General features: G+C 41.7%; 14 protein-coding genes across 30 annotated transcripts; 4 read left to right on the forward strand and 10 right to left on the reverse strand.

The window, feature by feature from the left end:
* Window positions 1–25,008: 25,008 nt before the first annotated feature.
* LOC115045247 (probable assembly chaperone of rpl4) lies at window positions 25,009–47,044 on the reverse strand. The gene is made up of 11 exons (XM_029504841.1): window positions 46,866–47,044; window positions 46,580–46,689; window positions 46,330–46,474; window positions 46,034–46,188; window positions 44,614–44,723; window positions 44,375–44,498; window positions 43,483–43,575; window positions 42,758–42,826; window positions 37,629–37,682; window positions 32,525–32,677; window positions 25,009–26,717 (listed from the first exon to the last, which is right to left on the reverse strand). Exons 1-11 carry the CDS (start codon window positions 46,930–46,932, stop codon window positions 26,547–26,549), a joined length of 1,251 nt encoding a protein of 416 aa, XP_029360701.1. The 5' UTR covers window positions 46,933–47,044; the 3' UTR covers window positions 25,009–26,546.
* A 405-nt stretch (window positions 47,045–47,449) lies between these two features.
* Window positions 47,450–64,745, forward strand: mindy3 (MINDY lysine 48 deubiquitinase 3). Its single transcript, XM_029505310.1, has 16 exons — window positions 47,450–47,552; window positions 48,002–48,326; window positions 48,739–48,818; window positions 49,177–49,237; window positions 49,348–49,554; window positions 49,734–49,785; window positions 50,555–50,669; window positions 50,869–50,942; window positions 51,098–51,177; window positions 51,409–51,479; window positions 52,374–52,454; window positions 59,066–59,138; window positions 61,001–61,073; window positions 62,475–62,562; window positions 63,353–63,424; window positions 64,214–64,745. The coding sequence occupies exons 2-16, from the start codon at window positions 48,233–48,235 to the stop codon at window positions 64,361–64,363; spliced, it is 1,371 nt and encodes a 456-aa protein (XP_029361170.1). The 5' UTR covers window positions 47,450–47,552; window positions 48,002–48,232; the 3' UTR covers window positions 64,364–64,745.
* Window positions 64,746–67,327: 2,582 nt separating this feature from the next.
* itga8 (integrin, alpha 8) lies at window positions 67,328–101,655 on the forward strand. Its single transcript, XM_029504331.1, has 30 exons — window positions 67,328–67,718; window positions 68,034–68,164; window positions 70,800–70,900; window positions 70,996–71,119; window positions 72,335–72,396; window positions 72,858–72,903; window positions 74,699–74,824; window positions 74,983–75,027; window positions 76,896–76,939; window positions 79,300–79,356; window positions 79,558–79,610; window positions 79,697–79,902; window positions 82,340–82,537; window positions 86,824–86,869; window positions 86,996–87,103; window positions 90,179–90,234; window positions 90,425–90,582; window positions 90,735–90,866; window positions 91,412–91,479; window positions 92,184–92,331; window positions 92,979–93,071; window positions 95,591–95,670; window positions 96,153–96,233; window positions 97,396–97,501; window positions 98,582–98,740; window positions 99,687–99,803; window positions 99,895–100,008; window positions 100,253–100,354; window positions 100,461–100,583; window positions 100,687–101,655. Exons 1-30 carry the CDS (start codon window positions 67,525–67,527, stop codon window positions 100,774–100,776), a joined length of 3,168 nt encoding a protein of 1,055 aa, XP_029360191.1. The 5' UTR covers window positions 67,328–67,524; the 3' UTR covers window positions 100,777–101,655.
* Window positions 101,656–102,934: 1,279 nt separating this feature from the next.
* On the reverse strand, window positions 102,935–113,990 carry LOC115045593 (ataxin-1-like). The gene is made up of 3 exons (XM_029505356.1): window positions 113,654–113,990; window positions 107,951–110,083; window positions 102,935–107,679 (listed from the first exon to the last, which is right to left on the reverse strand). The coding sequence occupies exons 2-3, from the start codon at window positions 109,820–109,822 to the stop codon at window positions 106,984–106,986; spliced, it is 2,568 nt and encodes an 855-aa protein (XP_029361216.1). The 5' UTR covers window positions 109,823–110,083; window positions 113,654–113,990; the 3' UTR covers window positions 102,935–106,983.
* A 9,969-nt stretch (window positions 113,991–123,959) lies between these two features.
* Window positions 123,960–126,816, reverse strand: fam8a1b (family with sequence similarity 8 member A1b). The gene is made up of 5 exons (XM_029504910.1): window positions 126,333–126,816; window positions 125,399–125,519; window positions 125,142–125,265; window positions 124,874–125,013; window positions 123,960–124,768 (listed from the first exon to the last, which is right to left on the reverse strand). Exons 1-5 carry the CDS (start codon window positions 126,814–126,816, stop codon window positions 124,624–124,626), a joined length of 1,014 nt encoding a protein of 337 aa, XP_029360770.1. The 3' UTR covers window positions 123,960–124,623.
* Window positions 126,817–137,766: 10,950 nt separating this feature from the next.
* Window positions 137,767–140,069, forward strand: LOC115045319 (hairy/enhancer-of-split related with YRPW motif protein 1-like). 2 transcript variants are annotated; one of them, XM_029504946.1, is made up of 5 exons: window positions 137,767–137,912; window positions 138,079–138,151; window positions 138,249–138,333; window positions 138,429–138,521; window positions 138,645–140,069. In XM_029504946.1, exons 1-5 carry the CDS (start codon window positions 137,827–137,829, stop codon window positions 139,247–139,249), a joined length of 942 nt encoding a protein of 313 aa, XP_029360806.1. In that variant the 5' UTR covers window positions 137,767–137,826; the 3' UTR covers window positions 139,250–140,069. The 2 variants fall into 2 exon arrangements, with proteins under 2 accessions (XP_029360806.1, XP_029360805.1); XM_029504945.1 differs by having other exon boundaries at window positions 138,249–138,332; window positions 138,440–138,521.
* A 936-nt stretch (window positions 140,070–141,005) lies between these two features.
* On the reverse strand, window positions 141,006–145,256 carry stmn2a (stathmin 2a). The gene is made up of 5 exons (XM_029504534.1): window positions 145,134–145,256; window positions 143,077–143,172; window positions 142,791–142,963; window positions 142,478–142,669; window positions 141,006–142,344 (listed from the first exon to the last, which is right to left on the reverse strand). Exons 1-5 carry the CDS (start codon window positions 145,150–145,152, stop codon window positions 142,285–142,287), a joined length of 540 nt encoding a protein of 179 aa, XP_029360394.1. The 5' UTR covers window positions 145,153–145,256; the 3' UTR covers window positions 141,006–142,284.
* A 937-nt stretch (window positions 145,257–146,193) lies between these two features.
* On the reverse strand, window positions 146,194–149,579 carry LOC115044485 (uridine phosphorylase 1-like). 3 transcript variants are annotated; one of them, XM_029503512.1, is made up of 8 exons: window positions 149,524–149,579; window positions 148,515–148,592; window positions 148,291–148,402; window positions 148,014–148,172; window positions 147,787–147,901; window positions 147,029–147,238; window positions 146,787–146,933; window positions 146,194–146,692 (listed from the first exon to the last, which is right to left on the reverse strand). In XM_029503512.1, exons 1-8 carry the CDS (start codon window positions 149,562–149,564, stop codon window positions 146,541–146,543), a joined length of 1,014 nt encoding a protein of 337 aa, XP_029359372.1. In that variant the 5' UTR covers window positions 149,565–149,579; the 3' UTR covers window positions 146,194–146,540. The 3 variants fall into 3 exon arrangements, with proteins under 3 accessions (XP_029359372.1, XP_029359374.1, XP_029359373.1); XM_029503514.1 differs by lacking the exon at window positions 149,524–149,579 and adding an exon at window positions 148,775–148,838; XM_029503513.1 differs by lacking the exon at window positions 149,524–149,579 and adding an exon at window positions 148,734–148,793.
* A 1,625-nt stretch (window positions 149,580–151,204) lies between these two features.
* On the reverse strand, window positions 151,205–160,637 carry LOC115044486 (uridine phosphorylase 1-like). Of its 11 annotated transcripts, XM_029503516.1 has the most exons (11): window positions 160,461–160,617; window positions 160,221–160,261; window positions 159,070–159,181; window positions 158,815–158,973; window positions 158,588–158,702; window positions 158,123–158,332; window positions 157,887–158,033; window positions 157,641–157,784; window positions 154,050–154,168; window positions 152,850–153,458; window positions 151,250–152,762 (listed from the first exon to the last, which is right to left on the reverse strand). In XM_029503516.1, the coding sequence occupies exons 2-9, from the start codon at window positions 160,259–160,261 to the stop codon at window positions 154,128–154,130; spliced, it is 969 nt and encodes a 322-aa protein (XP_029359376.1). In that variant the 5' UTR covers window positions 160,461–160,617; the 3' UTR covers window positions 151,250–152,762; window positions 152,850–153,458; window positions 154,050–154,127. The 11 variants fall into 11 exon arrangements, with proteins under 11 accessions (XP_029359385.1, XP_029359384.1, XP_029359380.1 ...); XM_029503520.1 differs by having other exon boundaries at window positions 151,215–153,458; window positions 160,221–160,264; window positions 160,549–160,637; XM_029503522.1 differs by having other exon boundaries at window positions 151,215–153,458; window positions 160,221–160,264; window positions 160,461–160,616.
* Window positions 160,638–162,129: 1,492 nt separating this feature from the next.
* On the reverse strand, window positions 162,130–165,706 carry gra (granulito). 2 transcript variants are annotated; one of them, XM_029503527.1, is made up of 8 exons: window positions 165,565–165,706; window positions 164,901–165,006; window positions 163,876–163,959; window positions 163,708–163,766; window positions 163,335–163,392; window positions 163,028–163,134; window positions 162,855–162,913; window positions 162,130–162,601 (listed from the first exon to the last, which is right to left on the reverse strand). In XM_029503527.1, exons 2-8 carry the CDS (start codon window positions 164,956–164,958, stop codon window positions 162,574–162,576), a joined length of 453 nt encoding a protein of 150 aa, XP_029359387.1. In that variant the 5' UTR covers window positions 164,959–165,006; window positions 165,565–165,706; the 3' UTR covers window positions 162,130–162,573. The 2 variants fall into 2 exon arrangements, with proteins under 2 accessions (XP_029359387.1, XP_029359388.1); XM_029503528.1 differs by having other exon boundaries at window positions 163,876–163,993; window positions 165,565–165,595.
* Window positions 165,707–165,906: 200 nt separating this feature from the next.
* On the reverse strand, window positions 165,907–171,034 carry rbm12bb (RNA binding motif protein 12Bb). Its single transcript, XM_029503510.1, has one exon. It carries the CDS (start codon window positions 168,215–168,217, stop codon window positions 166,298–166,300), a length of 1,920 nt encoding a protein of 639 aa, XP_029359370.1. The 5' UTR covers window positions 168,218–171,034; the 3' UTR covers window positions 165,907–166,297.
* Window positions 171,035–171,855: 821 nt separating this feature from the next.
* setd2 (SET domain containing 2, histone lysine methyltransferase) lies at window positions 171,856–191,110 on the forward strand. Of its 2 annotated transcripts, XM_029504581.1 has the most exons (22): window positions 171,856–172,268; window positions 173,751–173,860; window positions 176,074–176,095; window positions 176,188–180,209; window positions 180,308–180,439; window positions 180,647–180,775; window positions 181,097–181,220; window positions 181,310–181,387; window positions 181,478–181,575; window positions 182,857–182,989; window positions 183,125–183,259; window positions 183,401–183,529; window positions 183,620–184,696; window positions 184,785–184,833; window positions 184,908–185,136; window positions 185,232–185,949; window positions 186,255–186,380; window positions 186,838–186,974; window positions 187,057–187,168; window positions 188,438–188,512; window positions 188,672–188,773; window positions 189,315–191,110. In XM_029504581.1, exons 2-22 carry the CDS (start codon window positions 173,844–173,846, stop codon window positions 189,474–189,476), a joined length of 7,806 nt encoding a protein of 2,601 aa, XP_029360441.1. In that variant the 5' UTR covers window positions 171,856–172,268; window positions 173,751–173,843; the 3' UTR covers window positions 189,477–191,110. The 2 variants fall into 2 exon arrangements, with proteins under 2 accessions (XP_029360441.1, XP_029360440.1); XM_029504580.1 differs by lacking the exon at window positions 173,751–173,860.
* A 1,961-nt stretch (window positions 191,111–193,071) lies between these two features.
* Window positions 193,072–201,302, reverse strand: nradd (neurotrophin receptor associated death domain). Its single transcript, XM_029504545.1, has 6 exons — window positions 200,885–201,302; window positions 196,744–196,876; window positions 196,231–196,584; window positions 195,072–195,297; window positions 194,800–194,942; window positions 193,072–194,184 (listed from the first exon to the last, which is right to left on the reverse strand). Exons 1-6 carry the CDS (start codon window positions 200,921–200,923, stop codon window positions 193,871–193,873), a joined length of 1,209 nt encoding a protein of 402 aa, XP_029360405.1. The 5' UTR covers window positions 200,924–201,302; the 3' UTR covers window positions 193,072–193,870.
* Window positions 201,303–204,407: 3,105 nt separating this feature from the next.
* On the reverse strand, window positions 204,408–234,824 carry nbeal2 (neurobeachin-like 2). 2 transcript variants are annotated; one of them, XM_029503562.1, is made up of 55 exons: window positions 234,351–234,824; window positions 227,891–227,979; window positions 227,500–227,664; window positions 226,957–227,038; window positions 226,501–226,613; window positions 226,164–226,246; window positions 225,343–225,428; window positions 224,919–225,222; window positions 224,702–224,808; window positions 224,278–224,364; window positions 223,334–223,417; window positions 222,989–223,087; window positions 222,159–222,811; window positions 221,923–222,055; window positions 221,478–221,597; window positions 221,014–221,344; window positions 220,713–220,795; window positions 220,529–220,621; window positions 220,252–220,420; window positions 219,636–219,769; window positions 218,637–218,796; window positions 218,201–218,303; window positions 217,925–218,075; window positions 217,554–217,709; window positions 217,293–217,452; window positions 216,845–216,933; window positions 216,014–216,724; window positions 215,749–215,930; window positions 215,431–215,587; window positions 214,393–214,536; window positions 213,171–213,494; window positions 211,952–212,101; window positions 211,681–211,838; window positions 211,395–211,519; window positions 211,181–211,298; window positions 210,915–211,072; window positions 210,686–210,819; window positions 210,477–210,584; window positions 210,284–210,379; window positions 210,061–210,185; window positions 209,788–209,928; window positions 209,574–209,704; window positions 209,365–209,474; window positions 209,153–209,270; window positions 208,956–209,053; window positions 208,739–208,852; window positions 208,568–208,654; window positions 208,335–208,444; window positions 207,606–207,778; window positions 207,420–207,514; window positions 207,208–207,324; window positions 206,886–207,047; window positions 206,650–206,798; window positions 206,422–206,557; window positions 204,408–206,217 (listed from the first exon to the last, which is right to left on the reverse strand). In XM_029503562.1, exons 1-55 carry the CDS (start codon window positions 234,423–234,425, stop codon window positions 206,110–206,112), a joined length of 8,448 nt encoding a protein of 2,815 aa, XP_029359422.1. In that variant the 5' UTR covers window positions 234,426–234,824; the 3' UTR covers window positions 204,408–206,109. The 2 variants fall into 2 exon arrangements, with proteins under 2 accessions (XP_029359422.1, XP_029359421.1); XM_029503561.1 differs by having other exon boundaries at window positions 204,409–206,217; window positions 215,749–215,933.
* Window positions 234,825–235,358: the final 534 nt, after the last annotated feature.

Genomic DNA, 235,358 nt, shown 5'->3' on the forward strand with positions numbered 1-235,358 from the left:
ATTTATGTGCAAGCGTGTGTGAAAAATAGCAGCGTGTGATTTTTGTAAATGAGTGTCATCTGCTGAGGAGGAGGCAGAATTCCCAGGCCTGATGAGTGGCTTAATGATTCATCAGCCTGGCTGAAGCAGGCATCAATAATGGATGACAGAGTGGGTCATGCAGGATTGCTTGCCCCTTGATTAAAGTGCACCCCAGCTAAACGCCTCACTTCCTCCCTCTTCTCACCCTACCTTCTGTGAGGATAAATACAAAAATGTGCCATACACACATACAGCCCTGAACACACACACACTCTTCCTCAATCTCCTTCTATATAGCTTAATGCCATCTCACTGCTCACATATGCTTAATAAGCTCTCATCCCTTCCTCATCGCCTCACTCTGTTTCTGTGGTCTTAATCCAATCACGGTGGGTGAAAAAATGAGAGAAACGGGTAGAGAGAGACAGAAAAAGAGCTGGGGGGTGGGGGGGGGAGCGTGGGAGAAAAGAAGAGAAAGCCACAAATGAATGCTTTATGATTTGTCTGTACAGAAATGGAACCTTTCTCTCTGGAGATAAGACATGAACATAAATGTTCTTTCTCTCCCCTCCACACATAGAGCAGAGGGACTCATTCTCTCTCCGTCTCTCCCTGTAAGCTGTATGTGGGTGCTGGTGTGACAGGACAAATCTCTGTCTATTAGGAGACATAAACCTCTAAACCCTGAGCTACACGGCCGTACATACTAATGTAGCCTTACAGAGGGTTGGATAGAAGTTAGGAAGAACGATAGAGAGGACACACAGCGTAAGAAAGAGATGTGGAGAGCCTTGAGATGGAAGGAGACAGTGGAGGATGTTGAAAGCAGAGAGTGTCCTGGCGGGATTTCAATCCCTGGCCAGTGAAGGGTCTTAACTGCTACACAATCTCTGAGTACAGCAGGACCAGCTTTAACAAAGTTGGACGGATGTGCACCACAAGCTCCGTGAGTTCACGTGTATGCGCGTCTAAGTGTCCTGTGTGTGCGTGATGGCGTTGAAGCCAACAGTTTATTTCTGCTTTTACATTAGTAGTATCATGAGCCATCCATGCTCTCATACTGTAATGTGCAAGAGAAAAGATGCACGTGTTACTCTCTGTTTGCACAAATGAACCACACAAAGCAAACATACAGACACACACAATGGCTCACCCGCTCTGGAAAGCTTCCAAAGGAACTGCAATCATAAATGCTCGAAAGAGAGCAATCATTCCTCAAGAACAGCAACCCATCGTTCTTCCTCGCCCATCCTCACTCCCCCTCAGTGTGTCACGCCACTCGCCCCTTATCTGTATGTTTTTTCAGTTGGCAAGACTTAGCTAGGCATTAAGAGTGCAGCACATAATCTTCAATTTTATTAATCCTGTTCTTTAAAATCTGTCACTTCCCAAACTGATTACCTTCAACTCCTTAACTTGTCTTCCACTATAATCTGTATTATCACACTCTGGGCGATTATATCCACTGTTTGATCACTTCAACAGATAGAAACACAATCCTCAAGTCAAGCCAAGCCAAGTCAATCACCAGCCTAGTCTGGACAGATGGGAATGTGATGGACAGCAAATGACTGCACAGTACATGTTTGTCATATACATGTGTGTGCTGACTTACATATCCTGCATATCCATTTATCCATGCAGGCTTTTCAGGACTTCCTGTTATCTAAATGTCAAGAGTGTATGATCCATATAATTCTATTTTCTGACAGCTGGGGGGAGGAGAGCATTTAAGACTGGAGATGACATTTAGCAAGCGGAGAGAAGGCTGATAGACGTACTGATGGAAGGACACATTGCTGACAGGTGCTTTTAATGCCCGAGAGAGGAAAAGATATATAAGAGATATACAGAGAGTAACTCAAAAAATAATATAGAAGAAATACCTGAATTAAATGAGTAGAGTGATGTGAGCAAAGAAGGTGAAAGCAGTGAATGAGCAGGTGTTTCCAATATGTCCCTCCGAGTGTCTTCTTATTTTTCACTTCAGAGGGCAACTGTAGAGAGAAGAAATAAAATATTAAAGAAAATCAGACCACATATAAATCAAACTCACAATTCATGCATGTCTATCTATGTAAAAGTAGTAGAGACAATAAGTAAAGGTCACATTTCAATGCTTTATATCGTACACCCTTTGTCCTCTCTTAATCAGTTTGCAATGTTTTGCTTGATGCAAACTGAGAGAAAGGGGGGGAAAATTTCCTTTTAAAGGAACAAAGGGAAGTCCCTGTAGAACACAGTGAATGAGTGCTAGGATCATAAAAATACATTAAAAGAAAGAGAGGAGGCCAGAGTTTGTAGAGCACCGGGGTATTTTAGGAATTTGCATGCACCCTTCAATCCATTTGTGCTTCTGCCTTGATCCCACCCAACACAAACTTTAGCCGTAAAAACGACTGGAAAGAAACTGTGGGTCATGTTTGCTCAAGAGGAAAACGTCTGAAAATGTCCTCAGTGTTTTTGTTTTGTTTTTTCTGTTTGTAAACTATTCTCTGCCCCGGTGAATCAGTTTAAATACTCCTGCACGAAGCAGATGCCGGGCTCATTCAGGAGGGCAAGCACAGGGAGAGTCTGAGAGAAGAGGTGGGAAGATCTTAAGTATGACAGAGAGTACGACTAATAAGTGATAGAGTGGATAAATAACTCTATGAAAACAAGGGGCCCCCCGCTGAATGAGGGGGCAGAAGTGCAGAGTGATATAAAGAATGAAGAAAGGGAAGAATGGGCAGATCAGAGGACAAACAATCCATCAGTTTGGCTGATTTATACTCTCACAGGCGGATTGGTTGTATTGGACAATTAATTGGCATCTTCCTGCTGTGAACTGTATTATATTAGCCTCACAGAATCCATTATCAGTCAACCCTTTGGAGGTGCTCCTTGGACTTGCTCTGTGATGGACAGCGAATTCAATTTTGATCTTTAGCTGAGTGATTGTTTGGTTGAGCTTTGTGACTAATCGCACATTTATGACTTTAAACAGCAGAGTAATACAATATATCTGTGCCAAAGACCCCTTACTGTAACCCTAGTACAGTTGTTCCGTTGAACTTGAAAACCCCTCCCTCATTATTCTCATATTTACACTCCTGGTATGAATGTGACTGCGATTATGGGATGCATCTGCGACGCCTACGATGAGCTCAGAGCAGATTCATTTTTAACATTAGAAGTCTGTCATAATTAACCCACTGAACAGAGCATGAGTGCAGCACTTTCTGAGCAGCCACTCAGTATTTAGACAGTGAAATATTTTCTGTTTGCTTTTTTTTTTTTTTGTAAGTACTTCAGCATATTTGATGAATAAAACAATGACGACATGGTTGGAGTGTGCTCTTTGAGCTTTAAGTGTTTCGGAGTGTGTTTATCTTCCCGCCGAGGGAGCTGAGTAAAGATGACAATTCAATTAGATAAATCTTTTAGGACAGTGCAGCAGGGCAGTGATCCTAAACATACTGACAGAGAAACCACAGTGTTTTTAGTGTAGTAAATCACCTGGCAACAGTCCAAATGAACATCTGTGTCACTGCTTAAGATTACACTAAAAGAAAACAGTCCGTCTACGTAGCTGCAGTGCAAGTCTGATAGGGAGTCAGAAAGGAAGCCACCAACTACCTGCATATGTCTATAGTTCACAGACTCCAGGCACTAACTGAGTAAAACCTATGGCCTCGGTAAAACTTGAACTGCAGTTACCATCACTATCCTAAAGCTGTAAAACATGTTTAAAAAGGGTGTCTATACATTTCATTTGACTTTGATCTCATCATCATCAATTTATGAGACATTTTATCAGTTTTTCAGTTGGCAGTACTGCAGCCCTGCATGTCCTCTAGAGAGAGTTCACAATAGAAAGCTTGCACTATAAAATTATCTGGGTGTTTATCAATAATAGAGCACCTAAAAGAAAAGGAAAGCGTCTGGGAGTCACCCTCGTATAATGTGAGCTGGAATTGGCTAACTCCCCGAAAGCCTCCATTGATAAGCCAGCATAGATAATGAGGGAATGGATAAATGAATGGGAGATGTAGGAATCAGGAATCAGAAGTTAAAAATCAAGCGATCTCTGCCTCTGTTGCACAGATATGACTGTTTTTTCACGAAAGGGTAAAATGGAAGGGCAACATAAAGATTTGAGATTACAAGTAAACAGACCTTCTGTTACAAAGGTCACAGACCCTCATTTCTGCAATAAAATCCACAGAGAAACACCCCTCATTTCATCCAGGCAACAAAGGGTACAGGGCAAATTAGCAAATATAATCTCTTCATGATTTATTTATTCAGTTTATTTCTTGCGTGATGCTCAACATGCAAAGGTCAGAGGGGGACAGAACATTTGGTTATGCTTTGAGTGAGCGAGGAAGAAGAGGAGGATTATTAGATAAATATTGTGATTCAGAGTGTAACATCACAAACAATTTACACAGAAGCACGGGTCATGACACACCTGAGACATGATCACTGAAACACAACTTGTACTTGGTGCTATCTTATATTATCCAAATTAGTTTGTCCTGCTTAGAATCTCGGTTATTTGCTGTCTGGACTCAGACGACAAAGACGTGCTGGTTTAGGTTACGTTCCTTTCCTTTCCTTTCGGTTTTAAGGAAACCCTAAAGACCCATTTGGCCGTGGTTGCTCTGTGTTATAATGGTTTGGTGGAAACAAAGATACACAAATGCACAGAGAAACGCCGTTTAGACAAAAAGAAGAAGAAAAAAGCTGGGATGTACATGTAGCCGCACACATGCAAACACATCACATGGATAAATGGGTGGCTGCTGGCCATGGAGGCATATTAAAGGCAGTCAAGGGAGATTCATTTGGGCTGCAAATATCAGCTCATTAACACTCAGCTATCCCGTTTGGCAGTTTGTGTTTTTATGTGCGTGTGTGCGCGCATGTGAATGAAGATGCCTGCCGCTGAGATCTACAGGTCATTACAGTAACAAGGAACCATGGCCTCAGGTCAGCTGTCATTAGCTGCAGAAGAACGGCCAGAAATCAATCTGCGCAGCCACACTCTCTCCATTTGTGTATGCGTGAATGAATGCAAGACTGATGGATTGAATTAAAGTGACACTTGAGATACTGGAAGTGAAAGGAAAGTGGCAGATACACATAAACCATAATAATAAAAATAATGAACTCTATTTACGTGGCACTTTTCTCAACAGTATCACAAAACGCTTTACAAAAGAAAAAGGCAAATTGATAAAGAAGGAAGAAAAGGGACGAGAGGCAAATGGGTTACAATGCCAATAAATGACAAATTGATAACAATGAACACAAACGCACAAACACAAACGAGTAGCTGAACAACAAATGAGGAGCAGAGTGTAAATGGGTAATGTAGGAGATAGTTCACAGCATCTCAGGGGGGGCATCCACACACCATCAGTGTCTTCACTTGGGGTGTTTTTAATGTACCACTAGTACAGTCCCAGTCTTTATGAGAGGTTTTAGGGGGGTTTATAGTTGCTGCTGCACAATGTGCCACAAGGTAGAACCACTGCAGGCCAACTGGTTTGCTTCCCCTGATGGTGACGCTGCACGGGATGACACACAGCACAAATGTTAGCAGACAAAATTATCCCCGTATTGTTTGGTGATACTAAGCTGTTGCATTGCGTTGTAAGCACTGAATGTTCTCAGAAAACACAGCATGACCTAAAAGTCATCTGAATTCATAAACATGTATTTATCCATTGCTGTGCACCTTAAACAGTGGGAATAAAGAGCTAATTCTCCCGTGGGAGAGGACGGAGGAATACACCACACTGTCTGTGGTGTGTGGTGTGTGAATTAATTCTGAATGCAGGCAGATGGCCGTACCATTATCTTGTCTTATAGCACAAATTTTAAGAAATACTTTGATATCTAGTTTAAAAACCGATAAAGTAAGTACAGGAATGCACACAGAATGTTGAGAATCATATAATACAATACCCAGAAACAAAACGATACAGTAATATTGTTGACACAGTACAACAAAGAATTTAAAAGGCAACATTGGCGTGTAACTTTTGGTCTGTATACTTCAGTTCTGTGATGGCAATTATCGGAGAAACAGTTTCCTCACAGTTACCAGTAATTAGAATTATTATTTTTTATACTTTACTTCTGCTAACCCTCGCAGAAAAATGTCTTGTGGGTTTATTATGCATGCAGATTGTTGTTAGGTCTTTTTTCGCCTGTCTGAATATGTTTTTGAATTTCATACCAGAATGAACACCACTGTAATTAAAACTTGTGTTCCAGTGCTGTTCACAATTAACACATCTGATCAAGTCTAATCGCATTATGTCTAAGACAGCATGTTCAATAAGTCTGGGGAAGTGCAAAATTCGCACATTTCTATGTGGTATTGAAGCATTCACCAGCTTGTAGTGCCATAGAGAAAAAGAGAGACACAGAGTAAGAAAAGTACTTTTTGCTTCGTGCAAAACTAATATTTAATTCCTCTCACCTACCGAACAATAAAACAATGCCATTGTTTTATATGAAGGTCCTATAGCCTAAAGTACAAACACTGCATCACAGCCATACATTCTAATTTATCAGGAAATATATTACATTTAGGAGGAGGAAAAAACCCAGAAAATATGGTGTCGGACTGACTTTCATATAATATCGGTCTTTCAAAAATCCTCCCTCACACTCTCTAGGTTGAGTCCAGCCATCCATGAAAATGCTGTTCAATATTTAATTACAACCAACAAGAAAGTGACCAGCGAGACAAGTGAAAACGATTTAACTCATGCAAGTACAGTAGATGTCTGAACACGGCGTTAACTATGTATTTTAATGTCACTGATTCAGTCTGAACAAACTATATAAAAGTTAAATGGCAAATCTATTGCAGTCAGCACAGGTAAAGTTTACATGGAGACCACAAATAAAAATAAACAACAACATTCAGACTATTTTATATTCTGTTTATCGTTTATGTTTTTTTATTCTACCCTTAAATGTAATAAACAATCCTGTGTACATGCGTTGCCTAAAGATTGGGCTTTTTTTTGTGGGATGGGGCGATTTGTTTGTTTCAAAAAGCAATTTCAGTTTTATTTCCTTGTAGTTCCTTGAAATGATTTGCTGTGAAAGAGGGTGGAATGAGAAGTAGAAGTATTGTATTTATATGAATCATATCATCTAATAGGTGTAAAGAACAACAAATGTTAAATTCAGGCTCGCCATTAGTCACTGCATAGTCTAATTAGTTAACAAAATGTGACATCCCACAAAAAAAAAAAAAAGGAAAAAGGAAAGAAAAGAAATGGGGGCATTTCTAATGGGTACAAAGGCAGTGACAGTGTGATTGCATCAGAAAAGTGTCGTCACAGCTTCAATTCCACAGAACTCTGAAAGGTTCCTCAAGGGATTTCTTTTCTTTCTGAAAGGTTTTTCATGACTGTATTGTATATCATTAGCTTTCAGTGCACATATTCTCAAGCGCATATGCTAGCACATATTCTCAGGCACTGACAGACCATGTGAACACTTTTTGCGTCACCAGTTCATCTCTGCTCTTCTATATTGTCCACCTTATTTTCTTTGGTTCTATGTTACATTGTTAGAGGAAAAAAGAGCAAATGGAATTTGGATTCCTCTGTGTATCCTGTATATACAGAAGACTTGACAATAAAGTAGACTTTGACTTTGCGTCTGAACCTCCAGTTAGGGCTCATAATGGCTGACATCTGTGACATTCCATCTATGGCAAAGGATAACATGGCACTTCTCCCACAAATTTGACACAAGCAAAAAGAAAAAGAAGCATGGAAACACATTCCCAGCTTCGGGCCGACACACACATTGTTATGCTCTGCAGATATCAGTTGTGCTTTTTCGGCAAACAGATTAATGCTAATGAGGTAAATTGAGGTCTAGATTAATTTAGTACTTATATCAGGTTTATGTGGGTGCGCTGAGTGTGTGGATGTATTTGTGCAAGGGATTCTTTGCATATTGCTAAGTAAAAATCAAATGAGGTGGGCGCAGTTGAAGCAAATGAAAGTGGAAACGGCATGTCAGGATACCCCTGACAAAAATAAATGGCTCGTTGCTTCATACAGCAGCATGTGCACTGTGGCTGCTTTGATGCACTGACACCTTTTCTCACATTAACTTCTCTTTCCATACGCATATTTCACCGTCCACAGTAATTACCCTGACAGGGTGCAGAGAGGTGAGGGAAAAAAAACAAAGGCAGCCACATACAAAAATACGCACCAGCTCACATGTACATATACGCTGCTTCCCATGTAAACTTGCATAAATCCAAAGGTTGAAAGAAAGACAGATTTCATTATCTCAATCAAGACACCCTGCTTGGACTCGCAGAGCAGCCGCACTGCTTGATTGGATCATTTCCTGTCTTTGACTTAAACCCGCAAGCTGGATCAATACTGTGGCACGCGCACACACACACACAAAGCACAGAGCGACACAGGATCAATGTGTATTAGTTACCTCTCTGTTGATTTAAGTATAGGAGAGTTCTGTCAGCCTAGTCGTTTCTCCAGCCTCACCCACACTTAACCCATCATGCCTACAAGCTATCAAGCTGCAGATGGAAACAGGCCAGAGGAAAGAGAGTTTTCTGCCCTCTGTCTACCTCAGCGTGTGTAAATGTGTTTGTGTGCACACAAAAATTGCACGGATGCAGCTTTTCTACATGCAGAAAGCTGACAGCATATACAGCAGGTGCTGAGATAAAGATGCTGACGTGTTTTCATGCGTGTTTCTACGAGGGCAGACAGGGCCCATTTTTCCTCCTTCCTGCATCACTAGCCTCCCTGTCTTTTCTTCTCACCTCTGTTCCTGTGTGCAAGCACATTACTGAAGCAAATTGGGGCCAATAGACTCTGTCACTGCATGACCCAGGGCTCGCCAAACAGAAAAGGAGCAAGTCAGAAAGAGAGAAAAAGGCAAACAGAGGGGGATACAAAAAGAGCATAAAGCAGTGGAGAAAAGAGTGAGTTAGAGAAGGGGGTCCGGCACAAAACAAGAGCTACCAAAGAGAGGGGGGAAGAGAAGGAGATGAACAGAGGGAAGAACGAAACAGAGGAGAGAAAGAAGTGACAGGCTCAAATTAAATTCCCATCATGTCAGTGTAGAACAGAATTCAATAGTGTTTATTGGCAGCCCCTAGCCTGAGGGAAATTACATTCTGAAGCAGAGCATGGCATGAATACACACACCTCTGATACACACATAAATACATGTACACACACATACACACACATATATGCAAGCAAGCACACACGTCTATTGTACACAACACTGTGCACAACACTTGTCCTCAGACCAAAAAAAGCCCTCTGGCTGATGTGAGCATGCAGACAAGCGATTTATCCCCTTAGGTCCATGTGCCATTTGTGAAATATGCGTGTGTGTGTCTGTCCGTGTGCTATTTATGCAACTTTATATACGTGCGTGTGTTTGTCTGGAACTTTGTGCTGCTCACAAGCGTGGTGTACAAGTCTAAGTTGCACATAGATTGGGCATAGATTCCCAGCCACAATTGTCTGTTTCCCTGCAGTGAGACTCAGACTATTTGCCATTACAGCGCATACGCAGGTTTCTAATATAGTGGCTGTGTTAAATGTCTCCCCAGGCTCAAGCTGCCATGAGCACAGGGCTTCAGTGCTTTTGTCCAATCTCCAGCAGCAGTAAGGCAGCGTACTTTAATGGGAAGCTGTTTAACAATTTTATGCAGAGCACATGTAGAGGCTATTACTGCTGATGTCTCTGGGATGCAGATTTGTTCTAAATGGCTAACAATCTGCCATCCTTTTGACCCCACCAACCCCCACCCCCCCCACCCAAACTCCAACCCCTGCCGACTCTTCTTGCTCTCTATGTCTTCCCCACTAACTCTTTATGTCTCTATTTCTTGTTTCTTCCCCTCAATCCCTCCACCTCTCTCATCCGTCCTCTCCATCTCTGTCTTTCTGCAGGAGTGTGCAGAGAGGGCTTTGGGCTGCTCGGCGGAGGATCTGAAGGCACTTTTCTACTGTGAGCTGTGTGACAAGCAGTACCTCAGACACCAGGAGTTTGACAATCACATCAACTCCTACGACCACGCACACAAACAGGTATACGGAATGCGCCCGTGCTGCAGCTAAACACGCGCAAACAGACGCACAAGCACATTTTTGTATCATCTCTCGTCTGGAATCTGGGTGTTTTAGCTTCGTGCATGTTTATGGAGTGCTATGTCACGTCTTCATGTCAATCTGCCCTGTACCCTCTGGGTACAGTTCCCCAGCAGGTAGCAGTACAAATATGACATCTACATCATCGCTTTCACAAACATGCACACACACTGCCATTTATACTCAATGATTCCATGACCAAAGATAATATAAAAATCTGGTAAAATAGAGGACCTATACAAACAGAGAAAGAAACACGTTGTGAATAGAAAAGTGTTAAATAATTCAAATTCTTGCTCTTTTCCATGTTATATGAGACGTTTGTTTTTGCTTGCTTAAAAGTTATCGACAGAAAGAGGCCTGAATGGTATATTAGATTAGACAGTGATTGTACTAATGTTTGTGAGCGCACTCCCTGGCACAACTATTATGAACAAATTGTTATTGTGCTCCAAGAACAGAAATCAAACTGATTGGGGATTTGAGAGGGATGTGTTGTGAAGGAAAAATGCCAATCAAAAATTCCTTGCATAGAAAACAAATGTACATTTGAATAAATAAAATTATTTAACCACGTTTTACTGCGGTGGTCTCATTGACAAAAACAAACAAACAAACAAAACAACACAAACAAAAAGTCATCTTCCGTGGAAGACATCAAAGAGCAAAGCAGCTGCTATAAGAACGGGGAAGGTTATACGTATAAATGCATGTATAAGAGTGACAAATCACTGTCACATTTTCTAAGCAGGTTAAGTAAAAAAAAGCTACTTACCTAATTTACTTAGTTAGAATCTGGTGGTCTTGTTCACGGGGAAGCAGCCAGTAAAGAGCGATCAGAGTAATCAAACAACTGGAGAAAGGGCAGAAAAAAACAATGACAATGCGCACAATATTTCAGTATTACTCAATATTCAATTCTTAGATTCATGATACAGTTTTATTCCTTAATTCTAATAATTGTATAGCAGTTGATTTGTATGTATCTGGCAAATAAGGGCACCACTGCAAATTTACCTTTATTCTTCAACTAGTAAATCTGTTACTTGATAAATAAATATTCAATACCAAATAAAACATGGAGCTGTTAGTCATAGCTCAAGTATGAGTCTATTATTCCAGCTTGGACAGGATGGAGCCAATGGACCATTAAGAAAAAGACCCAGTAGCAGGTTTTCTTCTGCTTTCACTTCCATTTTCATACACATCCTCCACATTGGACTAACAAGCTGAAGGTTCTGCTGATAGCATATTGTCCTTCAGCTATCTGTTGTCATGCCAAGACATACAGTCACAAAAACATACTGACATACACTTAACCATGTACACACTCGTCCACAAAGACAGGCAATCTCTCATGCAAGCCAAGCAGCTTCCCACTTGTGAACGCCCACACTGTGCAACATGAAATAAACATTAAATAAAACTGTTCCTCCTCTGTCATTGTTCTTTGAAAATGAATTGAAGCAACTGCAGGCCAATGTTAATGCTTTGTTTTAGCTAGCGGCAGGCACATGAAACGAGCTGCATGAGGCACTGAGCTGACAGTAGCCACTGGCACTGTAGGAGCGCGCACGCACGCACGCACGCACACACACACACACACACACACACACACACACACACACACACACACACACACACACACACACACACACACACACACACACACACTAAGCAGACAATAGATGAAATTCTAGCTGAAGACAGCTTCCCTACAGGAGTATTGGCTTTGGAAAATGGAGGCTGATTGCGTTTGCTCTGTCTCCTTTCCTTGTAATTGATTTTGGAATAAACATGTCTGAATACAGCGCTTTATCAGCATTTACTGCTGATTTTAGAAATTGCTCATTACAACAAAATTAGACTCCCTTTTAAATAAAGGAGCAATCAGCCCCCCTTAGTATGGCCCCTCACATACTACCTAAGATTACATTATTCCTCATTCAGAGGCCCTTGAATCAACTCTGACTCATCCATAGTTGCCTCAGCTTGAGCACTCCTTAACACATCTAAAGGAATATCGATCGAGGCTTTGACGGATGGATTGAGCTTCACAGCTGGACTGGCAAGTTTGGAGGAAAGAACTAATATCACGTTCAGCAGTTGGGGACATGACATTATCTTTGAAGACAAAAGTATTCACTTTCAAGTGGAAAACGGAAAAAATAGTGTGGCCCCACATGCTCGCAGAAGACGATTCTGTGTGAAATATTTTGTTTGGCTCTAAATATAGCTACAGGTTTGCCTGCAGTAGGACCTCTTTTTAAGGGAGAACAATAACCTGGCAGAGTGCAAATACAAGAGGGAGGAAAAGTATTAATCTTCATACATTCCATCTATTATAGACTGCTTTCTTGCTCTCAGTCATTGCCATGGACAGCTACAGAAGTACCACTCTGATCTTTTTTTTTCCTCCCCTCATATCCCCCTTTTCCAGGGTCTGTCCGCTTCAGTTCATTATGCATCCCTCTCTGCTTGAATATGATTAACATTTCCCATAGAATGAGTCTGGCATCAAAGCCCCTCAAAGCTCCTTACTCCTCAGGCAAACACACACACACACACATTCACATGATATCACACATCTGGAATAAATAAGCACCTATGCTGTTGGACATGTATGTTTAAGGGATACAAAGTACAGCGCTGCTGGCACATACCTAATGCGGTCTTCAGTGAGCTGACAGCGGGTTGTTAAGCATCAAGTGATAATGTAAAAAGACACTCGCTTGTGTAAGACTCAGCAGAGATTAACCTGACGACTGTCAGCTCCTGCCTAAGATCTGGGTGTATAAATAAATCTGATGTCTGAGGGGCTAATCTGATGTGTGTGTGTATGGGTGTGTGCACATGATGCATACTGTATGGGTGGATAATAGCGTAACATGAGCTCAAAATGTGTGGCGGTGTAATCCTATTGGAACTTATGCTACAGGATAACTTTACAAACATAAAATAAATAACAAATTCTGAATTCATAAGCTATGGATTGCACACACTGAGGTAGCTGAAATATACTGGGAAGCATAAGTGAATGACACAGAAGAAAAAGAAGATGGGATTGGGGAAGAGGGATGGATGCATGGTACTGCAGCTATTCCCAAACTCCTAAGTCCCTCCTTAGCCCTCAGACATATACACATACATATGCACAAACAAAAGCAACACACACACACCTGCAAAGCATGGATAAAGGAGGGATTAAAGTGTGTCAGAAAAGGAAACCAGAGAAAGAGGCATGAATCATTGTTTCCCTTAGAGATGATGCACCTATAGACACATGGTTTTACAAAAATACACATGTGCACACACGCAAGAGAGAAACAGAGCTCATTGTTAATCCTGGAGTTCTTTTTCAACACACACATGCATTCATGCTCATACAGTGGTCCAGCATTTGTAAAGCCCCATACAGTGACTCGTCGTTATATTGATCATTGACCTTGCCCTAGTATGTGTAATTTCAGTATGAACAAATAATGGGCTTGCTACACTCCAGCTCAAATGTCGATGGCATTGGATCAGAGGTTCTCTCAGACTGAGCTATGATGACTGATGAAGGACTGAATATTTTAGAAAAATCTCTGTGGGTATACCACTGGATTGAAGGATGTCTTGCAAATAGAAAAATGTCCGTCCAACAGAGCATCGTCATCACTGAATAACTCATGTCAATCATGTAACTGTGTCTGTAATCTACTATTCAGCAGTTGGGTTGTGTTTGCTCTCAAGCTTCGTGTTAAAGAAAAACTGCTTTCTTCCAGGCTGAATGGAGTTAATTGGACATGAGCTTTGGAGGAGAACATCTGCAAATGCTGCTGACTGATGTGTGTGGTTTGAAAGACAGCTGCCTGCAGAGAGCTTCCTAAGACTGATCGAGCTCCTTTTTGTTCGACTCTCACACTTCCTTTCCTCCTCGCTACCTCCTGCATTCACATCCACTTTCTGTCCCTCTCTCTATGCCCCTTGATTTTCATTTCCTGTAGAGGCTGAAGGATCTCAAGCACAGGGAGTTTGCTCGGAACGTGGCCTCAAAATCATGGAAGGACCATCGCAAACAGGAGAAGGCTCTCAGGCGCCTGCACCAGCTTGCACAGCTGCAACAAGAAGCCCAACAGTGAGTTGGAGGAGGGTTTGATATGTGTGTGTGTGTGTGTGTGTTTAATGAGACCAGGGGCAGAGGTCCAGAGAGGTCGGAACATGTCACATCCAGTCGAGGTTTCCTTTATTTGATGGTTGCAGCCGCAGATGTGTGAATACTCAGCTGGTTTAGATCGGGCCATAGGTGAAGGAACTATAGCAGGAAGACGCATTCTGACTGAATAGATGGTTTGCAAGTGTTTTAGAAAACGAATAGCAGAAAGCAAAAGTTAGATTTTTCTTTCTCTAATCTAAGCAGAAAAAAATTATTGAATTTCAAACATTTCAAACAAGTTCAAAGATGAAACTTGCTTCAGGGTTCAGTGTTCAAAACAACTGATTAAAAACAAAGCATCATATAATAATCAACTTGATTGCCCCTATTTCCTGTGCAATTAAATGTGTTTTGCTACAATCAGGTGATGTGAGCAGCATGACTACAACTGTAGAGAACACGTGTCTATCTGTCTTTCTCTGTCTCGCTTTCTTTTCGACATACCAAAGTGCATGTAATGTATATCGAAAGCCAATGCAATCAGAAAACACACACTCATGTTAAATGATCTTTAGAAGTCTTTAGATCTTTTGAAGTTAAATGGAATCAAATTTAAATAAATTCATGTATGTTCACCTGTCACTTCATGTTGCAGAGTCCCTGGAAGGTCTTATGGGCTGAGAAGCACAGTGAGGGCTGTGAGCCAACAGCAGGACAGAGACGTGAGCCAAAGGGACCACTGCTCTGACTACAAACCTGAACCCTTCAACTCCACCCAGCAACCCCATTCTACACAAACCAGGACAGCTACCATCCGCCACCAGCCGCAAGATCCATGCCAATCTCTGTGCCAAATACCACTGGCTGCTACTCTGGCAGAGTCCCGACTGATCACACAGTCAGCATCCAATGGAGACCCTCCTGGAGTACACCCCCAGTCTTGCTTGGGCATACACCCCCAGTTGCCTCTTCCTGGGGGAGACAGAGTGGGAGGCAGGCTCGGTGTGTCCTTCTGCTTCTCACGCAGGGGACAAAGGCTCGAGCCTTCTGCATCTGTCTTCTCGGACCTCGAGGAGGAGGAGAGAGAGAAGAGGGAGCAAATGAAAGAAAGAATAAGGGGAATAATGGAAGATATCGACAGGGAGATCGGAGGTTCAGAGGAGAGGAGCAGCGGTCAAAGTGAAAAGCAAAAGTCTAGCTCTGACAGTACTGGACCAGGCCACATGGGGCAAATCCCCAGAGACACCGTGAAAGAAGAAAAGATAGAGAAAAAGGATATCCTGAAAGAAGACTCTCTTATTTCCACAGCAGCACTTGAAAATAAAGGCCATGATTCAGTATTCTTGCCCTCGCAGAACCAGGTAAGCACATGGGGTGCAGCACTATCAGGGACCCACACTGTCATGGAAAAAAAAGATAGTGAAAAAGAGAGAAAGCCAGACACTGAAGCAGGGAGGGATGAGAGTCAGCATGTGTGTGTGCTGGGTAAAGACGGCTCTACCCGTCTGAGATGGCCTGTCAGTTTGCTTAAGTTCACCAAGTCTCAACCACACATTTCCTTCAGCTGCAGCCCTCTTTGTTTGAACCCCCAAAAACCAGAAAAACTCACAGAGGATCCAGAGGAGCCACATCAGAATCAGGTGTGCGCTCTTCCTGATGAATCAAACCCAGTTATTCTTGCAGCAGACGTTCATTCCTGTTTACAGAGACAGACAAGACATGAGTTGAGAGCAACCAGACAGAAAATAGCTCAAGAAAATTTGAAGGCAGAGAAACGTAAAGATGCAAAAACAAAAGCACACCTGTTCCCAAAAAAAGCCCCTTCATCATTGGAAACAGGATCAGAGAGAGAGAGAAATGAGCTAAATATGGAGAATTGTATGAGGGCAGCCTCCCATCCCTTTGACCCTGCCTCTAGTGACAGCTCTGGCACAAACTCCCAGGATCCTCTGGGAGGCAGATTAGGGGGTGTGAGGGGGATCAGGGAGAGAGCCATCACAGCTCTGAGCTGTAAATTAGAGTCTGTCACCCAGACTGCGACACAGGGGATGCGCATCAGCCCATCCAGGTGTGAGTATGAGAAAGACACAATGTGCGAGTATGCCAGCTCTCTACAGCCGTATGTGGGTGTCTCAGAAGTGAGACGCAAAAAGAGGAAAGCTGGCACAAAGAAACACAAGCTGGGAAAGAGGAAGAAGGGCGCAAAGGAAAACGCTTCAAACAAGTGCCAATCAGCAGGTTACAAAGTGAGGAGTGTTGTCTCCACAGTCTTCACTGGCAGAGAAGGGAGAGACGGAGGGAGCTGGGGGAAGAGAAGGAGCCACAGGGTGAGGAGGGAGAGGAGCATAAGGACGAGGGTGCGGGGAGCAGGGAGCAGCTGTCTCCTAAGGACACGTGAGACTGGGCCAGTATCCATCTCTGTCAGGAAGAGGAGGCCACACAGGAGCCACAGCGCTGAGTCCTGGTCAGAGGCGGACAGAGAGCAGGCAGAGCACCGCAGTTCCTATTCCCAGCTCAGCAGACGCCCCGCAGACAGAGACGCCGAGGGGGGGGGGCAGCTAGACAGCGATGCCGTGCCTTCTCCCTGGCGGTCTCACTTCTCCTTACACTCCTTCTCACCAATATGTAACTCAAAGCTGTTTTGGGAGAGAGGTCACCATAGCAACCCCAAGAGTTTCATTGACTGCTGTTACCCTGACAACAGCTGTGGTAGCAGCCTGGTGAGAAAGAGAAAACTCCCCCACAGGGACAGGAAATTCATTCATAGTAAGAGGAAGAGTTTGAGGTATGGAGGAGTCTGGGACGAGAGGGGCAAGAAAGCAGTGGGGAATTCAGGTGTCAGAAAGAGAGGCCTGACTCCAGATATACAGCAGTGGGAGTGGATGAGAGCAATCCATCCTGGGGGCAGTGAGGGGGAAAGGTCAAGGACCAGGTGGAGGTCGAGGAACAGAGCAGGGGAGAGAGACTGGATGTCACGGTTTACCCCCAGCCCGAGCAGCTGGGGCAGGAGAAGCAGACATCTGAGCACAGAAGATGTAGACTGGGACAGGTGCAGCGTGGACAGATGGACATGGGGCAGCGGTGACAGCTGGGAAGACAGGGGGACACAGAGATCCACGCCAGGCTCCAGGACAGTGACTGACAGCAGAGACAGCCCGGGCTGTGTGTGGATAGACGCCAACACCAGACACTCGAGCTCGAGACACTTCTCCAGCCCCGAGTGGTGGACGAGCAGACACACATACAGTCCCCAGAGTTCGAGCAACACACGGGCCAACAGATGCCACAGTCCACGCTCCTGCAGCCCCTGCAGCAGCGCCAATATGTCTGAGCTGAGCTGGGAGTGGAGCAGGAGCAGTACCTGCTCTGGAGCCAGCATAGATGGGTTGACAGTTGGCTCTTGTAGAATGTCTTCAGGAGGTCCAGGACTCATATGTGAGGCTCCTCAGATGGAAAAAAATCAGGACTCCTTCACGGCTACTTCCGGCATTTCTGGGAGTTCTCCCTGTCATTATTCCCCCCTCAGAGCATCCCGTGCTCCCACTGCTTCAGGCTTCAATACGCAGCATTGTGAAACTAGCACTTTACAGCTACAACAGCTCAACCCGCAGTCTGATCTCAGACTGCCCTCAACCAGCTCAGGCACAACTCCTCAAGGACTATCCACCAGTAAGTCTCTGCAACGGAAACCAGCCAGGACATTACTTCTCCCTCTCATTGGGAAACTGCCTGCATTCCAGAGAAAAGCTAAAAGGAAAATGGGTCTGTTGGAGAAGAGTCGGGAGAAGGAGGGAGGGGAGGTTGATGAGGCGAAGGGCAGAGGAGTTGATCCTGGAGCAGCCGACGGCAGTCAGAAACATCCTCTGGATACGGCTGAGTCATACGCCAGCAGTACTCCCAATCTCTGCCTTCCACAGATTAGAACTGATGACAAAAAGACAGGTGGAGAGACAGCACCGCCAATCCACTTTACAGCTGAGGAGATGGACAAATATCGCATTCTGCAAGAGCAGGCAAGGGAGCACATGCAGAAAGTCCTGGAACAGACACAGCAAAGTGCAGACACGCAGACGGAGACAAACTACACACAACACTCACAGACAGTGAACTGCGGGGCTTCAGAAGAACAATACACACCTGTAGCTGCACCATTGCACAATCCTACACAGGCCCAAACCCAGCCAATTCACACAGATGGGATGCAAACACAAGCACAGCACAGCATCCAAGGCAGTCGGCACGTTCAACACATCACCCCACAGGAAAACTTTGCTCAGCCCATGGTCATGGGAGTCTCCAACATCCCCCCTCTCTCCGACCTTCATCATATCATTTTGCAACAAACAGCCCTGTCCCTGCCCCCCTCCTCCTCCTCCCCTTCCACCTCCCCTCCTTCTTCCGCCATCCACCCACACCCTCTCTCACCTCTCCACCCCTCCCTCCATCCGCATCTTCACCTCTCCCCTTTCTCCATCTCATCTCTGTTCCCCTCCATCCTGCTGTCCCATCATCCCATCCCTCTCTTCCCGCAGCCCCCTGCTTTCCATGCAACCCCACTTGCTCCGCTCTCTTCAGTAGCACTACAACCGCTGAACCCACAGCCTTTCATGGAAAGAGTATGGCCAATGAGGTTTCAACAGAAGGCGTTGTGATTGTCGGAGTGGCTGCCATGTTTATTCATCTTTCCTTGCCAACAAAGACTGGCGGGTAGGAGAGAAGGAATTTTGAGTTTGGACAAAAGCCTGCCATTTGAAATTGGGATGTGTCATTGCTTTTGCTTTTACGAGCATCAACTTCAATTTTTACCCACATATGGACTCACAAACACATACACACGCATGCATAAACACAAACAGCCTAACTATTGACTGTTAAATGAAAAATTTTGTTTCTCCATTTAGCCTTTGCTGTTTTGCAGCAGACACTGGGAAAACAGACTTTGATCTTTTGCTTTTTCCATCATTTCTCATTCAGACCCAGATAAAGAGAAAGGTGCACCTGCTATTCAAAGACAAGCTGGGCTTGTGTCACCCTCTCTCTTTCTTTCCGAACCACAGACAGACCTGGCTGCCTTTTGAAGTATCATTCATGCCGGGGAAAGAGGGGCAAGAGAAAGTGATATTACTCTCTCCTTATCTCCATTTCATACAGGTTATCTGAGTTGGAGTGTGACTTTCAATAATCATAAATTATGCTCCAGGGAACGAGGGGGGGCCCCAGCACAGAGATTTTCACCTCAGTGTACATAGTATTAATGTAAGTGTGCATAAGCTAGAGGTAACACTGGTGTGACACACATACACCATAGGAAGGGCAACAACTCATTTCCATATCTGACACATGTAAAGACCTGTTTTGTTTCTAAAGTGTAAATATTCTTACTGAGAGTGATAACATTATGATTACGGGAAACAATAAAATAAAAGGTGACTTTACCCTTTAGCAGTAGTCCAATGCTTATTCCACACTCAGTAGCATCAGTGATACGAACACCTTTTGATATTCACATGTGACATTAATTTTTTTTTTCCACACAGCATTTAACAAATCAGTTGTTGAGACAGCAATGAATGAAAATGTTCTGTTATATTAAAACTTGAAAATATATGGACTACATTGCTTTTTGTCATTCTGTCTGATTCATGGTGATTGTGCAACATGTTGTAACAAACCCCTCATAAAGAATTAATACTGTGTGGTTTGCCATATCTCAGAGGGAGGCCCAGAAAATATAGAAAGGGCAGGCTGAAAGAGCTTTTACTGTGCCAGTCACAGAGTTAGACTCTGCCCTTTAAAAAGTACATTTTGTTTAAAAAAATAACTCCAGCCCTCTTCGTTGTTCAACAGATAAATCCTACTGCAAACAGCTGTCTTCTTATCCGCATTTCATCTTAATGTTCACTTTGACCTTTTGTACACCATACTAGCGAAGCCCAGTGGTCTAAAATATATTTTTTTTCTGTATATAACACACAAGTTTAAAAAACAAATGAATCATCAGTTGCATCATAAAGGAAGCATCTAAGAAATTTTGTCTTGCATCTTTGTGGCTTTCCCGTAGTTGTGGTGGTTAGTAACTGTTGCTATGCATCAGTGCTTGATGATTGGTGAAGGTGCACACGTACTAAAGCTGCTTGCCAAACGGTTGATCACTGCAGTGGCCTGCTCTCAGGGAGCAGAACACAGAAGAGAACAGAGCGGCATCCAGATGGTCTGTGGACTTGGACTACCCACAGTGCTTTGAGAGATTGGATTGATTTGCCCTCTGTGATATCAGTGAACACAGCTCAGCACGGGGGGGGTTGCTACAGAAAGGGGTGACACAAATACAGACACGAAAACAAGAAACAAAATGTACACTTTGAGTCCTGAGGTGTTGGCTTCAAATGTAAGTCAACTCCTGAGGAGATTCCATAATTAGAGCCCAAATCGTCTTTCTCCTCCTCGTGACCCCCGAGTCTGTGTGTGTTTCTGTGTTTGTGCACAACTGTGCGAGTTTGTGACAGACACAGAGAATGACTATCTCTGTCCACAGGACAGGAGATCAAAAAGACTGTGTGAAATATAGAGCAGCAATAATTAGCAGCTGTTACACCATCAAACCTCTTCATCTATACCTCTCTCTGCAACTGTTCTTATACCAGAGTTTAATTTAGAGATATTGAAATACGCTGCTACTTCTCAGCCCTCCAATAATGATAATCAGAAAAATGATACAAAACCATCCTGCTGCATGTTCTGCTTCATCTCCTCCCCAGTTCACGTGCAGTAAAATCACTGAAGGGGATTGTTGTATGTTTGCATGAACGCTGTTAACAAACAGTTACAAACAATAATTATTTTAAAAATCCATTTACCTGGGGAGGCCTTAATTCTATTATAAAGTTAAATTTGGAGTCGCACACACTTAAGTTTTCCACACAGAGTTCATGTGGAAATTAGTAATCACTATATCACTGTACCTTCTGTCAGTGACTGATTAAATCATTACCTGAGCCTCAAGACCCTCAAGACCCTCAACCCCCCCCCCCCCAGAAGTGCTCATGCTTTGTAGCTGTGTGTGTATGTGTGATGTGCATGTGCGTCGCCTGCACGTGCATTTTGCAAGAGTGTGAGTTGATTTATGATGGAGAAGAAACGTTTTCCTCAGTCAATCGCTTCTGTGAATTAATGAGGTATAAAAACCAAAGCTGGCATTCGTTCAAATACAGCAGCAGTAACAGAGAGCTCGCTGCCGGGGCAGGATCACTTCTATTGGTGCGACATTTGATTGTTAGATTGCGGGCATAGATTGCATTGAACCCCTCACGGCTACTGAAGCGATCCTTCGACCTAAATTGCAATTCTGTCGAAATGAGACCCTTCCCATCTCTTGCTCTCTCCCTTTCATTCCTTTTTTTTGTGGTCTTGCCTTCTCCTGTTCTCTTTGATTCAACCAGGTCAGTGGGCCTGTGCTCAGCTCCCCCGGCTCTTCTCTGGCTGTTGCAGAAAACACACCATTACACTTGGTTCTCTCTATTCTCCTCATTACATGTCTGAATGCTGTTGTACAGCACAAGCATTCACAGACGAATGTGCTTTGCAGTATTACTACATCAAAGAAGTCCCTCCTCTACCTTGTCTCTGTCAGTGAAATTCATTAAAAGTTGTTGGCGCACACACTTCCAGGCTAACCCCCCTCTAATTTACATCCTTTTCCTCAATCTCTGCTGCTGAGAGCATGAATGGCCTTCTATTCTATCCTATCCTGTCCTATTCTACAGAGACACCAAATGACACCGAAAAGTTAGAAGTGAAAATAAATTTGAAAAGGGCCGCACTGCCCGAGATCAGAAAGCATCATTAGGTCTCCCGTCTCTCAGCCTCTCGGTTTTCCATTAGTCGAAGAGTCTGCTGTCCAGTAAATCATATCTTTTAATCATAGAGTATTCAGTGCTTTTGTTTATTTAGGGTGGATGCATCACTGCTAACTTTTAAATGTGAGAGCAGTTCAAAGAGTAATCTGTCACCGCTGACGTGTCAGGAGACACGGCTGTTGCCACAGGTGCAATATATGGAAAACTAAGTGGATCCAGGCTGTTTAGAGCTTTTACATCAAAAAGATGTATCACTATCTATAATTCAGAGCCAGGAAAGCACTTTCATCCTATAAAATAAAAAAACAAAACAAAACTCGTTTTTTTGTTTTATCCCAACACTCACTTGTATTTGCTATCTTGCAGAGGAAACTTGTTTGTGTGTGGAACTAGAACTATGTATGAAGAAATGTGAATTCTGTTAAGCGATGGACTTAATATTTGGAAGCAGTAACAGGCTTGGTCATACTCCTAAACTTGGCACGGCCGTCCAAGGACAGGATACTGTCAGCACATTGCTTACACTTTTGCGGGTGTGAGCACACATACACAGACAGTGGGAATAATTTAGGGGGCTGTAATAGTCAGATGTGATGCCCAATTGTAAGACAGCATGGCTAATTCCTCGGTTATGTTATCTCTGAGAGACAGATGTTGCCACTAAAGATTACTATGCACACCCACACACACACACACACAAACTGTGTGCATGCAGAGATGCACAAAAACATTCAATTCTGAGACAATATGAGGAGCAGGGTAGATTAAAATAACCTTATTGACCAAAAACACAGATCAATGATGAAGATAACTTCTCTGCGGGTTAATTATGAGATGTAATGAGCTTCTGCAGAACACTGAATCACTGAAAAGACAAACAACAGCTCTTGCTCAAACTTTTCTTCAACAAATATTATTCCATTCAAAGCAAGTCAAGTGGATCACATACTGGAAACGGACCTGTTACTATAGTGATGAGAAGAGACATATTTCTCCAATAAGGCCTCTAAAAGAAAACCATTATCACCTTTTCATGATCATATTGAACACCAACACTGAGAGTATTAGCCCCACTGTCAGCTCATCTGCTGCAGCACAACTCCCAGGTCAGCTAAACTGCATCCATTACCACAACAAACCCATCTTATACAGCCGAGGATAAAGGACATCTGATTCATGGCTTTTCACAAGGGCTCTCAATAAAACTCGTGGGTCAGATAACCATCACTACTTATGCAGCTAATTCAGTTTAAATGCACAGTTGCAGCATGAAGAATGTGATGTAGATGCATGAGTGACATGCAGCTCCTATCTGTAAATCTTTAAATCAGCAGAGTCGATTCTATCCCAGGTCTCCTTTGTGCTGCTTTCTGTATTTCTGTCACCTTCTAATGCTCTTGCTGAGTATCCTTGAATATCCATAAAGCCTCTTCTGGATCCAGAGAGAATACACTGCTAAAAAAATGGAGCAACAGTGCCTTTGAGAGGTTGAAAGAATTGCTCGTACACCTTGAAGCAATTTGAGTGCTAAAGCATGATTTGAAGAGGGCAATTTACACAAATGAACATGTGAATGTGTGTGTAAACAGAAGTATGCCTCTCAAACTCCTTTCTCCTCTGAGCCCTGATCTCCCTCCTCCTGTTTCCGTTTAACTGGTTTCAGCTTTAATTCTCCAGATTCTGATAATTTCCCCCTAAATCCCTTCAGAGGAGCACCCTGCTTAACTCTCTAATTAAGTCAACTATACACACATACACCAAAACAGGATAAACAGTATGGGTGCACAAACACACACAGCTCGTAGCATTTGGTTATCTTATGCTGGTGTGTGTGTAGTGTCTATGTGAGTATTTCAATCATTAAGTCCCAATCAGGATGTTGTTATGACGACACATGCATTTTTAAGATGTTAATCCAGGATTATTCTCCCCTCTGCTCATTACTGTCGATTATTAAAAACACATACAGGCTAACAAACGCGCACACAAAAATACTAATTATGGGTGGCTTTCCCTTGAGCCTGAATACATACTGCTAGGGTCTCTAAAGATAGGTTGACATTCATTTAATAAAAAAAAGAGAAAAGAAAAATCTACTTTATGCATGCAGACACCTTACTAGGCTTTGAATTTTTGGTTAATGTGTATGTTTCTTTCACCGATGAGACTTTGAACACAGAAAAGTCAAACCTGTAACATGCAGCACATCTGTAGAAGTCTTGCTGTAACTGTGTTGCTGGCCTCCAATACAGCCATTTTGACTTCTCAGAAACCGATTTTCACCACTGCAAAGGAAAGAATGTGAACAAACAGTGAGTGTCCTTTCCCGGTGATTGAGTGCGTGCAGTCTCTGGGCGAGCGGAAATATTCCTGCAGTGCTGAGGCTGATGTACAGGTGAGAGAATGTACAAGGATTTTACGATCACCGGAGGCTTTGTGTCCACTACGGCCAGCTCACTCTAGGTCAGCTCAGAATAACCAGAGAGGGCGGACTGTTGATGCTCACCCACCCCTGGAGTCATTAATCACACAGCACTGCAGATGAGACACAGGAACACAAGCCATCACATGCGCTCTCTCACACACATACACAAATTTTAATTGTAAAGCCAAATGCTGGACGACAGCATTGCTCCAGGTAGCCAGTCCTCAAGGCCTGTAATCCTGGTGCATTATCCTGCACAAAACATCGCACACATAAATATATGTGAGCAAAGCCCAGTTCACAAATAACACCACATCATATCACATTATATACCCCCCGTCACATACAAATACCGACACACACACACACACACGAGTATTGGATCTGTAACTTTTCTCCTGAGCTGTATTTTATGCTCTTTAAATACAAACACACAACAATCGGATCATATCATCAGGACCCCTGTTCTCCACAGGCCTCTCAGGTTACAGCAGAGATGTTATCAGGAGCACAATCTCAGATAACGTTCCCATTTACCGGTTAGAAAATATTTCAAAGAGGCCACACAACCATAGATGTCTGTGGTGTGTTTTGTTTGTTAGCAGGCAGGCTGGATGAAGAAATACGGACATGTGCTATGGCATGCATGTCACATGCAACAGAGAGCTTATAAGAGCAAAGAACCTGCATTGAGAGAAATCTGCAGAGAAGTGAAACATACAAACTCAAATTAAAAACAATTTTATACTTGAGAGAAAATTCAAGCTTAGACGGATACAGATTAAACTGGCTCTGATCAATGCCACTTTTGCTAAAGGACGTATCCCATGTCTATATGTCTGGTATCTTTGACCTGAAAGTGCAGCTCTGTTGTGCTGTGAAATGTCTCAAGTGGTGAAATGCTTTGCTCCTGGTTACAGAAATATCTTCAAAAGTTGTAATCCTTTGTATCCACATACAGCAGGTGCAAGCGTAGCTGTCTAATTCTCCGATCTACGAAATCTGCCTCTCCACCTCGCTGCTATAAATTCTAGAAAATATAAAAGAAAGTGAAAAAGTATCAGTCCATTATTTTGCAGTGTCATTATGCCATGTAACTCCCAACAGATGTTTTTTAAAATGCGTTGACAAGATGTGAAATTTAGTTTTAGAAAGAAATCAGTTGTCAGTTACTTGGGTTCTGAATTGTAATGTGCGAATCACTTTGAACAGCAGGGAGTGCAACCTATACCGCATAAGTTAATGTCAAATTTGCTCTATTGTTTGTCCTGCTGAATCCAGCGAGTTAACAAATATGGAGAAAACAAAATACAAAGCAGAAGAATAAATTAAGCAGCTTGAATATTCAAACATTACACATAAACTTGGACTATAAGGACCTTCAAATATGAACAACACTAACCGTTTGCTGGCAGACAATTTTCTAATAATGCATATACCCCAGTGAAAGATTTCACTTGGCTGCAGTCTGAGACGGGAACACTGCCGCTGCCGAAATAATTAATGTGCTGCCTTTCTGTATATCTCTTTCTTTTGTGTGTGTACGGATGTGTTGTGTAGCTTTGTTCATACAAAACCTTGCGTGGTTGTGCATAATGTAAAAGCATTCTCAGGTGTTTTCTTTTTCGCTGCTTGTGAGAAGTAAAGCTCTAAAACTTGCTTCCATCACAACCACTCTCAAGGTGATTAAAGAAACTATTACCCCAATATGCACTTAATTCAGCAGAAGCAATAAACAACTGGTAGAGATGGAGTCCACTGCAACTTTTAATGGCACTCTTCCTCTGCATCTCACTTTAGATAAATGGGTATGAATGGATAACCAGTACAGAAAGGCACTTTAAAGAGTGCATAGGAATATTGGAAACATTTAGAGGAAAATATAATGTGGAGCAATGAAATTATAAAATACGCAAGGGGGGAGTGTGTGTGTGTGGTCAATGCTCCATGGGTGCTTCTTCGTCTTCCTCCTCATCACTACAGGGTTCATAGTCATCATCCAAGACTGGTTCTCCCTCTTCTCCCTCCATCTCTCCCCCCAGTTCACCAAGCAGCTGCTCCACATGCTCCAACATCGGCTGGTCATCGCATTGCATTTTAGGGTACAGCTGGGGGCAAAAAGTAAAGTAACAGAAAAAGGACAATGTAACTGTGCAGAAAGCAGGTTACGAAACAGAAATGTTACAAAAACAGTGCATGAATTCGTGATATGAAATACGGTGAGTGAAAAGTTCCTGTGGAACTGAAGCTAAGCTAGTGTATCAGTACAGCGCCAGTTTGAAGGTTTGGAGGCTCGGAGAGTTGGTTAGCCTGCATTAAATTCAGTGAGGCAGTCATGGCTTACAAAATGCTGGTAAACAGTTTTTGTCTTTAATTTGGCAAATCAGCACATTTGATTCACCAGTCATCTGCACACGAGACAAAAAGACCATTTATCTTCCTCTTGCTGCTGTGACATACATGCGCAGATACATGGTGAAAAATATATCCTGAAGCACATGTGGCAATGCGGCGTGCACGTACACATGCATAATTAAAGTTGTTATCAGTGAAATATGGCGTGAAAGAGCAAGATAAAAAAAGTCCTGTCCTCAAAGTAGCCAGCAGATTTATCTCTCTAAAATACTCTGCTTGTGTGTAATTACAGAACTCAAAGTGGAGCTGGTGATAAAGCTACTGGGGCTACCAGAGAGGACTGCGAGCATAACATTGTTTTTCAGAATAAGGCGAACTGATACAGCAATTTATATTTATGTTTTTCTTTCCAGAAACAAAACTAGATCGAATAAGAGGCTGAGAGGGGAATGGTTTATAAGATCGAGGAATATTGTTCTATTTGGTCTACCGAATGTAGTTAACACACACATGCACACATATTTTCTTACACTTTAGCTCAGGGACAATAAGCAGCTGAGTGCCATCATTCTTACTAAAAGTGTAATGAGGCCAGGATTGAAGAAAAGTGTGTGTGACTGCTCTGCCCCAGGACCAGTCTCTAAGCAACAGCAGGTCCTGACAGGAGACACGCAGTCCCATGGGAACTCATTTGGATTGTAAGAATGTGTAGTTAGTGTGTGTGTGTATGTGTGTGTATTTAAGTGGATGCTGTCTCTGCAGGTTAGAGCTCCAGGGAGGTCGACCATGACCCAGGTCCAGGCTCTGGGTCTGAGACTAGGGGAGAGCTGACCTTCTCTGCTTCCTAAGAGCATCATGCACGTGCACGTGCACATGCACGTGCACACACACACACACACACACACACACACGGGTGGGGGGGGCACCTATTTTCATTCTGCAAGTGTCACTCTGAAATGCCTGGAGATGTTTATCTCCCACGAGTACTCTGAATAAAATTTGGCTTTTCTTAAGAATAGGTTTGGTTCAACACCCCAAATAATTGCACATTACAGCCGAAGGTGGGAAGTGAAGGCCATGTTCCATATGAGTGGCATAAGAAAACTTGACATACTATCTGTTCTACATTTACAAATGCTACTTGGACATTGAATGAATATACTATGTGATGATTTTTATTACAAATCAATAGCAGAATGTGTCTGCTGGATGGGCTATGACTATTCATTGTTATGCTTTCAGCTAGCCAAACAAACAGGAGATAGTCTTTACACATTCCACACCGAGCAGTACTGAGATCAGCATCGGCATTGCAAAAAAAAAAACACAGGCATTTCTCATTTGCAACAGCCTATGTTTTCTCTTATCACTTTCACGGCCCACAGAGCTGCTTAGAGAGGGAGGAAGGAGTGTGTGTGTGTGTGTGTGTGTGTGTGTGTGTGTATAATCGTATAACTTTTTCATGGTCCACTTTGCGCTACTTTCAAGCCCAAGTCACAGCCCAAAGCACACTTGACCACCACCATAAAAACTCTTTCTCACAATCGAACACAGACACACAATCACACAAACAGGGCTGTATGGAGACATGTGTTCTCACATCTACTCTCTCTTGCTTTTTGAGCCATGCTGGCAACCTGAGAGTAATACAACATCAGACTGTCAGCTGGTCATTCAGTCTGCCGGTGCACTATTAACTTCTTAGGTTTGCAAACACATTCATGTTGTCCAGAGAATGACTGCTGCTGAGTTTGGTAGTTAGACATTCAGACATTCATTAAAGTGTGCTTACAGCTACTGTAAGATTTGATACAAACATGTTAAGCCAATTATTGAGACACGTTCCAATGATTCAGGTGACTCTCTAGTGCGATCATGAATGAATGAATGAATGGAAGAAGAAAAAAAAAAAAAGAAAATCAGCATATTCAATTCCATTACATTAAAAGCACTGCTGTCCCCATGTAAAGTTTCAGAGTAGCTTGAATTTCTGGAGACTCTGGGTCGTGTAAATACTAAAATGGGATGGAGAAAAAGGATTTTCAATTCAAGGTGAAACCTTAAATGGCACTGACCATTGTTACTTTTTGTTCATTTGTTCTAAAATTTGAATATGATACCTGAGATTCTTCCCTGAACTTCCCAGACAGTTAGTAACCAAGTATAAATAAACATGGCAGCATTCACTGTGAAAAATCTTCAGCAGAGAAATATTGCCAAATTGGACTTTATGATGATGACAACAGCATCTCCAATTCTAAGCAGCAGAATTGAACAGTGGAATTTCAAACAAAAAAGTGCCTTCACTTCAGGTCTACAATGATGCATTGTGATGGGCCTCTGGAGCTAAATGAGCTCTAACCCTGATAATGGCCATCGTTTTGTAGGATTTAAAGGACTGAACAGGGAAATGCAAAGTGAGAATTTTCCAATGTACAATACCCCAAAAAAAAAGCGAAATATTTTTCTATATGTATATCTACTATATTGCTCTGAATACATTTAAAATATGATCCAGCATAGCTCATTTAAACATGCTAATCTTTGTTCACTGTGAAGAAGGAAAGGGGGTAATAATAAGTACTAATGTTTCCTTCATAGAAGAAATTAGTCTTTTTCCTTCATTTCTTTGTGAAAAACACTCCTTCTACAATTTATATGACAGAATAAAGACAGGCTGATTATGTGGTAAAAGTCTAATCATTCCATCATTGTTCACCTTCTGTTCCACATCTATGCTCAACTTCCCCTTTCATTTTACCCCTTCTTTCATTTCATTTCCTAATGCCTTCATTGTCCTAGCTTGTCTCCTGACCATTTTCCCTTCATGCACTCTGTCGTTGGCTTTCTTTTGCTCACTTGTACTTTCTTACCAAATGACCTACCTGTCAAGGAGACAGATACCTCTTCATACTCTCACATTTTATAATTTCAGTTTGGTGCACAGGCGCACGCGCACACACACCTTGTTGCTACAAAGCCACTGCTCTTCAAATACTTTTTTATACCAAAGTAACTCATTAAGTAAATCTCCTGATTAGCGTGAGAACAAAGATTTGATAAAATTTTTAACACATGTCTCACTGTCTTTGTGTCACTGTCATAAAGATATGCACACATCTTTGGTGAGGCAAGGGTGTGACTAGTAGCTGAGATTAGTATGAATAGGGCATCTGACTGGAAGTCACACACACACACACACACAGACCTACCACGTCAGTCCTCCAGTCACATCCTCGGTACAGGAAGACATTAAAATTACATGACAAGCACACCTCGGACCAACCCCAGCCACAATCTGTGCTCATGAGATACCCTTTCAGCCACATCAAGTAGTAAAGCTTTTAGCCACCGCATGTGCACTGTAGACATGCATACACACAGACACACTCAGAAGCATGGTTCTCTTCTGCAGATCTTTCTTCAATCGCACCCTATCTGGCAGAGAGACTCAAATTCTATTTCACATCCAGTTACTATTGATTTTACCCTTGCCACTATTCACCAGCTAAACATCATGGACACACAAAATCACAAATAAGCATGTATGCACGTGCGCGCAGGCGCACGCACGCACCCACCCACACCCACACCCACACACACACACACACACACAATCTGTTCTCTTCCGTCTTCCCTTTCATTCTCTTGTCCTCTCAGCCCATACTGTCTTTAGTGTATGTCAGTTGAATGAAGTGTGTCTGTGTGTGCATGTTGTGTAAGAGCATGTACACTTATTGATCATTGAAAAGATAATAATGAAGACATTTCTTAACAAATTATTAAATATGCATATTGGCACATAGCACCATTATTAAATATGCACATCCACATAAGGTGCGCCTACTCAGAACCACATGCTTTCTCTCACTGTCTCACACCTTGCACACACACACTTAGCAAAGTCATAAAGTATGCAGAAAAGTGGACTGGCGCCAAAACAAGCCATTGAGCTTTGAGGCCTCATTTCCATGTTGGATCCCATTTTAACTGGCAGACTGACTCATCATTAATAATTAACACTCACAGTGAGGCTCCGAAACAAAGCTCTGACATAAACATGGGATAATCTCAACTACACAGTGCATAGATGCAGACGTGAGCAAAAGCGCTGAGCTGAGAAATTAAGTGCAGCACAACAGGAGCTGTTTTTCCTCCACAATCCACCTCACCTTTTCAAGGTCTTAGTGCATTTACTTTTCACATTATTCTGTAACTGTTGCTTCACTCTACAAAGAAACTACACTGTTTACTTGTCACACTCTGATGCCTTACCCAATTCTTTTACTAGTCTCGTTCTCTCTCTCCAGAAAAATAAGTACTTAATTCTTTCTATTTCTCAATTCCATTTTTTTCCAATTTGTTTTTTTTTCTCTTTATTAAGTCTCACCATAAAGCTGTCACCTGAATTCTATATGTGCAATGTTCTCTTATTTCATCCTCCACAGTTTGTTCCATTCTTCTCTTGGCAGCTCTAAGCCCACCTCCCTCCCACCTCAGGTGTGGACATTCCCATTGGATGATCACTACACTGCTGGCCAGAGATACAGACATCGATATATTGCCACTATGCTTCCGCTACTCACCTGCAGAGGAACGAGACAGGGTAGGAGAGGCAGAGGGAGGATGTGAAATGGGATGGGGAGGGGAAAAGCAGAGGAAAGTAAAGAGAAGGGGAAAAAACTGAGGTGGAGCCTGCCATTCTTCAGTCTGTGCCGACTGATTTACAAGCCTATTGGATTTTAGACTAACATGAATCACTGCTCCATAGAAGTATTGCTCCCTGACAGAATGAATGAGAAACATCACTGGCGTGTGTGTGTGTGTGTGTGTGTGTGCAAAAAGGGATGAAAGAGAAAGAGGGGTGTACTTAAACATCTCTATACTGTGACTGTACAAAAGACATTTTTATGGCAACAATGGAGCTAGTTAGGATCCTCTCATATTCATAGTGCTATATGCACTCTCTCTCTGACAGGAACTCTATTCCTTAGGGAATTAATTTATGGCAGCAGTTTACTGCATATAAACAACTGTAGCCACTGTGTGCATATCATCTACTTAACTACAATATCAAATCATGACAAACTATCAAAAGTAAACATTCTTTATGTTAAACTATGTCAGTATAAGTGGGAATATGTAGTTTAATAACAAGTATTTAATGGATATAAATGGCCTCTGCCAGTGTTACAATATTTATAGGACATTAAATTAATTTATATTTAAGCAGCATTTGACTCTGGTAGGTTGAGGTGGAGCTAAATTTTTTACTATTGAATAGAATCAAAGGCTACAGCAATTTAAGTAGCAATGTATGATTACTATGGATTAAGTGTGTGATTGTTTTATGTATTTACAAATAGCTGGGTTAATTAATTGGCCACCACAATTACAGCACACAATGATATCCCTAAATGTCTAATTTTGCCCAATCAACAAGCCATCACTTAAACTATATCTGCAGTTCAGTATGGAATTCAGTATGCAATTTCTACTGTCATCAAAAGAAAATCTTTGGGTCTGTGATGAGATACAAGGTTACTCTGACCTAAATTACCTTCTTAGCATTAGTCAGATATGATCTGGCTGCATCCTTCAGAGCCTTCCATTCTTCCATCTCGTCCTCTGTCACTTCCCTTCCCTCTCGTTCTTGTTGCTCCTTGGCTTTTTCCAACTGTAGATAGCATACCCAGCCAGAGAGATACCACACCTGAGAGTCATAGAGAAAGAGAAGTGGGTTGTTGGGAAAAGGGTATGTAAGATTCAGACAGAGAGAGAAAGGGTCCTTTGTTGCAGTAAGTGAGCAATGACAAGGGAAACAGATTTGTAACCCTCACAGAGCATGTCTGTATGAAATACCACATCCTTCTTTGACATACAGGTTTCACAAATCTGACTTGAGATCACACTGACACACACACAAGCAATCCATCACTCACACAATAACTGCCAACCTGGTCAAATCCTGAGATATACTGTACTCATTTGAGAATACTGCATGAATATAAATGCACAATAAATCTACGCCTGTGACTTGACCATTTTACCACCTTTTTTTCACCTTCTATAACAGAAGATACAATTAATAAACTGAAATGTAAAAAAAATATATATATAAGTACAATGTAAAATGAATGTCCTCAGGCAAATGTCGTTGCATTTCAAATTATATATTTAAAGGTGTTATGTTGTAGACTATACTAGCTTGCTATTCAGTTATATGAGATTAAACTTAAAGACCCTATTTTCCCCGTTTATCTGCTTTTCTACAGATTCCATCAGGTTTGCTTTAGGAAACATTTCTTCTTCTTTCTTTTCTTTTTTAAGTACTTTTCTTCTGAGTCAAATAAGATGAGAAATGTGGCCTTCATGCAGCTCTTCTCAGAAAGAAAACATTACTAGGTAGGTAAAGTTTTTTTTTGTTTGTTTGTTTGTTTGTTTTTTTTTAGTTCCACCACAGTGGCTCATTTTCCAGTGAGTAGCTTCAGTATGACACCATAACTGCTGCAGGAAAACGATTTGTCTTGAAAAATAGCATCACAATTCCTGGGGCCTTGTTTTTGTTACGCTAGTTACAAAAGTTATAATTTACAGAGGAGTAATTTAAAATAAAATGTTACAAATGTGTGAGACATATAGGTGTAAATTACTGCATTAAAGGGGAGTAAAAATGGGCAGATCTGGGGAGTATTAAAACCACTTTCCTTCCATGATAATTTTATCTACAGTGGTTCTTTGTAAATTACACACAAAAACATCTATTTATAACAACAGACAGTTTACATGACCAGTTATTAAATAGTTTACCGATACATATGAGTGATTTGTCTATCACATTGTAGCAATTTCTTTCTGCATGAATATAAACCATTCATTCTTACATTCTTCTGATGTGGTAATATTTTTATTTTCTCTCTATGCATATTGCTTTTACCAGCTATAATTGCTCTTCAATAAGAAAAGCATCTGCACACCCAGGTCTATGCAATATTCATTTTGTCAAGTTTTTGATGAAGGTCTCCTTTCAATAATCATGTCTGTAAATCCCCATATTTAGAACCTAAAGCATCATCTATTTTGTAAACATTGCTTTAGCTCTAACCAAGTGGCAAAAAGTGTCTGTCTAATTTACACAAAATTTCAACTGCTAATATGGCAACAGAAAAAAAATGATAAAGAATTAAAACATCAAGATTAGATCATTATCTTGTTCCAGTAGGTCCAGCAGTAGCTGTTCATTAGTCTCAGTGTATTTCTCCAAGCTTCAATTTTTCTACCAAGGATGTGGCTGGCAAGTATCCATTGTTAGTATTTAATAATCATTATCTCTTTGAACTACCATGCAAGATTGACACCAGACAAGTCACCAGAAGAATGGCACTGTTCAAGGGAGAAACCTTGTAGATACAGGAAACTTCCAAACTTGACTCCTGTTCAAAAAACAAACACTTTGAAATATATTTGTTGCTTCATAGTTATGCACACGGAGGCATATTTATTTATTTGGCCTTGTTTTCCCTTGTTTTAATTAGTAAGTGGTGGAGTAGCCAGCAGGACTCAGGGATAGAGACAAGGGAATGACGTGTGGCATAGGTCCATAGCTGGAATCAAACCTGGGATGCTACAATGACATGGCTAACCACTTAACCACCTGCACTATTTGAACTGTATCCACAATCAGTGTGTTTTCTTTTCCATTCACACCTTTTTTTCCCCTCTAAGATAATTACATTCTCAGTGCAATGTTTGCTCTTCCACCTCTAAACAAAATCACGTTCAACTCTAAGTGAACTCGGAGGTGTGCGTGCGTCTCTCATCTAAGGACAAAGATCATCCACGCACTGTTCTTTGAGTACCAAAATACGAACATTAGCTTTATTCATTATTCATTGAGGGCAGAGGCAGCAGAGACATGCACCTCAGCCAAATCAACCATTTAGCTAACAAACACATCTAGGCACGCCACACTGAATTCAGAATTGCTGCTCCGTATGCTGAGTGGGAGTCTACCCCCTGCAGCCACACTTATCAGAATAACAGCAGCACTGCATAAACGTAGTAATGTTTGAGATGCAGCAGTATGACATTTTGTTAATTAAACCATTTTCTGTGAATGCAGAACGTAAGAAAAACTGTTGTTGTGTAAAATCAAGAGAAGAGTGAAATTAGGTCACTTAAATTCAAAATTGTTAACTTCCTCACATGTGGGAACCACTGCATGTCTGCAAAACAGCTAGAATTCACAGATGGTCTACTGTAAAATATTTGAGGACGAAGTAGGGGAACCTCTAAAAACATGACGAAACAAATTATCCACTTTAGCCAAGCAAAACCCCAGACAGATACAGCCGTAATGAAATAAATGCCGTCAATCAAATCATTGAGGCTATTGTCATGTCAAAGTGAAGGCACATCTTAGTTCCCATATGGCGAAGAACAAAAGCATAATGAATCAGTGGAATACCTTTGAATCAAGATTTTCAAGGAACTACCTTGGTTATTTGTGCAGCAATTGCGCATCTCCAACTTGCAGATACGCAAAGTAAATAGACAGAGGCAAGGGCTAACAACTTATCTGCTTAATAAGAGAGAGAATAGGATGAAAAAAGAGAGAAGGCAGAGTGAAGGAGGGTGTATGTCTGACATATTTTTGACATCACAAATACATTTCAAAACAACCAATAGAAGTAAAATTTGACATCAAAATTATATTTCAAAATGGCAAACGTAAGAAAACTATTTGAAGTCAAAATTACATTTTGAAACAACAAATATGAGTAAAATTGCATAATACCAAGCAAAACACTTTCTGACCATTAGAACCAGTGAGTGCATACGTATGAAAATGGCTGGATTCCCGCTCAAATTGAGTGTCACAGCTGTGCATCTCTGGAGCAAGTGTAAAAGTTCAGCCCCCTGATGACTGCTCTCAATCTGTCAGCAGAGGGGTGTGTGTGGGAGGCTGAGCCTGAGGGGGAGTGGGAAAGGAAGAGATGCTGCCGTGCTTCTATTTGACACTGAGAGGCACACCTTCACTCCGTCTGCAACTGACAGTGAGGATTTGGAGCACACTGACAAGGCAAAGTTCCTGCTAAAGCACAGAATATTCTGCCATTTATATCACTGTCTAATAAGTATTGAAGTTTTCAGAAAAACTCTGTGTCAAAGTGTTAAAATCAAGTCATGCAAAAAAGGTACGTGCAGATACTTCTTTGTGTAAACATGCGCGAACAGTGGCTCAGCATAAGCAGCTATGTTCCCAGATTGAGGCTTTCTCCTTATGGGGTCATGAAAGATTTGTCTTGCTCTGCTCTGACAGTTGTATCTGCATCATAACAACCATAACCCCTGACCTACAAGGGGCTACATCAAATACAACACTTAAGCCTGTGCATTCATGAGTAACAATCCCTGTAAACACAGCCCGTTCAAGAAGTTTTAACTACTCAAGACAGACCATCCTGACAATTGGACTATGTTGTCGTCATCTTTCTCATTTCCATTGTTCAGCCTGAAATTGCATTCATTGCCTTCACCACTTAGTTAGTGATAACTGATAAAGATGCACCAGCAGTTATCAGAGGCTGTTTATTTAAAAAATTAACAATTACAACAATTATGGGAACAATTATGTGGATTATATCTATACAATGACTGATGGCTGTGTGAATCTCTGTCACACATTACTCACTGTTGTCATTTTTGGCTTGACTGGATCAAACCTGTAAACATGAGCAGCATAGCATAGCTATGCTAGAAACATAGCAACTTCTTTTCAAAAAGCACTGAGTGATCAAACTTGTTACTTTCCTTAGATTAAAGTCTTCTCAGTTAGCATTGTCTCAAGGTCACGCTTTACCATCGCAACACTCTGTCGATCCTGAGCTTCTCACTCAATACAACTGAAATCAGAGCTGAGTCATTGTCTTTAACTTATGTTTATTGTGGTTTTCAGGATGAAGTTTGTGGGCATAACATCTGAATTTCAGCAGCGTAGAGCAGCAGCTTGCAAATAGCCTGGAAGTGCCTGCTGGTTAATACATCACCTTAATGGAGCAGGATTGAGTAACTAATTCATATTTGTTCTATTGTCTGACAACAGAAACCTATAAATGAGAACACGTTTAATGGGAATACAGCTGTACTAAGATAATGTATTCACGAGGACAGAAAGAAGAAGAGAAAGAACCTGATAATTGGCCTTCACTTGGCAGGATGAGAGTAGCCTATAATGCAGCCCAGCTACTGACTAGGTTTTGGCAAAATCATGTTCATAGCTATATCATAGCAGCTGCTTATGTAGGAGGTTGACCTTCAGACTCTTAAACCCACCTACATGGGTCGGATTGGTCTGTTGTTTCGGTGACCAGCTATCAGTGATAGCTGGTCAGCTATCAGTGAGCACAATTCCAGGCAAATTGGTTTATCTGAACAAATTTGAGATGTGATTCCATTCAGAGAGCTGATTATAAGGCTATAAACCCGAATGCTGGAAATACAAAAACAGATTATAAATGACTGTAAATCATCATTCATAAACTGCCAAAAGGCAAACACAAAACTGTATTTTGCACGATATAATGGAATATAAAAAGCAGATAATGAAATGATTGAAAGCCAAACTGGTAGCCACATTCATGGGACCCCAATTTTGTGCTTACCTGGACAACTTCATCATCCTCCTCCAGAAGACCCTCCAACACATCTACTGCCATCTATTGACAGAGAGAAGAGAATGGCATGAATTTTGGAAAGAACATAAATGATCATAACTAGCAAAATCATTTTAGGATAAAACAATGAATCATTGCAGACTTATACTGCTTTCTCTCCTACAGCCAGAACCCACAAACAACCACACAAACATGTTGTGCATCTCACAGGCACCTTGATGAATCACATAGATCAGAGGGTCTGATAAGAATCTGAGGCAAGTGTCACATACACAACAATGTCGATACCAACAAGGCAACGGACATGGCTGTCGATAGACAATCACCAGAGCTTATCGCACAGTCAGTAGCCACTCTGGCCATTGTGTTTAATCAGCCTTTTAATTCATTAGCTGGCATTAGCAGTCAACAAATTCTTAGGATTCACCCACTTTGAAGGATGCATGATAAACCTAAGAACAACTTGAACAAACTTCTCCATTTTCAATCACACAAGCTTTTTCTCTAATTTCTTTTCTGCAGTGTCCTGCAGGTCTCAAAGGAGTTTCATGTCAGGTGACCTTTCCCTCAGTGTGTTGCTATCTCAGGTCAGCTTCTGTAGGAAGTTTCTATTACAGAAAACAGACCTTGACTAAAGAAGGCTGTGTGTTTGTATTGCAATGCCATTTGCCTTGTGGATTCTGTGGTTTCGGTCTGTGTATGTGTGTTTGTGTGTGTGTGTGTGTGTGTGTGTGTGTGTGAGAGAGAGAGAGAGAGAGAGAGAAGCCCCAGGTGATGATATATTGATTTTTGTCAACTTCAGGTTGGGGGCGACTGTTAGCCAATCACCCGTGGTGAAGGGCAAGAATAAAAGTCATGCACATACCTGTGCACGCACTCAAACACTGCCAGAGAGTCATATACCATAACATAGCTACACACAACAGTGAGCACAACAAGCAGCACTTGTTTCTTGTTAAGGCACTCTTATTAGCTGGAGAGTTTTTACCCCTTACTGCTCTTTGCAATTCTCTTCCCTTTTCATTAAGCATACGTAGTTCCGGTGGCCTTAAAGAGGTGTTGCCTGGGCAGACTGAGGAAGAGCCAGGTTAATTGAGAGAATCTCGTTAAGGATGTGCAAATGTGCGTGTCAGGGAGTCAGCTGATTGATTGCTCGACTAATTATCAGCTGAAAAGCCATTGTCCATAATTAATTAATGACTGATTAAAAATACACAAACAAAAACACCTAATCCCAGCTGATGATGAAAGGATTCATGCCCAGCGTCAGAATTATCTACTTGACTTTCATTGTATCGCACCAATGTGACAGACTCGCAGCCTTGCACGCACACATGGACACAAATGCACACAGTAATTCAAGCCAGGCGCTCGATATAAGAGATAGAAGCAAAGATCAGTCTGGGTATTAAACAACTAATAGAACAGGCAGTTTTGGACCAACAAAAATAGAACAAGAGATATCTGGGAGCCAGGATAAGTGAGCAATGATATCGTCTCCAAATGCGCTTCTTCCTAACTGCACTGGTCAACCCAGGGGCGAGTGATTAAAGATTCAGAGATTCTCGAGCCGCTTCACGCTCTAAACAACAACAGGATTAATATTCGCAAGAAGATAAGGAGTACAACTAAGGAAGAAGTGAGAAAATTGGAAGGAAGGCTAAAAAAAAAAAAAAAAGTATCTTAATAAACAATGTAGCACGGGTCCGCAAACAACAATGGTCCTCTGCAAGACACACACACACACTCAAATACACACAAGCTAAAGACACCACACATGTTGTCCTCTTTATTTCCAGACCTGATAAAGAAAAAAAAGGAAGGGGGGGGGGGGGGGGGGAAGCAGTACACTGGGGAGGAACTAATTTATAACAGTCATTGTGTGCGTCTGTGTATGTGTGCATGCATTTGGTGTGTGTGTGTGTGTATATATATATATATATATTCAGTGTATGTGTGTGTATAATCTTCAGGCAATTTTGTTTAACAGAATCATTTTACCAGAGCGCACAGCAGAGACAGGAGAAAGACAAATCACTTTACAAGCGAGGGTGAGCCGTATCTTTACACACAGAAACTCATACAAACACATACACACACACGTCACGCACAAACAGGGATGTCTACACTTAAGTAAATAAATCCTAGGGATGTCAGAGCTAACTGTACTTCCAAGCAACATTGAAAAGCACAAGTTGTGTGCCGTGCTGAGTTAAATGTAAGAACAGAAATGTGAAATGAAAAACATGAAAGCAAGCAAGAGTGGTAACGATAAGGAAAGCAACTACCCATCAACTACTGTGACAAGTACGCTGAACAGACACCTTAATGTCTGCCAGGGGACGGCATCTGTCTGGTTGTCAGTCTGCTATGTGGCAAATGAATTAGTAAGGGTGATAAGTGATGATGATGATGGTAATGTGTGTGTGCGTCTGTGAGACAGTGGGGTAAAAAAAAAAAAAAAAAAAAAAACAGTGATCTGTGGGGTCTGTGTTGTTTATACTACATACATTATTAAAAATCACAAAGCACCATGGCAGTATCCAAATGTATTAAAGAAGAAGTTCAGTTCAGGTACTGAAAAATGTTAAATGCAATGTCCTGAAGATGAAATTATACAAAGCAGAGAAAGCAGAGGATTCTAGCATTGGAGGAGCTTAAAGCAGTTTTTCTTTCTCTTTTTTGAGACATGGCTTAAAGGATTAATAGAATACCAAATTTACAAATTTTCTATCAATTGACCAAGTGGTTAATGAACTAATCTTCTCAGCAGTGTTTCCATCCATAAAATATCACACACTGTGAAGAATATCAATCACATGATACCTTCAACTGACTTATTTTCACCAACCAAAACCCAAAGATATTCATCTTTGGTATAAAGGATAATGCAGAAACAAAGATGGGACCAGTGTATGTCTTAATTAATGACTAAAACAATTAAACTAACGTGAAAACTGTTGTCAATGGATCTTCTATCCAAGACCCAATCAGTTAATTAACTAGTTGTTTAAACACTATAGAAACATATAAATAAACAAAACTTAAAGCAGCTGAACAATAATACTTTCACAATTTCAAGCACCTCTCGTGTGTTCCTACCCATTTCCATTACAGCTCTGGAAACAGAGATTTGGCATGCATTCAAATGTTTCTCAAAAACAACTGAAAGGGGGTGCAAGCCAAAACAAAAAAGCCTTTTCATTTCTAAATTAAGTGGCATATATCCATCCACTTGCTGAAACAGAAGACAGAAAGGCAGAATAAGTAGTCTTCTAACTGATGTGTTCATCATTAACCAACTGTCTCACTACCTGTGCATTTATTAAGACCACAAGACAATCACACAATTGCAACTCTAAGCATGAGTTAATGTTGATCTGATTGATCCCATGACCTTCTACCATAGGTAACATAACTTTAATAAAATTCCCACTTTATCACAGAATTTGACCTTCATGCTGAGCTTACAAATTGAGTTCCCTTTTAAAAAGATGCACTTTGAAAGTCATGGACCTGACAGGCTTTACAATAAAAAAAAGACTTTATCTAGTACCATTGATATTATTTATCTAACCATGCTATTTTGGGTTTACCTTTATTGCTGCTGGTAAATAATGAAAAAGATTAAAACTTTGATGAATCTCATAGGTCATTCATCCTATTTTGCTTAAAATTAAGTAAAACAAAGTATTCCACTGAGCAATAGCTAAATAGTTATATTTAACATGTAATGCTGTTTAGATGGCGGCATAGTAGTTAGCACTGTTGCCCCACAATAAGAAGGTTGCGGTTATGGTTCCCAGCCTGGGGCCTTTGGTTGTTGGTTTCTGTCTTTGTGTGCTGGTCCTGTGATGGACTGATGACTTGTCCAGGGTGTACACTGCCCTCACTCTGTGTGAGCTGTGTTAAGGCTATTCAACTAAACTGATATTCTTTAGTAAACTATTACTTACCTGGCAGTTACTTAATGGCAGTTTACCACAGAGAAATACAAAAAATACAAAATACATTTTACTGTGTTTCACTGGTAAATATATTTTGCCACATGTCAAAACCTTGGCTCAGTTTGGAAGACCAAACAAATTATTCAACAGGGAAAAAAATATCAACAAATTATCATATTCTGGTTCCCTGCTAACAATATACCATTACTCTACAGGCACACAAGCACACAACTTTACACAAGGTTTAGAGTTGTGGGTAGATTTACAGCACACAAAAAGGTGTGTGTATGTATGACAAAGCAGCTGAGGAATGAACAAGAGGATGCTCCTATCGAATTCAGCTAAGGCCCAGTCTGGGAGAAACCGAAAACATATTCTTCTCAGCTTCCACCCTTTAACTCAATTTCCATCATCAACTTTCAGGAAAAAAAAAAATCACATGAATGTGTCTACACATTTGTGTGTGTATACAGCAAAATGCATCCGGATTATATAGCACTCAGACTGAGTGCAGTTTGTTTGGGGCTTGATGACACCAACTGGATGATGAAGACAAACGACACGTCAGAAACTGTGGACCGAGACGTTGTCATTTTACTGATACACCTGACAGCCCATCTCCCAAATACACACACACACACACACACACATATATATGACAACAGCAGAGCTGTTTGTGTGTGCAAGGGGTGCACTTGTTCTCATAGCTGAACTGCTGTTGATGTGGCAGCAATCACAGAGAATGACTGCTGGCGTTAATGACTGTTAGGGGCTTTAGCACTGAATCTAGTGAGCCACTAAAATCGAGGCCATTAATACTAGAAAGTGATGAGTGATTTAGTAGACAAGGGCACTGTGTCACCGATATGGCAGCAATCTATCAGAATAAAGGTTCCATTTTTATTTTTTCATTCCTTCCCCCGATGCCCCCTCCCCTCTGTGCCCCCTTAACCCTGTCTCTCTCTGTAAATACCACTCTTCAATTATTGACACTGAACTCTGGAGGGGATAAAGACCAGGCATGGCCTTCTCGCCTTCAGTGCTTTTCACTAGAAAGGAAAGCACACAAACACATGTATACACACATACAAATGCCAGGCTGCCCACCCACCATGAAAAATCCAAAACAACACATACAAGTGTACAAACTCAACAGCCAAGCATTTTTACCTCGTATTCCTCAGTCTCAATGAGCAGTTTCGCTGTGGTGATGCGAGACTCGTACGGAGGAATCACATTCTGGAGAAAAAGGAGAAAATCACCAACTCGGCAGTGAGTGTTTACACAAGATTTCTTACTTTTGTATTATAAAAACTAGATAGAGTTCCTAGGAACAAAACATTGTGCAGCTGCATGGCTGTTAATTACAGAGAACGTGTGGAAAGATGAATTCAGGTGAACCTTCTCTTGGAGATATCATTGCCACTGGGATATATTTCTCAAATTGTTATGGAAACCCCTAGCATTATATTTTAATGGTTAGGATTGTAAATTCCAGTTCCGTTTATTAGAACCAATTCAGTACACAGAGCATCATGACAGAAAAGGCATCTACTTATTTTGTCCAGTTTCCTATAGTAATTAGCTTATTTTATCCTTTAGATCTTTTTCTGGCATTGCCTTGTGCTTTTTCTCACACGTTCACGTGCATGCACGTGCATAATAACACAGGTTTGTGAAGTATTTGTTTGAGCTTTATTTTTTTATTATCCCTCATTTCATTATCTCTCACTTTTTATCTCCACTCGTGTCCTTATGTTTGTACTCACTGCAAAGCACACTGTGACAATCCTGTTAGTTGAAAGTGCTTTATAAATAAACTGGGATCTTTTGAGGGTTGGTTGCTGTCGAAACAAACAAACCAAAAAAAAAAAAAAGGCATAGAAGAAACTCACCTGCATGCCTTCGGCTGTGCTAGAAGAAGCTGTGCTTTGTTTCTGTGCAGGAAGCCACAAGCCAACACTCCTCAACAGGTATTCTTTGCCTTCCTGAAGACAGAAAAATGTGGAAGCATTTAAATCCACAGATACACAACACAAACAACACAAGCAGCTGTAAGAGTAAAATTAAATGATTTTATGATATTATCAAGTCTTGCGTTTTCCTTTGATAAAATGCATCCTGAATGCTCTATAGATAATAATGACCTCTGGATTAATATAATACCAATTTGGGTTTTTTTTGTGTCTGTTTAAAAGGAGCTATTGGCTGCCAAATGATGTAGGATGCTGGAGCCAGCCTGACCCCTGCAGCTTACAGATAGTATTACAGATACACTTTATTACATTATCGCAGTTTCCCTCAGTTTGGGGATGTAACAAAATAAAGAGCCCTTGTCACATCTAGTTTTGGGTTTCTGCTGCTGGCAACATGTCTACACAGAGAAGGACTGGGTTTGCCAGTGGGGGCCTCACAATCAAAGTGTTTTTTACTGGTTACTCACACACGTAGCAGTAACGAATGCAGTAAAAAGGAAGGGAATAACATTTTAAAGAAAGAGAGAAAAATTGTCATTGAAACATAAAATATCCTGAATACTGTGCAACCTTACAAAATGGGTTTAATGGTTGCATTAATGCTTCCCCATTTCTGTTTATTGGGTCACTATATGACCTCAGTGATATGCCTAGTAATTAACATTCCTATCAGCATGACCTGTATGTGTATGTTAATGTAAGTGTCCATTGGCTGATTAATGGCATACCGCTAAATTTGTTCAGAATAATTAACTCAGAAGATTCCTGCTTTAATGTGGTGATAATTCATCCTGAGTGTGCACGGGCTGACCTGGTTTCTCTCTGTACTGAACAGGTAACTGGCCATGAGCTGGAGAGCCTCAGGGTTGTCATGGTGATACTGTAATGCTCTTTCGATTAACTCTCTGCACTTGTCTGCAGCACCTTCCTCCATGCTGTAGGGACAAATTCATACAAACACAGAGAAAGTCAAATCTCAGTGTACAGCCGAGCTGTAGTCTTAAAGGGAAGTTGTATGTGTCAACAGTTTAACTCTGTTGGTGCCAGTACCAGAGGTCTGTAAGGTAAATCTCAGCAAGGGAGCAGTAGGCTACGCTAACATCCTTTGCTGTGGGGACGTCTGGGTCCTCATGTGGTTGGGCAGTAGCTCCAGACTGAACCTGTTTAAAAAGAAGCAGACAGATGACTTTATAGTTTTCAAAAGTTCTAAATCAAAAAGATAATAAACATGCACATTATTATTATTTATTTATTCACAATAAAATCATCCAGTAAATAAAATAACTTCAGCCTCTCCCTTTACTCCACAAGAGACCCCATCTCAAGAAACCTTTTCCAAAAATAAATAAATAAAAGATTTTGAGCTGTTACAGTAAAAAGGCATTTGTAAATAATAAAATAGATGTTGGCTGCATCTGTTACAGTATCCTGATAATTTGCCAGCTGGCTCACAGTCACACTATCCTGGCTTCGTGGAACAATTTAAAATGATTTCAAATGTAAAAAGTAAGCACCTAAAACTAACACCTGTGTTGTTCTTTCTATGACTAAATGGTTTTTAAAATGACATATAGCCATTTAAGTAGAATGGCTCAAACATTTTCTTTCTGCAATGCATTTTTAATAAAATTAATAAAGAGGTTGTCATGTCAAAGATTTCCATTCTTTTCCCTATCAATATTGTAATCACAGCTCGTTAAATGCACTGCTCATCAAATATAAAGATAATATTTTTATTACTCCACTTTAAGACTGCCATTGTGAGTAGATATTATTTGCATTTTTTCCCACCTTTCCTTACTATTTGTTCTACTCTTCTATTCTCTCTGCCATTTTTTTCACCTTCATATTAAAATTTTATTGCATAGCACATTACTATGGTCTGTGTATGCTAAAATATTCTTTTGAATAATTCATAGAATTGCCTTTACAAATATCACACTTTCATGTCAGCGCAATGCTGTAAATTATCTACATGTGAAACTGAAAATTCTCAGCATAAAATAGGGGTTTTTGGTGGCACACTGACTGATGGGGTGCAAACCTTGTCCTTATCACAGCCCAAGCTTAAGTGCAACCCACAGCATATCATCCCCCAGGCTCCCCAACTTCCCTGTCTCTCCTCTCAATATGGCTTTCCCTATACATGCAAAAGATTCCCACAAAAAAAGGGTTAACTTATCTTATTGTTATTTTTTTCATGCCCTCACGTAAAAATTTGTTTTTTCTAAAGTGCCTGTGATTTCAAAATTATTTCAGTACCAAAGTTACTAAGGTTATGGAGGGATATCAGACATTCAGACAAACATTCACATACTGTTCAAGAGCACCCTCTTGTGAAAGAAATAAATAAATAAACTAGCATTAGGGCTTGGGTAGGTTACAACAACATTTTTCTCTAGTTGATGTCACACACCTGTAAGTAAGTAAACTATAAAAGGACTATGGTTGTGTGTGATTGTGCACTCACTGTGGTCTGTGCTTGTTTCTCCAAAGCAGACAATTGCACCTGTATTCCTCTGGTGTAGTAGTCCACAGCCTCCTGGCCTGAGTGGATCTGCCCCAGGTACATGTACTTACTGTGGCCTACATCTGGGCTCAGCTCCACTGCACGCAGAAAAATTTACATCAAGTCAAGGATTCTACAACCATCACTGCATTAAACAACACATAAGCATCACAGTAAAACAAAACAAAGAACCTGGGAATTACTGACACAAATGCAATAACAACCACTAAACCAGTAAAACCACTTTAAGGATATTCCCTTAGCTTTCTGTGTGTCCCCTAGTTCAGAGCAGATATGTCCCATCATATCCAGCGCTTGCAGGTTGTTGGAATCCATATCCAGTGCTCGTTGACAGAAAAGGCCAGCCATCTCGAAATCAAAACTGTCCATGCATTCCTCTGTCTTTATCACATGGGATAACAAACATGCAACAGATGCTCAGGATCAAAGCTCAATAACACAAAAAGATTTGCGTAATAGACATTGCAGATATATAACCCATTTGACCTTCTCTAATAGTTGTTGTGCAGAGTACTTCTCGGCTGTCTTCTTCTTGGCTTTTTCATGCATTCTTAGTTTGACCCTTTCCTGGGGTGACAATCCAACAAATCCCGCATCTGTTAAAAAGAGGCAATAATACTGTTTTATATATATATAAAACAGTATAATGTCCCTCCTCCTGTTTCTACTGCCAATTAACTCAGAACATAATCATATCATTTACCTTCCACGTTGACGTTAACGTACTCTATTGAAAATAACTAGCAAAATGATACATCACTGAGTGACTTACCCCTATGTGGACGGTTTTCTTTCCTCTTTGGCTTATTTTTCTTTTTGCCCTTAGCCTGCCCACCCATTGCGATGAAAGTACGTCCTGTCGTTTCAAAATTTCTTTCTTAAAACATACTTTTCCCAAAGAACCAATCTGAAACACGCATGTGAATCAAGTTACTCTGGAGTTCCGTACTGCGCATGCGCCAAGCGCTTACTGGTCGGTTGCTACGGAGAGAGTTAGTGGACATAATTCCTACGGTTCCGAGATTTTTTTTTTTTTTTTAAACCGAACACAAAATATAACGTTTTTCCTGCTTTGATAGTTGTGCTTTAAGGTATGTTATAAGACTGTTGTAACTCTTTAACATTCACATTCCAAATGTTTCGTCCCCTAGTTGCCCATTAATTAAAACGAGCTTGAAATAAAATATATTATTTGCTTGTGGGCGGGCGGTCATTATGATTGATAAGCATGAGGGCCAATAAGATCAGGCGTTAAGTCCGTACCTCTGACGTATTTAGAACGTTCTATATTTTAACCAATGGCCTGGCACGTCAAATGAACGCACAATTTGTTTTTTTCCTTTTTTTTTTAAACAATTCCGTTGTAAATAAACGAATGACAGAGACGTTGGTGATAGTTTAATTGCTACATAAAAATATACAATCAATACGGAAACCCACTACTCAGCTGTGTATTGAGGTAATTATGACTTCAAGTCCACTGACTAATAAGAAACCGTATCGATTCAACAACTGTCGCTATCGCTGTCGCTTTAGAAATCATTGAATGACAAAGCAATGAAAGATAAGCTGCTAGTAAAGATGCTAATGCTAACTGCTGACATTGCTAAGCCTTCTCGGCTATTACAATTGTTACTGTTACAGAAATTTCACGAACTTGTAAAGGGATAAGGACACTGCCACAGAAATAGCTAACTGTTCTCCTGTTGCCTCCATCTCGTTTTAATCAACGCCGCTGTTAGCATTGTAGCTTGTTCATAAAAGCAGTGAGTATGTGTTGTTAGTTTAATAAAAAAAAACAACAACAACAGTGTTAAATCGTAATGAAGGTATATGTGCTGTAATGCATCCTTGGTTTTGGCGTTAGATGGTCATTCTCACGTTTATTTGCGCCCTTTTCCTTTCAAGCTGCTTTGGCTACGTTGATGTTATTCCTACACGCCAGTTTACTCCGAGCCACTAGTGTCAGACTGTGGATAGCTACACAGGCAGCTTGTGGCCAATGCCACAGGCCGAGAGAAGTGGACTCTCATCCTCCAGAAGAGCTAGCGAGTTGGCCTCAACAGACCTCTGTGGTCATCACCTGGCTGGTGGACTGAAAAGGGAGTGCCTTTGGATTTACCAGCACTGAAAGTTGTCATGTCCGAGTTAAATAAAGATCTGCTGGATTTGGTTTGGGGACGACCCGCCAATGGGGGAGTGTCTGCCTCCATCTTCCGCAGATGGACCCAAGGTATGATTATTGATAATCAGGGATGCCAAATGGCGAAATGTCCACAGTATCATAGATAGTTGGTGTGGTGTTGTCTTCCAATAGAAGGCCATGTAAAGACTGGTATGTGTGTTGCACATAAACACCCTAAGAATTTATCCTGAGTCAACAAAATATGCCTTAAATGTGACTAAGGCTACCATTAACAACTAATTTAGATCCAAGTTAATCTATCAGTTATTTTGTCAAATACAGGGGTTACATTTCGGTGCTTCTCAGTTGTCTCATCATATTAGATATGACTTTTCATCCTCTTGTGGTTTTTCAACGTGTATGGGTGCACATGTCTAAAAAGAACACCTTATTTGATATGAAAATGTGAAATTTTCAGATGTCTTATTTGACGCTTAAGAATGTTTTGGCCTTTTCACAGGATTTGTTTTCAGTGAGAGTGAGCACACAGCCCTGGAGCAATTTGAAGGTGGCCCTTGTGCTGTCATTGCCCCTGTTCAGGTATGGTTCAGTGTAATTTTAGTAAACTCCCATAAAGGACCAGTCTCAGTCCACCATATTCCCAAAACACTGTATGCTTATAAATCTTCTACAACCTCACTGGTTGGTGCTTAAAACTGCATTGTAAAGAATTGTACCTTTTAGTCCCTAACATCTTTTAGAATGTGAACACTATCTATTTTAAAGTTAGCCAGCAGGCTGACTTGCATTGCATATGCAAGCAGGCAATGTTTAAGTTACGCAAAACTGTTCGTTATGTATTAAAATAAAAAAAAATTCAAAGTCTGTGAATGCAGGTTATGGACAGTGATAGTATTGTGCATATGTATAGACATGTACAATTTGTGTTTCTTTGCAGGCTTTTCTCTTAAAGAATATTCTCTTCAATAGAGAAAGTTCCAACTGGAGACAGATGTCAGGTAGACTGTCCGCAAAACATCCAGACCATTGTATTTGTTATTGTTTTGTTGTTTGTTGTTGTTGTTACTATGTTGTTAAATAATTTGTCTTTTATGTTTGTGCCTACTAGAGGAAGAGCAGAAAACAGCCCTGTGTTCCACATTGAGTGAAATATTGGAGTCTGCCTGTTCCAGCCTCTCTACAGGATTCTGCTTAGTGACGTGGGCAAAGGGACAGGGACCACACACTAGCACCCATACTAATGCGCAGTCACAGTCTCAAACACAGGACATGCCAGAACCAGAGAGCAGCCAACTGCCACAAGAACAGCAACCCAGTGAGTCCTGTTACATTCACATGCTAGATGGTCAGTCACAATGACGGTACAATATGAATGGTCACTCAACAAAGCATTACCCTCACAAGAATAGGAACTTTTGAAGACTAACCAGTTGACAGTGTGGAGTTTTGACGTGCCATGCTCTGATACCATAGTGTGTGTCTTCTTGTGCCTAGCTGCTTTGGCTGCTGAGGACCTTGGCTTTGAGCGGTTTCACAGTGTTCTGCAGTAAGTGTCACCTAATATTCTCACCACATGTAACACTTTCCATCTTAAAGCCCTTTACTGCTTCTTCCTCCACGCAGGCGATGTTGACATTAAATAATACTGTGGGTTTCTTTGGGGATTAAGAACTCACAAATCCTCAATTTGCAGTTGCCAATATGCAGCAGTGGTATAGAAAACCACATATTTCTCAGCAGATGGTATCAGCAGTATTTGATTAATCTACTTTGTTAGACTTTGCTTTCATATTGAATTAGCTATTTCACTCTGCTCTCAAGTTGCTGAATCAGCACTTTCACTGATTGCCTAATAAAAAAATACCTCTCACTACCTTTCTCACACACATCACGCACGCACACAAACTAAATGAATGCAATGCTGCGCTTGCCAAGGGAATATTGAAACTTCATCACGTTGTATAAACACTGAAAGCTGTGACTACAGTCAGCAAAAACCAAAGCTGACTCACAGTGAAGGAGTGCCATCTGAGAGACAACTCCATTACCAAGCCTAAGTTGGAGCAAAAGAGGAAAGTGATTTCAAAAGGACAGAATCAGAGTTTTCCTTGTCTTCTGTTGTATTTAGTAAATTTGTGCATTGTCATGAAAGTTACCACCTTCCTCCATCCAGATGGTGGAAGTTAGCTTCCAGAATAGACACAAATCCTGGCATTGTGAGCATAATAAATGCATCAGTATTATTTACAGTGACCGAACAAAACGTAAGTATTTTTAATTATTCATAAGTTGTTATTATATTGGTTCTCCCACAGCAAGCGGACTGTAATGTCAGTGTCTGATCTCAGCGAGGAGGTGCTGTCTCTCCACCACACCTGGAGGGGGTGCTGTGGAGTTTTGCTTTTTCTCTACTCAGTGATCCTAACCAAGGTGAGGTTGGAATAAAAGAGCTATTAGATATTGCATATAAATGATGATATTGGTGATGTCATTTGTCGCATTGATAAGTAATTTGAAATAACGCAGTTTTCCTTTTATTAGCTGGCATTTAATATTAATTTACATTTTTTCAGGCTTTTTCTCATACAAATTAAACCAATACTTATTTCCTTTGGTTTTCTCTGTGTAGGGCATAGAAAATATTAGAAATGAGATTCAGGATACAATGGAGCCTCTCATAGACCCTGTGCATGGTCATGGCAGGTATTGTAACACCGCTTCACCCCTATTCTGCACATCAGCTTCTGCAAGTTATATGTTGATAGTTACAGTATTTTGTAAGACATTTTCGTATGATAAAGGGCACAGAATGTCTTACATCTTCACTTGCTATCGCCTTCTTTTATTATCTTTTGCAGTCAGAGCCTGGTTAACCTTCTTGTGACTGGCCACGCTGTGTCGAATGTCTGGGATGGAGACAGGGAGTGCTCTGGCATGAGTAAGACTTTGCTGTGGTGACTATATATACACACAAATGTTATTTTCACCACAAGAGGCACACACATCACACTCATTTTTATGGTCCCAAATTTAACCCACAGCCATCAAATGGCAATAATTGCTGTACACATCCCACAAAATTGCATATTAAGTGCAAATTAAAAGCAGTTTGATGTAATCTAACAGAATCATATTGTGTTCCAACTATTTCTTTCACCCTTTCTTGTAGAACTACATGGCATTCATAAACAGGCATCAGTTGGCTTCCTCACGCTAATGGAATCACTACGCTACTGCAAGGTAAAGACATTTAAAAACATAATACAGTGAAAATAATCAACATTCAGTGCTTTCTCATTGTAAAGACTTGCCAAGGACTTCCCAAATACTGAGAAACTGACACGAACACCCATTGTATAAGCTGAGAGTGCTATGAAAACAAATAAACATACAATGGCTCTCTGTTATGTGTGACTGAGATGTGGGACGTTTTTAATATGTGAAGCACAAACCACATTGAGATCTCCCATGTGAAAATATGTGTTTGGAAAGAATAATCACAAACTTGCTGTACACTCTGCACTTCTATTTTCTGGCACACATGTACTGAAACACACGAAAATAAACCACAAACGCTATTTGAAAACACATGATGTGACATATTTTTGTTATCTTGCAAAGCAGGAATCTTGGCTGTTTATTTATCATTTCCAACCAAAGCAAGCCCCAGAAAGCTGGGCTTAGGCACCAACTCTCAAAGGCAATGTAGCAGCTATAGAATGTCAATAGCAAGTGAAATGATCCAAGGTAACTTAACAGTGATTTAGGAGAGCAACTCATTGAATAAGGAGAGGTCTTCTCATTGTGCAATTCCATAATGCATGTTTTTCTATTTGGTTTAGTGTTCTTCTAAGTAAAAATAAAGTCATTCAGTTTGTTTAAGTTTAATTCGCCTTAATAATATATGTTTGATTTCAGAGTGCTCATTTCTTTGAGAATCCAAAGAAGTAAAATGCAGCTCTTATGCTCTGACATGTTATGTTTGTTATAATATTAATTAAATTCATGAAGAAGACTTTTTAACTTCATGCATGTTGAATTGTCTGTGATTCATGATGAAAAATACTCTAAATGGATGCATATTTGTGAAGCATTCCTTTTCTCTCTCCCTGTATATGTGTGTGTGAATTTCAGGTTGGGGCATTCCTCAAGTCTCCAAAGTTCCCTATTTGGATCCTCGGCAGTGAAACCCACCTCTCTGTGTTTTTCACCAAGGCAAGTTAAATACATTCATCTACAAGAGAACAAACACATTTCATGCACAGAGCCACAGAATGTAATATAAACCAGTCTCCTCAGCAGGTTTGGAAAACTAAAATATGGAATGTGCTTGATAGATTTAATATAGTGCAGATCAGATATCAATGTGGGGAAAAAAAGAGAGGCATAAAGTGAGGGGAGGGAAAATGAGCGCATAGTCATATATGGCTAGTGCTCTTTCTTGGCTTTTCACCTACCCAGCCTTAAGAAGAAGTTTCCATCTGATTTGCTGTATAATGGGCTGTTCAACATTCATGGCCGTGATATAAATTAAGTTTGTCCTCCATTTACAGACTACTTCTGTCTTCCATCCCTGTTGAATGTATACCAACAAAATGGATCATGTTTTTTTGTTTTAATTGAACAAAGTGGTCCCAGGAAACCAGTAGCTCCCCAAAAATGCAAAAGGTTGAAAAAGCAATGCTAACAGCCAAAATAACTGTTAACAGTAAAGAAAATCCTATTCCCATTTATACTCACATCACACACACACACACGTCTCCATATTGTAAGGATAACTAGGGTTTTAGTGCGGTTATACATGCTCACCCTAATGGAGGTGGATTTGTCAACCTTGCGCTTGTAATTTTGAAGGAATGTTTCCCTCTTTGGTTCAAATGAATGATCAGATTGGTGTGTTTGTTTGCGTGTGTGTGTGTGCATTTGCGCATGTGTTTTTATGTCCTTTTGCCCTCTTTGGATGCAAGAAAACATGTTTATCATCTCTATCAGAGAACACGTAACATAATACATTGCTGTAGCTGTGTATTAAAGCTGGCAGGTTTAGTTGTTGCAAATTGATTCTCCCTGCTGTGAACGAATCCCAGGCAGTCATCTCCATAATAAAGCCATACCCTTAATATACCATTGATTAAAAGATCAGTTACATGTATAAAGCTGAAGCCTGCGCTGCGAGTGGATCGTATGTTGGCTCAGTGATGACCCAAAGTCGTCATGGATGCACCGATGACTTACCGATTGCTACAACTCCCCTGTCACTAGTGGCATGTTCACATATATACACTCGTGCACACATTGAATCTTACACACAGATTCCAGACAGCAGGGAACCTAATCCTGATTAGCATTAGTTGTGTGTGTATGTGTGTCAGTGAGTGAAGAGCGAGACCTCAGGTGAATGACTTTCTTTGGGGAATGTGATTCCAGAGTTTCCATCTGGATCCATTTGTCCCATTGGAGACTGTGAACATACTTGAACACACACACATGCATATATACTGACATACAAGACTGACGTACCACCTCTACAACTTTAAGACTAGACTGAAAGGGGAAGACATGGAGACAAGGGTGCTCTGCTAGTAGACTTCACTGATTGTGACCCTCTTGTCATTGAAGGGGGGATCTATGTTTAGTGCTTATTTACAGACATTGATTGACATTTCCTGGTTTTCATGATACAAAAATACATGCCACTTTGTTATGTAGCTTTAAGCTCAGATATAGAACCATAAGCATCACAAAAACGGAAAACCTGATCCCTGCCTCTAATGTGTCAGTGGCACCTTCTGTCTGCCTTTGGAGACGGGTGTGTATTCCCCTGGGTTGCTGTCAGTGTGTGACTGTGGCTTTCAGACCATCAGCTTAATAGCGTTAGTGTTTTTTCTTTATCTAATCTACCTCTCTGATCCCTGCCCGAAACATCCATCTCTGCCCTCTGTTGTATTTATGTGTATGTGAGAAAGAGCTGGAGTCTGTATAATGGCATGTAATGGGATCTGTTTTTGGACAAGAGTTTCTGAGACGCCAGAGAAATTAAGACAGACAGACAGAGAGTGATGGAGGAGAGAGACAGGTGATGGATTAGACATATCATGCATTTCGTCTAGAAGAGGGTTCTTTTGACTTTCCTTCCCCAGCCTTGTCTTTGAAGCCACTATCCACTCCAGTGGACAGTGGATTGGTTGCCCAGGAGAAAAATTCCCTAGTGTGCCTCAGCCAACCTCTTCAGCTTATTGGTCCCTCATGGGAAGGAAGGAGGAAGAGGGGAAGTAGAAATGAAAGGATGCATTTTAAGAGTGGGGCAGTGGTCACTCAGGAAAACAGGTGGGGTGATCCTCTAGTGACATTTCTCATCACCCTTTACTCTCCTCTCACTGAGTGATGAGGTTCACAGGCTGGATTTCTGCTTCTCCAGGGAGTTGCGTGTGTGTTTTTGTGTGCATATGTGTACAGTAGCTGTGTTCTGGGTCAGTGATTTACTAGGAAGGAGAGCAGCCGCTGTGGCGCTCTCCATCCCTTAAGACTCCAGCCTCTGTCTGCACACAGAATATGTACTGCAAAAGAGCAGAAGCCTGGAAATGTATGGGCACTTAATGTAGATTAGTTTAATTTAATGAGGCTTTATTGACACTTTACTTTATTGACATATTAACTCAAAAAAATTACACCATTGTTATAACACTTGTTAGCAGTATTGCTGGAATTATTATATATAAAAGATTTTAACTGCATTTCAGTCTTTGTCAGTTAAGTGAGCTCAGGTGGCAGAGATACAAAGAGAACCTTATATTTAGAATAATGTATCAGATACTGCATGCTCTCAAGACCATTAATCATCCCTCAATAGTTCAATAATGGTATATCATGATACAAAATAAAAATGAATGCAATCTAAGATGATAGCATGATATAATCATATAAATAGAAGATGATACTGCTGACCTGATTAACAATAATGTTGAATGATGCCTATTCCGCCCAGTGCACTGAAGTTAGTTTTAGCAAAACAAAGAATGATTATTCAGAAAGCAAAGGAAACAAATATAATAGCCCATAAGAACTTGCATTGCATTCTGTTAAAGAGGATTACTTTCTGGTCCCAATATGATAAGAGGGTGCGGACCACACACAAACACAAAATAACAAAGCAGTGTACATTAACAGTCATTAATAATCTTTGGCATGCCAGACCAAAGGCCATTGTAGTTGGATGAAAGGCTCTGTGTCAGTGTGTGTGTGTGCTGCACTGCTCTTCTTTTTCCCGAGTGTGTTGATCTCTGTTATTGGAGCCATCATTACACTACATAAGTATCCTCTGGTGTCTCCTCACTTTTCTAGTGAGACACAGTCTTTCTTATCCAGCTACATAAATCAGGGCTTTGTCCTGCCTTTCACACCTGAAGCACAAACTCACATCATGAGCATACAGTTGATACTGCACACACTCCCTATGTTGGGAAGGAGAGAGAGGTTTTCCAATGCTTCCTGTATCCAGACAAAGGATGGGCAAAACAAACACAAATACACTCTACCTGACAAACAATCTGACATTGACTATCTGCTCACGCTTCTCCTCAGCCTGTCATGCAGCGAGACTGTGAATGCAAACGACAAACAGGGCAGGAGCCAGTGTCCGAGACCTCTGCTTTGTTGTCTTGAAACAGATCCCTTCAGATACACTCTATGGCCACTCAGAGCCTCTCAGCACACACAATAGGTTTTTGGGCAGACCAGGGAGAATAAAAGAGTAACTCAAGTCAACCATGTCTACCTGTCTTTTCTGAAGTAGCACAGGGAGATAAAGAAGGAACAGGAGGAGGGAGAGTGGAAGAAAAAGTCAAGGGTGGGAGGGGAGGAAATACTCAAGGGTACATACTTTAAGTCGGAAGGGGTAGGTAAAAAGAGGTGAAACTGGGAAATAATAAGAACAAGCAAGGAAAGGGGCATACAATGAATGATTTGTCAACCAAAGAGCCACTCAGGTCTACTAAGGACTGAGTAACGGAAAAGCTGAAGGCAAAGGTTTGTAAGTTTGGTCTGCAGATACAAAATGGAAAAAATTGATTACACCTGTACTGTATGATAGTCTATGTGTCTTGTGTAATAGAATAAGTGCAGATAGGTCATTTGTGCTGACTTAACTGAAACACACTTCACACTTGTTTACCTTTGGTCATTTGGTGTATTTCACTGCAAGAAAAGTGCTCTGGCTCAAAGCAACTGTTTTGCATTACTTTGTAAATACTAATGTAAGTCCACCGAGTGGTGTGCATGTGTTGTTCTTGCTTTGGTCCTTTGTAGAGTAGCTTGGTGTTTCTCTGAGGTCCAGGGTTTGTGTAAAAAAGAGTCCGGCTGTGGAGGTTGGAGTGGGCCCCTTCATTTCGTTATACACACTTAAAGCTGTGTGTGTCTGTGTGTCTTGTACTGTCTCTCTGTTTACACATTCTAGAGAACTGAATCCAGAACTCCAGGACACAGTAGACATGCCCAATTATTATCTTTCTTTTCTTGATAAACCAACATATGCAGACATACTGTATCACAGTAGGTATGAGTGCAAAGAAACACTGAAATACACAATTGCTCACAGCTTCCCTGCAGAGTGTGTTAGCTCCATGACATGTTTGCCAACTCAGCAGCATCTTCCCCAGGCCTCTAATAAAACAGAGATCAAAGACAACCAAGCAGACCTATCATCACACACACAGACGCACACACTGACAATCACCTTATTTCTGCCGCCGTTATGTATGTTTGTGTGCTGGTGTCATTGCCTGCCCTACCATTTTCTAAATTTTTATTAGCATGTATGGACAAGTCATAAAAGTATGTTTTGTTTTGTCTCAGGATGTCCACATACTTATCTTTGTAAAGTGATGTCCTCTAACTATAGCACTATCAGGTTTATAACAAATATGTCTGAACGATAAACACGTGGGTTCACTGGGCTCGTTGGACTTTTCATCTCTTTCAGAGGTGCTATAGTTTCTTAGTTTAAGGCAAATTTGAAGTGAGACATATTGCCAATAGCTTTGTATCATTTTCAGCCCTTTTTTCCTCCAGGATTGGCATTATGAACCTTGTCCACCCCCGTTAGAGAGACCCAAACATGTAACTAATGACAAATCTTCTGTCAGTTTTATGGAGCCTATAATGTTAACACATTAAGACCTAACTATACTTTATAACAGAACTGTGTGTGTGTGTGTGTGTGTGTGTGTGTGTGTGTCCATGTGTCCAAAGAGCCAGCAGCTGGGAGTCATCTCTTCTCAATCTGTCCCCCTGTACCCCTCTCTCCCCCTGAGTAAGCCCTGAGTACAGTAATAAGTGGAGCGTGAAACCCAAGCAGTGTGTGTGGATCTGAGGCTCAAGCTTTAATAAAGGGCAGCTAAAGAAGATGAGCAGGGTTCAATTGCTGCAAAACATGCTCCAAAATCATGCTGTGTTTGTCCAGTGCTTCGTTGTCATAAATACAATCCCTCCCTCACTCATATGGAGGAGCAGTGTGAACCCTCTGACTCTTGCCCGCACACATAGAGAGACACAGTTAAGGCTGAAAAGCTATTTTCTTAACATACATCTAATTTTATTCTCTAGTTGAGAAATATCCTCTCTGTCTCCTCTAAGCTTTCCTTTTATTGACACTACTATTATTTATTTAAGAGATTTTCAGTGAACTATAACATTCACCTTTGCACTTCTTACTGTTTGCTTGCAAACTGATAGTTGTTCAACTGTTAAATTTCCACATAAGAGGTTAAGAAAAAATAGAACACGTCTTAATTTGAGAGAGGTCATGACATCAGTCGAGAGCATCTGACTTCGGATGCTTGAGGTTCAGTGTTTTCAAACCTTTTTCGTTTGAACATAATGTTTTTGTCCTTCCCTGTTCCTGGCTCTGTGTCACTCTGCTGCCGAAGTCCCTTTTTCGAGATCTTTATTTTCTCTCTATTCACTGTCTCTCTACAGTGAATCCTGCAAATTAGGATAACTGTGTGCATCTTTCTAGTGTTGTTGATGTTGTTCGGGATTTTGCACTCATTTGCACACAATATGACAAATGGTTGTTGTGAAGAATTAACTTGGAGGTTGGAACAGAGTTACATCCCTGCTTGCTTTCTCACACATGCACACTTGTCACTTCAGTGACAGCATGTTGTTGGCATAGTTGCCATTATCTCAAATATTGCAAAACATGAGTGAGGGAAGGGGTTTAAAAATTATAAGCATTCTGCCAGTGCGTCATTGGTTTAGAAACATTTTGAGGTGATATTATATTACCAGAGGTATTGCCCTCTTGATACACATATCCTTTTTTCTATTTGCCAAGATTGCACTCTCTGAATTTCTCCAATAAACAAACCCTGCAGAGCTTGATAAATCACAGACTGTAGTTGTAAATCTTGATTTCCTGATTGAATGTTTGGAGTGAAAACAAGCCATCTAACCTTATCAGCAGATCAGTTAACAACGCAGTGGGCTATGGTGATTGCACTGGCCCCTCAGATTATTCACGGTCACACACATGCACAATATACATTGGCAGTGCATCACAACCCACTGCAATGGGTACTCAATGTTGACTACATGCTCTAAAGCTTGTTATACATTTGTGCTTGATGAACAGTCTAAATCTGTCAGTAGTGGGTAGATCTTTCTGATTGGCTGATTACTTAGATCACAAATCTTTACATGGTCATTTTTAGGTCAGACCTTTCGTGTTGTCATGAACAACATCTCAACTTTTAATCATCTCTTTCTTTTTTTCTGCCATTTATTTCTTCCTGTCCCTCGGTTTCTCCTTTCTGGTCATCCCTCCGTAGGAGATGTCCCTGGTAGGTCCAGAGTCTCCATCAGAACAAGCAAGGAGGGTCTTCCAGTCATTTGATCCTGAAGGTAAAGAGTCTGTATGTCTGTATGCACACATGATCATTCTGTGCATACTGACATTTTTGCTTTGTGGTGGTTGTTTTGTTTTTGTTTTTTTCTAGATCACTTTATTTGCTACATGAGCTGAATGGAAATACAACTTAACCAAAACATTCCCTTTAATTGCTTTCTGTCTATTCCATCTTGCCTGATGCAGCAGATGCATTTATGACCTTCAGGGTTCTCCTCCTCTCCCTTTCTTGTTTCTTGCGTTGGTTGTTTTCTTCTGCACTGTCTGTTTCTCTCTTAGCCAATGTTGTTGTTTAGGTTGGTGAGATCAGCTCTTCGCACAGCTGAGTCAATCTTCCTGCTCACGCCCTCTCGCCCTCATTTTCCTAAACCTCCTTTCTTGTCACTTCCAGGTGACTGGGGTAAAAGGCGAGGGAAAGGACGCAGAGAGCCACACAATAGCAATAGAAAGATTAAAAGAGGATAGTTTGTCATAAGAAATTAAAGTTGACTGACTGCAGTGTTCATTTATGCAGCTTCAAGATTACAGTATAGGGTTATTTTGTGTTCAAGAGCAGTCACAGACAAGAAAGAACATTGACTTGAAACATTTAGTCTCAACATCTGGTGTGTATTGTTTTACTTCTGCTGTTGAAATAAGAGGCAGGATAGAGGAATGCAGAGATGTTGGGAGTCATGCTCAGCACACGCGCATGTTAGGATTCCACACTAAGAGTTATCCATGTTGCAAGAGCCCTCAGTCCTGGATCTGACTAAATCAGTCATGGATATATGTTTTTATTATGAAATGAAGTGTGCAAGTACGATCTTGCCATAAACAAAACAATGTATTATCTGGCCTTTGGGAACAAAGTGCTGATTCCTAAGGATAATTTTTTATTATGTGGTCAATGCTACAGTGACTTGCAAGCACCATGCACTTCAACAACAAATATTTAAACATTACAGTCTTTAATTTTCTCCCACTCATCTTCATCTGTTGCACAAATCACCACTTTGAATACTGTCAAATCCATTCATGCTGTCATCTGCACAGACCGCATTGTCTTTTCTCGCACACAAATTGTGCAAAAACTGTAAACTATAGTGTTTATACAAAAGCCAAAACCAGCAGTAGAGTTGAATGCTGCGCAAAAGGCTCATAAATCTGTCTGTGTCACATGTAGAGTCAGCAAATGTCCTGCAATGTTGAAAAACGGCACCAGTCACATCTACACACACTAGTGACTCACTAGGCCTGCACCATGAAACCCATGGTCTCAGCATGTTCTTTAATATTGGAGGTTTTTCATTATCTCTGTGCAGAGTACATACCTTTTCTGCTGCCTGTCAAACCTTCAGTTGCCGCTGAGTTGGAACAATATTTGGCATTGAAAAGGTGAAAACGGCTCGCTTGAATGCAGACAAGCAGAACACTCATCAGTTATCTTCTTCAGAATACAAGTAGGGCTTATGTATTTTTCTAAACAACAGGCTACACACACTTCCATGCTATAAGTGCTCAGACCCACATAAGCAGTCTTTCTAACAAGAACACACGTTAGTCTTTTTAGCTTCTGCTCTCAGGTAAAGCAATCACCATCATGGCAGTGGAATGTAGGTCAGAGAAAAGGCACGAGGTCTGTGTATGTGTGTTATGATGATTCTGTCACAGAGTTGTTGTTTTTTTGTGTGTGTGTGTGCGTGTTGTGTCAGATTAATTCCCAAGGATATGTGATGCAAATAGTGCATGTGGCATATGAGTGTAGGTGAAGGCTTCCCCCCGGCTTTCAACTTGGTCCTGTATTTTATGTTTTATCCAGGTTCACCCATTGCATGAGTCTTTCTTTGTATTTCTTGCTCTCTCTCTCTTGCTGTAGATAATGGTTTCATCCCAGAGTCTCTGTTGGAGGATGTGATGAAAGCCCTTGACCTTGTCTCAGAGCCTGAGTAGTAAGTGCTTGCATGTTTAATGCTTAGTGTGTGTGTGTGTGTGTGTGTGTGTGTGTGTGTGTGTGTGTGTGTGTGTGTGTGTGTGTGTGTGTGTGGCACCTGTAGAACTTCTAAAGTTCTAACTCTTAAGTCACAGCCAGGCCAGGTCAGCTGCCCCGTGCTCATGTTTCACTCACAGGCGACTATAAAGTGAGGCCAGAAGAGCCTGCTATAAAGGCTCAGAGAGAAAGAAATAAAGAAAGTCAGAAATAGAGGCTTAGAGAGAGATCATTAACGGCAGGAAGAAAGACTGAGAACAGGAAGAAATGCTTTAAAGTGCCGCTTCAAACAGAGGCAAGTTCTCATCTGTGAAACAGTAAGTCCTTACGCTGCAGCTGTGGGCCTGGCTAACTGACCGGACCACTGATCTGCTCAGCAGACCCCCAGATGGTTGATACATCGCAACACAACCCAGCAACTGTGGGGAGACTCCTGGTGCAAAAAGTCTCTGTCCCTACCACCCAACAAGAGAGTTATAATTAATATATCATATTAACAGGGATTCCTCCATGTTAATATGACCTGGATGTAGCAAAGGGCATGTCATGGAGGATCACTTCAAATTGTTTCCTAGGTTTTTAGAAAGAGTTAGAAATAACAGACATACCAGCACAGACAAACTGAAAGCTGCATTATAACCCAAACACACGCAAGGACTGGACCCAAGGAATAACTGCACCATTTTCTCATGTGCTGTCCATTTTTTTAAGCAACCTTGTATGCTTTCATGCAATGAATAGAGAATATATCCAACACAAACAGCTAACTCCCAACATCACCATTAACACACAATCGCTTATTCACATTAAGGATAGATTATTTATGGAGCTTTTCTGATTTTCTCACTCCCTTACACACATCTAGCACAACATTGTTAAAAAAAACAATGCATGTGAATCATATACGGTTTGTAAGTGAGGCTTAAGCAGGGTCATGGTTTCTTCTGTACTCTACTCAGCTGCTATGACTTGTGAAAATCAATAGATGAATACACAGTCATTGCATTCACTCTGTGTCTTGGCATCACTCCTGCTTCTCTCCTCGCTGCCTTAAAAGGGCAATCTGACAGGATTTTTTATATCACGGTAGAATAATAATAACACTGATCTAACAAGTTGGAATGTCTGGACAGAGGTATATTTAGTTGCACCATGGTATTCATAAAAAAATGCTCACACACTCACCAAAATCAGCATTGTAACTTCACATTCACTGATAAGGAGAACATAAATTATTCTGTTTTCATACATAAGACATCTCAGGTCACTGTTTTGTATCTGTTGCTTTTTGTTCCTTCTCTCAGTTCTCTTTAGAATTCAGCATCTGTTTTTCTCTCCTTTTATATCTTCTGTGTCTTCTCAGTGTCAGTCTAGTGAAAAGCAAGCTGGATCCAGAGAGTTTGGGCATAATTCTTCTGGGTCCCTTCTTGTTGGAGTTCTTCCCTGATCAGGTGTGTGTGTACATAGTGATACACTTCCACTCCACAAATGACAAATATATCTGTATCACTGTTAAAACATGTGGAAAAGAGACATGCATGCACACATGTAGGTTACACTTGAGTCTATTTCGAAAGTATGTATGGAGTGCTGTTTTAGAAAACCAACGGCTAATATGCCAAAAACATTCCTGTGGTGTCTCACATGAAATCAATGCGTGTGTTCAAATTATATAATGTTTCTTGCTTTTTAGTTTAGAAAGCCTCTAGGAGGCCCTTATGAGGCAGGACGAGTGAGGAAGACTGCGAGGGAGAGATAGAGGGGAGATGTGTTAAAGTGATCAGGGATTGAGGGACTAACCAGAGGAATGGCTTCAAGCCACAAAGAAATTATACTACCATTAGCCAACTGGACACACGTGGGATTGGGGTGAGGGCTAGAGTTTCATATATAGGCATATAAACACAAAAACATGGACATGCTCTCAGACAGTATACCCAATTAACATTCTGCACCTTCAAGCCAAAGTCACAGGGAATGTTTTGACTCAACGTCATTGGACATTTTTCGAGTATTAGGTGGCTTGCGGTAAATTGGAGTCGAGTTCAGTACACCAATCAAAACACATATTTCAATATAACAAGTGGGATGTTGGGATTGGTTGCACACAGAGATATGTTGATACCGTTCAAAAATGTTTTGTCTCTGTGGGTCTTTACCCCATGTCTGTGGGAGCAGTTTTCCCAAAGACTTTCTGACAACATAGCATGTTTTTCGCTCTGCTCCCCATCCGTCTTTCAGGATTCAGGAATCCCAGACTCATTTCCCGTCTACCACTACAATGGACTTAAACAGTCCAACCACAACGAGAGGGTAAGACAACCTTTTATATTCACGTTTTAATAACCAAACTTATGGTAGTGGTTCCTTTTCATATTCCTTTACTCTTACACTTACAATGACTTCTCCACTTTTCCTGTCATCATTCACATGCTCATACACACACACACACACACACACACACACACACAGTTGGAGGAAGTCACCCATTCCAGAATAAACAGTAGCTATCACAAGCCTAAGAGCCTGTCCATCCATCCAAACGCCCCAGTTTATGCTCTGATTTCTCAGAATAATTTCAACACAGAAGCCACTGTCAGCAGCCTGTCAGTGATAAATGTTCAAATACATCTGTTAAGCAGGCTTAATTTGATTGATGATTGTCAGTGGATATAGCTGGTGGTGGCGCACAAACCTGGTACTCAGGAATATCACTTTCATCATCTGACAACTTTTGTATAGTCTGTGCTTTTTCCTCATTGCTACCTGAAAATGTAGGAAAGGCACCATATGTTTCCCCACACAAAAGTACATTCACACGTGTATGGCAGCAGGCACCTATAAGATTATAATGGTATTTCCATTCCCGTAGCTCCAAATGTGAATAGCAGAGCTTGCCATCAGCAGTCCCATGCAGCTGGTATATGTGTGTGCTTGTGAGAAAAAGTTGCATGTGTGTCTATTCTGCATTTCACCGTTGACACATTCAAAGGAAATGTCTCAAAACAGTTTCCTAGAGTTGGAGCCTATCAAAGCTGATGTTTGCGGGTTAACTCTGTTTTACGTTTGTGTTCATGTGCTGGTGTGTGCCTTTTTTTTAAGGTGGAATATGTGGAAGGAACAGCTTTGGTGCTAGGTTTTGAGGACCCCATGGTTCGGACAGACGACACTCCAGTCAAGCGCTGCTTACAGACCAAGTGGCCCTACATTGAGCTGCTGTGGACCACCGACCGCTCCCCATCACTGAACTAGCACTGGCACAGTCTGCAGGTCTCTGGGTAGACCATTACTGCTCTGCACACACCGGTCTTCTGCTGCCCTCTTTACGCTGACCCCAAGAGGTTAGCATGTAACAAAGACTGAGACACATCCACAAATACAAGGCAGACGAATGAGAAAAAACAAATGCACACAAACATGAGACTGAGGTAAACACTTTAATGGACAAAACGTACACACCTGAGGTCCATTCATGCATTTTCACTCACATTCCACACAAATGTAAACTCACCTTTACAGTTGATGCTGTTGTCTGTTCACCATAGCTTGTAATATGACACGCAGGATGTTAATGATTATTTAAAAAAAAAAAAAAAAAGTGAATGACTGTTTATTTTTACAATTCTGCTCTGTGCCGACACCCCCACTACAGTTTAGCAGTAAAAAGCTAGACACTGTTGAGGGAGCAGACTGGTTTGGTTTAACAACTGCAGTGTGTCACCAAATCACATGCTGAAGTAGGTGTACAACCAGTCGACTGTGAAGTACTACTGTTAATCCAGCTATAAGACTGTTTGAGGGAAAACCTACCAAAGCCTTCCACATATATACACAAAACCCACACACACAGTCACTCGTACTGATAAGCGTTTACAGCATGAAGGGACCAACATAGACACAGAAAACTGGAGATATGAGCAGAAGATTTCTTTATTGTTTTCACCAAGATGAAGGTGGTTTTAGGTGATGCATGTGTGTGCTTTATGCACCACACAAGGATGTTTGCTTATGTATTTATTATCACACTCACAGGTTCTGGAATAAACACTTTTTCTGTTCAAATATTTTTTTGTGATTTAGTTGGTCTGAAATCATAGACATCCTCCTCCTCCGCCAGTGAAACCTTTTTTTTTTTCTAATAAATATCATGATGTGACCCTGACACCGGACAGCCTCAGATTTCAGGATGTCCAAGGTCTGTCTGCTCTGGCTCTCTAAATCACACACCAACGTATGTTTCACGACCCAAGAGACTCTAAGTCAGTTATTCGCTAAATCTCTTAGACAGCAACGGTGACTTAATTACTCCTCTGTAAACAGAAAATATTCCCCTAGGACAAAAAATATCTCGTTACTTGGATCATCACAATTTCTCAAAAGAAAACTAATGAAACCTTGAAACCATGAAACCATGAGACGTTTTATAAGGCATCCTAAAAAGTGAGGAATGTTTTGTACACCAACTACTTCTGTGTTACTGATTGTGCACTCAAGACAAGCGTGTGAGGAGCATTTTATACTCTTCAAGTACTTAGTCCTGGTTTCTGATACGGCAAACAGTTGTTCATTCAGTGTGTGTGTGTGTGTGTCCTTTATCTGTACAGCAGAATGGAATTGGCTGTGTGTGTGTCTAATGGATTTGTCTAATGGCAAAAGGATGCAGACTTTAATCAGTCATAAGAGTCATAAGAGCCTGCTTAGCCGTCACATTATGAGCTTGTAAAGAAAAACGATGGCAGGGGGAGGGGTGATGAGAGCACAGTGTATAAAATACAAGATACTATTCTGCGTGCATTAATCAATCCAGACTGACCGACCTGCAGTAAATCTGTGATCAGGACACAGAGGGGGACTGACAGGACATAACCTGAGCAACATGTGGCGAAATGTGTGTGTATTCCTGGAAACTGAATAACTGTCAGAGTTTTATTGGATGGAGGAAGTTTGGGCAAATGATTAGAGATGAAAGTGAGCAGACAGTGACACAGACCTGCATTAAAACAAAGTGAACTGGCAGACAACAACACCAGGCTGCTCCACTAAAGCCAAATAGGGCAAAAGTACAGGAATACGTCTGGCTGCTGCCCCCTTGCTCCATCATGCTCTCTATCGCCTTCTTTTTCTCGGAAGCAAAAATCTTTTGTCCATGCTTTAAGAACTGCAGACCAATAACACCACCACCATTCATCCCAGATTGACAAAGGACCAGCTGAGAAAAAACAGACTCTTCTTCCCTCTCTGACGTAAACACGTCACTGTTGCACAAATAGGGATCAGAGGTGTGCGCTCATGAACTTAAAAAAAAAAAGAGGAAGGGGACAGATTGGTGGGTGGAAAACAGGGTGGGAAATGAAGCAAAGGGGAAGAAACATCCATTTGGAGGGTGAAGGTTGAGATTCTTCTCATCCTGTCTTTACCTCACCTTCTCACCTGGTTCTTATCAACTTCCAGTCTGACAGAAAACACACTGAGTCCAGTTCTGCTCCGCTGCACGTTTACCCCCTGCGAGGCTGCCTGTGCCGTTTAATCCATAACTGCTGCGCCTGTAAAACTTCTTTTGATGAAAAACTGATAAACTGCAGATTTGTTTGCATGGAAGTGGGTGCATCAATCAGAGAACTCTTCCCCCCCCCCCCACCCACCCTCGTCATGCACGCTCAGAGAGACTCTTTAAACTCCACATATTGAGCCTGATACACAGAATCTTGCGAAGTTTTGGTCTGTCACCTCTTTAAAAGTGTATTTTTTTCATTACAGGATATTATTTTAATCAGAAACGAACTGTGTTACCTCCGAGGTTTATGGAGGGAAATGAAACTACGGGCGCCAAGCAATCTGCGCAAATTTGCGCGTACAGCTCATAATATTTTCTGTCGTAAATTACTGACTTCGTTACACTTATTCTAAACGGGTTCGGGTTCTAGTTGCTTTAGCGGACTAAAGAAGAGGTGTAAGCGTGTTTTATGTAGACTCCTGGGCCCGGGCCGGGTGTTTGCACCCATGGGAGATGGTAAATCTCCCTCTAATACCGTTAGTTAGTCTCCAATCCATCGCAGAAAATCCGTGTGCGCCATAAAAGGAGCTGTGACGCGCAGGCCCAGCGGCGCGCTCAGATGTGGTCTGCGCCTTGTAATGTGTGTGTGTGTGTGTGTGTGTGTGTGTGTGTGTAGGGGGTAAAGTTTTGTGCAGTGGGCGGGGGCGCGGCTGTGTAGTCTTGTCGCTGCGGCTCTGTCTGGACAGTCCTTGTGGTTTCGGGGTGTCAGGGGGCAGAGTGCGCACTGATCCGGACTTCCTCACCTGCACGGAGGAAGCGCTCTCTCCTCTCTCTCTCTCTCTCCCTCCCCACTTTCAGTCTGTGTTGCTCTCCCTGCTCCCTCTCAGTTTAGGGGACAGTGTTGCGCCAATCTCTCTGGATGGAGCGCGTAAAGGACGGCGTCTCCTCCCTTGGGATGGTTATTTTCGGGGTGCTGTCTTTGCTCCTTTCGGCGCTCGGCGGAGTTTGGAGTTTTAACCTTTACGCGGAGCAGCCTACTGTTTACAGGGGACCCGATGGAAGCTATTTCGGCTACTCTGTGGACTTCTACCAAGACACCACCGCCAGCAACACGTCAGTCCATCATCAGGACTAACTAACTAACTAAAGACTCCACACTGTCCTGAGATTAGAGCTGTATAATTATTTGAAGTTATCCAGAAGGCTTTGTAATAGATTAAACCAAAGTAGGATCGAACAGACTGGAAATTAATTTAATCAATCAAACATCTTAATTAAAATAAATAACACTGTGCTGTTTTAGATTACAGAATAATAATCAGAATAATGGGGCAGACCATAACTCAGGTTTCTGAATGAGCCAAATGGTGCGCACATGTTTGCACATAACATACACTAAGTACCTTAGTTTTCCCTTTCCCCTGTCAGGATCAGTGTGTTGGTGGGGGCTCCTAAGGCAAACACCTCCCAGCCCGGCATTGTGGAGGCTGGAGCTGTGTACTACTGTCCCTGGCCTGGACTGCCTGACAGCTGCAGGCAGATACCTTTTGACAATTCCAGTAAGTTACCTGAAAACTTTTTACATTTTCTTTCTCATGCCAGAAGTTAATAAATTGAAATTAGACCTCCTGGGGGGCCCACTGGCTCTAATTATACTCCCAAGGCCCATGCTTGAAATAATTTAAGCATGTTTCAGTACATAGAAAAGAATAATTTAAGTGTACTATTGTTATTGTTTAAATAGCTTTCATATGAGTATTTTTGGTGAAAAGCACAAATTAACTGCAATTTAAAATGTAATTTCACCACAGTCCAAGTGGACCCTTTCAAAGCCAGAGGTGGTCCCCAGATGTAAGTCTGTAGAATCAATGTGTTTTGTAACCTGTGTGTCTGGTATGTGTGTGTATATGAGTTGGCACTCCGCTGTTGCTTGAAAAAGACAGATAAGACATATGGGTCTCATCAGCTTCATCAGTTCATAAAAAAGGTGGCTCGTGGGTTTGCTGGTGCAAAGCCTATATCCTGATTATGGTTTTCAATGCATCATCATCAATGCTGACTGTCCAATCAGCCCTTGTTTGTGAGTCTGATGTCTCTCATGCACACTTTTTCCATTTGAATGTGTGTAGAAGAGGTAAAGACAGAGAACAACCAAGAAAGCAAAGGGGAGAGAGAGAACGAGAGGGAAGGGGGGTAAACTGTATGCACATGGGAATTTAGTTCCCCTTTAGAAGAAAGGGGGATTGGGTGAGGTCTGCTTTTTATTAGATTTGAAAATTTACCCCCTCCCCCTATCGTCTTCTATCTGTCCCTCTCTCTCGTTTTGTGAGGTCATTATGTCATCTATGTTAATGTCCCAAAAATGTAATAGAGCTGACCTTTGAGGGTAGACTCGTGGCTGAAAAAAAAAATGGAACATGGACAAGATTTTTTAACAAGAGCTTCAGGATATAAGTTGAATGCTCAACTAAGGATGGAGCTTCAGCAGTGTGTGACTATAAACAGAAAACTATTGTGCTATGGGGACCACTGTGTCCATATATGAATATGATGGGATGGTGTTTGTCAGCTGCTCGCCCATGAGCTGATATATCAATGAGCTGCGGTGACATTGTGGATAAAACAGATGCTAGCCGATCAGCTGATGCAAGTAGGTCGTCAGCCTGAAGCAAAACAAATCTCAGTGAGGATGAGGCTAAAGACTCCAAAGTGAGAATGGTTTCATTGGTTCTCCCTTGACATAATTATAGGTTATTTTCAACAAAGGGTCTTAGCGTTGTGGGCTAAATTTCAGGTTTTTTGTGACAGACAAATAAACACAGGCATAAATGTGTTCATGTGTTTATTCTCCGGAGTGGGTGGGTATGCACAAAGTTATTGATGACAGTGATGACAGTGGACATGACGGATATATCTAGAGCTACAACAGACCCTTTATTACAGGTATAACCAGACTAAGATACATTCATGCACACTGTACAAACCATAAGCACAAGTGGTGAACATCTGTGTCCCGGGCTTGTTAATATCTATAGATCAGCTTTACGTGTGCCTGATTGTGTGCGCGGCTCCAGTGACGTTAGGCAGATGTTTTAAGTCATGCCACTATACTGTGGGGGTTGGGACGGAGGCTGATATGGCGAGAGTGAGACAGATTAGTGATGGATTGCATGTTAGATTGAGGAAACCTGGAAAAGTATTCTCCTACAGTAGAGACTCCACCTATACCAACGGATTTCATTTTAACTTGCTGAAATGTGATAAATTAATCCATACCTCTTTTTGATAAAAAAATCTTTTACTTTGGGAAAAAAAAAAGTTTTTAACATGGAAACTTTTAGCATGTGCACTGTATAACCTGCACCCTGCACTACACATGCACATCTGGAAGCCTTGCAGCACAGTCAGTGCCCTGCTAATGGCCCCACAGCACCTAAACTGGATTCTGCTGTGTGCATTGCACTGGCCCGCATTCATGAACTTCACCCATTGTTTTCCAGCCAATGTCTGGACTAAAAACATTTACCTTTCTTTTCACAGGCCTGCTTCTTTTAAGCCTCTGCCCCTTTATTCTTTTCATGATTATGATTGCTTGATATTAGTTTTAATCACAAATATTTATCATTTGTTTTTTAAACAAATGATAGATACAGAAACTATACACCTGCCTTGATGCATACATTATCATCCAGTATGTTGTGTGAGTCTATGTGTGTGCACATAGTCAAAGGTGTTTAATGTGGAGGGGCTCTGGATGCTCTAAAGATACCCAGCCGGTCTTTAATAACACTAGGAAATATCTAAAACAAACCAAACCAAAGTCACAGACACTTTACTGTGAGCTGGGTGGGAAATGCTCATTGCGTGTGTGTGTCTGTGCATGAAAAGACTGAGGCAACAGTCTCCTAAGTGCTGTTACATTTTATGAGAAACCAAAAAAAGAAGTCCTGACAAATGTCTGTTTCTGGGGGGCAAATGGTGTTTTGATGTTTGTTAAAGGCATGTTTAAGATGTTATTTGTTCTTGCTCATAGAGGACAAATGTTTTCCATCCTCACAGGACCCAGAGCTATAGGCCCCAATCCCCATGACCACAGCAAATACCAGCTTGGTGTCATTCTTATAAAATGTCTCTTTCTCTCATCTTTTACGTCTTTGCCCTTTCCTCCCTCTCTCTCGGTCTCTGTCTCTCCAGATAACAGAATGATGAAGGTAAATGGCACCAGGGAGCCTGTGGAGTTTAAGTCCCACCAGTGGTTTGGAGCATCAGTCAGGACACATAAAGGAAAGGTGGTGGTGAGTGGACAGTCAGTTAATAATCTACCATCATACATGCTTGAAGATTCTTTCGTGTTTCTGTAAATAGACTCGGGTTCTTTCTTGTTGTTTAGGCCTGTGCTCCTCTCTACCACTGGCGGACAGTGAAGCTGAGTAGGGAGAAGGAACCTGTGGGGACTTGCTATGTGGCTGTCCAGAACTTCAGCGCCTACGCAGAGTACTCACCCTGCAGGACCAGTGAGTCACTGCCTGCATCTCCCTCACACTGTTTCTCATCCTCCCCTCCCCTCTGTTTTTTTTCTGTCAGTATAAACACACATTAACTAAATTGTGTTTTTTTTTTTTGTTTGTTTTTTTTGAGATATGCTCGTCTCCTGTCCCAATGCACTGTATCATCCATCAGTCAGGACTTAAAAGAAAATACAGATATTTATGCCAATAAAAAGTAAAGTATGCTTGTTCTGTTTGTCCAGCCAATTAAACAACAACAAAAAAACAAGTTCAAACACAAATCGATGAAGGTGACAATCCACCCCAGTTTTTGTTTCATTTGGATTAAATTAAATTTAAAAGATTTCTGCTGCACACTGCCATGGATTACCTTCCTCAATGTTTTACAGATTGCCACAACAAGCTGACAGCAATGTCTCTTTCTGACAGCGTTTCTCTCTCCAGCCCTCTTCTTCCTATCATCAGATCTGTAAACAGGATTCATGGGATTTTGCTGCCTCGTCTGCACCACCTCCATCTGAATGCTTTTTTTTTTTTTTTTATTCTCTCCCACTTAGTTCTGGCAACCTTTCTTAGTCTCTTAGTGATATGAGGCACCAGTACAACATGATAAGGAGAACTGGAGGCTATCAGGTGGCACATCATAAACATACAGACCAAATACAGCCCTCCACTCTGCCATCCATTTCCTGTAAAAATGCCTCATCATTCACACTCAGATACACCCACATTTCCCTGCAGTAATTGGTTAGGCTGTTTAAGAGCTGTATTTCATCGTTTAAGTCACTTCAGAGCAATCGAGGCTGGAGTACATCACATCACATTGTAAATTTAATTGTTCTCAAAGGGAAAATAATCCTGCACAGTTTTCAAGTGAGGGGAGCTTTTTTTTTCCAGCTCCATCTTAACCCTAATCTACAACCTCTCAGTCTACTATTAAAACTCACACTTTGTTTGTACACGCCCATGTGTAGTTTACGTATCATTAAACATCACCTCAGGGTGCCCCTGAATTGGAGAACAAGTCATAACGTGCACATAGTCTTTTTGTATTTATGCACAGTCAGATGCAGCTATCCAAACAGAAACACACTTCAGATCACATTTAATGTAAATTGCAAGACATTTTGCTTCAAGTTGTGAAGTAGTTCCTGTTAGTTTCACTCATGGAAGCTGACGTCATGACGGTTAAGATTCTTTTTCTACTCTGGTGGTTTTCAGGTGATCCAGATCCAGAGGGACAGGGATTCTGCCAGGCTGGCTTCAGTGTGGATTTCACCAAGGTTGGAACAATAATCATACATTACCATCATGACACCCCATCCACACATCGTGTCCCCCCTTTGAGTGCAAAGGGAGAGCTTTCTAGAAAAAAAAAAAGACTCCCCCTTTAGACATTTATGCACATGGGGAAGATGAGAGCACCAGAGGGGTCTCCACTTCTGATGAGACCTTCTGCCTCTAAGCACAATAGACCAAACAAATGCGCTTATGCATTCTTTCACTGTATATTCAGTGTGACCTCTCACCTCTGTCTCATGGTCCAACTCTACCCTCCTGTACAGGAAGCTGTCATTCTCCACAGCATGTCAACAGGCAGGGCAGCAAGAAACATATGCTCTCTCACACACAGCTGCATGCGTCATATACCTCTCTGGTGCACAACAAGCACACGCAGGGTCACACACGCAAAACGACTAATTTATGTCACACGTTTACTGCTAACTAATTGTATTTATTTCAGGAGGGGCGTCTGGTGGTTGGAGGACCAGGAAGCTTTTACTGGCAAGGTAACTGCAGTGCTGCTTAAATGTGTGTTTAGGCTCACTTTTGCAATGATATCATAGATGGGAAGGTGTTCAAATGAAAGAAAAGTATGGAGATGAGTTTAACATTCAGGACAGTCTGCACACACACACACACACAGTGTTATTGAATAGCTTGCCAGATCTGGTCTTACCTAGCTTCAAGATGGAAAGATGGAAAGAAACGTGTCTTACTGTTCATTGTTACTCTCTTAACCTCATTCCCTCCCTCACTCCTTTAGTTCATTCTTCTTTCTGTCTGTAAAAGTGTAACAGGAAGTGAGGGTTTGGGCTTTTTAATGAGCTGATCGAGGGGTAATGGAGTGTGGAGGAACTGCCCCTCTGCCCCAAGAAAAAGTGCAGAGGAGCTTGGAAAAGCTTCACGAAAAGGGGAACAACCTCAAAGACAGGCAAAAGGATTGAGAGGGACGGAGAAACTTTTTGTGACAGAGGACTGTTGATAAATGAATTAGTAACATGTTTCGGCAGGAAGAGAGAAAGATGAGAAATAAGGGGGTATGTCTTAGAGAGAGGGAGAAAAACAAAGATGGAGCTCCTGCCTGATAAAAGCAATGCTGAGGTCAGCTAGTCTAAGCAGAGGGATGAAGTGTCTTAATAGGTGTAGACACAGCTCGAGTTCAGCTGTTGAAGTGTAGAACTACTCCCCCAGTTCCAAGTATGTAAGAGAGCGTGTGTGTCCTTTTCTATTCCCTCCTTTCCTCTCCACTTATGTGGCAATTACAGATCACTTAGGGTTGCGCGCTCTGTCTGACCCCTGATCTGTTCCTCTGCAGCATTTCATTTTATCCACTGTGGAAGGATGCAAAATGTGTTTGTACAGGGACGCAAAAAAGAAACAAGACAAAGACAAAATAAGAAAGCGGCAGCTCTTTTATTCCTGTTTTTGAAAATATTTTGAAAATATTTTATTTTATTATTTGGCACCCGTGTTATTGCCACATATGGTTAAATAATGAATGTTAAGGCAGGTATCACAGGCAGCCTAATGGACTGCTCCCTCTCTATGCCCGCAGCGTGGTGAGGCTGGCTGCCTTCAGTTAAAACACTTCCTCCGAATGTTTATAAAAGCACTCAGCTTGGATTTTATGGCCTCTAATATGCAACGATTATCTAAGACCTTCACTCAGTTATCATAAAAACACTGTCTTCCATATACAATCGTGTCATCTCGGGGTGTAAAGGACATTTCAAATTAGCAGCAGTGACTTCTGTTAACAGTTTGTAAAATGCTGTTTCATTTATCAGATTGTGTTTTAATGATGAGTTCATACAGTGATGGGAAAGAAACTCATAGCTCGGAGGGAGAGGGCGAAGGTGGGAGAGGAGCTGGGGCTAAGTGGGAACTCTTTCCCAACGTCAGTGCACATACACAAACGCTCATTAAACAGGATTTATGGAAGGTTGAGAGTGGCCACGGATAAAAATCATTTGTTTGTTTGACCTCTTGTTCAGCGGCAGAGGAAGAGTGTTGTTTGTGTGTGGACACCTATAATTCAGAAGTCATGCTGTGCAGAGGATAGGCATTTTCTTTGAGCATTTTTCCAGCTATCCCTCTACCAACAATGTGTTTTAGGTTCCGCTCAGGAGAACACTGATGTGTTATTAGCTGTGCACATCTCTCATGTGGAGAGGGTGGTCCTGCTCCAGCAGATTTCCACTGAAGCGGGTACTGGTGCTCCGTGAGCAGATGTGACTCTCTCACCCAGGCTGTTTGTTTTTCTCCATCTGTTTGTGTGTGTGTGTGTGTGTGTGTGTGTAGGTCAAGTGGTGACAGCAGGGATAGCTGAGATACTGAATGGCTACTCTTTAAAGGCCATCCTGAGAAAGGTGCCGGGAGAAAAGCAGACAAGAGCGGCTGCAGACACACATGATGACAGTTACCTTGGTAACATACTTGCACTCACACATAAATCCATGCACCTTAACTTTAATAATGATCATATTTAAATAAATAATGATAATAGCGATGTAACACACCTTGTACACTGACTGTTTGGGTTTATTTCACCTATATATTGTCATGTGCGACTGATTTCTCTCTAGGTTACTCTGTGGCAGTGGGAGAGTTTACAGGAGACTCTGAACAAGGTGAGAAAGCCAACAATTCATTCAAACGAACCACATGCAGCAGCAAAGGAATCCCTCACTGACAACATCAGCAGCCATCCTGCATCGCCGGCTGAGACACTGCAGTTTTTGCGATTCCTCTCAGTTCGTGCCAGCACCACATGCTGGGAACTCTATGAAGGGTGTGATAGGGTGAATGATAGTGAGTGGACAATTTGGTGACACAGTCTGGGTCTGGACGCAGATGTAGTAATGAGAACTGTCTCTGTTTGTCTGGGTCACGACCCCATGGGGAAGGGACTTCAGGAACCACTGATAAAGGGATTTCCTGATCTTCATTTTAACTGATTAGAATGATTAGTGGAAGACTCTAAACCTTTTCAGGTCCAGAAATTCTTCTGGACTTGAGATATTGGGTGGAAGGAGAGATAAGGTCACTTATGAAAGATGTGCAGATCAGAAAGATGAACGAGTTTCGTTCATCTTTGTTGACCTTTCGCTGGGTACTATTCAGACCAAATGGAATTCCTGCATATACCCTTATGCAGCAAATGTGTGGTGCTGCTGAAGTTCATTCCCACACAATCAGTTTGTCAGAACTTCAAAAAAAAAAAAAAAAACCAAAACAAAACAAGCAATTTAAAAGGAAAAGCACAGAGAATGAAATTGACCACAATCCTGCCACATCATTTGCTTCCTGTTCACACACTGCCATCACACACTCGTTTCTGCTGCCCTGTCATAAGCATGAGACCCTGATCCCCTGCTGCCACTTCAGCTTCACATCCATCATTTCCTGTCTATCAGAGCCTCTTTATGAATTGCCATTTTGTGGGATCTTTCCATCTCTGTGTTGCGTTTACATGCCCCCATGCCAACCCCGCAAAGGCCCTGAACCCCCTTCGGCACAACACATGTCAGTGAGTCTTAAACTCGTCCTTAAGAGGTTACACATGCCTGTAACGTGCTGTGTTGTGTTGTGGTGCGGAATTTGTTGTGGTCTTGTTCCCCAAACCCTCTTCAGACTGGAGTACTGGTTATTATATGGACCTCCAAGTGAAGATAAAGCTAAGAGTTACTGGCTTTATAGGCTCATGGTGGAGCCTGTTGGCTTGAGCTAGAGGGAAAGAAGGGGGGACCCTGTCCTGTCTCTCTGGGTGGGGGGCCCTGAGATCATCCCTACAAGTCAGCAACACCACACTCATCAATCAATACATGAGTCTCAACTCAGCACTGAATGAATCAGTGGGTTCTCAGCAACTCTCAGCTTTTCCACCAGGGTGGGCTCGGGGGGGGGGGGGGGTTCGATCTAGCCTCTGGGGGCGGGCAGGGTTGGGAGGGGGATCCGGTCTGTGTGGAGGACTCACAATCCATATCATATCATAATGGATGCTTAATTTGCCTTTGAAGACTACAGGTCTTCAGTAACCAGGTAGGCTAAAGTGAACAGCCAGCATAGAATGAGAGTTTTTTTAATGACTGGTGGAGCGCTCTCCTCCCGGCAAATGAAGTAATCAGTAGTTTCAACTTCAGCAGGCTATGCCCCAAAAGGGTGCTCCCTAGTTTAATAAAAGCAAACTTGTGTATTATATGCAAAGTGAAGCAGACCATGTAGCTCTTCAGTGTTTAAAAGCCGTGCTTTTTCATTCATTACACAAATAACAGCTACAGCACCTCACTGGTTCCAATGAATGAATGACCAATGACTGAATGAATGATTGAAAAAAGATTTGTTCATTTTACTGAACAAGATTAAAAAGATCTTAACTTCCCATCACTAGTGTTTAGGCATTTGTCAAATCTCTGTTGTGCCCTCTCTTTCTATGTAAATCTTCCTCACACACACACAGACACAAATTCAAGTCATGTTTTGTTTTTCTGTTTCCCAGAGCTGATCGCTGGAGTCCCAAGAGGAGCACAGAATTTTGGATATGTGAGTATTTGACAGATTTGACAAACAGGCAAATTTTGGTTTTAAAAACAATGCTGAGCCAGCATTGCTACAAAAACATAACAAACACACATGCACCGTTATTATCTGCAAATGGTCAGTGGACGGTTTGAAATTGGTAAGCAATATACTATGGCCTTCATAATCACCTGATCTGAAACCAAAATCCACAGGAAGATTTTGGACCAATGTGAACATCATCAGAAAACACAGGACATTTCTTTTGAAAGCATAGTGTTAACACCTCTCAAGAGTTGCAGAGACTTTGAAAGTCTTTGGCAAGAAGCATTGAAGGTGTTCTGGGGACTGAGTATGCCAGGAGCATCTTGTTAGGACAGCTTATGTTGTTTTTTCTGTATGCTGTCTTTCATATAGCTTTGAACTTGTTATCTTGTCGAGGGGTAAATATCTGCATACTGTGTGGTGCAGGAAGTAGAGTGGAGGCTTTTATGTAGCGAGAGACATGTCCACAATAGAGTTTCTTGCATTCATCTGTTGCCAATCTTTCATATGGTGACAGACTATGGCTCAGAGTACTTGAGCCACAGAGTGGCTCTACATAGCCTTAAAGGGCAGTTTAATTTTTTATGTATATATAACCTTGTCTGAAAATACCCTTTGAAAAGTTAATGGAGGTTTGAAAAAAAATTTCAAGACATAAGAATGCAAATTTTTTTTTTTTTTTTTCAACACCAGAGCTATATGCCAGGCTCTGCCATCACTGGTGTGGGAGGAGGTAGTTATTAGTCAGAGACTCAATGTGTTTTCAGCAGTGTTGTATTGCATTCATTTATCATTATCATAGTAAATGATTGCGTTTGTGGAGGTTGCACAAACCCCAGCCGGTCAGGACATCGAGTCCACAGGTTTCCTAACAGGAACAAAAACCCCGCTATCCTCTGTGCCTGTGACTTCACGGCTGCATCAGCAACGACAAACAACCCTTTTAGACCGGAGGATTATCTGAACTGATGGAGTTCGACATGGGATGCCTAAGCAGGACCCAGGTGGGACTGACACCAGGTGCGGTGCCTTCAGTGCACAGTGCACACAGCCTCCTCAGGCTCCAGTTGTGCCGGAGAAATTTAGAGTTTTACAAATCTGCTGAACATTCAGCATTACTTTATTATCCTAATTCATATATGGAAAATATGAATAATGTATGTAAGTGAATTTCCCCAGGATAAATAAAGTAGATATATATCATATTTAAAATAAAAAATACATATTTCTGTGTCCCAGTTCAGGATGTAAAGGAAAAATACAGATGGAGGATGCTGATATATATATATATATATATATATATATATATATATATATATAGATAGATAGATAGATAGATAGATATTTTGCAGAAAAAACTCTTCCTATATTATTTTTCTAAACGTTGTTCAAAGTGGTCTTTAAGCTGCAATATGCCCTTTAACAAATACTGTATGTGCTTCTATGCAAATACTGCTGTGTGTCTCCAGTTGTCTTATGGGAACTTGTCCCCGGCACTGACTGTGTCAGTGCTCCCTCATGACACACAGTTTCCGCTGCATGTGGAGGCAGGGGGTGACCCCACCTAACCCCACTAACCCTTCTCCACACACACATGACCCTTAACCCTGACCTGCAGTGCAACCACAGGCCTCCACACACTGCACACACACCCACTGCAGCAGAGTGTGTTTTATGTCTGGTCGTTGTTGGCAGTGTGATAATGCTCCTCTCAGTACAGTGCAATGCGAGCATCATAGAGCAGGAAGGCTGCAGGTAGGCCATGTCAGAAGACTGGCACTGGGGTAGCTGGATAGGTTTACTCTGTGACCAATCCCACCACTCTGTGCACAGGAAAGTGGACATCCACGCCAGTGGTTTAATATTTGTGTTTGCACATTCTCATCTGACTGTGTTTGTAAGTATATCCCCGTTGAAAATGTCTTTGAGATATCTGTGATTGAGCCAGTGTGTATCACTGTGTGTGTGTGTGTGTGTGTGTATGTGTCGCCCCCCGGCTGTCTCCATGTGGTTGTTATTTTAGGTCTTATGAAGGAATTCTCAGCCTTCCCCCTCTGTCTTTCCCCAAGACCAGGGTTAGGATGGGGGGATGGAGAATGATGAGGGGAAAATGGTAAAAGCACAAAAAGGATGGTTGTGTGTATGTGTGTGTGTGTGGGGGGGGGGTTAAATAAAAGCTTTTTTTTGTGGTTTCTGTCTTCTTCTTTTTTTTTTTTTTTCATTTCATGCATTCTTCATGTGCCTGTTTGTCAGGCTTGTTGGCCATTTCTGTTCCATGTGTTTGACAAGGACAAAGTCTGGTGCTTTCCTGTTTCTGACAGTCTGTCTGCTACTTATAGGTGGCAATGATCAACTCAACAAATCTGACCTTCATCCAGAATTTCACAGGGGAACAGGTGGGAGCAACACATCACAGATACTTGTTCCCATATTGCAAAGTTTCATATGGCTGCACCTTTACAATTACTGATGTGGATTTTCCTACGTCTTAAACTTTACAGCGGGCGTGGATTCAAATAGAATGTGATGAAAATCATTCAAAAGCTTTGTGTATATGATTGAAAAATTTCCATTTTGTCTCAACGTCTGACCCTCAGATGGCATCCTACTTTGGCTATTCAGTGGCTGTCACGGATCTGAATGGCGATGGGTGAGTAAACATAAACAACATCTAGGCACATATATTCTCAGTCTTACCCTCTCTGAGCATCAAAATTTACAAATTTTTGTCCAAAGGATGGATGATGTGCTGGTCGGGGCACCCCTTTACATGGAGAGAGAGATGGAGAGTAAACCCAGGGAGGTGGGGAGGGTTTACTTGTATCTGCAGATGGCCCCACTCACATTCACAGAACCTGTCGCCATCACTGGCACTCACACCTTCGGACGCTTTGGCACTGCTATCGCACCCCTGGGAGACATCAACCAGGATGGATACAATGGTATGTTGAAAATAAAAGACCGAAATATGAAGTACAAAAAAATACAAAGGAAATTTTGTCTGAAGTAATTCACCAAAAAAAAAAAACAAAACAAAACAGGCGAAGATGATTGAGAACAAAGATGGAAAGAACAAGAAAAATATGGAATTACAGAATTTTACGCTCTTTCAATATATTTTAGATATATTTTGTGTCTTAGTGCAAGAAATGTTTTCCCTTGTATTTGTCTGCCTACAGGGGGCTTATGTTTTCAGGTAAAGATGGTGATAGACAAATCTTTTTCTGTACTTCCTGTGTCTCTTGGACTGTTTTGTCTCTGACAAAGGAAGTCCTATGAGATACAGCTGCTTAAGGAACCTTTTGACTCTTCAGCCAAGGAAGTGTGGTGATGAAAAGTTGTCTGAGTGAACTTGTTTCCTCCTGTGATGATCAGGGTTCAGGCCATGTGTGTTTAATGTGTGTGTCGGAGTTATTTTTAACTCACCAGATGTGCCCTGAGATAAAATCATCTGGGAGTTTCTGTCCTGCTGCCCAGAGTTCATTCCTCTTCAATTTGTTTGTTTTATCCTCACATTGATTGGACAAAGAGACACGCACACACGTACATACTACACACACAAACCACAGGCTTGTAGTCCAAACACTCATTGGCGTTAATGCCTCTGGGCTCCAGCCTTAAAAATACATGAATGGATACGCATCAGTCCCTGTCATGTTTTACTTATTCATAGACAGCATGTGTTGAAGTGTGTTTCATCCCTTTAACCCCTTTAAACCTTAGATCAATAACTATTGGATCAATACTAAAGCTTTCTGTGGCCAGAAGCATAAATCACCTCAGGACGTCTGTCAGGATGTGACAGTCTCTGAGGGGTGTTGATGTTGCCCGATAGATCGAGTGTCACTGGCAGCTGTAGTGGCACGGTGAGAAAAAACCCGTGCATGTGTGTGCATGATGTCATTAATGTGCATTACGTTATTTCGGCCCCATACAAACATCAGGAACTTTCTCAGCAGCTTCTTCTTGCTGATGTCAAACTTATGTCCACTCGGTATACCTGTGCCCTCGTGCCTCTGTGCATAGCCACTCATCACTCACTTCCAAAAAATCAAGCCAAGCCAAACCATCGAGACTTCCTCCCATCTGCATTGTTTTTCTTGTGGCAAGAAGAGGTGGTCAAGACACAGGTGTCAGATGGGAAATCGCTTTATTCACAGCGACCCTACCAACACCGTAGTCAGAGACAAATCCAAATTTCCAGAACGTGACATGCCTTTTTATACTAAAGTCAGGCTATGTGTGTGTATTGTGTGGATAGCCTTCATCCTCACCTTGACCTTCGGCCAAGATGTTTTCTACTTATTGGTATGACTTGTTCGGTGCCAGTACAGAATCATGGTGACCTGACTCTCATATTGATGCCTGAAAAGAGACGAGGCCTCTGGACCCTGTTCCTCCCCTACATTCTCTCATCTGCTGTTGAAACATCTAGATGATCCAATTTGGCATGTGGCTCTCTTTGTTTTAAATTTTTATTCAGCTATTCTGTTTTCTGTCAGTGTGACTCGTGAAGTCTCAGCCTGTTTCTGTATGCAAGTACAAATCCCTTATAGTTTTGGTCGCAGTGATCACAGTGGGTGTTTGACAGGCTGTTTTTCTGCGGATGTCTACTTTATCTGAAAGGCCTGTGAGTGACTTTCACATTATTTGAAGTGAAGGCCTTTATTTTTTTTACTTTTTTAGTAAGCTGTTTTACACAGCCATTTGATTATGTATACATACCCACACATAGGCATACAGTCTTGGAGACTGAGATACGCACACACAGGCTCATATATACACTTGCATACACACATGGTTACATTTATCCTCTCTACCCCACAATCTACTTCATGTGGAACTAGTTGTTTAGACTGGGAGAGTGGGGGTCCGGAGACAAACAGGATGTCTAGAGGTGTTTGGACAGTTACAGTACTGAGGAATACTTTAATGTAGGACAATTCAATGCATTGATATTAAGAGGTTGATAATTGAACATTTGCTAGAAGATAAGCTTATAGATACGAAGCAGCTAAGTCCAATGTGGATATGGAACTTTTCCTTTAAACCCCACAACCTCTTGCCTGCTTATTAAACTTGTGGTGCCTCATAAAACTGACCAAGACTTGACAAAGTGGTGTTAACTGACCAAGCATTAGAGTAAGACCGAAGCTATAATGCCGAAGAACAAGGAAGAAAGATAAGAGCCAAGATCAAAAGTTGAGTATAGTAAATGGAATTTAAAGTAGAAAGAGGAGAATTGCCATGCTGATATATACCTGCAGTATATACTGCAGGTAAAAGAAAGCCAAGCTCTTTTCTCTCTACCTGCTTTGTTCTCAAAGGGACTTCAACCCTGCTGATGTCTAAAACATGCATGCGTGTGTCATCCTGTAGACGTGGCAGTGGGCTGTCCATTTGGTGGCGAGGACCGTGGAGGCAGAGTATTGATCTTTAATGGTAACAGTGATGCATCCACCCAAGGCCTGACGCTGAGCCAAGAGCTGAGAGCAGCCCGGTCTCACAGTGGCGGCTTGCCTGGCTTTGGATTCACTGTCAGAGGAGGCCAAGACCTGGACAACAATCAGTATCCTGGTAAATACTCGCCGTCAGCAAGTCAAGCCCTCTCTGTTCAACTCCCTGTGTTATAGTCAAAATTCTTCCTCAGAGTTGCACTCCTTTGCATCTCTACTTTCTCTCCAACTCCTCTCATTGCAGCCTCCCTCCTCTTCGTTCTTGACCTCCACATTTCATCGTTCTCCACATTTTCTCCCATATAGCTTTCCTCTTCTTCTCTGACAAAGTCATCAGCCAGAAGAAGGGGGTATAGGGATGTGTGCCAATGAGCTGCTGCCGCATCTATTCTCTGGTGACTTTCAATACTCAAGAAGAACAGAAAAAAAACAGAGAGCAAGAAGTTTAATAATATGTTATCCGCATGTTCATGCTGCCAGACGTTGTAGCAGTAGCCCGTAACCATAAAACTGCCAAGACATAGCATTATTCAATATAATTGCATACTAAAAGTGCCTACATTATGTGCAGCCTACTTACTTTACCAGACACCTCCACCTTCTGACTTTACAAAATATATTAGAAATGTCACTACATTGGAGAGACCTGAGAAGAACAGGATTTTTTTATACAAGTGGGTAGCTGTTTATATACATGACTTTTTAGTTCAGAAAAAAACAGTCATTTGAAACAAAGCAGGACTGTAAAACTACTGTTTTACTACCCTATTTTCTCCCTAATTTGGAGCCACTCTGTTCTCAACATTACTCTGGCTTTGTGCTTCCACTGATTAGGCTGAAAAGAAGAATTTGTTTAGTTTTACCTTTTTCTTTTTTCTTTTCCTTTTTTTGGTCTCTACTCCCTTTATTCTTTTTCCTTTTCATTTCACTATAATAACAGATATCTTCATTCCACAAACAGGATATCAAGGAAAACACACACACATGAGCACACAAAAGTTCACATGTGCAGCCTGTGTTAAGTTTCACTGGCAGCTAGAGAGTGTGTATTGAGTGTGTGCCAGGCTCCGGGTCAAAGCTAGACCCTTTTCAGAAAGGCTGCAAACCAGAGGTTTGAATTAAAAACGCTGCACAGTAAATACGCACAGGGGTTACAGGTTGAAACTCAGGCTGGCGTCGGCCCTTTGGGAGGAAGAAATTGAGTAGAAACTCAGCTCATGGGTGGCAAAGCTTTCAGCCAACACATACACACACAAATCTGCAGCGCTTGTGTCATCTATCATTAGAGAGCCGCCTGACGGAAGTGACACACACACACACACACACACACACACAGATGGTGTGTCGTTAGCAGGGTAATAAAGTCACACAGTTCAAAGGAGCCAGCGATGTTTGATCAACATTATGAGAGGACTGCACAGGCGTCTGGGAGGCCTGCTAGAGTGTTAAATGTCATTAGTCTACTGCAGGAACACTGAAAAAGTGAAGGATGGTCATTAAGCGTTTAGCTTTAAATGATATTTGTCGTCCCTTTTTGGTATCTTAGGCTGGACAAATCAGTGAAAGACCGAAGTCACTAAAGATGAAAGGCGAAGCAACACAGGTCCAAAAATCAACGGATATTGGTTGATTACGTTAAATGAAACACATCTTTGGTTATGAGCACCACACAGATACACAACTGGCTCAGTGTTTCTACTGATGCATTGGAAGGAGGTCAGATTGCCTCAGGGCGCATTTTCGGCTCAGCCAAGGGGTCAAAGATCAAAAACTAACAATGTTTTACCTGTCAATCACACCAGCTTCCTGAGAGAGGTACAGATGCAGAGACGTGTCAGGGTCAATGATTTGGATGTGTGTTGTGTGAGGGGCCATTAGCTTGGTCACTTGAATGTTAAGTGGTTGTAAAATCTGTTACTGTGCTTGATACCTACATGTGAGTATTCTCATTCTTCATATACTTTTCTAGCTTAGAGTGAAAAAAAATAGGGGAACCAGACTTAAGTGTTGCTCCCTCGTCACCAGATTTATGCACCTCAAGTGTACCTTTAAACAATATCTTCCATAAAGCAATCCGAAGTAAATCTTTCACTTTTTAGCTCCCTATTCCTCCTGTCTCCAGAGTGGGAGAGATACACTTTCACTACAAAAATGCAGTGTGAGTCAAGTTTTAAAATCATGTATAATAGCTGGAAAGTTATTGAATAGCCTCAAAATCCCACACATGCCTGCATCCAAGAATTAGGAATGCTCTTTTTTTTTCTCCAGAAATCGCCTCCTTTTCCACTGAGTGCCATTGACCTTTGGCATTTCATCATTAAGACCTGTTCCCTGCAGCAAAACAGGCAGTCACGGCGGGCACCCAGTGACAGCTTGACAGTCCATCTAAACTCTGGATGGCAGTTGTATTTTCAAAGCCCAGGACAAACACTGTCAGCTAAAGCATCTTTGTTACTCAGACTATACCTGCACCCAGACCTGCCACCAGTTAGTAGAGTGTGTGCACTGGTTTGTCAGCCCATTTGTGTGTGGGTATGGCTGACTGTGTCTCTATGCACACACTCTAACCTCAAATCAACAGTGGCAGGCAAGCTTTCCTGTTTGCAAGGAAATGGGATTGACATAGAAAGGAAAGTGGGCTGTTATTTGATTTAGCCCTCAGTGCAGCCATTCGCATACTTGCACTCTAACACAGTTTGAACCCCAAAGGTGCTCTATCCTCAAATTAGTCTCATATTTTTGAGTGCAAACAAAAGAGTCAGAATAAGGAGTACAGACAACCACATATACATACTTGTGGCAGGGCTGGAGTAAGATTTCCAGGCTACACAACTCCAAAAGCATGAATGGAGGAATTTGGACTGGGCATCAGGGGGTCCCTCTCTGCTGAAAATACACCTTGCTTCTGATGGCTTTCACAGATAGCGGTTTACAGCCTAAGTGCATCATCCTCTGCTCATTTGTTTTCCCCATCATTTCCTGGTCTGTTTTCCTTATGCATTTTAACCCCCTCACCATGCCTCTCCAACCGCCCCACAAAACCCACATCTTGGGGTCTTTTCTCGTCACAGGCATTTGGATACATTACATACACAGAGTCACAGAGTCAGAAGCACTCACAGAGCAACATAGCACACCGCTGGGGAAGAGGGACTAGGGTCCAAATGTTTAATGTTGTGGTTTCAGGGGGGACTTGGTGACTGCAGCCAAAGGCAGAAACAGATGTGTCTCTCTCAAATTCAATTAGTTCCTTTCTTCTTGCATATGCAGGAGAGGAAAGTCACAGCAAATGATAAGCAGAGTCCACAACAGTCCACTTCCACCAGATAAGCCTGTGGCTGGTTACCACAGTCCTCCTGGACTTGTCATGGACGTGTATTCTGTTCAAATGATCAATCAATTTGCGGTGAACTGACTAATTGAAAATGAATTGCTGAAGACTAGTCTCGTTAAAATGCTAAACACTCATAGGTTTTCACTTCTCAGTATTAGATTTTTCAGTGTAAACAAAATAAATCGGGGTTTTTGGAAAAATCTTTTTGGAATTTTTCAGTATGTTCCATCATGTCAAAGGCCAAATAATGAATCATTTGTGCAACAGATTAAAGGATGATCTAAATAATCATTAGTCTGCCCTGCAGCCACAGTTGCCTCTCAATGAGCAGCCTGAGGTTATTTTGTCTTTCCCAGGATCACTCAGCTCAGTTTTGCTACATTTGGCATCGGCAGCGTTTATCCATTTAGTCCCTCTCTTCAGTTTCACATTGTTTTAATCATCTCTCCTATATGTGCATGGATGTGTCTGTGTCAGTGTGTGTGTGTGTACACACGCGGATTTCATTGGTATGTGTCCCCCGACCACAGTCATTAAACATCGGCGCTATTTTAAGGCTGAGAGCCAATTAAAAGTGTGTGTTCATCACAAAAGCCATGAAAACACATAAAAATCACATATATATGAGATGTTGCTGTTGCTGCTTATAATTAGGAGCTGTCAGTTGCTATGCACGCTGGCATGAAGTGCCTGGAGCAACATAAAATTTCAAACGCCACTCGAATGCAGCAAGGGATCCCTGTCCTGCAGCACACACAAATATGTATGAATTCACACATTAATACATTTTCTTTTTATCAATTTAGTCAAACCAGATCGTGTGTACAAGGAAAAAGCCAAAACATGGTACTATCCCAAGGTCAACACGATGTATGTGTGTGTGTGTGTAAGTGTAATAAATGTGAGAAGTCTGTTTGATGAAGATTGCTGGAGACCTTGAAATTAGTCCCATCTGTTGCATTCTTTGAAGCTCTCCATTTCCCGTCTCTCCCCTCTCTCCCCCTCCTCTTTTTCTCTCTCCCCTCTCTCCCTCTCCGCCTTTTCTTTCTCTCTCTCTCTCCCCCCTTCTGCAGATCTGATTGTGGGGGCGTTTGGTGCAGGCGAAGTTTCCGTGTACAGGTAAGAATTAACAAGGTGTCTCAAAACCGAACGCTAGATTTTCCTGGAAATCCACGAGACTGAAATGTTGTCGCATAGCTTTTAAAATACATCATCTTATGTGTGTGTGTGTTTGTTTGCGTGTAGGTCTCGAGCAGTAGTGTCTGTGGAAGCTGCAATGACCCTGACGCCTCAGATTCTGAACCCTGATGACCGACAGTGTCACCTACCTGAGACAGACATCATGGTTACCTGGTAAGAAGAGCAAACCTAGACAGGCTGTTAGCTCAGAGCCACACCACACACTGACAGCATATACTGTGCTAGAATTCCTAAACCAATTATCACACATAATGCCATTTGGACACACTCTGTCCAAACTTTTAAATGGTCCTGTAGTTAATTTAGTCACATCTCAAGTGTGTGTGTGTGTGTGTATGTGGGGGTGTGTGTGCATGTGTGTATTAGCAGTTATATTAACCCTTAAGGAATCAAAGTCTTAAACAAACTTGAGACTAATGAGCCCCTCTGGTGGACGGAGAGACAGAGCTGGAACTTTCATAAATCCCACACGCAGACAGATTTAACATATATTTCAGCGCTACACTTTAGATGTCTTCCATCAGCCAAAATCTATTTGTCCATCTCTGATATAATAATGTAGAAATTGCAAAAAAAGAACACTCATATAACCTCGAAATTCACATTTGCAGGACTGTGCAATTAATTCGAAACTGCATAATTCTGTTTTGATTATATTATTGCTCCTGTGGGTAGAAGGCTGGATTTGAACAGTGTGAGTGAGTTTAGTTTACATGAAGGAAACAGGTCCAAGGGTTTCCACTGGTTCACCACAGTCTATTGTTGGTTCTAACTTATTGGGGCTGGAACCGCTGTAGACCTGTTTGGGCAAGAGAAGTGCGCTCGGCCAGTTGCCATCATCGTCTCTGTGTACGTCGTAGAAGTCTGTGAGTGTTGGCAGTGAGTGAAAAAGGGAAAAGGGTTTGGGTCAAATTGACTGAGAACACTAAACTGTGGAATTCTGTCAAAACAAAATTCAGCTTATTTCAATAAACTTTCAATAAACTGCCATAAAGTCTCGGTCGGCAGTATGGAATCAGATAGGAGACATGACACACACACAGCGACGCATGCCAAGCGTCGAACAGCAGCCAGGAGAATCAACGACGGAGGCTCTTGAATTTCAGAGGTGTAAAGATTTCAGTTGTTTCTCTGTAGTGAGAGTTATAAACACACAATGGGTGGTATTCCCAATTTGTCCATCTCAGGAAACTATCGCTATACATTTCAGTCTCAGCGTTATACATCTGAATTTCTTTGAAAATACATTAAAGAACCCCCCAGGGTCTGACAAAGGTATTTCCAGAATCATCAATAACACGTCTATATTATATTGTGATATATTTTTGTTTCTTTTCAATATTTTATATTCACGTATAAATTCAAATTTATGATAATAGTTACTTTCTGTGTTACTGAAGGAGAAATGAATATTGTTTTTACTGGCTACACAAATTAGGAAATACAGATGCAACTACAGAACTGGGTTAATCATCATTTTTCAGGCCCTCAGTTGAAAGGTGCTCCACATTAAAGCACCTGCAATTGTTGGAAAATGATAAATTCAGTGAAGTTGTAAGTGATGTTAAAGTGGCTCTTAGAACAATATTAATAACAAATTATCGCTTGACTTTGTAGTTCTTCTGTCCTGTACAACGTTTTAAAAGATCTGTTTTGGTTTTCACTTCTGTAGATCTACTTCTGTGGTGCGAATGTTTCCATTAGGAGTGAAGAAGTGACCAAAGCAGAAGTAAAACTGAAGGCAAAATAAAAGCACAAATGTCAAACCTAAATTTATTTGGTGGCAAACACGTTAACCACATAATCCAGCCTCTTCCTGCTACCCCCCGACTAGTTAAAAGTGTTTTATTGCAGGTTTAAATGTCACTCTTGGTTTTTCAACCAGTGGATAATGATTTTTCTTCGAAAATGAGAAGCCTATCTCTTCAACAGCGGTGAGGGAGTGGTGGAAAAGGAGGGACAGCTACTTAATGACTGGTCTTAAATCGAAAGCTCTCACTCATTAAGCAGACCCTGAAGAGTGTGAAAAAGGCTTTATATGTATGTTTTTGTAGGGAGGGCCTGTTAGCGGTGTGACTGGTGGAGCACAGATGCATTCTGGGCTAAATTGCATAGAATATTCACCAACCAAGAATCTGAGCTGTTGTCTGTAAAATTGGGGCAATTTCTGTAATGCATACACTTGAGTTTAACACACAGTGCTCATTAAAGTCGCACAGCCTCAACACACAAACACACACACACACGCAACACTGATGAAACACACATGCAAGTTTTGAACAGGTCGAAATGGCTTGGGGGAATCATATTAAAATAGAAACCTGTATTTTATCACACACACATAAATGCACATCTGTAGCACATACATTTAGGATGCAGGAAAACTAGAGCATCATTATTGTGTCATCTAATGTTGATCCTAATCATTAACAACCCCACAAGCATGTACAACATCTGGGATCTAATCATTGGGCTTTGTGAACTGAAAGTGAACAAAATATAATCCTTCACCTACTGCTGCAGAGTTCTCAGTGTAGAGGCAGGAGTGTTACATCTGTAGCTTCCTAAGATTAGTGCTTATTAACAGTGTGGTGCTCCCTGTGTGGGAGTAACTTTCCTGTTCTTGATTTAGGAGCTGATAACACACACAAGAGCATTCGTACACACACAAATGGAGGAAATGCAGAAATATTTCCCAGTCTGTCTGATAAAGGAGCGGTTAATTGGCCCCTAAGTGATATTTCCCACTACCCCCTGGAGAACAAGGGGGGAAAATGTTTTCTTTATGACCCGTTTATTTGTTTATTTATGTTTTTCTTTGAGTTCACCATGGTGTAAATTTGGACAAAATGTCCTTAATCAATGACAAGACGCCATGCATCAAAGTCACCCACATTTAGGAAATAGTGCATAAATTTTAAAAAACTGCTACAAAAGTCTCTTCATCTACATTCAGTCTTATTTGTCAAATCATAGTCACATGTTTTCCCTTTTTCTCAGCTGTTTCCATCTGTCTTAAGGACAGCTTTCCTGCTGCCTCCTTGTCTTTTTTCATGTCTTTTCTTGTGTCATACTTATGCGTGTTTTGCTGCTACTGGATGCCTTAGTTTCCCTCAGGATCAATGAGGTGTGGTTTTAATCTATCTATGTATCAGACTATCTATATTATAACAGTCTCGCTCTTTCCTTCTGTTGTCTTTCTTTCTTCGTATTATACCCTCCCTCTAGTTTGAAGGTGGATGTGTGCGCAGCGGTCAGTGGCGTGGGAATTCCCAGCTCTGTTGGTAAGTAGGTGTGCACAATGTGACAAATTGTGAGGGAGAGAGAGAGTGAAGGTGAGGCAAGAGTAGGTAGGTGTAGGTGAGACATGTCTGCCGCACATCTCATTAGAGTTGACAGAACAGACAGAACAGATTGTGTAGATTATTATTATTATTCAGTCAAACTCTCACTTCTCCATTCACTCCTGTCCAGACCTGAGAGCAGAGCTGCAGCTGGACTGGTTGAAAGGCATCAGAGGTGGAGTGAAGAGAGTCCTCTTCCTGGACACCCAGGAGCCTCAGCGCACCGGCGTCCTAACGCTGGGTCACAACCGCCCACGTGCCTGTGTGAGCTACACCATTTACCTGAAAGTGAGTGAATCGCACACATTCACGCTGCGTTTTGCACTGCGTTGTGCATTTCACAGATAAATCAGCTATATAGAATTAGGTTGACTATTAAAATCAAAACAAAGCTGTACATGAGCACATTTCTCATCTTTTTCTATATCTTTTTTAAACAGGAGGAAGATGAGTTCAGGGACAAGTTAACCCCTATTTCACTGGCACTGAACTACAGCTTGGCTCCTCCTCCTCGTGACCACTACCTGCCGCCTGTCTTAAACCGTTACAGCAGCAGCTTTCTCCAAGACCATGTGAGCATAAACACTCTACAGTATCAGAAATATTTCACATGTGCAGTCATTTTGATTTTCCATGATGTAATTTTGCTCCATGGGTCAACTCTGTACACTCCTTTATGTCTGTCCAACCAGGGAGAGTATTTTCTCTTCTTTTTTTCTTTTGAAATTTTCATTGTATTTCTTATTCAAATAAGCAGATCTGATGACAAATATTGACAGAAATGTTTGTTCTACTACTGGCAGAAAGTTTTACTTTTTAATTTTGAAGCATGAACATGCACGGTGATAGACCACATACGCAGTGCAGAAGACGCTTTGCCCAAATGAATTGGGCTTTCTGAGAAAGTATTTACTTTATATTTCAGAATACTTATCATTGCAATTTTTACAGCCTCATAAGAACGCATTTCCCAGACAAACTCAATAGCAGGGCACTTTTGTACGTGTCTGTAGACACACACACCCAATTACATATTTGTCTGTTCATGATGTACCCAGAGTACCTTAAACATTTCCTCATGAAAATCCTTTCCATTGTGCACCTCTCTTCCTCTCAGGCCTATATTCTCCTGGACTGCGGAGACGATAATATTTGTATCCCTGACCTCCAGCTCACTGCCAGCATGTAAGCCATGGCAACGCCCTCTGACCTCAACCTGTAAACACTCAACACTTGATGCAGCCAAACACAGACACACAAGCACACACAAAAGAAAGAAAGTGCGTCTGTTATCCCTCACACAATGAGCAAGGTTTACACTTGAGTTGCTCACATTAATGTTCCATTTACTATGTGCTGCGTGTGTGTGTATGTGTGTTTGTGTGTATATGTGCATGTAAATTAACCTACTCACTATAGTGATTCCAGCTGTACGATATCGCCATGGCAGCGTTACACAAACATCCTGTCACCCTCTACTGACTGAGACACACATGCACACTCTCTTTAACACACATACACTGTTGAGGTCATTGTGGTCGGGGGGAATTGCATTCCTTCGCAGCTTGATGAATTACACATGATGTCCAATCCTAAAAATGATCAAACAATTTTGGTGAAACAAGACATACTTGTTTCTTTTGTTGTTGGTATTATTCCCCCGCGACTAGGAAACGGATAAGTGGTTGAAGATGAATGACTGAATTATTTTTATTATTATTAAACTGCATCCAAGTGGGCAAGTGTCCTCATTCATTCATGCATTCATTCATCTTCAACCACTTTATCCATTTCCGGGTCGCAGTATGTGTGTCCTCAATATAAATGAACAAATTTTATTTCCTCTGTTCTCTCTTTTAAATATAACACACACACACACACACACACAGGGACCGCTCAGAGCTGGTGATTGGAGCTGATAATCTGGTCATGTTGACCATCACTGCGGTGAACCAGGGCGAGGGAGCCTATGAGACGGAGCTACACACACTGGTACCACCTGAGGCTGACTACATTGGAGTGGAGCGAAGGTTGGAGGTAAATGCACGCACACACACAAACATACACATCCATTATTCTGGCTGATGTTAAGGCCCAGCTGTGTGGATGCTGAAAATAAACGCGCAGGATCAAGGCACATATCTCATCATGATTGATGCATGTGCCAAGTGATGAGATAAAAACTTTGGAAGTGAGCTATTTGAGGCAGGGGCTGCAGTGCGACATCACATCCTGTTGTGTTGTGGGGAGTGTTTGTTTGGCGTGATGAAAATGAGGCTATCAGCAGGGCATGCTTTACTGGCAAATGCCCACAGGCTCCTATTAAGATTTACAAGCTGCATTAGTGACCACGGAAATGGATAGGGTCAACTGCTGTGTGTGGGTGTTTGGGTGTGTGTGCATTCATGTCTGTGCGTGTGCGTGCGCTAATGAGTGTGTAATGGGGCTGCTTGATTGATGAGGCTGTTACTGTCAGAGCATTCATCACTCTTCCTCTCCCTCCATCCCTGCTCGCCTGACTTGTCTTTTCCAATTCCTCTCTCCTTTCCCCTTTGATGGTGTTATACTTTCCTCCCTTGTTCTTTTCTTCCCCCACTTTATTTTTGATGTTCCCCGTTTGTCACTTTAATTCACCTTTTCTTGTCCTCTCACTGACTGGCCTCTTCCTTTCCCCTCCTCTCTAGTCTCTATCTCAGCTGAACTGCGAGTACAAGATGGTCAATGAGTCCAGGGTGGTGGTGTGTGACCTGGGGAACCCGATGGTAGCCGGGACGGAGGTGAGCTTTTTACATCCACAAACACACAAACCTTGCCTACAAAAAAAATCCATGCTACAAAGCTGTGACTGTTACACATCAGGTTTAATGCACCCTGAGTGATGATTTCCAAATATTACTGATCATCACCTTGACCCTCATTCCACACACTCTGACTCCCATGACTACGCTTCACACACAACTTGTGCATATGTTTGTGCAAGTGTGTGCGGTTTGAAATAATAATCCATTTAGCTCTTGGATGGCTGACACATGCAGGAAGACGAGGCTAAAGAGTGATCTCTTCCTACATGAAAAAAGTGCCAGAGCGGTGGGCATGTGTGCCACATCTCATATGCGATTTAGTTTTCATGTTAGTCTGAAGGTGTCAAGGTCTGCACAGATGTGTGTTTGGGCTCTGGAGGTGACTCATGGCATTCTGATAAATCAATTATGTGGTCATGTTTCACTGCTGGGGGAGGAGAGCAAAACAAGACGTGTAAAAGGGACGACTTATGTGCATTTGCGTGTGTGTGTGTGTGTGTGTGTGTGTGTCTGTCCCTACCCGTACAGATGTTTCCCACATTTAACTCTCCCCTTCCCTGGTGGACGTTCAGGAATCCATGAGGTTATGCAGAACATACTCCTATTGTTCATATTGTGCAACCAAATAATTATCATCTACATTCCTCATGCCACATGAGTCGTAGTGCTTCCACCAGTGTAGGAGAAGCATCATCATTGTCTGCCTGCACCTTTTTGCTTTATTTTCCCCCCTTGTTTTCATTACAGTTTAATGGCAATGCGCTGAGTGCGATTCACTGAAATTAAATCAAAGTTTAGATCATACTTAATAACATTTAGAAGACTAAATCACTAAAAAAAAAAAACATAAGGTAAACACAGACTCGTATTAAAACAGTGACTAAAAAAATTTTGGGGATATGATTATATTGTGTTATCATTTGCAAAATTATGTTAAAATTGGATTTTAAATTTGTGAAACATTGTTCAGTGCATTTAGCGAGAAAAGATTTTTCTCTCTCCATACAACCATATGAAGTTGACACCAATGATGCTGATGTGATGCCATTGTTGTGTGCCAAAGCTGAGGTTATCTATGAATGCCATAGAATAGCAATTCTAGCTAGCACTCCATTGAAATTAAAACCATGCGTACTACTTATTGTAGTTGGGCTTTTCATTGCAACTGCTACTGTTGCCACAGATTTTATGGGATAATAGTAATTGTGAGACCAAGTAAAGCTGCAGCAGCTGAACCACTGAAGCGTCATCTCACTTTAAACATCCTTCAAACTTTCCTGTAGACTTAAAACATGGCTGCCAAAAGGTTTCAATCAACTCTTGAAGCACAACCACAGCTGGTCAGATGCATTCTTAGTTGTGGATATGCTGTATGGCTGACAAACACTATCACAATGCCCTTAGAAACTTCTGAAACCACTGCGTTAAAGCACAAACCACGTCTCCTGGTACTGCTCCCAAAAATTTAGCTAAATCCACTGCATGTGGCAAAGCCTGCCAGGTTCAAGGAAGGTAATCGTCAAACACAGGAGCAGTATGTTCAGCAATACCGTGGCCAATAATAATTATATGGAATACGCTGAACACATGGCTAGAGAAGTGGAAAATCTAACATCGTATGGTTGCTTTGACAAAGTTCCTGTGGATGATTTGATGCTTTTTTTTCCATTTCGTAAATGCACAAGCCATTGTGACCAGGATAAATTGAAGTTGACCACAGCTTCTGGTCTGCTGAAAGGACAAAACAAAATTTTTAACAGCCACCTTGTAAACTATGAGGTATTTAGAGACACAGACTGCCTCTGCAGATTCCTGCTCTCGGTGGCTGTTGTCCTTCTCCCCTCCCAGCCGCAGAGCATCACTGCTGAGAGTGATGCCTGTTCCTCTCTCATGTTCATATGGTGTCTGACTCTTTAGTTCTTTCCTCCCTGGCTTTGTAGTTGCACACCCCCAGGCAAGCCTCTTCAAATGTCTGAATGTTGTTGTTGCCTTCTCTGGACCATGTGTGTCTGACCTCAGTAGAGCATGAACACCGCACACACAAACACACACACACACACACACACACACACACACACACACACACACACTGTTGCCAAACAGTGGATGATGAACCAAATCTGGCACATGTTTCCAGTTAGCCTGGAGGACAGAGAATTTTAACTGGGCACAGACAAGGAACTTAGCTGAACTGTAGCTTTTATGTGTGTTGTCTGGATTTTTTCTGATATAAGATTTCTGTTGACAACCAACACATAAAAACACACACGGGTATGCACATACACACATGTGACCCTCTGCCTATTTAATAACAGAAGAGGATCTAGTTGTTGCTGTATATTACTAGACACTTGATGACATGAGCTTTGGTGTACGGATGCATGACTCCTGTTTCTTGTCTTTTCCCCTCTGTCATTTTACTGTCCTCATCTTTCCCCCGTCACATGTTTTTTATACATTATCTCTCCTTTTTTTCCATTCTTTCCATACTCCAGCTGTCAGTGGGTTTGAGGTTTTCTGTCCAAAGGTTGGCTGACGCTGGACCCAAAATCAGCTTTGAGCTACAGATCCACAGGTAACAAAACCGACAACAGTCAAGCAAACTCCCTAACATCCCAAACACACGCAGACATAAACAAAGAGCTGTTTGTCTTTCCTCTGAGCCATGTAAATAGGTTCTGTGTCTGTCCTGATCTTGTCACTGTCTGTGGTTTGATGACACTAACTGCAGCAACAGGAGAAGACAGATGGCCATGAGGAACTCCAGATAGAGGACGAGGTCCACACAACAAGTCCTCTGTTTGCTTTATTGTAGTGATTTTGATATGGCACATCATCAGACACAGACACAGTTTAATGTTGGCCAAGCTCACTTCTAGCGGGATTCCTCAAGGCGTCAGTGAACAAAAAAATTCAGCTTTATCACGATCTGTTCTCAGCCTTTGCCTTCACTCATATCGTATTCTCATGTGCAACAGCTTCAAATAGACAGACCATATAGAGCATGGCCGCTGAGGTGTGTTTTCAATTTTGTACTCCCTGTGAATCTTTCCGCAGCTCCAACAAAGATAACTCCAACAGCAACCGAGTTACCTTGAATCTGTCCATTGTTGCCAAGGCAAAGCTCGATTTACGTGGGTGAGTCAAGCATCATTGCGTGTCTCCACCAAGAAACAGTGACAAAAATGTCTTTGTTGTCCCGTCTGCTTCCCAATGATATGACTGATCTCGTTTCAGTCTAAACTTGTTGGTGTTTGCAGGATATTACCGTCTCTAATGTTGAAATTTGTGAAGCATGTTTATATACATGTGGAAAACAGCACAAAAACACAATGCTAGAAATAAATTTGAGATAATTATGTGCACATGATATGGGCCTCTGACATGTACATAGATATTCATACACCCCCAGAAACACACACGCAGACACATACACATGAACACACACGCACACTTCAAAGCTTGGAGCCTTGCATGACGTTGTTTGGGTGTGGTCACTTATACATACAAGCAGAAGGGGGAACTGGGGTGAGAGCGATGAGGATGTACAAGTTTGTGTTTTTACAATGAAACTGTACTGCATCGAATGTCTAAATTTTCACTCTAAATTCTCAACCACAGTTTTTCCAATACACAGTGCTGTTATTTCCTAAACCCTGATGAGACTCACTTCACTTTAGATTGAACTTCACTTTAAATTTGACCAGACTAAATCTAACTTTATAGCACTATTCTCAGTATAGTATCCAACAGTAGCTCCTCAGCATACAGTGGAATCATCAAATGAGGCAGGAAGATGTCCACTTTGGCAGTTAGAGCTTTGTTGGTGTTGAATTTTTTTAGTGAATTGGTCTATTTGAATATTTTAACTGAATTGTCTTTGAAAAATGCTTTCAACCAGAATGAAACATTGGCCTTTGAATATTACCAAATCATTTCAGACTAACACTGTCAAACTATTACACTCACTGAGCAAATTTTACATACAGTGTGTCAAAAGTTCTGTGCTGGACATGTTTCCTTGCTAATGTCTGAAATTCCTACATTTACATTTTTCCAAGGTTGGTAACTATTTGGACTAAATGTTTTACTCTGTTTAATTGCGCGGCCATGGTTGAGCGATATAACTTGGTAACACTGGCAGTAAGGCCAACCTGCTTCAACTAGATCCCTATGTCACTAAAGGGAAATGACTAATAACAGCTGTGAACATTCATGCAGACAGTGAGTGTGATATGAGGATGGAGTCCAAACCTGTTAATGTGAACCAGTGTCCCTCGGCTGTTCCGCTTGCCTCCAGGGTGTCTCATCCTTCTCAGGTGGTGCTGCCATTCCCACGCTGGGAACCTAAAGAGAAGCCTGTCAAAGAGGATGATGTTGGACCACAAGTAACACACATCTATGAGGTAAATGGACGCCCTCACATCGAGGCCACACATCTGAATCTTACAGGAGGTATTTCTTGTTGCTATTGGTGGAGAAAGTCCAGGTCTTTGTGTGGAGTGTTTGGTGAAAAGAACAAAAAAAAAAAAATAGTGTGGAAAGTTGTAAATGAGGCTACAGCAAGAGGGGAGCTATGTGAGATTAAGTAAAAAGAAACACACACTTTCAAAGTAAAAACCAGTAGCTCTATAAATAATTGGCCTCTGGCTGATCAAAGGTCTCCAGCTCAGGAGTAATTACTGCTGCTGAGGCAGGAAAAAGAGACAAGGAAGAAAAAGAGAGAATGGAATAAAGAACAAGATGAGGAGGAGGAGAGAACAGAGGGGGGCCGTTCTGAAGGCTGGACACAGTGTAATGAGTAATAATCACTGGGAGGAAGCATAAGGTCAAACAGAGATAGAGACAAATAGGAGGATAGCAGACAGACTGGCAACATTTTTTAATAGGAGTGCATGTGTGTGTATGTATAAGTGTACATGTGATTTCCTTTTGTTTTAAAGAGGGGTCTGCCTCATTGACCTGAAGTACAGCAGTGTCTGGCCTGTCCAGCAGCTGATAATGATTTTCATTTGTGGTACTTTCTTCCAGTTGGCAGCTGCTTCTAGTTAGAGAAAAGCAAGTTTTTTTCTCTCTCTCATGGATTTCCTGCCCTGCAGCACCAGGATCATGTCCTGTTTGGGTGACTTGTTTCAGTGTTAATGACCATGTGTGTGTGGGTAAAAGAGAGAAAATGCAGGGTTACAAAAAAAAGAGGATTTATTGAATTGATGGTTCATTTAGAGTCATAATTCATTCATCCTAATTTAGGTGTGGAATGATGAGCCAATTGATACAGTAGTTTGTTTTTTTTTTTTTTGGGTTGAGTTTCAAGTCCCAAGTGTCTGAAGGCTGCATTAGTGTTATCTTCACCAAAGCCCAGGTGGCTGGTATCATCATTCCACAGTTAGGATAACCTGATTATAGCCTCAGCCACCTGAGACATGCTAATAAGACAGAAGAGACCACAATACTGACAGTTTTCTGCTCCCTCCCTCTGCCTCCAGCTCCATAACGCTGGTCCCAGCAGTATTCGGGAGGCTGAGCTCCAGGTCGGCTGGCCTTCTCGTTTCCGTGACGAGAACCTGCTGTACGCCATGGAGATTCAAACCGACGGACCAATTAGCTGCCGGACGAACACCAGCCTCAACCCACTTGGTCTTCAGGTAAAACCAAAATACCAAAAAAACAAACAAAAAAAAAGATTGTAGAAGTATATTTATTTTGTGGGAGTTTATATTTTCAGTAAAACCCGCACTACCAAATCATTAGACCTACTGCAATTACCGACCTTAATTCCTTATAATACTAGTCTATCATCTATACCGGCTTATTCAAAACATAATTGCGGCCATACTTCTGGCTGTTCTCTATCCTCTTTGGCTGATTGGCTCAGAACACGGAAGCTTGAGTATGATACTTAATAGTAGAAATTAGAGTTGGAACAATTTCCAACATCTATGATATCATCTGTAGATCCATCCGTCTTCGCAGGGATCATCTGTAGAGTAATTTAAAAACAAAACATGCAATGATTTCAATATGTGAGCAATTATGCTTCAGGGTGCTATAACCATCTATGAAAACAGAATGTGATTGTTGTATTTGATGTGTAATATGCTAAAGGAGCAAGTATGATCCCTCAGCAGTTTCCCACCAACACTGCTGTTTCTGTTTTTAAAAATGCTACAAAGGATTCCACCTATTTCTCTTCTGAGGTGGCGACCCACTTTTTATCTTCTATGCCCCAGGATTACAAAGAATAAAATACAGTTTTTACAATCTTTAAACCGCTTGTGAACCTCCTGTCTGTCTCTGCAGCTCTGTCATTTGCGACTAACTAGCTGAAGTGTCACAGCTGCTGCCTATTGAGCTGCATGAGGAGGAACTGAGAACTGACGTTCTCCTTTCAGCTAAAATTTATCCATCAAGCATAGAATATATGTGAGAAATTCAAATATCACCAAGGAACAAGTGATTATTTTCCGCTTTGCAAACCCTGTTAAATGTGGAGATCTGATAAAGTCTCTCTCTCTCTCTCTATATATATATATATATATATATATATATATCTCGGTGCTGATAAATGTTGCTCTCCTTGTTCTGTGTCAGATCTCGGCCCTCCAGGACACGCCTGAATTATTGGGTTTCTTGAAGAACATCAGCACTCATTCTCAGCGACACAAGCGAGCTGTCAGCAGAGCTCCAACTTATAGCGATAAAACCCTGGTGAGCTGAACATATGTGTGATCACAACAAGCTCCACCAAAAGTTAATCATTCACAGATATTTGAGGTTTTTCCTCCTTCTCCTCCTGCAGAACTGCACCAATATCTCCTGTCTGAAGATCATGTGTGTGGTTGGCCGGTTGGATCGTGGGCAGAGTGCAGTGGTCAAGGTCCGCTCAAGACTCTGGGTACATACTTTTCTGCAGGTCAGTATTTTGAGCTGCCAAAATCTTTTGCCTATGTTTGTCTCTATTTTCAGGGTTTGTCCTTTTTCCTTTTCCTTTTTCTGGGCTTGATCATTGTACAACTAAACTAAACCAACAAAGTTTTAAAAGATATTTCTATTCCTTTGAAACATCAGTTGAAAAAAAAAAAAGAAATTTCACAAAAAGATTCACGAAGAAGAAGCTAAAATGTCAATCAAACGTCACCCTAACTTGTGTCCCACAGCGGCGTAACGACCCATACATACTCAACTCTACTGTGTCCTTCATGGTCACGGCTGTGCCTTACCAAATCCAACCCCAGACTCTGCCCCACCACACAACCTCGGTAAGGCGGAGAACTGAGACAATAACTGACGTGTGTGAGTTTATGTCATGTGCAAAAGGAGAAAAAGGAATTGTCTGAATGACTTTCCTCCGTCTGCACTCTGCAGATGGGGACCCTGGTGTTGTGGGGTACTCCTGATGTATCGTTTGCTGTTCCACTGTGGGTCATCGTACTGGCCATTCTGTTGGGGCTGCTGGTTCTGGCCATGCTAACACTCGCCATGTGGAAGGTACACGCACACACATGCACACACATCATCCATCCTCTTAAAGCATGTTTGTGGTACTTAAATTAGCCAATCCTACACTAATGGGCTAATATGATTCCCATAGTGTGGTTTCTTTGACCGGGCACGACCACCAGCTGATGATGACATCTCTGACCAGGAGCAGCTAACTTCAAATCAAACTGGCGATGCTTAAAAACAACATAGAGCAGCTCCTGATTGGAGGACTGTGGTCTGGGAGGGATGTGCACCGTCTGAGTAACTCAGATTGGCGATCTGTTGTAGTTGGACCCTGCGTTCTTCGGCTGAATGTCTCCTGCCTCTCTGTTAATGACACTGTTAAAGTACAGACTAAAGACTGCAGTGCCAATCAGCCCGGGACCAAAGAACAAGGTTCAAACCAGATGGAGCGGGACCAAAACACACTAAACAGGCTCAATCACACCCACATGTCTGTTGTTTATCCATTATGATGAATCAGAACTGAAGACAGACTGGACTTTGTTGCGAAGACAATGCTTTAAATGTTTCTGCAACTGAACATTTTCACATGTCCGTGTTAAGTGAGGCACAAAGAGCCTCGACGTCTATGCACAAGTGCTTTTGCAAGTATCAGAGCATTTGTTTGTGAAAGTGTGTGAGTGTGTGTGTGCGTGCGAGTGTGTGTGTGTGTGTGTGTGTGTGTGTGCAGGTACTGTACATATGTGTGTGTTTATTGTCATGCTATCATTCATTATTGAATTCTTTCCCAGCTAATTTAATTGATCCTGGTTTTCTTCACACCAGGCTGATATATCACACACACATGCACACATAGGATGCAGTCACATGCATAAACACAAAGGCACAAAGTTAAGATGTATATTTATGAATGTATGTGCAATATTTGGGCGTTGCGTGATACTGAAGCTTGTTTACACTGGCATTATTTTATTAGAGCTTAATGTGTCCATTGTTTGTGTATATATGTGATTAATTGGTATTTTAGATATTAGTATTTCAGAAGCATTTGTTTAGACTGACTTAAGCCACTCCGTGACATTTAAAAAAGAATAAAAGAAGGAGATAAATAACAAACAAATAACTTATCACTGTCCAGTCCGTTATTTTGGATTTTTTCGTGGAGGCTAAAACTCCAAGTGCTCCACATCAAAACAGTTTTGACTGCGTATATTACCACACAGACTGTATGGCATTGTAAGAGTGCATTCAATGTTGTTGTTTATCTGGGAATACACACACAGGCAGCCAGTCAGGGCATCATCAGTACATTCAATTTCAAACTTACAGTTGAATTATTTATTACATTTATTATGAATTCAAGTATTCAAACTATCCAGAATTGGATCTTGGTCTTATAGCTGTAGTAGCAATCGATGCTGAGGTGTGTTCGCCTCGGCAGAAAGACTCTTGCTCCCCCAGATGGTGCATTGTAGAAACAAATCGTTTCTAGCGGTTTTGAAGACAAAACACAGACAAACAGCAGCCTCTTGTGGTGATGACTTGAATTAAACTCAAGTTGTTGTTTCTGTCAAAAACAAGCACAGCAAATCAACAATACAGACAGGCACCCAAATATTACTTATCTGTGAGGTTTTTCAAGCTTGATGACTGACAGTTTTATTTTTTTTTTCTCTCAAATGTCATCTATTCATCTGTGCAGCTGCAGCTTTGTCCCTTGCCCTATATAAGAAAATAATAAGTCATCTGAGAATTAGTGCTCTTCTAACATACAATCTACTTACATAAAATATACTTCACGGTCTTTTACAGCATGAAGCATGCTTCCTTTGCCCTAATGAAGTCAGAAGTAATATAATGCTTACAAAGGTGCTGAGTCAGTCAGTCTTGCTTGGTTGTTTGAGCCGTCAGACGTCCCTCGAAGCAGTAACCAACAATATTGGGAAAGGAAACAACATCTTTTTTTCTTTTCTTTTCTTTTTTCTTTTCTTTTTTTTTTTTGAGAAATAAAAAATCTGCATCGACTCACTCCTGACAGTCCCTGGTTCAGGCTTGCCATGGCTGGTGGTTATTGTAGGAAATATTGAATCAGGAGAGCAGAACTGAAGCCATTATCAGGCACGTCTCCAGTGAAGGCATTCACAATATCACAGTCACACAGCTGGCAAACTACATCACCAAAGCTCCTCTCTCCCTCTCTCATTATGTCTCTGTCAGACCCCATCTCCCTCTTTCTCTCTCTCTCTCTCTCACACACACAAACACACACACACCAAAGTGTGCGGTTCTATGGAAGGAAGAAAATACTTTTTTTTCCTTTAGATTCTTTATTTCTTTGAATATATTTGATCAAATGTAAAATCAATCCTTTGAAGTTAACAGTTTTCGACTAGGAAATCTCAACACCATCAAAATAAGGGAACATTATTGATACTACATACTGTACGTAGGACATACTGTATCTTAGCTGAGATTTATCCAACAGACAGAACCGAATTACAAAGTCTTACCTGTCCCCAAATTTCATGGAGTTTTCAGATAGTGCAAAAGAAAATATATTGGGTGAAAAAAACATCCAGTATTTCTGTCAAATAAATGATGATTTATTTTTGAAAGGTCTGTATAAGGGGAATGGTGTGTATCCTCTCCACTGGCAACAAGATCATACCAAAACTGTAATGGAAGACTTTGGCTATTTACAAATCACTGAGGTGCACTCTAAGTGTACAGTTCCTCTCAGACAGTCTTTGTATTACTGATGTGTATTAGTTCAACTAAAACACCACACCCTCAAAAGTCAAAGTGCAAATCCAAAGATCACCACCATGTGGTGCTTAGTCACCTTATTCAAGATTATTTAGAAAGGCTTTTTATTTTGAAAGAGTCAAATACAGAAAGGGGGTTAGATGTCAATGAGCCTGAAACGAAGCTCCATTTAAAAAGCATCTAGATGTCTGTAGTTCACCCATACAGATGTTTTTAGTGATTTCGCCTGTTTCGACATCTGCTCAGGACTGTATGGACCATATGCTGACTGTGGGTCACTGTTTTCGCTCCTTTTCAAAAACAGAGCAATCACCAACTTTATTATTTTTATTGAGTTGTTGTCCAGCTCACAGCAAAGCCCCCGTCAGCATGAGCTTGAGCAGATGTCCACATGACAAAAATAACTGTGGGTGTACAAGGACCGTAAATGAGGAATTTTCTTTATTTTTGTCATCAAGAATTCTCACAAAAAGTCTAATCAAAGAAGAAAGAAATATCTTTGCAGTCAACTGAGTTACTCATACAGTGTCCCCGTGCTGTGATATCTCACTCAGCCTAAAATAATGACCTTTTTGTTCCTGTTTTAATATTTCTTTCCAACTCTAATGCCACCACATAATTGCAGTTTTAAATATTTGTGCCCACAGCAGGGATGAATGGGCTTGGAGTTGAGTGCTATAGAGATGATAAGTCAGTACCCCGACTAATGCATTATAGGTCTCGGCCTTTTTGTGGGATTTATTGACAAGAGGAATGCAGAGTAACACCAGCATTTTCCTTTTAGCATCAATCAACTCTTTATAGATCTTTCTGTGTTATTGTGTCATTTCAGTTCTATATTTGAAAAACAAGAATCCCTTTAAGGAAAGTACAAACACAGGCCAAACTCAGAGATGAATGGCTACAAAGACAAATTGATGAAACATTAGCTCTACGTTGTAACACTGAAGAATATAAGACCACATAGTTTTGGTGGAGAACAGTCAGCGGGCAGTGTTTAGCCTGAGCAGTCAAACACACACAGACAGAGAACAGTCTGGTTACTGGGTTTACAATAAAACACCTTTCAGGAGTCCTGAAAGGTTAATGGCTATCATGATAAACTGCAGTTCATATTCACACATATTGTATGTTACAGTGTGCAAGTCAAAGTCAATTCTGAGGAGGCCATATTATGTCGATGTTCCCAAAGAACTCCAGCACATTCATGGACATCAGATCAATACCTGAACTGACAAAAACAATAGCAGAACCACTTGATGATGGTGAGTTAATGGAATGATTGAAGGAGGCGCTGTGGCACATACAGCACATAGGCTACATAAGGATTAGAATATCTATACACACACTGTACACATTCTGGGATACAATTTACTGTACATGATCAAGACTAGCTGGCTAGTTAACTCTACAACTCTCTCTTTCTTTCTCTGAATAGTAGCTCTATCATTCATCAAAAATAAAGTTGAAATAGTCCGATGTGTGTTTACATTCCCTATCCTAATATATATATATATATTTTATTTTTTTTTTTACTCATGGATCAACCAGTAGGACATAATATGATGAGAAACAGTTGGTTTATTAGTCCTGTTATATCTAATAGTAGAGGAACAGGGGCACCACCACCAACACCATAATCCTGCTGGATACTTCATCAAAGTGCTGCTGCTCAGAACATATACATGTGACTGTGGACATGCACATACTTCCTCAGACCTACACACACACACACACACACACACGTGCTGTGCACACATACAGACATACTGTTCCTGAGTACGAACTGTAGGGTTTTATTTTGGCTCTACTCTGAGAAACAAATCTACTGACAGAGAGTATACTGCTTTAATCAAAACAGCCGTACTCTGATATGCTCGGTATGGACTTCAGAAAGGCATACCATCATTGAGGAAACAGGTTTTAACAGTAAAACCCTAAAAAACCATGTGCTGCTGCAAACCAGGTATGGATATATATCTAAGGCCATCGTTTCTGTAAGAAAAGTAGGATACATCAGTAGAAGGGGAAAGGACCATTTTTCCACCAGTAAGAAATTGTTAGGTCATGTATTTTTCTTTCTTTTCATTATTTTTCTTTTCATATATTTTCTTTAAATCTTATTATATTGGCATTTAAAGTTGATCAGTGTTTTACACTGACCTTAGGTCAGATGACAATGTGTAGTCTGATAGTTTTTTGTAGTCATGAATCCAGAGAAAATTATTGACAAACTAAAGTTTCCTTGTACAGAGTGCCAATAATTGTTTTCTTTGTTTTATTTGGAGTACCCAGCTTTATTCTTTTGACTGACACTCAGCACTCCTAGCAACCAAATTTCTAGCCGCAGCAGTAAGTTGTTTTCAAGACACTAGAAGTTTTGGAGAATTTCGTAACTTTTCGTAACTAAGATATTTCCCTCAAGGCTGAGTTAAAAGTACAATTAGCAGGACTTTATCAGGCAGCCGGAAACACACCATCAGCTGAATGCTAATGTTACTCTGTTGGATGTGCAATTCCACAGATGTTGGCTAAAGAGTTTAGAATAATAATATAAATATATCAGTGTTACATTTACCATTTTTATGCTGCCCTGAAGTGACCAACTACAGTTTACATTGCAGTATCAGGGCTGATTCCATACAAAGATTAGGTACAAACCTATTCAGACGTAATAAATGAAATAGCTTATCCCTTTATGAATATATTAAATTCTGCACATAGCAATGAGGGCAGTGGGAAGGGAATCACCAGACTTTGTTAAGAATCTGTCAATGTAAAGTCCACTGAAGAATTTCATTAAGGGAATGTACTGGCATCACCCATGTAATGTAAAAGGATTGGTGTGAAACTCTGTATACTTGACACTGGCGCAGCAAACATGCATGACTTTGTGGGTCAGTACTAAGGACAAATTCAACGGTTTACATTCAGGCCTTTTCACTTTTTATATTTTCAGGCTGCACAGACAACTGAGCTCACAGCAACCAGCCTTATACACACCTGACTCTTGTTTGACACACACGAACCAAAACACAGGCACATACTTATGGAGACAAGTGGCACAACCCAGCAGTGGTAGCACACATCTGTTAGAAGATAAAACAAAAGCTATATTGTTAATATGAAACTAAAAAAAAAAAAAAAACAAGGCAATACACAAGGCAGGATAAATCACAGCCATGATGATTGATCATTGTTACTGAAACTTCTAATCTCTCTGTGATTCATAAATGTCACCACAAACCAAATTAGCAATAAAACAGACAGAATGAGAGTGAAATTATGGTCATTCACTTTCCACATGTTCACATCAGGGTCTGTGCTTGTTCATTTGATGAGAGTTATGGTTGACTGCTCTGCATTCAACAGGTTTAAGCCACATAACAAATGTCAAAATGAAATGTATATCACGTAACTGACTCCCATTCGTACTCATCATTCACGCTGCATTCATTTTTGCTTTCAGCATTGATTGCACTGATCTCGTGTGTGATACCACTTATGAAGGTGCTCTACTGTTCTTCATCGTAGATATCAGACATAAGTGAAGAAAAGAAAAGAAAACATCGAAATACTGTGTAAACTCAGTCTATATTACAGTAGTCTGGATAGAGAGAAAGGAAGGGATCAACACAAAGCAAACCGGGGGTATTTAAAATTCCTTAAAGTTCTCTCAACAGTCTACTCTTTTGTTCAAGCACCTTTCACTCCCAGTACTGGAGTGGCCCTCTATGCTGATTTTAACCTCCTGAGGGACAAAAGAGGGTTTGGGCAGAGTCAGAGGAGGCTCCTCCTCAGCTCTCTCAGTCTGGTCTCTCTCCGGAGCTGACCAGCGTCTCTTCCGGACTGTGGGTCTCTCTGGATCACCACATTGTATTTTGGTAAGAGCAGGCATGTCTGTTTTCACTGATTCCTGCCTTATTTCTGCAGTCCCCGTGACAGTCAAGATGGGTCCAGCTCCGTAGATTCCCTCTGCTTGTCCTGGAAACAGTCCCAGTCCTGGTGATGGCTCTAGACCTGGTCCTGGTCCAGTTACCTGCTCCCTCTCCATCCTGCCAGCACTGGAAGCCTTCATTAAGAGGCCACTGTTACTGCCTGCAGCATTTGGACTCATACTGTTTCTTACAGCGCCATCCATATTGTGACAGGAGTCAGAGAGGTGACTTGTCTTCAGCTTAGCCCCCAAAGCCTGGCTGTCTATTACTGAACTATTCCTCAGGCCGCGGAGTGTCAGGGACACACACACATCACCCACACAAAGCTTAGCACAGGACAGCTCAAACAGCTGCGTGGTCCGGTCTGGGCAGCAGGAAGACCAGCCCTGTCCAAATACAAAGAAGGGGTACTCCACCAGCACCTCAACACACACCTGTATGAGAGCACAAAACAAACGGTTAGCTGACTGCAAAACATTTTGTAAAGCAGTTGTGTTAGTGACGGATTTTGAGACTATTTTTGCAGCTATAGAAAGTGTGAGAATGAGGGATGTTCTGTTAGACAGTCTGAGCAACTGCTGTTTGTCACAGAGATCTTCAAATTTCTATCATTTGGGGAATCACCAAAGACTTGAGATTTCAAATTCTACATTGAATGACTCAGAATTCTAATCATGATCTTAAAATAAATCCAAAATACCTCACCTGGGCTTTGAGCTCCCCAACAGAAAACTGTATGACCACAGCATTGGGGGTTTGTCCACTGTCAATTCGCTCAACAGTGCTGGAGTCAATCTTTAGCTCATTGCTAATCTCAGCACTCTGGATGAAGTCCTCAGTCTTTAGGTCTTCCACACGCTTCAACTCCCCATCAGCCAGCTGGATTATAGAGCCACGCATAAAGAATGGAGGAAGTGCCACAGGGGAAGAGGAAGAGGAAATGGAGGGGGAGGCTTGGATGGAAACAGGAGCTGGGGCTGGGGCTGGAGCTGGAGCTGGAGCTGGAGCTGGGACTGGGACTGGGACAGGGACTGGGACTGGGACAGGAGCAGGAGTTGGTGAGGGAGCTGCCACCTCTGCAGGGGCCGGGTTTGATGCCAGGACTGGCAGCACTGGAGCCTGCGCAATGGCAGGGGGTGGTTGATTTCCATCTGGCCCGAGCGCCTCACACTTGGACAGGGCTGTAGCCAGGTATGCATGTGGCATGGCGGTGGAGATCTGAGGGGTAGTGGTAGCAGTCAGGGCACCGACAGTGCGACCAACCTCTATTTCTGTGCCATTATTAGCACTACTGACTGGGATGAGGAGGGACTGACCACTTGGGATGACCAGGTGCTGGGGCATTGTTGCATGATAGCTGACAGCATGCTGGTTTGCACTAGCTATATAGCCAATAATTGGTGGCTGCGTAGTGGAATAAAGACTGGCTGGTAGCTCGTCGGGGGGTAGAGTGGTCTCAATGACTGTATGAGGAGCCACAGACTTCACCACCTCTGACGAAGAGAGGGAGGTGAAAGAGGAAGATCTGGACACTGGTTTACCCAAACAGATGCCTCCTTTCTCAGTTTGGACTAAGGAGATCTTATTTGAACCAGCTTCATGCTCAGCTCCGTGGTTAGGATGGGCCACCAACACCAATGAGGTCTGGAGTCCTGCAGGATTTTGGCCATAGTCTGCAGGCAGGAGGATGTGTCTGGCCTCATAGCTGTGAACTTGCTGCTGGTTTGCTGCCTGACTTGGGGTTTTTGTCTGTTTTATCACTTCCAAGTCCCCGTTTAATACACCTTTAGTATGGCCCTCGGGTTTCTTTCCAGCTGAGCCATCTGCATACTGAACAACCAACTGGGGGGGAGCAAGAGTAAGTGTTTGAGGGAGGACGGCTGTGTGAGGGTGAAGCTGGAGGTGGGCTGTGGGTGAGGTGACAGCATTTGCACTGACAGCCAGAGGTGTTCTGCTGTCCAGATGGATGTACTGGCTGGTGACTTGGGGAGAGCCTGGTAGTGACCCAGGTGCCAGTTCAGTTGGGGACAGGCCTATTTGAAACTGCTGCTCCCCTTTGGTGCTCGGGGAGATGAGGGCAGTGGTATAACCATCGAGCTGCGGACGCTGTCCTACCATGGCAGTACTGCTAGGCACAGAGCTAGAATTGGTTGAGATGATGTGAGAGGAGATGTAGCCGGCATACGGCCCTGAACTGATGAACTGAACGTTGGGTCCGAGCTGAGCAAACTGGATTGTCCCGGCCTGCTGGGGAAGAGCTGAGGGGTAGACTGCAGGGAGGGAGGCCAGGGGCACTGCAGACAGGGGCGTGGATGAGCAAGAAACCGAAGCAGAGGGAGAGGATGAGGAAGTGGAAGTGGAAGAGATGGGACATCTTGGGCTCTCTGCATCCCGAGATTTGCAGCGTTCACTGGCTACACTCGCTAGCCACGCTAAGTTCTCTGTGTGGGGAGTGTCATTCACAACTGCAGCTGGGGGTGTAGCTGTGGTTACTACCACTGGCCTCTGCTCCAGAGCCAAGATCTCACGCTTCTTAGGAGGCAGGCATCCATTACTACGCTCCTGGTTGGATTTCATTGTGTCAATGTTGTTGTAGTATTCCTTGGTATTATTACTAAGCTCCTCTGATGCTGCTTTCTCACCTCCACTAACTAGCTATGAAGAGGTGCTACCCTCTCTGTGCACTATGTGGCTCTGGCTCGATGGTTTTCAATGGCAGACAGCTCCAGGTCTCAGACCAGAGAAGATGGAATCACTCCAGCTCACAAAATGAGCTCCATAGACTTCATGAGGAATCATCTCTGACCAATCCGCCTCTTCCACGATGTACGCAGCAATCTGATGGCAGAGAGAATTTCAAATCAGACATCAGCTAATGTGCAATTCAGTTAACAGATCCTAATGACACAGATACAGCATACAGGTTTTAAAGCTCTCTTCTGCATTTGTGCTATATAAATTAAATTGACTTTAGTCAACTTAGCTTAAATGTAATTCTCTCATTAGTATAATTGTACAGCAGAGCCAGCTCAGTAAGCACAGCCTGTGTTTATGAACGATACTTACAAAATTTCCTGCAGGACTGCAAATTTAAAACAGTAAACACCAAAAAAAAAACTCTATAAAATGTATCCACGTTCATGCCGTACTTTGTTTTGCCACAAGGTTGTGCCTGGTGTAACTACTGATTTGGGTTTTACTTATGCACTTGAGCAACATGGAGGCCTTCCCACGTGCATGTCTCTCCAAGATGAACCACTAAGGACGACTCTTGAGGCTCAACATGGACCAACCAGTTAAAGCTCAATGAGCCTACCCATTACCACAGGCGTATGACATACAGGAAAGTGGAGCATATTGTTGCGTGTCATCATTTCCGAAATGTAAAAAAAAAGCTCTTTCAGGAGTTCCTGAGATGTAGTGTTTGGTTTGGTTTGTAGTGTTGGGGTGTGTGTGTTGCTGTTGGCTGTTATCTTGTTCTAGGCTCTTGGGTATTAAAGCAGAGCAGAGTGGAAGGATCACACTATGGTGACACAGCCTCAGAGGAACCCATGTTTTTGTCTTCGTTTTAACACTCCTAAGTCTTGTGTTGAATCGGACCTCCTGTAAATATAACATCCACCTTCAGAGAGCAACTCTGGGTTGAAAAATGAAGTGAAAACAGTGTGGATCGAAATGTTATTATGGAACATTCTGCAAGAAGTATAAACCAGTTAAAATATTTCAACAATGGATTTTCACTGCACCCCATTTTGAGTGTTGTTTCAAAGTTCAAGGAAACACAAAGTGGATGACAACTAATGGATCAATATAGTAAGAGGCAGACTGAAGGTTAAAGGCTCACTGAAACAAGCTCAGCAGGAAATGACGAAGTTCACGGAAAAAGCGATGATTAATAGTAGCTCAGTCGGTGAAAGGTGCTTAAATATGTCAACAAGCAGAAGCAACTACAGTGTTTGACTGCAGGGCCATTCCAACATCTGTGCCATTTCAGATACTGTAAATTCTGATGCATGCATGCTTTCACCAACAATAACATGCAGCTTTTTGCTACCCATGAGGTCTTTCTTCTCACAGTTTCCTTTCTAGATGAACTGTTCGTTCCTGAAGGCTTATCATTGGGTCAATGCACAGGACTCTAAGTTGTTCATTAGCCAGAGGCAAAACAGAGATGTAGTGTATGACACAGGCTCGCTCTTCCACTCATTCATTCATTTTTCTCCACCCATGTCCCATTCAGAGGAGATGGACTTTCTTATCAGGAGGAGATTTACTTGAGTAGGCAGCCAGGACCACGTTACATAAAGACTGAAGGGGAGAAAGACAGCTCTGCTCTGTTTCTGTTTAGATGCACCTTCTTCTAACGCTGACTTTGACAAGGTCACTGCATCCAAATGCAACGTATACCTCAAACCGTGCAGCTCAACCAACGATACAGTCTGGATCCACCAGATGTAACAAAGGGCTGGAGAGCGACAGAAACAGAGAGAGGAGAGTGAGGGGGAGGAGTGGGAGAATAGCAATATAAGATGACAGAACTGTGTAGAAGGAGGAAAGGGAGTAAAAGGGGGAGGGGGGGGGGGTGAGAAAGAAGATTAGTAATGGAATAGGGAACGGGAAAAAGACAGAGTGCTGCTTCTCCTGACCCACATTGAGTGGCGCCTACAGCATCAGAGCACCGTAGCCCCCGCCTCGTTGAGAGATCCCCATGTTGCCACTGAGCAATGCATTGCTCAACAACCCCAACCCCACCTCAGCAACACCAAGTCAACACAGTAATGACATCACATCTGAAGCTCAACCACCTCTCGTGATTACACTTGCATGGGAAGAAAAAGGCAGCATGCTCCACACAATACGCATCATTAGTGTCAACAGACACTAGAAGGAGTGGAAGGTGTCGCTCCTTTCCTCATTTGACCCGTACACACTCCGTGCATGATCATGCACAGTAAACACATCACAGCAGCCAATGCCTCTTCAGATTTTCCAGCATCAGCCTATTATTAGAACACTGACACCAACAAATTTTACAGCCTGTGGAGAACAAAGACCAGTTTTAAAGACACGACTGTCACGGCAAGCTGGACAGCATCGGGTCCCCAGGTCCGTCCCTCGGCCCAGGATTGTCACCCCTGAGACATGCGTGGACAACACATAGAGAGAGCGCTGAGGGGACAGGACACTCTCTGTTCTGTTCATCACACTGATGCTTTTCAGTTCAGACAGAGTGGCAGAGCCAGCCTCGCATGTGATCCTCTTTCACACTCCCACACAAAAAGCTGGACAAACCACAGAAATAGGTTGGTGTGCCGGTGTGTGTCTGTCGTCACTGCGCATGCAGGAGCGCTGGATGAGATGATGTTTTCATTCAGCCACCTTTCTGTTGTCTCCAGGTGAGAGGCCCGCTTGCAGAGTTGCATCACCTCTCTTTAGCAGAAATCTCCACTTCCTTTATTCCCCCACCTCCATCCCTGCTACCTGAGCTCTGAGTCTTCTCTCATGTTCACAGACCCACTATTTACTCCTTGCATCGATCCACTGCTTCATAGCAAAAACATTTCTCTGCAGCAGAATGATGCAGAGAGGCAAGAAAAAGGCAAGCGTGTCCTCAGATATACCTTCTATGTAAAAATTCATTCAAAACCCAAACGCAGTGACCCTGAGGATATAAAACCATTGGAAATGCTGCTATACATCATGTTTCACCTTCACATGTTGCAGACCAGTCTCGGTTACACGGTGAATACCCTTTACAGTAAATGGCTATATATAGAAAACAAAAACATCATTATCAATCTGAGCTCTGGCATGAAACAGGGGGTGGGTGGGTCGGGGGGTGGGGAGTACTATGGAGGATAATATGTGCGTGCATGTATCTGTGTTTCAGTGTTTATAATGATTACCTTACCTCGAGCCACTCAAAAGCACAGTAACTTTAACTACACAGCTAATCAGTACAGTGTTCCGCTTTTCCTTGTACCCAAAAGAGCCATTTTACTGCCCCCCCTCTCTGCACAACAGTAATGCCTGTCCCTTTAAGAGGCGGACCGACCGTGTGGCAGACTAAAGCAGACAGCAAGAACAGGCTGAGGGGTTCAAGGCTGTTTGTCTTCACAATGACTCCAGAGTCCTGCATCACTGCCCAATACGCGCAGTACACACGCGTTTCTGCAGGAGAACCTGATAGAAAGCACCACAGCAAGCAAATCAGATCAATGCTGTCCAGTCCCACAACTGGGACTCTGGACAGATGCTGCCACTGTAGCCTCTGGGGGCTTTAGGATGACAGTGAGAGCACATGAGTGGAGTATCAGGGCAGAAAATACTACTATGCCACAAATCAAGAAGAAAAGCTACAACCCACCCTCCTCCCCCTCTCTGGTTAGAGTACTAAGAATAGCTCACCAGTCTTTCCACAGCCACTGCTTGCAGAGCATGTCCAAGGATTCTTCCTGCCTCTCAGTGTTTGAGTGTGTATGTCTGTCAGTGTGTGTGTGTGTGCGTGCTAGAGACGTGTTTCCTAGGACTCCTCTTCCTGAATCTCTCCTTTGTGCTGCTCTCCTCTCCCAGAGCTCTTGCTGTAGCTGCTCCAGCTCTGCCTTCCTCTCTGGACTCTTCGCTCTGGAAGCGAGGCTGCCCCTGCAGGCTGAAGGTAAAGGAAGTTCCCCACTGCTGAAGCTCACAGCAAGTCCTGCGTGCAAGGCTGCTTCAACGTGTGTTATGCAAGGCCACCAGACCGCCAGCTCCCTCCCCGCCTGGCTGCTTCTCTCTCTCTCTCTCTCTCTCTCTCTCTCTCTCTCTCTCTCTCTCTCTCTCTCCCCCTTGCTCTCTGTATTTCTGCCTCTCTCTGTCCCTGTCTACCTCCCTCCCTCCCCTTTCTTTCTTTTTCTCAGTACTCCACTGACACAGCTCCTCCCCCAGCCAGCCTCATCAGCCACATCAGGTATTCATTCAAAAAAACACACTCTACTTGGCTTGGTGCCCAGACTACGCTCACACAGAGAGGGAAGGAAGGGGGAGGGAGAAACAGACTGAGGGTGAGGGAGGGAGAGAGGGAGAGAGAGAGAGCGAGAGATTCAGAAAGGTTTTGTCATACGGATATGGTACTTGGATGTGAATAATGGTAGGATATTCTCATCAGTACATATATGTGTCCTTACTAACACACATGAATACATGCAAACTGACGGAGGATTAAACTGTTGATTGTGTTGGCACGCCTGCCTGGTTCTTGTTCATTTTCATATACGTTTTCCCTGCAGAGACAAATCTCTTCCTAATCTGCCCTCTGAGCTGCCCTACAATTACAGGGTCTCAGGCTCTATTCAGCCGCAAAGTCACACAGCGTAACCTGCCACCAACCTCAACCCTCCCCCCCAAGGTCCCCCTCAGTGAAGGCAGGCAGTGCTGATAACACTCCTTTGACCCATGCACTCAGCCTCCACCTGCACCTCACCCAGCAACAGTGCTGGCACTGGGGCCCTGCTCACCCGAAACCCTTTTCCTTATCCTGATCAGCAGACAGTAGAGCAAGTCAGGCTGGAGACACCAACAGGCCAACCGTCTATCTGTTCCCATGCAGACCAACAAGCAGGGTGTCCCCTCCACCTTAGAGGGCAGACTGGAGGAGACATAGCAAGTACAACCAATCGCACTATGCTGCTGCTACAACAAGATACAATACCACAACGGTCAAAATTCTACGTTCACACCGCTGCAACATAGAGCAACAGTATTCAATCTGACTACCAGCATTAATGCAGGCTATGTACATTTAGCCATATTTTTTTTCTACTCTTTGCTGAAAGCTGTAGCAAGCTAGAGTACATGTGATGCACTGTAGATAACATGCACACACGCGCACACACACACACACACAGACAAGATGATGTACTTTAACAGCTATAGACCAATAGCTTTTAAAGTATCCCAGTTCCCCAGTTGTAAAACCAGACAAATACATGTGCTGTGTCTTTCCAGCCAAGAAGCTACAGCCTCAGCTTACTGCTTTGACTCATATTTCTTCAAAGACACTATAGCAAGCCGATGTAAACCTGACAATCCCCATGAACAGACAATCCCCATAACAAGGGAATGGAGGGCAACACAACAGAACCACACTGTGAAGTGTAAAGGCATCTATAAGAGATTGCGCTTTAAATGCCTTTAAATGGCTCTCCGTAAATTGAAGGTCATAATTAATGTCAGCCAAGTGAGCTGAAATAAGTGTTCCTGTGAGGATTCACAAATCTAGCTCAAGTTGCTAGGAGAAGAAATGTTCACTCTTCTGCACCGATCATGAAGGCAGATCTGCCAAACCTGTCTTGCCATTTGTGGCTCGATCAAAGAACTCCCCTGCATTTCTGTGCAGTCTTCCGATCAGGAATATTTCTTCTATTTCATCTATGCCACTTTCAAAGAATATTATTTGATGCTGATTATTGTGGTCCAACTTGGTGGTTCTGCTTGCCCGGTTGCAAGTGTCCGTTTGTTCTGAACACATACACAACTACGGGCTATGTTACAAGTGCAATGTTCTTAATTGCAGCAGCACACATATCAACATCTATGTCATCTTACAAACATTAACTACTGACAGCTAATGATTAAGTGATTGACAGTCACGTAACTGCAGTGGTACAATTGCAAAAGGAAAAGTGAAATAACATTTGTAAACATTAGTAAGCAACTTGAAGCAGCCAAACTGTTCTACACCGTCTCAACAGTTCAACGATGCACATATCTCTATTTTTAAACAAACAAACGTCCACAGACACCATCTCTCAGTGCTCCCACTTACTCATACACTCATAGACAGTGGCCTTCGACAGAAAAGACCATGAAAACTCAAGTGGATTCCTGCTGCTATAGGCTGTAACACTGCATGACCTTTTCTGTGCAGCAAAACACAAGTTCCAATTTGGCTTGTTACTTGAACTTCTTTTTTTTTTTTAAATGAGCTCACACAACTCAAATCTGAAGAGATGAATCATGTTACCTTGAAACTGTTCGGTGTTCAGCAAACACATTACCCAAGCATCATTATCCACACTCTGCTCTCCATCCTCACACTTACTGTGGCTGAGTGAGCCTCCTCCAATGCAGCAGACATGTCTAGACATGTAACGCAGGACAGGGAGGCATCTATGGTGCAACAGTCACATGTGGGAATCAGTAAGCTGTTTTCTAGGGTGTTAATAAACTCATTCAATTGTTTCCTGGAACAACAATTTTCACACATACTCGCATACTATGTCCGTGATGTATGAAGAAATGACATCCTTCACTGAAGCATTTTCGAAATGTAAAAAATCTAAACACTGTAAAAGTACAGTCATCTATTCATGTCTTTTAATCTGTGATAATGTATCCTGAAAGGTTGATCACCTGTTTCCTAAATAATATCAGTAAGTGGCAAGTAACTATAGCCGTCAAATAACAGTCAAAGAATAGAAAGTATAATATCTCCCACAAAATGCTCGAATAAAGCATACATACCATTAAAGTGTACCTGAACAAATGTACCTTTTGATATTAAAGTAATTTTTAGGTCTTCATTTTATCCAAAGCATAAAAGACAAAGGTCGAAACCCATCTTACACTGCCCCTGACATTCAGAAAGGACTGATATAAAGCTCCAATGATTAGTAAAAAATATAGAATGTATAATAACTTAAATATTAATTTGTTGATTAATTGTTTCATAAATTCTAAATTTTTAGAGATAAACATTTTTCACTGTTGCCCTTGAACATGTCATCTACTAAGTCATTACTTAATGAATCAAACAGATCAGCAGATCATTGATAATGATGATCAGTAGCAGCATCAGTGTGTTACATACAGTCTCACCCACTCACACTGTAAAAAAAAATGCAGATTTGATTCTCACAGATTTTTACCGTGAAATTCCATTTAATTAATTAATTAATTTATTTATTTATTTAAGAAAATTAGATTTTTTTTATTACATCAGTCTAAAGCAAGCTAGCAAGCTGATGACAATTCCCCCCCACCCCTCCATCCTCACCTGTTTAATTTACAGAAGCCATCCATTTGTGCATCCAGCTAATTTCCCTCCATTCAGGCAACATCTCCGAACACTGGCTACCACACAGTCCCAAAGCAAAATGTTTCCACATACATGTTTCACTGGCAAGGTGTTCTTTTCATCAACTGCTGCTACTTCAATTCTCCAAACAAACCTCTGGTGACTGTGGCCATTTTAACTTCATGTCTCCACACAACAGTTCCCCAAAAAGACATCTGGCTTGTCCAGATACTGCTGTGCTTCAGACGCTGACTTTTCTGATGAGTTAAGAGGAGCAAGCTCAACCTTCCTGCTGTTTCAAAGCACTCGTGCAGATTTGAATTTGCCTTTCTGCCCTGCTTTATAGGCTCAGCTCCAGATCCTCAGACTGTTGTGTTGAAGAGCCCATGACTGTTTAGTGCTCATCACAAGATTTCAGGACTTTACCACCTCTGAAAGTGTTGTCAGCTGAAAATACTTGGTCTGCTTTACAAGATCCAAAGAAAGTTTAGTAAAATAATGCCGTTTTGAGTGCTGGACAGGCAGGAGGGTGACTATGAAATGAAAACAACAATAACAATACTTTGACAGTTAAACTAAAACCTATTTTTTACATCTGTTTGCTGCAGAGGGTGTATATTTACTCCTTATCACATCAAATTTCACCAAAACGTGTTATTTGCCTGGTCTGCTCAAACATTTGCACACAAAGGTGCACATGTCAAGCCCATTATATCAAATTAAAAGAATTAAACATGGAACATATTTAAATCAATTAATGATTGATGCTACACATTTAGCAAAGCAGAGATGTATCTTGTTGCAATCATGAAGTGTTTTTATCCAAAGCATTTTCTAATTTAACTCTGATACAACCATCCACACGCTCACATACAAGTTATCTAACCACTGGCAACAATTTGGGATTCAGAGTGTCCAAAGACAGGTATAACAGGTGATGACGTCGTGATTGGTGGAGTCCACCTTCTGAGCCACAGCTGGCCAACAGAGGTTAAAGAAATATTTTTAAGTATGTAAGTATGTGAGAGAGTGGTGTACAGTATGTGGGAGCAGCCACTGGGGAAACACTTTGCATTGGCAATAGAGAGAATGGAAAGTGGAGTGTGGGTGGTGGGATTAAGAGGGCATCTGGCATCAGAGCGGGAGGTAAATAACCCTGGCTCGGTCCTGTCTAAGAGAGCAGACCTGTCTCTGCTGTGGCGCCCTCCAGTTTGGAGGGAACAACATGCACGCTCCACGCTATGTGGGGGGAATGTGAAAGCACTTGCTGCCATGGCAACAAGGCAGCTCCACAGTCTCCAGTCCCCATTAAGAAAGATGGGTGGCAACGTGGCTGTAGCTCAGTGGTGGTGTAGCATGACATGCTGAAAGAGCCTATTGAAAGCCAATGAATTCAGCAGCTAATGAAAAGAGCAAAGGGACAGCAGATCTACCAGGAAGGTGATAGTGACCTCACCTCTCCAGCCACATGTACCTGTGGGAAGATTATTAATATAATGTGTCTAAATTAGCTGCAAAATATCACTATTATCTATATTATTACACCTGAAGATTTTCAACACTTTCCGCTTAAAATTTTTAAGACATTGTTCATGAATTCCAGGATTAATTACAAAATATGAAACCTTAAGTGCAACTGAAAGTTGAAAGTGACCTTGAACGACGAAATAATTTAATGAACAAATGTCCAATCAAGGTCTGAATCTTTTTCCCAGCAAAACATTTAAGAGGGCAGTGTGATTCACAGATGAGGCAGTGGCTACTTGCTGTGGTGGAATAGATCAGCAATCATTCAATCAATCTGTTACATCAAAATTATGCTTGATGGGAAATTTTTATTCCTTTCCACAGATATTTTGCAAGCAAATTTTATCAGTCAATCTTATTTTACTGAAGGAAATCATGAAACTGACCACTAAAGCCCTGTTTCATTTAAATCCTGTGCATGTGGTTAACTCAAATTCACCAGAGCAAAACCAATTTCAACCTGAATCCAAGTGTCAACACTCTTTTCATTCAGCTGAAAATAGCAAGCCACTGCTTACGTACATCGCCAGAACAAAGTTTAGGCAACTAAAGGATTGGGTGGGAGTCATTTGTGGAGGAGGAATAGAGCCACTGAAGCAACTCGGTAGAGTTTTTTTCACACACTTGAACCAAATCAATCAGAAAGACACCAAACTGTGTACAGGGAGAAAGAACACAAAGCACAGAGTGTAGCCTGGAAGCAAGGTTACTTTGATTTTAACTGTATCCACCGTAGATTTGTTGAGTGTTTCATAAGGAAAAACAGGAAAGACAAACAAAGGAGAACTTTGTGAGAAATATGAGCTGTTCTTTCAGCAAACTTGTCGAATTCAGCGTGTCGAATTAGTTCAGCACACAAGTAACATGTTCTCAGCATGGATTCAAGATATTATTCTTGTTTTAGTTGAGGTGAGGAACCAACCATCATTGAAACGACCTCACTGACCTCAGTGAAACACAGACCACACCTCCTGGCTTTTGTGTGGGTTTTAATTCCAAATCTACACAGCAGAAGGCGGTATAACAGCTTCTATCAGAGATCAGCATCAGGGACGGACAATATTATTATCTTTGCAATAAGAAGTCATACTTGTCACATAATGTTGATTATCAAAGTAAACTTTGCTTTATTTCCAACACATTTGCCGTGTATGTCATCCTAGTGACTTTATAAATCATTATATGATCATAATGATGATGAGTATATCAATGCTGAATTTAGTCCATCTTGGAAGATGTGTCCTCCCTCATGTAGCACAATATGCCTCAACCCTATCCCTTTTTAACAAATCCCAAAAATCTAATCTGTGGAATATATACAAAGTATACACAAAGTTTGGAAATGTATCATCAGATATTACATTTAAAGCAAATGATGTTTTTTTCTTCAATATATTTCATGCATATTAGTATAAAATAATGGCTCCAAGATACTACCTGTGAGTCATATCAGAAGTCAGCAATACCTGCCAATAATAACAGGAACAACTGAAGTAGAGGAAAATCATTTGGAGTTTGAAGTGTGTATCATGAGTGTAAGTTTTAAAAGCTTGGCTGGAGCTTGATTGTTTTTTTGTAATTGATCTCTGATAACATCAATCACTCTATAGACAGGGGCTTTGCATAAATGCTTTAGTTGGTTCTCCATTAAGTGAAACGGTTCAGGTTGGGGATTTTTTGTTTGTTTGTGTGTGTGTTTGTTTTTGTTTTCCAGGATTAATTTATATGTGGGTAGTATGGCGGCATAGTGGTTAGCACTGTTGCCCCACAACAAGAAGGTCGCGGATTCTGTTCCTGGGCCTGGGGCCTTTCTGTGCAGAGTTTGCATGTTCTTTTTAGTCTCTGAATGTCTCTGTGTGTGGCCCTGTGACGGACTGGCGACCTGTCCAGGGTGTGCCCTGCCCTTGCCCAATGTGAGCTGGGATTGGGTCCAGCACCCCCCTCACTGTGACCCGGAAACAGATAAACAGTATCCCCTCTCCCCTCCTTTCTATTCCATAATGCTTTTTATGCATAACAAATGTGAAATTCAAATTCTGGGGTAATCAAATATCACTTAAAAAATATAGAAAAGTCTGAGTAATGGTATTTAAACAGTCATTATGGAAAGGGATCTTCACTTTCATCAGACAAAATGTGTATTAACATATACTAGACATGCTGCTAGACATTCCAGATATATTGCTTGCGTCTTTGTTTGTCTCTCTGTCTTCTGTACGGGGCTTGTGCTTTGCTTATGATATTGTAAATAATGTAAGTGTCGCCAGGCAAATTTATTCAATGTCTCACAAAACATACAGTGTACTGCGTACGCAGCAGCTGTACATCAGACATTGTGCTGTCCAAAACTAGCATCATCCAAAGAAATAGAGAATGAGCTAATTTTTCTGCAGAAACCAATGCAACCCCCATGGTTGTCTTGACAACTCAAGCTTCTTTGTGCCTAAAGCAGATCTCTATTCAAAAACACAAACCTAATGTTATGTCATAGAAAATGGTGTGAACACTCCCCCTCAGCAGACACACACTCTCTTTATGCTTCAACATCACTCATTGGGACTTTATGCTCGCCTCGTATTTATTTCTATTTTTATCACAAGAAAAATTTTCTCCAGCACATGCAATGTACTATTCTGGAAAATGAGTTTATTCATATCATATTCAGTCTTATTTATTCAGTATCCTAGAAATGAGTTCATTCATAATTTATGGCCTTTGTAAAAGTCCATAAATCCAAATGGCACAGTGCTGATGTGATGCCCTCTTCCAGATGAATTGTCTTAAGGACTGGGTGAGAAGTACAGGGCTGTCAGGGTCTGTTGAGCCAAAAAAAAAAAAAAAAAAAAGATCCAGGATGCCCAGCTTTATTCAAAATTTCATTGAAGTTTCCTCAGTATTAAACACTTTGTTTGGCTCAATTTATAATGTCTATATTGTCCCAAAAGTGTGCAAAGAAATAACAAAAGATAAATAAATGTTCAAATGTGCACTTATTTATGTTTGTGTGCTACCCTCATCATCCTTTGTAGTAACCCAAGTGTCAGAGTAGGTTTTTTTTCTGTCATTGTGCCTGTACCTGTTGGCATTCCTCTCCATTAGAGAGGAATGCCAACAGGTACAGGCACACTTGGGAAGACAACAACACTGACCATCATTTCAGTCCACGCCTTCAAAGCACTTGGAGCTTGCTGCTACATGTGGAAAGAGCACTCTACTATCAGCTGCAATTTTGGAAGCTCTGATAATGATAGTAATGACTTTGATGATAGAAATTATTTCATTCACAGAGGATATTCCCCCCCATTGAGAGCAGACTGTTTACCTCATCCCTCTGCCCTGTCCATGCCTCTGCTCAGACACACGGCTGTCAGAGAAAGCTGTGAGCCCTCCATGTTGCCTGTGGATGACTCCCTTATTAAAGGAGCCAGAAAGTGTGGCAGGAACTCAGGCTGGACACTTCACCAACTTGAGACTGTATGGCATGTCATGTGTCAGTTTGGAACTTGATTAGGCTAAGATGGCATCAACAATAGACATAGAAAATAGGGCAAATATAATGTAAATTCAAGAATAGGCTAGTGTTGGTCTGGAATTACATTGCATTGGAAAAAGCAAGAAATGTGTTGTGATAAGTCGTCAGATAAAAAAATGCATTTCTGTCATTGACTATATCAGGAATCAATTGTATTGCTGCCATCATTAGGATTCCTACTTAGAGCCAAAATGAGAATTTTTATTAGGATTAAAATAAATGAGGGGTTAATAATAACTAAACGCTATTTGTTAATTCACTGAAAGGGCTATGGGGTTTATTGCAACAGTAATTGAACACAAACCCATCATAAATTATAGTCATTAATGTCCCTTTGAGCTTGTCTAAAATCTTCCTCTTGCACATTGTTTCTGGATATGAGCCAGAGTGACATTACAAAAATACTTTCCATAAAATAGACTCCAAATGGAGTGACGGTCACTGATGAGCATACAGTGCAGTGGTGCTGGCTGGTAGTGTCTGCCTACATTTTCTGGTCCTCAGGAAAGCTCCACATGACTGTGAATTATATCATTATATTATTCCAATGTGTTCAGTAATGGCATGGTGCATGGCAGCACCATTTGGGGGGGGGGGGTACCATTGGTGGCTGTCAACGCTGAAGCTGTGGACCCAGCAGCACAAAGACTACATCAACAATTGCTAGGAAGAAAAAGTTTCTTCAAATAAGTTGAAACTAAATTTTGAAGTGTGTTTGTTTTTTGTTTGATTTTATAAAGGCTGAGTTTTTGGCATGGGAAGATGTGATGATAAAGTAGGTTCACACAGATTTTGGCAGTGACTAATGTGGTGGAACTATTCTCTTCAATGTAAATCATATGGCCAACAAATATTCACTAGGTGGAGCCAAACTCCTGTAACTAATCAAATCAGGATTATTCTGTTTCATAGTGTCATTTTAAGAATTTCAGTTTCTCCAAACAGAGGGATTGCAGCAAAATAAGGTTCAGCCATTATTTCATGCTGATAATCAATCACTCACCTTTCTAAAATTACTTGGAGAGGATAATATTCTCAAATCTTTATGGTGGACAGCAGAAATCACTTTATCTCAGGAAAATCCTCCTATCAAGCCGACGTGTTAGCACCAAACTGAGTAACCAGGCAGTGAAAAACATTGATCAGTAATGTCACAGAGATAGCTGGGCAATCACCAGATCACCATCAACAGAGCTTCTGACATCTCTATGCATAAATAAGAGTCTGCCAAAAAGTCAACCATTTCAATAACACTTAATCAGACCTTTATAATGGAGTGACTGTAGATGTTAGACTAAAAAGCATATGACAGCACACTTGATATTGTGGGAAAATATTCTCCAGTCACAACCTTCCGCTGAATTAAAGGTCTCAATAATGTGTAAATGAGAGGGCTTTTTGTTTTGTTTTTTTTATAAAATTTAGAAAATAGTGTGTCTCTTTATCTCTTTACGGTTCTGTATTTTTTGAAGCCACTGTATGTATATGCACTCATCCTAAATAGCAAGCATTGATGAGCTAATGCAGTGCAAATCAACAAGCATCAGGTCAACAACCATCAAACAGATGACAAACATCTTAAAGACAGAGACTTCAAAACATGAAGGTAATAAGCGGTGGTTTCATTAAATACTCTTAAAATGCTTAATACAGTTGACCACAAAAGATGCATAATACATTAGCCTTTCTGTCAGAGTGAAGAAAGAGCAGCTGTGTTCAGGGTTTCCCTTCAATACATTTACAACTGCTTTTCAGCAAAAGTAGTCCAGCATCTGAAAAGCAGGAACAGGGGTCAAGAGATCTCCACTCAAGTCTGAACATACAGCTCTTGGGATGAGATTGTAATACAAGGAGAAACTGCAGGTATAAGCACATAAAATTAGCAAATTAAAAACTGAGTGATACAAGACATTCCCTCTTAGTATTTACAATGAGGCAAATCGCGTGTTGATGAAAAGGTAGAATATCCTATCATTCATCCTGTCTTCAGAGGGAACAAATTTGGCACAGGAGCAGATTCTGAAAGTAGCATGTAGACGTACATGCAGGAACACAGTATGTGGTGGACAAAAAACAAAAACAAGTTGTAAATAGTTCATACTGAGGTTTATCAACTCCTCTGTCTGCGTCTCAATGCTCCTGCATGTTCAGGCGACACCATCAAAAGGTGGCGTCTGCGGAGTGCTGCTGGCTTTTTCTTTTAGAAAATATCACACAGTGCTTGATCAGCATTACTGTTAAGACTCTCTAGTGGGCTCTTCAGCGTCATCTGGCCCTGGAGCGCTTGACAACGATTGTACCAGCTACCATATCATACACAGTCCGGTTGTGCTGAAAGAACAGAAGTGTGATGAAGGCAGGGAAAAAGAAGGCTATTGAAAAGTTCTTGTTCAAGGCTCGGACGGTTGATCTGTAGGAGAAGACAGACAGTGGTTACAGGACTGGAAGCCAGACTGTGAATGGTGGCATTTGTTTTTTGTTTGCTCAAGAGTAACCTTTAAGATGAACTACTCACGCAGACAGGGACACATTAGTTGCTGGCACTACAAGCACCCTGTTAGGCTGAACTAGGGCTGACGAGTCACACGTGACAACCCTGAGTCCAATGAGAAACTTCCCTGGAGTTGCTCCACCTGCTCCCCAGATGCACACGATCTGAGGAGACACAGGCATAGGAGTTTCACAACGTGTGCTTTCAGCAATTTACAGAGAAAGACCTGTTAGTTATGACTGTTAGTTATGATTTTGTCATGACAGAGTGTACCAAATGCATTAATGCTCACCTCATAAAAACACACTAATATCCGATACACAAGTGCAACCAGCATCATTTTCTGTAGCTCCTCCATTGATGTGTCCTCATCTATTTCTTCTACAATGAAATGCATTGCAAACTTGGAAACATCCCTAGAAAAGAAGGAAAACAAGTCAGTGACAAAATGTGGCTCACATTAGAATTAAATTTGTTTTTCTGTTTTGCATAGATAAGAAAATACAAGCATCCTTCTATGCCCACTGGTAATAATGTATTCCTGCTCACTTGATTCCACTGAGGTGCATAATACTGATGATTATTGTTGCTTTGATGAAAAATAAAATAAAGAAATCCACCATCTCAGCCAGGAGTCTTTGGAACGGAGAAGGAATACTATACTCACGACCTGGTGAAAAGCAGAAAAAAAAGCTAAGATCACATAAAACAAGTAAAGCGTGCAATGTGTCCAAATGTGCCAAAAGTATGTTTTTAAACCAGGCTGCAAATATTTACTCTCATTAATCTACAAAAGGATTTGGGTGATAAAATGTGGCTCCGTCAGCAATCCACCTAATTCACAGGGGGAAGATTTTAAATATACCTTTTGGTTTTTGATTTGTGTTGTTTTCAATGAAAACTATGTCTAACAGTGGTAAGAAATACAAAAATATGTTGGCGTAATGGGGCAAAAGTTAACCACTTTCAATATTTTTCAAAACATCAACCAACAAAATGATTTTTACATAATTCGAGATCACTACGGTGTATAGTTAAAATGTCAAAGTTTAACTGAAGAGCTACGTAGTTTCTAAACCCTCTATGGCCTGTTAAATACTTTCACACCACAGACCACCACTGCCTTTAGTGAACTGAGTGAAGCAGGACGGGGCTTGAGTCAAACTGATATCGTTATTCAGTTCTTAAGAATGCTTAACCTCCTGAGAGCTGAGCTTTTATTTGGTGTGCATGTTGATGGGACTTGTTGGCCGTTTTGGTTGCACACAGATCATTGAAATGTGCTTTATGACAGAGACGAGTGTCCACAAATGAGGCTCACAGGCGAAAGTGAACCCAAAATGTGAGGACAGATGAAGTGGTCCGGCTCCAGCCCAGCACAGGTTTAATCACACACATTTAGACTATCTAGCACAAACACAGCAGAAGGACTTGTGGTGGTTGTTAGTTTACTTCTTGACAGGCTGAAATCAGCAGCTTTTACCGGCTCTCTGAGCATTCCCGTTCTCCTGCCGCGGCTGCTGCTGCGGCGGCGGCGGCGGAGGCAGACCGGGCGCCGCCGCCCCGCCTGCGGCTTCACCTGTCCGGCTACTGGAAGAGACGACGGCCGGCGGGTACGGCGGCATGGGAAGACCCAGGGGACTTTGGTACCAGTGCTGGGAGTTAAGATCCAGAGAGGTGGTGGACGCCCCGCTGGCTGACTGTAAGTACTGAGGGCAGGACATGGCTGACGCTGCCAGCCAGCTCTGCCAGTTCACATATCCAGTGTAATACTGCCACATCCACCCCTGCAGCTTCTCGCAATACTCGGACGTAGCGCGACTGTCACCGGCGCCATTTTCACCGTCAACCTTGCTTTTGTTGCCTGTTCTCGGGCTAACTTCGTCAACGAGCGGCTTCTCCTTATTAGATAAATGTTTATTCTTTCCCTTCACGACTTCCATGTTTGTATTTTCCTGGTCAGCCATGTTTGATGATGACGTCCCGTTACGTACAACGCCATTCGGGATCATTTTCATTTGGGCAAATTGACCACAAAATGAGCGTTATCGTTTATCGACGTTATCGGCGTTGTGTGCAGTAGCTTATAAAAATTGAAATCACAGGTTGGAAAGTGAAGGCCGACGGTTAAAAATCACTCTAGTCCTTGTCACGACAGTACGCGACCCCCATCTGACCGGGCGCAGTGGTACAGCCCAGTGGTCGCAGCCATCAGCTGTAGGGGGCGATCACGGCTGCAGCGGTGTGACAGCAGGGCTCCTCGGGATCTTATTCTGGAGAGATTCAAACGACCAAGCATCGAGTACATCAGGATCATGAGTAGAATATTATTGTCACCTACATTTGATCATTTTAATATTTATTCAAAATTAGCTGGTTTGCAGCTTCGTGTTGATGACTGCCCCTGAGACTCAAGTTCACCTTTGGACCATTTAATCATCTGAGATCTGTCTCTTGTATTTTTTGTATGATGAATTCAATGATTATTCAGTCATGTGTGACATGTTTTATGACCGTTTTAATAGGAGACAGTATTTGTTTCTGTGTGGCCATTTATAAGAATTCATCAAGTCAATCATGGCATGGTTGGGTTTAAATATAAAATGATTCAAAGCAGGTGAGCACCTTCAAGTTAAATAAGATTGATCCACAACAATAGGGCATTAAAAAACATGGAGAACAGCATCAGCTACATGCAATGCACTCAAATGAGAGTTTTTCTTTGCTGAATAAAAATTGTTGCCGAACAGCAGCAGTCAGTCATTCCAACTCTGGGAAATCTCGGGATTTAGCCCCCCCAACAGAGCACCAGTTAAGAGTGTATGCACTTCCTGGGGCTCATTTGTTTGTGTGAACAAGATGCTTGGCACCAAACACAAGTTCGGCCCTCCCACTTCCCTGCTCATGAGAAGAGGATGGCTGCATGCGTTTGAGTGAAAAGGTGCCTTTGTACATCCTTCATACCCACCTGCACGGCCCTACAGTGTTCGCAGCTTCCTTGCATGAGATGCTAATCCTTGCCCAACTTTGTTGCCCTGAGGTCAAGTTTTGACAAGAACACATACTCACCACTTTGTCACAAGACTCGCATGTCAAATCACACCAAGGTCAAATGCTAAGAGCAACATGCTGTTCATGGGTTGGAGGAATTCTGAACCATTACCTTCCCCACAACAGGTGCATTCACTACCAATGGATATGCAAAGTAAGTCACTGGTGTTCATAAAAAAAAACATCCACACACACAACAAAACATTGATGTAGCATAGTTCAGACTTTTTTGACATGTTGCAAGAGCCTGGTGTGTTTGACGTTTGGTCAGGGAGCAGGAGTTCAGGGACAGCAACTTGGCATTTGTGAAATTAAACCCCCTCATAGGTCCGGGTTGCAACAACGTCACCCATGACACATTTCTGTCAAGACAAAAGTTAATGTTGAGTTCGTACATGCAGACATAAGCCAACATTCAGACTGACTCTAGAAATGATCAGTTTGTCAATCACTTCCTCACAGCTGTTAGTTTTCCATCTTGAATCTCTCGCTCCAGTGTTGTCATGTTTCCATCCCACGTCTGTTTCTGTACAACTTAACCATTTTCAAAAGTGACAGTAGTCTGGGGGGGTAGATTGGTAAGAAAGTTGAAATGCATCTAAAAGAAAGAAGCTCTCAGGTGTGCTGACTTCGGGAGGGGAGTGGAACAAAGAGGAAGAAATTAGGAAATGTCTCCCAGTATCACAGTGCTTCAACCTAAGGGTCACATGGGGTCACTGAGGTTGATCCATGTACAAATGATGTCAACTATGACACCAGTCATTGGATCCCAACCCAGTTGAAAACCATCCTGACCATTCAGGTTCAAGGGGGTCTGGAACAGATGAGGGAAAAATCATGCTCAAATCTTCTAAGAGTGAAGACAGATTCATCCATTATAAAAAAAAAAAAATACATTTAGTAATAGCTCAGGTGCACTCTCATTTATTCAGTCATTCACACATTAATATCTGCAGGAAGAGCGAGAGATTTTGCCCCAAAGACTATTAGATTAAAAAAATGTATATTAAAATGTATTCTTTTTTTTTTTTTTTGGTATTTCCTTTCTCCTAGTTGTATAAAAATTGGTTAAAACCCTCCTCCCCCTTAAATTTCACCGATATCTTGCCGATGCTGGTTTTTGCCAGTAGATGGCGCTTGTCAAAAGCAGATGAAATATTTCACCGGGGGGTTGTGACTTTAAGATTCAAATCTAACAAAAGGTAACAAAAATAGTCAATGAAATGGATTTTACTCCAAATGTAACCTTTGAAGTTTATGTATACGTATTCTTTATATATCTTCTTGAGTCTATTTTTTAAATATTCGAACTACACTTGTAGCATTACTAATAAAAACTGCAAAAGAATGGGCTCTTCAACAATCATTTGAACTAGCAGTGTAGCTCTATTAAAACTATTAAAACTGCCTGAAAACCGTGTATCAGTAGATCTGTGTCTAAAAGTGAAACTGCCATGTAGTGCCCCCCAGCTGTTTCAGCAATACATTGCAGTCCACCTCACAGTTGACCTGTTAAAAACTAGAGTCCAAAATACCCAATAAAGGCAGCTAAAATTGTGTGTGTGAGAAAAAGCAAAGCAGCCACAAAACCCTTTAAAAAGTCACATTCAACCTCGTGTTGCTGTTCGTAGAGGTTATGTTTTTACCTATACTTTGGACCTATACTTTTGGATTACTAAAAAAAAAAAAAAAAAAAACAACAATTAATTTTCTCTAAACTTTGTTTTGGGTAGATTTTTGAGGTGATGGGAAGATGGACCTATAGGACCTTACATAGCATTCCATAGTGGTTTATTTACTTATTTATCAATATTTTCACTAGTTTCTCAGGAAAAAAAATCTGAGTGCATATACTGTAGTTTATTTCTCTCTTTTTTTTATTTCTTTTGCTAATGTTAGAGCTGCACAGACACTTTTGCGCCTTAGTAGAGGTATGCATTCAAGAAAAAACTATCAATCTATATTTCCTTAAGAAGAGGCCTTGTGAGTGCTGCTGGTGAATATCTCAAACAATCAAACAGAAATGACTGGAGACGCTCAGAGAAAATCAGATTCAGATCAGATGAGCGCCCTGTGATATATCTCCTCAATGGTTTAAAATGGACTGATTTGTTAGAGCTCTACTGATTGCCTCTCACCATGCAAAATTTTCACATTTTAGTCTATGAGACATTATTTGGTAGTAAAGTGGTGCTTCATAGAAAAATTTTAAACTGATTTGTGGTTTGCTTCAGTATGAAAGTCCTGAAACAAAAGAAAGTTGTGAGGTTTAATGGCAAAAAGATAAAAATTATTTACCACAAGAAAAAGGTCTCCAGGAAGGAATATAGTTATTATTGATTCCCCCCCCCCCCCCCAAATTGTGTATGCAGCAGAGAAATGAATGAAGTATATCACATGAACAGCACATGGACCTTATGGGACAAATAATTTCTTTCTGACATCTTAGGTCAGAGATAGACAGAGAGAGAGATATCAGAACGCAAAAGAGTTCAAAGAGAAATAGGATAGATCTTTTGGCCAGACATCCCCCGAACTGAGTGGCCATTTGTATTCTAGAAGAAAATGATTTTAAAAAAGTTCTCACTTTTTCAGAGTCAGTGGGTACTGGTATGACATTTGCGATGACCCTTTGAAAGGTAGATTCACCATTTTATGATGGCAGAACTGTGCTGGATGTATTATGTAAAATGAACTACGAAATGCCATGCACAGAAACCAAAATCCATGCATACTGCATGCATAGATCTTGATGAGGCAGTCACAAGTTTGTAATATTTGATTTTGTGTTCCAAATGCATTACTTATTCATGAACTTTAATGGCAGCCATCGATGAAGTGATCATCAAAGAGGTTGGGTTGTGATATATCATGGAATGTTATTTACCAATCCAATAAGCTGATTAGTTGTTGTTCTGTCACCCGGGCTTTCTCTGCGTACATACAGGTGCCATCCAGCAGGCAAAGAGCCCATCTAATGAACATGAACTCTCGTTGGCAGCGAGAAGTCCTTTCCTCCTGGTTTTCATCAACACTTCGGCCCCCATTGATGGGAGAACAGTGGCCGTGGACAAAGGCTGTATATACTGTACAAACACAGCTCTGAGCGGCAGCACACTGACTCATTCTTCAGTGTGTGTGAGAACGGAGGGGGACCCCTTTCAGCCCCTTTGTGTTGGTGTCTGTCAACAGTGTAGTTGGAGGCAGAGCCCATTGTGGTGGCCAGTGTTTCGTATTGACACAGGGCCTCGCTCAGCTTGTTCCCAGGGTCCAACCTGAGGACTCATGAATAATGGAGAGAGGATCCTCAGGGCCAAGGTAGTTTGCGAGTCTGACTGGGCTCATTATAAATCTTTAACTACATTTTTATGAGTCAGCAGGTAAAACTGGGGCCACAGCTGATCATGTTGATGCCAAATTTGATTTGAACCTATAAGAATCAGAAAAAAGGGGGTGGAGGTGCTTCATTCAAGTATGATAAATACAAATTGTACAAAGCATTTCAATCACATGTTTTTCAAATGATAGGAGTCTTTTGCTCTTTTTTGAAACCTTGCTTGAGAACATTTTATTGTAGCTTCTCCTTTCAAGTCTTAATTGTGTTTTATACTCTGAGTGAGCCTTTGCCTGATCTAGGAGATAACCCTCCTCCCTGTTGAGATCTGTGAAAATCTTTTAATAGTGCCTTTCATGCACTGCAGCAAAGACATGACCATAATCTGTTTAATCTTTGAAAGAACCCCCACAGATGATTTCAGAGTTTTTAGAAAACTTCCTTCTTACCAGGAACCCAAAAAATCAAGTAAAATACACAAAATCCAAAATGCATCTGCAGAGCCTTTGCTGTGGCCATTTTTAGAAAGGAGTCAGAAGTGTGTGTGCTGCACACCTTGGGCAGGAGACACCACATCAATTTCAGATCCCAGCAGGTCCCAACCATCTGCTGAGAGGCTCACACGACCTGAGCATGGTGCCCTCTCCTTTTTGTCTTTTTACATGGCGTCTGCTGAGGGGGAACCACAGGCCAGGGTGGGCTCTGACTGCAAAGCCAGGATGAAGAGTGTGTGTGTGAGGTGGGGGTCAGAGAGGTGCCTCTTGCTTGTGTGCTTTGAGCTTTTTCATGCTTCCTGCTTTGATCTTCTCTCTCATCCCTTCATCCCACACACTCCCCGCGCCTCAGGCTTCTGGTTTGCAGCACACCGACAGCAGGGTGGGGGGCTGGGGGCCTGGGGGGGAGTGACTGCCTGACAGAGACAGTGCTTGTTCTCTCAGTACGGCGAGAGGTGCAGGGTTCGCTGTCCATGGGGTATAGCCACTGAGTTCAGAGTGCAGTGGGCGGAGGGATCACCAGGAGCTAAAGCGATGCATACTGTACAATTCTCTGCTCCTCTTTCATGCTCTCTTAGATGCCCCAACTGTGGGCTGGAATTCTTGTGTGAAAAACAACTGTCACAGTGCTTAGAGGGCAGCCTCATGACCCCTTACAACATGGGAAAGTGCACCCCTCAGCTGGTAGTTATATAAAGCCTGCTAGAGTCATGACAATCCCTGATAAATCACCCAGCGTGAGGCCTCTTATGTCTCTCTGCAACTCACATGGAACTATTATTTCATATAGGTCCCTGTAACATGTCCCTTTCTGCTAAAGCTTTAAATCAGCCGAGTGGTCGTGTCATCAGTGTGGCAGTGTGACAGTTGTTATGTGAATATGTTTCAGAAAACACCCTCGGTCCCTGTACTGTGTCCTTTTGGAGCTTGATAATCCTCATGTAACCCCTATTACACACACACACACACACACACACACACAGAGTCCCCCAAACCCCACCTGCTGGGCTAAGACTGGGAAACACAGATGTGAAGGCACAGAGTAGAAGCCCTAATTGAAGATTAATTGGAAGGGGGGAGCACTTACCTTTATTTAGACATGTGTTAAGTGTTAAGCTGTGACAAGCGACTCAACCATCTCAGCAGATGACTGCACTTAATATTTCATGACAAGTTATAAAGGACGGGGTCATCTGCTGTTAAATAACCAACACAAAGTTTAATATTGATCATTAATATCAGTGATATCTCTGTGACATGCTGGCAAATGCCCTTTAAGTTTTCTGGACAAGAAGAAAAGTAAGTTTGTGTGTGTGTATATATATATATATATATATATATTTTTTTTTTTTTTTGATTAAAATATTGACAAAAAGAGAATTCTAAAATAAGGATCAGTAATTATTATGAGCATTTATAGTTTTTTTGACATGATTATAATGAAGGTGAAATTAAAGATATATGTTTGAAAATTAACTTGAAATGAGAAAATGGTAAAATGGAGACAAAGAGGAAACCATCACAGATTGAAATATAACGTACCAGGTAAAATAGAAGTAATTATGGCACTTGGGATTCTGATGCATGTTTGTACAAGTGAGGGGAAGAGAGAGAGAAAGAGTAAAGGGGCCGTCCTAACACGCTTTCTGCAGATCACTGGCAGTTTGACTGCAGTGGAGAGTAATGGGGCTGGCAGGGCGGAATCAATTACTGGCCACAACAGATTTTCCCACAGGTCGGAGCTTGGGAAAGCAGTACTTTACTGCAGCTCAGACAGCTGGCACAGAGCATCCACTGGGAAAGGAGCCGGCTCACAAAAAAAAAATAAATAAATAAGAGAAAGAAAAGAAAAAAAGGGGTTTTATAAACTTGTGACAAATCATAAATTGTTTCCTTTTTGTTTCTTAATCAGATTTTATTCCAAATTATATCAGGAAAGTGACAAACCTTGCATTGCACCAAAAAGCCTTGGTCCAAGCACAAAGGGAAAGCTCAGAGTATGAGAGCTAAACCTTAATAACACAGATTTTATGCAGCAGTGAACAATCGTGTCATACTCACATAGCAGAAAGAAGTCATTTAAGTTTTCTGCAGCTTCAACTAATAACTAATATGGCTCTGCCAGTGAGATTCCCTTTGCATGATGTAAACCAGGAGATACATTTCAATTAGAGACCCAAGCTCCCCACCGCCTTACCTCACACACACACACAGACACACACTCCATTGATATGCAAACAATGTTTTTCCTGTGGCAACACAATGTGTGGCCTTAAAAGTAGCTTGCTTCGTGGTCCTCCTTTCTGTGTCAACATCACGTGCTGTCTCCTCTTGTGCTTATTTGGGAACCAGTCTTATGATCTGCTTTCCCTCCATTGTGAACTTCCACAAGTTAACTGCTAATGGGCTGCATTGTTGAAAACCTCATGAACAATGTCATTGTTTGGAGCCATTGTGTCAGACAAGGGACAAAATATATTTCATTTCATGACTCAGGACAACCATTTTTTTCAAGTCAGCACATTAAGTTGCCCAAGTCAGAGTTCAAAGTATTGCTTGAATGCTGCTTATGCCTTGTAATTGACTCTAAGCCACTTTGTAATTGGCAGCTGGCGGTGTGATCCTGGTATCGGTATTGTGACCTGAAGAGCAATCCTCAGAAGAAAAAAGGATTTACAAAAAAAGCTCCTGCTAAACAAAGAAACAAGGAAGTCAACACATCCTCCCCGACTTTACCTATCCAAAAAGCACAAGGAGAGTAGATGCCAACAAAGGCAGGAAAGTAAAGAATGAGATGACGGCTGTATTATGGTGAAACGGTGGGATTGGGTCTCAGGCCTGGTCTGCTCCCTGCCCAATATAGCGCCTGGGTGCTGACTGGAACCAGAGAGGACAGACAGGAAGCTGTGGCCCATAGGATAACATTGTTGTATGGAAGCTGTGTGGGAGACATTTCCCTCAGTCAGGCAGATTGGGTGGCATTTTCTTAGGAAATGTCACAGCTCATGTATATATACAGCAAAGTTCATATTTCTTTTTGCATTCACCCTCCTCTCTGTCTGAATAAAACATGGACAAGGGATGATCTCATGCACACACAGAGTCAAACTGCATTGCAGCAGTTGTTGAGTGACAGGTTTAAGATGTCAGGATGGTGTGCACACAGGATACAGACACGGCTGCGAGCGTCGCTGCTGCCGACAGCCCCAACGGCTGACACAGTAAATCAATCCTGATGGGAGGTAGGTAAGACGGAGGTGGAGCAGGGTGGGGGGGGGTTGGGGGTCTAATGGGACTGAGTCGGCCTCTGTCAGACACACTCAGCCAGCCAGAGAGAGACTGTCGACGGGTGGGAGAACACTCGCCGGGAAGCGCTCACACGGAGATTGAGTTACCACGGAATTAGATCGGGGCTGTGGGAAACAGCACCTCCTAAACACACTCGCACACTCTCGGTCAACACACACATAAACACATGCAGACACACCAGCACATAATCAGGCCGCACTCTTGCACACAAAGAGTCACCAAGGGAAACCTCAGGGAAGATTGAGGAAGGCAGCTGGGCACACGCCAGTTTCAAACAAATGCCTGCTTATACCTCTTAGCTTTCTGGCACTGGTTTCTGAGTAGTTACTTCAAACTGGTACCAAGTTAGAATCAGGGTCAACAGGCAGTTTGGCATGTTGGCCAAGTTATTATATGTGAAGCTGATAAAAAAACAAAAAAAACAATCAAGGATAAATACATTTAAAGAAACATAATAGGAAGTCTTGAGAAATCTACAAACTCATCTAAGTACAACTAGAGAAATTGCTGTGATATCACAGGTGAAAAGTCAAGGTTTTTGGATGAACAATCGCAATTATGTTTGAAGGGCCACAAGAATGTCAGCGCTAATGTGAAAGACCTTGACAGTCAGGTTTGAGGTGTGGGGATTATGTCTGCTTAATGGAAACCACATCAAGCAGCCTGTCTGGGTGACCTGTTGGAAGTGTAGAGTCCTATTACCATAATAGTTTCATAAACAATACCGGACAGATACTGAATATACTCAAGCTGCCATCCAACAGAGAAGTCCTGGAAAGGCCACTTATGGTTTCGTCATACAGCAAGGGGGGCTGCACTGATCTAACACGAATCAGTATCCAAATCTGTCCCACTGGCACAAAAAAGTCTGGCTTGAAGAACAACATAACCACATAAGAAATGCTGTTCAGAGGGAGTATGAAGGCCTCAGGTGTTCTGCACAGGTGGGTGGGGGCAGGATTTTTAGTGAAAGTGTGTGCTGTCAGGGTGAGAGGTCAGCATGTGTGTTTTAGAGAAGCGACAGCGTGAAGACTCACCCACACTGCATCTTCAGAATGACTGAAGATTGCACACTGTATCTGTCACCACTCAAACCTTCGACATTCTGGGAACAACATGTTGGCCTGCAGTTGCTCCCCTGAATCAAACTCTCGTCCACACTTGTCTCGCTCCCAACGCATCGAGTTAACAACTGACCTGATGGACAGAGCAGAGAAACAGCTGCTCTTCTACAAAGTACTGTAATGGAAAACAGCAAGGAGTAGAGGGGGGGACAATGCTCCCACTGATGGCCTTACCAGACATGTCAGACTCAATGCAGGAATTATCCCAGTCTGAATTGCTGGTGTTTTCCAGATCGTGTGTTCCTGATGAAGAGATAACACCCACATTATGTCACCATGTGCGTTTTAAAATTTCTGAATTTAATGGCTGTGGTGGAAGATTGAAGTTTGATTCTGCAATATGTTTTGTTTGTGAAATCTTAATTTTCCAATCAATGCATAATTATAATAAATATGTCTAAAATGGAAAAGCTTTGACTAAACAAGAATTTCTTATATACTTCTGTATAAATCATTTGTAAATTCAACTTTCTATTGAAATTACGAAAATGTATTCATTTCACCAGTATAACCAAGCTTTGTTGATTTGAGTTCTAGACATTTGCCTTGAATTTCATCAGTGGGCACAGGCAGAAATATTTGCATCCCATGTCGCTTTCTCTCCAATACACAACAGAGCAATAGCCAGAAGGGATCAGTTACATAGCAGAACATAAACAATCAAAGCTGCTGTGTTTTATATAGTTTGCCCTCTGACCCGAGCATATTAGCAGGTCAAAATTATCACACCTTCTTCAGACCACCCTCACTCCCCTATCCAGAGTGAGCCACTTATGTGTTGATGCTCATGCCTTCGTAGGTGTGTGAGTGTGTGTTTTATTTAGCTTTTAAGCAAACCATCCATCTGCAGTTACATTTAGCTCAAGCTTCTAAAAACATTGGTACCTCACAGCAGAGCTGAGCGAGGCTCGTTGTTATCCCCCTCAGTGGCTGAATGATTTCCTGCGAAGGTCTCCCTGTGCCAGTCAGTTGGGGAGGAGGTGGTGGTTGGCTGGGGGATGTTTCCTAGGAGAACCTGGCAATGCTGACCGGCTAATGTTGGGCCTCCCGGCTGATCGGTGCTGTTGTGGAACCACACAGCTGACAGCAGACAATGAACAACACACTCTGCTAATAGGCCGTGTGTCCTCCACAACACCAAAGAAGAAGAGGCCTCCAACTACAATGGGGCCTGTTGCTCACGGACCAGGGTCCCAGCAGGGAGACTGCCGGAGCTGAGGCCAGGAATGTACCAGCCAGCCTGAGCCATCACCAGAGAAAGGATGACCTCAGTTGTCTTCACAGCACACACCATCAATATCAGATTTAAAAGACATTATTATATCCTTTCATGTAATCTCAACACCTTCATTAGAGCTTTCCTCTTCAAGATGTTGTCTCTATAACAAAGTTTTATTAATTCATAATTTTATTGAGTTGTTTTTTTTTTTTTTTTTTTAAGTACATGTCACTCAAATGTCAGACGGATTTTAACAGGCTGAAATGGCTCCAGGCCCCGCCCACATCCCCCCCGGGGGCCCGCCCTCAGTCTGCTCGGTGTGAAAATCCTCCCAGCAGAAGCGGATCTGGATTTTAAACTGTTGCTGGGACTGTGTGGTGTCAGAGTACTGCTGGATCTTTCTCTACAAGGACTCTCCTGATCTCGACAGGCTGTGCAGGAGGAAAATGAAGCGAAGCCAAAACTACAGCTCATCGGACAGCGAGCTGGACGACACTGTTGAGGTGGAGAAAGATAGTGGCGACGAAAATGGGTAAAATCATCATCATCATCATATGATGGGGCTAAATGATTTGCTTTTATCTACAGACTGGGAGATTTCCGTTTCATTTCAAGTGAATTTTTATCCGATGCCATTGTTGCCCGGCCACGAGGAAGTTCTGTTGCAATAAAATAATATTTTTTATTATTGTTTTCAGACAAACTGATTCTCACGCCTCCATGTCACCCTCCACCACCACCCAAGTTCAAGCCAGAAAAAGGCGCAGAGGAGTAAGTCAGTTCATTATCTCTGATGCATTGATGGATACCATTTTAACTGAGACCTAAATTAAAATTTTTCCTTCCTCTTTTTTTTTTTGTCACACAGATAATTGAAAAACGTAGACGTGACCGAATCAACAACAGTCTGTCAGAACTGAGGAGATTAGTGCCCAGTGCCTTTGAGAAACAGGTAGATTGCTTTTACCTCGATGGTTATTTTCTGAAGAGTTATATTTGCATATATCAGATTTAGATCTAATCTGAATTACCCCACTAATGTCATTTCTGTCTTTTCAGGGATCAGCTAAACTGGAAAAAGCTGAAATATTGCAAATGACTGTGGACCATTTGAAGATGCTTCATGCATCTGGTGGGAAAGGTCAGGTTCCCCTTTTTGGCTTTGACTTAACCTAAGTAAATAAATAAATTCATACATAATTCATAATTACAAGATGTAAAGGTGTCTCTGACCTTTCAACTCTGCTCCTTTTTTTTCTAACAGGTTATTTCGAGGCTCATGCACTCGCTAAGGATTACCGTAGTTTCGGTTTCAGGGAGTGCCTGGCAGAGACCGCTCGCTACCTGAGCATCATCGAGGGTCGGGACAGCACAGACCCCCTTCGCGTACGCTTGGTGTCCCACCTCAGCAACTATGCATCTCAGAGGGAGGTGCACACTGGACTGGAACATTTGGCCTGGGGGTCCCCTTATGGAACTGCCCCGGCCCATCTCCCACACCCCCTCCTCCTACAGCACCCCCAGGGCAGGACACCTGTATCAAGAAGCAACAGTAGCCCCCCCTCCTCGTCTTGTTCTTCTGCATCTTCCTCCTCCTCCACTGAGGCATCTGGGACATCCAGAATTGGTGTCATGTCCCCAACAGAGTCCCTCAGGATATCTCCCAATGGCTCACTGCCCCTCAGTCTGCCCATGCCAACATCCAAGCTTTCGCCACCGCTCCTCTCATCCCTGTCCTCGCTTTCGGCCTTCCCCCTCTCCTTCAGTGCCTTTCCTCTCGTCTCCCCGACAGCCCTCAGCACAGTGAGCCCCTCCTCCACCCTGTCAAAGCCCTATAGGCCTTGGGGCACAGAGATTGGGGCCTTCTGAAGCTAACAACTGGACTGAAGGCAACAGCTGCGCTGTGCCCACCTCCACAGACTTGGCAGAGGAATCTGCCTCATCTGTTTTTTAAAGCAACAAAACACAGGGGAAACAAACTGAATTTATTTTATTAAGTCTGAAGACTAAGTGGGGTAGGCTGATGAAGGATGTGATTTCCACTCAGTATCTCATTACTTTAACAAAATTTTTCGGTATTAGTTTAATTTGATGACTAATTTAGTTAACATGCACTGTCTCCTCATGTCTCCAGGCTGAAGACTGGTAGTATGATACGATGTATGGGACATACATAGATTTGCTGTAAGCACAGTTTCTTTGGTAATAGTTTGTAAATCAGATACAGAAACTCCTACATTGTCAAGCACAGACATTTGTATTTAATGGTGATGTAGAGTTACTTAATTCTGTCAAAACCAGTGGGAAGGAAGATGCATATTCTGTGTGCCACTGGTGGAAAACTAACTACTTGAGAATCGGAAATTGTATTGCCTTCTTGTATCTATTTGTAATTCTTTTGGACCAATAAATTGAGCTTAAATGTAGAAAACAACCCAAGTTTAAACAAAATAGTTTGTTTCAGTTACATTTGCTGATCTAATTTTCTCACTGATGTCCTATTTTCATTATGTAAGGCAGGTAGTTATTTTTTCTTCAATCAGGGTACAGACGCCTAAACAGACAGCCCTGTGTTTCAGATCTTGCAGTTAATGTTCCCAGTCCTGTGCGTACATTTTTGCTGCAATCATAGGAATTGATCATAAGCTAATAAAGTTAATCATAAGCTAATAAGGTCTCAGTTATTAACTGAAAGGTAATTCCTTCACTGTGTGCCAGGTAAGTAACCAAATCCGAGAGCATTGTTGCCCTTATGAATACCCAGGAAATCATTAAGAGCCAGAGGAAATCCTTTACAATGTTGCCCTGACCTCAGCAGCTTGGGTTGGTCTGAAACGGAGACAATAGTGTGAACAGGATGAGGAAAATGTAGGAAAGTGGTTAAAAAGTAGCAACAACGCACAGACAGCTGGACCAATAAATCACTGCTCAGCTCCAAAGTATTCTTCCTGGCCACACAACTTTTCAGGGGTTCACTGTGATCGTGACTTAGTGCTGTCTACGGATGCAGCACCTCGACTGTCTCAAAGGAGCAGCCGCTGCTCGCTGTCTGTGAGCTGTTCCCTCAGGGTGTAAGCCACATGCCATTAATAATGAATGGGTGTATTGTCATCCTATGAGATATTAAATATCACTCAATTGAAAATTTCATATCGAAAAGAATCTCTGTCTGTGATTTTGTCTTTTTGGAACGTTAGTGGAAATGCTTTTTAAAAAAATTCTTGTGAGTCTGACTTTTAGACAAAACGTAGATGATCAATCAGATTCCAATCCAACGGTGTTTGTGGTTACTAAAGCCTTTCCATATTTACATTAGTAATATTGTGAATTCTGCCCTAGTGTTCCTGGGATTTGTACTTGCTCAGTATGACTTCTTTAGCACAAATAAAGCTACACTGCCACCTACTGGAAGAATATCACACTTCTTCATGGTCCATGGCAAATCCTGATTAGTTGGTTATGTTTGTTACAGATTGAAAATGGCCTCAGACCAATTCCAAACAAATGAACTTCACATAAATGAAAACTCAGCTGGGAGAAGGCTGTGATTCTCAGGATGTGTAGATAACTGGTTCTTTTATTTGGCAGTTTACATTTTCCCTCCTCTTTTAGCACAGAAAATTATTAGATGGTGCATGCCATATTCACAGAACCCCAAACCTTTATTCAGCAAAGCTTTCACAGAGAAATATATGAAGGGAGAAACACAAGCAGCAGAGGATGCAAGCAGATATCAGTGGTATTGTATATTAAAAAGAGACTAGTTCAGTGTGCTGAATCTAAAGCATCCTGCATCCATTCTCTAGCTAATCCCCTAAAGAGAGCAGAGCTAATGATGCTTTAAGGTAAATTCGCATTCACATACACCCACACAGACATACGTTATGTTCTCGCTATCAATGTCGAAGTGGGAGCAACAGCACATTCCACTGTCCAAGACACTATGCATGGTACCAGTATGGTGTCATAACATTCAAGAGATTAATCCCCAAAAACTGTGTAAGTAGCCAAGTTTTTGGTTTGGCTGAAGATGGATTCATTGGGAAATGGCGTCGTCAGGGTATGTGGGAATCTGCAAGTGTATAAATAGTTGCTCCCATTGAGCAAAGACATTCTTAATAACAATAAGTCATCTCCCGAGTCCATTACCAAGCTCATCTCAGAGGAAGTGAACACTTTATCAAACTGTGGGTTTGGCGTATTGTTAAATTCCAAGCGTGCGTGTTGAGATTGAGAAGGTGTGCGTAAGGAAGATACAGATGGGATTACGTTGATATCTTGAGCAGTGTGTGGCCTAGGTACACCAACCATCATTCTTCACAAAGACACAGAAACATCATCATCATGACATCATCAGGAAACAACTGCAAATGTCAGTCCACAGTCAACTCACAACACCGAGGGCTTTCACAATAAAATGCTCGTAGAATCAATTTTCAAGAACTGAAACAATAATCAATGACAAACAAAATGTTTGAAATTGTACAGAGAAGTACACTACAATTTTTTGTTTGTACTTCACCTATTAGATAGACAGAGACAGAGAGAGAGAGAGAGAGAGAGAGAGAGAGAGAGAGAGGGGAGAGGGGGAAACTAGGGAGAGAGAAGAGATCTGGGGGGAAAAGTATTTACAAAACAAAAGCCATATTCTTGCACTTTCTCCAAAATCAACAAATCCATTCAATTCTCTGAACGAGTGTGATTGATTTTTGTATCGACTGAAAATACTGACAGTAGTGACTACCGGTGGTTTGGTGTGTTGCGATGTGGTGGTGAGGTCCTCGAACCTCTCGGCCTCCAGGGTTGGGTGTCTGTTCTGAGGAGGGTGAGGGCAGGGGCGAAGAAGGGACATGACTGAATAGAGGAATGTAAATGGACCATGGAAATCAAGACTTGTGTGAGGCTTATGCTGCCAGCTCTTCCCTCAGCTCTTTGTTCCTGCGCACTACAGCTGCATGTCTCTCCTGAAAGCACCACAACAACAGTCATTAGCTGTCAGCACAGTTTCCAGTCTTTGATTGGCAAATGTTTAGCTTTTCTGTTTTTTTTTTTTTTTCCTATGGGCCTGCCACAAAAATTCTGTGTCGTGTTTCTTACCTTCTCCTGTAGACGTTCAATCATGGCTGCCAAAAGGGCCTCACGGTTTTCCTTGATTTGCTCCATCTTCATCTGGAGCTTCTCCTCAGCCATCTTGCTGAAGTTGCTGTTCTCTTCCATGGCCTTTAGCAACACGTCCCTCTCATGCTCACGCTTTTCTGCCAAAGCCCTCAGAACCTGGGATTCTTGGTACTAAAATTTCACAACAAGAATAAAACAATGACTTTTGAGTCGTTTATTATCCCAAAGATTATTCTCTCCCTTTTAGATTTGAAAAAAAAAAAAAGCTCTAACAAACAAATAAAACACTCACCTTCCTCCGTTCCTCAGCGGCTTCCAGTTTCTTCTCAATATCCTCCAAAGAGATAGCTCTCTTTGGGGGTGAGGGGAGGTTATGGTTTCCATCTGACATTGGAGACTGAGCCTTGAGAATCACCTCAAAAGCCTGGCCCGAGGCCCGCTTGTTTATAGGTTTGACCTCCATGTCTGTATATTAGAGTGTCACAATGATAACGCCAGCAAAATCCATCGGCAAGAATAGAATATATCTGTCAAATTATTAATACTTGTGTCTGTATTTACAGGGCAGTTATATTTACCTTCAAACTCAGACATGAGCTTGTTGCGTGACTCTGGGTAGAAGCAGGAACAGATAAGGGAGAGGACGGACAGCTCCTTCATCTTTTCTTTGTATGCTGTGAGAGGAGAAACACATAGCATAGCATCAATGTGAGTCTGTGTAACTAAAGAAATGGGATAAAGAACATCCACTCAAATTACCTCACAAGGACATACAATGCTTTTTTTTTTTTGATTAAATATGCATGAGATATTTCCATATTAACAACATAAATGAGGAAAAGAAAAATGGACCAATGAACAAATAAGCATAAGATGGCCACTGCATGAACGATTGTGCATGCTAATAACATAAGTGCTGAGCTACTTAATCATTTGTTGAATGAATTTTTTTTATTTTGAATTGATTTTTACATTTTTTTTTCATGTTAACTAAGGGCGTTACAAACTACACAAACACTAATAGCCCCACCCAATCCCATCACCAATCTGTGACAACGGGAAAAGAGCAATGAGTGATTATATGACACCAGAGGGAGAAAAGAATAGAATAAATACACTGAATGGACAGATTACATTAATAAACCAGAGCTTCATGTATGTGAACAGCACTATGTGCTGACAGAGGGGACACTACTGTTACCTTTATTGGATATTGTGATGTGTTTCATTCAATAAATCACAAATCAGCTTTGTCCAACATCAATTTACAATCTGAATAAATCGAATAACAATGTAGGCCTGTAGGTCTGGGTATTCAATGTCCTGTTGACTGTTTATCATAAAAATCAGAAACACCAACAGCTGACTGTTGTCATAATCATCAAGTATCCCTGATCAATGATCCTCACATTTTTTTAATGCCTTTTGTTCCTGTAATGGACGCAACATGATGGCCAGTTACTCTGGAAATGTTTTCACGTTTTCTATTCTTCATGGAGAACTACAGATTGTCAGGGAAGCAAAGCCTTCTGCTGCAAAGGCCAGCGTGTGAAGCAGCCCCTTGCTGCAGGGCTGGCCTGCCTCCCACCCAGCCATGCACCTGTCTGGTCCGCTACATCCTCTGCCCCCACACACCCTGCGATCAAGCCCGGCTGCACACTGCACACACACTGTATTTATCATGACCGAATTGTATGTTCAAATACCAGAAATGTTTCTAAAATGCATACAGAGCCTTAACATACCATGGAAACAAATAACAAATGTCCGGCCTACAACAATAACTGCCCATCAGAGGGAATGACTAATGCATATCACAGTGTAGTTATAATCTGTCAGTGTAAGCTTCATTCTGCTCATCTTTAGACCTAAATGTTTGCAATTGGAGTCTCTTCTTTTGCACATCTATTAAATTTCTATTACGGTTAAGAAAAAAAAAAGGCAGCAGCACATTTGTCACAGATGGTGATGCATCCTTGGTATGTCAGACACAGGAAAAGCTATAGAGATGAATTAAATCCCAAATAAATGAAACGATGAACAATGTCCACTTTAAATAGTCAGCTTGGAGCTGTTTATGTTTCATTTTAGCCCATCAGACTGATGGAGCCCTCTGAACCTCGCTATCGGCTAAATGGTGGGCAGCCCAGCATCTTGGGTGGGGTCCGTCTGCATTATGCTGCATGTTGGGGCCGCTGTAGCTTGAACAGCAGGTGCAGCCGTGTAAATAAAGCTGTCTGTAACCAATCCTTACTGTCGACAGCCACAGACGAAATGAGGAAGGTCACAATCACGTAGATGATGAAGATAAAGGAGACATTTAAGGAGCCTAAGAGCGCAGGATGCTTGGCGTGCACACATATAATCCTGCTCTCAGACAATAGACCAGGGAAAGGCAGACAATTTTTAAGGTGCGTGGAGCATCTCTGCACAGTTTTAGTCTGGAAAATAAAAGAAAGAAAGAAAGAAAGAAAAAGACACGAAATGGAGAACATTTTTTCATTGGAGCCCCCACAGACTCACGACCACCAGTCGGTAGACGGTACCCTGGCCGAGTCAGAGGTATCCACCTATCCACACATCCACCCACCCCCACATCCATGGATGCATCGTTTTTGATAGGAAACATGCTCACCGGTTGCTGTTTTAGCCATGGTGGATGGATTTCCTCGGAGGGGGGACGCTGTAGCTCTGCTCAGGTGAACGGTTATGCTGCTTAAGGCACTGAGTCAGCGAACAGACCGGGGCAGGATCGGATGGCAGACGGGAGGTGAGCGCGCACGGGAGCGCGCAGGCAGACCCTCCTCTGTCCTCTGACGCGCAGAGGCGTTTTTCAGCATCCACTGTAGGCCTAACCTTGTACAGCTGACAATCTGAGGACAGACACATAAACTGGCAAATATGCTCTCCAGACTAGATTCTTGCGACATGTGTTTCTCTGGATTCACATTTAATGAGCTACAAATGAGATCCAAATCAACAGTTCAGTAAATATTGATGAAAAATAAGGCACGCAACAGATGATTCATCTCGCCAGATATGACACGGCCGCAAAGTGACCTATTTATATTTTTTGCGAATGCAAAATAATGGACTGTGATTTGAAATAAAAACACTGAGTAGTGTATAATATCTTCAGTAAATTGGTATTATTTGAATGCTTATTCCTAAAAAAAATTGTACATTTCTAATGGCAAATGTTTTTAAATTTATTTCACATTTTTGTTTTCTGCAAATTTATCAAGAAGACAAGGAACACTGAAATATCACAAAGTATTGTATTCAGCTATGACACATTTCTCAAACGGCTCCCATTTCTCTTGATCTCCAAACCCTAACTGGATGATTTGGAAAGGCACCCATGAGTCACTTCATTTCAAATATTTTCACTGACACGTTGCACGAGTTATAATGAGTTTGGCACTTCCAGCAGAGGTCAGAGGAGGCTCTCTGAGCTGGTTTCCTCAGTATGCAAAACAGAAACAAACCTTGGTCAGATCACCCTTTTTCTGGGATACATTTTCTCCACTTTTACAGCTTTGCATGTGATTCCTTCCTCCTCATGGCACCTCTAATGTTTATAAGGGGGCTTAGATCTGCAGTTTCAAGACCAAACAAAAGAAAAAAATCCTCTCGTTTTTGCTTTCAGATATCTGAGTTTCTTGTACCAAAGTCAGGACATGAGACAGTTTCAATTGGCATTAGGCTTTATTTGATATTGTGCGGAATTTCCTTGGCAACTTGAGTTATGAAATGTTGCAATTCATAAATCAAGAATGAAACTTTGGCAAACTTTGATTAAAGTATAAACAACACATAAAACACATTTTGAATTAAAGCACTTTGTAGTCATGTTCCATGAGTTTTGCAGAGATCCAATAGCAGCACAAAAATAAGCATTGGGATAAACACAGGCATCAATATCAGTATAAAAATGAGATAAAAAAGATATTTGGTGATCATAGGCTAAAGCTCAGTGATTACTTCGGAAATTGGATCATTTTAAATCTGAGAATTCGATGTGGCTTAAATGCCGGTATGCTCAGTTACCTGCTGCTTTTGCTTTCAGTTGTTTCTTAATAAAGTGCCCCACCAGTATCTGAGGATGTTCTTGGAATCCAACGAGAACTTCATGAGAGCTGGTCAGCTGATCCCCCTTCAGTCGATCCAATAACGTCACACAAACCACAGCAGCTGTATGCAACAAGAAATAGATGACAATCAAACGATGAGCGGGATTTTAAGACAACCTTGTTACAACACTGAAAATGATTTTTTTTTTTCTTACCGCGTATCCCACTCAGTTTGCACATAGCAGCGAAAACTGTCGCCTCCATCTCAATATTGCAGACTCCTGCGTCCCTGACTTTATTGAGGTAGGCTTGTTTGTCCGCCTCAGTGTAGTAGCAAAAAGCCCCGTCCAAACGGGCCTGACCTGGGAAATTGATCGGAGAGGGAAGTTAGACAGGAGGATAGCGCCACAGCTGTCTGTGAATAATGTCAGGGACACACCAATGCGATAAAACGTACCCTCATAGAAATCCATTGTACACATGGTGTTTCCTACCACTGTCGGAAACTGTTTCAGCTCATTGCCGCACTGCAACAGCTCCTGAGCCAGGCTTTGGTCCAGATCAGTACTGCGCTCCACTGTCTGCCCCAGGATGACCTGCTCAAACTTGGGCAGGAGCATGTCATTCAGAGCCTGTTTGGTCACAACAACGGTGCCAGGCTCAACCCCTAAAAAACAAAAGTGGAAAGCAATATTACAAAAAAAAAAAAAAAAATCTGCACTGGAAGTCCAGACAGTATAAATCGAAAGACTGTCATTGTCATGTATGTTCAAATGACACGATGCATAGCCGATATAATTCCACTGGCCATGCTGGAATATAGCTATCTGGCTCTTAGAGTTATTTTAATGGAATTATTTGTATCTGCTGCTAAATATCAGAAACAAAAGTAAGAACACTTTTCTCTCATTCACTCTGCCCAAAAGACTGAGAAAATGTGGCATCTGTTTTGTGGTAAAAACAAAGAAAATGTGTTATTATGGACAAACTCAGCACTAAATCAGACCGCACCAACTAATCCACTGTGCGGCAAAGCCAAGAAATTCTCTCTAAACCTAAATTTGGTAAATTCATTTTCGTCACACAAAGCAAACCTATTCGGAGTAGTAGTATTATTATCATTCATGATTTGATTGCACAACAAATGTCTAGTTAGCGGTGTCATTTGGGACTAAAACAACAACTAAAACATTTCTAAATAAATAATAAACTTACCAATTCCACCTGATGTGCCAATGCGCATAATTGTAACATCCGTGCAACGAGCGTGATGGAGGAGTTTTATTAGCTCATGCAGCATGATGGCAATAGATGGAACACCCATTCCATGCTGAAAACAAAGGAGGCAATTCTTGAGTGTATGAAACAAAGGCTCCATCTGTTTGTATAGCATTTGCTCACAAATAAAATTAAATATATTTGATGTTTTTGTTCATACATACGCTGACGGAGAGCACAGGGCCGACTTTGTACATGACATATCTGTCCGTTCCAGCACAGATATTTGGATAGTCTGAGTTTGGGTCTTGCATATTGAGCTCAGCAGCAATGTACTCAATGAACGATTTCATTCTCGTAGAGCTGCCCCCAACACACACGAACTAAAGGAAGACACACACGCAAAAAAAAAAACCTCAAATAATTTGATAAGATAATCACCCCCCCCCCCCCCCCCCACACACACACACACACACAAATGAGTGTTAAAACAATCATTACTTTGACATCACCAAACATAGCTGGCAGGTCGTGAGTTCCAGTACCAAGACTGAAATGGTAGAGAATGTCCTCTGTCATCGCATCCAGGTGCGGGTTGTGCACAGAAACAGGTCTTAAAAAAGGAAAGAGATTCTCGTCTGATCATTTATGCCTCAGCTCAGCTGGTAAAATCGCTTCAACCAAACATTATGTTTTAAAGTTTGGACTGGACAGGAACTTCTCACCTGCTGGCTGACATGATTGCTTTCCCTTCAGAAGTCCTGCAGAATTCCGTGATTTGAAAATTGATTCGATCCGGCGACCTGGAAAAAGACGAAAGAGTATCTCAACTTTTTTTTTTTTTCCACATTCAACATCTCATCAGAGACGATATAGACTTATCACCAGAGATGAAAATGATGAAAATGATATAATTCAGTGACTCTTCAATCTAGAAAGTGCACCTTCAGTTCGAAGCAACGGGACAGCGAAAAGCGACACTCACCGTTGGTATGATCCTCAGAGAGAGAGACTACGATATTTATTGATACAGAAAGCATTTTCACTTTCCACAGATCCGACCCAACCCAGCGATGATGTGGAGCACCTTCCCCTCAATTCAAACTTTTTTTTTTTTACGGGAATACAACAAGCCCTATTGTTTTCCTGTTTCCTGACTTTCATTTTCAACTCGTTTTCATTATTAAGAAAAAAAAATATGTTTATTGGATTAGGGTTAGCAAAATGCCTCTTGTATCGTGTGTGTGTGTGTGTGTGTGTGTGTGTGGTTGGGTGTGAGAGAGAGAGAGAGAGAGAGAGAGAGACGGAGTCAAAAGCATTATTCGCATTATTAGTGTTGTTTTTGCTTTTAATGATTCCCAAGTATGCAGTTATAATATATCAAAATAGCCTGCACCCATGCATGTAAGGGTCAGTGACAGCCCTACGTGTACAGGATCGGTGCATCTTTGTTGTTTAGTTGTTTGAAAGTCGCGTAGTTCAGCTAAAAGACCGCAGCCGAAAGAACTAAAAGAGACAAGTGGTACAGGCAGGTTTCACGGTGCCAACTTCCTGCTCTGAAGACATTGTGGGGCCATAACTTGTGATCTGGTGCACCGAAAATAAAAATGTATTGAAGCTGAACTTAACATGCATCTTATCATGCCCATCGTGAGTCTGCTTTCCTCCTGTGGCCTTAAGTTATGTGCCATCAACGGCAGGCAAGAAAAAATATTAGGGGCCTTTGGAAATTACCTGGAATCGCAGTTTTGTCTTTCTTTGTTATATCCTTCCATAATTAAAATCTGAAGGTTAGAGATGATCAAACAAACTGTCAAAGGTTCAAACAACAAAAGTGAACCCACAATACAGATAAGAATACAAATAAGAAAGGTGCTCAAGTGAGTTACAGTGACAAGTTTCAAGACAGTTACAGTGCTCAAGTGAAAATATGACTCATAAGTCTGTAGCCTATAGACAGAGAGAATCTGGCTGATTAAGCAGGGCTATGACAGGAAGGAGGGCAGGCAGGAAAGAAACTCACACAGGCCATTCCAGGACATGAGCACAAGTTCATAGTGCTTGTGTTGACTGTAGTCAAAAACAAGAAACCAAACTGTACAGGCCAAGAGTGTTAATGCGAAGGATGAAACATCAGACTTGTACAGTAATTATAGAAATATGTATGAGATATGTGAATGTGTGGGAGAGCGGGAGACCACAGGAGTCCCTCCCAGCATTGCGAAATAACAGATAACAAAGGGCAACCAACACACAAACAACAAACTCAGGAGACCTGGAACCCCAAACAAAATTATGGCACAGCCAGCAGAGAATGAAGTTGTTGGCCACTGTCCAGCTGAATGAACTTCCTGGTGTCCTCACACTACCCCTGATTCTGTGTGACGGGACACACCATGAGTTATGACTTCCCTCCCCCACTAACTGAAGCAGTTTCACGTTTTTGGTTATAGCTCTTTCTCTCTACGTTCCGAAGTGTGACTCAAATTTGACATATTAGAACCCATATACTGTTTTCAAAATCTGACTGATCAGCTTTGAATAGAAGTAGAGGAACATCTGGTTCATTTAGCCAAGAGATCTTTTGCATGTGCGTGGTTTTTCTGTTGTTGTCAAACGGTCTGGTAGCGTTGATCACGTGATATTATTCATTCTGAGAAACTTTTGTGTGCAAGCCTTTTCCGGTAAGAACAGTCTATTGGCCAATATGTTGTGTTCTTTTATTTCTGTTTCATTTTCAATAGCCTGGCTGAAGCCTGAACTTCAAAGAACACTTCAAATAACGTAACTTTTTTCATCTTCACCGTCAAATAAAAAAACATCTCCAAAAACAAACCTCTAATCTGATGCCTGATCTGGAAAAACCAGGTATTCAAAATTGGATTTACGGTTATTCTAAGCCTAACTCTCTCCCCTCTGGCATAAACCATGAAAACCTTTCCCACGTCCAACTAGCTGAGATTTTACTGATCAGAGGTTAGATTAGGTCACGATTGAAATTTTTGTTTTGTGAACGACAGGCTACAAGTTTACTCCACATCTCTAAACATATGTAGATGTGTTCATGCCATGACAATGCCAACTGTTGAATGCCACAAAAATAATGCTGTTTAATTGACCACACCCCATCAGTTTCATTCAGAGGGACTGTGATCACTGGTTTCCAAATGCTGAACCTGCTGCTAGAAATCTAGTGTCGACTGTTTAACTCAAACATGAGTTTCAAACATCATATCCCAAAACTTGTGCAGTATTTTTCCCTTCAAATGAGAATCATCTTTAAAATCCTAATCTGGAAAAAACTGCACCTGCAAAAGTGGACTAATTTAACTCCCTCCTCTCTATCATGAGCTATGAAAAACTTTCCAACTGCCACCTAGCTCAGATTTTACTCATCACCTTTAAAAAAAAAAATAACAGAAACATTATAGAATGCCATATCAGTCAAAACAGATACTCAGGCAACATCCTTCCCTCTGGCTGTTCCCAAAAGTGAAAGCTTTGGCCTAAAGGTGACAGCACATTTACAGTCAGCACCGCTCACTTTTGAAGCAGCATGCCAAAAGGACATAAGGCTGGCAGAATACAAAGGTAATTGCGCAATTGGCAGCTCAGCTGTTCCACGACCAGTCATGTGATATTTAATTGTTATCTCATTTACAAGGAGCAGACATAGGGTCTAGAGTTCATTTCAAATGAAGCATATGCGTTTGGATTCAAGTGAGGTCAACTCTCAAAATTAATACTAGAAAGCTGTCACTTTTAATGAAGCAAGCCTTCATTAGACAGAAAAATCAAAACTACACCCATCAGAAAGATAGCAAAAACATTAGCTGTGGTCAAATCGACTAATCGGTACATTCTTAAAAAGAAAGAAAGCACTGGTGAGCTCAACAACGGACGATAGAAGAATCCTTTCCCTTGTCAAGAAAATCCCCTTCACAACAGTTGGCCAGACAAGGAGATTGAGAGAAGACTTCACAAGAGTGAATACAGAGGGTTCACCACAAGGCGTAAACCATTGGTGAGCCTCAGAAACAGAAATGCCAGATTAGAGTTTGCCTAAAAACATCTAAAAGGGCCTGTGCAGTTCTCAAACAGCATCATATTGACAGATGAGACATAGATCGAGTTGTACTAGAATGATGGGACAGGCATACCACCTCATCAGTGGAGCTTGGTGGTGGTGATGGAATGGCGTGGGCATGTACAGCTGCCAGCGGAACTGGTTCTCTTATATTGATTGATAATTTGACTGCCCACAAAAGCAGCGCGATTAATTCTGAAGTGTTTCGGGCAATATTATCTGCTCATATTCAGCCAAATGCTTCAGAACTCACTGGACAGTGCTTCACTGTGGACAATGACCCGAAGCATACTGCAAAAGCAACCCAAGAGCTTTTTAAAGCAAAGAAGTGGAATTTTCTGCAGCAGCCAAATCAATCACCTGACCTGAACCCAACGGAGCATGTGTTTCACTTACTAAAGACAAAACAACCCCAAGAACAAGCATCAGGGCATCACCAAGGATAACCAAGCATCTAGTGAGTTCTCTGGGCTTGAGGCTTCAGGCATCATCTGGATCCAAAGGATGTGTAACCATGTATTTTAAGTGACAATTTGATTGCTGATTATGTTAGTTTGTGGTGTTATTTTTGGTCCCTTCAAATGATGGCGGGCACATAAAATGTCATAAAGAGTTGAATAGTTGATCCCAAGATGCAGACAAAAGAACTCTGAAGACAGTTCTCATGAAGCCACAAGGGAATGGATTTATTTAACAGAGATGCGTTTGGGATGCAGAGCTTTTGAGAGTGTGTGAGTGGGACTGCAGCAGAACAGGTTTTGGTTGCTGACTGGGGAGTTGCAAGGGGAGAGTGATCCAAATGTCGGAGGAGTCGGGGAAGCAGGGCTGAACAGAGCAGAGAGGAGTCCAGGATACTGAGTCACAGCAGAAGGACAGGAACTGGGGACTTGATTGCAAAAGGAGAGCCGAGTTAGAAACACAAAACACAAACTCAAAGTGAACATGAAACTCATCTGGAGCCAAGGTGTGGTACCGCATGGGTAAGCAAACAATCTGGCGATGAGTGGTGAGCGGAACCAGGCTTTTTTATCCAGAGAGGAGAGAAAGTGGCTTAATTTCCGATGACCGGCAGGCGTGCAGGTGAGTGGTGACTCCAGCTCCGCCCAGCTCCAGACAGACCCACGACAAACAAGACAGGAAGACAAGACAACAAAAGGGGAGGGAGAACTACGAAAACACTACACCATTTCCCCAAAAACTAAAGCTCAACGTCAGCACTTAAAGCACATTTTTGTTGTTTCATTTCAAATACATTGTGGTGGTGCTGAAATGCTGAAAATTGTGTCAGTGTCCAAATATTTATGGGCTTGACTGTATGCGATAAGCCCTGCGAAGGACTGGCGACCCGTGCAGGCCGACTCCAGCACCCCCTGTGACCCTTCAGTGAAAGCAGTATGCAATGAGTGAGAGGGAGTATCTGATAACAGAAGAATCAGTCACTTCTTTTAAGCCATTCCTGAAGACAAATTTTGTGTTTTTGCTGTCCCTCTGTTATGCTGTCACTGCATGCATGTTCTTTCATCCAGTTTCAGTATGGGCTGCTGTCCGACTTTCTGTTTCTGTCACCAGTATTGCTTTTGATCTGTGAGTCAAAGGTACTATATCAATAAAGTTTTTATTATTATTATTATTATTACTACTACTACCTAAAAAAGCAGCAGCATGATGGCAAAAAACATAAAATAGTGGGGTCAACTGTGTGTGTCAAAAAGAAACTCACACCTAGAAACTGACCTTTATATCATCATGATAAGAGGTGAAAGGTTTTGCAATCAACTGTGTGTTGGCAAGAATGGTGCTGCGTCTGCACTCTCCACATAAACCTCTTATGTAAAGACTTAGAAATCCTGACTCAGACTCTATCAAAGATCCACTTCCCATTTGCAAATGTGACAGTTAAATAAAACTTTGTGTGACAGTTAGTCAGAAAAATGTGCTCTGTTGTGAATTACACCAAAGAACAGTAATAAAAGTATGCTGTGTCCATTGTAGGCATGTTAAATACCTTAAAGGAAATAATGTGATGGACCTGCATGCCACCAATACATTTCTCTCAGTGTGCCTCACACTGCTCAAGCTCAGATCATCCAGACATATTATTCTCTTTCAGCCAGTATAGCTCTTTCACCAGGAGGCCCAGTTGCAGTTAGAATTTTGCCAAGGATGGACCTACCAAGGGCCTTTACACAACGTCATGGTCAGCTTCCAGTAGCTCATCTCTGTTCAGCTCCTCCCCTCCTTCCAGAGACCTCTAAAAGCAGGTAGATTGATGGTAGCAGGTGGACGTTCTGCCTTTTTAGAGAAAAAAAAGTAACAATATCAAAGTAAGACCAGCCATTGGGATATATTGCATCATTCCTCAAAGCCAAAGATGGGCCACGGGTATATGCACCCAACACAGCAAGTCCTGGAACCTTTATTGGCCATCACAGAGAAACAGGAACTGCTTATACCTTGAAACTTGAAGAAGTAGTAGTGGTGTCACGTGAATTGTGCCATGAAACCAATGTCTAAAACCAAGGCAAACACCAAATTGTGTTTCACAGGTCTATTAGGTGCGATGGCAAGAATGGTAACTGCTGCCAGGGTTCATATTAGGATATTTGATCCAAAGAGCTTTTGTCAGGTTCAGGGAACTTCCTGTAGCTATGAGTTGAGATGCGATGCAGATGTTCTGCCGAATGGGTATATTCTCCAACAGTAAAGCCCTAATGGGAGATTTATGAGATTATGTCTCCACCCATTTGGTACCCCAAATGAAGTTGCATGTATGCCACCTTTTCCCTGCAGGAACACATCAACTACAGTTGGGCGCATCCTTCTTACAGGAAGCCAGAGACTTGGTGCACTAGTTGGGGCAACTGGTGGTATTAAGCGATTGTGAAATATAACAGCGGAGAAATTATTTTGTATTAGTAGTTGTGTGTATGTGTGAGTAACAATGGCCACACCCTTGTATAAACACGTTGCCTTTCAGCACTCCCCATCCAAGGCCTGTTAGCAGACAACATCTATTGCTTTCTGGTAAATCAGTATAATCTCATTGTACGCATCGTCCTCCAAAATGAACAGGGAAAATTCTTAGTCCAGCAGGAACAGCTGGATAATGTGTAAGTGTTGCATGTGATGAGAACTTGTCTCATTCCCAAACAGTTGTATAGACAAGTTCTCAAGTGGCTTTCCCCCCGTTAGCTACTTGCAGCTGGGCAATTCGCCCAGAACTCTGTGAATTGCTAAACATGAAAGCAAAGCGGATTATAGAAGCAGCATGCATTTCTCTACTTCCTTATTTTTATTTTCTTTACATATAGCCATAGCAGTTTAAGAAAATTGTTTCGTTAGAAACCATTAGAGAATGTTTCTGTCTGAAAAGCTGGAAGACAAATCACTTTGACAAGAAAACATCTCAAAGAGTAACAGTTGCAACATTTGGTATGGATTTAGGAAAAAGTAATCACTTTGATTTTGTTTTTCAAATTAAAAATATCGGATGCAACTCAGTACTGTCTGCATATCTAAAATGTTCAAAAGTGTTGTAAATGGTTGTAAATGGACTTTGATTGGGAAGTATCTGATCAGATTATTATTTATTAGTCAGTAACTTTTGGCAGGGACAGAGTGGCAGAAAGAATATACTGATGACTGTGAATGTGGCATAGCCCTCAGATTTCAGGAATCACAAAGCACATCTGTTTAGTAAGTTAGAGATGTGTAGTTGACTGCAGCTTGAAGTGGCAGTAACTCCTTAAATTATTTTGACAAGGTCTTTGAGAATCTTCAAAAGGCAATGAAATTAACTTCAGGATTCCTGCATGTGTGTGTGTGTGTTTACTGAATTGCAAACTGGCTCCCACGCACCACTGCTGCACTGTTTAGCCCGCCAGACTCGGCCCTAAGCCCGAAACAAATGATCTCTTTTTATTTTTGGCTGGAACTGTAGCCACCTGTGTTGGTTTGTTTCATTTTTCTTGGTTGTTTAAAAATGTGCAAATTGTTAATAAGCATATTTTTTAATTTACAGCATTTACTTGTTAAAAACACTTCATATTTTTACTTAACTTTTAACATTACATTTAATTACTTTTTAAGTACATTTAAAAACTACTTTTGAAACTCAAATAGAGTAAATATCAGCTACTTTTACCCACTATTATTTCCAAAAAAGTGATTGTCATATTTACTTGAGCGTTTTTCCAGCAAGGGAACTATGAGTTTTAGGTACTTTATACAAGACTGAATTTATATTGCATTGAAAAGGTTCCTGTAAAATACATAAACAACAATACATAATGATTCAGAGAACAAGAAGTTTTGTTTTCCATTGCCAATAAGAATACACTAAATGTAGACTGTTTCAGTTTTCACTCTGCCGTCAAACCACAAAAATAGCGTCCAAATGGAAGCCAGAGTCGTGCTTGTCTTTAGTTATCTGCATGTGGGAAGCAGCGAGACTATTATACACAAAGACACAAACACACAAGCTCCTATAAAGAGTATTTCTATTAGTCTCATGCTGCAGAGTATTTAAACAGTGTTTAAGGGGATGACAGACATGTAGAATGAAGCTCAGTGAGGGAGTTTGTTAATGTAATGTGTTACAACTAAATTTATTACACATGTTGACTTGATGTGGAGCTGTTTGCCAAGTGTTCCTATATTTGTTATATGGCAGTGTTTTTTCATGACTTTTGCAACACAAGAATTGTGTTTTTGGCTCTAATTTGTTTGTAGGACGGCGTTTGTCAAAAATTATGCAGCGGAAGATTGATTGAAAATGTTTTTTCTTAAGCCTCGGTGCGGTTTGAAGGGTTCTCTGCTGACATCCATGGGATTGTTACCGTAACAGCAGGCAAATTGGTTGAACACTGAACAAGCACGTAGGAGCAGTTTTTGCTGTTGGAAAATCCCTTCAGTGTGTGGTGTAGATTGTTAGTATAAGTTGGGGAGTAAGGAGTAGGACTGTCAGATAACCGTTTTTTGATATTACAATATTATCAACGTCTAGCTGAGTCTCTTGTAAGTCCTCTATCTTGCCTCCCATGCTTCTGCAGCCTGCAGGTGCTCATAATGTTTTGGCTGATTAGTGAATATGAAAATGTAATTACATGTTACAAATGAAACATTGCTCTCACTTGAAACAAGTCAGAGTGGAACAAGTTTAGATGGGAGGAGGTCTTTTAGGTCCTATAAATATTTAAACAAGTCTACTTCTTAAAGAAAAGTGTCAAATACAGACTCCATAAAAAAAAAAAAAATACTATACTACATATATATATATGTTTGTAGAGAATTTCAACACACTATAACATCACAAGGACACAGAGTTATATGATATCAATTTGTTCACATTAATGCAATGAGGAACATTTCATTCATGGGGTGATTCTAGTTCAAGTTTTACAGGTAAGGAACTTTTTATGTTTTACAAAGAGAGAATTTACAGTGAAACATTCAAAGACAATGGGGTTCCATATTACAGTAGAAAGCTCAGTTAAATTGTTGAAGAAAAATACAAGACAAAACTAAATGGAACCTCAATCTCTCAGATTTATGATGCCAAAGAGAGAGAAAAAAAAAGAAAAGAAAACAAAAATAAGTGATTGCTTTTTGCAGATTTATGGTATGGTTACAGATGAGCAGGAATGGATTCATAGAAAGAAAATGTTTATAACTCGGTCAATGCTTTGCATTATGTTTTCCTTCTCAATACAACAACATATGATCTAGTTTGCATGACAGTGAGATACCATGTATGACTAGTTACCTGCTGCTTTGGCCTTTAACTGTTTCTTAATATAGTGGCCCACCAGTATCTGAGGTCTTTGCTGGTAATCACGAAGAACTTCGTGAGAGCTGTTCAGCTGATCCCCCTTCAGCCGATCCAATAACGTCACACAAACCACAGCAGCTTTATACAATAAGAAATTAATGGAGAACACTGAGCAAAATTGAAGACACACTTCTGCACTGAAAAGATATAATTTCATCTGATAATGGATTTTTTTCTTACCACGTATCCCACTCAGTTTGCACATAGCAGCGAAAGCTGATGACTCCATCTCAATATTGCAGACTCCTGCTTCTTTGGCTTTATTAAGGTAGGCTTGCTTGTCCTCCTCAGTATAAGAGCAAAAAGCCCCGTCCAAACGGGCCTGACCTGGGAAATTGATCGGAGAGAGAAGTTAGACAGGAGAATAGCGCTACTGGTTAACTGCAAATGTCTGTGAATAATGTGATAACACGTACCCTCATAGAAATCCATTGTACACATGGTGTTTCCTACCACTGTCGGAAACTGTTTCAGCTCATTGCCGCACTGCAACAGCTCCTGAGCCAGGCTTTGGTCCAGATCAGTACTGCGCACCACTGTCTGCCCCAGAATGACCTGCTCAAACTTGGGCAGGAAGGTGGCATCCACAGACTGTTTGGTGACAACAACAGTGCCAGGCTCAAGCCCTAAAGACCACGATTGTGAAGTGAGGTAAACAATGTGCAGACTAAATCCACAGAAAGCAAAGATGTTTCCCATATATTTTAAAATGGCACGAGACCAGTGATCCTCAAAATTTTTCTGTCATTCCCCACTTTGGATGAGGGGGAACTCTTAAACCCCCTTCATCCAAGCCCCTTAACCCAAACAATGTATGTAAACTTAAAGCACATTGGGAATGTGATGAAAAAAATTAAAGTTGAAATAAATAATAAACTTACCAATTCCACCTGACGTGCCAATGCGTATAATTGTAACATCCGTGCAACGAGCATGATGGAGGAGTTTTATTAGCTCATGCAGCATGATGGCAATAGATGGAACACCCATTCCATGCTGAAAACAAAGGAGGCAATGCTTGAGTGTATGAAACAAAGGCTCCATCTGTTTGTATAGCATTTGCTCACAAATAAAATTAAATATATTTGATGTTTTTGTTCATACATACGCTGACGGAGAGCACAGGACCAACTTTGTACATGGCATATCGGTCTGTTCCAGCACAGATATTTGGATAGTCTGAGTTTGGGTCTTGCAGACTGACCTCAGCAGCAATGTACTCAATGAACGATTTCATTCTCCAAGGACTTCCCCCAACACACACAAACTAAAAGGAAATACACACAGAACATATAAATATTGGCTAATAAAGATAATTACAGAAAGTTTTTCTTTTAGAAATAAAAGTCATAATTATCATTACTTTGACATCACCAAACATAGCTGGCAGATTGTGAGTTCCTGTTCCAAGACTGAAATGGTAGAGAATGTCATCTTTCAGTGCATCCAGGTGTGGGTTGTGCAAACAAACAGGTCTAAATGGGAATAAGCACAGATATTAAAGGGTCAGTTCTATTTTGCCTATTAAAGTCAGAGGTTCAATTCAGGGGAACTGTGGCTCGTGCTACAAGCCCGAGAAAAATCAAGTAAACCAAGTGAAATTGGCTGACTGCCATGTTATTTTCTTAACATGATGACGCTAATCCTAAAATTGGTCATTTGATCATGTGTTCAGTTATAGTTGACTGTATACACATGTGGTCCCAAATTACAAAAAAGAAAAAAGAGGAGGTGCACTTGCTGCACGGGTTGAAATTTAATGTTGGTGGGCACAAGAGACACATGAGCAACTAATTGTGTAAGGCTGTATGCTGTCAGCTATACAGTGTGGAGTATACCTGCGTGTGTTTGCCACTTTTCTTGTATTTCCCTAACCCAATATATTTTGAAGATAAGACTTTTTTTTTAACATTTAACCACTAAACATATTAATAATTGCACATCTTAAGACATTTGAAATATTTTATTTCCTTGCAATGGGAGCCATTTCTTGCCTGTTTGCTTATTCCCTCAGGGGCTGCCTCGTCTTCTTCTCTTCATTTTTGTTTGTGTGTTGCTTTATTTGTTCAGCAGCTTCACTGAGGTGGAGGGAGTCAGGGGCGTTTTGGGTTGGTTATTTTTTTGGAATGTATAAACATCCTTCAGTAGGCGAGACTTGTTACTTCCAGTGTGTGCTATTCGCTCAACCTCAGTCCTGCTGACTGTAAAGTGAGGAATGTGTATTAACTTGATTTCTGTATAAAATAAAAGGAATTGCTTTAATTAACAAAGTGGCCAATTCGTTAAAACAAACGCTTTACTCTTCACTCTACTGTTCGTCGGTGATTGTCTTTTTTGATAGCAGTGACCGTATGTGGGTGTAGAGGAAGGAAAAATGAACGTGCAGGACTTGACAGCACCAATGGGGGCTTCAAAGGCGCGTTGGGGTAATTTAACAAGCGTTAATTATGTGTCAGGAAACATAAGCAACACACCGGGATATCCGGATATGAGGGGAAAGGACGAGTTTCTCACCTGCCGCACGACACGTTTGGTTCTTCTTCTTTTGACTCCATCTGCTGGGGGGAAAGGAAAAAAAAAAAAAAAAAAAAAAACCTGCTGATTCCGACACAAGTGTAATTCAACGAGCAGGAATCAAACCAACCTCGAAACAGCACCTGGACGTTACATTAGGACATGGAGTCATTCTCACCTCAAACTAAATTAAAACATTTTATAGACATTTTAATATCCATTCGCAGCATTATCACACACCGCACTTTGTTGTCTGCCTCAGGGGGATCACCTCTGAGATGAGATGAGCCAGCGGGGCTGTGCAGAGCTACAACAGACGAACACTCACTTCCGTTGTGTGGGAAAATGTTGGTAGACGGCCGTTTTCCGCTTTCCTGCTATTACTTTCGCTCTCAAGTCATCGTCGGCACGTAAAACGAGACCCTGTGACGTCGGCCGCGTCACCGGCGTCGCGGCCGCCCCACAGTGCCTTGGTGGACGTGAGACGGTCGGCAGCGGGCACGCGCAGAGGTAGCGACGCGGCAGGCGTGTGTCCGCAGCGCGTTATCGACCCCATAATGATCCGAGAGAGCTCCATCACAACAGGGTTTGTGCAGCCATCAGCGAGTTAAAGGGCGCAAACAGCACAACGCGCAATTGGCCTACAGAGCGATTTCACGGTGACGCCGAAGAATCTCCAGAAAATACTACATGCTACGTTTAAATCTGCCCACGGCCGGCACTAAAAACTGCTTTATCTCAGCATCATATGAATCCGAGGACCCGGGGGGTGGGACAAACCACCGCATCCCGGTGACTTCATAAGCAAAACCTGTGACTTTATTACACAAACATTACCAGCTCATGCAGATGGCCGATGACAGGGAAACATGGAGGCCGCTTACGGGTCATATCTGTGGGGGGCTCAAGCTGAATGTAACATCAACAACGTTGCCTCATTTGGCTTCAAAAAGTCGTGTGGCTTTTTTTTTTAAGTCACCTCTTACCATTATTATTTTACTTAGAAATTAAATGTTTTTTATGTTTTTTAAATGTTGTATTCAAATGTTAAATCTAAATATTTATACTTATACTTTAGATTTATATATAAATCTGAAGAGTAAATATTAAATGTAAATGTTCTGGGTGAACCTAAATATTTAGCAAATATGCACATTGACGCTGCCGGTCACCGGAAGTGCCAAAATAAAAGCTCGAGATGATCAGGCCAGATCATGTGTTTATAACAATCAAAAACGAATTAAAACCACTTATCGAGGGAAGTGAACACTTAAAACTGCATACAATCGAAAAAAAGAAAACATATTTGGAGAAATTTTATTTGAGGTGTACTTTGAATTTTCAGTGACCATAATTTGCTTTTCAACAGGAAAGCAACCCTAAAAACCTCCAGGCTCTTTAAGTGCTATTTGACTAAGGAAATGAGGGAGCGCTGAGTCCGATGACCTGGCTTCCACAATCACCTGACCTAAACCCAAATGAGATGGTTCGGGATGAGTTGGACCTGCAACATGTAAATATCAACATACAATGATTTTATCAAAGGGCTTTCACTGAAAACAGCTCCCAGCAAAAGATCAACTAAACACAATAATATTCAAGATTTTTCTTTTTTTGTAACCAGCAGGCAACATATTTGTATGAGAAAGTGGAGCTGAGAATAAGTGAGAGTTCTAATCTACTCGTGAACCTATCCTGATTATCAGACAGGTGGCCACATGCAGTCTGTCAATGGCACGGTATCCAAAGCCTAGTGAGTGTCCATTTCCCTCTAAATGGGACCACAATTTCAAAAATGGACTTTGCGTTTTACTGGGGAAGACTGGGGAAGCCTCTGGGAGGCTACATCCATTTTTATACAGTGTGTGATTACATACCAAAAAGAAAAACATTCACCAAACTGTTGAGTCAAACTGTCCTTTATGAAAGAAAATAATTAGCACGTTGGTCAGACAGAAGCTAGATCACAAAGGTTATGTAACCCCAGCTATACAGCTGATGGTAAATATTATTTTGCTCGTCATCACTACAAGTAGGATTTGCTTTATGATTGGTGCACAAGCCTGCATAAAAGGGTACATTTCCCTCTTCGAAAATTTAAAGTTAGCCATCAATATCTTATGTTTAGAACACTTCTGCACAATATCATTACTTCAATTTAGCCAAAATATTACACAGCAAAAAATATAAGCAACAACACAACACTCATACTTAACAAATAAGGAGTTAAGTATTATGACTTGTGCAACTTCACCTCAAATAGTTATCAAATAAAAAACATGCATCATAAATATCAAGCAAAAAAAAAAAAAAGCACTCATGGGAGTTAACAGTGCACATCTGTCCATATATCTTAAGGGGAGTGATGTCTTACTGCAGCCCTTAAAAACAGAAAATATGGAGAAAAAAAAAATCATTCTGATGTCCCTTATGTATGTTACATGTCAAGAAATCACCCTGAATTCAACAGAACAGAACAGAAAGGATCCAACACCCATAGCAAAGCATGTTGGACGATGATATAACAACCATAGATTATTATGTGATAGGCCAAAAAGTAGTGTTATATCAATGTGAAATACACTGTAATTTCCAATGGGTTTCATCAAATTAAAATATATTTATACAACTCACATCTCTTCTTTTCCATCACTCATCCTCATTTCATGAAACCTTAGGTCCCCAGGGTCTCTCTGTTCAGATAGCATAAAAACACAATGCAAATCAAACAACACAGTTAAAACTGTTTTGACCATTTAATGGGAATGCCACAAGAAAGCACAATTGAAACGACCAGCTGTACTTACTGCTTCAGTTAAGACAATGGGATGCTCTGGCAAGAACTCGGGCTTCTTCCTGGCCTCGGGACAAGTGGCCAGCCCAATTAAAAAATCTCGTGTGTAACATATTCTTCCTACATATTTTTACAGACACACACATATTACAAATCAAAACCAAGGGTCAGAGTTCAAATGGAAGTGCAAGGAGGGAAATAAGCTTTTACTCTGACGATGCAGGCGACCTCTGCCACACAATTACTCTGAATAACAATCTCCTGCTTGCAGCAAGCATTACAATAACTTTCATATGTCAGATATAAATATTTTGTCTTACCTTCTTTATCTTTTCGGAGGTTGACAATCTTGTAGAACTGCTCTATGGTAATATCTGTCTGTAAAGCACAGCAGTTTTTTTTGTTTTTTCTTTTAAGTGCTGGAAACTCTCAAAGAAAAATATTCTAGCTCGATGGGCTATTTGAATGGGAAAATTTCGATGGTGTAATTCATTTGACAAGAAACAAGAGTAATGTTTGGCTAGTTTGCATCACTGTAACATGGTTAGTTTTAGACTTCTGCAGGTAAGAGTATCATGTTTCTCATTTCAAACTGTTTCATTTGACATGTTACACATAAGCAGTTGAATTAAAAAAAAAAACCACAAAAAAAACTTGCAAACTTAAATATCACCTTTTTTTTATGTGTCTTACCTCTTGTTGCACTTCCTGCATCAGTGCCTGTGCACATGTGGTAGCATTAATTATGGGGTCTAAAGGAAACAACACGATTCTCATAAAAGCCCTCCTTTAAACATGACCATGTCTACAATATGAAACTTTTGATGATACAAATGTAACTAAATGGTGCAGACTGCTTACCCATGTCAATGTGGATGCAACGGCGCAGAGGTCGCGCAGGCTCCAGATGTTTTTGTAGGATTCTTCTCCTTGATACCTCCATTTCTGGTGTCATTAAGGTTCAAGCAAGTCTGTACCACTAAGACAAGGCTCACACTTTACATTTACACTAAGTAGTGATTTGTTAATACAGATAGAAATTAGGATTTATTTATTTATTTTTATTTTTTCCATTTTATCTGGGGCTTTCTACAATGAGATTTCAAGACTATTGGAGGTCCCATAAAAGGTTATATGCAAGAAAAAGTTGAAATAGTTTTAATCAAGTGAAGTTAGAAATTGGCATTGTGCTGAATATAATTAAGTATTAAGGTTTTTATCAGACAGATTTTAACAATTTGATCTTAGATCCAAGCTTGTTCTAAAATAAAATAACTATTAGCAGTGGCTGGCTGGGGGTGTCATCGGCTCAATGCAGCATAACAGCTAACGCAAGCGAATGTGTATTATACAGATAGCAGAAGCGATTTGAACTCAGCCCTTCTATTTTACCCGTGGGAAGCTGATTGTTCGCATAAATCCATGTAAACATTTAAAAACAAGGCGTCTGAAACGCTTCCGACCGGGTCTGTAGAAGCAGTTTTCTGAAAACAGGTGGAAATCCCGCTGCCCATTGAAATGGGACTTATGGCAGACATCTGAGTGAACCACGAAACCGCATGATCATCAGCAGCTGTGCCCAACCTTACCGGCCTGTTCGTCGGTCACTTATTCAGCTGTTGGGGTGGTTTGTAAACTAAAAAAAAAAAAAAAATAACAACTATATACACACACGGTTTGTTGTCAACTATACCAAAGCAGCTGATGGAGACAGTAAACCTGCTGACGTTAACTGATGCCACTTCATAACTGTTGAGAAGTTGGTACAGGAGAAAAAAAACTGCTGCTAGCAACGCCTGTCTACTAACCCCCCGAGGAAACGATCGGCCTCCTCGTCGTTGGTGTTTAACTTTACAAAAACAGATAAATAATGTGCAACTATTCACCTGGACTTCTCAAATCTCTGCAGCGTGATTTTCCGTCCGCTGGCTCCACTGGTGTCATGCTAATCAGGTAAAGAGCGCTTCCGGTACGTACCTTTCATAATAAAATCTTTAAAAAAGAATAAAAAAATAAAAACATCCAATGATGCGATATCGTGTTTAGTTTGCCAGGCCCTAAATGACTTACACATTTATCCAACTGACAAGATCACATTGTATTAAGTACATATCATGTGGCTGTATAAGTTTAAACATCCATGCAGTTTTCAAGATGTTGTGTAGAGGTTAAAAAGTTTTATATGCTTTTTTAGATTCATGCACCCTAAAGTGTGTTGACATCATTTTAATACAGTAAACTCTTTAATATGGTTCCAGTGTTCTCATTGTGTGGTTTATTTTGCACCTGTTCCACTTATATACAACGGCAACTTATATACTAAAGTCCAAATGGTAGGACAATTACTTACTTACTGGAAACTTTTTATGCAACGGAATCAAACATTTGGTATTCAGTATTATATACTAAATTCTGTTACATTCAAAACATGTTTAAATCTCATTTACACCCAGTGATAACACAATTTTTATCTACTAATAGCCCTTTTCTAGGGTATTCTATGATAGGAGTTGAATTTTCCTTAAACCCCTTTGATCAGTGACTACGTACCTTTTAAAGTTACGTGGGATCTGCAGCTCCCTCTCAGATGAAGGTGTTTGTTCTTCCACAGCATTGTGCAGGACACAGGGACAGATTTGTCTGCTCTAGCAGCAGGAAGATTGTAGCCATTTCCTGGCTGTAAAACATGTCAGCCAGGCTGGGCCTGGTTTAGTATTGCGGGAAAGGACTTCAAGATGTTACTTATTGCTCATATTGAGTAATTCAGACACCTGAGGAACAAGGCACAGTTTAAAAAAAACATCTTCACGCTTTTCCTTTCCTTATAGATCATCTTAGTATTGCTATTGTGTGCATTTTTATGAATAATGTACATAGCAACTTCATTCTCAATCAGAAACAATCAAAGCACTTTATTTAAGATTAAGTCAGAGCAAAATTTGTTTAACAGAAGAAGAAGAAAAGATGAAAACTACAAATAGTAAAATCTTTTTCAACCCCAGCAAGAGGAAATTAACAAAAATGTTTAGATATTACCATACCTAAGTATTACACAAAGCACTGTATACAAAATATTTAATCAACTGACTGTATTGCCTAATCATTCAAACAAAATCCAGAAAAAAAAAGTTTAAAGACCTTTGTCACATAAAAATAATAATAATAATAATAAAAATAAAAAAAACAAAAAACAAACTGAGGGTGACTACTCTCCTCCCACCATCAGTGTCCATTTCACTACCACACTGTCAGGGCTTGTTAGTGCCATGAAACGTAATCACACTCAAACAAAGAGAAGCTTTATCTTTCTTGGACCTATCGGTCTTCCACTCAGTTCCTCCACTGCGGTCAAGGCCTCCTGATGAGACCCGAATACTACAGTTGCACTGCCTTGAGGTTTTCCACTCTGGTCATATTGCAGTGAGACAGACCCAGGGATAATGTGGTATCCATAGCAAAAGTCATAGATTTCTTCGATCCTGATTTGGAATGGCAAGTTAACTAACTTTACACAAGTAGGACCATCCACATGCTGTGACGAGGGGCCAAAGTCACCACAAACACCATTACCCCTATTGTGTGGGGCACAGGGGCCCGATCCATATGTTTCATAATCACCGCTTCCATGGGCTTGAGCCTGTACATTTGGCATTGGTACAGTATCACGTGGGGTCCTAAATTCAGAGTATTCAGAATCATCAGGCCGATAGGATGCTTTGCTGCTCCTGCCAGATTGCCATTCCTTTCGTGGCTGTGGTTCATGTTCAGCTGGTACCGTTGATGGGTCAACACCCAGCTGCTGCATCTGAGAAAGTGAAATGCAGCTCAACATGACTTCTGACCCGAGGAAACGTCGCCCATTGAGAGAGAGCGCCCTCATAGCCTCTGCCTCAGACCGGAAGAGAATCAAGGCTTTCCCCACCCCAGCACCTTTATGGTCAAGCAGCAGGAACACCTTATCCTCAGTGATATTGAACCCAAGAAAGAAGTCCATGATCTCAACTTTCCTCACATCAAATGGCAGGTTCCGCACAAACACACACCTTTTCTCATTGTCATGAGAATTATCTGGGTAAGATGGAGGCCTCTCCTGAAACGGTCCAGAGTTTCCGGGTGATTGGGCATCCATGTTATGAGATTCCAGAAGAGCAATCATGCTTTCTCTTGAGATTGGCCTGGTAGAAACCCATCGATTGAAAAATAGCCTTTTTTCCTGGGTTAAAGCACTGCAGTAGTCACGCTGATTCTTGAACAGCACAAATGTAGATCTGGTTCTTCTTCCATCACTGTCCATCAAGTGCAGGATCTGGTCATCCTCAAGCTTTGCGGGATGAAACAGCTTTTTTATGTCTTGTTTTTCCACATTATAGGACAAATTGTCCATTAAAACACAGTACTCATCGTTAGAAGGAGCAGTGGGTCTCGGGGTGAAAGGTGATGGTGACCTCATGTGATATTGTGTATTCCTCTGATTGCAGACAGGCGACCTATCCCTTTCAAAGTTGTTGACCCTGTTGACAGACATCGGTAGTCTTCCAGTAGCCCGTTGCCAGTCATGTACTGTTGTCATGGAAACCTCAATATACCTTGACCCAATATATTTCCTATCCCTCTTCAGCCCTTCACTTGCATCCTCTCTTGTTGCGAATTTGACAAGACCTCTCCCATTATTCGAACCATGATTGTTTTTCAACAATATTATTTCATCAATCAATAAACCACCAAAAAAATCGTATACTTCCTTTTCAGTCACAGAGAACGGCAATCCTTTCAAAAACACACATAAAAAATCATCCTTATTGTTTGTAGCCCTCTGATGCTGTGGAGGAGGGGTATGACCTGATCGGCTACCTGATCTCCTGCCTGCCTCGGGGCCTAAAGATTTTCTACCACGTCTTGCAGTCTCCTCAAATCGCCTCCTTTGATCCAGCTCTACGTTTTTTGCACTTCTTTCAAGCATCGTCTGCATCTCCGTTTTACTACTAAGGAGAAGTGTAACGGGTGAATCCTTAATACAACCCCCTGACCGTGTCATGGCTCTCCTTGCATCTTCATCCGAAGCAAAGATAATGAAAGCTTCCTCTCGCTCTCCACCAATTATATGAACTCCTCCATCTGGAATTTTGAGACCGGTGAAAAACTTGCGAATATCCTCTGAACCTGCTGTGACTCTCAGTCCCTGTAAACGGATGACGACTGCCATGCTGAAGCAAAAATATCAGCACCTGCAGACAGAAGGGTATAGAAATGCATTATTGCCAGAGCTTCTCTGGCTCAGCGTCATTTTTCTTGTATTCCGATATAAAGCAACTGAATCTGAACAGCAAAATGAGGTTAAGGACATCAGAAGCGGGGTGACACCATCACAATGAATACCCACATAAGCAACCTTAAAAGACAGAACTAAAAAATGCAGTTTGGGGAAGTTAACTATGCGTTCAACAGGTGCCACAACAAAGAGTGGAGAAGCGTAACACATAATATCAACTTCAAGCATCTGCACTTTGAGTTAAAATGGCTGCCAGAACAATGAATAAAAATTGACTTGTCTTCTCCTTCCAACAGGTTTACGTTCAATCAAGTCCAACATGAAACACTTTACTTTTCGAATACCAATAGCACAGCATTCATCAGTATAGTCCAAAATACCCTCCAACACTGGCTTCAGCCAGTGAACACATGCCATTTGAAACAGTCTGACAACTACTCTGCCCAAATTCTATTTGAGATTCTTTTCTACAAATATGCATTGGAAAATTAAAATTTCCCACATTAGCTATATATATAATTTTGTGCACACTCAATACTTATGTTACACAAACTCAAACAACACATTGTTAGGAAACTATAATTCTGCCAATCTAATCCAATGTATACAGCTAAACATTGCCAAGACCTAAAATTAATTTAAAAAACTAAACAAAAACAAACAAACACAAAATACCTCCAAACCAATAACTCTATAGCCTTCAGAACCCTTAAGACTAACAGATTAAATATGTTTTTTTACCCTCCCAGAGGGTAAACAGCCAATGCTCAACACAGCCATTATTTTCCCTCAAAGACCAGCATTAATCCTTCATCCAGGTGTTGTGCATCCCAGTGGTACTTTAAAAAAAAAAAATCTCCAACTTTGCCACAGAATGGTCCCATTTATTTAGTGAATGAGATTATCAATTAAAACCATGATTAAATAAGAATTTCTTTGCCATATTGCAGGGGCCTTCAGTGTTCCTCATCCGTGATAAAATCAGTCATGAAATTAAGCATTCAAAGGTGGCAGTTCTTCTATTTGATATGCAGATGCTTAGTATCGAAGAGATTATCTCCATTATCAATTATCCTCTTTAAAACAATATGCTATGCTATGAAGGCATTAGCTACATCAGCAGTAGCTACAATCTAACCAAAGCACCACCACATCTCACATCGCAGCAGAAACAATCTGCTGTGGGTCATTCAGTTTAGCAATTCAGATCACTAATGCAAAATTTCATTTCTTCCTGAAAAAGCGTCATTCTTGATGATCCAGAAACAGCAGTGCCTAATCTTCCTTTTTCTCGCCTCCCCAAGTGCCTCACCAAAATGTAGCCCTTGATACACCAAAGCAAACCGATACAACACCTGTAACAAGCGTAATCTGTGTCTTCTCGATGAAGTTCCTCATCGTTATATCAGTCGATACACCCCTATAACATTTTGCTAGCCAACTAATCCAGCCATGATTGTGTTATGGCAGAACACAATGTTGAGCAACAGAGGGTACATGTGACAAGACCTTATTCCACTCAAAACATTCATTCACTCATCTTCTACCACTTTTCCGTTTCCGGGTCGCGGAGAGGGCTGCAGTCAATCCCAGCTGGTGAGGGTGGGGTCACCCTGGACAGGTCGCCAGTCCATCACAGGGCCAACATACAGAGACAGACAGAGACCAACAGCCACGCTCACTCACACTCAGACCTACAAGCAAAGTCGGATCACCAATAAAAATAATAATAATAATAATTATTATTATTATAACACCCAGAGGAAACCCACGAACATGAGAACATACAAAGGCCTGGAAACCGAACACAGGACCTTCTTATTGTGGGGCAACAGCGCTAACACTATGCCAGCGTAATGCCCCCACTGAAAACAGTTACTGTTACATATATTTGTGTATTAGTTGCTTTCCCTGTTGAGTTCCCAACTTAACTTGGGATTCTGTAATCAGACCAACACTTCAGCATTAAAGCCACCATCGTGTTCAGAATCCCACTGCCTCCACAAATCACACAGCAGTACATTCATCATGAGGGGGCCAGGTGTTTGGATCTAGGCATTTAAAATCTGGCCCAAAGTATATCAAGTCAGCTTTTGATATATTCAGCTGGGTTAAGAATAATCGAGCATGGAGCAGAACCACGACACGAATACACCAGAGAATCAAAAGCAGCAATTAAAACCACAACATTTATTCATGAATACTTCGCTGCTGGCACCGACACCCCACGGCAGCTCGATGTAGCCCACTGACAGCTGCCCATCGGCCGGTTGGCAGATCACCTCCGTTATGCCTCCGAACCGTCCCGGTCCAGGTCGATCTCCCGTGCTCGAGCCACCGGACTCGACAAATTGTACAATCGCAGCACTCAAAACCACGATGCATCGCGTACACAACCCTATTATCGCCATTAAATAAAAAAATGTAAAACAAAATGAAGCCAAGGCAGAACAGCGAGGCTCTAACAGCGTTACAGTCACACACAATCCATTTTACCGACGCGTCTCTTAAATCAAATGCCCAGATCGGTCTGCGTTAGCCGCGCAGCTAACCAGGCCCGATGCTAGCTAGTCTGTCAGCCAAAGGCAGCCATACTGCGACGAGGCCACGCTCTTTATAAACAAAAAACACTAGTGTAGCTGCCTAAACTACATCACAACTTACACGATTTACAACCACAGGTTCTCCTGCAAACCCGAGAATAGAAGAGACAGTCGGACCACGTCTGAAAGCCTACGAGGGACGTATCCATCCGACAATAATGGCCGCTGCCGACCAACCTCATCCACCGACGCCCGCCCATGTGCGTAGGATAATGATGCTGCCTCCTACTGACCCGGATGTCTGAGTTAGACAGCCTCATAATAAATTCATATTCTATGTTCATTTAATTCATTTTATAAATGGACTTCATTATATATGCCTCTCATTTAAGTAATGATTAGTATTTCCTTTGTGTGGGGAGTGCACAATAAATGCGTGTGAACTTTACATTATCACATTTAAAGGTTTGCTCTGAGGTAACTATCCAGGTGTTGTTTGAGTTTCGTTTGTATATGAACTATGAACCCCGATGTGTCTAGATTATTAATCATCATGTCATTAATTTAGGGGTGGCTCTTATGCAGTTAGAGTTACAGGCCAGACTAGTCTGAAAAATATTTGTTTGGTGCACCACACTGCGTGCGGGTATATCTTTTTCTGTTTAGTACACTTTTGTGAAGTTAATTGAAAAATAAAACACATCGATTGTATTATTTTGAGTACATCCTTTGATCCTTTGACATTTTATATAAAGTGGTTGAGACATTCGTACAATATTTTCTTACATTTTTTCAATTGATAATGAACGAATAATGCATTGAAAACTATTCTGTATCAGTTTAGCTTCGTCTTTCATCGGACCCCGTATGCACCCTACATAACTGTGTCTTGTTTAATAAGACTGTAATGATGGTATATTCTTACTCAGGACGTTGATACTGATGGATCGGACCCGCGGTGCGCTCCAGGGTTCGCGCCAGCTGTGCACCCACATCATGTGATGTTGTTGAACACAGCAGCCACAGACACTGAGACACACTGAGGACCAGTGAGAAGTAACAAGGTATCCCAAAGACATGTCCACAGTCTTCCCAGTGCGTCGGGTCGATAGGGCTATCTGTAACGTAAAAGTTGGCCAAATTAAGACTGTTTCCGGCGGCTCGACTTTGGACATTGCTTGTCTTTTCGATCTCTTCTCCAACTCGTGGCTAACTATGTGAGCCCATGCTAGCTCGATAGTACCAGGATTCACCCAGGCTGGAGTCGGGGCGCAGCAGCAGCAGCAGCAGCAGCGGCAGCGGAGCTACTGAGCCGACGATCATTTCCGACAGCTCCGTATGGATTTGACGTCGGTACACCTTGTTGCTTGATGTTTCACCAAGGGCCAAATATCAGCGATTTCGAGGATGGGGGAACCTTGTGACCTTAAGCACGTCGTGAAGTGAGTATCTTGGGAATGGATGATTTTTTCGGAGTTTTTGGTAGATTTTGGTGAAAGCCATTTCACAACACACAAGACAAAACATCACTAGCCAACATGCTAGTAATGCCGGGTCCACTGACCCAAGTATATGCGTCCATTACATCTTCAAACGGAAACGCATATGAAACCCTTCCTGAGTTTTCATAAAATTTGAAAAGTGACGATATCCCCGGCAAAAGAAACCGTAATTACGGAGACTTAACACACTCAGCACAGCTCCAACAGCGAGTAGCAAAATAGTTAAACAGCAATAGGGTTAGCTTACTAGCTGCTAGTCACGACAGTTAGCTAACCAAGCCTGCGTTAGCTCCTGATGCTACTAGGGCACTTGGCTAGCCGTCTTCGTTTATACAATCAAACGTGGCTGTTCACCTCTGCTCTGCAGCCCAGAAAGACGCTTAGTGTCACACTTATGACGTCAATGAGTACACGGGTTGGTGATTATATATCATCAGCAGAAATGAATTACACAAAGCACAACACCAACTGACGCTATATGCAAAGACGGCCCCCGAAAGGTCTCCATTAGTGCTAAAGTTAGCCTAGCTGCTCCTAATAATTTTTGTTGTAAGCGGTGTCACAGGAAAATAGTTGTGTTCACGTTGGCTTACTTGCTTATATACTAAACTGTGCTGAAGTGAGACTTGTTGGAAAGTCCTGCTAGGATAAGTGCAGAAATTGGTAGATTTATTGCAGATAATGTACTCTTTTCACCGTGGGAAGCTTCATCCATTTAAAGGCCATGTTTTGGCTACATCCACTCCTCCCGCACAGGCCATGCGTTAGTCACTTTCCCAATTCGCTTCAAAGCAGCCAGTGTGCTTTTGGAAGTGTTGATATGTTTTGTCACAATAAAATGTATTTTGCAGACACCCTTTGTTTCCTGTAGGCCATTTGTTTGCGCTTCATATGTCTCATAATGAGATGCATGTCCTTTGCTCGCCCTGCATCCATGTTTTTCGTGTATTTTCACTCACAACAGCAATCTATATCAACTATAGCTCCGTGTAGCGCTTTGTATTTGTTGTTGTTTTGATGTAGTTTAAGCGACAGCAGAGCAGACCAACATCCCGCCAAGTGAGGGAAATCTTGTCAGTCACAGCAGAAACGCTCTCTAAGACTCGAGGGGTCTCTGCCACATTGCAACAGCAGATAAGACCAACCTCAGGAAGGGACGCTGCTAGAAGTCGTTAGTACCCAACAGCTGGACGCATGTTAACGCCGTGCACTGTTTCAGTGTACACACACTTGCATGCTTGTTTGTTTCTCGTGCACAATATCATACTGTGTTTTGTTATTCGAAGTCTGCCATTGCAGGACTCATTTTTAGATGCTGACAATTTCAAAATCTGTAAGTATATGATGGAGTAGTTGCTGTGAGGAGATGTTGTGAACAAGCAGGACAAGAGTTCATTGCGAACCTATCTTTCTTTTTGTCAGGTGTCCCGTCACTTTGGAGGGCTCATTTCTCTGATTTGGATTATTCTTGGCCAACAGCCTCTTCAGGCCTACTAATCCTTGGCGAGTTGCTCAATGGACACTCTACTCAGGTCAGAGATCAGTTATTTGACAGCAAAAATTAACTCACAGTATGTATTCTTGTTTTGAGTGGGTTTATACAAATTTTGGAAATGCAGTTTAGTATGGTTGCCAAGTTGTTTTATGCTTGATTCAGTCAATACCCACCAATCTCAGAGCAATTTACTGTCATCTCCAAGCTGAGGCTCTGTCGTTATATGTACATTAACAGTTATTTGACAACTACAAAATTGTCCATTGTAAAATGTTTTAGCTCATTTAGACATTGGAACACATGTTGTATGAAATACTTCCAAATAAGCAGTCAAAATTTACAGCACAACTCCTGCATGGAAAAGTTACTACAGCAGAGCAATGCTTGATATGGGATACTACATATGAATAACATTCATGTGATTGGTAAAAAAAAAACAACACCACCGTATTAATCCATCAGATGAATTCTTTGTTTTGTAGATTTAGATTATCAATCATTTGCTTGTAAGCTACTTGTTATAGCCCGTAGATTGTATTTGAATGCCCCTATCGAAGTGTCTCGCTTTGAAGGTCAGACAGGAGAGAGAAAAAATTAAGTCCTTAAGGATCAAATGACCCAGTTGTTGCCTAGCACCCATATTGAGCCCACCCTAAGGAAAATATGCACAATTTAATGAGAAAAAAACGAGGCTTGAGAACCATATTATTCACTATTTTTACATGTTTGATGGTCTGCATTTCTGTATGATAAGTACATTTCCAAATATGTTAAAGGGACCCTCTCAGTTACACGGTATTGTGCCAACTTCACTCCACTATCTTCTCATTTGTTTTTGTTTTGTTTTGGGGTTTTTTTTTTTGTTTTTATTTAGCAGAAGTTGTGAATAGAACCTGGTACATAGTACTTATTTTTGATCTGGGTTTGGTACTTGCAAACTGATGTAACAATAAAAGGTGATTTGACTGCAGGGATGTTTTGAACAAAAAAATATTCAAAGGACAATACAGTTGGACAAGATGTTTCTCTTGCTGGTATCCCTTTGGTATCTTTGATTGTTCAAGTGCGTGACCTAAAGATGACACCGTGGTAGGTCAGTGTATCATGGTGATAGTGACAACACCACATAAAGAAGTACAGTTGGCTGTTGAAAAAGAATCACCCACTTGCAAAGTTAGTAGAGTCAAGTAAGGTGAAATAATGCTAATAGTTCACATAAGTATGTTCACATGCTTGTTTACACTTCACTTTTAGTAGTTTTTTTGATTTACTTAAAGTCTGTTGGGTTGAAGTAGGGATATTAAACTATCACAAATTCACAAAAATGTTTATGTTTCCCTTAAATGCTGATTCCTTTATCAGGGAATCTAAATTGCATGGACTTAACAATGGAAAGACTCCTATCTGCAGACTAAACTCAGCAGAAATATGACAAAATTAATGTGACATAGTAAACATAAACATTCAAGATCTGTTGTAAAGGTGTTCACATGACGAGGAAAAACATTGCTAAAATGGTAAATTGCAATTTATTTATTTATTTGTATATCTCGACTTGGTGTATATCTTGTATGCCTTCATGCGTCCCTTTGTGTAAGATGTGTTAAAATGCACACTAACTGCGTGTGTGGACATGCAAACATACACTCATATTCCTTACATGTTTGCATACACTACATACATGTATAGCACCAGTCAAACGTTTGGAAATATATTCCACTTAATTTGAATGTGAAAGTGTGGCCAAGCGTTTGACTGGTTCCGTACATACGGAAAACGTATGTTAATCCTCAAACCACACACTGTCTGTATATACAGATAATTAAAATGCAGCTTCCCCAATATGTAGCAGTTGTAATGGGTATGTTTTTTGTTTTGCTCTGTTTTTTTATATTGTTCAAGACCCCATGCAAACTATTTATTTAATTTTGATTGAAAATATCCCAATAATTATTGACATATCTTTGTGGGGAACACACACAGCCAAGTTGGTAATAGAAGGAAACTGATTATTTTGTTTAGAATTTAGTCTGGTCACCTACTGTTTCCTTTCAGCTATTCTAGTCATTCCTTTTTGAGATACATTTTTAGAAAACTCAGTATATCTAACATTTCACCAAGGTTACCTTGAGAAATCAGTTCTCTCATCATTCCTGATTATCTTATAGCATCACATAGGTCTGTATGAACTGTGCAAATTTTTGTATTGTCTATCTTTCATGTTCCCATGATGTCCTTTTGTACCTACAGAGAGGAGGGGAGTGGTGCTTCGGTAAGTTTTTACACCAAGCTAATGAGTATTTTAGCAACCTTTGGCATGACATAACCCCTATTTATAAGAATTATTTTTTTCTATTATTGCAGGTGAAGGTTGAGGGTCTATCCAAGGCAGCTTTAATGAAAAGCCTGTCTCCCAGAGTGATGTTGTCCAACCATCTCCTGCCTAAAGGGACCAAAATGAAGGTCAACCTAGAAGATCAGGGTCGTCAGAAAGTGTCCTTCAGCTTCTCGCATAACAAGAAGCCACTGCAGAGTCTACGCTTTGACAAGTCTGTCACTGAATCTCAGGCTGCCTTGTCACAGTCAAGCCCAGACAAAGGAGGACAGAGTACAAACAGCAAAACTGAACACAAGCAGACACCCATAGTGCAAACAACAGTAGCAGAAACATCTTCTCAAGCACCAGTCTCCTCAGCCACTAAACCGAAACCAGACTTAGCAAAGATGCATTTCAAGAAGCAAATTCTCAGTGCTTCTGTGCCTGAAGAGAAACCAACACCTTTTATGCCAGAGGACCAGCTCTCTTCTGAATTGCAGTTTTTGCAGAATTCGGCAAGTAAGAGTGTTACTGAATTTCCAACATCCCAGCCTCAGAATGCCCTTGGTTTCTGCCCATCTGAGAATGCTCACATTGAGGCCCCTGAGACGAAGGTAATCCTGAGCCTCAAGAAGCCCACTGATTCCTCAGGCAAAGATGGAGAGACTTCCAGCAGTACTGAGCAAGATAATAAAGTATACAAAAAGAACAGCAGGTCCCAGTCTAATAGTGCTCCCACTGGCTCAGAATCTGATGGAGATTCAGGTCAGATGTCTTCCGTTCACAAATCAGTTGATTCCAAAAGTAAAACAAACTCTGACAGTAGAAGCAAAGAGGTAAAAAAGTCTTCCTCTGGTTCACATGCGGAAGAAAAGGAAAAAGGTCTTTCAAAGCGATCAGAGAATCACGAAAGGTCTTCTAGTTACTCTAAATCAGATCGTGATTGTAGATATACATCATCACGATCGGCACGGTCAGACAAAGATCGCAGAAGGTCCCGGTCTAGGTCACGGTCTCGGTCAAGAGGGTCTCGAACAAGTTCATCTCACTCCAGATCAGAGAGGTGCAGAGGCGACAGAGGATCACGCTCTGACCGTTCATACTATCATGACTCTGACCGCAGATCACACAGGAGTTCTCCACGCAGAGAGAGAAGACGTTCTCGTTCTCGCACTGACAGAACGCGGGACAGTTCTGACTCTGAGGATGACCATAGGAAGACGAGGACAAGGACAAGTGACTCAAGCAGATCATCTGTCCATTCAAGTTCTTATAAAGAGTCAAAATCAACCTCTCAGTCAAAGTCAGAGAAAGTCTCAAAATCTGTCGATTCTCCTAACTCCTCAGAAATGGATAAAAGGACACAGTCATCAAAGTCTGAAAGGACTTCAAAGCGATTATCAGACTCTGATTCACAGCGCAAGTGCTCCCCTGATATGGACTTGAATTACCGTAAAGCTAGTACCCATCATAAGTCAGAGACCAACAACAAATCCTGTTACACAAATATGCATACCCACTCTCAAATGCATGAAAAATGCCAAAAAAGCAGTTTCAGTGACACTGAGGCAGATCATAAAGGAAAATCATTGGGCTCTGACAAAATGTCTGGCTCAGAGGAGAAGAGTAGGAATTCCTTAAAGAAAACAAATAAGCCAGAATCAAAACAAATGATCCCTTCTAGATCTTCTGTGAAAACCACTGGAAATGATAGACAATCAGATGACATGTGTCAAAGTTCCAGCAAAGTACCATTTTGTGCAACCACAACAGAATGGAGTGACAGGGAAAAGTCTGATTCCCAGCAAGATGGAAATGAACGTGGTGATCAGGATATTAAGGAGATGGTTTCATGTACTGAAAAGTCTTTCCAAGAAACATCATTCAAAATAATGACAGAAACTGAAACAGTTCTTGAAGTTGAAAATAAAAATACCTCTGCTATAAACTCAAGTGAAAGCCTGAAGCATGTAAATGCCATCCTAGAAAACTTGACCAATGTGAAGGTTAGTCTTTCTGCTAATCAGCCTCATGTGAACTCCATTGTGGATGTCTTAAATTCATGCAGTAGTGATGAAAGTAGCCAGGACAAGAGAGTCATTGGCTGTTTACCAGGGCCAAAGTCTTTACCTGATACAGCGGATGTACCTGTCACACACCATGTCCAGCAGAACACTAAACCAGAGACTGATGAGCTGAATAAGATTAAGAAGCAGTCTGATAAAATTGAGCTTCTTCAACTGGAGCCACCATATCTTGAGCTTGGGAACCAACTAATATTTGGACAGCAAAGTGTGGATACTGTTAAAAAGAGCAGCGGTACTACCAAAAAGTCCCGGTGGGATATTGTTGGGCAGGACACTTCAGAGAGCGATAACTCACAAAGGACAGCTAATGCAGAGAATAAACCTACTGTTAAAAAGGTGATATCTGTCAAAAAAATTGAATTTGCTAAAGACAATATCCAGCAATATTCTGATTTTCAAGATAATATTCAGCAAGAATCTGAAGTACATTCCACACTGGTAAAGCAGACTGAGATCTCTCAGCAGGAGGTTGACTCAGACAGCACATCCATTTTCGATAAATTAAAAGACCAAAGGGAACCTTCACGAGCGAGCACCAGCATTGACCACTGTGATTTAACGCTGTCCGTGTCTCACAAAACAAACACAGCCCAGCCTCTGCACATAAGTGAGACATCGCATTTTGTTACAGCAGAAAAAATTAAAAGTTGGAATGGAAATGATCATGATGTAACCTTAGATGACAGTGATCTCAAAAACAAATTGACCAAGAGAACACCGCTTCATCAGGATGCATCAGGGGGACCGAGTGAGGCCAGCGATAGTGACAACTCGGAGTATGACTCAGATTGTGGCGAGGCTATAAAACGGTTGCACTCTGTGGTGGTGGTCCCAAAGAATTCTTCACTCACAATGGATACAAAGGACTCGGGAGCTTTCTGTAGTCCTATGAATATTTCAGAACTTCACAATGCTAATAAAGGAGCTGACGTAAACACTCAGGAAGTCCTAAATGAAATCAGCGCTCAACAACGACAGGGGAGTCCTTCCACTGCATTTGGGGAGACCAGTGGTTCCTGTGCTGGTGTAAATAACACATCCAAGAGTAGTACCTCATGCCAGTCCCAGAGCAATATGATTGATAGCACCAGTCACTCTGAAGGTTCCAGTGCCATCAGTGCCCTACCGTTTATGGCTAGTCATATTGTGGGCCATGGAAGTGCCACAGATCCTGCTCACAGCCTTGATAATTCCAGACTGTGTGACGGACACAAACAGCAAGCATTAAGTAGCAGAGGTGAACAACTGTCCCATTATCAACACGGTTTCTCAAGTGCTGACAATATCCACGACAGGAATGGATTCCCGCTGGGTTGGGATCTTTCACAACCAGAACAGCCAAGTAGTACATACCAGCAACCTGATAGCAGTCATGGGCCACAATTAAACACTAAATTGACTGAAAAGGCACAGGAATACAGGCAGAGTAATGCTGTATGGAACCATCAATCCCAAAACATGCAGGCCAGCAGAAAATCCTACCTCCAAGCACATGAACATTATCAGGATCCAGCAGGTGAAATCCATCCTGACTCTTTAACCAGTGATCATGATGATTATAGTGGGGATAAAATGTCAAATCTTAGTAAAACAGCTGTTGAATGGAGTGGACCTAACACTTTAGGGTCATCAAGCTTTGTACAAGGTCATGAAATAAGCAGCAACAGCAGGGGCTCTGTTGTGCCTGAACCCCCCAGAGAAGAAAATTTTAGACCCCACAGAGGCAGGGGCCCCCCAAAGAAAAGGCGTCAAGAGTTTGAATCAGATTCAGACAATGAGGCAGAAGCCGGGCCTGCAGGCAAAAGAGACCGTCAAGGAGATAGTGATATTTCCAAGGAAATGCTTCTCAAAGCCGACATGCAACGTCCATCACTCAACCTGCAGGACTTCCAAGATGCTAATAAATGGAAAGAACTGGCCAAGTCTAAAAAGATGCCCCCTTACTTTGACTTGATTGAGGAGAACGTTTACTTAACTGAGAGGTACGGTGTTGTGAGGCTGTTCAAATGTGTTCAACCAGTGTGCAACATTTGTATACATTCAGGGTTCAGGTTTGAATATTTTGAAATTTCATTCATAGAAAGAAGAGCAAATCTCATCGAGATATCAAGAGGATGCAGTGTGAGTGCCCAGTACTGCCCAGAGAGGAGCGTTCAAGGGGAGTATTGGCATGCGGTGAAGACTGCTTAAATCGGCTGCTGATGATTGAGTGGTAAGTAGATTTTATATCAAAATCACATTTTGAATTCTAGGTTTGAAAGGAGTGAATAATTAGTATAGAAAGAAATTGTATTTGTAGCTTTACTTTGTGCCTTTTTTAATAGATGGAATACTAGATACTACAGTGTCTCCTATTACACTAAAGCTTTAGTGATTTCCCTTGTTTCTAAGTGACTTTGAATACTTTTTGTCTTTCCAGCTCATCACGATGTTTAAATGGAGCGTACTGCTCTAATCGACGCTTTCAGATGAAACAGCATGCAGACTTTGAGGTTATCCTTACAGAAGACAAAGGCTGGGGACTACGGGCAGCTAAAGATTTGGCTTCGTAAGCCTCTTAACAATTCATTGCAGTATTTTTTTTATTTATTTTTTTTTTTTTTTGCTTGTTTGTTTGTTTTTTCCACCAGTTAAAGGTTCACAAAAGTAGTAGTTGTTGTTGTTGTTGTTATTATTATTATTATTATTATTAGGTTGTTGTTCTTACCTACCTAATGTTGGATTACATTTGGTTTCATGCTGTTTCTGTTTCCACATTTAATTAGTATTAGACCAAACATTTGAGCGAGTAAATATTGTTATGTGTTATGGTAAAATAAGAGAATGATTGACAAATTGGTTTGTTTTTGTTTTTTTTTTTCTATCTCAGAAACACCTTTGTCCTGGAATATTGTGGGGAGGTGTTGGACCATAAAGAGTTCAAAACAAGAGTGAAAGAATATGCTCGTAACAAGAACATCCATTACTACTTCATGTCTCTAAAAAATAATGAGGTAGGAAATGATATAATTGCAATTATTATAATTATATAATTATAATTATTTAAACTGCAGTCTTGTGTAATCTTGTGATGTTTCTTCAGATCATTGATGCAACATTGAAAGGAAATTGCTCCCGGTTTATGAACCATAGCTGTGAACCCAACTGTGAGACCCAAAAGGTACAGTGGCCAAAAAGCACTTTGATAATACTTCTTCTGTTATCCTGCTGAATGCTGAATCACCTGATGGTAATTTTGTACTCATTTCAGTGGACTGTTAATGGCCAGCTTAGAGTTGGGTTCTTCACGACAAAAGCTGTCACTGCAGGGACTGAACTGACATTTGATTACCAGTTCCAGAGATACGGGTACTGTTTTTTTGCAGTTATCCTTTTTCACACTTGTATTTTGCACTCTCAATGTTTTTATTTCTCATGTAGAATAATAGATGTAGATACAGTGGGTACCGAAAGTAAAATTGTCCATTCTTTGTTATATTGCTGTTTGCTAAAATCATTTATGTTCATTTTTTCCCCTCATTAATGTGCACACCCCATATTGACAAGAAGTTTTCAGACCCTTTGCAGTATTGAGTAGAAGCACCCTTTTTAGCTAATATAGCCATGAGTCTTCTTGGGAATGATGCAATGAGTTTTTCACACCTGGATTTGGGTCTCTCCTGCCAATCCTCCTTGCAGATCCTCTCTAGTTCTGTCAAGTTGGTTAGTGAATGTTGGTGGACAACCATTTTCTGGTCTTTCCAGAGATGCTCAGTTGGGTTTAAGTCAGGGCTCTTGCTGGGCCATTCAGGAACAGTCACGGAGTTGTTCCGAAGGGAAGCCACTCCATTATTTTAGCTGTGTGCTTAGGGTTATTGTCTTGTTGGAAGGTGAACCTTCGGCCCGGTGTGAGGTCCTGAGCACTCTGGGAAAGGTTTTCGTCCAGGATATCTTTGTACTTGGCCAAATTAATCTTTCCTTCAATTGCAACTAATACTCCTGTCCCTGCAGCCGCCCCCACAGCATGATGCTGCTTCACTGTTGGGATTGTATTGAGCAGGTACTGAGCAGTGTCTGGTTTTCTCTGCACATACCGCTCAGAATTAAAGCCAAAAAGTTCAGTCATGGTCTCATCAGACCACAAAGTCTCATTTCTCATAGTCTAGGAGTCCTTGGCAAACTCAATGCAGGCTTTCATGTGCCTTGCACTGACCATAAAACCTCAGTTGGTGGAGGGCTGCAGTCAAGTCCAATCAATTTAATTAAGCATAGCTGCACTCCAAAGAAGGCTTACAACCATCTTAAGGATGATCCAAAGAAATGGACAACACCTGAGTTAAATATGAGTGTCACAGCAAAGGGGCTGAATACTTTAGGCCATGTGATATTTCAGTTTTTGTTCTTTAATAAATTTGCAAAAGTGTCTACAATTTTGTATTTTTCTTTCAAAATGGGGTGTTGTTTGTATATTAATGAGTAAAAAATCAACTTAAAGGATTTTAGCAAATGGCTGCAATGTAACAAAGAGTAAAAAATTTTTAAGGAGGTCTGAAAACTTTTCATACCCCCCGTATACTGTTAGTGGCATTGCAAGTGAGTAACTGGTGTTCTTATCTTGGTGATTACACCTTTGTATATTTAACTCTCCAGCAAAGAAGCACAGAAATGCTTCTGTGGTGCACCCACCTGCAGAGGCTTCCTCGGCGGAGAGAACAGAGTTAGTGTTCGAGCAGCTGGAGGGAAGATGAAGAAAGACCGCAGTCGAAAGAGTGCTCTTACCACGGTCAGTTCTTTTAGTCATGCTTGAAATTCTTTGTTTGAAATGTGGGAATTTGGGGAATCAAATATTTGAACATGACATTTCTAGAGCCTGGAATCGTTTTTTAATCAATGGTAACCTGATATTGGCGTTGCACAGGTTGATGAAGAACTGGAGGCATTACTGGAGAATGGAGAAGGCCTTTATGATGAGAAACAGGTTGTGTCTCTCTGCAGACTAATGGTTCGAGTGGAAACCATTGAGCAGAAACTCATCTGTCTCAAGCTCATACAAGTATGACCTGACATCAATGACTAATTTCTGAAAACCATTGTTATTACCCTCCTGTTAAAATTTGCCTAGTATGTGCACACAGTAGTTCTTTCTCTGTCTCTCTGTTAATTTTTGCTGTAGTAATGTGTTCGTTTTGCTTAGGATACTCAAAATCCATCATGCCTGAAACAGTTCCTGGACCATCATGGATTGTCTCTGCTGTGGATCTTCATGGTGGAGATTTCTGAAGCCAAGGGCAACAGTGCCAATAATATCAAATTGCAGTTAGAGGTGATTAAGTCTTTGCTTGATTTTATCATACATATTATACAGCCAGTTTCCATTTGGTCACTTATATTTTATATAATATTTTTTTTATAGATTATGAAGAGCCTTGCTGTGCTTCCCATATCAACTAAGAACATGTTGGAGGAGAGTAGAGTTCTGACCCTCATTCAGAGATGGGCCCAAACAAAAATTCTCCCTCATCCTACTGAGATGGATGGCTACTCCAGTGAGAATACATCCCGTGCTCAAACACCCCTCAACACTCCTGATGGTTCCTCCGCCAAACTGGGACCAGAATTGGATGGTGACACCGCCAAACCTGCTGTGTACCGCCGCCTTAAAATCATCAGTGAAAATAGTCTAGACAGTGCACTCTCTGATGCTAGCAAAGCATCAGATGGGAAGGAAGAGGAGGAGGATGATGATGAAGAAGATGAACCCTCACTTGCCACAGTTTCTGATGGCAAACAGTTGAAGGGAGAAACAGCGTGTGACACCTCAGATCCAACCAAAGAAACAATGGAAGAGTCAGAGAAAGAGGAGAAGCAGGTCAAAGAGGAGAAACAGGAAGAAGGAGGGACAGGTTCAGATACTCAGCTTGAACCCCAAACTGAGGAGCCAAAATGTTCAGTTGAGTTAGATTTGGAGAAGAAAGACATTGAGGTGAAAGAGGAAGCAATTGTTGGTCTGAAGGATGACCTTGAGGGGTCAAAGGAGACTCTAGAAGAACAGGAACAAGTGGAGGAGCAGATGAGTATGGCAGTGACAGAAGAGGCTGAACTGGATAGTGACCAGTTTGCTGTAAAAGTTCTTGATCCAGAGAATCCTGCCATTAAAACCAGTGATGCTGCAGTTCAACCTGAGCAGCCATTGGAACAGATCGAAGCACACACAGAGTCACAAGAGCCTGAGAAAGCTCCTCTTCCCAGTGAGGTAGAAGCTGGCGACTCTACATCTGATGTTCCCCCAAGCTCTGAGACCCTGGAAGCCAGCATTCTCCCTGAGGTCCCAGCAGCTCCTCTGGACCCATCGATCATAGGAACGCCATCCCAGGATGAAGAGGAAGGTGTCTCAGATGTGGAAAGTGAGAGGAGTCAGGAGCCTCAGCTTAGTGCGCTCGACATTACTGGCATGGCCGCTAGACTTCTTGATAGCTGGAAGGATCTAAAGGTGAGACATAATTAAACTTTTTTTTTTTTTTTTTTTGCGTGGTTTTGTATTATGAAATTTGACAGTGAAGTTGTGCTTGTCTTATCAGGAGGTGTACAGGATACCAAAGAAGATTCAGGTGGAAAAGGAAGCAAATGGTGAGTTAAGCCTTATCTGATTTTTGGTATAGAAATATATCTATATCCTTTTCACCAATTAGATTTTCTCACAGATCGCAGCCAAGATCGAGATACACGCACGCCTTCTGGGAGCCGAGAACGCGAAAGGGAGCGGGAGAAGGAACGTGACAGAGATTATGACAGAGATCGGGAGTGGGACAGAGACAGGGATCGGGATCGAGTCTCTGACAAAACTTCTCGCAGCACTGAGAGACGGAGGAGACGTTCTGCTTCTCCACCATCATCATCCTATGAAAGGACTAGCCGTCGCACAGAGGAACGGTAAGAGTTCTCATCAGTGAAAAACACAACAGGGTGACTAATACTATGGTAAAGTTGTGGCATTTATCTGTGGGATTGTTCTCTGAATTGTGAAGGTTTGACCCTTCTAACAAGACACCGAGGGGAGTCAGTGTCAAAGAGCGCAACAAGCTGTCCACCGAGGAACGCCGAAAGCTATTTGAGCAGGAGGTTGCTCAGCGGGAAGCCCAGAAACAACAACAGCTTCAGCAGCAGCAGCTTCAAACAATGGCCTATGACCCTGCTCTGGCCTATGCCTCCAGCCCTGGTTTCATCAACTACCCCCCTGGATATCCCATCCAAACCTTTGTGGATCCCTCCAACCCCAATGCAGGCAAAGTACTGCTCCCTACCCCTTCCGTTGAACCAACCCTGAACTATGAGCAGACTCCTCCTCAACGTCTCATCTCAGACCTCGGACTTCCCTCTCCATCCTCGACTTCCCAAGGCACTCCTGCCTCTAATCTCTCTCAACACATCACCACCACCAACCTCGCTACTGGAAATCCCCAGCAGTATACCCAGCCAACTGTAGCAACTCAAGACGCAGGTGTAGCTGTCCTCTCTGTACCAACCCAGACAGCCCCTCAGGTACAGAGCCAGCAGAGCTACACCACTCTCTGGGACCCCACGACTCAGCAGACAGTGACTGTGCAGACCCAGCCAACACAGCAGTATGCTACAGCCCCAGCACAGGCCCAGACACAAACAGCTATCTATTATCAGGGCCAACCATGCCAAACCATCTACAGTATCCCTACCGCCTATCCTCAGGCTAACACTCCAGTCATACAGGTAGGATCTCTTGTCTGCATATAACTTTATCATAAAAAATATTTTATAAACGGGAGTACAGTAAAAAAAAAAAAAAGAAAATCATTATTGAAAAACCTCTTGAACAGAAAAACATAACAGTATATAGAGAGTAAAATTATTTTGCATGAAATAGACACTGTCTTAAGTGTCACATGTATGTTTATGTATTTTATTTTTGTTGAAGGTTGAACACTATAACCTAATGTAACAAAGTACATGCTTAAATCTGTTTGATAGATTTCGCCAACATCTTTCTAATATGGGTGTATTTTATGTTTCTGAAGGCTTACACTGAGCCTACAGCCAGCTACCTGCATGGTCAGCCAGTGTATCCTGGCCATCAGCAGGGTGTGGTGGTGCAACAGGGAGGCACAGTCACCACCATCGTCACATCTCAAACTGTGCAACAAGTAAGGCATATACGCTCGGTTAATTTCCTAGAGAATGTAGAATAAAACAAAATATGCTCATATTTGATCTGTCATTTTAGTTGTTTAAAGACTGTATGAAATTGTGTCTTCACAACTGAATAAATTCAGGTCACCATTTTAGGGTTTGGGGCATCTTTATAAATTATCTTTCTTACTTGATCTTTCGAGACAACCTCTTCTCTGTGTGCCCACAAGGGGGTAGTAGATAACTAAATCATCCATGTTAATCCAATTGCTGTCACATAAAATTACAAAATTGACAATCTCTGTAAATATGGAATGAAAATTAAGAGCCTTTAGTAATCAAAATATTGCTGGCTTTTAATTACAGTCATAAAACTTTTAACATATGATTTATTTATTTGTTTAAACATTTATTTATTTAATTATTCCTGTCGGCTATACTGACACTTTTTTCCTGTTTTCCTCTCCTTAGGAAATGATTGTACCCAACAATGTGATAGACCTTCCTCCTCCCTCTCCCCCTAAACCCAAAACCATCGTCCTACCTCCCAACTGGAAAGTGGCTCGAGACCCTGAAGGGAAGATATACTACTACCATGTTGTCACAAGGTTGGTATAGCTGTGCATCTATGTGATGTGTGTCTTTGCTCCTGCATGTATCTTTGTCATATTTCTTCCCTTTGCACATCAGGCAAACGCAGTGGGACCCTCCAACATGGGAGGGAAGTAGCGACAACACTAGTGTGGACCATGAATCTGAAATGGACCTGGGAACGCCTACCTATGATGAGAATCCTTCTAAAGTGAGCTTGTATTAATTTTTCGAAACAGAATGTGTGAACTAGTTGTGTGCCAGACCTTTTTAGTATGCAATCAACAAGTGAAGAGAAAACAAACTTTGAATTCAACTGGTAATTATGAAGATTCGTCTTCACTTCTTTGTTTGGTTCCCTGAAAGTTTGTGCTTGGTGATTATGGTATTTGTTCCTTGAGGTAATTGAAGATGCTGCGTTAGAGATTACTTTCAGATGTGTCTAAAGGAGGAAAAAAAAACTCCAGCACCATATTCAGTGAGTGTTATGTTCATGCCTCCTCCTTAGAAAATGGCACCATCAGAACTTACATAGAGGCATGAGATTTGAAATGAGAATCCAATCACCCCACCCTCTGCTCAGCTGTCTGTCCCTTAGCCTCGAGGCCATGCAGGGAGGGGTGGCTTTGCTCATCTCCTCTTCCTCTACTTCGTTTGTTTTCCCTCTTCATTTTTATTCTAGCTTTGAGGCTAATGGCAACCATCTGGATGACATAGCATCCATTTATTTGTGGGTTCTTAACTCCATAAATGTCCCTTTTGTCCTTTTTAAAAAGATGCAACAGTATTTAGAAACATAACAACACAAAAACCAAACTCGAGATTTTTGTTTGTCCAAAGATGTCTGCCAAGAACAGTTTCAAGGTTATAGACTAATTCCCAGTATGTGCTTACACACTGGTGGTGTCCTTGTTCAGCATTAAAAATATGGTTCATACACTGCACTTGTATTATTTGGTTTTACTGCCTACCCCCCCGCCCCCTTCGGTATAAGCCACTGTATGTGTGCAACATTTGTGCCTGCTCTCGATCTCGCCCCTTTGTTGCGGGTGCAGCCAGTCAGCAGTTGCCTGCTTGCCTTTGTTGTTGAAGGCTGAGGCCAAAGAGGCAGCATCCTGGCAGGATATCCCTGCTTTCTGTCAAGTAGCTGCTGAACAGGTGCTGTTTGATGCCCCACTGACCTTGATAGCTGCTTGTTCTGCGGCCAGTTGCCATGTTTGATTGAGCTGGTGCACAGGTGGAGGGTCTGTCGTGGTTGTTATTGCAGAAAATTTCTTGGCAACCTTGGCATTTCTATGCTATGGTTGTGGTGTTTTCTTCCATAGGCAGAATAAAAGTCAGAGAGGTTTGAAATAAATAGAACTGGATGAGACCTTGTTTTAAGTGTAAACTTCGTATGCCAAGGATTTAATTTGAGACAGATCGTCATTGTTTACAAACAAGAATTTTAATCCAATCATTCTCTCGGTTGTTTTTACAGTTTTCCACAAAGACAGCTGAAGCTGACACTTCAAGTGAACTGGCTAAAAAGAGTAAAGAGACATTTCGCAAAGAGGTGAGCCAGAGTCTCTGCAGACACTCCAGATGTTTCATTTTTGTGGACAACTGCATATTTACCTATGCTGAATAGAAGATATTGTGTCCAGCCACGGAAGTTAAACTTTTGTATTTACTTATTGCTCCCTTCACGTCTGTGTGTGTTTGTGTTGCACAGATGTCTCAGTTCATCGTGCAATGTTTAAATCCTTATCGGAAGCCAGACTGCAAATTGGGACGCATCAGCAACACAGAAGACTTCAAACACCTGGCTAGAAAGGTACAAATAAGCAATAAGATGTTTGTATATGCAGCTAGTATTTCCATTAATCTGAGTGACACAGTCAATCTTTCATCTGTACATGGACAGAGCACAACTCACTGATACTTTCAAAGTCTTCCTCAAATCAGAACTAAATAGTTGACTTTCCATGATTTCTTTCTCCAGCCAAATGTTTTTGTCTCTGAGTCTGCAAGAGACTTAGAACATAAATTATTATCTGTCTCTCTTTTGTTTTATGCATTGTTTAAAAGGGCAGCACATTTTTTTTTCCTTGGCTCCTTTTCAATGTGTGGAGTGGTTTGCCACTTTGACATGCCATGACCCTGTGGAATCGGGCACAATAAATAGAATATTCAAATGGGATTAATTTAAAGTTTACATTTTCTCATTTCAAATTAGAAAGAGCAATGTCACATCAAGAGAATTAAGCAGTCAGTTTTTCCGCCACACCGTGGACACACATTTTAAGAAAGTCATTTGTTGTAATCTGACACAAACAATCTGTCTAATTCAAATTTATCTCTGTTCAATCATCTAGCTAACTCATGGAGTTATGAATAAGGAGCTGAAAGCTTGCAAGAATCCTGAGGACCTTGAGTGTAACGAGAATGTGAAGCACAAGACCAAGGAGTATATCAAGAAGTACATGCAGAGATTTGGCTCAGTGTACAAGCCGAAGGAGGACACAGAGGTGTACTAGCCCCAGAGGCCCCAGATGTTCCACTTGCTCTGCATTAACACAGGAGAAGCACAGATTTGCCTTTACAGTCACTCCTTATTGTATGAACTGGCCATCCTGAACCGTGAAGTAGTTTCTTAACTGTATTTATGACTAAGAATTGCACTGCACAGGAGCTTTCCAGGCCCCACTGATCGTGGAGGAGCCCTAACCTAGAGACTGCTGGGGACTTGAGTGCTGCTGAACAACCTGAGACTCCAGGTGCAGTGTTTTCAAAGGATGACACTGAGGGGTGCTATAGAGACTAATGTTCTAAAGTTGATTTTTAGCTCTTTTTTTTTTCCTTCATTTGTTAAATGTTCCCAAGATGATCACCTCAATTCCACTTTTTAAACTCTAGCCCTGAATGAGGAATGCGCAGCAGAATCAGCCTTCCCTATCTTATACATTAAATTTATTTGTTTCTTTCCACTGTTAGAAAAACAAAAACAGATCAATAACATAATTGTCTGGTCCCTTTTTCACCCCCAGCCTGATTTTTCTTGTGCACGCTTCAGCCCCAACCCTCCTGCCTCTGACTCGGTATCTGGTGCTGCTTTTAACTGGGCTGTGGAGGTCCAGGCTTCCACTCCTCAAACCCTGCCTTCTTAACCACAGGACTTTGGAGCCTCTGTTGTTTTATGGATGCATGAAGTAGGCTGAGGTCAGAGTGGTATCCTTATGGAAATTCCATCATTTTTCATGTCTCGTTTTTCAAGTAATACACTCTTACCAGGACAAAACGTTACCCACGATACACTTGGAGATCAGACAGTGAATAGCAGGTTGGCAAAGGGGTTATAGATTAACGTGCCACATCTTTTATCAATTTATGTATAACAACGGGAGCAGGGTTTGAATGATATGTTTGATGTGCTGTTTAGCTGTCACTTTTCTCATTTCCTGTCCAAGTCTGTTTTCTCTTCTCACAGGAATGATGTTGAAAATGAAGGTTGTAGCATTGCAGTTTTAACAGTTACTAAACATTATGAGTGTTCTTTTTTTTTTTTCCACTGTTGGTTGTAGTTAGACGTTAACAGTCACTTAGGTCAGTACTGCTCCACAAATTGTCACACATTTATTTCCAAGCGTTTTACAGTGGTCAGGATAGGCTGATTAGCATTAGGTTGCTGGTTTGTTGCAGTTAAATTGCATTAAACAAAGTTCCAACATGTACATTGCTTAATATGTGAATATATTGAATAATAGTTTTGGGAATGTTTAAATAAGACACTTTTTAAAAGGACTATCATTTCATGGATTAAAGTGTAAATAATGTGTAAAATTACCAAAGCTGTACACAGGAGACTAGGGTCAGGGAGCACAGTGAGCCCACCCATCCTCACCAGCTCAGCCCTCCTGATGCAGTTCCAACAGTCCATCAAACTTAGGACCCCACTGACTCACAGCCCTCTATTTTATTTCAGTGGTGGGGGGAGATTTTCATGTTGTTGTTTTTTTTTTCTTTCTTTCTTTCTGAGGTTTTTTTTTTTAATTATTATTATTATTATTTTTTCTATGTAAAAAGTTTCACCCTATTCTACTGTAATTATTGTGTAAGCACATTGTCATACCGAGTGTACAAACATTTTAAAAGATAATAAACTTTTTTTGTAAAATTACATCTATATCCCTGTGCAGTTGAGTTGCATCCTCTTGGCTGTCGGATGGAAAGACTCAAACAGTTTCTATGCAAATGTGGCTGGACTCTGTTGCATGATTAACTGCTGAGTGCACACGCAATCCCGTTTTAGATTGGCTCACTCCTCTAATAAGGGATGCACATGGCATTGGTACAGCCCATGTGCAGTGTTGGGCCAGATGTTTGGGCCATCTAAAGCGTATAAGTGATTGACTGCCTTCATTAAAGACGTTTAGTGTGCTCTAAATATGGAGACTTGTGACGATTGGGGAGGTGCTGCTGTGCTTCCCTTTGCTCCTCTGTCCCAACCCCCCCTCTCCCAGTGCATGCACATTCCGCAGCCCAATGCCTGTGTGCTCCAGACCGCAGTTAAGCAGTCCCGTCTGGAGTGTCTGACGGCATGTAAAGCTGCCCGAGGCCATGCAAGATGCCTGCTCCCACTTAAAACTGAAGGCAAAGAGATCATTAACAGATCTGACTTCAGAGAAGAGTGGGAGCAGGAATTAGGTTGTATCTCAGAGAGAAAAAGAAAACTTTCCTCCACAATATTTAGGATCAACTTCTTATTTTTATTTCCCCCCTCAAATTATTAAATACCTTATTAAATACCTCTTAAGTGATTTCCCTCAGGGTTTTGAATAGGAAATGTTCTCATACACTAAATCCCATGATAAGGGGTAATATATTCCAAATATATCCACACTTCCACAGTGTGCAATCCATCAAGTGAGGTTTACGCATCATTTTAAGTGACATGCATGTCTATGGGATATTGGTGATACGCAATAATTGTCATGTTTCCATCAGGCACTTGTTATGCAATTGTGGTGCTACTACAAAGGTATATAAACACATCATCTGAAGTACATAAGCAATGGCAGCTTTTACACTGAGTTGATAAATGTTTATGGTCCATTGGAGTTATGATAGAATGAAGCCTATAATAAAACAAAACTACATCTGTGGACCTGTTGAGGCCTGTTCAGTCTTTTGTATCTACTGTTCGTTGTAACACAAACATAAATACCACATTCATTTCAACTATATGTCCATGCGTATTCCTATCAGTTATGTCAACTTTACATTTATACTATTTAGACATCCGGTATTTTGACATATCGTTGTTTATCCGTGCTCTTTATCTAGTCCACTACTGATTAAATGAGTCACTCCGCAGCACTGTACCTTCAAGCAACCAATGCTGCACTCTGAAAGTGCCAGTACAAAAAAAAAATACACTCACTTATCAAACTTATTTAATAAATGAATAAAACTCTTACAAAAACACAGAGGGAGACCATTTGGAAATATAGACACAAAACCATACATGGTTGGCATAAAAAAAATAAAGCACAATCAATCCACTTTGTCTCTTTGTTTAACTACCACATTGCCCAAGTGGCAATTTTATTTAGTTTTAGAAATTTAATGGTGGTAAAATAAATACAAATGCAAGATGGACACAAGGATTGATATGGATGGTGTCTTTGGTTTCACGTTTCTGCCAAATTCAAGAAATATTGAGACAGAAATAGAGCTGTGTTCAGTGAATGGATTCATTTCTATTCCTTTTCACAGTTCATAAATGACCTCATTTTTAGTCACGACATTGCAAAACAACATTTAACATATTTACAATCACTTGATTATGAGAAGCGCTAAGAAAGGCTTTTTATCTGAATGCTTCATTTTCGTTTGAAGTATCACTGGTGCATAAAATATCTTCAGTGTAAGTAAATACCAAGGCTACTAAATGGCTGCAATGCAGAAAGAAGAAAAAGCAGGGCAACACATTTGTGAAGAATCCTAGTCTCAGCGTTACTTAGTGTTCTTATGGAGAAAATAACTGCTACAAGAGTCACGGCTAAGATTTAACCCTTAATTTCGTCTGTAGAAATCTGATGGCTTGGCCATGAAAACTCTTAATTGGTTTTCTTGCAGTTTGAAACTATTTGATCACTCACAGAAGGATGGCCATGTATTTTTTTTTTTTTTTTTTTTCCAAAGTTCCAAAGAAGCCATCGCCTTTTGGCAAAAATCAAAGGCAAACTGGTTTCTGAAGTTGTAATTCATAAAACAAGACTTGCCAGACTGGAACGTTGGTAGTGTAAGCCGTCCATGTTTTTCTAAATTGTAAACGGAAGCTAAATTTCCTTTAGGATGGAGAAGGGAACGACTCTGATTGCTGTCTGAATATGAGGGAAGCAGTGGTTTTTGAAACAGCCCACTCGTGCAGCACTTTGTAAACACATTCTCGTCTTCCTTGCTTCTTGTAGCGTATGTGGAGGTCACTGTAATGTAATCCAATCTGGTCCAGATTCCAGTGCTTGAAGTAAGCCACTGGGGATTCACAAGAAGAGAAAATTGCTGGCACTGGCACTGACACGTTCTGTTTTAATTTATGACATTATACTTGCTCTGTATTCTGCCTTCATTTCCCCTATTAACTGGTTAGTTGCTCTGTACCAATACCAGACACACCGCAGGCGTTTCTTTCATGCACTCAGATTCATATCAAAAGAAATGGTGACATAAACCGGACTAAAGGGTTATTAGAATGGTTTTTTTTTTTGCTGTTTTACTGAAACAAATAAGCGTCCAACAAAGCCGGAAGGACTTTCTGTGGCGGTCTCCAATGCTGACAGCTGTTGATATAAAAGAGTTCCTCCCATGTCATGTCAATCAAAGTTCTTCACCTCAGTTTGTGAAGGCCACACCCGTGGCTGACGGGCTGTTAGACCACGGAGACTCCCTGTGCGGGGCAGTTTAGAGCTGTCACCACGTCAGGCCTCTCAATGTGGGCCAGTGCAGAGCACAGCAGTCCCAGAGTGGAGCCTTCTTTCTGGGCCCAGTTAGACAGGAGAGTGTGAGCAGCGGCCTCTCCACGCCCAAACAGGTCTAGCTGTTCAGACTCATAGCCCAGCTCTGCCCCCAGCTCCCTCCACCCTTGGCTGCCTCCCTCCTGCAGTAGGCGCTCCACCTCTTCCTGTCTGTGGGGGGGTAGGTTGATGTATAGCCAGTTGTCCGGCTTGCTGTCCCTCTTGGTAGCTGTGGGACCAGAAAGTAAATTAGAAACTTTTCTCATCATTATTCTGGAGGAAAGCACTGGGAACTTAAAGATGCCCCGTGGGGTTTACTTCTGAACTATCAAATTTATGTTAAGATCCATTGTCTCTTACCAAAGCCCACTGTGTCTGCCCTGGAGGCCTCACAAATGTGTTGAATCAATTTCCTTCGTTTTAAGTAATCCACAAAGCCATACAGCAAAAGCCACACATTTTGAAAACCTGCATTGTTTACTAGCAAGAAGTCTAACCTTCCTGGTTCTTTTACTGGAGTACAATCAGCAGATCAGACGACCAGAATCATTCATTTACATAAAATGAAAAACAGCACGAAAATGTGCTCACACGAATATTTGCTCAATAGCACTTTACTTTGTACTTTTAAAAGAATGTGGTGTTTTTTCTGGAACATAAAATTCAGTTTCCAAAAACAATCTTTCCAAAGACAACTGCGGAAGCCATTTGTTGGCTTCGACTGTTCACTCTTCACTTTCTTTAGTAATACTGCAGCCATGTAAATCCAATTTAACACACTGAGTTCATCATTCCTTAGAAACCTTAATTTCATTTCATTTTCAAGAGCCTGTTTCCACCATACCTTTGCTGGGCTGGTTGTCCTGCAGACTGTGCGAGTCCAGAAAAACACCACTGTCGCTTTGGAGCTTTTCTCCCTCTGGAGATGATCCCAACTCAGCTGCCCGGGCCTTAGAGAGTGCTTTCTTCTGTTTACACGATCTCCAGCTGGGAGGAGCACAGGAAAACAATGTCAGATAAATTACACACGGTGAGCAATTTGTCATTCCAGGGCAAATTTTATATTCATTATTGAGTCCATTTAAGGTCGAGGAGCCATCCCTCACAAGGACTCACCATTTATAAGCCACATAAAGAAGCAGACCCAGCACCACGGCAGCCAGAACAGACACATAAGCAAGAATATTGTTGTTGCCACCCTCATCCTCTGGGGTAAACTTTGGTGCCTCAGGGGAAGGACTTGCTTCGTCTTCGTCTATTGCCTCCTCTGCACCTGGAAAGTTAGGAGCTTCACGGGTCCCATCAGACTCAGCAGGACGAGACAGAATGTGCAGCTTCTTATCTGTTAAGTTTAAGAAAGGGAGATGTGTCAGGTACGGTAACATAGCATGAGCACATATGGACATCAGAAACACATTTGGGCTGCATAAATTAGGGCCAGAAATAATTCCAGAGAAGTCTGCATGCCCGATGCAATGATAGGTTCAGCTGCCCAGATCCCCTGGAGTTTTCCAAACCTTTGATTGCCCCCATTTCCAGCCATGCCTTCCCTCCTGTGGTCTGCCTATTTTAAGATCAAACGCTACAAGGTATTGTGTTGACCTCTCAGGGGTCAAAGGGTCGTGACACGTTCACCCAGAGTGTGTAAAGATGACCTTACTCCTGGAGAGTGAGTGTAGCCATTTGGAAGCAAGCAGACTGGTGGTCAGGGTCAGCAGCCTCCCTTGGCCTTCGAGGCTCTAAGAGTCAGTCACCCTTAAGACCTGTCAAGCTCAGACCAATTGGACTACAGCACTTAAGTGGACTGTTTTTCCTCTACTCATGTTTCCAGGCTTGGAGTGTTCAGATGAGGTGTGGATGCAGGTGTTGACCACATGTCCTTGTGTTCACCGACACAGACACCCCATGCCATCCCCCCTTTACTTGAATTCATTCTTTTATCTTTTTATTCTCCACTATTACTGCCTTCGCCTGCCTTAGATCTTTAAAGGCTGCTTCTATACTATATTCTCCTTAGTGTCAGCAAATCTCAATAAAAGACCATTCCACTCCAACTCATTCACAAAATGATGGCTAAGTTTTTTTGTTTTTTTTTTTGAACAATAGTTCCACAGTTTAATGTGTTTTAAGTTGTGGGTGTGGATCAGTCAGATAATGTATACATGACACGGTTGTGCGTTTCTGATCATGGGATTTATCAACAATAAGACAAATAAACAATGTCCAAAAATCAGGAACATTTTCTCACCCTCTTACATCCTACTTCACAACTCACCCATGCAAAGTGTGTCAGAGTTGGGCAAGCAGGGTCGGATCTCCACTTCACTATCGGAGCACTGGGTGCACATCTGGCATGGTTTGGTGCTAATATGCTCCTCAGAAAATGTTCCTGGTCCACATGTCTGGCACACAGTGTTTCCCTGAGGGCCGCACTCCCGAATGACACCCTGACCGTGCACACATTTGGAGCAAGGCGCACACATGCTTAGGTTTCCCAAAAGAAAGGAGTCGCTTTCACATTCGCATTGTGTGTCTTGATTAGCAGAGCACGATGCCACCATAGAGGCACTTTTGGGGCACTTGGTACAGGCGAGACAATGGCCAAGACCTTCAGATGGGGAAAATGTCCCTGGAGACCAAGCACAAAATCAGCATCAGTAAAAAATAAAAACGTTCTCTTACAAATATCAGCAGTAATGGCAGATGCCAATCCATGTTGTACAAAACAGTACATGTTTTGTTGTACTTGTATAACGACAATAAAGCTTATTCTATTCTAATTGCTTACCCGGCAGGCACGGTGTGCACTTGGTATCCTGTTCCCCACATTTTGCTTCCACACCAAAGCCAGCAGGACACAGACTGCAACACTGCCCTGATTCAGTGAACTGGTTGCTGGCACAGGCATCTCCAAAAGTTACCTGCAGTGAATAAATGACATAGTTAGAAAAATATCACCAGAGAAAGAGAACAAAACTAACCAAAACAAATGACTTTCACCATGTTTACATAACTACTACTTGGTTCACAGCGAACTGCTCAGGCAGTACTAACAAAGGAAAAGACACCAAGACAGGAAGTTTTTTTTTTTTGTTTGGTTTTTTTTGTCCATGGAGTTTTTCTCCAGTTGCACGCATCCCACTTCATGAGAAGTAGGTGAACTGAAAATGGCCTTTTTAATCTTTCTATCTGCCTGAGTTTTCGCCCTTAAACTGCTTCGAGTCCTTATCTGCAAGTGGGTAATGGAGAGCCCGGCTGGAGTTGTGACATGAGGGATAGATCAGACATTCCTAACGGCTTGTGCAGCAGGGTTGGTGCCTGACAGGAGGGGCTGGCTTTAATCAGATAGCTTTGGACCAGTGGAAAGAATAAGGCAAAAAGGGGTGAAGGAAAACACTCAGAAAAGGAGGAAGGAAGAAGTTAAAAAAAGGGCCTCCACTCACCCACTCACTCAAATGAGAATGAAAATGTGTGTTTGTGAGTGAGTGCATGTGTGAGCGTGCGTGTGTGAATGCTGCATGTGTGTTTACTTCTTGACGACAGTAAAAGGAGGGGAGAGGTATATTGAGACAGTTCCTGCCCCAGGCAAGGGTGTCAGTTAACCAAGGCTGCCCAGCATGTGAGTGTCTGTTTGGGTGAGCGGGGGCCTTTGAAGTCCCCAAACCCTACAGGTGTGTCTATGAAGGTCAGTAATTCACTAACTCCCCTTTCTCCAGGCTCTGAACAGCGGCATTTTAAACATCCACACATTTACCAGAGATTGGCCTGCTCTGCCTGAGGGCTGACGAGAGCAAACAGATGTCTAACAACTAACCTCCTGCAAAGGGGAAAAGTAACAGCTAAACAACCCACTGATGTCTCTCTTTGTCTCTGAAGTCTGCCAAGACACATAGGCAACATGTGAGAACCTGCAGAGCCTCCAATGAAAGACCCATCAGAAACACACACACACACACACACACACACACACACACACACACGGTGCCATGATCCCAGTCGCAAAAACACTGAAATGTTTCATGTTACATGCTGATAATAGAGGAGAAACAGCTTTGAAACAGGGCTTGTTTCTTTCCAAAAACAACATCCAGTTTTATTGCAGCGCTTACAGAGGAGCCTGATGATATCTGAGTGCCACAGAGCACAGATCAGAGGCATTAGTGTGTCGGAGTGGTCCAATCCAGCAGCCAGGGACCAGCAGGATGTTTGGAGTTGGCAGACTGCGACCAAACCTGAGGACCATAATAACTTTGGATAGAGAAAGCATTCTGGTAACTCCAAATTTGTCCTCTCTGTCTGACAGATGGACCTCCTCTACTAACATTAGTTCCCCTTTTAGCCCTAAATCTATACTTTGGTAAATATTTGGTGACACCGACTCCGCTTTATTTGTACCTCCAGCTTGGATTTCTGTCATTTAACAGTGGGTGGTGTGTGGTGCAGCCCTGTAGGCTTTCCTGGAGGGCCAACTCTCCACAGAGCGGGAATTCCCAAAGGTTTGGCACTTAACCTGCTGCCCAGCTCCCAATGAAACATTTAGTCCATGCCCCAGTGGAGATGAGAGGGAACAGGGATTTACTCAGTACAGGAATGGCTAAGACTGTCTACTGTTTACATTGAAATCGGACTATATATGGTGAGTGTGATGGATATTTATATGTTCAGTTATTAAACATGTCACATTGTAATAGACATAATGCTATATAAATCAACACAAACACATAAGCTTCATTTCATATAAAAAGGTATTAGCACTGCAAAAATTGTGTTTATGTAACTTTAACATTGGCAACTAAAGTGTGTATGTATGTGTGTTTCCAAATTTAAAGGTTTTTCAGATTTGTTTTAAATCAAATCATTTGACTGGATAAATTTTACTTAAGTGCGGAAATCATGTTTTATATTTGTTTACTGGTAAGCGGATCACTGTCAAACCTTTATGCTCATTCTATATTTCATGTTGATCCAACATCATCATAGATTGGCATGATCTAAATATATCTATCTATATGTTTCAAGCAAAGATTAAATTGCTGTGCCAGGCTGCAGAGTATTTCTGAAGTAGTATGCGTCACCCTCAGTCCAAACTGAAAGGCTCTGCAGTTGTTTTTCCATTTAGGTAAGAAGCTGCAATCTTAAGGAATTCCCCAGAGAGAGCAGACCGACCACCGAGGAGCACTGCTTTCAGTGGGGCTCTCAACTCCACGGCTGCCGGAGTCACTCAGTCATCACGGATCTCACACACACACACACACACACACACACACACACACTTCAGTCCTCTCTGTGCCTGAAACATTTCCTGTGCCTTTCTGAAGTGGGGCCGCATTTGAAGCACCCACGCTGGAGTTTCCACAGTTAATCTAATCTGCATGAAAATAAACACAAAAGGATGCCCCCCCCCCGCGGACACTGACCCATGAACCATCACTGTGCTGTCTGTGACGGCAACAGGCTGAGGTCATTCTGCAGAAACAGCCTGAGCTGACGGAAAGCTGTCTCAACTGCACGGATCAATGTCATCAGCACAATAGAGGATAACAAATTAAAAAGGCACATTTTTTTCTCTCTCTCTTTTTTTTAAGCTGAAAAACTCACCCAACACTCATCTACAGATTTTCAACTCTCACCAAAGAGTTACGAAATGGTTCCTCAAAGAAATCTGCGTAACTGCTCTATGGAAATTCAAATAGCTGTGGTAGAAAACCTCCTCTCCCCAACTCATACATACACAAATACACAAACACACACACACACACACACATATATATATATATATATATATATATACACACACACACACACACACACACACACACACACACACCACAAACTGGGAGAAAATGATGATAATTGCTTTGCTCTGGATATCCAGAGCCCAACAACACTGGGAGCTGGGTCACTTTTTCACCAGGATCTGTTGTAAGCACCAAATGTGGCACATCTTTAGTAAACTACAGGCAATATGAGCCTCGGAAACTCATTTAAAAATAGTCCTTTGTGAAGCATGGGCTCAAATACCATGGGATATGGTCAACTTCTGCACTGAATCCTCCAATGAGTAATTAGAAAATGACACTACAAAAGCTTTTCTGAAGGATAAAGACTGTTTAAGTAACCATATTTGCAAACCAGATGATAATTACTATCTTAGGTTTCATAGAGAAATCCTGCCGATTTTATGTGCTCACCAAAGAAATAGATTCATATCTTTTTAAGAGCTTCAGTTTTATCTGAAGGCTTTGATGTCACAAAAGTGCTTTGTCTCTGATGAGCGTGCCCCAACAGGACTACAAGCCCCATGGGCTGTTTGAGATAGATGGGTGTCAAATTATTGTCTGCAACTGTGGGCGCTTTCTTTTCCACTCACCCAGGCTTAATGATATGCTATCAAACATCAGTGACACTATAATTTGTCCAAAAAAATGCATCATTTATTATTGAGTTGATGGATATTCTTGGTAAATTGTGCCATGTTCAGCTCACTGTGACTGCCAACACTACAAATGGTTATAAGAGTGAAAAATTATGTCCTCCTCGAATTGCAGCCACAAAAGAAAGAATTTACATATAATTTCAGGTTGTTTGTGACTATGGAGGTCTACAGCTGTAGGTTAACTCTATTTAGATGTACAGTAAGGCCAAACTCTGGGATGTGACTCTGAAAAACTGCAGGATTATAACCAAACTAGGAAGAGTTTGTTTTTCCTGATTTTTAGACTTTTAATCAGATGTCTTCTCGCTCTGGTTCTCCTACAGATTAACAACAAACACAGTCCTTAACAGACATGTCTTTGTGGGGCTCAAGTTTACAAGGGCGGCTGTTGTGTTTTTATAATGATAAGAGATCGATATTTATTTACTTGGTTGTTTATATAGGTTTTAGGCTACGTGACATTTTTTTTACTAACACACCAAGTCTTACTTACTTTCAACAGCAGAAGTGCGCAGAAGAGAAAAAAACTCATATCTTCGGTTTCCAAACTCTTCTGGATCTCTGAATGAACTTCTTTTTTTTCAGTCTCTTCCAGTTCCCAACAGCTGCATAAAAAAAAGTCTCACCAAACCTCCCTACCACATCGAATCTGGCCAGAAAAAATGAAGAAACTCATTGACGGATCACACAACGTGATAGTTGAGCGGGCAGCAGAGTAACCTGTGGCTCCTGGATCAGCAACCAGGCTTTTACGCACAAAACGCCGCTTTAACATACAGATGGTGCGTAATCCGTCCAGTCTCCCGGTTGCAACGCAGAGGACACATTTGCTCCTTTCAACTGGTTTCTCTGCTGATGCTGTGGAGGTTAACACAGAGTTTGGTCTGTTTGGGATCCCTCCTCTCCTGCTGCTTCGCTTCAGATGAGGCAGGAAAAGCTCCGGCCACCTCTCCTCAAGCGTTTCTCCTCCCATCGACTCCACTTTCAACGGGGCTCCTGATTGGCTGCATCTCTGCGTCGCACCACAATGTCATAGAGTTTAAAAAAAAAAAAAAAAATCAACCCTGACAATTAGTCAACACACAGTTAACCAATATGATAATATGGACGTGAGATGAGCTCATGTTTTATTGGGCTGGCCATCTGGCAGCCAATGGCTATTAATTTTATTGAGCAAGAAAATGGACAAATCCAATTCGTTTGTTGAACAAACATGTGTAAATAAATTGGCTGTTAATATTTGTGATGTAAAGTTGAGTACAAATGTGGAACCTCTACTTTATCGAAGGGTTCATTTGAGAGCACTTAAGTTTTTGTGCTCCAATCATAGAGAAATATTGTACCAGCCTATTTATTCACCTTCCTCTACATTTTTAAGAAATAGTTAAATTTACACAACAAAATCTAAATAGTATGTAGCACTGAATAGAGCACCTACATAAGCTCTTCACTTTCATGGATCATACAGTCGCAGTGGCCATTCAGCAGTTTTGGTTTTGGTGCCATGTATGTTTTATTTACCTTCATTTTTATCTTTTTTGTTTGTTTGTTTTGCTTTGTTTTATTATTATTTATTTTATTATGCTTTTATCGAAGGATCAGAATTTTCTGACGTCATTTCACCCAGGGTCTTTTTGTTCATTCTTCTTTTATAAGATTGTTTGTTTTCTTTCTTATTTGAATATTTATAAATTTCTACAGTTTTATATATTTTCCCATCGCACACTGTTTACTGGCAGTTGTGCAGACTACTTTTACTTTACTTACATTTATACTTCACTTTGTTTTAGAGGAAAATAAACCACTTACATAAGAGTTGGACATTAGACTCCACTTAACCAGCCATAATGTACAAAGATGTACTTCTACTTTTTGCACACTGATGCATATAAAAGAATTCTCACCCAAATAAAAATTTGAAAGTAGAATTTCTTCATTGAGGTATTGCATCTTTTACGCAAATTTATATGAAATATAAGTCCTGACCTGAACCCACCACTGTTTGTTGAGAAATCACATGTCCGTATGTGTAAAGAAGAGTTGGAATATTCTCATAGTTGCTTTTCTAATACACAAGATTCATCCCAGTATTAAAATGTGTAAAACAGCTTTTCACATTATTGGCTGCGTTGTCAACTCTATCAGTGTCACACAGCATTTTTTTTTTTTTTTTTTTTTTTTGGTCGTGAATAGTGGAAAAACAAAAGCATATGAGGATCCTGGGATGAAACCTTATTAAAGGGAGGTCTGTGTGAGTTTACAACCCTTCAGGGACAGTTGCATGGAGCTGTGATCAGAAACAATAGAAAGCATGTGAATCAAACAAGATGCTCTGAAGAAGAACTACATGTTTGATCTCAGCAATTCAAAAGATTGCAAAACCAACGCAGGGTAAATTACACACCTTGTAAATTCTAGTGAATGCATCGCAGGGGGCCTAGAGACTTCAGAGGAAAACAAATGAAGAGATCTCTAAGATACAATACTACTTACACTTCAAAGCCTGTCAAAGGTTGAGGGGAGACAGAAGGGATATTCCTGCTCTGATAAAACTTCAAGGCATATTTCAGTCATACACAAACAAAAACAAAAAGTCTTCATTTGAATTAAATGGTTTTACGCTTTGTTAAAAGACTAGAGTTTCATCCACACACCACAGAAATCTGCAACTGCTGTGAATTATTGAGCCATGAAATCCTTATTTTATTGAGCAAAATGAATTCTGGATTTGTGGTAAGATCTTTTTAATGCTAGTTTTAAGGTTTATTCTTTTTTTGGCTGATGTTTGCTTTACTAAAATGAGAAATCTCCCTCTCCAAGTGGTCTTTGTTTGTTTTTGAGTCTTGAAATATCTTTTTCAACTTATTCCAATGCAGACCAGCTTGTTTAAGATTTTTTTAAATTGTCCCTTCGCTTCCTCTTGATAATGTAATAATGAGAAATTATTATTGAGATAAATCTTCCTTCTTTTACCGGCCCATAACACAATGATAGTCACATCCCAAACATTTTTAAAGTGAGTTTAGGATAGGATAGGCTTTGGCTTTGTAGCAGAAAGATTTTTACCACATATTTCAGCAATCAGACTCGTAGAGGCAAAGACTCCTTATCTAAGGGCCGAGTTCCTCTGTGGTCGTACAAGGGTGGGAACGATAGCAGAGCTATGAAACAAACAAAAATAAATAACTAAATAAATTGTGGAGGAGAGATGGTGCAGAGGGGGAAGCGGAGGGGGTGAAGGGTTAGTTGTGGCCTGTTTGAGGGTTGATGCATTCTTGGCAAGAACAACCTCCACAACACTAAAATTGTTGCATTTCACTCAGCCTGCCCTCAGGTCTGAGGAGGGCCGAGGGAGATACTGCCAATAGCCAAGAGCGAGGTGTCAACCCCTCCCACCATTGTCAGGACGACTACATCAGAGCAACTGCATCCCTCTTCACCCTCCTACTCCACTTCCCTTACTCTCTTTTCTATGGATTGTATTTGACTGGGGGTCGACGGGTCAGTTTTATCACCCGCCTTGCCCCTCCCCACCCCGCTGAATTGTACCCCCAGAGGTGTTTATGGGTAGGCTGACAGGATGTTCGGCCCACCAGGAGATCAAAGTCTCCTCTTCAAGTAAATGTGCTGTTGCTCACTGTGACCTTTTCAACTCCAATAGGGTTAACATCACAGACACATGCAAGGCTGGGATTACAGTAGAGGAGCTGGATGATCCTCATTGTGGCAGCGGATCAGTTTCCTTCCTGCTGTGGTTCACACACAAGAATCCGAGCTCATTTTGCAGTAATGTCTGATCATCCTCGGGATATGGGCCACAGTTCTACAGAAAAGAGGACCTCTAAATATTTGTGTGCTGTCATAAATCTTAAGAAAATTAAATGCAAGTTCAGATAAAAGCTGATGAAGTGTAAAGAGAAAAAAAACAAAACACAAACATAATCCCAAAACACAATGTTTCAATATGCTGAAGGAACACAGTCTAAGTCATTTTTAAAAAGTAAAGTGTATTTTCAACCACAGACAACAGCACAAATGCTAAATAAGAGACAATTGTTAAAATGGCTTGAATCCAAACTCAAGGCAATGCTGACCATAAAAAAAAAAAAAAAAAGGGAAAACCCAATTCCGACTTCATTTGACAAAATCAAAGGCTCTAAGTGTTACTGCATAGTTCAGTTTAATATTACATTCATAAAATTCAGGGGAAAACAGGGCAGTGTTATATGGATCATCAAATATGCATTTGACCAGCTGCTTATGAAAACAATCCCTTATATTCATAATGTCTCAGATGAACAGAGGTAAATCTTTATTAAAATGTGCTTTGGACTGACTGAATTACTGAATTAGTTTTTGCGTGAAGTAGGATGAATTGATTAGTTGAAACTATTTCAAATATATATATCTCCTTCTTTTCGCTTGCTTACACTCATGGTTATTCTTTGCAGCACTTACAAAGACTAGGTAATTTGTCTGTGTGGACTATGTTATTGGGTATTGCGTTTTCCCAAATAGTTTTTGTCTCGCTCCCATCATGACACTGCATAACAACCACTTTGTTCCAACCACAGTAAAAGAAGCTGGCAGGAAGTAAATTCCTCTGAAGCTCACTCACGGACTTTCTGCTCACATGTTCTGCAGTCATCATGTCTTCAGATGTTTTCAGTGCTTCAGAAACAGTACGCTGCCAGTATAGGCAAGTTTGTGAGGCCAGCCAACAGTTTACTGAGTTCATTTGCAATATCCTATATCCACATCTGAGTCAGAGGGCTGTGAGGTGCATTTAAATCAAACAGACATATAGTGATTTATATGAAATAGAAGATTGGAGTTCAGTGTTTACACATGGCTAAAGACACACACTTAAAAAAGGCACTTTTCAGATCAAATAAAACAGATATACTAATCATGTGATGTACATAAAACTATTACAGAAACAATTGTAAAGGCCTTCATTCCATTGTGTGTTTGTCCTCTTGAGTATCACTCATCCAAACATGTGATGTCTCCACAGTTGTGACTTGAAAAAAGAATATATTTCACATACTTGACCATTAAAGCAGTTATTGCTTTAACTTTGACAGTTTAACATTGCTTAGAGCCTAGATACTGCAGAATTACACACAGTGGTACTATGGTCCATAACAGCAAATATTCACTGGTAATCAGTTGGAGCTGTGTGCTTCTTAAGAAAGCAAACCCTCTTGTGGTATTGACCAGAATTGCAATATGGAAATCTCAAGCAAGGCCTGCAGCAGTTTTTCAAGTTTCCGGGAGTTTCAAGAAGGAGGTTCTCCACAGTGCAGAGATCCCATGCCTCTGAGAAGAAAGAAGTCAAGACCATGAAGCCCGAGCAGTTCACAGGCTTACATCCCTCTGTGTCTGAGGCAGAATGTGCATCAGGTTGAGTCATTCCCCAGGAATATGACTCAGTGTGTATATAGTCTGACAATATTTCACAACTGTAAACACTTAGATGCTTGCTATCCACAAAACAAGGCCACTCTTTGGAATGATGCTGATTAAAAACAGTACACGACCATCAGGGAAATACACAACAACATATCAAAATATTTTAGGATTTAAAAAAAAAAAGTGCTCAGTGTACAGTTGCTCTCTCAGAGAGATCAGTGGCTGGGAGGGGGGTTAATTTTGCAGCTTGGGGAAAGACAGTGCCAATGTTTTTAGGTGCAACGTCGTCCACCAATGCTCATCTCATTTCCCAGCCTTCTCAGTGGGAATGTACTCAGTTTCACCTGACGACACCTGAGAGATGCGGCGTGTGGAGCCCCACAGGCGACGGGAGAATTGTCCTGAGCGAACCTGAGATGATATGGAGAAGCATGTTAATCTTCACTTCAGGGCTAAAACAGAGATGGTAGTCTGAAGGGGCCCTATTATCATCTGAAAAAGTTGGTTTTACACTATTGCTTAACATATGATTACCCTCCCCCCTCTTCCTCCCCCTCGCACACTCACACATACAAACATACACCCCTTTATCTCACTTCAAGTCCTGCTTCTCACCTCCTCTGGCTTCCCTGCCCCCACCACAATTAACTTGCCATCTTCTAGTCCCACTAGGATGTGGCTGCACCCTTTGGTGACAGACACACTCCTCACAGGAACCATCAAGGCCAGTGGTGTTATAAGAGCATCCAGACTGTCAAACAAAAAAGGAGTTAGAGTTTCTATTGATACAGAAAATGTGCATAATTTCAAGTCAATTTCAAACTATGTTGTCGGTTAATGTACCTGAATAAATCTCGTATGTGGAGGCTGCCCTGCATAGTGCCCAAGATGACATATTCGGACACCAGGTGGAGCGTAGTCACCTGCTCCTCCATGATGGAGGAGGACAGCAGACAGCCATTCACTGAGTAAACATAAATGGAGTACTTGCCCTGTAGAAACAATTAGAATTTGTTCAATACAGACGTTTCTAAATGTGTTTACAGGTAAATTTTACTGTACTGTTTGTATTCATGTACCTTCCTGTTAGAGCGCTCCGCCAGTGAGGTTTGTACGACAATGTGGCCTTCCATGCCCACCTGAAGCTCAGAGATTTGGGCAGGTGCACAGCTACTGCCAGGAGGTCGCAGGGTTCGCAGGAACTGACCTCTGCGGACGCTGTGCACTATGACAGTTCCATCCTGACACAGTAAAAAGAGAGTGAGGGTCAGTTTGATCCAAACCAATAACGATACATTAGTTAAGGCGAACATATCAGTACATGAGACAGTCAGTGTTAAGGGACATGCAAATCAATCACACAGTCGGCATTTTGTGTTTGTAGTATGTGACACCTCTGACCTTTGATCCTGAGAAGGCCATGTCCAGTTCAGTGCTGATGGCCACACAGGTAACCTCTTGGTCATGTCCACAGAGAACCTGCAGAGGTCGGGGAGACAGGCCGCTAGAGAAGCCACCCTGAAGGATGAAGAAAGAGAAATTATTGGTGGAACCTTAACCAGCTGCGCATGTATGGGCGTATCAGCTTAGCTCCCATAAAAGAAGAGCATTACCTGCTGCAGGACCTGCCAAACTATACACGACGTGTCCCTTGAACCGGAGATGAGGTAGATGCCACAGAGATCCAGGGCCAAACAAGTAACAACATCTTTGTGGGACACACAAAAACGCAAATAAACATGCAACACTTAAACAAGGCTTGCATATTAAAAGTTAAGCATACCACAATAAGAGCTCACCAATGTGCCGGCAGATCCTGCCCACCAGCTTGCCCTTGCCCAGTTGGGTGACACGGAGACTGCAGTCCCAGTGTCCTCCACTGAACAGCAGACGTCCATCATTGGACACCACCAGCACCTGAGCGCTGATGTCCACCCCAGGAGAGAAAGGCCCACTCAAGAAACGCTGTGTTCTGCACAAAAAAGCAGGGATGGAAAACATCAAAGCACGTTAGAGACAAGAAGTGAGAGTAAGCTGTGGCCTAGATGAGCAAAAGATTTATTATCAACCCATGAAACTGTCATGGCATCTACAAATTACAAGCTGCGTGAAACTTCAGTGTTCAAATGCTTCTCATGCTGATTTACTCTGTGTTTATGTTCCCCCACCCCCTTCCTTCAAGACCAGGATAAAATAAAATCTATTAAAGCCTCTTTCAATTCATTAAACAGGCTTTGAAGCCTCACAGACAGAAAAGTACAACATAGCAAATGTGTGTGGATCCTCTATCCAACTTGCCAAGAACAATTTATGGATCTTTTTAAATTCTTCAAAAAAAAAATAAAATAAAATAAATAAAATAAAGTAGGTTCGTACTGACTGAGCTGGTGGTTCCTAAGTTCCTAAAAATCTCACTTAAAAATTACAGAGCCAGATATTTAAGATAATAAATTCAATCAATGTAAATGCCCATGCCATTTATTAAGTTAACTCCATTGTGAAAGAACAAGTTCCCTGAGAACACTCACTTTGGATTAGTGATCGTAGGGTCCTTAGTGAAGGTGAAGTAGTTGGCAATGTTTTTGTCATATGGCAGCCAGCTATGCGTTCCTATCAAGCCATTTGAACTCACAGTCACCTGGAGAGAAATAATGACATAGTCTGAGCATGATGACCGCCAACGATTTTTAAAACAAATGTCTTATTGCTGTCAGGATTTGGACTTAGTGTCAAATTGGGCCCCATCTGAAAGTATTCATACCAGCATGTCTGAGCCCTGGATGATGAAGGAGCGATTCTGGTTTTTTGGTACCACTGCCTGGACCAGAGGAAAGCCATCGCTCACCACCTAAGGTAAACACAAGCACATATAAATACATACATAAAACACAATATGAGTTGTAACAGATTTTCAAAGAGTTTTAGGCCCCACCTCCACAAATGAACGCAGTTTCTTGAGCTCCTCAAAAATATTTGGGGGCATAGTGTCCAGGCGGGCCTGCCGCCTAGAGGCATTCTCAGCTGACATACGAGGAGGATGAGGCTCCTGGGTGGACAAACAAAACAGCTGTTTAGCTTTTTAATTCAACATGACAGAGTTGATTGTCCGAATGTTGAGAACACGCTGAGAATAACACTTGAAGTGGCACCTTCAGGAGCTGACAGGGTGTCTGTCCAAAATTGCTGATGATGCCCTCCAAGGCCTTCCGCTCATTCTCATTTGCAATTGCATCCAGGTCTACTGCACCTACAGACACGGCAAAACAAAACAAAACAAAAAGCAATGATTTTCTAACCAAAGGGTGCAAGGTCTTTCCTTCCAAGCAAAGGCTCGCTCTTGCCTTACCTTCATAGGTGCAGTAGTAGAAGACATTGAGTGCGTTCACTGCCTCTTCACCTCTCTGCTTGTAGCCGAAGATCAAGTCTATCCACTCATGGAGGTGACTGGACACATGCTCACATTCCTGGGGTCAAACATAGACGTTGCTCTCATCTTGAATGCTGCATCGTTGACTGTCAGTGCGAGTTTTACGGCTGCGGCTGCTTGTGCAGACTCACCAAGGCTTTCATGTGTTTCCTGATGAAATCCTCTCTTGATTTGGCCCAGCAAGGAAGCAGAACATCTGTCACTGCGTCCTGAGATATCTGGAGATGTCCCAGGTCGAACCCTACAAGCAAGCATGAAGCAAAAACACATTGGCTCCTTTGTGTCAAAAATACATCAGGAATACAGCTAAGAATGTGACCACCGGTACTTTGCTGCTTACCGTTCATATTCTGCAGGAATTCTGGGAAGTAAAAGAACTCAGGGATGAGCTCTTTGACATCAGCTGGACTCTCCATGCGAGCCTGCCAGGCGGCCGCCACTGAGTGGAACTGCCTGTCTGCACAGTCAAACCTATAATGCAACAAGGCAAAACCTGTGAGACCAGGTTCCAGCTGGAAAGAGTGTGAAATATGCACCGGTCAGTCAGCCCTCACTTGCCACTCTGCAGCTGGATATGCAAGGTGGTGAACGGCTCCATGCGAATCATGTAGTGCATGACTCCTGCTGCGTTTGAGTAGTGTGTGCCATAGTGGAATTTGTCAGTGGTTCCTGCTGGGTCTTCGAAGCTCTCATACCTCGCGAGAAATGGAGAAGAAATTATGAAAATGACACATTCCTAAGAATGTACAAAGCATTTTGCTGCTTTGTGAGACTGACAGATGGCTGCTAATCTGAAACCACAATCTCACTGTTATGTGACCGCTTACTTTTCTCTCACATTCTGTGCATGGCGTGGGTTGACCACACCTATGGGTTTAGACAAGTCTCTGAAAACTGATGGATCCTCCAGATCCAGAACAGGAGAGGTGTAGTCACACAAGACCCAGGGAAACTGAAGACAGCAAAACACACAGGGCAACAAGATGCATTGAGTGCTGCAATAAAGCTATCGTAAACACAAAGTGCCGGGCAGAGGTGGTGTGTATTTACCACAGGATACTGTGACAGGTCGTTGTAAGTGCGTCCAGCAATCGTGTTCAGTTGCATCAAATACTCAAAATTGGAGATTTCTCTGCATACCCATTTCTGTTCAAAACATTAACATTGGATTAATCCAGGAACACGGAGCACAAGTCAGACGTAATAACTCAGTTTAATAAAGATATCTGTATGAAATCAACACCTGTGTAAGCCCAGAGGCCTTTAGTAGCTCTTGAGGGGAGCGGGAGCCGAAGTAAAACAAGTTGGGAGGCCGCAGCCCCAAGATCCTCGAGTACACTTTGTTTCGTACCTGAAAGGACGAACACAGGAAACTTTTTTTCATGTCACCACATAATCTAAGTAATATATAGTGCGTAATTTTAACTCAAGAATAAGAAGGATTAAATTCACCTTCTTCCTGAAGTTGATGAAATAGTGAGCCTGATCTATGAAGAACAGTTCCAGCGCCGACCGTCGCAGGTTGTAACGTCGAAGATGGACCTCTCTGAGCTGCGTCAGAGGCCTCTTGAAATCAAACCCAATTCCTGAAGGGAGATATTTCGATTACTCTTTTTTATTTTTTGAAGACTGGAAGGGGAAAAAGACAAAGGTGATTTTTACGATCACATATACTTCTTACCTTCTTCTGTCTCTTCTTTCTCACTGCTGCCATCATAGAAATAAATATGGTGTGTGGTGACCTCCAGGCGACCCGGAACAACCGCCACAATGGTGATGAGCTCGCAGTCTTCAGACAGAACCAGTTTTTCTTTCTGGCTTTCATCCTCTCCCTCCACCCTGAGGACACAAACATGGCAGACCGTTTCCATTTCCTCCAAGTCAATAATGAAGAAAAGGAAGAGAAAATTGAATCTGGTACAAATGATCTGCAAACTCAAGACTCACTTATTGTCCAAAAAGATGAGGTCCTCCTCTCCTAACTGATCATCCTCCATGTCGCTTACTTTTGCTTCCTTTGCAACAGCCAGTGGGAGAGGTTCAGAGCTACGAGGGCTTTCAGTGCCTGAAAAAAAAAAAGAAAAGAAAAAAGAAGCACATAATCTGAGCACCTTCTGCCCAAATGACAAAAACAGAAAAGTTAGTTGTACCAATGACATACCCATGTTGTCCCTCAATGCACTGGCTTCACTGTGAGGATCATAATTGTAATTGGGTACAAGTTTTAGACGCATCTTTGAGTAGGTCTCTGCATTGGACAACTTCCATTTGACCGCTGGCTGAACTCTGTTGGCAAATAAATATAATTGTGATCGCTCTAAATAGGAAGGAACAGTAAATTGATAACACAGTCTCTTGCAATATATCATTTTGGTACGACTAGATTTGCACGTGAACCTTCAGTCTCTTGTCAAAAATAACTGATTTAGAGTTCGATTTAATCCCACCTGTTGGCCCACGCTCCTCTCTCACTAGTTAAAAGCCTGCGGAGAGCTCTCCAGTGCTGCCACACCACCCCCTGCTGGCTGGAGCTCTGTTTCTGCCAGCTCTGGTACCTGTTGTTCTCACTCTTGACTCGCTTCAGGTAGGGGTTCACAATCACTTCCTGTTTTTGTAAGGGTGGGGAAAAAAAAAAACTGTCAGCAACATCAAGCCTGATTGTTAAAAGGTGAAAACTTTATTTCATGCACGAAACCTGAAAGTTCTCAAGTTCTTAACCTGAAACTTTGATTTGCTGTCGGATCTGTCTTTGTCCCGTTTGAAGGCTGTGCTCATCAGGTCATCAAAGCAGGAGTTCCAGAAATTAGACATGATGTCGTGGCTCCTCCCAAATGTGTCCAGCTCATACTGCTCCATAGTGGGCTGAACCTAGAGGAAGACATTCAGTGAAAAGATTGAGCCACATTCAGCCACAGAATGCCATAGATGTCAAAAAGTCCAAGACGAATACATTGAAGATGTGGACCTGAACACACATCAATAAAATCACTGCTACACTGCTAAATGAAAGTTAAAAAACCCTAACCCTAACCCTTACACTTGACAGTTTCACATTAATCATAGCTTAACCTTCTTTATAAACATGTGGTGACTGATCTTTTTAATGTGTAAGTGTAACTTATAACTGCTGACAACACATAACCAAAGGGATGAGTGAGTAAATTGCATAAAAACAAGAGACAGACATGGCGCCACACTTCCCCATTTTACTGACAGCTTCCCTTTATCCATTTATTAAATTAGAAATATATTTTTACAGCCACTGCACTGTATCTCTTGACTCTTTCTTCCTTCTTACTGTCTCACATTGCATACCAAAAGTATGGAGCTGTTCAAAAATAAATACATCAGCTAATTGACTTCAACTGAGAATACATGTCACACTTTGACATACACGTGAGAAGTCTGTAAAAAGTCAACGCAGCCAAAGTTATGCCATACTGGTTAATGTATTGTGGGATCTGTATACAAAAGTAATCTAAACAAAATAGATTTATGAACACACACTGTCACACAGTGCAATGATAAATCTGCACCCAGCTAGCAGTGAGTGTGTCTGTTTGGCATCAGTTCCTAAAATATCTCAGCTTCAAGTCTGAACATAAACTGATCTCTGACTAAAATACACTGAAGGTCAGTTTCAAACATTTAGGAGTCTGGGGCTCTTTTTTCCCCCACCTTTCTAAACTTTTGATAGCATGTTTTAAACTATTTCTAAGATTTCTCAGCCACCCAGCGATGGGTAACTGGTCATACTGGGAAGCAGGACTGCAAAAACAATGAAGAAGGAAGAACAGAGGGAGCTGCATCTGAGGGTGTTGGGCTGATTATACCTACTTAACCAAAACAAAGACAGGGGAGGAGGCTCTCTAGAATCCTTAAATGGAGGATAAGTGACGTTTAATTTTAAAAGTAGAATGTCAGCCCACACGCTCACCTTCTGCTGGTAAAACCCCTGCCACTCCAGCGTCAGAGAGTAAAGCTTCAGGTCCTGGGGGAAGGTGGTGCTGCCGTTGGTGATGGGCAGGTTGGGCAGAAGGCTCTGGAGGGTGACAGGGTCAGCGTGCTGATCGAGCAGAGTACGTACAATGGGCACCAGCTGGGAGAAAGTCTCTGGGGGTTCACAGTTGGTGCTGTCCATCACACCTTCTGACCACAGGGGGGCGCCCAGCTGACCCAGCAAAAAGCACACCTCCTCCCAGCTCAGACACAACACAGTCTGGAGCAGGCTGTGAAGCTTCACGTAGGCCATCACACGCACCTGAGGAGGGCCAAAAAGCAGGTCTCTGCATGTAAATATTAATATATGTTGAACAGACATGATGATCAAAAGTCTATACTTAAATGAACATGTAAAATATCAGCAACATGTGGACGGTGGATCTGCTATATTACTGTACAAGATAAGATAAAATAACAGAGGAAAACTCACCGTACAAACCATACACACATAAATAAACAGTCACTCCTTTGGAAGACACACACACACACACACACACACACACACATCAATAACATGATGGCAAGATGGTTCAATAATTTGTATGTGGAAGCCGAAGTCTGCAAATTAAAGCTGTCAGGTTAATGTGGTAGAATCTCACTGTGCTAGTATTTCTTAAGGCTGTATTATGACTGTCAAAACTGTGCAGGGCATGAGTAAAACTTTTTATTTTAATTTAGTTATGTTAGTGTTTGTTTTCATTCTAATCTCAGTTTGCATTGTATGATATCCACACACAGTTGTGACATCAGGGTCCAATTTACTTCAGACCTGGCATTAACAAAAAGAGCCTTCGAGCGATTTGCACTACCAAGTAGATAAACACAACCAGCAACATGTGAGTCCAGTACATTTATGACTGGTGCCTAAATCCCACAGGCCAACAGCAAGAAGAGCAGCTGAAGCAGCAGCAGCAGTGGCAGCATAACTCAGAGAGAAGCTGCCCTTTCATACAGAACACTCCCTTAGAGGAATGACTGCAATGTCTTTGAGGAGAAACCCATAGAAGGCATGGTATTTCTTCTTAAGGCTTTATCTGAGTGCACTTATCAAGTTAAAGACATTGTCTGACCCCTTTAAATTTATTTCCATGCATAAAACACATTTTATTAATATTTATGGTTGGTGAACTGGACATGAGACTGTGAGTGCAGCAGACCTGGGAGTGGGGCTGTTGGATATATCCGGTGATGATACGCAGGCCAATCTGAGCCATTTCCTTCAGTTCAGTGTTCCCGGGGCTGCCAGGGGTGCTATGCCAGGCCTGTAACCTGTCCAGCAGGTTCACCACCCCCTCAAATATCTGCAAGGAGACAACTGCTGTCAGCAACGGGCACGACCAGAAGGTTAGACCTGTTTCCACACCTTTCCTCATCTCAAAGAACCTAATGCCATTCAGTGCACTAAAGCTTAACAGGCATTTAAAGAGCTGATTCAAATGGTACCTCCACCCAAACATGACTCTACACCCTGCCTTAGCTCAGATCATGAAAACATCCCCTGACACAAAACATAGTAACTGACTGCTTTATATTTACTCTCAATGAATTGAATAACAGGAATAAAACAACTTGAATCACTCATGTCTCAAAAATCTACATATAAATGTAATTATTTGTAATGAAAGTAGAGCACCTCCTCCTAACAATGTAATCTGACTTTTAAAGGTTTGTCATGTGGAAGAATATGATAATATGAGATAATATTACAGTCAAATGAAATAATGGAGAGAAACATCTCTGACAGCGTCTGGTTCCAGCACATTCACTGCTGAAATGTGCTGCATTGGTGTTTCGCAAAGAGAATATTGCTCTAAGAACTCAGCATCCAGAATTCATAGAAGTTCCCCAGGTGATCAGTATTTGTAGAAAGCAACCATGCAGCTCTTGAACAATTTCCTGTGTTTAAACCACACAAAGGTTGTAGCAATCTCTGTCTCTCGCTCGTCTACCAACTATGAGCAATAAACAACCAATTCCAAAGATACTCTACACATCACCCTCTGTGCAACTAATTCAATTTCAATCTCCCTTTCATTTTAATTTTTATTTTAAATTAAATGCTGCACAGTTGGACAGATAATGGGTGTTGAATATACTATTTCTATATTTAATCCAAATCTTTGTGGTTTTGTCTTGGTTGGTCTTGGTCAGTATAGTCTATAGTTTCAGTAACAGTTATCAGTTATGCGGTATACCTTTTCACTCCACAGCGTGTTGTTGTCTGTACCCTCAGCAAACAGGAAGTCCTGCAGCAATCTGAGTAACCGCACCAGACTGGGACAGAAAGGCAGAGACACTCCCTGGGCTTCCCTCAGGTCAGACAGAGAGGACTCCAGCATCATCTCCAACAAACTGTGACACAAACAAAGCTTCAGCGTGTGAGCTGATGCTCTTGCCGGATACTTAAACAAAGGGTGTGGTCCAGTCACTTTTTCCATTATGAAATGGGTTCAGCGTAGATGGAATGTGTTTGTTCTCTGATATTTAAGAAATATGAAACCGCTGTAACTCACCTGCGTTTAATGTCATCTGGAGGACGAACTAGTTGGCAGGACGAGCCCAGTTTGGTGAGGACAGAGAAGACCTGTCCTCTCTCTCGCCACACCACATCCTCTGGCCCCGCTGACCCAGTGCCGATCCACAGGACAGAGAAAATGATGTTGGTGAGGAGGTTGCACAGCTCCTCCTCGGGGGTCTGCTATAATGTAAACACAACTCAGCCACAAACTCGCACAGAAAAAAACTGAAACACGATAAAGATAGAAAAAGTATTCATACCTGGGGATTGGACGTGTTGGAGATTGTGTCTCCAGTAGGAGGGTCTGTCCCATAGCTTGTATCATCCAGCACATTAGATAGACTGGAGCTCTTCCTGGGTCTGAGCGGTGGGAATGGTTTGCAGTGCTCAAGAGGAGATGGTGTGTTTGTCAGACTACCTGCAGGAGTGTGTGCACTCGTTTCCCCCATTCCCACTAACTCCATATCTAAGGGGGATGTACCAAAGGGAGAGAGGGGCTGGTACTCCCTCCCCTCTTCATTGGAGCACGGCGAGGTGATGTCAACAGCATTGGAGGTGGAGGACGAATGGCTTCCTTGGTCCACTGAATCAAACGACTTAAAATGGAGGGATCCAGTGAAGTTTTTCAGCGGGCCTCCACCACCACTTGGAGGTGACTGGGATAAATCAGAGAAGCCCTCAGAGATGTCCCTCTGGCCAATTTCCTCCTCCTCCTCCTCATCCTCGATGTCCTGCGAGGTCCTATAGTTCAGGAAGATGGCATTGGTGTCCTCGATGACCAGAGACTGCTCCCTGTGCAACGTCGGCCGATATTTTGGTTCAAAGGATGGGTGGGTGCTGGAGTTTGCGATGCTGGCAGTGTGGGACCCGTAGGACTCTTTCACATAGAGTTTGGTGAGAACATCCTGCCAGCCGTGCTGCTTAGCGAGCTGCTTCACGTAATCCTCATTGGAGTAGATTAAATGAAAAAGCTGGAGCAATATCAGAGAGGAACAGAGGGAGTTAGCTGTCTTTACTGAGATGATAAATATGCTGAGGATGAAACTCCCTGGGCTCTTCTAACACAGTATGAATTATATGAGCAGACTGACCTTGCGACAAACGTCCAATCGAACAGTGAGCTCAGCTCGATGGGACAGACAGACCACAGCCAGTAGGTCTCTGAAGTTTGGGCTGGCATCTGTGAGGCGGGAGCAAATCTGATTTCAATATTTGAAGGGCTATTTCTTTTGTAAAGCAATTCATTACTTTAAATGATTATTATTATTTTAAATAACTTGAACAACAGAATTCACAGAATTTCAGCTGTGTCTCATCTTGAAACTCTGCAATCAGATGTCAAGGAGACACTTTTTCCACAGGAAACATCCTTGAAGGTGAATAGAAATTTCCTGACTGCTGACAGAGAAGAGTTTTAGCTGTGCATATTCTGTTTCTAATTTCTGTTTTTTTGGTTTATTGAGTGTTTGCGAGAAATCTTGTTCATTCTCTTATTTTAAGGATCAGGGGAAGAAAGCAGGGAGGTGACTTCATCATTACCTGTAGCAAGGACCTGCTCATACAGACAGCGCACAGTGTTCATGGTGACGGGAATGTCTTCAAGGAAACAAACCAGGCCAAGGTATCCGAAATCTTTGAGCTTTATGCGCTGCTTGTTGCGCTCAGCCACTCGCTCACTCTTGAGGATTTTGTATAAAACCTGCAGAGCATCGTGAGGAAAGTGTGAGATTTTTTTTCCCCGTTTTGACCAAAGCTCAAATGGTGGCTATTAGCCAAATAGGTGTTTACGGTTGTTCTCACCCTGAACACCCTCTCCCTGGCCTCGTCTCCAAAGCTTGGAGTGAGCAGCAAAGAGTAGAGCTGCTCCACGCCCCACTCCAGCAGCACAGCCTGCACATGCTCGCGAGGAGGGCTGCTCCTCAGGAGCTCGTACAGCACATCCAAAGCCCTCACCACCTGTTTGAAAGAGGCATGAATCATAAGAACAGCGTGAGATGTGGAAGAGGAGGAATTTTTACAAAGAATTATGTTTTAAGGAGGTTACATTCTAAGTGGTTACATAAGAAGTATGTTCGGGGAGAGTTTATTTGGGGATTGAAGGCAAAACAACATGCTGAAAAGGTCAAATGATAACAGAATCTGACTCCCTACAGAAAAAAAGTTAATACAACCTGCTGCTCCTCTCCTACAGCCACAATGTACGCAAGGACACAGTGAAGCTCCTCGGGTGTGGAAGACTTGAGAAAGTCTTGCAGCAAAGCAAACAAAGAAGTCTGGATTGTTTGTTTCTCATCAGATAGGGGGCTGCCGTCTTTCTCCACACTATGACCGAAGGTGTAGTAAAGAAATGAATTACCCTCTCATAAGCCACTGCACAAATGATCCAGCAACATAATTGCGGCAGGCAGCTGCAATTTGAAACTACATGGTGGAAAAGAAAGCTTCACCTGTAAAACGTCCGAATGGTATCCAGAATGTACTGAACGCCGTACTTCCTCTTCATGCGCTGCTTGCTCTTGTTTATCACAGATGACAGGTACTGCACATGGGCTTCGGAGGGGGGGAAAGAAGACTTTTGTCATCTCCCCTCAAGCTGACATTTAAAAATGTAAAGCAAACATGCAAACTTATACCAAAGACGTGTGTTAATTTGCACCGCAGAGTACTGAAGCACAGCTTCAGACACAGATTCACTTTTAAGCCTTGCTAGGGCTTCAACTTGAAACATTAATGTATTCCATCCCTGCTGCTTTTGGCCTCCTCTTACTCCTTTCAGCCTTTGTGTCAATATACATATAAAAAAGGGGCACAAACAGCTTCGGCAGACATGAAAAGGTTTACAGGTGTGTTACATGACAACACACTGAGCTGCTTATACCTTACCCAGACAAACAGCAAAATGGCTTTTAGTCCAGAGGCGGAAATCAAAGAGCAGGTGCTGGTAGAGTTGCTGTAGAAGTGGACTGTTGCCCTCACTGAAAACCTGCTCCAGCAGCAGCTGGCACGCCATTAAAACGTTCATGTCCATCATGCTGCCTGATACCTGCAGGAGAGCCGGCGTGTTAAAAGGCATTTTGGCATTTGAGTGCATTTTCATTTGTTTGAATGTCCCTGTGTGCTGGTTAACAGTTTTAGTAATTTCATTTATTTTACCAGAAGAAAAAGACAAAAGCTCACTGGTTCAAATTTGTGGAAGTTCAAATTTTTGAAAAAAACAAAAACAAAAAAAAAAAAAAAAACAAACCAATCCCAAAACATTTAAAAACATCACACTGGACTGTTGAAATGATTTCTCTGATATTTTTTGAGAAAGACCAATCCATTTATCAGGTAAAAAAAACACAATAAAATGTGTCAGTGATAAATAATAATGTGAATTTTCAGCCTCCAGCTTCAGGCGAACTTCAGGCGAGCACCTCAATGTCACGCTTCACCCTATATACTTTTAGATTCTGATTTATTAAAATTGATCATAAGTAAAGTAACTTAAGTTTATCTTTGATGTGGCTCAGTAACAAATACATCAACCGATAACATCAATATCACCGCAACAAAAAGCACCAACAAAAGGCAGTGTCTTGTTTAATGTGCAATTTTAAAAGCTGTTTTAATCAAATTTTCTGGATTTCCAGATTTTCAGCTGACGTCCTTCATTCACATTCAGACACCACGCAATGTGACAAACTTTGCATAAATCCCCCCACACAAGCACGTGATTCTGCCATTCCGAAAGAGCCACTGCTGTTCCAACAACACCATAACCATTCATTACACTGCAATTACACAGCAGCAATACAACAGAAAAGGTCAACTATTCCCTTTCAGATGCCTCTCGCAATTAGCTCCCACTCGCTGCAGCAAGCTGACATAGGAGACACTCACTTTGCTGAGCATGGCTCCGATGATGCTCGGCCCATGGCAGTGCAGCAGGCTCTCCTGATTGACAGGGTGATGACGAATCATGTTTTTCACCATCAGCAGGAAAGCAGCAATGCTGTTTCTCTCTAGTCTGCCCTCTGGCAGAAAGAAAAAAACAGGTCAAAACAACTTTTAAGATTTCCTGTGCAACCCACAATTGTATTTATGCATTACAAAGCACTTACTTGACATTCTCATATCTCAGCATGAGTCACTGGTTCTTCCATTTACCATGTTTTAATGATGTCTTAATTTACACTGACTGGGTTGTAGTGAGCTCAAATCTTCAAGCATGCTATGACTGAGTATATCCGTGCTGGCTTTTAACTGATCATCAATGATTTCACAATCTGGACTATGTAGTACATTATGTTATGCATCTCTTTCCTGACAGTCTCGCACTTCCTGTTTGCCCTTGCATCATGCACGATGTGTAGACACTGCAACACAAATCTTCACTGCTTGAAGTGCACTCAGACTTTTAACTTTTAGCATTGCATGACAACAGAGATAAAGGAACAATGACGCCAGCCATTCCCAACATGCAGGAAAAAAAATGCCTAAATGTGCACAAACCAACCTGATTTGTTCAGTGGCAGCAATATGGCAGCGGGGCCTCTGGGGGAGGTGAGCTCTGGCCCAAGCAAGTCTAGACTCTCCTGACCACCATTGTAAGCCTGTTCGGCCTCAGACACCTGCTCAAGTAGAGGCAGCAAAACCCCAATACCTCCAACCACATTGACAACATCCTGTAGGGCAGAAAAACAGATTCACACGTTTTTGTAAACAGGTTTGCTGTACAAACTGCACATCGCATTTAGAATCATGATGCCTCATCAAAGCATTTCATTGCTAACCTTTATGTCCCAGTTCACTACCCTGTGTCCTGTCAGCCTGCCATCATAGTGGTGGTTGGGAGACAGATCCAGACATATCTGGCTCTTAAAGGCCTGAGGAAAAGATATAAAGAATATTCTACCTGTGTTGTCAATAATTTGCACAGTAACAAGTGCAAGAATGGTTCTGAGTTATGTGGGCCACCTGTGGAGTGTAGTAGAGCAAAAGTTTGCTGTTGAGATCAGATAGCTCTCCGTCTGCTTTGAATAAGGACACGTGATTGGGGCCTGAGAGCAGAAAGCAATGCAGGTCAGAAAATATGCAAACATTATTTAATGTACATGTAAAAAAGTTACTCACAACAGATACCAGTCTGGGCATGATGATTTTCTTTGCTCTTTGCTTCCTTTATATTTTATTTTCTGGTAAATTCAGCCTTATGTTTAAATAGTTAATTAATGCAATGTTTGCAGTGATAGTTGCATTGCGGCAGAGCATGACCTACCTGCGGCATATAAAGCTCTTGTATGAGCTTGCTGCAGAGCCTCGTGACAAATGAAGGCAGTGCCCAAGAGACCGTCCAGAGATGTGGGGGTTCCCCATTCCGTGTCCTGCATTCCTGCTACGATAGTGTCCACAGGGGAGTCACCTGTAGAGCCCCAGTGGCCTCCTGCAAAAGAAGCTGGGAAAGACTGGGAGCGTATAAGGTAGGGGGCGTGGGCAGGGAAAGCAAACTCTGGGGAGGAGCTGGAGGCCGAGGTCATGGGCAGGTTGGGGGAGGTTGTGGTGGTAGTGGTCCGGTGGCCTGCAGAGCCGATGCAGCAGGAGGTAAAAGGCTTCAGGAGCAGGTTTGAGGTGAACGAGGGGTGTGGCGAGGGGTCGGGGGTGGGGGGGGGGGGGTGACAGAGGAAGTTAGTCTAACTCAGTTTCATGTGATATGTCAGTATTTTGGATGTCGGTTTAAGTTACCTCACTGAGAGATGGAAAGCGAAGCTGAGCAGTTTTACACTGCTCTCCATCAATGTAGATAGTGACCAGGTTCTGACCAAATGGACGACGGCCCGGGACATGGACAATAGTCACCGAGTGCTGTGATGAAAGTGATTATTAAAGAGCACAACTGTCAGAACAGCAGAAAGCTCAATAATTGTAATGAGAATCTGGAGAACAACAGTCTGATTTCACTGCTTTTACTTAACCACATTAATAGACCACTTTGTCTCTCACTTTGTCTCCTCAAGAGGCTGATGCTTCTTTTTTTTTTTAGAATTATGCTTCAATAATACATGCCCAGACAACATTGTCTAGGAAATAGGTGTGTGGCTTTTTCCTTTATTTCTTATTTTTGTTCGGGACAGGCTGACTGAGAATAAGTTCTAGCTGGCTGCACAATTCAATATGTCTCCACACTCACCCAGCATGAGTCAGCTAGTGGGTGCTCTGGCAGAGCAACAGCCATGTAGTCTTTCTTAGTGCAAACAGCCACTACCAGCACACCCTCCGTGGTGAAAAAGGCTTCCAGCCCAGTTCCACTAGCTGTGAAGAAACTTTAGAGAAAGAGTACAGGTAATCAGTCGAAAATCGCACTGTGCAGGTGGGCACTGAAATGTTTGCAACTCATCAAAATTCTTATCAGTCCTGTTTTTCTACCTGTAGAGCTGCTTCCTGCGTGTCCCTTTTCCAATATCATGAGTCCCTGTGCCAGAGTTGGCACGAGACCTGCGGTTGTTGAAAAACTCTGAGTGACAGGAGGGGAATTCCATGTTGAGGCAGAGCCAAGCGTGAAAGGAAAACCCGCTGCCTGGCCAGCGTTGGATTGTGGGCACCATGATACCTGCCATAGGGGGCGTAAGATCAAAGTACTGCAAGGCACTGTCCTGGCCTTCTCTGGCTGCCATGGCCGAAAACACTCGGATGATCCGAGCGCAGTAGGGATGCACCTTTCCCTGCAGTGCACCACTTTCCTGGTCCATTCTGAGCAGTCTGAGCAGACTCTTTAGCTCTTCTGGTTTTAGACACAGTGAGCCTAAGTCCTGCAGAAGACCCAGGAGAGCATCTGCGCATTGTCTGTCCAGGCTCTGGGGCTGGGAGAGCACCTGCAGCAGAGCCCCAACCATGCCAGCCTCCACAGCCACGGTGCGACAGGAAAAGGAGCCACGGCAGACAGTGGCCAGCCATTGCGCCACCAGCAGCTGAAGATCCCTCTGACCTGACAGATCAGGCAGCCACTGCAGCAGCAGCAGCAAAGGCTGGTCGTTACTAATGCCAAGGTGATGAGCATGAGCATGCTCGCCCTCCACTGCCTGCAGACAAAGAGTGCCGTACAGAAAACAGACAATGAAAATAAGATATAGACATGGTCACATGGCACGATAACTCCAGGTTAACTAGCACAAATTGGAACAAGGTCATCAATAATAGCCAAATGACTTCTACAGTCTCTGCAGTCAGCAGGGATAATGAGGAAATGTGCATTTAACCATGTTCATCAGCTCCTGCAGCAGCCTTTTGGTGGGTTGACCTTGACTCTTCAGCACATCAAACAGCTGCGGGTAGCCAATCCTCTCCTTGAAAACCTCCTAAGGGGAAAGGAGACAGAAATAGGCTGAGAAATCTGCTCCACAGGGGATAAGTGGTTGGCACACTTCCATACATCGGCAGAGAATACAATGAGATTTCCTAAATGAACGGAAACCAGTTTTCCTCATCAAGCACTGACATTTGCTGCCATTGTTACATCGAAGCAGTATAACATTATGCTTTATTACACGTGTAGAGAGGTATGAGTAATATATGATGGCTATCAGGTTAGCAGGTATACTTGCCTTGGCAGAGGGTGAGTTACTCATTATAGCTGTGAGGACCCCTAAAGCATGAACTGTAATACTGTCTGATCCTTTTTCCCAAACCTGCGGTAAAAAAAAAGAATGTATAGTTGATTTTGGCATGCCAGTGCTAAACATTTGAATTGAATTGAGTTGATGCCATATGCCCAAAAAAGGCAAATATTTTGAGTGTACATGCCAAAAATAAAGGAGTTTTCTTATAGTCTATAAATTGCGAGAGGATGTTCCAGTCTGCAGATATTTCAGCAGACTGAGTCAAAGAAAGTGAACGGCTGTACAAGTCACCAAGCAGTCACATCTTTGTTAATTACTGAGCGATCCCAGCATGGAAAAAACGAAATCCCACCTCTGGAAAAAAGACTGAAGCTGCCCCAACTATTGCTGGAAATTAGGCTACGTCAAAGCCTGTAGCTCACACCATCCAGAGCAGCCAAGACATGGAGGAGAAAAGAAGACATGCACCATTCCATGCACCACAAAAACACAGCATGCGCTCCTTGCCCAGTGTTATCAACAGAGAATTCAGCCTCTAATGATGAATCTGATACAAGGAAGCACTCTCAAACAAGCAACAATGAATCCTGATAATCTGAATCGTGACTTTTCATTGTGCAGCAAAGTGACAGTTGTGTCTCCCTTACATTTATTTAAAAGAAGTTGAAGTGGAACAAACAGCTGTCCAAAATGACTGTCTGAATGTCTGTTTAAAACAGGCCGTGAGTGGACAGACACGGCAGATAAAGGGAACTGCAGACAAGAGCTATATTCTATGTTGTTGTTACCTGATATATTAACAAATTAGTTTAAGTCAGACTTCCTGCCTAAAGTTTCCTGTTTAAATAGCTCACAGCAGTTAACAAGTGAAGAGGAGGCTGAGTTTCCTGCTGACAGACCATTATAGACAAGTGCAAGAGGGGGAGTACCTGGTCCACTTCGACCTCTGTGAGTAAATGTGTGTTGAGGTCACACGCAACCTCACGCTCCAGCCTACGCCTGTTGCTCTGAAAGAGCTACAGGACATAAACACACACACACACAAAAATAAAAAAACAAAACAAAACAAAACAAAAAAACCACACACAGGCAGGCGCACACACACAGAACACAAAAAGACAATTAGACATGAAGTCAGAAGAGACAGGCTTGTTGTTGGTCTCTCTACAGCTGCAATGGGATACTTGTGCTGTGGCCATGTGAAAAAAAACTTTATAAAAGAGGAAAAAGATTGCTGATCACTGACAAAAATACATATAAACAAAGATGACAGACAGTCACAAGTTGACAGGAGAGGAGATGTATAGGGCTGACAGAGCAAACAGACAATCTCAGACTGGGCAGGGGTCTGACCTTGCTGTTCTGAATGAGCCTCAGGATGTGTTCAAAGCAGTTGTTGTTGAGGAAGACCGCCTGCAGGACTGGTCGGTCAGAGCACTGCAGGATCTCAGGAACAGCAGCTAAAAATGGAGGAGGAGGGTGATTCATTTTATTTATCAGTAAATCAGGGTATTGAATATTCAGTCCATACTGTTTTACGTCCAGCTGGACTTGACAGATATGCTCTTACTCAGCATCTGGCTCTGGAGTGAGACCAGACTGTCCTCCCAACTCTGCCTGTCTTGCTGCTCACAACTGAGTGGACGGTTCCAGTTGAGGAGCTGAAAGTAGCTCTCCAGTATCACCCTAATCTCAACCTGCCGCTCTGCAGGACTGCTGGAGTGGAGGAGGTGGATCATCGCTGTCAGGCACTGCAAGGTCAGTTGTGGGAGTCCCGTATCCTTGGGTTCAGGGGAGGTCTGACAGCACCACGCTCGCAAAACAGAGAACAGGTCTTCAACAGATTGAGGGGTGATGGAGAGAAGGCCATTCTTCTGATGAAAATGTATAAAGTGAAAGTCCAGTTGTCAGTTATCAAATTTTAACATTTACTTGTATTATTTTCTCATGCTGCAGAATAATCACTGATGAAGAGGACAGATAAGGTAGCAGACCTTTCCTCCACTGATGACAGCTCCCTGTAGATGAACCAGTCTCAGTTTGAGGAACTCTGGGATCTGTTCGCTTTCTTGCAGACTCTCTGGGAAAAGCAGGAGTGGACAAGCCAAGAGATAATGTTGTGCAATTGCCAATTACCACTCACTTACCACAGTACAGAAAACATTAACACAATTCTGCTGGCTAAATCCCTTCTGGTCATGTGTGCTGGCACTGACTCCAGCCCCCTGCCATTATGAAAAAGACAAACTGAGAAAATGACTAGAATAAAAATAATCAAAAGCGCATGGTACAATTCCTCTATATGTTTCTTTTGCAAGCCACCACTGTCATTCAGGGTTACATCATGTAGAAAAGACTAAGCCTCACTAATCGGCTAGGTATTACACAATTAGCTCTGAGCATTTGCAATTAAAGCATACTATCGTGTATAATCCTCCTAAAATTTAGACATGCTGGAACGTGTGCAGGCTGAGATTTCCCACATGGCTCATAGATTAGAGCTCACTTCCTCTAATTAGACATATTTTAAAGCTGGTGATATAAACCTGAAAATTACTAAGTTTATTGTTAGGTTTTTAACCAAGACCAGGCTTACAGACTGCTGAATGACATGGCATTTTAGTTTTCATTGTGAGAAACACAATTTTGATTAAGAGTGATTTCCTTGGAACATTTTAAGAAAAAAAAAGGGCAGCATTTTTCAGCCCCATTGAGATCAGTGTTCGGGCAGCAGCAGTAACAGTTTGATTCTCGTGGTATGTGAGCTCTGACAGAGATCAGAATGCAGTAGAGCAAACCAAAGGAAGTTTCTCACCATGGAAGAGAGTGGGCAACTCCTCTGGCAATGGCAGTGGGGAGAACTTATACTTGTTCCTCTCCAGCAAGCTCACCTCCTCCCTGCAACACACAAAGCCTTAAGTCACCACACGCCTACTCACATCGCGCCTAGCTGACTACTACTAATACTGCTGGTGTTAATGAGTCCTTTATTCTACGCTTAAAGGCATCAAAATGAGCTGTTACACATCACAAAGGGTTGGGCAAGATGCAAAGTGCATATTAGGGAGTCTTTTGGACTTGGTGTGACTAAATCCCACATCCCACACACTCGCCGCAGACGATCTCCAGTGGAAAGCAAAATACACACTCACCCTGCAAGACGTCTCCTCCATGTCTGATAAGGGTCAAACAGACTCTCAAACAGCACAAGTCCATACTGCACAATCAGCTGCAGAGAAGATTGCTCCCCTTGTCCGTGTTTTAGCTGCTCAAGAAATAAGTTAGGATATCTATCATCAGCACACGTATGCTCGCTCTTAATATCTTTGTAACAAGCAACATATACATTTCAACACGTTCCAGTTCAATACACAGTTAATGACATCTGCCTCACTCTTACTTCTTCTATTAGTTCTGCATGAAGATGTCACATACCAGTAAATAGGATCAATTTAGAGTATGCTCTCTGTCTATCTAATATATACTCTGGAACGAATGGGAGCAAATAGCCTTTGCATGCATGACATACTAGGCATTCTGTAGCGCTAAGCCTTTTCATAAACCCCCCAGCTATTCAGCCTATGAAATGCACTTGATGCAGTCTGTACCTGGTCCAAGCAGAAATTCAAAAGCCTGATAGCTTCAAAAACAAAAACAGGGGTCTTCTCTGTGTCGATGTTCTCCATATTCCTAGAAGCAGAAATTGATGCAGTCCGCTGTTAAGAATCTCTCAAATCTTCCTGAAACCAAGTTGCAGCTGTTTTGCACAATATGCAGTGCAATTTCTGGGAAAGCCAGAGCAATGTCTGTATTCATCTGCTTCCCTTTATTGCCACCTCCTTTATGATGGTAAAAACTTTTTTTGTGTGTGTGTGCGTAAATTGTCTTTACACACTTGGGTTGAGTGCTTTTTCATTTTCTGATGATGTGTGATTGTATATTATTCAATCTAAAAAAAAATTATTCAATCTAAAAAAAAAAAAAACATCCTAGTGCCTTGTTTTTGATAATGACAAAACGTAGAGGATGAATGTTAAAGTGTGACTGGAGATAACATTATACAACACGACACCAACATCGACAGTATATTTGATTTCACACAATATTAAGGCATTTAGGAGAGTTAGGAAAGCAGTCCCAACATCTCTCACCTGCATACTATGATGAAGAATTTAATGAGGAGCAGAGGGTGTGGGGTGCTGCTGTCTTGCTCTGCAGCACCAGAGAGGTGCGGCACACTGTGCCATAGCTGGGTGCTGAGGAACTCCAGGACCTCTCTGGGGAGTAAGGGCACTTCTGAGCTAGACTCCTCCAGCCTGGGAGATTTGAAGAGGAAGATATGTAAAGAGATGTGAGAAAATGGCAGGGGTAGGGGGGCAGGAGGGTTGGTTTGGGTGTCGTAATAGTAGCTGATCTTTTACATAACATTCATATGTAAAGATGGTTTCTTTAAAGGGTCCATTCTGCTCTGGGGTATACAATCTGGGAGAAGCATCTGGTTTCATATTTAATGTAAAATAAATTAATGATACACTGATTCACCTTCGAGGTTCCAGTGACTGTACATCAATGAGCCTCTCAAAAGACGTCACAAATGCCTCCAGCCACTGTTGCAGATAGCTCACATCTTTCTGCAGGAAAGAAGGAAAAAAACTTGTGAGGCAATAAAATCACATTCTCACCTCCAGGCATGCGTATAGCGCTTGTAAAATATACAATAGAAGCCAAATGCGTATGGTTCCAAATACGCCTCTTTGGTTGTGCTCAGTCACTTTACTACTAGCTGTGAACTCAGACTGAAAACGTGGCTCAGACTAAATGTTATGACCTGTTTTTGTAACAGGATGTTGCAAAGAGATGTAACTCAGAAAAGAACACATGAGTCAATTCAATCGTTTTTCAGAACAGGGGGGTTTAAAGAAACTCCTCTCTTTTTAGATAATATCAGCCACACATTCAGCAGTCAGTAGACATTAACAACATTTCTCTGCAAGCAGAATATTGTCTCAAAGAAGACAAACCTGCATTGCCATGTCCTTATAATTTTTCAATTAAGGTGGTTAATGTTGTCAAAGGATGTTTACAACAGTTATCAGGCTTAATCAGTCATTGCAGTGTAACACATCTTCACTCATCAGACCTCACATCAGGCAAACTAACGCACTAAATCTTACTCAGAAATACCCTTTTTCCCCTTCTTTGCCAATTTAAAACGCTTTCTTTATTATAAATCATATAACTCATTAATCATCATACAACAATAAAAGAGGCCATCTACAAATATTCCCTGATGCATGATGTTTTGGAACGTCCTGAACATTTCGATTAGCTGAGCGCGTTCTTACTCACTGCAGAACAGCATTTCCAGAGCACACAGTGTGAAGGAAGACATGTCTCCGACTAACTGACTCATTGTACACAAGTAGCATGCTGTAAACAGCACATGGTATAGCTAATTCATCAGGTACTTCCCCTAGGCTGAAAGAAAAAAATAGATCACAAATGAGCCATGTGAAGTCTCCAGCTGCTGGTGTGTACAAAACCTTTGAGGACAGCGTTCTCACAATGACACTGTAGCATTATATTAGAGCTTATTGTGCGTCTACGTCTAATAAGCAGTTCATATGCAGTTCCTCCACAAAATGCAACATCAAAATGAACACAATGAACTCTGAAAACACAATCTGGCTATGGCTTTTCTAATGCTATATTCATTTCAAATGTACGTTACCAACTGGCAGTGACTTATGAGCCAGTCCATCTCTCATTGTATGCAGCTGAGCAGGCTGCCAGGTTCCTGTGAACCCAGTGTCAGATGTGCCTCCAGTGTAGTCCCCAGTCAGCAGCTGCACATCTCTCCTGACACCAGCACCAGCGTCCGACTTGCTTGCTTCTAGCCTCCCAGTGTCAAGCAAGCAACAAGGAAATGACATGTCACTTTAACCGAAGCTTATTTCCTTCATACTCTGCTTCCTCGCAAAAAAAAAAAAAAAAAAAAAAAAAAAAACCTTCCTCTTTTGGTTTATACTGCTGGTTGTGAGCAGATATGACTGCTACAGTTACTGTGACAGTGTTTATGAGCTGTGCAAGCCTAATATGTGATGATCTGAACCAGGATATGTCTCAATATAAGGACCACCATTGTGAAATGACACAGCGTGGTTTATATATTTATATTTGATGGCTGTTCCATTTTTTTTGCCAATCTTGTAAAATGTCTTGAAAGATCTGATGTGTAAGATATTTTTTTAAAAGTGACAAATAAAATTAAATTAATCAGAAAACAGGATGGAAATATTTGAAAACAGCCACCAAACACACAGCAGCTAAATAATCGATTCCTCTGTAACATGAGCACGGATATAATGATAGCGTTTCATAACACAAATGCCCAGTGGGTTTGACATCTTACATAAGCTACGTCATCAATTATTATTCTTACCACCAGAAATAACTGTGTACAGGTAAACCTATTCATTAAAGCAACACTGTTTGGAATCCATGTTTACAACTCTGTAGGCTGTGAATTCAGATTTCAGGTTTTAAACTGAACGCAAATTTATAAAGTGCTACTGCTAGATGATGTGAAAGGAGAAAGAGTTTCTGTTATTTGTGCAGCATATATTTTTGAGCATCTTGTTTCAAAGCTGGGTGGAAGTGCAACAGGTGGATCCTTACGGTCTGATGGGAAGTGAGACTGATTTACTATTGAGAAATAAAAAGCAGATGAAAATGCATCTTTGTACAAACTATTTGAATAGAAAACAATTCTTTCTGCATCCCTTGACAAGCCTTTAAAAGACATCCCATGTGAAATTATTATCAGTCACCGCCTTTTAAGAAATCCACATCCTTTGTATTTCTAACAGCTTGTTTGCCATGACATCATCCACAGCAGTCAGCTCAGATAGTGGCTCAATATATACTGACAGAAAAAGGCATATTAAAGACAGCATTAGAACAGAGGTCAAAAACCAACTATGAAGTACCAGCCTCTATAAACAGTGTCATTTATCACTGTTCTTTTTGCACACGGCTGAGCAGCCGCGTGGCTCTCTGCTGCTTGGCATTCTGCTTCGCTCCAGCATCCTGCACAAGTGAAAGCAAAGAGCACTTTCATTTTCCTAGTCGGCCCTTCTGTTGGTAAACAGGGGAGATCGAGGCACATGAGGGAATTCAGTCACAGGGCTCATTGGACAGTAAAAGGGGGCTGCAAGCTTGGTTGCATTTGTTGTTGTTGTTGTTGTTGTTGTAGTTGAATCCCTGTGGTGTAACTGAGATAAAGGGGCGACTGATGGCATGATGACAAAAGCCAGGAAATGTGACTTGTTCACAAACAGAGGGGTTGGTTTCACAGCTGCATCCATGAGTTCAGATTGGGTTGTCACTGTGGCCCATCTCGACCATACAAGGCTTTAATTAGTCCCTCAACACCCTCTCAAGCTAATCATCACAGGATAATCACAGATTTCTCTGCTGGCCTGGCATCGTATTCCATCTACCCTGCAGCTAGAGACAATGCTTCTCTGCTCCTCACTTCCATCCGGTATTATGGCATCTGGACGTGCTAAAGGTCTACTGTGTGCATCCTGGTCAGTTATCTCCTGGCAGGAGCTCAGTCAGCATTAAGGTCCTTTCACTGCATCATCATGTTCATGTTTTGCTCACGTTTGTGCAAGAGCAGCCAGGATGAAGGAGTTCAAGATTTCCACATGCTGTCTTTTTTATTCATTTCTCAACTCTTTTTTTTTTCCCAGTGTGATGTGAAACCAAACACTGAACATTTTCCAACTGTAAACTTACACTTCACTTGCGGCCTTTTTAAACAATTGTCTAATTCTTGCTTTTTAAGGAAGTACATTGAAAGCATTAAAGGGATTGTCACAGGTTTTAGAGAAAACAAGCACCATGAGGACAGAGCTTCATACTTGATCACCTAATTAGTCTAGCTGTGGATAAATTTATTGATTAACTGGTAAATTAAACTTTACAATAATCACAAATAACCATTAAATAACCAGAAATTAACCATTAGCTACATCCCTACCATTAGGACACGATAAAACAAATCCTAAACAATTGATAAACTTCATTCCTTGAAGTTGTCAGTGTCGCTGTATTGTGTCCAGTAACAACACCTTGTGAGTGCCATCAGTCGTGAGCTGACAAGTCATGTTCCTTGAGTGATTAGATCAGATCCTTCTGCGTATGCCCACACCTGTCAGGAATGAACAGTTTATGGTGGTCTGGGAAGCATTCTCAGATATGAGATATAATGTGCTGATATTGTTCCAGTAAGGCTGGTTTTAACTTCAGATTAAAGACATAGGCATGCTCTGCCCATATCACAAGGGTTTTGATGTCCATTGAGCACAACCTGTTTTGACGTTTCCACCTGATAAACAAGAATCATTTCGTGCGTAAATACTACTGTACATAGTTGCGTTCTTTATTGATCCATTTGATGGGACAAAACCATAGACATGGATTTGTCATTTTAATTGCAGCTAATAATCACCTTTCTGGTCCTGAAGGAAATATGTACTCATCCCTTTGCCCACCATTGTCTGTCTGTGTTTGGTCATTAGTACTGAAATTTTCTAATGTGGGTCTAAATTTGGCACAAGATAATGCTTCTGTACACACAATGCAAAACTCACATCAGTCCTTAAACCTCAGCTGATCTAAAAAGTTTTGCACAGGGTGTGTGACTTCTTGCACAATCAGAGGAAGCAGAGCTCCTTTTTCCACCAACAAGCCTGAGCAAGCTTAGCTTTTTCATTGCAAAAACTGAATGATGGTTTTGATTAGCACTTAGAAATAATGGAACCAACTGGAGTCATCGTGTCTTTACTATTATGCTGTGCTATACTGTAAACTCAGAGCAAAAATGCAATTAAATTAGGACAGGTCCTGACGAAACATAGCAAAAACTACATTTTCCTCTAAAAACTGTCCAAAACAGATATTAGATGAAGTTTGAAAATAGAGATACACAAGAGTAAAATATTTTCAGACTTGATTTTAGATCTGTTACAGAGTGTAGAACAGCTGCCTGGGTGTGTTTGATATGACTCAAATAGAAAGTGCCAGGCAGTCGCCTCTATAAGTTAAAGTTTGCTTACTGCCAAGAAGCTTATTAAACTGGGCACCAGCCTCTCTTCCAATTTGATTGACTTGCACCAGCCACTGCTCTCATTGTTTAAAAAAAAAAAGGGCCTGCAAGGTAAACATTTTATGTTCCCAGCAAAAACAAATTGTCTCTTCATTTGACAAACAGACATACAAAAAAAAACAAAAAACATCTACAGCGGCACTTTGATGTCTGCAAGAGAGGCATGTGATTGTTCCCTGAAGTGGTTCTGCTGCCTCTCTACAACCTATTGTGCTTCTCTTAGTCACATAAGGTGGTGATGTTAAACACTGGGCTGAGTTCAATCACTTACCCCCGCCATCCTCCTGCTCTGCCTGGCAAAAAAGGGCAGGTCATTTGCACAAACGCAAAACCTGCTTCTGTGATAGCTTCAATCTACGTGTCACTCTCTGAGGTAAATTAAAAGATATCTATTAAACATTGCTCTTTAAGAGCCAAGAGGTGTCTTATTAAGGAAGTGATCTGTCCGTGACAGTTTCTAGAACAACTGTCAAATCAGGTTCAGGGCACACACTCATTCACACACACCAGTGACTCTTTGTAGCAGTTAATTACTCGTGTCAGCTACTACACCCTTTTTTGTTTCATATTCGAGAATGTTTTGCAGAGCTAGAGTTGCATGTGTGACAACAGCCCAGAAGAGAAGTAACTGGGTTGATTAGAGACACACTTCCTCTGGGATCGGCAAAAGTGACAACAATTACAAATTTGATAGTAAATGCTCCAGAGAAAGGCCATGTATTTCATGTTTCTTTTTATCACTGCTGCAGTTTTTCAATTACTCCAGTTTTGAATTATGCCCTTTTGGCAAGACTGGTTGATTTGGATTAAGCTCAGTCCTTAAATAAGAAAAACTTACATGAATTCATTACTACGATTTTACTTTATCCCTTCCAAAACAGCCGTCTTTGGCGATCTGCTTTGGTAACAAGAGCAGAGCTCTAATGTCTCACACATTACATGCAAAATTGGAAAGAAACCTTCTCTTGTTTTGTTTTTTTTTTTGTTTTTGTTTTTTTTTTTTCCTCAGGCAAGGAAGCAGATTGCAGACACATTAAATAGTAATACTTAATTTATTTACAGCCACACACTCTTCCTTCTTCCACAAGAGGCATGACATGAAAACCATGTGCAATAACCTCTTACTGAGACTTTCTTTCCATTTTTATCTCTAAGGTTCTGATTAGGCTGCGGCTGTAACCAGTGGGGGAAATATCTGAGACCAAAGCACCAGATAAAACAACGTGACACTCACTTTAGGAGTTATCTCAGCAGAGATATGTTATTCTTTCTTGTTTAATGTACGAGTCATACTGGGAAATGTGCTGCTAAGGTCAAGACAAAAACAAAAGGAACAAGTGAGTAGATGGCCTTTCCCTGAACGACTTCAGTGCCAGTGACAAATTAAAACGCACTGGGATGTAGAAATGGGACTGTGGGGGGAGAGGCCGGAACAGGAAGTAGCCCCATTAACACCTGTATGGCAGGTACAGGATCAGTCCTGCGTCACCGAGCCTCGGATCCCCTCACTGTTTACGGCTACCAGCAGGTCCGACGGCTCGGTGTCACAATTACAACACAAGAGCCGATATGTTGTCCTTCTGTGGTCTGCACAGGGGACGCCTCCACTATTAGGTAAACAAACAGCTGCTGTGCACACAGGCACAGAAAAATTATGAAACAAAATAGGCGACTTCCTCATGAACCGCTTCTATCGATTGACAAAAGACAGGACACACAACACCACGGACACACGGTGATCGATCTGTTCACGCTGTGAAGTTGAGGCGGAGGACTGGACCTGCTGCGACAACAGGTGTCACCGCCGGAGCTTCCGCACTGTCTTACCTTTGTGTAATATAACATCCACAGCTCATACAGCCGCTCCTTCGATGCCATCCCGCCGCCCCGGTGGTGGCTCATTCTCCGTCTCACGGTTACTTATTATTAAAAAAGCATCAAAGTGTTCAGCATGGTCCAAGCCGGGGCTGTCTGAAGTTGTTTCCTAAAGGCAGGAGGAGGAGGAGGAGGAGGAGGAGGAGGAGGAGGGCTCGACACGCTCCTGTGAACCATTCCTGCAAATTCAGCCGCAGCGATCCGCACAAATAAAAAGTGTCTTTACCGTCTCGGCACTCAAAGTTGTGGGAGTGGTGTGGAAATAGAGAAAAACATGCCGATCGGAGCGTGGCCCCGGCGAGATTACTGTCGGAACTGTGGAACCAGGAACAAAAATGAGCGGAGATGCGTGCCTGGAGAAACACCCATGACCGCATTTAGGGCGAGCTGCTCGCTGTTTGATTCTTGGTGTCTGACTCTGTGAAACAGGGAAGAGTTGACTGTAGATCAGGCTCACAGGTAGGCTGATAGTCTTAAAGACACACACACGAACACACACGCAGCTACGTCTGCAGGACGTCTCCATATATGCATTCTTAAAGATAGAGATAGTTTTCTTAGAAACATAAAAAAAATGAATGGCAACAACATGTAGGGCCGAGGAGGCAACCTGCATGCAAATTATCCCCCGTTTCCTTTAATTGTATTGAACAATGTATTGTGCGATTTCTGCCAATTAAACTGATATTTTGCATAGCAAGCAGACCTCAGCAAATAACATTGTGAAGGCAAACAAACAAGCAAACAAAACAACTGAACTTCAGACTCCACTGCTTCTTGAGATGTATCTTGGCACCTGAGCAGGCTGCTATGAATAAATACTGCACGTCGTTTTGTTGTATTCCTGATTAAGACTGTTTACACCAGGAGGCCCAAGTTGTTGAAAGGACTGCAATACTGATTAACGCGGACAACAAAACATGGGAAAATATCAAGAGGATTTTTCGAAAGCGAAATATC

The sequence above is a fragment of the Echeneis naucrates genome, chromosome 6 (assembly GCF_900963305.1).
Source record: "Echeneis naucrates chromosome 6, fEcheNa1.1, whole genome shotgun sequence".
In the NCBI taxonomy this organism is placed as follows: Eukaryota; Metazoa; Chordata; class Actinopteri; order Carangiformes; family Echeneidae; genus Echeneis; species Echeneis naucrates.

Coding starts and splice junctions, on each gene's coding strand:
- LOC115045247 (XM_029504841.1), bottom strand. CDS start 46,932: ATGGGTGGGCAGGCTAAGGGCAAAAAGAAAAATAAGCCAAAGAGGAAA. Junction 46,475..46,579: donor CACAACAACTATTAGAGAAG/GTCAAATGGGTT, acceptor CATGTGATAAAG/ACAGAGGAATGCATGGACAG. Junction 32,678..37,628: donor AGGATGATGAAGTTGTCCAG/GTAAGCACAAAA, acceptor TATGACTCTCAG/GTGTGGTATCTCTCTGGCTG.
- mindy3 (XM_029505310.1), top strand. CDS start 48,233: ATGTCCGAGTTAAATAAAGATCTGCTGGATTTGGTTTGGGGACGACCC. Junction 50,670..50,868: donor ACTCAGTGATCCTAACCAAG/GTGAGGTTGGAA, acceptor TTCTCTGTGTAG/GGCATAGAAAATATTAGAAA. Junction 63,425..64,213: donor AGTCCAACCACAACGAGAGG/GTAAGACAACCT, acceptor CTTTTTTTTAAG/GTGGAATATGTGGAAGGAAC.
- itga8 (XM_029504331.1), top strand. CDS start 67,525: ATGGAGCGCGTAAAGGACGGCGTCTCCTCCCTTGGGATGGTTATTTTC. Junction 97,502..98,581: donor AAGTAACACACATCTATGAG/GTAAATGGACGC, acceptor CTCTGCCTCCAG/CTCCATAACGCTGGTCCCAG. Junction 99,804..99,894: donor CTTATAGCGATAAAACCCTG/GTGAGCTGAACA, acceptor CTCCTCCTGCAG/AACTGCACCAATATCTCCTG.
- LOC115045593 (XM_029505356.1), bottom strand. CDS start 109,822: ATGAAATCCAACCAGGAGCGTAGTAATGGATGCCTGCCTCCTAAGAAG. Junction 107,680..107,950: donor TTGGGGAGCTCAAAGCCCAG/GTGAGGTATTTT, acceptor GCTCTCATACAG/GTGTGTGTTGAGGTGCTGGT.
- fam8a1b (XM_029504910.1), bottom strand. CDS start 126,816: ATGGCTGACCAGGAAAATACAAACATGGAAGTCGTGAAGGGAAAGAAT. Junction 125,266..125,398: donor ATGCACCTCAGTGGAATCAA/GTGAGCAGGAAT, acceptor CTTCTTTTCTAG/GGATGTTTCCAAGTTTGCAA. Junction 125,014..125,141: donor TATTAGTGTGTTTTTATGAG/GTGAGCATTAAT, acceptor GTGTCTCCTCAG/ATCGTGTGCATCTGGGGAGC.
- LOC115045319 (XM_029504946.1), top strand. CDS start 137,827: ATGAAGCGAAGCCAAAACTACAGCTCATCGGACAGCGAGCTGGACGAC. Junction 137,913..138,078: donor GATAGTGGCGACGAAAATGG/GTAAAATCATCA, acceptor TATTGTTTTCAG/ACAAACTGATTCTCACGCCT. Junction 138,522..138,644: donor TCATGCATCTGGTGGGAAAG/GTCAGGTTCCCC, acceptor TTTTTCTAACAG/GTTATTTCGAGGCTCATGCA.
- stmn2a (XM_029504534.1), bottom strand. Junction 142,670..142,790: donor CCGCTGAGGAACGGAGGAAG/GTGAGTGTTTTA, acceptor GTGAAATTTTAG/TACCAAGAATCCCAGGTTCT. Junction 142,345..142,477: donor TTGAACGTCTACAGGAGAAG/GTAAGAAACACG, acceptor TGGTGCTTTCAG/GAGAGACATGCAGCTGTAGT.
- LOC115044485 (XM_029503512.1), bottom strand. CDS start 149,564: ATGGAAGGATATAACAAAGAAAGACAAAACTGCGATTCCAG. Junction 147,902..148,013: donor GCCCTGTGCTCTCCGTCAGC/GTATGTATGAAC, acceptor CTTTGTTTTCAG/CATGGAATGGGTGTTCCATC. Junction 146,693..146,786: donor CAAACTGAGTGGGATACGCG/GTAAGAAAAAAA, acceptor TGTTGCATACAG/CTGCTGTGGTTTGTGTGACG.
- LOC115044486 (XM_029503520.1), bottom strand. CDS start 160,261: ATGGAGTCAAAAGAAGAAGAACCAAACGTGTCGTGCGGCAG. Junction 157,785..157,886: donor CAAACTGAGTGGGATACGTG/GTAAGAAAAAAA, acceptor TATTGTATAAAG/CTGCTGTGGTTTGTGTGACG. Junction 154,169..157,640: donor GTTAAAGGCCAAAGCAGCAG/GTAACTAGTCAT, acceptor TTCTCTAAAAAG/GCAGAACGTCCACCTGCTAC.
- gra (XM_029503527.1), bottom strand. CDS start 164,958: ATGACACCAGTGGAGCCAGCGGACGGAAAATCACGCTGCAGAGATTTG. Junction 163,393..163,707: donor TGCAGGAAGTGCAACAAGAG/GTAAGACACATA, acceptor TGTGCTTTACAG/ACAGATATTACCATAGAGCA. Junction 162,602..162,854: donor AGTGATGGAAAAGAAGAGAT/GTGAGTTGTATA, acceptor TCTGTTTTTAAG/GGCTGCAGTAAGACATCACT.
- rbm12bb (XM_029503510.1), bottom strand. CDS start 168,217: ATGGCAGTCGTCATCCGTTTACAGGGACTGAGAGTCACAGCAGGTTCA.
- setd2 (XM_029504580.1), top strand. CDS start 172,234: ATGGGGGAACCTTGTGACCTTAAGCACGTCGTGAA. Junction 183,260..183,400: donor TCTGTCTCAAGCTCATACAA/GTATGACCTGAC, acceptor CGTTTTGCTTAG/GATACTCAAAATCCATCATG. Junction 184,834..184,907: donor GGTGGAAAAGGAAGCAAATG/GTGAGTTAAGCC, acceptor ATTTTCTCACAG/ATCGCAGCCAAGATCGAGAT.
- nradd (XM_029504545.1), bottom strand. CDS start 200,923: ATGAGTTTTTTTCTCTTCTGCGCACTTCTGCTGTTGAAA. Junction 195,298..196,230: donor CTCTGACACACTTTGCATGG/GTGAGTTGTGAA, acceptor TAAACTTAACAG/ATAAGAAGCTGCACATTCTG. Junction 194,943..195,071: donor CTTTATGTGGCTTATAAATG/GTGAGTCCTTGT, acceptor TGCTCCTCCCAG/CTGGAGATCGTGTAAACAGA.
- nbeal2 (XM_029503561.1), bottom strand. CDS start 234,425: ATGAGCCACCACCGGGGCGGCGGGATGGCATCGAAGGAGCGGCTGTAT. Junction 226,614..226,956: donor TGAATTTCTGCTTGGACCAG/GTACAGACTGCA, acceptor TTTCTTGAGCAG/CTAAAACACGGACAAGGGGA. Junction 213,495..214,392: donor TCCAACAGCCCCACTCCCAG/GTCTGCTGCACT, acceptor GGCCCTCCTCAG/GTGCGTGTGATGGCCTACGT.